This window comes from Periophthalmus magnuspinnatus, chromosome 22, assembly GCF_009829125.3.
Source record: "Periophthalmus magnuspinnatus isolate fPerMag1 chromosome 22, fPerMag1.2.pri, whole genome shotgun sequence".
Taxonomy (NCBI): Eukaryota; Metazoa; Chordata; class Actinopteri; order Gobiiformes; family Gobiidae; genus Periophthalmus; species Periophthalmus magnuspinnatus.
In genome coordinates this window covers 3,820,600-4,055,541 of record NC_047147.1, presented here as the reverse complement: position 1 = coordinate 4,055,541, position 234,942 = coordinate 3,820,600, and the positions used below count along the sequence as shown (strand labels likewise).

General features: G+C 39.2%; 10 protein-coding genes across 13 annotated transcripts in view; 5 read left to right on the top strand and 5 right to left on the bottom strand.

Annotated features, from left to right (window-relative positions):
* LOC117390988 (sodium-dependent multivitamin transporter) overlaps positions 1-3,232 on the top strand; it is a 19,674-nt gene extending 16,442 nt beyond the window's left edge. The window contains exon 17 of one of the 2 annotated variants that reach the window (XM_055231191.1): positions 1-3,232. This exon is cut by the window's left edge and continues 365 nt beyond it. The gene's annotated coding sequence lies outside the window, so the exon portion shown is untranslated. The other variant, XM_033988797.2, reaches the window with a different exon arrangement.
* A 9,330-nt stretch (positions 3,233-12,562) lies between these two features.
* On the top strand, positions 12,563-33,633 carry adgrf3a (adhesion G protein-coupled receptor F3a). Its single transcript, XM_055231253.1, has 14 exons — positions 12,563-12,731; positions 14,066-14,173; positions 14,822-14,928; positions 15,004-15,062; positions 15,596-15,720; positions 16,878-17,096; positions 20,204-20,455; positions 20,648-20,782; positions 23,561-23,748; positions 26,324-26,503; positions 28,837-30,162; positions 32,906-32,947; positions 33,430-33,471; positions 33,565-33,633. The coding sequence occupies exons 1-14, from the start codon at positions 12,563-12,565 to the stop codon at positions 33,631-33,633; spliced, it is 3,021 nt and encodes a 1,006-aa protein (XP_055087228.1).
* A 3,361-nt stretch (positions 33,634-36,994) lies between these two features.
* Positions 36,995-40,644, bottom strand: LOC117390780 (ankyrin repeat domain-containing protein 66). The gene is made up of 3 exons (XM_033988578.2): positions 40,494-40,644; positions 39,724-39,952; positions 36,995-37,399 (listed from the first exon to the last, which is right to left on the bottom strand). Exons 1-3 carry the CDS (start codon positions 40,630-40,632, stop codon positions 37,273-37,275), a joined length of 495 nt encoding a protein of 164 aa, XP_033844469.1. The 5' UTR covers positions 40,633-40,644; the 3' UTR covers positions 36,995-37,272.
* A 1,698-nt stretch (positions 40,645-42,342) lies between these two features.
* On the bottom strand, positions 42,343-50,808 carry LOC117390837 (tudor domain-containing 6). The gene is made up of 4 exons (XM_055231181.1): positions 50,632-50,808; positions 43,730-49,019; positions 43,603-43,656; positions 42,343-42,666 (listed from the first exon to the last, which is right to left on the bottom strand). The coding sequence occupies exons 2-3, from the start codon at positions 48,993-48,995 to the stop codon at positions 43,622-43,624; spliced, it is 5,301 nt and encodes a 1,766-aa protein (XP_055087156.1). The 5' UTR covers positions 48,996-49,019; positions 50,632-50,808; the 3' UTR covers positions 42,343-42,666; positions 43,603-43,621.
* A 1,772-nt stretch (positions 50,809-52,580) lies between these two features.
* ptgr2 (prostaglandin reductase 2) lies at positions 52,581-58,736 on the bottom strand. The gene is made up of 8 exons (XM_033988267.2): positions 58,519-58,736; positions 58,283-58,401; positions 57,779-57,970; positions 57,298-57,462; positions 56,576-56,785; positions 53,412-53,621; positions 53,290-53,329; positions 52,581-52,876 (listed from the first exon to the last, which is right to left on the bottom strand). The coding sequence occupies exons 1-8, from the start codon at positions 58,553-58,555 to the stop codon at positions 52,812-52,814; spliced, it is 1,038 nt and encodes a 345-aa protein (XP_033844158.1). The 5' UTR covers positions 58,556-58,736; the 3' UTR covers positions 52,581-52,811.
* Positions 58,737-65,300: 6,564 nt separating this feature from the next.
* mideasb (mitotic deacetylase associated SANT domain protein b) lies at positions 65,301-105,633 on the top strand. The gene is made up of 13 exons (XM_033988042.2): positions 65,301-65,650; positions 78,424-79,819; positions 85,435-85,686; positions 88,098-88,434; positions 89,014-89,080; positions 89,200-89,339; positions 90,779-90,882; positions 94,268-94,343; positions 96,785-96,873; positions 98,399-98,539; positions 98,816-98,911; positions 100,577-100,770; positions 101,484-105,633. Exons 2-13 carry the CDS (start codon positions 78,572-78,574, stop codon positions 101,707-101,709), a joined length of 2,970 nt encoding a protein of 989 aa, XP_033843933.1. The 5' UTR covers positions 65,301-65,650; positions 78,424-78,571; the 3' UTR covers positions 101,710-105,633.
* A 2,607-nt stretch (positions 105,634-108,240) lies between these two features.
* Positions 108,241-142,679, top strand: exoc3l4 (exocyst complex component 3-like 4). Its single transcript, XM_033988043.2, has 16 exons — positions 108,241-108,713; positions 109,958-110,133; positions 112,682-112,879; positions 113,816-113,917; positions 115,119-115,340; positions 118,692-118,908; positions 119,579-119,980; positions 121,064-121,178; positions 122,674-122,799; positions 124,416-124,516; positions 125,507-125,605; positions 127,377-127,500; positions 129,426-129,548; positions 131,922-132,074; positions 132,280-132,401; positions 139,664-142,679. The coding sequence occupies exons 2-16, from the start codon at positions 109,959-109,961 to the stop codon at positions 139,875-139,877; spliced, it is 2,493 nt and encodes an 830-aa protein (XP_033843934.1). The 5' UTR covers positions 108,241-108,713; position 109,958; the 3' UTR covers positions 139,878-142,679.
* Positions 142,680-145,242: 2,563 nt separating this feature from the next.
* LOC117390331 (tumor necrosis factor alpha-induced protein 2) lies at positions 145,243-153,555 on the top strand. The gene is made up of 12 exons (XM_033988044.2): positions 145,243-145,326; positions 145,909-147,822; positions 148,435-149,080; positions 149,157-149,268; positions 149,402-149,524; positions 149,908-150,002; positions 150,288-150,380; positions 150,578-150,704; positions 151,074-151,190; positions 151,416-151,568; positions 151,666-151,787; positions 152,794-153,555. The coding sequence occupies exons 2-12, from the start codon at positions 147,609-147,611 to the stop codon at positions 152,957-152,959; spliced, it is 1,968 nt and encodes a 655-aa protein (XP_033843935.1). The 5' UTR covers positions 145,243-145,326; positions 145,909-147,608; the 3' UTR covers positions 152,960-153,555.
* A 25,380-nt stretch (positions 153,556-178,935) lies between these two features.
* On the bottom strand, positions 178,936-196,714 carry mapre3a (microtubule-associated protein, RP/EB family, member 3a). Of its 2 annotated transcripts, none has more exons than XM_033988343.2 (7): positions 196,622-196,714; positions 193,739-193,859; positions 193,028-193,173; positions 192,212-192,368; positions 185,426-185,544; positions 184,707-184,853; positions 178,936-183,485 (listed from the first exon to the last, which is right to left on the bottom strand). In XM_033988343.2, the coding sequence occupies exons 1-7, from the start codon at positions 196,712-196,714 to the stop codon at positions 183,435-183,437; spliced, it is 834 nt and encodes a 277-aa protein (XP_033844234.2). In that variant the 3' UTR covers positions 178,936-183,434. The 2 variants fall into 2 exon arrangements, with proteins under 2 accessions (XP_033844234.2, XP_033844233.1); XM_033988342.2 differs by having other exon boundaries at positions 192,176-192,368; positions 196,622-196,704.
* Positions 196,715-208,411: 11,697 nt separating this feature from the next.
* dpysl5a (dihydropyrimidinase like 5a) lies at positions 208,412-227,772 on the bottom strand. 2 transcript variants are annotated; one of them, XM_055231192.1, is made up of 13 exons: positions 227,658-227,772; positions 220,510-220,789; positions 216,869-217,027; positions 216,517-216,696; positions 215,208-215,276; positions 214,744-214,788; positions 214,595-214,670; positions 214,211-214,367; positions 213,575-213,716; positions 212,010-212,152; positions 210,577-210,784; positions 209,342-209,510; positions 208,412-208,865 (listed from the first exon to the last, which is right to left on the bottom strand). In XM_055231192.1, exons 2-13 carry the CDS (start codon positions 220,771-220,773, stop codon positions 208,780-208,782), a joined length of 1,698 nt encoding a protein of 565 aa, XP_055087167.1. In that variant the 5' UTR covers positions 220,774-220,789; positions 227,658-227,772; the 3' UTR covers positions 208,412-208,779. The 2 variants fall into 2 exon arrangements, with proteins under 2 accessions (XP_055087167.1, XP_033844066.1); XM_033988175.2 differs by lacking the exon at positions 227,658-227,772 and adding an exon at positions 222,427-222,486 and having other exon boundaries at positions 208,642-208,865.
* Between the last annotated feature and the right edge of the window lie 7,170 nt (positions 227,773-234,942).

Below are 234,942 nucleotides of genomic sequence, written 5' to 3'. Positions count from 1 at the left end.
TGAGTTCATTGTGCCTAAATTGTCCTTGCATTTGTGGCGTGATCTGATGACATAGGTAGAGAGATTATATTTTGAAACTCACAGGTACTTCATGTATTTTTGTACTTTTCTTTGCTTAATTTTTCAGATTGCCACCTGATCGATGTAAAACTATGATCAGTATTTGTCACAGGTATTATCCCACCAAACCAAGTCATAATTAGAAAAACATGGAACCCTGTCATATGCACTTTAAAATGATTTACTAATGACTGGATTGAGTCTATTTGTGCTTTATGGAGAAGTTACAGGACATGAACATTTGAAATATGAATAAATTATAAGACAGATTGCACTTAACAAGCCCTCGAAGCTATCACACATGTGACAATCTCAAATAATGCTAAAAATGTTACTTTACTTAACTGTTAATAGATGTATGAAAAAATGTTTTTTTTAAATGGCATTGTTGCATTTGGATGTATGTACAACTTTTTTATTATCTCTTATTTTTGGTTAAAAACAAACCAAAAAGCTGAAATAATGAAATTAATTTAACAGCAACAGAAAAGACAAAGGACAAGGGGTGGATGAAGCCACAATTTTTGATATTGATACAATACCAAGTACTTTTGGGAGAGCTCTAAAGGGCAAACAAAGTGTTTTGACACAAAACAATGAAGAAATGGCCCGACTTAAGGTTTACATATGCTGATTATTACTCCCAGAGTTCCAGCTTGAGTTGCAGGATTTGAGAGAGAGACTGCAGGTGTAGACATTTTCTCTTTGGATTGAGACTCACATTTGAGTCAGTACTGATCTATTCATATGTTGATACTCCCAATCCTACAAAGGTCTGTTAACTGCAAACTATTGTTGCTTTAAAACTAGAATGACGAATGATGAAAAAAATAGTTGCTTTACTTTCAGACAAACCTCAAACTTTGATGTTGAAAAAACAAATTATTAAACTAATCTAATAGCGACCCTCTCATAATACTATATGCTTTTCAAATAGTTTTTGAGCAATTGTAGTCGAATAAATGCAAGAGATACAGTTGAGGCCATACTGTGAAATATTCAGGGAAAAACATTTATTTAAAGACAGCAGGTGACAGACCCCTTCATGTTATATAGTTCACCTTTATTTTAGCCAGTGTGGAAAAATGGCATTTATAAACATATACTTTGTGTTATGTTTTATGCATTTAGATTTAAAAATGATTAGAGAAACACAAAGTATTACAGTATGTTTACACAGGGGGTTTTCTGCTTCTATGAGGTATTAACTGTTAACTCAAACATATTTAGATCATCATGTTACCTTTTGTTGTTTTGAAAATAATTTTCACATTTGTTTCAGTTTTGTTTTTGACCCACTCACAATCAGCTGCATCGCACTAATGAAACTACTGCACATCACATCAGGTTTGTGGAGTTGTTTTTTGATGAGGGAACAATTTTATAACATGGCAGAACGCTCCAAAAAGTCAGTTTTGCACTATACATCCTTTTTAAGTCTTGCTGTATCAAAACTTGATAGTTAAACTTGACTGGAAACTCCGTAGTTTTATTCCCCTTCTATATCATTCATCATCTAAACTGTATCGACATTGAACGGTCAGTTTTATTGCAGTCACCATAAAAACAGATTTTGCATGTTTCTATTTCCTAGTGTCCAATATGGAAATTATGCCAAACGCTACAAGTTCCATGAGTTCCTTTTTTCATATTTTAATTGTGTCATTTTAACTTATTTTTAAAGCCTTTTCTCATAAAGCCTGATTTATTAGATTTCTTTTAAAGATGTTTGTAACTGTTTTCTGTTTGATTACTTAATTCAGTTTGGGAGAGATAGGATGCAATTTTGTGCATTTTACCAAACTATTTTCTATTTGCAAATAACTTATTTTAGGAAAAATAATATTAAGTTAAAATCAAATTTTCATATATTGTCTTGCTAAAAAATGTATAACATGTAAATTAGGCGGGTGTTGAGCTTCTGCCTGAGCCTTTCAGTCACTGTCATGTTTGGACAGACCCTTCAGTGTTTATGTTTAATACACTGGACACAAACAGAAGACATAAAAGGTATGAAGCAAGATATATGGAATTATGTAGCAAAGAAAAAAGTTAAATAACTCAACACATTTTTTAAATATTTTATATTCAAATGCTCAAAGTATCCGCCCTTCGCTTGGTCGACAGCTGTAAACCCTCTGCCTTCTCTCATTGAGCTTCATGTTGAGGCCTTCTGAAATAGTTTTCACTGCATTCACTCTGTTCATTCATAGTTGTAATACTGTCATTATAATAATATACAATATACAAAGTAAAAAATCATGAAAAAAAAGAAAAAACATAACTTTTGTGGTCGTAGTGTTAAATATTTAACATGGTGTGACTGAAATCTTAAAATCTTAACTCTTCAGTGGAGAATAAGGGTCATTTAACCTCCTGGGACCTGCTGTCCACATATGTGGACAACACATGTTGGGTTGTCTAGGCCACAAGACAGTTTTTTTCTGTACAACCTCCTCATATGTCCACATATGAGGACGTTATACTCTCACTTAAAGGTGCCACAAGACTATAACACATTATAGTTATAGTCAACTCCTGATACAAACCTCGCCAAGGTGAAAAAAATTAAAGTTCATGGCTAATTCTTTTTCACCTATGTATATGTGTCCAATGTCTGCTATGGAAGTTACATTTTACCAAAGTTTGTAACACTAATGTATCACGCTGTTAAACGTGCTGTCCATATATGTGGAACCGCAGGACTTAGGTTTATTGAAATGTTTATGTAGCAAAAATGTTAGCAACAAAATGTGAGAATGAAATTATATTTTGGCATGATTTTGGTAGAAAACAATTATTTATTACAGTTCAAACAGATAAAGCATGTCTTATAAACAAATATACATAGGTATTTATTAGACTTGGTGAAATTTCATGCAACGACTCCTCCACCTGTCTGTGTCCAGGCGCCCGCAGCTACACGCAGAGGCTCATGGGAGTGAAGTTAAATGATTAAACATGTGTTAATGTTTTAAAGGCCAGCAATATAAAAGTCTACATTCATCACACAAGGGTTTTTATTTAATCTTTGAACTCAGATAAGGGTCATTCTTTTGCACTCGACTTTATTCTCATGAAATTACAACTTTACTCTTGATGACTTTAAAGTAAAAACTCTGTTCTCATAAAATTGTGGCTTTATTCTTGTAAAATTATGACTTTAAAGTCAAAATGTTACGATTTTATTCTCATAGTGCCGCATACTTATTTTTATTTTGTTTTAAAGTGGCCCATATACTCCATTGTAGATTTCAAATTATTTTACTTTTTACTTTACTTTTTTGTGATAAGTTGTAACATTTTTCTAATTGTGTGCCATCTCTGTCAACCTTTTATTATACTTTTTTTACATAGTGTTTTTAGACAATAAACCATTTTTAGTACTTCTCTCTTGTTTTATTGTGGTATAATGACTTTTTTCAGTCGCTACAGAGAGGAGGAGATGGGCTAACCACTCTGCCACAGTGACACAGGGAGGACATGCACACTTCAGTCAGAGATCAGGAGTCTAACCACAACCTCCTCACTGAGAGGAGGATGTTGGGTGGTTTAGAACTAGTTTGTCCACTTTTGCATGTTTAACTTCCTTTTATATTCAAATAAACGTGATAAACATGAAAATTAAATGAAATGTCGTCAGTTTCGCAGTTTTGACTGTCAAATTATTTCTGCTAAAACTGCATCTCTTTTGCATCTAACAGCAGTGCAAAGTCCGTGTCATGTAATTTAGTTTGAGATGAGACTTTATTTTGGTTTTGAATGTGCTCGATCGAACACTGAACACAAGAAGGTTTTGTGTTCAGTGAAGTTGCGATGAAGGAGAAACAGAGCAGGTAAGAGAACTTCAATAGATGCAGATTTGTTTTTGTATTTTTCAATTTATCTCTATAGAGAGAGGCCAATGAGAGCACTCAGATTCTCCTTTTCATGGGGCCCTGTTTAAAGTACAGAAAAATATGGAGAAAAAAAAACACAGAAAGAAAACAAAAACTACATTAGTCCAATTAAAACATTAAAAACAGGTTCAGGTGTGAGTATAAATGTTTATCACCAGATTATTAAATTGCATTAGTGGCACCAATGTATCCAGTTTTGCAAGTCCTTGAAATATATTCCATTTTTGAGAAGCAGAATGACTAAAAGCTTTTTTCTCCCATTTCAGTTTTAGTGCAGCCAGTTTTTAGACTCACGAGATCTTGTATTAAAAGCTCTCATATCAAAGTTCAACAAACAAGTGGGATATTTAGGCCTGATAAATGCATTTTATACAGTGTTCTCTTCTGAAGCGATGGCCAACCTATTTTTCACAGAATGAACAGTGATGTGTTTTTAATTCATCTGTTATAAAACTAAAGAGCTGAGTGAGTCTAAATGTTCAAAGCAGAGGCTGAAGTCTGTAGATTATATCTGTATAATCCAGTACAGAAAGGTTTCTTGAACAATTTATTTTCTGTAATTGTTTCTGTAATACAATGATAATTTAGATTTTAAATTATTGTTAATGACATAAGTGCGAGATTAAAGGCTAAGCTTTCATCAAGACAAAACACAAGATATTTACAGGTGGTGACTCTTTCAGTCAATGTACCACTGAGTGTATAAAGAGCACATTACTTAAATGTTTTTTGTTTTTTTTTTGTTGTTTTTTGTTTTGTTTTTTTATCATATACTTAGTTTTAGTTGCATTCAATGACAACTTCAGATTTTTGTGGGTATTTTGGATTTCGCCTGGTCAACACAGGGAGCACATGCAAAACAGCATCATCTGCATATAAATGTATGAGGCTTTCTATTGAATTTTAACCATCGAAATCCTTTGCTTATAGTTAAAAAAAAATATATATATATATTTCCATTGTCAAATCCAACATGCTTCAGTTAAGCTTTAGTTAAATGAATAAAACAGCTACACAATATTTTCAAGGGCTGTGAAAGTGTCATTTCAAACTTTTGTGGTTGCAGTGACAGTGTCCTTTTCTGAAACCCCACTGATAAGATTTAAAAATGGAGCTTTTATTTAAATAAATTGTAACTTTATTTGCAACGAACTTTTTCTAACATGTTTACAAGACAAGATCATTTCAGAAATTATTTACATTTTTAGATGTCTTACCCCAATTCCAATGAAGTTGGGACGTTGTGTAAAACTTTAAAAAAAAATACAGAATACAATGATTTTCAAATTCTTTTCAACCTATATTGAGCTGAATAAACTACAAAAACATATTTAATGTTCAAACTGATAAACTTTCTTGTTTTTATGCAAATATTCACTCATTTTCAATTTGATGTCTGCAGCATGTTCCAATAAAGCTGGACAGGGGCATGTTTACCACTGTGTTACATCACCTTTCCTTTTAACAACAATCAATAAGTGTCTGGAAACTGAGGACACTAATTGTTGAAGCTTTGCAGGAGGAATCCATTCCCATTCTTACTGAATGTACAACTTCAGTTGCTCAGCAGTCCGGGGTCTCTGTTGTTGTATCTTGCACTTCATAATGTGCTACACATTTTCAGTGGGAGACAGGTCTGGACTGAAGGCAGGCCAGTCTAGTACCTGCACTCTGTTACTACGAAGACACACTGTTCTAACACATGCAGAATGTGGCTTGGCTTTGTCTTGCTGAAATAAGCAGGAACGTCCCTAAAAAAGACGTTGCTTGGATGGCAGACCATCACAGAGGCACTAACACACCCCTGGACCATCACAGAGGAACCAACACACCCCCGGACCATCACAGAGGCACTAACACACCCCTGGACCATCACAGAGGAACCAACACACCCCCGGACCATCACAGAGGCACCGACACCCCCCCGGACCATCACAGAGATACTAACACACCCCCGGATCATCACAGAGGCACCAACACACACCCGGACCATCACAGCGGCACCGACACACACCCGGACCATCACAGAGGCAAAAACGCACCTCCGGACCATCACAGAGGCAAAAACGCACCTCCGGACCATCACAGAGGCTTTTGAACTTTGTGCTGATAATAATCTGGATGGTCCTTTTCCTCTTTGTCCCACAGGACATGACGTCCACAGCACACTTTTCCACTTTGTGTCAGTCCATCTCAGGTGAGCTCAGGTCCAGAAAAGCCGGCAGTGTTTCTGGGTGTTGTTGATATGTGGCTTTGGCTTTGCATGGTACAGTTTTAACTTGCACTTGGACATGTAGCGACGAACTGTGTTAACTGACAATGGTTTCCTGAAGTGTTCCTGAGCCCATGTGGTAATATCCTTTACACATTCATGTCTGAGGGGTCAAAGGTCATGGGCATTCAATGTTGGTTTTGGGCCTTGCCGCTTACGTGCAGAGATATCTCCAGATTCTCTGAATCTTCTGATGATATTATGGACTGTAGATGATGAAATCCCTGAATTCCTTGCAAATGTTCGCAAATTTGCTCACGTAGTTGTTCAAAGTGGTGACCCTCGCCCCATCCTTGCTTGTGAATGACTGAGCCCTTTGGAGATGCTCCTTTTATACCCAATCATGACACTGTTTCCAATGAACCTGTTCACCTGTGGAATGTTCCAAACAGGTGAATTTTAAGCATTCCTCAATTTTCCCATTCTTTTGTTGCTCCTGTCCCAGCTTTATTGGAACGTGTTGCAGACATCAAATTGAAAATGAGTGAATATTTGTATAAAAACAATAAAGTTTATCAGTTTGAACATTAAATATCATGTCTTTGTAATTTATTCAGTTCAATATAGGTTGAAAAGAATTTGAAAATCATTGTGTACTGTTTTTTTTTTTAACTTTTCATATTTCTGGTGTAACTGCCATTTGAATTGATAGATACAAAACATGTAATAGAGGTTGAATTACATATGGGCCAGTGGATCAAGGTCATCAGCTCCTGTGGACTTGTTTGGGGTCAGGGAAGGCTGATGTTAAGCCAATATCACTGTGATACACATCAGAGATGAAGCCTGCTCATTCAAATGTATACATGATCTTCTTACCTTTACACTTTTTAACTTTTGTAATTCAAATACATCCAAATGAACAGTGGTCACTAAAATCCCATGGGAAAACACTATTTGCCTTTTAATTATGAGCTTTGTCTCTTAAGATTACATCAATGAGTGTGCCTTTATTTACATTTGTAGGGTCAGGTCTAGTTGGAATAAAAATGAGTTGAGTGAGATTCAGGCCATTCGGTCTTTTGAAGTGTCTGCATCTTTCCCCAGACACTAAATATTTATATCACCCATTATTAGGATCTCATAATATTTCCATTTAGAAAGCATCATGAATAGATCATTAAGAGAATTTTTGGGTGCTGAAGGTACACGATAAATGCCTATTTTTTTATTTTTACAAATTTTTTTTCAAAATATTTAGGCTTTGAGCAGAAGAACATAATGTCCATAGACTGAGGAGACTATGAAGCTATGAAGGACTATGAAGGTCCAAAAAGTCTGAAAGTTCAAACGTTGATTTGTACACTGATAAATAAAAACATATATTTCTTTACACTCACAACTTTGTAATTTTACAAGTAGAAATCTGAAAATTATGCTTTCACGAGTTTTTAAACATTTGTTGCGCCGAGTTTGTATTCTGCCCAGATGCTGTGAAGTTAATTTAAATGTGTTATGTCTTCACATTGTTACTTAAACCCAATGCTATATTATGTGGAGCCTGTTCTGTTCTATAATAAACGCCTTTAGGAATCCTTTGTTGTTGCTAAAAATGTAACATCTAATGTTTGTAACCATAATGTCACACTACCCTTATTATCAGGAAAAAGTCCGGGAGATGTCCACTAGCATAAGGCGCTAGTGTGCTACACTGGCTTTATCTACACAATTTACCTTGGTATACAACTTATTAATCAAGTAATACAATATATATATTTAATAAGTAATTATAATTAGTTAGATAAATATATATATATATATATATATATATATATATATATATATATATATATATATATATATATATATATATATATATATATACACCCTATATGCCCTTTTCCTCTGCAACAATCGTGTGAGTCACGCTAGGCCCCGCCTCTTTTCTCCTATCATTCACGCTTTTTTCTCTGTTACAGTCGTGTGATTCACACTAAGCCCCGCCCCTTTTCTCATATCATTCATGTTAAGCCCCACCCTTTTTCTCTGTAACAGTCGCGTGACTCACGCTAGGCCCCGCCCCTTTTCTCATATCATTCACACTAAGCCCAGCCCCTTTTCTCTGTTACAGTTGTGCGATTCACACCAAGCCCCACCCCTTTTCTCATATCATTCACGCTAAGCCCCGCCTTTTTTCTCTGTTACAGTCGTGCGATTCACACTAAGCCCCACCCCTTTTCTCATATCATTCATGTTAAGCCCCATCCTTTTTCTCTGCAACAGTTGTGTGATTCATGCTAAGCCCCACCCCTTTTCTCATATCATTCACTCTAAGCCCCGCCTTTTTTCTCTGTTACAGTCAAGCAATTCACGCTAAGCCCCACCCCTTTTATCATATAATTCATGCTAAGCCCCGCCCCTTTTCCAGTGTGATTCACTCTAAGCCCCGCCCCCTTCCTCAGTGACAGTCATGTGATTCATGCTAGGCCCCACTTCTTTTCTCATATCATTCACGCTAAGACCGCCTTTTTTCTTTGTTACAGTCGTGTGATTCATGCTAAGCCCCACCCCCTTTATCATATCATTCATGTTCATTCCCACCCTTTTTCTCTGCAACAGTTGCGTGATTCACGCTAGGCCCCGCCCCTTTTCTCATATCGTTCACACTAAACCCAGCCCCTTTTCTCTGTTAGTCGTGTGATTCACGATAGGCCCCGCCCCTTTTCTCCTATCATTCATGCTAGCCCCGCCTTTTTTCTCTGTTACAGTCGTGCGATTCACGCTAAGCCCCACCCCTTTTTCCATATCATTCATGCTAAGCCCCACCCTTTTTTCCTGCAACAGTCGTGTGAGTCACGCTAGGCCCCGCCCCTTTTCTCATATAATTCACGCTAAGCCCCGCCCCTTTTCTCGTGCGATTCACGCTAAGCCCCGCCCTTTTCCTCTGTGACAGTCATGTGATTCACACTAACCCCACCTCTTTTCACGTATGATTCATGCTAAGGCCCACCCCTTTTCTCTGCAACAGTCATGTGATTCACGCTAACCCCACCCATTTCTCTGCAACAGTTATGTGATTCACGCTAGGCCCCACCCCTTTTCTCATATAATTCACGCTAAGACCACCCGTTTTCTCTGTGACAACAATGTAATTCACGCTAAGCCCCACCCCTTTTCGCGTATGATTCACGCAAAGCTCCGCCCACTTCCTCTGTGACAGTCATGTGATTCACGCTTTGCCACGCTCCTTTTCTTGTATGATTCACGCTGAGCTCCACCCTTTTTTAATGTATGTGTATGTGAAAGTGGCTGATTAGCTCATCTGGTAAGTCATCTGACTTCCCCGTGGGGGACCTGGGTTCAAACCACACCCAGGGTGCAATGAGCAGTCACCATGACCTTTCACACTACTCCTGATGTTGCCTGGCCAGACATATGACTGTTGCAGAGAAAAGGGGAGGGGGTTTTTGTGAATCACGTGAGTGTTGCAGAAAAAAGGGGTGGGGCTTAGCGTATGTCACAGAGAAGGAGGGGCTTAGTGTGAATCACATGACTAAGGGTAGGGCTTAACATGAATCATAAGAGAAAAGGGGTGTGGCTTAACATGAATCATAAGAGGAAAGGGGCGTGGCTTAACATGAATCATAAGAGGAGATGGGGCTTAACGTGAATCCTAAGAGAAAAGGGGCGGGGCTTACCGTGAATCTAAGAGAAAGGGGCAGGGCTTAACGTGAATCACAAGAGAAAGGGGGCGGGGCTTACCATGAATCATAAGAGAAAGGGGCAGGGCTTAACATGAATCACAAGAGAAAGGGGGAGGGGCTTAGCGTGAAACATATGAGGAAAAATTGTACAGTAATCTTGTATTTTTCCAATAGACTTGGGATCAGAAAGTATAAATTTGTTCTTGTTCATTTAAAGAAAAAAAAAAAGATTACTTGATTAACGAGTTTACACCAAGGTAAATTGCGCAGATAAATCCAGTGTGGCTACAAAAGCGTTAACAAGTTTTTCAGAAAACCACATTAGCATTAGCATTCACACCCCACTTTTTCCTGCTAATAAAGCTAGTTTATGTATGTCATGTCTTCACATTGTTCAACTCAGTGCTTAATGTGTACCTGCTCTGTTCTGTAATAAATGTCTTTAGGAATCCTTTCTCCTGGTGACTCCTAATGTCACACTAGCCTTATTAGCAGGAAAAAGCCGGAGAAAGTCAGCTAGCATAAAGCGCTAACTAATGGTAACATTTCGGTTTGTGAAATACTTGTTAAAGCCAGTGTGGCTACAGAAGTGTTACCTATACAATTTACCTTGGTATACAGCTTATTAAAAGGTTAATAATGCACATCATAACATCACATAAAGGTGTCGTACTGTCTGAATTCGAGTTCTTTACACATTGAATTTACACATTCAAACTTTTTGTAACAATTTTACCTTCATAACAGACAGGTGATCTGTAACATTAATGGCAACACCACCTCCTTCAGATTGACTGTCACAATGAAAAACTTTGTAATTTGCAATATTGCTTTCCTTATCACTTAATTTATTTGATAGCCAGGTTTCAAAAAATATAAATATATCTAGATCTGTTTGCCACCTTCTTCGAGATACTAGGTTTATTTGACTTTAAGCTGGATCGATCAGGTTTGTTAGTAACATGGATATCAACCAAATTACACTACCTCCGATAATTTCTTTCATGTCCACATGTAATATTGTTTTCTAAATGAACAGGTGCCTGGATTTTGCCTGTGTATATGTTCTGTCATATTTTAATAAGACTGACCTGCTTATACAGAAATCTTTTTTTTATTCATCAAATATTTATCTTGAAAAAAATATTACTGTACTGGCTTTAGTTTAAAGCAGAGGTGTCCAAAATATGGCCCAGGGGCTTTCCGCTGAACTGGCCCAAATGACCAAAAGTAGTACTGCTATCATAACTTTAAAGACTGACATTCACCATCACCATTTTGTGGTCTATGTTATAATGTTGTTCCTCATCACAAACATACATGGAGTTGTGTTTTGTTTTATTCATGTTTAACACAGAAACTCTCCATATTTAAGCTGTGCTCTTTCCTCAAACAGAAAACACTCTGTTCCACCTTGTGATGTCATGTGGTAATACAGGAAGTTCTCCGCTGTTCTTTTAAACTCTATACACCTTCACTAAAATCATTTGGATCATTTCAGCCCTGGAATTTCCTCTCTACTAAACAAAAGGTAAAAGGAGCTGTTAACTTGAAAACTACCACTTCATGACATCACAAGGTGGAACAGAGCATTTTGAGGTTTGGAGATGTAGACAGACTAATAATAACTGAATAGTAGTTTAAGTGTTACTCAAACATGTGTGAATGAAACAAAACACAACTCCAGGTCTGTTTTTGAGGAGGTAACAACAGCTTAAGTCAATTTTGCACAATATAAAGCCTTTAAAATGTGCGTATCTTTTTGAACAGGATGTGGGCGCTCCCTCTCCTTTATGTTCTGGGACTTGGCCTTCATGGGGTCAGTGCCATAAAACAAAACTGAATTTAAGTTTATTTTAATGTTTCATATGTTTTAACTAAAATAGCTTTGTTTTTTCTCCAGGTTCAAGGACAAGGTAAGGTGTCTGTTCATGACGAGAGGATAAAAGGTAGAATAAAGAATGAGCATATTATTTTGTGTTAAAGATGCACATGGGTAAGGGTCTGTCAACTGCTTGCCTCCATGAAGATGTTGTTGCTTTCCCTGGAATTTTACACCATATGGCATTAAAGCAGACCTTTTCTGTAAAATTTACTTTTCAGAGCTTTTAACCATATTATAGTTATTTCTCCTCACCATTTACCGACCTGAAGTTGTATTTGGAGTGATTCTGAATATACTGAATGACCAGGTTATTTTTTCTTCCCTGATTTCACGGGCATATTCCAAGATGACAATACCAGTATTCATCAGGCTCAAATTGTGAAAGAGTGGTTCAGGAGCATGAGACATCATTTTCACACATGGATTGTCCACCACAGAGTCCAGACCTTAACCCCATTGAGAATGTACCAGCATCAATGCAACATCTTGGTGAAAAATTAATGCAACAGGAAATAAATCTTGTCACATTGCAGAAGCGAAATCGAAACAATGCTACAGCGAATGTGCCATAATCAAAGCTAAAGGTGGAACAACCAAATATTAGAGTGTGTGACCTTTTTTTTTTTGGTGGTGACTTTTTATTTTGGCCAGTGTAGTATGCAATACAGTGGAACATTACAATCAAAACAATAACATCCCCATGGAGACAAGCAGGTGGCAGACCATCCACTAGAAAAGTTAATAGTAGTTGTGAATCTTTTAATATATATTTTCTGCAGTGGTATTTTATGTAAAATGTGAAATGACTTTTATTAAGAGGAATCATTCTTTGTTAGATGCAAACTCAACTCAGATGTACTATATGACCCTGGTCATTGAGGCTGGAGCCGTCACCAACGTCTCTGAGAATCTTCTGAACAAAGATTATTCCAGTGACAAATTCAACCTCTACAGTCTGAAAAAGACCGCAGGTACAAGGAGAAATACTGATGTTACCATGGAGGACGGGGGGTTTACAGTAGGAGGGTTGTGCGTACCATTCCCTCATTTTACAGAAGACATAATCCTTTTTATCCGGTAGCATTTTCAAACCAATAAAAGGTAACATGGTGATCTAAAATATGTTATGGGTTAGCAGTTGGGAAGTGTAATACCTCATCTTTAAATGATAACATATGTAAATTCTTACTTTATTTCACTGTAAATTGCAGTTTTGACCTAAAAAGCTTAATAATAGAGATGGAGTGGTCCTTCGTTTATCACGGGGGTCACGTTCTAAAAATAACTTGCAAAAGGCGAAATTCGCAAAGTAGTTCGCTTTATTTTTTACAATTATTCTATATGTTTTGCAGCTGTAAAACCCCTCACCACACACTTTATACACTTTTCTCACATTTCTCTCTTGTTTAAACATTCTCAAAGTTCAAACCTTTGTATATTATATCCCTCTTCCTCAATGATCTCTTTAAATGTGTTGTTCTCATCCCTCTGCTCCAGCGGTATCCACAGAGGCACCTCTCCGTGCAGAGAAACACTTAAGTTCAAAGCGTTTCTGAAATTTGTCGGTGCAGAACCTTTCATCGACATTGTGGGTTTTGTTGGGGAGAAAACTTGCAAACGTACAGCACTTCAGAGTCACAGGATGCAAAACACAATGCACGCTCATATGCTGTAAAAAAAAAAAAAAAAAGCATGAAAAATTGCACTAAAAACATCCACGAAACAGCGAGACCGTGAAAGTTGAACCGGGATATAGCGAGAGACAATTGTAGGTCCATTGACTTCCTGTTCAAAACTACCAAACTGATAAATCCTGCCTCTTCACACATGACAAATACATGAAATTTCAACTAGGACATTTTACATTGATGTGTTTTTATTGTTAAAAATGGAGTGAGGAGTGGAGGCAAATTTTACAGCTACAAAGTGCATCTGACACCAAGACATTAACATCATCATATTTAAGATTTTATTAAAAACTTGCCTTTGACCTTTCAATTTTTTGGTGAAGTTTATAATTTTGCTTAATGGTTGGACACGGGCTGCAGATGTCATATACACTACATCATAGTTATGTTTAGACTAACAAAAAAAATGTGTTAGACTAAAACCTTTATTTTATTAAATTAATGTTTAAACTGCCAGAAAAGTGTGTTACTTGCTTGTAAATTGCCCCTGCATTTTAGATGGAAATTTCCGTGTTGTTTTTGTATGTTTCTTCTCAACTTTTCTCTACAAACTGACATTTAACTGATGTAAAAGTATGATAAATATTTACCACATAAAAATATTTGAAACTTGACAGAGTGTGATTCAGAGAACTCGGACAAAACGAACTGTCAGTGTGCGGAGGGATACAAGTGGAGTAATGCTTCCTGCTCCTCCCAGAACGTGTGCAGCGCTGACGGCACAGGTACCAACGACACAGACCCTCCATTCCAATTTAGGGCATACTATTCATACTTTGCAGTGATATCACGCTGAGGGGGTTTCACATGTATGTCTATGGAGAAAATTTCAACAATTTCCATGGTGACACAATGCACATGTTAGCAAACACAACCTGATAACCTTTAGGTGGTCTGAAAACTCCTGAAAAACTGGAAAATTTTCAGGAATCTGTGATCAAAACAAGCATTCATGGTCACATTTAGGTGTTTGATTTTCAACAAAAAAGGTGAGAGTGAATAACTGAAAAACTGTTGGCTAATGGCAGCTAGCTTATGACTGTAAAGCTATTTGAGACTGACTTGTTTAACAGCACAAATCAGCTCACCTGTTACAGTTCCAGCTAAGTCTGCCCTTTACGGTCAGATCGTGTTAAAACAAAACTCACATTAAAGTAATGGAGCTTCAAACAGAGTAGTGCCTCTAGTTACTTTCAACCTCTCAGGGAATGTTGATGACATCTGCTGTAAAGTATCAATACAAGAGTTTGGTAAAGGAGATACAGTGCACAGATGAAATGGTTATTTATTATGTAAGAGTTGCTGAGTGACAGACTGTGTGGGCCATGTGTGGGTGGTTAACCAAAACATCACATTTCTGTTTTTCGTCACAGTAATGATCACTGGATCTCTAGTACTCGACTCTATTTACTACCATAACTGTTTGAGTGATCACAACATGGACAACTACAAGAACTGCAATGCCAATGTGACCCAAGAGGTAAAAAAAAATACTAATTCAAATAAATGAAATGAATATTCAGAAAATATATGACTAATCCAAGCTTGTTTTCAGATTCAAACATTTTACAGCCACATCTATGGATTCGACTGCCTGAGAATCATCAGATACAAGTGATGTATTTATTAATAGTAAAATATATTAAAGAGGGGGTATTACGCAAAATTGACTTTTTGGAGCTTTTTACCATTATAATCTTCCCTCATCAAAAACTTGCCTGAGGAGGTTTTAGATGTCATCCCTGTACGTTTGAGTAATCTAGTGATCTCTCCCAGGCACTATTCAAACCCTCCTACAATTCTGTACAAGACTTCACCCACAAGTCACACATAATCCTGCTTGGCCATTCTCTATAAATATATACAAAAGCATGATACAAATAATACACTAAAACTTGACAAACCTGATATGATATGCAGTAGTTTTGATTAGAGGGATGCAGCTGAAGGAAAGGGAAGGAAGAGAGAGTGTCAGAAACAAAAATGAAACTTATAAAACATGTTAATACATTGCTTTAGGGGAATATAGCATTTTCAAAACAATAAAAGGAAACATGGTGAGTAGCAGTTAATACCCCAAAGAAGTGTACTACCCCCTCTTTAAACTTTAATTCGTACAAAGTAATAATTTACTGTTTTTGGATCAGAACGGGGAGTGTGATTGTGGACTTTGAGGTGGTGATATTTTCAGCTGTGGAACCCTCAATTCTTCAAAATACATCTAAGGCTCTGACCAATAAACTGTCCGGTGCTCTGGATCTGCAGACTACAGGTAAATGCATTTTAAACACACATTTTAAAGATTTACATTTGACAGAAGACTGAAATATGAACTGTTAAAATCTAATGTAAAAATCCCATGTATTTCGGTACATGTTTATAGAGAACTAAACTGCACGGTTAGCAGCTTTTAAACATAATACATTTCATATTCAGTTATTTGCAGAGAAGATATAACAACCAAAATAACTATGGCCTTTGCAGTTTGCAGCCCATGTATCATAGCAACCAAAGAGCCAATCAGGAGCGAGATTGCTCAAGGTAACGCCTCTTCCTGCCCACACCTCACGTGAGGTGGGGGGCAGCCCTTAGCAACACTGTCAATAAAACCTGTTGCTGACACTAGAGGGAGCAAATTCTAGGAAAGGAGGCACCTGATTTGTTTGTTATTAATGTTCATATCTTGATTTAGGGACAACATAGAGAAATACATGCTCTCCCTGTGTATGTGCGGGTTTCTTCTGGGCTCTCTGGTTTCCCCCATCAACCCAAAATATGTACAGCAGGTCAAATCCTTCAGCTAAGGTAGTCCTGATCAAGACTAACTCAATTTCTGAGGATGGGTCTCCACTGCTCCTGACAGGTTGACCCAGCCGCATTGAAGGACGGGTCAAATGCAGAGGACAAATTTCCCTACAGGGACAATATAGTATAATCTAACATTGTAATATATAAACAACCTAAAACAAAATTAAAAGTCAGTTTAGCATTAAAACAGGAACTGCACGGCCAAATACAAAGCCTAGGGGCTCAAATTAGGATTCAGATACTAATCGATACTAAAATCTGTGTCAAACTAGATGCTCCTTTGAGCAAGTATCGATACTAAAAAAGTTACATTCAGGCAACAAAAATGAACCTTTGAGAACCTTTCCTGAATAGATCTTGAGAGCTTGATCAGAACAAGTATAAGAACACACAGATTAGTATATGTCTATGGACCACTATGGAAATAAGGCCTTGACTAATGCATACGATGCCACATGGTAATATAAAAGAAAATGTATTTAATGTTGAAAATCACATTCTATTGTCTAAATAAAGAGTATTTTTATTAGCATCGTGGTATTGGAATCGGGATGAAGCATCGAGTATATTCCTTAGTATCGAAATTAAGTTTAAAAAATAATACACCTGTCTGTTTGTCAGGTGTAGTTCACCTGTCGGTGCCTAAGGGCCCCTTGCCCTCTGGATCAAACGCAACCCTGTCCTGCAACTCTACCACTGACCTGGGGAGGTCCCCTACCTGGCACCTCAGAAACTACAATAACGAAATAAAAGCCGTTCACAATGGCACTGAATCGACAGTCACTTCAAGCACTTTGGAGAGCACAGTCCAGCTGTCCTCCCTCTCAAAGCTCTGGCACGGTAAGACATTTCCTGGTTTAAGCAAAGTTCCCAGCTGTAGTGAATCAGAATTATCATGATTTGTTGACTATTGATACTTTGTAGCTGATGTCATCATCAAAGAAAAGTAGCCAAAAATTTTACTCAAGTAAGAGTAATGTTAATGTTCTAAAAGCTCTTTTCCATGTCACCATATTTTTGTTGAATTGTTTGTGTGTTTAAATTTTGCATGTCTCCTTCTTGCACACTGGCTGTGTGAGCCCTTTCTGATTGTTGGACTGCTCCCCTGCCTGTTCTTGGTTGGCTGCTGCATTCTGGTCCCTGATTGATTGGGAACCTCTACATCTGGCCAATATGCCATTTTTTGTCTCTATGACCGTGGCTGTGTCACAGGCTGTGTCTCAGTTCGCCAAATGCATCATTCAACGTACTCTTCAACATACTCCTTGAAGTATCGTTCTAAGTAACCCGCCAAAAATGGGTAGTCCTCAGTGTAGCCTCCATCTTGCTGAAATGGGACAGGCCTACACCATTATTTATTATTTAATAGAAGCAGAGTCAAGGTGTCGTCGTCGCAGCCGTTTATTTCTGTTTTGACTGAATGAAGTAAGGAATTCATCTTTCCCTTTGAATATCAATAGGCAAATATAATGTTCTTGGTGATTTTTTTCCCCAATTGTAGGTAGCATTGCATAACTTAAAAAAATATATACCTAGTTATCACACACGGTGCATGATGGGATATAGCGGTAGTCTGCTCAGATGTACACTTCATTCAGGGCCAATCTCCATGGAAATGCTGGAAATGCTGGAAACGCAGGGCACATTTGTCAGGCACATTTGTGGGATGCATGAAATGGGACAGGCGACGGAAGTCAAGTAAGTGCCCTTCAAATGCAGCCGAGGAATTGAGACACGGCCTGTCTCATGCAGTTTGTTAGTCACTTGTTTATCTGTGTGTCTAATTTAGTGTGTTTGAGACACTAGTTAAGTTGTTTTTGTGTCTCTTTTTGTTTTGTCACTCATTTGTTTATGGGACTTGTGTTTATTTTGGGACAGTGTAGTTTGGTATTGTGTGTTTGGTATCGTTGTTGGTTGCACGTGGTTTACAGGCACAGGGAAATCTGAGCATATTTCTCCTGTGTATGCCTCTCTGCAGTGGCTCCCTGTCAGCTTAAGGATTGACTTTAAGATTCTGATTATGGTTTTTAAATGTCTCCATGGGTTGTCCCCTCCATCTCTCTGAGCTTCTGTCTGTCCATGTTCCCCGTAGAATGTTGAGATCAGCACCAGATCATTTTGGATGTTCCAAGGTCCCGGCTTTTGCTGTAGCTGGTCCGGGACTCCCAGACTCTGAACCAATCTTCCTCCGTGTATTAGACCAGCCCAGTCTTTAAATATTTTTAAGTCTTTGTTGAAAACTCATTTGTTTGTACTGGCTTTTAACACGAGCTGAGCAGGAGCTTGGTTATTTTCATGTACATATTCCATCCATTTTCTTCCGCTTATCCGGGGCCGGGTCGCGGGGGGTAGCAGTCTAAGCAGGGACTCCCAGACTTCCTTCACCCCGGACACATCCTACAGCTCCTCCGGTGGGACCCCAAGGTGTTCCCAGGCCAGCATAGTCATATGCTGACATAGTTCCTCCAGCGTGTCCTGGGTCTTCCTCCCTAGGGAGGTGTCCAGGAGACATACTGAGCAGATGCCTGAGCCACATATTTTAGCTCACTTTTGTTAAATTATATTTAAATTCCTATTAATTAAATTACTTCTTTAGTTTATCATTTTAACACTTTTCTCCCTTGCACACTTGCTCACAATGGGAAGAGTAACTTTTACTCAAGTAAGATTACTGTTACTTCAATAAAAATATTAGTCAAGTAGGAGTAAAGATATACTGCAAGAAAAGTACTCTGAAAAGTATAATTATTCAAGTACATGTAACTGAGTAAAAGTAACTGGATACTACCCATCCCTGTCAACATTCCCTGTGGGTGAAGCTAACTGGGGCACTGCTCTGTCTAAAGCTCTGTTACTCAAGTTAGACTTTTGTTTTAACTCAATGTGGCCATAAAGTAGTGACTTTATTGGAACTAAAACAGGTGAGCTGCTTTGTGCTGTTAAACAAGTCCCCCTTTAACTCAAACATTACGTCACAAGCTAGCTAACATTAGACAACTGTTTTTTTGGCTAGCCACACTCACCTTAATGCCTAACATTATCATTAACTGCACTATAAAGACTGTAAATGCCAAAAGACAGGGGCATTATTAAATCAAAATTTCCCCCCGTCTGTGTCTGGAGCTGGGCGGAGACCCTGGCACCACCCTCACCACTCACTACTCACCTGCAGCCCATCACCAATCATGGCCTACAACGACTCTGCTCATTTCTCTACCTGCTGCCAGGTCGTCATTTTATCCTCCCGTGACCCTGTTTTTTGGACCCACCGATCATCTCAGCCTCCAACCCAGCTCACAACACCCAGCCTTTGCATTTTCTTTGTAATAAACTCTGTTCATTGTTTGAGTCTCATGTCCGCACCTTTTGATTCACCAGTTGTTACGACAGGTTGCTTCGCACATCATATTTCTGAAGCCAGGTGTGTTGGAGCAGGCATGCGTAATGCTCGTCCCCAACTCTCTTACTTGCAAAAAGTGACCTTTATTTACAGTGGAACAAAAATAAATAAATCTTACTTTTTGCAAGTAAGACAGAGTGCAGGAATCTTTCTGTGTTAAAAATGTATTTAAAAACTATCACTGTACAATGTCTTAAAAATTTTAAACTGTAGCCCAAACTTATTCCTCACTTACCTTTTGTATTCAGAGCATTATAATTATTGACAGTGATGATTTTGAAACTTGTGGAAAGAGCTTAGAGACCAGGTCTGGAGTTTTGATGTCATGGTAAAGATAAGATCACCTAGCACGCTAACACGCATTTCCTGATTATTGGACAGTAAGTTGACAAACCTATGTCACTGATGCTCCTGCACAACAATTCTCCATAAATATAAAAACATGATAGAGCTCTGAAGGGGGAATAACTAAGCATGGGGAGCAAAGGTTGAGGAGACTTACTTTTTTATGATTATTACTGAGTTTTTCCATTTTTCCCTTTTCTAGGCACGTACACTTGCAATTTCAATTCGACTCTAAACAATTTGAGCATCCACCACATGGCGTCAGCGCCTATGGATATTTGTGTACAGCCAAACATCAAGATCAGCACCAACCCGAATTTTCCTCAATGTATAAAATCCACCGACTTACCCAAAGTCATCGTGAGCTGTGAAGTGGAGCGGAACTACGAGACGTTCGATGTGTCCTGGAAAACAGTGAACATTACTGCAAGCATCACAAAACAAAAAGACTACAGTCAGAAACTACATTCATTATATCTGAAAATATCCTCTCATATTTTCTGCCTCTGCTCCTCTGCCTCTGCTCCTCTGTCTCTGCTCCTCTGTCTCTGCTCCTCTGTCTCTGCTCCTCTGTCTCTGCTCCTCTGTCTCTGCTCCTCTACTTCTGCTTGTTTTAGTTTCTTATTTTGAATATTTTTTTTCTCAGATGGCTCCAGAGTTAAGATTTTCAGCGCTCAAACATTTGTGAGCTGTACCTCTATAAAACCTACAGTCACCTGTGAGCTAAGAAACCGGTGTTCACAGCTGGCAGAGGCCACCACAGAGGTCATCCTGATCGGAGGTAAGCGTGTAACAGTTTAAAGGTGCACTATGTAACTTTTCTAGTGTGCGACCTGCCTATCTCTGTGACATTATTGCTTTACCTAAAATGCTCCACTATATGGCATTAAATTGGTGGTTTTCAGGTCCTAGAATGTGATGATGTCATACTTCCAACCAGTTTTCCCTATTGATTACTTTGTACTGTTTAAACATCTAAAAAAGTAATTCAGAAATATTGACTAACCTTTTCTATTAGTTACTGGACTCTAAATCCTGATATATTACAGCAAAAATCAGCATTTTACAAATATTTATTTTACCTGCCCCCGTCTGTATAAATATTATTGGCCTGACATCAGAATGTTGTGATGTCGTCTGAAACCCGCAATACAGTTGAAACCAGCAGTTTACATACACTATATAAAAACAGATATAAAAAAAGACTAATATGCTTTTTTTTCCTCACCGTCTGACTTGAAACCAGACTAAACTTTTCCTGTTTTAGGTCATTTAGGATTATCAAAATTATTACCACTTAATGCCAGTATAATGAGAGAACAGACAATGAGAAAAAAACAAAAAACATATGTGTCTTTTTATGTAGTGGTTTCAACTGTACATCTGTGGAAACAAGACAGCGGTCAGTGGTCACCCTGCAGTATTCTACATTTGAGTCTTGACTACCCCCCCCCCCCCCCCCCCCCCCCTCAAGTCCCTGTTCTTAGTTGGACTTATTTTCAGTATTGTAGTTTGCAGTTTTTAGGAAGTGATGATGTCATACTCCCACATGGGGGCAAGAGCCAGAGTTTTTCCTGATTACATTGCTCTTTCCCATGAAATATCGACAAAGGTAATTAAAAACATGATGATTTCTATTATTAACTAGACCCAAGAACTCACTATATTTCAACAAAAATCTGCATTTTAACAATATTTATTTTAACTGTGACCATCTGTATAAATATTATTAGCCTATTGCTGGGTTTACAATGACATCACAACATTATATTGGTCAATAACATTTACTGCAGATCGGGGGATAGTTAAAATGAATACTGTGAAAATGCATTTGTGAATTTGACTATTGGATATTTCATGGCAAAGTATAATGTAATCAATAGAGAAAACTGGCTGTTGCTGCCTTCTGGGAGTATGACATGATCACATTCTTGAGTCTGAAAAGCACCAATAGAATGTTGTGATGTCATCTGAAATTTAACAACACACATAAGGTTGTAAGATGTCGCATAGTCACATAAAAATACATGAAATGCTGTCTGCTGCCTGCTACAGTGATGTGCCACTATGAAGAAGGACCTGTTATGTTGCCTCCGGTTCTCAAAAAGTACAGATCAGCTCTTCCACACCATTCATTCTCTTTGAGTTGTTAGTCAAATCGTTAGCCAAAATGAACATTAAAAAAACTTGTGTTAGGTTCAGCTAGCATTAGGTTCAAGACATAAATGCCTGGGACTCCCTAAATTCTGGGCATTTCGTCTGGGGCGGGGCTTATTGCTCCATGTCGATTAATCAACTACTGTGTGCTGTATTTTCCTGGAGAGTGAGTTCAGTTCATAATCAGCAAATGTAATTACAGCAAATATTAAGGTTCAGAGACATTGACAGTATTTTTGGTGTTCCGTTAAATACAGTTAAATAATACCTTTTATTTAGAAGTTTCTTTTGTCTAAAAATTACAACAAATTATTGCCAAGACCCGGTTAGCAGACCTAACCAAAAACCTTATACTTCCTAAACCTAACCTGACTGTGAAAAATATTTTGACAAAAATCAACCTCTGTGAGCCTAACCGCTAACACACGCTGGCTGTTGTTTGGCAAAGCTACGTTTGGAGGAAAAATGGTGCCATCCTGATGCATCAGTGGAAAGTAAAAGACAAACAGGCTGTGTTTTTGTTTTCATTTTAGGTCTAAATTAGCTTTGTCTTGACAAAAAGCTTGTGTTGTGTTTTTTTAGACTTGACAGGTCAGGTGAATTGGAGAAAACTGTTTAAAAGTAGGCTGCCATGGTTACAGTAGAATATTAAGTTTCACCTCCAAACCAAATGCCGAGTTTTTAGGGAGTTTCCCATGAATACCTACTTGTATAAAAAAAATCTTCTGGGGAAGTATTTACATCATAGTAAAAGTCTTAACATGCTGTCTGTGATCATCGATCTGTAATTTGCTGTCTGCTGCCTGATATTTCAGTATTTATGAGGAGTAATTTAGGCTCCAATTTCGTACGTAAACTGATGTGTGCGTTCCAAGTGCCGTTACTGCATTTATACTTCCAATGTCAAGGCTGTGTTTTGAGAGCGCACAAAGTCAGAGAATTGACCAAAACTGACAAAATAGAGCAACAAATATGGGAGCACCCATGTCAGTGGGAAAGAGTCAAGAAAACGAAGTGAGAGAAGCATTTATTTGATTTGCAGTTTGTTTCAGTCAGTTTCAAAAAGTTTAGCTTTCACTATCGAGCTGTGTTCACTACTGTCGGTCAGCTCATGCCCCACTCTGTTGCTAAGATTGCCCATTTTTTGTAGAGATGGACCAGTTTACAGACAGAACAGCGCAGAGGACATACAGAAGCCTGCATGTGTATCTGCATGAGTCTAGAACATAGATAATAAATTAACCTTTAGCTGAGTCACGCTACAGTAAATGGGAAATAAATGGTGCAAGATGAGCGGATCTGTACTTTTGAGAGAAGAGTAGCCAGGCAGCAGCATGAAAGGGCCTATATTGATTTTTGGAGCTGTTACTCCTGTCTTACTCCTCTCCTCCTTGTCCTGCAGTGGAGGGCTCGTTTTGTGAAGCTGATGGGGAGTGGCAGGCCACCCCGGTCGGGCACAGTGCTGTGATTAAGTGCTCTGGGTTTGCTGTGGGAACCAAAGAACGGCCCTGTGACAATAACAAGATATGGGGCGAAGTGTCGTCTAACTGTGTGGACTTGGAACTGCACAGTGTCCTGGACAATGCCATAGTGAGTCTCATCAGAGGATCAAGTACTGTATATACTGATATTGTGCAGTGATATCACACTGGGGGTGTTCATGGCTCTGTAAGTTCATGGAGTGATTGCTCAGCTGTTATAATGGAGACAAAATGCATACATTAGCAAACACTATGTCAAAAATGTTTTAAGATTTTCTGAAAACTCAAGAAAAAACACAAAATGGATTTAAACAACATATTTTCAGGAGCCTATGATCAATATGAGCGTCCATGGCCATGTTTAGGGGTTGGATTTTCAACAAAATGGTGAGTGTGACTAACTGTAAACTACTGGCTAATGCTAACTAGCTTGTGACTGTAATTTTATGTGTGTACAAATCAGTACAAATCACCTCACCTGTTGTACTATTAGCCAAGTCAGTTATTCATGGTAAAACAAATAAATGACAGGAAGTAGAGAGTTCTGTTTTAGAGAGTTTTAATGCTACACTCATGTGGTCCTCAGGAACTCGTGAAATTGTTTTTTCAGAGAAGAAAAATGTATAGCACACACAAGTCAGGTAGAACAACAGGAACTTGGGCCAAAACCATCTGCCTGACGTCACCTTCTGTGTGAAGATGGACAAATATCTCCTGATTTGTTAATTTACCCGTTTGAGCTCTTCGACTAAAAGTGATCAGTTTTGAGAAGGCTAATAGCAACAAATCTTACTGGTTAACTCATTTAAACACTGTTAATGAGTGGACTGAATGATTTTTTTCTTGGTGACATCAAAATCCACACTTTGCAAGATAAAAGCACATGAATGCAAACGACATCTGATCTTGGAACGCAGAGTTTCTGTGGACAACTTGAATGCAGCATTAAACATATTGGTGACATCACACTAGGAAGAATTCTGTCCAAAAGGTCATCATAATTTACACAAACACATTTTTTCTAATACTTTAAATATTATTTCAACAACATAAAGATGTTTTCTTTCTATTTGTCAAATAATCATTTCTGTGTACATTACATTTTGGCCGACAGTACAGCATGGTTGCCTGGTAACAGTTATGGAACTTCCTAGTGTGATGTCATGTTTTCCAACCAGGAAGTAACATTTAAAATCTAAAATATTGCTAAACTGGGGGGAAAAAAAATCTTTTGTAAAAAGTAAATATAAAAAAAAATATATAATAATCTTAACTGTGTTTTCATGAAATAAGTAGCCCAACCTGTCACGGGCACTTTAAGTGTCATGTCACTTTCAGGTCCATCAGCTGATTGAGAACAGTGAACATGTTTACAATTTCTTTCTTTTTTTAGTGAAACCATATTGCAGCAGTTACTGCAGTTATATTTCCAACATCAAGGCTGTGTTCTGTTAAAAAATCAGAGAGCACAAAGTAAGGGAAGTGACCAAAATGGACGAAATAAAGCAACAAGTAAACGAATATAAAGTACCCAAGACCCAGTTAGCACATTTAACGAAAACCCTAAATTTACCTGTTCCTAAACCCAACCCTAATCTAAACCTTAATCTGACTGTGAAAATATATATTGTCAAAAATCAACATTTGCGAGCATAGCCACTGACACAAAGTGGCTGTTTGGCATAACTGTGTTTGGAGACGATGCATCAGCAGAAAGTAAAAGAAAAGCTGGATATGTTTTTGGCATAATTTTAGGTCTAATTTAAACTTTGTCTTGTCTGGGCACCACGGAAAGAATGTCCTGTTCCAGCAGAAATGTTGCGAGTGTAGAATTCTATTCAAAAAGTCTAGCTCCCAATAACTTTGTCCGAGTTCTTGATTTTCCCTTTAATACTTTGATAATTGGTATAATATTTTTTTTTTTTAAGTAACAGCTGTGAAATAAACAGAGCAATTATCAATGTTTGCGTCCATATGGAGTATTAACAAACAAACATAGTTTAACTCTGCATAAAAACTAGACTAGTGCAGTGAATATTTCACCCTAAATTTACCCTCTGAATTGTCATAATTCAGAGAAACCATGCACTAACATAAAAACTAAAGGAAACAAGCATCAATTGCCCAAATATCACTGTTGAATATTTTTTGGGTGATTTTTAGCTTTCCTGCTCACATTCATAACTTTCTTCCTATTAAAGTCCATGAAAAGTAAATGTCAAACATTTGATAGAACCAATCTGGCACTGACTGGCCTGGTATCCATGTGATATTTGCACTGACAGCTCTGGGTGAGGTTACTTCTTTATGGCACAGCCCCAGGTATCAAGTTGTTTTTTGCTAATTCAGTTGGAACTGATTTGTTTTATGCTGTTAAAGAAGGTTCTCACACATAAAATTACAATCAAGAGCTAGCTAGCATTAGCCAACAGTTTTTCAGTTAGTCTCACATTTTTAGTTGAAAATCAAATGCCCAAAAAGGACCATAAATGACTGTATTGATCACAGGCTCCTGAAAATGTGCTGTTTAAATCCATTTTGTATTTTTTCTTCACTTTTCAGGCAATTATAAAACTTTTTTTTTTGCTAATATGTCCATTGAGTCACAACAATTTGGTTAATTGTACAGCTCAACTACTATATTGTAAATGTCCACTCTGATTTAAACCCAATTTCCTCCTCAGACTTCGGACATTGGCCTGGGTACTCTGGCGGACAACACTAAAAATGTGTTCCACCGTCTTCAGTCTGTGACCACCAACAGCTCCACAGTGATCAACACTGCCAACCTGCAGACCTCTGTAGATGTCATCAACACCATGAACACCAAACTGAACTCCATCAATGACAAGACCACCATAGATGTGAGCCCAATTAATTCTGTTTACCATTTTCAGTGAAGCATATTTTAGTTTGGGGGATAGACTGTATATATAAATGGACATAGCCACTGCAGTCCAGATGGGAAGTGAGCATAGGTGCACTTCCAGCTCCAATTCACTTTCTATTTCAAATAACCTGTCGCATCTCTGTTCATAACTGCTGCTGTCAGACTAGTTATTTTGGTCTTAAAATGTTCATATTAACCCGCTCTACATGATCCTGATGTTTATATTTCACTATTTTGTCCGTAAATCAATATATGAACATTAATAACAGACAAATTAGGCGCCTTCTTTCCCCGAGGTTACTACCGGTAGCGTTAGTAACAGGCTTGATAACATTGCTAAGCACCTGCTCCCTGCTATACCAGCAGTATGAATAGGAAGGGGCGTTACCTTCAACAGCCTCGCTGCTGATTGGCTTTTTGATTGCTATGATACATTTGCTCGTATTTTCCATATATGGGCTTTAATCATACACTGTATATATATATAAATGGACCTGGCTAATCTGCTAGCCGCTGCGTTCCAAATAGGAAGTGAGCAAGGGCAAGCCTCCGGCTCCATCATCGACTCAGTCTGACTCCAAATTCCTCCACAGTATGGCATTAAGCTTATCTATCTCCATCAAGACAAGTAGGAGACACAAACAGGCCAAGTTACAGGTCATATCTGGAGATTCAAGCCCATAAGTAAAAATGCATATTTCCCAAAGTACTTTCAGCAATAACATCAGTGTTGTATTAAAAATGAAATACCTTAAAAAATCTGCCCCACAGATTTGACATGTAACTTGATCACCTGCTTTGTTCCATGATGTTAAGTATAATAAGGCCTTACCATACATTCTGAGCAATGCAATAACATCTCCATGGAGACAAGCTGATGACCAATCTTTCACCAGAAAAATTAGACAGTGCACCTTTAATCTCCAAGGGGCCTGGCCAAGCACCCAGGAGGATCCGTAAGGAACCGGTGCACAGGGATCTGGCTTTGGGGACATAGAATAGACGTGTTCTCGGTGCATGTTGGACTTCACCAGGGCTGCCCTTTGTCACCCGTTCTGCTTATGGTTCTCAACCAGAAAAGAGTTATTTGCCCTCCCCAGGTGGGTGGAGAATCCTTGCCCCAAGTGGAGGAGTTCAAGTGTCTTGGGGTCTTGTTCACGAGTGAAGGATAGGATGGAGCATGAGATAATGGGTAATGACTGAAAAGGAAAAGGTCACGGATACAAGTGGGCAAAATGAGTCTCCTCCGCAGGGTGGCTGGGTGCTCCCTTAGAGGTAGGGTGAGGAGCTCAATCACGCGGGAGGAGCTTGGAGTAGAGTCGCTGCTCGTCCACATTGAGAGGAGCCAGGAGAGGTGGCTTGGGTATCTGTTCCGGATGCCTCCTGGGGAGAGGTGTTCTGGACATATCCCACCGGGAGGAGGCCCTGGGGAAGACCCAGGACACATTGGAGGGACTGCGTCTCTCGGCTGGCCAGAGAACACCTTGGGGTCCCACCGGAGGAGCTGGAGGACGTGTCTAATGATTATTTTAGTTGTCGACTAGTCAGATTATCGGTTGGTCGATTAGTCAAGCAATTAGCTCTACTGTACATTGAGACTTTCTAAATACGTCATTAACCAAAACAAAAAACAGGTGACTGAAGGCTTCTAAATAGAATCTTAAGAAGAACATGTGATACTTTGCAGCAGATGTCATCAACATTCCCTGGGGGTATGATGCTAACTGGAGGTACTGCTCTATTTGAAGCTCTGTTACTCAAATTAGACTTTAATCTGATCTTTGTTTTAACACAATCTGGTCTTAAAAAGTTGACGTAGTTGAAACTAGAACAGGTGAAATGATCTGTCCTATTAGACAAGTCTCTCACAAAAAAATTACACCCTCAACTTTTTTTTACACCTAAACAGGACATGAATGCTCATGTTGATCATAGGTTCCTAAAAATGTGTTGTTTAAATCTATTTTATATTTCTTCTTGAGTTTTCAGGCAATCTTAAACTTTTTTGACAGTATTTGGTAATGTGTGCACTGTGTCTCCGTGATAACAGCTGCATTCCACCATAGAGACACATGTAGTACACTTGCAGCATGATGTCACTTCAAAGTATCAATTGCAAAAAAATTCAAATTGTCTATTCTTTTATAACATTTTGATTAAATAAAAATATTTTGGTATGTGCTTTAAAGTTTGTAAAGTCCATATAATGATTACGATGATCAAAATACAACTACAATTTTTTTTAATAGTCATTGAGTAACTGCTGCAGGCCTAATGCCTCCAATGTGTTCTGTGTTTTATTTGTAGGATTTCCTACAATCTTCAAGTAACCTGCTGAACAAGACACTCAATACTTCTTGGAAGAAAATACCCGATACTACATCAGAAAATTTAGCGGGGAAATTCCTTTCCTCTGTGGAGCAGCTAATCGACAAAGCTGAATTGAAGGACGAAGAGAAGTGCGAAAATCTGCAAGTTGTCAGCTGCAATGCCACCCGCACACCACAATGCATCAATAATGTTTTCAACAGCACTGTGACAATGGACAGTGAAGGGGCAATTTCTATCAAAACTACTGGATTTTTACAACTACAGAACTACTTAGGCAACAATAGCGAAAACAGCACTCCTAATAGCATTGTCATTTCTACCACCAGGCAGTCAAAACAACAAGCAGAAGTTAAAATTAAAATCAACTTCAAACTTAAACAATCTCGACCGCGTAACACTAAATTGATATGCGTTTTCTGGGACACAAATAATAGCAAGTGGTCTGAAAATGGTTGCAAGTGGATTGGCAATTCGATATGCGAGTGCAATCATCTCTCTGCATTTACGATCTTAATGTCAAAATCTAAGCTAGAAGTGCCACACCTTTCCACACTCACATACGTAGGGCTCTCTGTGTCAATAGTTTCGCTAATCATTTGTCTTGTTGTAGAGTTGATCATCTGGAACGATGTTGTGAAAACTGATACACTGCATTTACGCCATTGCGCTCACGTTAATATCTCTGTGTGTTTGCTAGTTGGCGATATTTGCTTTCTGGCTTCGTCCACACCTGGCGACCTTTCCGATATATGGTGCAAAACGTTTGTCGCTGTTGAACATTTTTGCTATCTTGCCATGTTTTTTTGGATGTTTTGTCTTAGCAGCATTCTCTTACACAAAACAGTTTACGTTTCACTGCACGGCATAGGTAAGACAGCCTATTTGAGATTCTCCTTAATAGTAGGCTACGTTTGTCCTTTGCTAATTGTTGTGATTACGTTTCTTGCCAACAATGGTGAGGAGGGACAGTACTACTCGAAGGAAACACGCTGGCTAGTCTACAAGGGCGTTTTCAAAGGATCGATTTTCACGTTCATTCTTCCGGTCGGGATCATCGTTTTTGTGAATATGTTTTTCATGTGTCTTGTAATCATGAAGTTGTTGCAGCCCATAAAAGCACAGCAGATGTTGGAGGATAAGGAGAAGAATTCTGGAAAAACTGTGATCCGATCCGTAATCCTCCTGACTCCGGTTTTCGGACTCACCTGGGGACTGGGCTTCCTGATGATCCTCATTGACCTCACAAATGGGATCCCAGCATACGTGGTCAACTACCTGTTCACCATTATGAATGCATTTCAGGTATGTGGTAATATCTGGAAGAGTGGATTTAAAAGTAGGTCTTGAACTTGGGTAACTAGCCTACAGACTTACCTGGCCAGCCAGAATCACACGCTTTGACAAAATTTTACAAAGATGATTGGGTCTGGAACCGTATCCTGTCTCCCCGATTTCAGAGGGTGTGATTAACAGGCATCATGCGTGCTCTGTTCCAGTGTTCTGTCAAGCTTTGCTCCCCCATCGAGTTTTGCTCCCCCTTGTATTTCTATGGGAAAACCAAATTATGCGAAATATGAATGTCGAGAAGTGGCAACAAAAAACTTTTGAAAATGTCTTCTAAAAAATGTCAAGATATAGAAATTATGAATAATATTGTGATAAAATTACATCATTTGTAATTTGTGTATAAGAAACAACATTTAACAGAGAGAGTTTTGTTCGCTTCAGTGCTCTGAGCATGCATGGCAGTGCAGGGAAGCAAATCTAGTCAAGGGGATCATATCGACACCACATCGGTAAAAACAAACATAGCGGTTTAGTAGCAAAAAAGGGAAAAAACAACACAGAGGACTGAAAAATGGCGTGGATTACTGCTAAATCTACAATTGAAGCAAAGCAAAGTAAAATAAGTTATATTTTTGTTCTGAATTAGGGATACACTGATACTGATACTGATACTGGTATCAATTATCTGCACCAGTTCATGAAAATTAGCTGTATCGGGTATCGGCTCCAAAGTATTGTTCCTGCTGGTATTCTGGTTGGGCCTATAAACTGAAGAAACAATTTACTGGTTGTAGTTGGTCCAGAAAGTCTTAGAATGTTTGAGCTTTAATACAAAATTGAGAGATAAATAACAGCTACATAACATATTTGGTCATACAAATTTTTGTTTTGTTTTTGTTTTTAGGGAAATAAGGCCTAATTTTAGTCTGTACACCAGGGGTGTAACTTATGGCTCTTTTGATGACTGCATCTGGCTCTCAGATAAATCTGAGCTGACATTTGTTAACACAATAAGTAATGAATAAATTATACATAAATACAGAAGTAATCAAATCAAGTAATTCTCAAAAATAACAAAACTACGGTAAGAAAACCATTTGGCTCCGTCTTTATGCGCTGCCTCAACTAACACGTTCTCACAGTGCGTGCTGTTTTCCCTCGTGCGCACTATTGCTCTTAAAGTGACTTTAACATATTGACGTAAAACTTCAATAATGACAATCCTAAGATATTTTCCAAAATCAACATTAATCCAATAAAACAAGTGTAGCTTATACATATAAATCAAATATTAACATAAAACATAATTTGTTAACATTAAAATATTAACACTCTGAATTTGCGCATTACCAAACGTAAACCAAAACTTGGCTCCCACAAATGTTATTATAAAAAATATTAACAATACATTCAGAGACTTCTTATACTCTAAAATTGTTGGTCTTGTTTAAAAATTCACACATTTAGTTGCATTCAGAGTTAAAAAATATTGTATGGCTCTCACGGAAATACATTTTAAAATATGTGACTTTTTTGGCTCTCTCGGCTAAAAAGGTTCCCAACCCCTGCTCTACACTGTTATTGGTTGATCTCGAGTATCTGCAGAAACAGAGCCCTAGTATTGTAATTGGTAACAGAACTGAAAAGGACGGATTGGTGCAAATCCTATTCTGAATGATACAATAACGAACGATACGATAATGAATGATAATTTTCGAGAGGCGATGTCATCTGCATTTGAGAAATAGGTGATAGAAACACGTGGCTGTGGTAGGACTTTCCCAAGTTAGGATGGTTCATGCTCTATGGTCAGATTCCAGACCCTTCCGGATTCAATCAGAATGTGGAAGAGACTAGCTGGTCAGGCAACCTACAGAGTAGGCCACGATAACAAATTCATATTGAAACTACCTGACACTGACACTGATGGCTTCATCGAGGCAGGACCTGCAGCAGGCAGGGGCGGTTTGCAACTTAGTGTGAAGCGGCTGGGATGAGAAGAACCACCTTTTTCTTGACCGAAAAAAGGTGGCCTCTCCAGGTGGGTGGTGAGTCCTTGCCTCAAGTGGAGGAGTTCAAGTATATCAGTAGCTTGTTCACAAGGGAGGGACGGATGGAGAGTGAGATTGACAGGTGGATCGGTGCAGCGTCTGAAACTCATGCGGTTGGTGTATCGGACTGCCTGGTAAAAAAGGAGCTGAGTCGAAAGGCAAAGCTCTCGATTTACCGGTCAATCTACGTTCCTGCCCTCACCTTTGGTCATGAGCTCTGGGTAATGACTGAAAGGACAAGATCGCGGATACAAGCGGGCAAAATGAGTTTCCTCTGCAGGGTGGCTGTGTGCTCCCTTAGGGATAGGGCGAGTAGCTCGGTTACATGGGAGGAGCTTGGAGTAGAGCTGCTGCTCCTACACTTCGAGAGGAGCAGCTGAAGTGGCTTGGGTATCTGTTCAGGATGTCCCCCGAACGCCTCCTTAGGGAGGTGTTCCGGGCATGTCCCACTGGAAGGAGGCCCCGGGAAAGACCCAAGACAGACTGGAGGGACTATGTCTCTCAACTGACCTGGGAATGTGTTGGGGTCCCACCGGAAGAGATGGAGGACATGTCGGGGTCAGGGAAGTCTGGAAGTCCCTGCTTAGACTGTTGCCCCCGTGACCTGCACTCGGACAAGCAGAAGAAAATGGATGGATGGAGTGCCCCTATAAATACTTGATATTTCCTATGACTGTATGTAATATATGTTTTATTTGCATTCTCAGGGCCTGTACATCTTTATCACTACTTGTGCGGGCGACAGAATGGTAAGTCGAGGCAAAACAGAACTAGTTCAAATATGTCTTATATTTTTTTAAATTGTGGCAGTATTAGTTTGGTTTATCAGTTATTTATATTATGATTACAAATCTGCAATTCTGCACACATTCAAAGAATGCATATTTTAAAGCCCCGTGCCTGAGTTTTTTATCTGTGCATGCAAACGTCACCTTGCCCCAGTACAAATATATTGTATAAGCAGGTTTGAGATCAAAATAAATCTACTATGTACTCTATGCATCTAATTAATAACCATTTATTGTCTGAAAATCAGGAAGTACGTAGTAACATACTAGTTTTTGGCATCTTTATTTGTGATGGTAAAACTCCACTCTGGTCTCGCACTTGTAAATTCATTGCAGTGGTTCAAAGTTTTTACTCAATACCTTCTGCATTCCCAGCATCCTAATTCATGTGTATGTGTGATACATTGTTCAATCATGATTTTAATTGTGATTCATTGTGACAGGTGCGTGAGGGCCTGCGAAGATATTTCAGGAAGAAAACTATGGTATGTGAAGTGTGCTTTTGACAAGTTTAAAAGAAAAAGTCTTTATTATTATCAGTATTTTTGAATTGTAATATTTATCTCCTTAATTTTCAGGGCATCTCATCTTTCTCTTCAAGCTCCAGTGTGGACCAATCATCAATCAAGAAGTCCCCCCAAAATTAAAAGATTAATGGCAGAATATTGAAGAATTGCTGTGATTCTTCACTTTGATCACTTCAAATGACCAGAGTTATGGTAAAGGTTAGGGTTGTGGAAATGGTCCTGTATTATGAAAAATGAACCTTTGTGAGCTTTGAACTAAGTTTTAATTTTGCTGTTCCCTCCTCAAAAACAGACCTGGAGTGGTGTTTTGTTTCATTCACACATGTTTGAGTAACACTTTATTATTAGTCTGTCTACATCTCCAAGGCCTTTACCTTTAGTTCAGTAGAAATTGGCAATTCCAGGGTTGAAATTATCCAAATGATTCTTGTGAAAGTGTGTGAGGATTAAAAAAAACAGTGGGGCACTTCCTGTATTACCACGACATCACATGGTAGAATCGAGAGAACTACTCTCAAGCAGGGTTTGTGTGTTAAACATGTGAATGAAACAAAATACAACTCCAGGTCTGTTTGTGATTAAGGGCTGTGGGTTTAAGGTTGTGGTTAATTTTAGGAACAGGATTATGTTACTGTGAGAAAAATGGGAGGTTAGCAGAAATAACTCTAAAAACAAATTTGACACCTGCTTGCCTTATCTCGCCTTGCACCATAAAATAAAACATAAATTAGTCAAAAAAAAAAAAAAAAAGACCTGTTCATAGCAACAGAAGCTAACACATAGCACTAACCGAATTAAAACGTCAAAAAATGGACATAGAATTCAGACATGAAAATTGTTTTAATATTAATTTTATGAGTATATTTACATTGAGAGTCAAATCTATATGCAATGACATTAGAGCAGTTATTATGAAAAATCAACTTCTTTGATTTTCTGCCATGTTATAACATCTTTATATGCCATTCAAGCATGTTTGAGTGATCTCCTCCACACACTATTCAAACCCTCCTTACGGTCAGCAGCAGGGACGTGCACAGATTTTTTTTTTTCTCCCGTGAAGTCAACAGACATGTAAAAAGTTGGGTTGAACACTCAATAAAAAAAAGAATGTCACTGTCACTTCTTTCCCCTTTCTCCTGCCTCCAGGGCCGACCAAGCCTTTAGAGGGCCCCCCTCGACACTTCAGTGCCACATATTCATATTTGACAAAATTAAGACAAAATCTCAACCAGAGGCTCACAACAGGTTTACAACAGCAATAGCCACAAGTATAATAGATTTCTGGTGCATTTTAATCTGTTCCAGTTGACTACAGTGGGTTTACATTTATTACTTCTTTATGTCATAAAATGCAACATTGGAGTAGCCAAAATGGTACACTTAAGTTAGGGTACACTTACTTCAAAATCATAATACTCCCGAAGTACAAACTAGTGATCCAAGTGATCCTATGAAATTAATCAGATTTACCGTTATAATCACCTGTAAAAAATAATGTCTGTTATGCTTAAATTAAGCATTCACAGTACATTCAGGAGTCGTTCACAGGTCGTTCTTTCGTCCAGCAGAGGTTTCTGCCATACTCAGTGTTGTTAATCTGACACAGAAATAAACACATCTAAAACACATCATTTTAGAGGGATATTTGGATGAGTATAAACATCCAAGCACCATTTAGTTTCCAAAAAAAACAACTTTCCAATCATTATTTTCAATATAAATGTATAGGCCCTAAGTAGCTGTTTAGTCTGTGTATAGGCTGGGTGGGCCCTGCCAGCTTCTTGCTTGCTCATGTCTAGCTGTTGCAGGTTCACACTCCACATGTGTCTTAACCTCAACAGCACATAGCACCAAATCAAACACTGTAGGAGCAGTTTAGTGTCCATAAAGATGTTCTACACAATCTAAGCCTTTAGCCATATATTTGTACAATCCGCCTCTTATTCACGATGTTATGAGCAGAACAGCTGATGCAGTAATAGCCTATATCTGTAAATTTAATAGCGTGAGTGTACTGCGTTAATCTGCATTTCTCAGAAAAGCTCGGTTGAATTCTCATAAAAGCAACATAACACTTAAGTCTAGGTGTGTGGGCAAAAGTTTTAGACTGGACTGTAACTGTTCTCTGGAGTGTTTGTCCACAGCTCAGTTTGAGGCTGCTGCTCACACAGTAGCTGCACTCAGTGCACTGGAGAGGGGGAGTCGAGCACAGGGAGGGAGCGGGGGCTCCATAGAGAAACAAGGGGTCAGTCTTTCTAAAATGGACGTTAATCACAAATATGGCATAAAAATAGGCCAATTATAGTCTAATAAACATTTGCATTTACATTTTTCAACACCCCAGCTTACATGTTCCTTTTTTGCTCTGTCTCTCGTTAAAAAAAAAAAAATTCTTGTTGGTCTCTTAGGTCATACACCTTTCGCACAAAGCTTTGCTGCTAAACCTCAGCAGGCACACACCTAAATATTTTTGCTTACTTTAACACCTGTGGATACATTTATTTTAAGTGATATGGAAATGTGCCCTTTTTTCTTGGTTGAGCACCTGCCCCTCAAAACACCTTTATACATCCCTAGTTAGCCACATATGTCACCCATGCCCCGCACAGCAGCTTTCCATAAATGTATACAAAAGAGGGATACAAAACAATACACTACAACTTCACAAACCTGATGCTATGTGCAGTAGTTTCATTAGCGGGCTGCAGGAGGAGTTACCACAAGGAGCTAAATAAACATTTCAATATGTTGTTTTGGGCAAATATGGCATATATAAATGATCAAAGGTAACATGGTGATGTGTTAGCAATTAACACCCCATAGATACGATTGATTTTATTATAAAAAGGTTGGTACCACTTTATGTATCTACAGAATGAAAAAAATACTTAATTATTAATGAACAAACTGTTAAAAATGATTCTTAGTAACTTCTTAATTAAGGGGGTGAGAGTTAGGAGTTAGAATATTAATTTATTAAGAAGGATTCAGGCTTAGCAACTACTTAATATTCTACCCCTAACTCCGAACCCTAACCATTTAAGTAGTTACTAAGCCTGAATCCTTCTTAATAAACTATGTGTTCATTATGAATTAAGTGGACCTATTATGCTAAATCAACTTTCAGAGTTTTTAACCATTAATTCACTGGAAGTTGTATTTTGAATGATTCGCGCATGTTTTTTGTTTCGAAAATAAGCAGTTAAAGATTGCTCATTTTGCTGATCAGCTCCAATTTTCACTGTCATTGGTACATGCCCACTGCGCTGTACTTCGTTTTCCAATTTTATTTTCTTAATCACTGATACACGTAGGATTCAGCAGCTTCACGTAACCATTTTAGTACAAATGGAAAAAAAAAACTGTACTTGCTAGCATGATCCGCAACAGACGTACCGACAACTTCACTGGTCTTTATTATGTTGATGTTTACGGCGATGTCAGCTCCCAATGGGCACCACAGTTTTGTAATGCAGAAGTCAGCGGATTTGTTTCTTCTAGTTTTAATGTAAAAGTTGTTTTACATTAATATCAATGTCCAAATTATAACATAATGATCCAGGTGTAGTTATTATAAAGTATTACCAGAAGGTCTTTTTGTATGTGCTTTAGTATAGTCCAGATTCAACTACACTTATTCGTTATATTGGCGACCACTTACAATCAGTTGATTAGTTGTTGCAGCCCTAGGATAAAGTGCAGATGAGGTTTTAAAATGGGCTGTTGACATTATTTTGAAATACTTGCATCATGGATTCATTGTGTGGTGTTGATATTGTCTGTGTTCTCTTTGCTGTCCTGGCTCCACTCCTCATCCTCCTCATCCAGTCTGAGGCCTTTCTGAGCGGCCATTTTACGGTGAGCCTGGCACTCCACCTCTGCCCTGTAAAACACGGCCGGTTACTATTGATGTTAAATGTATATTAATTTTATGTTTTGGTATGTGGGAAAATGTAGTTACTAAAACACATATGTAATCATTGTAAAGCGTTTGCATGAAAAAGTAATATGTATACTCACATTTTTGAAAGTAAATGATGCAAAAAATGTTATTATATACAATAAAATCATACTTTGATATTGTTTTATGTGTCATCCAAACAAGAATGCCTTTATCATTGCAATGCTTTACGTCAGGTGTGTCCAAACCTTTTTCATCAGGGTCATGTTTCAAAAACCAGACAAAGCAGAGGGTCGATAGAGGGTCATATACAGGTGGTCAATACAGTGTACATTCACATCAGGTTCCCTGAGCCACCAGAAAGTTATTCATGCTTAGATGCTCAATAGAACACGCTAAATATTTGACACTGGCTTTATCAAGAGAGAGTTTCAAGAAAAGTAGCTGTGGCTTAACGTAATATGGACCAGTTCACCGGCAGCCTGCAAGCCATGTGAATGTGTCTGAGGACCGGGCCATAGTTTGGACATGACCTCTTTACATTGTTTGTTACATTGTAGTTTTTAGGTTAAGCAAACACACCAGGTGGCAAGTCAGTTCTGTAGCCACAGCTCTCCTGAGGCCAACATGATGAAAACATGGGTGTCACAGGCCTTCTCCCACATTTTGTGTATAGATCTGTTTGCCTGATTGGTGGTGGTTAGAGAGGTGTCTTGCACAAGGACACAATCACAGACTGCACCGGTCAAACTTTGGGACATGGAGCATTAAAACATGAAAATACTAGTTAACATGTCATAAAATATTTCCTCATTAGATGTTACATATGTACAATAGGTTAATATGTGCTCTATGTAACTTTTCTGGTGGTGTGGGGGGGGTCTTCTACCTGCTACATGGGGACCTTACTGTTTGTCTAGAACAGGGGCGTCAAACTCATTTTCACCGAGGGCCATATCAGCAAAATGGCCACCATCAAGGGCCAGATGTATCTGTGCGGCAGTGTAAATGTCACTAAATGTAACCGAATATTGACGTAGACTGTACTGACCCCGCCTCATAACACAAAAAACATACAGGTTTTTCTCCTCAAAGCACGAACTTGTATTCACCTTCAACTTTCTTCCTTCAAACTTCCTTCCATGCCAACAATTTTCCTCTTCATGAACATTTTGTGATGATTATTTGCAAATACTTCTCAGTTCCACTTGCTGGGAAAATCTCATTAGTTTATTGTCAGGGCACACATTAAAGCAGTATAGACTTATTTTAAAATGACAGTCATGCCTTTTAATTTATCTTCTCGCGGGCCACATAAAATGACGTGGCGGGCCGCATTTGGCCCCCGGGCCTTGAGTTTGACACATGTGGCTTAGAATGTTCCACACTATGGTATTAAACTTCACCAATCAGGCAAACCCATTTTCCACACTAGCAATGTGGCAAAAGTGTCATAAAGGCACAATCACTTAATGCACTGGTCAGGATTTGGGACTCTATTAAAGGTCCTCTAATACACAAAATTGGCAAGCTTTTAGCCTTGTTATATTATATAACAAGCAACATTCTCAACATATCCAAAGTTGTGTTTTGTTTCATACACACATTTTTTAAATAATCCTTTATTATTAGTCTGTCGACATCTCCAAAGCTCAAAATGCTCTGTTCCAACTTGTGATGTCATGTAGTGGTAGTTTTTATGTTAGTAGCTCCTTTTAATTTTTGATTAGTAGAGAATGAAAATTCCAGGGTTGAAATTATCCAAATGATTCTAGTGAAGGTGTATTAAGTTTAAAAACACAGTGGAGCACTTCCTATATCACCACACGACATCACAAGGTGGAGTGTTTCCTGTTTGAGAGAAGAACTCAGTCTAAATGAGCAGAATTTGAGTGTGAATAAAAACAAAAAACAACTCTGGGTATGATTTTGATCAGAACAACATAACAGATCAGAAAATAGCATAATATAAGCCCTTTGAAGTGCCTATGATAGGTGATAGGTTCAACTACCCATTTTACTAAAACAGTTGGGATCATTATATTTAATATTTTACAAACACCTTTATTTTGTTGAGACAATGTTTAAAATATCGGAACCAATTTGTTCCTTGTGTAAATGATGCCTAAATTTTGGATATAATTCTCCCTACTGTGACGTCATCAATATAGGACTTTCTGTCATTTTCAACATATTTTTCAAATTTACTTCGCAAATTGCTTCTTGATTGGTGTAAAACTATCATCAGAACCTGTCATACGCACTTTAAACAGACCGTAACATAACATCATTAGTCAGGATCATACTTTTGGAGGAACAGAGCGCACTCCTTGTGGCCGTAGATCTGTGCGACGCGCGCGGGCGTGTCTCCGCAGCGGTCCGGTTTGTCCATCGGAGCGTGGTGCACGTGAAGCAGACGCAGGACGCCCAAACGACCCGACTCAGCAGCGAAATGAGCCGCGGTCCAACCCACCTCCGTCTGAAGAGGGGCCCGAGCCCCGTGAGCCAGCAGGAGCTGCACCAACTCTGTGTGGCCTGGAGGGGGCGTGAGAGAGAGACCCAACATGTTGACCCCTCTTGTGTTTGATTTTCAAGGACAGGAGGGATGAACACTGCTAGAACTGTACACAGAATTCATGACATGCCGAGCCTCTATCTTTTCTATTAACTATTTTCATTTTTGTTGAACCACAGTCCTACTTGTTTGGAGAAAAGTTACATAGTGCCTCTTTAAAACTGAATTTTTAAGCCATGTTAACTGGTCAAATTTGTGTCTCTGTCTCAGATCTGTCTCACAATAAGAAAGCGTGTTTTCATGGCATTTTCATTAACAACAATTAAAAAAACTCCTGTAACTAATTTGCCAGATGGATATGTTTAATACCATAGCGAATATTCTACACGAAATAATAACATATCAGGGTAACAAACCCCCACTAGAAAAGTTACATAGTGCACCTTTAAAAATGAATGTTTTTTGTTTTGTTTTTTTCAACACGAAGCCGCGCACGTGACCAGCCCTCGCGCACTTTGCTCCGGGCCGCCCCTGTCCTAAATCCGTCCAAAGCTCACGTACCGCCGGCTGCGGCCCAATGCAGCGGGGTCTTGTAGCTCCAGTCAATGTCCCTCTGGTTCGGATCGCATTTGTTGTGTCTTAAAATCTCCTCCGCAGCGTTGAGGTCCCCCGCTGCCGCCGCCTGGTGCAGCTCGGACATGGCGACGTCACAGCGGCCGTGCGTCTCCAGGCAACGGCCAAACACTCGAAGGAGAGAGGGTGACACTGAAGAGCAGTCTGTGGACAGTTGACAGGGGGCAATATGAAGAGAGGAGCAGAACAACAGTAGAATATCATAGTTATAGTTAAAGTCAGTCTAGCGATGTAACTAAGCCTGCATGTAGGCTACTGAAAATAGTATTCTGAATATTCATTTTCAGTATCTGAACTGTATTCCGGTACAGTTACTTTTTCACTTGTTGGTATTGGGAATAGTCCAACCATCCATTTACTTCCTCTTATCGGTGCCTGGTCATGGGGGCAGCAGTCTAAGCAGGGACTCCCAGACTTCCCTCACCCCAGACACATCCTCCAGTTCCTCCGGTGGGACCCCAAGGCGTTCCCACACCAGCCGAAAGACATAGTCCCTCCAGTGTGTTCTGGGTCTCCCCAGGGGCCTCCTTCTGGTGGGACATGCCCAGAACTGCACACCTCCCTAGGGAGGCATCCAGGAGGCATCCTGAACAGATGCCCGAGTCACCTCAGCTGGCTCCTCTTGACGTGTAGAAGCAGCGGCTCTACTCCGAGCTCCTCCAGTGTAACTGAGTGGAGGAAGCTCATTTCAGCCACTTGTATCTGTGATCTTGTCCTTTCGGTCATTACCCAGAGCTCATGACCATAGGTGAGGGTAGGAACATAGATTGACCAATAAATCAAGAGCTTTGCTTTTCTTTCTTCTTCTTCACTACAACAGACCATTACAGCAACTGCATCACTGCAGACGCTGCACCTGTCAATCTCACACTCCATCCTCCCTCATGAACAAGACCCCGAGATACTTGAACTCCTCCACTTGAGACAAGGACATTCGGAATAGTTACTTTTCTAAAATCAAAGAATAAGATACATTTTAATGCAGGTATTCAGTATTCTGTAATTAAATACATTTTCAAAGTATTCTTCTCATCACTGGTTATAGTTTACCTCAGCTCAGGAGGAGGGATGATGACACTGATATCCAGCCCTTAAACTGACAGTGATGATGGCTCTTCTGTCAGTCTGTGGGTAGAATACAAAGAGTGCAAAAGTATACAGTACTTTAGAATTAAAGAAATTGTATTAACTGTAGGCCTACATTTTTAACTTAAATGCAAAAAAATATATGTTACAATATCCTATCAAGTATTTTTTTTTATTGTTTTATTTAAACTTAATATTTTTAGTAGATTATGATTTATTGCTCCAACTTTGAACCCAACAATCTAGGCCCGTTTCATCGGTCATTGTGAAGCATTCTAGCCAAAGACCACTTATTGTGGTCGTTGGCTAGAATGCTTGACAATATGGCATTACATATATTCATCTCCATGGAGGCAAGCAGGTGACGCCACCAGGCCAAGTTACTGGTCAGATCTGTGAAGAGGAAACCCCACTCACGTTTTTCTTTTTAAAGAAAATGGCAATAAAAACAGATGCTATAATACCATACTCTGCATGTTTCCATTTGGGATGTTCCAAAGTGACACCTCACTAGAAATTATTATGGATTATTATAGAAGGACAAGGAAAAAGGTTAACTATGGTGGTGAGAGTAGTATACTCACACATGTCTGAATCAAAAATGTCGTCTTATGGGCTTATGCTTCTCAGACTTTGAAAAGTTTAAAAGTTTAGGCATTTTAGTATCTTAAAATAAAAATAAAAAAGATTTGCCATTCAGCAGAGGTTTATTTATTCATATAATGGCATGGTTAATAATACACACAGAACATGATAATATATCTAATGCATCTTTAAAATATGCATCTTTAATAATGCTTGGAGCATAAATTTGACAAATAAATGTAACAAAGGACAATTATGTGAGGTGTAATTGGCAGCAAGCTACTTTTGTGATGTTTAACATAAATCATACAGTATCCTGAACAGCAAACTTTTTTTGTTTTTTTGTTTTACATTAATCAAATTCAGTACAGTGTAGTCTCTTCTCCTGGCGTCGTGGGAGTTTTCAACCATCTTGTAAAAGTCCCCAGGTCTGAAATAAATTAGAAATGTGGTTCAAGTAACTATTTCAGCCCCAAACAGTGACAGAAATAACAAATACAACACATACAGAAATATACAGTATAGACCACAAATAATTTAATGAACAGACTTCCAACAGTAACATTTCCATTAATTTGCCCCACAGACTTTCAAATGTATGATGTCATGGTGGTGGTTAATGAGCCTTGATGGGGTAGCAACATAAATCTAATCATTTGATTTTAAAATCTGAGGAAAAAAATAAAGTGTAATATACTTCTAGAGCCTCATTCACACCTGTTCACGATTTTAAAGTGCATCAAGTTCCTTCAGAATCTAAAAGATCTAAAAAATTGCAAAAGTCAAAAAGTACACTGTCTAAACCAGACTTGGAGGAACTTATCCATGTATTTGTCTCCAGTAGGTTAGACAACTATAACGTCCTGCTCACTGGCCTCTCCAAACGAGCCTTAAGACAGAACAGTACATCCAGAACACTGCTGCTCGGGTCCTGACTAGAACCAGGAAGTACTTCACACATGTGTCCTGTGCTCAGGTCTCTGGCTCCTGTGGCTCAGAGAATAGACTTTAAAGCAGCTCTGCTTGTAACAAGTCTCTCTATGGACTAGCACCAAAGAACATCTCCCACATGTTAGAGCCACATGAACCATCTCACACTCTGAGGACCATCAGGAGGCCAGTCCCTGAGGTCCTCAGAGTCAGAACTAAACATGGGGAATCATGTTTAGTGATTCGCCATGTTTACTATTGGGGAATGCATTGAATGCTGTCAATGCGAAAGCTAATTATTAAATGGTGGAAATCTCCCCTAAAATTATATAGGCCCCTGCCCTCCATCTGAAATGATGACATAAAATTTCACCACATGAATACAACCAGCATTCAATTAAAGAAAAAGACAAAGTTTAGATTTTTTTTTCCCTACCTTGACCTTATTACATCTCTTAAGTAACAAGCAACTGGAAGTCCTGGCAGCTTCCTACAAAACAACAAAATAAAATAAACAAACACAAACAAGTTTTATCAATACACTTTTACAAAAATGCTTTTACCTGCTCCACTGACTTTTGGGGTTTGATAAGCCGATTTTATCCAGTACTTCTCCATCAGCTTATTCACATCTGTCCCTCCTTCCATCTCGATCTGCACTGCATACTGAGGTATCGCTATGTCTGAGTTTTCTGTCACGGTCATAATCTTCACTTTTAGCAGTTTGTCCAGAATCGTATTGTAAAAACTGTCATATACTTTGTCATCCCATGTTCCTTGTGATTGGTCAAATCCATATAGCATGCACAAAAATGCCTGGGGAGGTTCATCAAGTAGATTTTGTGGCAAGATTCTTGTATCTTTAATCATTACATCATCGGTTTCGTTTCCATAATCGACAAAGACTACATTGAACTTTTCATCATTTTTCTCATTGACCAATGCTCTGCACCATTGGTTGTCATCTGAAAACAGAGACAAACATGAATCTCCCTTATTCAAAGTTGTGGGGACCGGTTGGGATAGTCCTGCTTCTTGCGCCATTTTTTCAATAGGCTGATCGGCCCAAGTGGCGAACTGGCACCAAAAAAAATGCGGGTCATCTATACAGGTAGCATAGACTAGCTCAGTTTTGTTCAGGGTGACACTGGGATTCTTATAGGTCATTTTCTTGGTAAGATTTGACTTAGCTTGCTCATTTTTAGCTGGTTCAGTTAAAACATTGTCCACATTGCTATTCGCTTTCCAATACTTTTGCATCACCTCCTTAACTGACTTGGTTCCGCATTGTATGTCAACAACAAATTGGGGCAGTTTGTTATTTTGGTTTATACATTTGCGAATTGGGGTCACTTTAAGAAGCTTGTCAGTTAAGAAATTGTCCAAATAATTATAAGATGCATCATCCCAGTCTCCTCTAGAGTACTCAAACCCACCCAAGCTGCAAAGAAATGCTCGGGGAGGGATTTTAAGCAAACTTTGAGAAATCGGACGCACATTAGCGATCATAACATCACCTTCGTTTCCATAATCAATAAACAAAACAGAAAACTTGTCTTCAGTTTTGCTTAGAATTTGAGCACGATACCAGCAACAGTCAGTGAAAAGCGCTATACAAGTGTCACCGGGGATGAGTCTATTCCCGAAATTCCAATCTCGTCTTGGCATTGTTGCTTCGTCTTTAGCCATTTTTTTAATTTCGTCCAGCTGTATGCGGTCACAAAACTGGCACCAAAAGTAACCTGGTCCCGATATAGATAATGCATATGCACTCACTGTTGTATTTTTTTCAAGTTCAGGGGTCCTGAGTGTATTCCGAAGTACGGGAATCTGAGTAGGACTTTGAGGCATATTTCCTACTTCCTCCCCACTTTGCTTGTAGAATTTTTTTTTAAGTTTCTCTAAAGAACTAGCGTCAAGTTCAATGGAATACTGTGGGATTTTAACATCTTCATTGAACTCCACGGATACTATCGTTAGCTCAAAAACCTTGTCTGCCATTGCTTTGTGAAACAGATGGTTAAGCTTGTCGTCCCACACTGCATTCTTATCAAAATGTTCCATGTGACACAAAAACGCTTGAGGTTGAATTATCCTTAAACTTGGAGGTATAGGTCTTGTGTCTTTAATACAGAGTTCTTCTTCATAGCCATAGTCGACGAGAGCTACTTTTACTCTGCCCGGTTGTCTTTCGATAACTTGTGCTCTGTTCCATTGGTTCCCATCAGACGACAAAGAAAGGCATGGACTTCCTGGAGATAAAGCATCAGAGAATAACAACTCTTCCTCCAAACCACCTTTTGGAATAAGTTTAATGAGTTCAATCAGCTTTTCTGAATCGCTATACTGACACCAAAAGCGCGCAGGTCCAGAACTGGAAGTCACAATCGCTTCTACTTTTTTATTTACTAGACTATTTGGCTCACTGTAGAAATGAGTCAAATAATCCTGAGATGGCTCGTAGATCTTTTTTGATGTGCTTTTAGGTACAATTCCATGTTTTTTTAATAGATTATGCAAGTCAGCGTCATCTATGTGGACCATGTACTGTGGCATTTTGACGTCCAAATTTTGGCCCATGTCTAGCACCGTTACGTTTAACGGCTTATCTTTGAGAAGAATGTAGAAGTCGTCGTAAAGCGCATCATCCCACAGCTCTTCCGTTCCGTGAATTCCATACAACGTGCACAAAAAGGCTTGAGGCGCCATCTCAAGCAAACTGGGAGATATTGGCCGTACATCTTTGTAATCAATATCCTCTTCGTTTCCGTAGTCGATAAACACGACTAAAAATGCGTCTCTTTTTTTTTCTACAACTTGTGCCCGATACCACTGATTGTCACTTTTGTACAAAGCCAAGCATGGGGTTCCAACAAGTTGCAGATGCGCAAAAAAAGGATCTTGAGGGGCTTGTCCTTCAATTTGAGCAATCCTAGTGACTTTGTCCAAATCATCAGCGTTGCTGTATTGACACCAAAAGTAATCCGGACGTGAAATTGAGGAGGCATACAACACTTCGGTCTTATTAAATGATATAACTGGCTTTTTATAAGTTAGACTTTTATCCAAGGTTGCAATTTCATCGTGTGTCGATTTGGTCTTTTCTTGATTAGCGGTTTGCATGTCGCTCGTAAGTTCAATGTTGGCATCCATTTTCTCAGCTGTAAAGTTACTGAGCAGATTTTGAGATGGTGACGTTGGCTTATTGATAATATTAAACTGTTCACTTTGCATTATTGGTGACTTTTGTCTGCCATTTTGTTTTGTCCCGTCACCATTGGGTACATCCATTGTCTCTTCCTGCTTGTCAGTAGCATCTGCTTTAGCAAAATTCATGATTTTTTCTCTCACTTGCGCGTTCAGACTTTTCAAACCATCAAATAATTCAACCATAAGCTTCCCATTTGGTCCTTTTCCCAATACAGACATTGTTAAACTTTGGCCAACAACTTTTTTAGCAAACCAAGCATCGACTTCCTGAGGGATCTCTTCTGGGATGTTGAACAACTGAAGCGCAACAGCCAAAACTGGAGTAGTTCTTGTGGCACTTGCTTCACATGTAAATGGTTGAATCTCTGATCTGTTTACAGTAAGCGTTTCGCCAAAATCAACAAAATGCACTTTTAAATTTGGAGATATTTCTACTACTTGTCCTCTTTGCCACTTCGAATCACTGTATCTCGCAATGCAGAGGTCATTGACTGCAAACGAGTACTCAGAATACACAGAATTGGCCACTAGTCTTTCAATATCACTCTGTACTTGGTGGAACAGTTGTGAATCTCGATCAAGTTGGCAGTAGAAGTTATGAACCGTCTCAGAATAGCTTATGGTTATTTTTTCTTTTGAATTCACATCAATTTTGTGATCTGAATGGTTGAACTCTACATGTCTTGCCGCAAGTTTTTCAGCTATAATTTGAGATGCACTTTCAGATTGTGTTTGCAGATCAACCAGGTTTAGCAACATCCCTTCTTCATCGGACACAACAGCTTTTATGACGCAATTTAGCCCGCCATCTTGAGCCAAACTTGAATTTACAAACTTGCGGAATTCTTCATTTGCATAGTTAATATCTGTGGGTGGAACATTGATCAAGGAGCATTGGAAAGCTTGTGCATCTAGTCTAAGAAAAGTTGGGTCTATTGGACGCAGTTCTCGCAACGGGACCTTTCTAGTTTGACCAAAATCTATAAGTCGTACTTCAACATCTGGAGATTGTTGGTTTGTGATGATTTTGGCCCTGTACCACATGTTGTCGTCAGGATTTCGAGTCACGCAAACCGATTCGACGAGCGGTTTTGGGTGAACAGATGCGTAATGGGCTTGCAAATCTTTCATTAGAATATCAAGCTTTTTGTCGCATCGAGAAAGCTGACACCAAAACTTGTCGAGGCTGTCAATGCAGGAGATTCTGACCCCAACGCTAGCTCCAGCTGCTAGAAAATCGCAAAGTGGCATCTCCATAGGACTGAATGACGAGTTGTAGCTAGTTGGCAAATAGCTTGGGCTTGTGACGTCACGAGTAGTACTGCTTAGAAACTGCTTGCATGGGATATTTGGTCTTGTGTCACTTTTTATTTCTTCTACCTTCTTTTCCAAAAAATAATCATTTATGCAAGATGCACTGGGGGTGTAGAGACTAACACTGTACTGATCTTCTGGCAAAATATGACAATCAAATCTAGCTATGATGTTTTGGTTCAATATTAATGACTTTAAATAATCAATTTCTTTCTGCTCCCATTGCTTATTGTTCTTTACTCCTTCCATTTTGCAATTATACGTTGCAACAGGCATCCTCAAAAATTTCCAATCTAGTTTTTTAACATTTGTAGCCTGGACTAGTTCAGTTTTACCCTCATCCACGAAAAAGACCTCAACAGTTGCAACCCTGGAAGTTATTTGTTGCTTTAGAACAGCACGTTGCCATTTTCCAGCTATTCCCAAAGCGGCACATGGCATTCCAATAGTTTGAGGTTGGGATTCGTCGAGGCTAGCTTTGAGTTCTTTGTCCATTTGTTCGGACAGGTTCTTAACTGCCTTAGAGTATATAGTAAGTTCACAAAATATGTTTCCTGGATCAATCACTTCTGTAACTCTTATAGATTCTAACGTATTTGTCATGAGTTCGGGGTAAAAGTATTGGTTGTCGTTTCCAAGCTGGTTGCTAACAGTCAGGTTTTGCTTTTCTGTGATCATCTCAACTGCATTTTCTTTCGGCAAATTCAGACATTTTAACACCAAGTTTTTAAATTCTCCACTTGGAATCTTTTTGGCAACCCCTTCCTTGCACAAATGCTTTGAAATTATCGGTAGGTCCAGCAAAATCGTCCTATCTGGCATTAACGCATGTTGGACCAATCCTCGGAATTCTTTGCCTGGTAGAGATTTAAGAAAGTTAGTCGCTCTTTCTGGCCAGTTATTTTCAATGGAGAGGATGTTCGCTATTATGCAGCATTCGATTTCAGGTGGGAGAATGAAGCACTCATGTTTACCCCATGCTAACTTGTCACTAAGTGTGCTGTGCGGCTGTCCGTGATCAATTAGAAAGACATTATAGTTCTCCTCTTGCATGGACACAATTCTAGCCCTGTGCCATTTCTCGTCGATGTTTGCCAAGCACAAATCTCCGGTTTTGCCTTCCGGTCCGTAGAACTTTCTGTTGGGAGTCTGGATGTCCTCTCGCATCTGATCATAGACATGTTTGATTTCGTTGTTTAAATTGACCCATAACTCCACTAGGCCACAGTTCTGGTTCAGGTTCACTCTGGTGATGACCACAGAGACTTCAGAGCCTGGAGTCGGAACACCGGGAACGGAGCACATTTCAGCAATGGGATCCAAGAAGTCCTAAAAAGAAAAGTAAGACAATTTCTTACAAATGCTTTATTCTGGCTTTGTAGGATAAAATGTAGGGCTGCAGTGACTTCATCAAAATAATTGAGACTAGCTGACTATTAAAATATATATATTTTGATCTAACAATAACATTTGATATTGTGACATCATATTGTCAAATAACATTGTAGCATTTTACAATAATATCATGGGCTGTCAAAATATATAGAATAATTGCTTAAATGCATTGTTTTGTTGCAGCAACAGCTATAAAAAAAAAAAAAAAAACAGAGGGAACTACACTGACCATGATGCTTTGCTCCATTTCACTGCAGACAGTATGAAGAAGTAACTTTTCTATCTTAAAGCTTCACCAAAGGCTTGTCATGTTTTTTTAAAAGGAAAAAGTGGTATTTCTTCAATTCTGTTAGCATCTCCACGATATTGCAATAAATATTGTACCATGAAATTAATATCGTGACAATATCGTACTGTCAGATTTGCATATTGTTACATCCCAATAAACTGGTGTATAGACACTCCATAACGTATAAGAAAGGACCTTCTATAACAAAGGGAGCAGCATTATTAAATCCAAAATGGCAAAAAACTAAATTTCACACATTTTCATCATTAATATACTTTATACAAGTCTAGCAGCCGACTACTAAAACAATCATCTGATACTAATGACATGGAATTTTAATGTAGGGATTAATCTGGTAAATTGCAACTAATAGATAAAGAAATATTATTATTAAAGGTGCACTATGGGACTTGTTGGGTGCAGGGTCTGCCACCTGCTTCTCTCCATACAGATGTTATTGATAAGCAGTTCCACTTTCAATTCAGAGTTATCTCCATAGAGACAAACAGGTGACACGAGTTACAGGCCAGATCTGTGGAAAGGCCACCTATCTCACAGTATGAATCATCCTGTTTGTCAAGGTATTTGTCTGCAATTGAATAAGTCCAAAATAAGTTTTAATACCATATTATGTGACATTCTCCATAGAGACAAGCCCTCCAGCTCAAAAGTTACACAGTGCACCTTTAATACAGTTGTGATCACTGTTATCACTGTTACACAGGCATCTTCTAACGGGGGACGCTTCGTGACTAGTAAAAACACTGTATCCGTTTTTCCTAGTCACGTGACAAATGCACCATATTGTAACTGGTAAATGTAAACAAACGTAAACCCTAAACCCCAAAGGAAATGTACAAAGGAACATCTGCATTTTGGCTTAATTGCAGTGAGTTCTGCACAAACCTTTCGCATGGCATCAGTGGCACAGCTGCATTTCATAGGGACTTTTAGCTTCTAGTGCGTGGATAACTGACAGTCTCTCTGCCTGTTTTAAGTCCATAAAACGCAATGGAGAACACGTTGCACACAGTATGTCAGAGACAGACCCGAATCTCCCCTAAAGTTCTATGCGCCCTGGCCTGAGTTTGGAAACATGTGCAACATGGGACCGTGAACATCTTTATCATCCTATTTGTCTTTACACACCAATATCTGCATATTCACTTAAAATTTAGCACTATATCTGATGGATCCAAATTGAAAGGACATTTGTTTGGAGAATTTAACACGTGGTCATCCAATCCTGCCCTTTACCTTTTTCAACAAGTGCGCATCTCAGTTTCCCTGTGAAGCACTTCTGGCTGCTTCGTCTGGTGATGAACACGTGGTTATTTCATTGTTCATTTATTTTAATATGTTTTCAACACGCACAAACTTAAAGAGCACAGAGGGTACAAACAAAACGCCTCCTGCGTCAAGAGACTGTTGTCTGGTACCAGCTGTCCAATCGGGTTTTACGCACTCCGTTACGCACGGGAGTCCGTTTTGGAGACGCCCACTCGCTCTGTCCCACGAGAGAACGAGAGGTGAAAATTCAAAATACCCACAGGAGGATTAAAGACACGGGTTTGCTCATCTACAGAACTAACATGTCAAGAACCAGCTGCTTTCAAACTTCTCTTTTTTTATGACCTATTTTAAAAACTCAATTCAGAGTATTTTACAGGATCAGTGTACACGATTCCAACTGTTTTATATGTTTAATCTGCAAATGTTTCACTGTCTCATGTTCTGTTTCACACTTTCACACTATGATGAGTGAGTGTTAGATTAATGTGTGCGTGTTTGTGAGTTCTGTGCTGTTATCCTGCCTCTTGGCCAGGGCATCATAATGAGAAGCTGTTCTCAGTTTACCTGGTAACATATGGAATAATAAATAAATAAATAAATATAGATACTGACACGACGTTTTTATGCAGCAGATTAGATGAACAATGCACAACAAGACACAAAGACAGACCTGTCATAGACGAGTCCCTTATGTCCTGCTAAAGTGTATAAAACACAGCACGTGCACACGGACCAAACCAAACCGCGTCAATCATCAAACAGCGGGATGTGGAAAAGGAGAAACTGCAACATCAGTGGAGACTCTGGACACTTCTGTGCGTTTTTTTGTTAGGCGACATATAGGCTACTGATGTTGGCATAGCTCTTCAACATCAATAGTAGCCTCGTAGTAGTAAACAGTACAGATTAGTTGCACGAATCACCGCCTGTGCTCGACTGGGACGCATAGTTTAACTGTGTTATGAATAAATGTACAGGACACGGCTCTGTCTTTTGTAGATTAATCTGTAAGAACAAAATATGTACAGGTCAGGAAAGCACGGCTCAACACGGCTCAGCACGGCTCAGCACAGAGCAGCACTCTCGCGCCCGACTCTCATCACCTGGCACGTGCTTACGGGGCCAGTGCACTGCTCAACCGTCACCACAAGAGGGCGCTGCGCAATTCAAATACAAGTAATAACAAGTGGAATCAAATACCATATACCATATAATACCGTCACTCTAGCGCCTGCTTAAACCGCTGTGTGAACTCTTTCTGACATTTGACAAACCGATTAATGAAAAAATAAATACATTAAATAATTATAATGACAGACTAGATGACTATTAAAATAAAAACTGCAGCACTGATAACAAGGAACTTTAATTTAAGACTGCACTTTTATTAGTACGTTTCAGTCCCTCTGACCTCCCTCAGGTCTGAGGTCAGATCCTTCCACTCTCCTTATATAAGGTAAGGGACTTTAGAGTGATCAACCAGTCACAACAGGGGAAAAAATATATTCACATTTAGACCCCAGTGTAACTGCAATTTTGTCCATAATTCACTTTGCTCTTTATTATTAACACATTAAAGCAAAATAAGTGGCACCTCAAAGAGTTCACAGCTCAGAGGAAGGGCAAACAAATCTGCACTCTTCATTACAACACCTTCAAGTAATCAAATATGAATAAGTAAAATGGTTCAAATATTTCACAATTATTACTGTAATATATTCATTAACCAGAAAAAAAATGTATTTGTTCATTTACAGTAATTTCTTTGATTGGAGAAGAATGTTAGGGTCACCGAAATATCAAGGGTAAAACAGATACAGAAAAAAGTTGTTAAAATACAGTAAGGATCAGAATTCTGCTGTTTTCGTAGCCATACAAGGTACAATTTATTTATTAAATAAATAAAAATGCAAGTTTCTTATTAGCAAATGAACATTTATGGATGTTTTTTCATTGTTACAATGGTACAAACTAGACTGTGTGAATTTTACTGAACTGTTTTCATTACTGTTCTGTAACATATTTATCAACCAGAAAAAAATACAAAATAATGATACACATTTACATTTCTAAAGGTAAGAGAAGTTAGTGTCGTCAGTGTATAAAAGGGTAAAATAAGTGTCCTGCGACTAAAAGGTGATGTTTCAGTCTGATATCTTGATGATCTGTTTGCCGATGTTCCCTCCTCTCATCATGGAACAGAAGGCAACTGAAAGGAAAAAACAGGAAAAAGTATTAAATCACTATTTTTTTTTTTACTCTTGCTTGATAACAGTTCATCCTTATGCCATAGTGGTTCTCAAACTTTTCACACCAAGAACAAAGAAAATATTTGGCTCTCTGAGTACCACCAGATCTAAACCAGGTCTATAAAAGGACTATTCCAGGTCTAATCCAGGGCAAAACTGGGTCTAAAAGTGGACTATATCATTTACACTGTTTACTTTAACAGTTTCATCTTTGCACTGCATTTCCTTATCCCACCACCTCTTGTATTTAACCTAGATATATTTTAGATTTACTATATTCTACTTTATTTTAAGAGTATCATATCAATATATTTGAACCTAATTTAATCTAGGACCATCTTTTGCTACTTTAAATGGGCACAATGAAACTTACCACCCATATTTTCAATCCCATTCACAACTGTCTCCAAAACCTGTAATATATGAACCAAAAACACAAGATAAGATGTCTATAAACTGCATTTTGTTTTGAAAAGTCCTCCGTTTCCTACTCACCTTGACCTGTCCAGCCCTGACTAACTGGCTGAGCTCGTAGATTGCAGCGTTGGCTTTGTCCATGTAGTTTAAAACCAAGAATCGCTCTCTCGTGATGTTGTTTTTACTTAGAGTTTCCTGGGCTGCTTCACTCAGAGGAGGAGGGTATGGAACATCTTTGTTGTACTGAGAAATCTGGCCACACAAAATCACGTGGCCATTTTTGTTCATCTGGAAATTATGAAAAAATGATAATGAAAATGATAAAGTATTAATATTATTTTCTGATCTGATCCCCAAATAAAAATAATATTACAGCAGAATGTGATTGGTGCTTGTAATCATTTTAAGATCAGTTTTTATAATATTTATTTTAAATGTAACTTTACCTAATTTCACATTGTTTCATAAACTATAATTATTTGTTAAAGCTTGAGATCATCTTGGAAGCAACATCTCATTTTGGAAACATATGTAACAGATCAGGAGAGTCCAAACTTTTTTCACTGAGGTTCACTGATCTTTAAACCTGTTTAAATCAGAGCGCCAAAATCCAGTCTGCAGCCGATGATTTAGATGGATGCATTTAACATAGATTTGACAGAGCAGCCACACCTTTAATAAGTCTTCAAGTCTGTATCTCAATGAAATGTGATGTTATTGAGATTATAGTTGTAGAATTAATTACATTTGCTGTAAAAATTCCTGAGGGCCAATAAAATGACATGACCCTACCGCTGCATGACTTCCTTATGATTTTTATAATTTTTTTAAATTTACACTTTTTGGGGTCTGTGTTGTATTAAAACATGAAGCAAAAACACAGTTATTCTTCTAAAATTATTATAACTACATACCGGTATATTGTGGCATCTATTGTCAATAATGAAAGGAAAATTATGAAAAAGAAAACAGTAAAGTTGTAAGAGATGTTACGCTGGCATATTTCAGTGTTGATGAGTGTTGCGGGCTCGTCTGAATTCTATGGTGGAATCTGCTGTCAGTTTGCAGATTTGTTGACATGGTTTATGTTTAATATCTCTAATTACTGGGTCTATTCACAAGAAAAAAACTGGCACAGAGTTCCCCATCTTCTTTGCCAGTATAAATAAACAATAGTGAAATCATTTTGTCACAGTAGCTTCAGAAAGTGGTGCCCTTATTCAACCCCAAAGACCTGATTATTGTCAGTTAAAAGGACTTTAAGTCTTTAAGGTTCAATATTTGAGGATCATACGTTTGGATACTTCTTTCAAAAAAAGTAAATATTAGAATAACAAGTAAAGGATAAATTCAATCGTGTCAACTGGATAAAATGCCTTTTTGAGTGAAGACGTTTTGCTGCTCATTCAAGCCCATTCTTCAGTTCTGATCAGACTGCTGATGGACACTGCCTTTATCCAGCTGAAATCAGACGTTTACAGACACTTTATAAAAAACAAGCATTTTTGTCTCACTGTCTGAGATGAAATTAGACTAAACATTGGAAGCTTCTAAATTATTGACAACATTTGAGCTAATCAGAGACAAACCTGTGGATGCATTTGAAGCCACATCTGAAACACACTACTTCTTTGTGTAACATCATTGGAAAATCAAAGGAAATCAGCCAAAATATCAGGAAGAGAATAGTGGACTTGCACAAGTCTGGTTCATCCTTGGTGCAATTTCCAGATGCCTGAAGGTGCCACGTCAATATGTTCATATAATTATACACAAGGATAAACACTGTCCAGCTGTCACACCGCTCAGGAAGGAGACATGTCCCAGAGATGAACGTGCTTTTGTCTGAAATGTGCATATCATCTCAAGAACAAAAGCAAAAGACCTTGTGAAGATGTTGCTGAAGCTGGTAAGAGTGTGTCATTATCCACAGTGAAACAAGTACTGTACTGATATGGATTGAAAGGACACTCTGCAGGAAGGAGACATTACTCCAAAATAAACATGAAAAAGCCAGATTACACTTTGCAAATGCACAGGGACAAAGACCTGAATTTTTGGAGACATGTCCTGTGGTCTGACCAAACTAAAATTTAACTGTTTGGCCATAATAAGCTTTGTTATAGCATAAGAACGCCATCCCAAGTGTGAAATACGGGGATGGCAGCATCATGTTGGGGTTGTTTTGCTGCAGGAGGGACTGGTGCACTTCATGAAATAGACGGCATCAATGCTGAAGCAAGCCGGTCCCAAGTCCAAAGCATTCCAGACCCTTTCTGAACGTAGTACGTCCAGCGGTCCACTTTGGACCACTAAAAGGGGGCGGTACTGCCCCGTACTGGCCCTTTGGAAGCGAAGCTGTAGAGTTTAAAGGCAATGGTACCAAATACTAATGAAAATTAGTATTACATTAGTATTACAAACTTCTCACTTTGAAAATGACTGCGACTAATGAAAAAATGTCTTCTCTCAATATTCTGGCATTCAGCAAATAAAAATAATTTAGGTAATCCTAATTGACCTAAAACAAAAACAAAAATGTCTGATTTCATGCCAGACAGTGAAGAAAAACAAAAGCATATGTGTCTTTTTATATACTGGATGTATATATTGGATATAAACTTCTGGTTTCAACTCTATCTATCTGAAGGGAGGAGCTAACTACACTGAAACTAACACAGCTGTTTGAACTGTTTCTGTTTGTTGGCCATATCTATTGAACTACACTAAAGTGAACTGTGCCTGAGTGATATTTGCATAATCATTCAGGTCCCTAATGGGTGCTCTCACAATTATTAGCATAATGGCTAGTGCTAGTGTTTTTCTATTTTTGATTTAGGTCTGAGGATGGACTTATAAATACAAGATAAATGATGTGTTTAGTGTAAAGTGTTTGCAGGTTTGAAGTAGACTGGGATTTCATGCTGTCTGATAATCATCTATCCTTCCATCTTTAAAGGGACAATTTTTGTAAAGAAAGACAAACCATCTTTGAACAGGAATGGGGATCTTATACACCTATTTAGATACCGGTAATTTAGGTCTGATGTCTAAGTTTCAGAATAATTACCTGCAAACTGACAAGACCTGAAGAACCGACTTGGATGAGCAGTGAAACGTCTTCACTCACAAAACACTTTTTTTGTGCAGCTGACAGAGTTGAAATTTTCTTTTATTATGGATCATACCAGGACGACTGAGGGATCACACAGACATTAGAATAACCAGGTGTTGCACTGTACCTGGGATATCACGGTGTCGCTGATGTCTCCTCCTACATTATCAAAGTAAACGTCCACTCCATTTGGGCAGCACTGTTTGAGCTGGTCGGACACGTTTTCCTTTCGATAGTTTATGGCTGCAGTGAATCCAAGTTTTTCCACTAAAGCTTTGCACTTTTCATCAGAGCCACAGATGCCAACAACAGTGGAGCAGCCATCCAAACGACCGATCTGCAGACGAAGAATAACATATACACTGAAATATATACGAAAAATGCATATAGGAAAAGATAAAACGTAAAGCTGTACGATTAATGGTAACTGAATCATAATTTGAATGCACACAATTAGCAAAAAGGCTGCAAAGGCCCCAAACTTTTCAGCCCTTGTAAAATATTTTAAAATTCAAGTTTTAGAAGTCACGATTCACTTTGTAATGCATTTTAAATTTGAACAGAAATATTTGAAAGAAAACTGAAAAGTGAACTAATAAATTAATACAAGATGCATCTCAGAAGATGTTTGTAGAGGTCTAAACTACAGGGTTAGCAGCTTTTACATTCAACAAGACCACAAGGAGACAAGATATTCTATTGTTTGCAAATAACATTTTAATAACTAAATAATTAGGAAGGATGTTTTAATGCCACAATAACTCAGGAAGAACATGCACACTCCAGGAGTCTTACCCACAACCTCCTTACAGCGAGGAGATGAGATAACCACAGGGAGGACATATTTACCTGCCCTGCTATAGATCCACAGGCACCGGCTGCTCCACTGACCACCATAGTGTGTCCTTTGGTCACATGACCCTTCTCTCTGATCCCAAACAGAGCAGTCAGGCCAGGCATCCCTACAGCACCCAGGAAGTATGAGAGATGCCCGTCCACAAGCCGAGGGTCCAACTGAAACAGAAACAATAGATTTTACTGAAGATAAATAGAGTAGAGGATGGAAGCCTTTAATGTTACTAAAATATTAAGTAATGATACGCTGGATTTATTGCACTTTTCAGGCCACTCAAAGGTGCTTATCATTGCATTATGAGTCATGTACTCCCCAGTACTATATTAAGTGTCAATTATTTAACTGGGAAATAGGGTTAGATGGGCATATAGTCACTGCTGTCCAAAATGTATACATGATAAACAAACAAACTGAAACTGAAATGAAAATCTTTAAACAGTTCTGTCCTTTCCTTAGCCTTCATACCCTCAGTACCTTCTGCAAATTTGCTCCCTTCAGAACAGCGTGCGTTTGCCAGGGCCAGTTAAAGCAGGTGACCACATCTCCCTCAGACACAGAGCTGCAGTGCGTGGACTGGACCACACCCACTCCTCCTCCGTCTGCGGGCTCATGGAGGGGCCAGGGGAGGAGGTAGTCTGCCCCTGAGTCCTCGTTCATACGGCACCTCTGAGAAAGAAGACAGGAGGATGTGGTTTTGTAGTTTGTGTTTAATTAATCTTAAAGGTCCAAAAATCAGATAATAAACAGAATTTGCATGCGTGTAAACAAAGCAACTGAACAGAGTCATTTATGTGTTGTAAATTTTGTCACAATCTCATTCTTGTGGACCCAATCTCATGACTCGTCTTGTGGGATTTGTGTCTCATCCCATCTTTAGTGTATTGTGATGTTGACGTAAAAATGAGTGATATAAAATTGCTGAATAGTTATATAGTCTGATAACAATCTATTATTATTTATGATAGTTGTACTTATCACCATGTATGGATCCACAGACAGGAACAAGGACCGCACCAGAACCTCTCCCTCTTTTAACTCAGCTGATAAACTCCTCTCCTCCAGGCGAAAATTTTCAGGAACTGGCAAACCATTTTTACCTTTGTGGAAGGGAGAAAAAAAACAACAACTTGAAATGGTTATAAAGACTTGCAACACTTAGCCACAAGAGCGCAGTAAAGTTACACACAACAGCAACAGATTCACTTGTTTCCTACCAGGCCGAGAGGCGAGAACCACTCTCTGCACCTTCATGGTTGAACTCAGCGCCAGACAGATAGCATAACAAGTTAGCAAGTCACGTAGCAATTCTAGCAAGCCTCTAAAGTAATATAATTTCAATAGCAACTCGCAAAACTATTGATAAACGTATATTCTGCTTGTATGATTCAGATAAATGTCGTTTGTGTGTGCTAGCAAGAAGTCCAAAGTGCAGTGTTTCTAAAGTGAAATAGTGAAGTCGATTAGCTTCCGTGTTCGTTTAACTTGTATAAGAAATGTCTTATCATGCAACAGTGATTTAAACAATAAATGGTGCTGCTAAAGCGCACATAAACGCGTACCGATTAGGTATTAAGTAAATAATTGATGTATACACTCATTTGATTTATCTTTTTTTTCCTTTTTTTTTTATTTTTACAAATTCTTGTTTGTTGCCGTAGAATTTTACTATCTTGTTGCGTTATTGTTCTTTGGACCGGTTTACGTCATCCACCTCTAGAAAAGTATTAAAATATTAAATTAAATTAAATAATAAATAATATTGAATTTAATTACAACTGTTGTTACATTTTCCCACGCAACAATACATGGAATTATAATACTGTAACAAAATAAATATGAATACATACCTTTATGCGTTGGTTTAGTTTGGTTGTGGCAGTGACAGCTCGAGGTGAACCCGGGAAATGAACTGATTATTATTTTTTTCGAAAGTTGAGATGCTTCACAGAAAAGCTGCAAAAATACCAAACAAATCCAAGATTTCCAACCGGAAAGCGACGCTGATTTACGTAAGTACTACAAATGTTAAATCTGCATGCTAGTTTGATTTGATGGACGATTCCGTTTTTTAATAACATCATAAATACTCCACTGGTGACTTTATACAGGGCAACGTCAAGGAAGCTAACATTTCTATTTATGTGCATAACTTTGAAATAGAAATCTTTACAACTAATCACAACGGTTTATTGCATTGATTTAACCGTTTATTCATTGTAAAAGTGCTTTATTTGTTGATCTAATTGTTCTGCAGACGTAGTTTGTGAAAACAATAGATAAACTAATGCATCTTCACTTGTCCAGTTGTATTTATCAGTCCTGCACGCTTTATTAAGTCCTGCACTTTCCATTATTCTCCCTCATCTGCTTCATCACAAATGTGCTCCTGAGTCAGGTTTTGTACACCTCCTTTAAACTTATACATAGGCCTCAACTCTCAGACATTTAAAAAAAGGGAATATATTGTTAAAGTTTTGAATGAATGACACCATACACACACACCCCCACACCCCCCCACACACACACCCACACACACATACACACATTTCTCTCCCTCACCCCATGCGCATCCTCCAGCTCCCCCAATGGGACCCAAAGGCCTTTCCGGGCCAGCTCAGAGACATAGTCCCTCCAGCGTGTCCTGGGTCTCTCCCGGGGCCTCCCCAGGGAGGCATCTAGGAGGCATTCGGAACAGATGCCCAAGCCACCTCAGCTGACTCCTCTCAATGTGGAGGAGCAGCAGTTCTACTCTGTGCTCCTCCCGTGTGAGTGAGCTGCTCACCTTGTGGAGGAGACTCATTTCGATGGCTTGTACCCACAATCTTGTCCTTTTGGTCACTATAGGTAAGACTAGGAACATACAAAAGTTCAGTGCATCACTGCAGACGCTACATTGATCCGCCTGTCAATCTAACACTCCATCCTTCCCTCACTCGTGAACATGACCTGAGATACTTGAACTGCTCCACTTGAGGAAGGGACTCTCCACCCACCTGGAGAGGGCAAACCTTTTTACGGTCAAGAACCATAGCCTTCTAATTGGAGGAGCTGCTTCTCAGCCGTGGACACTTGGCTGCAAATGTCCCATTGCATGTTGCAGGTCCTGGTTCGATAAAGCCATCAGGACAACATCATCTGCAAATAGCAGAGATGAGATCCTGTGGTCCCAAACTGGACCCCTAGAGTAAAGCTAGAGTAAACACTAAACTAAATGTATCATCAGTTTTTTGCATTTATTTCTTGCATCTGCACCTCATTTTAATCTTTCTTATTTAACGTATTTGGGTTTGCTAATGCTAGTTACATTATACACTGGGAAATGTAATATTACTTTATCTTAATGAGAGTGGCGTGTATCAGTAAACAGAAAACTACTGGCTAAGTCTTGTGAAGCATAAATTGCCATCACTGGAAATATTGCGGTAAATCACATGATCAAGTGAGCGTCTGGGAAGAAATTATTATTTTATGTTTATATCTGTATTTTGGCATCTTAATGATGATAGTTTATTGTTGGTCCTCCATTGATGGCAGGGAGGCATATCCAGTCTCAACCCCCCCTGTTGTGCCGCTGTTGATCTGTGTTGATGCTCCTACAGATCAACAGCGGCACAACAATGCTGCTGGCTGGGAGGCATTGAGGGTGCTTGTCCACGCTAAGGTGGCCCCAAGCAAGCCGTGCCAGTGGAAATGAGGCTTTAGCTCCCAGGATCAATCGATTCTCAAACCTCTCCACCGCGTTAAGGCTTTACCTGGAATGTTCCGCAGTATGGCATTTAACTGCTCTTGCGTTTATGTAATCACACAGGTCTTATTGCTACAACAATACAACAACTGAGTGGTGTTGTCTCTCCAGTCTCCACAGATCTTACGTGTAACTGGTTTGCATTTCTCCACAAATAGGTAAAGCAATAACATTCCCATGGAGACAAGCAGAAAAGTTGCAGTGCAACTAGTTATAGTTGCACTACAAGTTCAACATATGCATAAATATGTTGGGTGTGCCCTGTTAGTTTACCACTTGACAGAGCATTTTAATATTTTGGTTTTTGGACATTAAAAAATCTTTGTGGCTACATCACACAGCTGTTTAATATAGCACCATTTATAGCCATTTTAACTGTGTCCTTATTTGATTGTTACGCAGAGTATACAGGCAGGGTTAGAAGAGACTGTGAGTTCTTAATTGTATGTTCACATAATGTATTTCACACTGGGATCAAACATATGTAAGTAATAGTAGCATTTAGCATAGCATCTGAAGCCTCTATATCTTACACTGTAAAAATGATTGTGGTTGTAAGGGGCATTTTTACAAAACCGTGATCCTAGTGACTATTAGCACATCAAAATCAACTAATTTCGACAAAATTAAACCTGGATTAGACCAGAGTTAAACCAAGACTAGAAAAGAACCAGACTAGTTTACATCAGATTGATGGCCGTGATAACAACATTCAACCGTATTATGGTTATGTGTACTGTGTACCTGCAGGACAGAGGGATTACACAGACACATTATGCTAAATCAACTTTATGAGCTTTTAGCTATGCTATAATCTGTGTGATAATGTTCCCTCATCACTATTTTACACAGAGTTGCATTTGATTGATTCCTGCATGTTTGAATACTCTTGTATTGTCCTGCATTCGAGGCCTGAATGATCAGAAAATTTCACTTTTCACCCACCCCCTATCTTCACCCTCTTCTCTGAACTACCTTGCATTTATTCAAAATAACTTGACTTTGAGTCAGAAATATCATGTAACCATTATTCAATAATAAAAAACATGATTAAAAAGCTGCTGATTGTTAGGAAGAAATGCCACTACCCTGCAGGACAGCAAACAGAGGACATATTTTATAAGTACTAGAAAAATAATAGTTTCTGATTGGAAATAATGACATCACACCTCACTGGGACAAACCTGTTTAATTTACATAATATTTAGCATTTGATAAATACTAATATGTGAACATTTTATTTTGTTAAATTGCAAAAATGTGTTCCTTGTGCATAAATTGTGCCAGACTTTTGGATGGAGTCTCCCTAGCACATGAGCTATGGCTATATATTTTAGAACACACATCTTACTTTAATTTATTTTTACTTATTTTCCAACATTCCTTCACAAACTGACACTTGGCCAATGTAAAACCATGATAAATATTTCGGGACTAAACCAGGAATAAGACCAAACTTGTGATCAGGGATAACCCATGCATGATCAGTAGTTGCAATAACAATATGTAACCTTAGTTTGCAAAATAAACATGAATTAAAAAAGTAACATGTTTTCAGTTGATCCAAAACAGGGTCAGGGTTAGTGTGGTGTAGTGAAAGCATCTGGCTTGTGATTTGTGAATGGTGACTCACTTTTGTTGACTTTCAGCTGTTTTTGTGGCTGACTTTCACCGAGAAGAAGACAAGAGTCACCATTTGTTTTCCTTAAAGAGCGAGATGTGGGGGCAGAGGGGGAATCAAGGGGCTTTACCAACATTTCGGTGAATGTCATGTTATTACTACAGAAATAAGAGTGAGTGAGTCAAGAGTGTCTAAAATTTAAAAATGTTTAGCCTTGTTTAGACTTTAATACTCTGCCTTATCTCTGGGAACATGACCATTTTGTGGAAGAATTAATTTGAAAAAGGATTGATTTTTGGTATGTAAATATTGTTATTACATTGTAGACATAAAAAGACATTGACAGTATTGATAAACTATGAATTGTATCTATTAAGAAGTTGTATTTTTGAGCTATTGTAACTAAGTAATTTCCCTTGGAGGAATTGGTGGAATATGCATCAGTAAAGTTAGTCTATAAGTAATAGTAGTAATCATGGTTCTTGCAGCAGTATTCCTGTAGTAGTACTAGTAGTACAGCTACTGCAAAACTAATAGTTTGAAGTGTTTAGCAATGGGATTTGTCACTTGATACATGTATTTAACCTTTATTTAACCAGGAAAGTCCCACTGGGTTCTAAAGAGGAGTCCTGTCTCTCACTGTCCATGTTTTTAGTGACAGGGGAAACCAGCAGTACCAGAGGAGACCTGCACAGATACAACGAGAGCAAACTGTAGGAGAGCATATACTGTCGAAGTGTCCTAACTGGTGTGAGGATTGAACATGGAAACTTCTCACTGTGAGGTAGGACTACAATCCACAATGCCTCCATGATGCCCTTAATAATACTGTGCCATATACTACTACTATGCTACTATTACTGCTACTGTATAACTAACTACCAGTACCAGTAATTTCTACCTTTTACTTAAATTTCCATGTGAATGTTACAATTAATCACAGTTGAATCAAGATTTGCAATTAATTATATGCCAAAAAAAGAAAAATCAAGTTATTTTTTGTTTAGACCTCTACACAAACACATGGGATTCTTGGATTAGTTTAGCAGTTCAGATTTCAATCTTCTCTACAATGTTAACTCTCCTGGGCATGTTTTAAAATGCAACTATGAACTGAATCCAGATTTGAAAAGACAAATTGCAAATCTCGTGGCAATTACAACACATAGAGCCTTGATAGTGTCGAGCATACGCAGCATTACTTCCCCTGACTCAAAGAAACGCAGCCTATTTATAAAACTGAAACTGAGCTGCGTTCATGGACCTGGTGTGGCTGTGGGAAATGCCATAACTTTAGATTGCATGGGGATTATACTGTGGCCTATATTTGACCTTTGGGGCAAATGCAAAAAAATTAATAGACTCCCAAGTACTTATGAATAGTTAGTTAATATGGCTGTATCTGTGGAGATTAACTGAGTATATCACAGAATACATACTTACTGTGAGCTGGGTTTCATTTCCACAGATCTGACCTGCAACTTGGCCTTGTGGCATCACTTGCTTGTCTCCATGAAGATTAAATTAATGCCATACAGTGCACATTACAAAGTTAAAGGTTCTATATGATTGTTTTTCCATGTATTTGAGTCTTGTCTTGCCCCAGTACAGATATATTAAATATGCAACACTGGAGGTCAAAATAAGTCTGCTGTGTACTCTTTGTATCTAATCCGAAAGCATTTTATTGTCCGATAATGAGGAAGTTGGTGTTATTTGTAGCTTTATCCTCTCTGCAAGTCCGATAAATAACCAAAAAAATGAAACTGGACATAAGGTAACGTGCTGACTCATGATTAGTCAGCCTTTCATTGATTCTTGTTGCACCAAAAATCTGAACCGTCTATGAGTAAGAGTTGGCTTTCCTGTGCCAATATGTAGACTAACCCCTATTCACAGAGTAGTGTAATTGGAAGGTCAAATATGAGTCAAAAACATTGCAAATTTACAATTAAATGACATCACTAATGAACACAACAAAAGAGCAGGAAATTGAGAAAAGTGCATACACCGTGTATTTTTAACAAACATTGTGCATAAGTATGGTAGGTTGCAGTAGTTCATTTAGCACAATAGAAAATAGTAATAAAATATACATAAATAATATTGCAAATTAAGTAGTAGTAGATTTGTAGAAGCAAAATTTCCATTCATATTGTGCCTAAATTTAACTGAAACAAAGGCTAAAAGTTGCATCTTTAGGTGCAGATAAGTATCTTATTTAAAATTAAAAAGAGGACTCAAGACAAAGATAATATAACCTTTAATTGTCACACAGTAGGGTAAATTTCAATGTTGCAACTCAAAGTTGAAGACTAAAAATATGCAGTGAATAATACAGCCTAACCTAACCATTTGACTAGAAGTACAAGAGCACTTTTATTGAATACAGCCTGCACGCTCGGTCCCTCTGTCCTCCTCTCGTGTAAGCCCCGTGTGCACAGTGCACATGAGCACAGGGGGTGTTGGTGTGTCGGAATTTCCCGCATGGACTGACCGGGATCCTGCTCCGTAATTTACCGCTCCTTACGCGGAGGAGGAAAGTCCTTATTGGGGCATGGAAGCGGGCGTGGCTACACTGTGCTCCTCTCTGCACTGTCTGCACATCACAAGACAAGCTTAGCATTCACTACACTACAGCGAAAAGGCCGCATTGGCACCGCGAGTTTGTGCAATCGTATCGTGCAATAGCGTGCAACAGAGCGCCGGCGGATTTGGGTCGCGTCGTTGCGCATTGGCGACGACGCACACCGAACCAGGAAGTCGTTGTATTTACGTGATTTTTTGTTTTGTATTCTCTTTTTGCACTTGAAGGAAAGCGAAGGGAGAAGGAGTGATGTCAGCGGTGTAGCATGACTCAACCCCGGGGATGCGTGCAATCATCGCTGACTGTCTTGTTGGAGATACACCGCCGCGGAACGCAAAGCACTCCCCGTTTCCGTGCCTCTCCGTGCGGCTGACAACTTCCAGTACGATAGTGGTGAGTACGAAGCCACGATTTGATCCTTTGTTTTAGATTTCTTGCTTGTTTTGCGTGTAAAATCTGCACTCAAAGTTTTGTTTACGTCGTCTCAATCCGCGCATGTGACGCACCGGGCAAGTTCGGGCAACGTCCAGCTTTATGCTCATTTAGCTGCACTTTTTTACACGTTGTTGGCAATAAAACTTGTCCATTCATACCATGCAGCAAAGAATCTTTCGTATATATCGTTTATAGTTCCAGAGGATTCATAAAAGCAGAATAGGGAGGGGGTCATTCAACCATCTATCCGCGAGTGTGTTTTTCGTTGTCGCCACTTTCTCTCTCTCTCTCTCTCTTGCATCGCAGCGGCCTTGCTTTTCTAGTTGTTATTACACTTCGTGCCACTCAAGGCGAAGTAAATTAAGAAGCAACGGTGGATTAGGGCGGCTGACATGTTTTGTAAGCCAATTTAAAAACGTGTCGCTCGTTTATTTAGGTCTAAAAGCCAGCTTGCACGATGATGCGTCACCAGTCGTGCAACAGCGTGGTCCCTGTCTCCAATGTTTTTGTCTAAAGCTTTCTGCAACTAACAACAACCCCGTGTTTACGTGCAACGCTTCAATACAACATGGCTGCAACGAAGGGCATGTGCAGAAGAGAAATGATGGTGCACACAAGCTGCAGGCAAAGGGGAGATTGTGCTAAATATTGTATAAGGAGCAATGCATTGAATAAAGCTACAGTTAAGTCAATTGTGTTGCTTATAATAACTGTAACAACAACTCCGTTTCAATATATATAAATGAGCTGCAGGATTCCATGGAAATAGAAAGCTACAACCATACTTAAGAACGTTTTTCCATGGAGATAGATCAGATTTATGCCATACTATGGAAGATTATAGCCAAAGGAACACTATTTCCACGGAAACAAGCAGATGGTGGCCCTCCCCCAAGGCCAAATAAGTTTGTGGAGATGCAAGCCCGCTCAGAGGAAGGACTTATGTTTTTCTTAGTTTTTAAGTGCAATAAACACAAGCAAAATGAAAGAATTTGCTATTATTCTGTTTTTCAGTTAAAAAGTTACATATTACGTAACTACCTCATAATATGCTAAATGTAGGCTAAGGAAGGCATTATAAAAGTATTGTTCAGGTAATCGTTTGAAAGTGCATAGTTGATTTCACTATTAATAAATTGCATGGCCCTATTTTGACATATATTTGTGACGTAGAAAGACATAGCTGTAAGCAAGCATTACTTGTGTTATCTAGGGTTAAGTCCATTTTATTGACAATAATTGCAATAAAAGGCAATTCAACATTGTATAAATTAGTTGTAAAGGTTGTTGATACTAATAAATGTTTAATTAGCTCATAATATGCAACATTTAGGCTAAGGAATGCATTATAAAAGTATTGTGCAAGTAATGGTTTGAAATTGCATTGCTGATTGAGCAATTGGTAAATAGTTTGGCCATATTTTGACATATTTGCAACTTGTAAAAAGGACGATCCATGGCAAACTGCAGATGGACAGTGGTCAGTGTTTAAATAAGGAGCAATGCATTGATTAAAGTGAGGTTTAAGACAGTTTTGTTGACTGTAATAGCAATAATAGACAATTCAGTACTAGTGACTCTAAATATAAATGAGATGTTGATAGAGATGGGATAATAAACAATAATATTATTTATTGTGATAAAAAGGGTGGACAATAATCGTTCATGGCAGATTTGATGTAACCGTAATAATCGCCAACAACTGTTTTGCCATTATGTCTCCTGAATGTGCAGAAAAAAGCTACTTTTCCATGACGATCTCTTCTGAAACATTATTGTTTTCACTTATAACAAAGTATAATTAAATATGGGACAAGAAAATTATAATTCTTCATATCTATAACATTTTTCAGCAACTTTAAGAATTATCGTGATATTATTAATCACAATCGTACTGGCCATTGATACTAGTAATACTTGTTTTACTAGCTTACAATAATACAACAATACAATCAAACAGCTTACAATAGGCTCATCAACAAGTCAGGAATGCATTATAAACATATCGTGCAAGTAATGGTTTCAAATGGCATTGCTGATTGAGCTATTGGTAAATTGTGTGGCGATATTTTGACATACTTGTGACTTGTAGAAAGTAAGTTAGTTACCAGACAGTTTTGTTTAGAGGAAGGAGCCACACAATTGCAAAAATGCAGTGTAAAATGTTTAAGATGAATAATGTTACATGTTTGCTAAGAGGTAACACTGGCACATAACAAGGCAGTTTCACTCAGCAAATTAGGAAGTGAAAGGAAATTGTCAAAGTGCTTGTGATTTGAATGAAAGTTGTATTGCAAAACTGGTAGATAGATGAAGTAATTATGAACTGCTAAACTAGTACAAGCTATTATATGCATCACAGAACCTGTAGAGATCTAAACTACAGGGTTAGCAACTTTTAGAGAGAATAAGACCCCATGGAGACTAGTGTTGTCACAATACTATAATTTCAAACTCTATTTTGATACTAAGGAACATTGATACTCAATGAAAAACAGCACTCTTTACTCTCGATACTTGCTCAAATAAGTATATAATTTTGATACTAGTTTCAGTATCGATTACTATTCAACTTTTTAGCAGGTTTTACACAGAATTAGGCACCATGGGTTCACAAGGAGATTCAGTTTAGACGACATTACATTACCTAAATAATTAAAGGGGGGCTAAGAGAGAGGCTTTTTTATGTTGCTGTGCTAGCAATAACAGCGTCCCTGCAAGTTTAGCATTCCATTTAATATGAGGTATTAGTCAAAAGCCTATTAGTCATTAGCACTTAGCACTTAAATGATTTGTTTATTTAGCCTGATATTGTAAGGAGCTATTGTGCCTTAATTACACCTCGAAGCTAAATGGGACCTAATTACAAGCATAAAATAAAAGCATTCCTAGCCTCTTTAGAAAACCATGCCATACCATTGCCAACTATGTCTAGCCTCTCATCTCTGCATCCTCTGCTCCATTTGACCCTCCCCTCTGCATCCTCTGCTCCATCTGACCCACTCCTCTTCATCCTCTGCTCCATCTGTCCCCCTTTTCTTCATCCTCTTCTCCATCTGACCCTCTCCTCTTCATCCTCTGCTCCATCTGACCCTGTTCTCTACATCCTCTGCTCCATCTGACCCTCTCTTCTATGATAACCTCAAACAATCATTTCTATACTGTCAAAATTAACTTGTAGAGAAAGTATATGTTGTGTGATGTTATGTTGATTATGTCTATTAGAAAAGTGGCTTTGCTCCAGGTTTTGATAGGCAGAAGGAGCATACATATCATTCTAAACAGGAAGTGATTATTTGCATTAGTAACTGCGTAGTAATTATCATAATTTTAAATTTGATTAATTGCACAACCCTGTCTAAACCTAAGTAGATTCAGATTTCACATTTCTTTATCATTGCGTAATTTTTTTTCCTCAGCCACCATCCTTCCTTTGAGCATGTCCAAAACCATCTGATTCTTAATATTCTTATTATTTTTCATCACAATTTTCCAATATATTTCGTGCTGTTGTTTTGTAGTTAAATGCATGTTGTAGAGTCACCCTAGCTTTGTGCCTGCCTCTGAGCCCAGGGCCAGTGCAGAATTTGAACAGCTGCAGACGTCTATTTTAAGGTCTGCCTCAGACCTCCACAGGCAAACGGTGACAATTGTCAGTTCTCTGTCAATGCCAAGTCATAGTGCAAGTATTTAGGCTTTAGTACTGCAAGATTAATCACAATCAAAATCACAATTTGAATGGAGGAAATTAGTAAATCTCAAATTACAATTGTTGAAGTGCCATAATGCCCTCCACAAACAACAAAATTTCCTGTTTTAGTCTGTATAAAACTACTAGCCCTGTAGTTTAGATCTGTGCAAAACATGTTCTGAGATTTTATTCTTGCATTGTTTTGTTGGTTCAAATTTCAACATTTTGTCAGTTCTCCTGGATGCATTTTAAACTTTGAAAAAAAAATCCTGTTTTTGAAACATAAATTGCAAAAAATGCTTGCTTGACAGAAAAATCACAATTAGATTTTTTCTCCATATGATTCAACCCTATGAGGCATATCCGCCATTGCATTACAACTACTGACTGATTTAATTTAAGAAGCGGAAAGCCAACTAAGTCAGACCATCTCCAGAACTGCAGCTCTTGTGATTTGCAGTGGTCTGCAGTTGTCAGTATTTATCCTGGTTTAGTCCTAGCTTAGACCTGATTTAGTCCTGTGAATTTGTTTTACCTGGTTTAGTGCTGGGTTAGTGCAGCTTTTGTGGGGGTTTTGCATGGGTATGTAATATGGAAAAATGTAGTGATAAAGTCTCCAAACTAATAATAATTCAGTGTATTTCAGAACATGTTTGTAGAGATCTAATCAACAGGCTTAACAACTTTTACACAGAATAAGACCCCATGGAGACACAGGGACACTTCTGCAATCTGCAGAAGACATTATATTACCTAACTAACTGCAGGCTTTGCTAATCATAATCATTTGAAATTGCACAGGTACAGTCTCAGGCAGTGTTAATTTTCTTCCCTGTGCATCCTTTGCTTATGATACTCATAATTTAATTGTCTTATTCTGCACAAAAACTGCATCCCTGTAGTTTGTGATTGTGATTGTCTGTACAATCATGTTCTGAAATGTGACTCTTGTATTAGTTTGTCAGTTCATATTTCAGTGTTTTTGTGTAATTCATAGACCGTTTATATAAATGGACATAGCTAACCTGCTAGCTGCCGTGTTCCAAATAGGAAATGACCATAGGCGCGCTTCCGACTCCAATTCACTTTCCATTGAAAATCTGTTGCAACTCTCTCTGTAACTGCTGCTGTCAAGCTTGTCATTTTGGTCTTAAAAGTTGCGTATTAATCCTCTCTTGCTATGTTGCTATGATACTCCAAATTCGCTCTATAACTGCTAGCCTTATTTGACTGGAACCGAACGCTATGGGTGACGTCACACTCACCTAAGCCTCATTTCCACTGGCACAGTTCGCTTAGGGCCGCCTTGGCATGGAACAGTTGGAGAGTGGGCACCTCCAGCCGGGAGCGCTTCGATTACAAACGGTCCAGGTCGCATTTGGACATGACACAGGTCTAGCAAGACACACCCAATGGCGTGACATAGTCGCGGCGCAGGACAGATATAAAAACATCCGTACTACAGGAGCATCAAAACAGATCAACAGCGGCAGCAAGTACAGAATTCCTATTTTGTTGGGAACACACAAGTTATGACCAGGTGCAGTGTCAACTGGTCTTAACTTGAGCTGATGCACTAAGTACTGCTACTTTAGTTCACTACGTCCGACATACAGTTGAAACCAGAAGTTTACATATACTGTATTAAAAGACACATACATACCCTTTTTTTCTCAATGTCTGACATGAAATCAGACTAAACTTCTCCTATTTCAGGTCAATTAGGATTAACAAAATGATTTCTATTTGCTAAATGCCAGAAAAATTAGAGAAGGACTTAATTACTTATTTCATTACTTTGTTCAAAGTCATAGATTTCATTAGTATTTGGTACCATTGCTTTTAAACTGTATGACTTGGGTCAGATATTTTGGATATCCTTCCACAAGTTTCTCACCATAGTTAGCAGGAATTTTGGCCCTTTCCTCCTGACAGAACTGGTGTAACTGAGCCAAGTTTGTAGGCCGTCTTACTTGCACATGCTTTTCATGTCTGCCCATACAGTTTCAATAGGATTCAGATCAGGGCTTTGTGATGCCCATTTGCATTTGCAAACTGTGATCTGGCTTTTTATGTTTATTTTGGAGTAATGGCTTCTTCCTACAGTACAGTCCTTGTTTCACTGTGGATAATGACACACTCTTACCAGCTTCAGCAGCATCTTTACAAGGTCTTTTACTTTTGTTCTTGGGATGATCTGCACATTTCAGACCAAAGCACGTTCATCTCTGGGACACAGAACCTGTCTCCTTCCTGAGTGGTGTGATGGCTGGACATTCTGGTGGTCTTTATACTTGTGTATAATTGTTTGAACAGATGAATGTGGCACCTTCACCATCTGGAAATTGCACCCAAGAATGAACCAGACTTGTGGAAGTCCACAATTCCTGATATCTTGGCTGATTTCTTTGGACTTTCCCATGATGCTGCACAAAGAAGCAGTGTGTTTCAGGTGTGCTTCAAATACATCCACAGATGTGTTTCTAACTCAAATGTTGACAATAAACCAATCAGAAGCTTCCAAAGACATGACATCATCATCTCGGTTTTCCCAAATAGTTTAAATGTAGTTATCTTACTGTATGTAAACTTTTGACTTAATGAAAAATTAAAAAAATCTTTCCCTCATTATTCTGGTATTTAGGAAATAGAAATAATTTTGTTAATGCTAATTGATCTAAAACGGGAAAGGTTTAGTCTGATTTCTTGTCAGACAGTGTGGAAAAAAAGCATGTGTCTTTTTACATAGTGTATATAAATTTCTGGTTTCAACTGTAGCTAAGCCCCATGTAAGACTCAGGACTGACTTAAGAGCAGCTGGGGTCTTGGCCTGCAGGGCTCAGTATCTATGAGGGGTTGTTTAGTCCCAAGTGAATGGTGAAAAATTAGGACTGTTCTGTGGCCATACTGATTAACAATTTAAAACTAAATATTATATATTTTGAATGGGAAAAAGTCATGAAAACCCACAAATAGATGAATTAGCATGCTCCTTGGATAGCTTTATGTAACTCTGGTCCAGTAGGTAGTGGTAGTAGGTGGCTTATCGACCGCTTTCATTTTGAGCACATTTGGAGAGTTTTTTTGTTTTTTTACAAGAGCAGCAGGGATCCCTGTGCCTTCTCAGAATTTGGCAGATGACGCTGTGTCAAAAATCTGCTCCAAACCAGTTGCTTCCAGATTATGTTATTGATAATGAGTGAGGTTCCCATAGCGATAGCAAAGCATGGCTCCCACACAATGTGGTCACAATACTCCATCATGTTTTAAAGAGGAATCATGAAATTTAAGTAGCAATTTAATTCTACTGGTCTTATTTGGTAATTTCACCCTTTACTGATTTAGACAGGTGGTTGGACACTTTCTGATAGGGCTGCACAATATCTTGTATCGAGATTGCAATTTTGGTTTATACAATATTTATATCACAATAACACCCAAGGTTCCCCATCTGACACAAATGTACAGATTTTTTTAATAGAAAAATTAAATAAGGTTAGGTTTGGTTTTTATTTGATAGACTTTGTACTAGTAAATTAAAACATGCCGTTTTTGTTTTAAAGAAGATGTTAGTTATAATATGTTCATTATTATATTATGATGTATAATTCATCTAAAATGACTTAATAAGAGAACGATGTCTGCTGATTTTCACTTGCATTGCCCAATGGGAGCTGATGTTGCCATTAACGTCCTTACAACAAAGCTGTGAGCACATCCAGTGGATAGCTGTGGGTCACGCTAACAAGCTGTGGATTTTTTTTCTCATTTGTACCAAAATGGCTTGACTGTTGGGATGCCCGGATAAAGGAGATCAAATGACCGCTGCTGATTAAGAAAATAAAATTGGAATATGTAGTAAGTACAGAGGAGTGGGCATATACCAGTGCTGGTGAAGACGGAGCTGATCAACAAAATTAAGTTTTGAAAATAAGCAATTAACTATTGCTCAGACATGCACAAATCACAAATACAACTTCAAGTGGGTAAATAGTGAGGGGAAACAATTAACATGCTTAAAAGCTCTAAAACGTTGATATTGCATAATAGGCCCCCCTTAATATAACTGAAATGATCAAAAAGTATAGTAAAACATTGGTATAATATTGATATTGTACTCAATATATTACAAATTGTTTTATTTTCTAATATCGTGCAGTCCAGCTTTCTGACCCAAGACTTAACCTGTGCAGTTATTGAGCTGGGATTCATGGACTAAACCAGGACAGAACCATGCAGTACTTATTTTGGACTGAAGCAGGATTAAACTAGGGCTAAACCAGTAATAAAAGTATCAGAATGTATTTGCCATTGCAGTGTAATAATACACAGAAACAATACACTGTATTCAGTTGAAGGTTATCAGTTGAAGTAAATCAGTCAATGAATAGTTCGGGGCAGATTCCTGTTTTGTCCACACATCCCATCCTCCTGATCAGATTTTTAATTAGTGTTACATTTAGTTTTACAGAGCATTCTTTACTCCTTATTTGCTAATTCTTCGCTAATATATTATGATCGGGTAACACTGTAGTTGTAGTAATAGCTGTGCGTCCAGGCCAGTACGTACGCTGAGGTTTCCTCCCAGTTGCCCGATTTACTTCTGCTGTCAGAGTCTTTCTGTCCCTGCTTCTGTCTGTGTCTCCACTGGTTGTTTTCAGATTCTGTAATATGATGATGTCATTCTCCCATCTGTGTTAAAGTAAGATTATTCTCAATCAAATCAAAATTTGAGTGTACATAATTAGTAAATCACAAAGGCTGCAATTTTCAAGTACAATATTTTCCTCCACAAAGACTGTCCTGTGTTATTCTGCATAAAAGTGTCTAACCCTGTAGTTTTGATCTGTAAAAACATGCTCTGAAATGTGATTCTTGTATTAGTTTGTCAGGTCACATTTCAGTCCATTTGTCAATACCTCTGGTTAAAATGTGAACTTTGAACAGAATTTTGTTTTGAAAACAAATTGCAAATCTAATCGCAATCGAAATGCTTTTCAGAAAAGAAAAAAAAAACTGATTAGGTTTTTTTTCCCCAAATCATGCATTGACTAGTAGAATGTTGTAATGTCATCTGAAACCCAGCAGGTACTGTGAAATTGCAACAGATTTCTGCAGTAATAATAATTCACTTGGTCCTTGACATTTTTAATGACAAAACGGTTGTGATTTAAGGGGAAGCCCAACTCTGTCCCTCCTGTGTCTGATCTGAGTGTGTAGATATGTATTGTTTTTACTGTTGTTCTGTGAGTCATGGTGCCATCATCTCAGCTGCTCTTCCTGTTCAGAGGGCACATTTCACCTCTGAGTCACACAGGTCTGAACCAGGTCTGAACCAGGTCTGAACCAGGTCTGAACCAGGTCTGAACCAGGTCTGAACCAGGTCTGAACCAGGTCTGAACCAGGTCTGAACCAGGTCTGAACCAGGTCTAAACCAGGTCTGAACCAGGTGTAAAGTAATGTCTAAACCAGGATAAATAAGGAACAAAGCAGGTCTACTCTGAATAAAGGACTAAATCTGGACCACACCAGGTCTGAACCAGGCCTAAACTTGTAGTAACTAGACTAAGCATGAACTGGACAGGTTTGAATCAGGAGTACTGAACAGGACCATGACTGCACCAGACTAAATAAGGACTAAAGCTGTAGTGCTGTTGATTTTGATTCTAAATCTTAATGATTCTGGGTCGATTCCAAATGTTCAAAAATTAATTTTAAATTATGTTAATAGCAGTGTTTCCACCCCTTATAATTCCTTGCCTTTTTAGAGTTTACGGCGTTTGTCTTCGTCAGTAAACTGGGAATAAGCCTGTGTGTTGTATTAAATGCTTTTAAAAACGTGCTATGCCACAAATTCATCAAAACAACTGTGTTTTTTAAGTCATTGTCTCTTTAAGCCTCTCCATCGTTCCACACTCTGGAGCGGACTGTCCCTGAGCACACTGGCACGCACACTCATACAGAGGACACTGTGAGACCACAAAGAGACAGAAAAGAGACAAATGGGATATTAGAGCTACTTTGAATCACTTTTGCTCTGTGGTTTGTTTGCCATGTTGTTGTTGTGCGAAGGAAAGCTAATGTGCTAACTACAGACACAACTTGTTGGACTTAAAGGGCCAGAGCTCCTTTTATCATAAATATGCAATTAAATGTATTTATCTTTGGCAAATAGGCCTATATATTTAAGTTTAAACACTGCAGTATGAATTAACTGGGACGATAATGATTGAACTGATCTATTATTTTTATTGAATTATGAGCTAAAAGAAAATAACCTATAAATAAATACAATTTCAAGTACCTTCTTTCTGATTCTTACCTTACACTTCTATTTTGTCTGGATATACAGTTTACAGATTGTTACAACAGGAAACTTGAAATAAATAATCTTTTGAATTAGAAATAGTTTCAGATTTGAATTTAGAATTGTTTTTGAATCGAATCAGGACCCCAATAATCAAAATCAAATCACCAGGGACTTAAAGATTCACACCCCTATAAACCAGGGCTAAACCAGGACTAAACCAGGACTACACCAGGACTAAACCAGGACTAAACCAGGACTAAACCAGGACTACACCAGGACTAAACCAGGACTAAACCAGGACTACACCAGGACTACACCAGGACTAAACCAGGACTAAACCAGGACTAAACCAGGACTAAACCAGGACTAAACCAGGTTAGACCAGGACTAAACCAGGACTGAACAAGGAGGCAGCAATTTCAACATGCAAAAATGTTTATCATGCCCCAAAAAGTGAAACTCGTTAAATTAGTTCTTGTTTAGGTAATTATTCCAGAGTAATTTGGCCCAAAGCTTAATTTAAATGGTTGGAAAATTGTTGTGCATTTGGATTTGTAATAATAAACAGCTCGGGGCGCTCAAAGGGGTGACTCACATCACTCCATTGGCTTATTTACTGTAGAAGAGCTGCACATGTGTGCCAGTGTTTCCCATACATTTTGTTCATACTATGGTGGCACAAACACTTTCTGTATTAATAATTTTCTTCCATACAATTTGTGGAGTTTAAATGTCACTTATTGCCTGTATTTTATACTTACACAGCTTTTTTGAACATTTTAGTTACTTTTTCATGTTAATGACAATACAGGGAGCAACAAAGTGAGATTTTGTCATGTGAGTGTTTAGTCTATGTTGTTTTTAGACTATCAGGGAGAATTTTAGACAATGGGGGGCGTCATAGTCTATTCTATTGATGGGAAACTGTGTGAAAGACAGAGTTGTTTGCACTGGATTGAAAGAAGAATAGTCTTAACTACACTGAATGATCAACACATAAACAAATGAACCCTCATGAACAGTTTTATACTTATATTTTAACAGCACTATCACTGTATATTTTTTTCTTCTAATGAGACAAAACTGCAAAGAAGCTATAGTCTTATTTACCTGACAAAATTTGGACTTGAAAATAATCTGAGGTCTGTAGTCCACTGTCCTATAGGGATGGGACAATCATTTATCATGCACCTGATCCTGCAAGACAGTTAATGCTATAATATTTTGCACACATGAATAAATTCCCATGTTTTTAAATTTGGCTCTGACAAAAAAGGTTTGTCATGATAATTACTATATCGACCTAACGTTCAATATATGAAAGATGGAACAATATATTTTGCCCTAAAGTCACAACACAACTCTTTGGTGTTTGTTCGATCGTTTGGAAGAAAGTAGCTAATTTTATGGTGTCTGAAAATTTACATATCTCAGTATAATTTCTTTTGATTATCTAAGTATTGAATCTGTCAAATGGACAAAAGTAAAAAAATGTATAAATATAAACTCTAAACTTGTGTCCAGTTGACAGAATTCAATTTTGTTTGCGATGGAACCAACCTGGACGGCTGAAGGACAGACACAGATATTATTATTATTATTAGTAGTAGTAGTAGTAGTAGTAGTAGTAGTAGTAGTAGTAGTAGTAGTAGCAGTAGCAGTAGTAGTAGTAGTAGTAGCAAAAAAAGACAACTTTTTCCTGGGTTTCCTTGTTTATAGATGCCATTTTGAATACTTTTGGGCATTCAAAAGGTATCATTTGGTTTGGACTGTTAATTGCTTAATTACAACTGTACAAATTTTTATCACTCTGAAATCATTAAAGGTTAAAAACTGTTTACAGTGCAGTAAAATATTTATATATTTTTTATTATTCTATTATTTTCTTTTCATTGACATTTATTAAAACCCATAGTACGTAACTTTTTAGCCTCTATAAAAGTCTGTGTTTTTATTATTATTATTATTTTTATTTTTTTTCCCATTTTGGTTGTGTTTACTGCACTGAAAAAGGCGTGTCCTTACTGTGAGCTTGCATCTCCACAAACCCTACTCTGTCCTGAAGAAGGGCCTCTTCCTGCTTGTTTCCATGGAAATATTGTTCCTTGATGATGATGATGTGCCACCTCCAGAAAGTGACATCCTGTACTATTAATTTTTGTTTTTTAGTGAAATACTTAACATTCTAGTTTAGCAGATGTTATTGCCTTATCAGGTACGTTAGCCATTAAACTAATACAAGAATTCCATGCATATTTGTTCATCTGTAGAGCTCTAAACTACAGGTGTTAGCAGCTTTTACACAGAATAAGACACACGGGGGCATTTAGGACTATATATTACCTAAATAACTGCAGTCTTTCTGTTTTACTTAAAGTTGCACATTGTAACTTTTCTGGTAGGGGGTCTGCCACCAACTCGTTTCTATGGAGATGTTATTGTTTTGCTTAAAAATTCCACTGAATGGCATTGAATCTATTGCATTTATTCATTTAAGGGAGTTTTTTATTGCTTAAAATAACTTGAAAAACGTGCATGATTAGTGTCAGTGGAATTGCTGATGAGCTTAATGCCATACTGAAAAAATCCTGGGCACATCTCCATGCAACAAGCAGGTGGCTAATCCTCCAACAGAAAAGTTAGACTTACTAACACGTTTATCCATTTTAAATTCATTGTTCAATCTTGCATCTAACCTACTTTTTTGTTTCTCTCTTGTTTTCTGTGCAGGAATTCACAAATGCACAAAGAACTTAACTCAACTTTAAGAAGAGTTTTTGCAACGAATGTTTGAAAATAGTACCCGACATTTGAACTTAAATGTAGTCTTCACAGTCATATTTGGATGGTTGGTTAAAAACTTTTCCTTCGCTTCTTGATGCCCGTCATGAATGAACCCGCCCCGCAAAAACCAGGCGCTAAACGAACGGGAAAGCGGATAACATTTTTCACAGAACAAGCTATGAAGGAGGCATCCCAACACCAGCAGGACTACTATCTCCAAACCGGGAACGCTGTGGATCCTGGGCAAAGCGAAGCCGTGAATACAGCAAACTCTAACACAGACGGACACAATATGTATTTAAATTCGGTTATTTTTAGCCCAGATAAAGGAGATCAAAGCAGGGGAGGGCATTATCAACAAACTGTGCCGATGAAGTGGTCGCAACAAGAAGCAATGCAGCAACAACAGCAGCAGCAGAGGCAAGCAGCTTGGACTAACAGCATGGCTAACTGGACGTCCAACTACGCAAATTTTATGGGAGATACGAGGAGCCAGGTGGGGTTTGTAAAGTCAATGCAAGAACAGCAACAACAGCAACCCCCTCTAACAAATCCCACGTCCACTCAGCCCCCTTCCCAATCATTTCAGAACACGTTAAAACCAGGAACGCTTAGCCAGCAACAACAGCAACAACAACAACAACATGGCAATGCTAGCAGTAGTAGTTCAGTCTTGCAGCCTTTCCAGTTAGCATTCGGACAGCCTAAAACGCATCTCTCGTCATTTTACCCAGCGTTTCAAGGGAATCGGACTACTTCAGCTCTTCCCAACCCTCCTAGTTATCAGAGCAAAGCGCCTAACGTTTTGCCGCACAATCCAGTGCAAATAATACAAAGCCAGAGTTCGACGCAACAACAATTGGTGCACGAACAAAGGTTGAACTTGCAGCAGTTGCCGCATCAGCGTTTGAACCAACAAAACATGCATGACTTTTTCCCCTCAGCTCAGCAGCCTGTAGTCGTGCACTCGAATGAATCCACTCTCCCAGCTCCCCCGAAAATCCCAGAACCGATAATTCAAGATATAACACCTGAACCGCAACAACAAACCATAGATCTGCTACACCAAATTCAACCAAGTGAACCGACATCGCCGCAGCTGTCACTGAGGAGATCGCGGCGGTTGTCGAAAGAGGGAGGAGCCCCGAGCTTGGAAAATCCGTTCCTGGTTTCTTCGTTGTCGGCTTCTTTTCCGGATCAGGGCACCCAAATCCAAAACGGAGCACCCACAGGCGTCATTCAGAGCACCCGGAGGAAGAGGAGGGTGTCACAGGAAGTTAACTTAGAGACGCTGGCGCAGAAGGCTTCAGAGATGGAGTCGCTGCCGTCCAACTTTGTGAAGGTAAATGATGACTGATGTGCTTTTTAAAATATTGTTGTCGCGTTGTACTAAAAATATCTCATTGTGTAAGATTATGTAACAAGGCAACAGTTACACCTCCACTCACTTGTGCTTTTGCTGTAGTAAATACATTTTCTTACATGGTATTAGTTGTAGTAGTTATAGTAGAACGATACTAAAATTTCAAACTCAATTTCGATAGTAAGGAATAGACTCGATACTCAATAGCGATGATACTAAAAAACACTCTTTATTTCAACTACAGAATGTTATTTTCAGCATTAGTTTTTCAGCGTTGTAGTACTTTCTTTTGTATTACTGTGTTGTTTTATATGTGTGTAATCCCTCAGTGTGCATGTGTCTAATACTTGTGAAACATACAGAGACACATCATTATAAAACTATTCAGTAAAGGTCTATTTCTGTCTGGTGAGTGTGACTTTTTAGTATTGATGACTATGACTATGTTTTAATGTTGATCAGGATATGATTTTTAATACTTCTGACAACCCTATAGTAATTATGTAGTATAGTAATGATAATAACAGCAGTCATGTTTTAGTTGGAGTTATTATAAATGGTTAATTAATGTACTGTTCATTTAAAAATTGGGAAATACTTAATACAAGTGTGCAATGTTACTATTTATAACATAGTCAAATGTTAATGTTTGTTTAGAATTGTTGATAGAAGAACATTCACAGTTTTACTCACTGTTATTGACAGTGACATCATGGCCAAACAACAGTGAAATGTTTGATTTCACTTTCATTCGTTTGATTTCCAGTGTGTCATACATTATAAGTCCTCTGCAGTGTGAGTAGCCTTCAAAGTAAAATATGACAAAAACATTTAGATTAATATTGTGTTGTGAACTGTAGCCACATTTATTAATTAACCAATTCATTTTTACAACCATTGTTCTGTAATGTTCAAATTAGACAGAATCTGGCAACATTATATTATTGACAGGCAAAGCACAGTTCTTATTTACAGTTGTGTAAGCTCTGAGGCAATGGCTCTTGCCTCACTGTGTTTAAACAGGAACAGGCTAAAGCTAATGCTAAACTAGAGGAAGGAAGAGGTTACTGTAACCAAATGTTTACACTCTCATGTTAGTTAAATGTAGGCCAGGTCTCAGTGCTCCTCCTCACTCATTATTCAGACTAATTAACATAAGACCTGCCATTTGTGATTTGTTTTAATAAGAGGAGTCTTTTCAAAGTTCACATTTTAAACACATCCAGAAGAATTGACAAAAAAACTGAAATATGAATATGCTTTTTTTTTTGCAGAATAAGAATATTTTGTTTGTGAAGGAAATTATTACATGCAGCCTTTGTGATTTGCTGATTGTGTCAATTCAAATTGTGGTTTAGATTAGACAGTAAACTGAGCTGTGCTCATGCACGATTACATAGAGTTCAATAGCCCTCACTCACACTTTAGCAGAGAAAATAAGTCCAGCACCTTGAAATATCTCTTAAATAGTGAGGCAGATATGAGTGATATACTCCTCCTGAGTTTATGGACTAAACACTGTGGAGCAGCGAGGGTTAAACAGGAGAAGAGGCTTCAATACTTGTGTCTGTCCACAGTCCATACTGAAGGTGAGCGCGGATTCACTGTGAGTTTTGGAGCAGAATACATTCACTTTTTCCTCTTATCCTCTTTTCTCTCCGCACACAAGACAGGGCTTATAAATGGCACATGTGTGCGTCCATGAGCGACCGTGCTGTGCTTTGGTCCACCTCCTCCAACCGGGCAAAAGTCCCAAACTCACACTACTGTGATTTAGGGACTATCTGTGCTTGGGCATGATTCTATTGGGTTAGTGTGTGTGCACCATAATATGCTTTTAAGGATATTTTATGGAAGGTAAAAAATGAATAGATTATTTGATTAATTGAAGTAAATAATCAATATATAACTCAATTACTAAAATAATTGATAGGTGCAGCCCTAGTTGCAGCTCTAAATCATCTCAACTACACAGTTACAAAATGAGCCATATAAAAACAGTATTTTCTACACTTTTGTCCTTTTTTTCAGGTCAGGGTGGTTTTATCAGCATGACTCATTTTGCTGAGTAATAGATTTGTAAGATCTCTTTTCCATAAAACACAATCCCAAAAGTACAGAATGTTTTTTTTCCATCTTTTTATTTGGAAAAAAAATTAACAAAGTTTATTATAGACAGTTTACTGCTGCTTCGCCTTCGACTATTACAGCTAATGTAACATTACTACTACTGCTAACACTGCTACTACTACTACTAATACTGCTGCTAATACTTTTACTGCTACTGCTGCTGGGGATGCTACTGCAGTATTATTTCTAGACTGGTTTCGGTTAAAATTAGAGTTGTCAAAAGTATTTGATACTAAACATTCACACTGAAATGAGCCTTTCCTGAATAGTTCTGAGCTGTATCAGAACTCTCATCATAGACACATATACACCCATGGACCACTGTGGGACCTCCCTGGACACTGAGGGATTGCACATAAGGCCACATGGGAATATCAAAGAAAGTACTACGATTTAATGTTAACATGACATTCTTTTGTCTAAATAGTGTTTTGTTTTTTTCATTGTGATATTGGAATCAATCTGTTCTTTAGTATCAGTATCGAATTTGAAATTTTCACATTGTGATGGCAAAGTATAATGACATCATCACATTTTAGAGAAAAACACCCGCTGAGTATCCCTGTTTTAGATATATGTCATATTTTTTTGCATTGGTAGTTTTGTGCTCCTTGTGCAAGAGCATTCTGCCCCAGCTGCTGCAGGAGCTCTGCCAACTGTGTGTGTTGGAACGAAGCTGATTTCACTCAACACCTCCTGTGTACTCTGTGTGTACTGTGTGTGTGTACTGTGTGTATTCTGCGTGTACAGTGTGTACATGCCTGTGCTTGAGGTGTGACCAAGCCTTATCAAAACACATACTTGTACTCTGCTAATGTGAGCTCAATAAATCTGCAGAATTTTACTAAAAGTTTGCAAAAAAAGTACACAAAGTTTGAATATTGAGTTATTGAGTTATATATTGTTTATAATAAAAAACATCCCAAAATGTTACAAAAAGAGCTGATTAAAGATAAGAATAGAACAAACGCATGTTGTTAAAGGAAGTGTATATAAGATTTACATTTTAAATTTCATAAACTTGACCTAACTGTGTTTGGTATGTTCAGCTTTTATTGATAACAATTGTAATGCTGATTTATTGTTAGTTACTAAAACATTAGACATGATCTCCCATTTACTTATGTTATAATTTGGTTTTGTGATTCAAGACGCTTCAGATCCAGTCAGACCGCAGAATGATTCTAGCATGAGTCTCTTATTTGAGTTGCCAGTTTCATGGCTCAAATACAGTTGGTTTAAACCTAAAGGATTCTTCTCTCACTCATCTGAATCGTCACTACCTAAAGCCCAGCGCCTGCAGCTATTATTTCGATACTAGTAGGAATACTTCCTGTTGCTTGAAAAGTGTTGTGAAAGTGCCTGGTGTGCTCAGAGGGAGTGAGTCTGTGCCCTGGTTTTGCCTTTGGGACAGTGGATCTGACAGAGCTGTGTTTGGTTACACACACCTCCCCCACCAGAAAAATCACAAAGTTCAAAGACAGAAAAGAGAAAAGGAGGAGAGGGAAAGAGGAGAGGGGAGAGAAACGGAGTAATGGACGGAGGGAAAGGGGAGAATAGAGGTTGGTAATAGGAAGGAGAGAGAAAGGGGGAGAGAGAGGAGGGGGTGGAAGGGGAGAGGACAGAGTGGGAGTGGGGGAGAATTATGTTGTAGGGAGATGAGTGAAGGAGGAGAGGACAAGAGATGGCAGGAAGGAGAGAGAGAGAGGATAGGGAAAGTGAAAGAGATATGAGAGGAGAGATGGGATAGAGGGAGAAAGTAATGGAGAAAGTAAGAGAAGAAGGGAGAGAGATGAGCAAAAGGAAGAGAGGAGAGCAGAGGTGATTGGAGGGAGAGGTTGGAAAGGGGAGAGAAGGAGGAGTGGGGAAGTATTGGAGAGAGGGAGGGAGGGAGGGAGGGAGGGGAAGGGGGAAGAAGAAAAACAGGAGGGGGAGGGGGAAAGAAGGGGGAGAGAGAAAGAGAAGAAGAGTGAGTAGAGAGGGGTGAATAAGCAAGAGAAGAGGGGGAGGGTAGAGAGAGAGAGTGCAAAGCTCAGCAGAAAATCTCTCTCTTTTTTGGAGCACTCTGGGTCTTTCCACCAACAACAAAACCACATGTTGGATTCAGAGGGATGTGGCCGCAGAGAATGTTGCACAAATCAACTTTTAAAAGTGCTGTGCCTGATTTTTACCATCTTAAAAATGTGAAAAACAGAACTAGTTAATTTGAAATGATTTGCAGTGGTCCAAAGTTACTTCTCACTTGCCTTATGCATTCAGAGCATCCTAATTATTCACCACAATGAGTTTGAAAGTTGCAAAAAGGGTTTATAGAGGCCAGAGCAGAGTTTTTCCATTATGGTAATGCCAACAAAAACTAGCATGTTAACTGTCCACTTCCTGATACTCTTAGAAAACGCTTTACAAGACAGACCACAGAGGAATTTAAAGCTATAACATGTAAATTAAGCAGGTGTTGAACCCTTCACCACAAAAATGACATATAGCTGTACATATACATACAGCATGCTAACAACGTACTTCCTGGTGTGTGAATGATAAAATGCTTCATATATAGATGCAGATGGAACACAGCTGTTTCATTTTGACCCTAAGTGCTGCTTTTACAATACATAAAAATTTAACTTAAAAAATGTGGTACACTCCCTTTAATTGTCTTTGTCCTTTTGAATGTACAGTAGTGCTGCCTGTTTCTCCTGCGCTGCAGTCTCTCTGATCCAGCCCTCGCCTTCTCTTCTGTTCTGTTCTGTGAAGTTTGTCGTGTTTCTGGTTTGACTCAAAGCAAAAATGTGGAGAATGTCCCTGGTCACATGAACCTCAGAGCTGCACCATAACCACCTGTAACACTCCCTCCCGTACTACTACAGGCTTCAAAGAGGCTGTGAATGGACAGCACATGCTATGTCTGTTTAAGTTTACAATTATTTAAAGGGGGTTGCAGTGGCCAATGTGAAAATAAAATTGATATCAAGACACTAATCGATGGTAAAACTTAAGATTGAAACTTAGTACTTTACATAGGACCTTCCTTGGATAGTTTTAAATGGTCTACATCAGAACTATTATAAGATCATATAGTAACATCAAAGATACTATTATTTAGTGTTGTCAATTGCAACAGTAGAAATGATAGAATCTTGATGAAAATTTGATCAGCCCAAATATAGGAGACATAAGACTTAATGACTTTTTATTTTACTGATTGCATTTTGGTAAACTACAACATTTCAAGTAGAATCGTTTCTTTGTCATTTTTATGGTTAAAGATGGGTATTATACAAAATGCACTTTTTGAAGCTTTCTTCCATGTTATAATATTGTTCCCTCAAGAGTTTTTAATATGTTGAAAGGTGATCTAAAGTGTAAGAACTCCTCATGAATGACAAATTATATTTCACAAATCCCATCACAGTTGTTAATTTTAGATGTGTGTGTATTTATTTATTTATTTATTTATTTCTCAGGACCCTCACAGACCCTGGAGTCCTGCAGAGGAGGGTCTAAACTCAAAGCGTTCCAGAGACGAAGGCCTAGTCCCTCTTGTGATCCCAGTCTCAGTCCCGGTCCGAAGACCTGAGTCATCCCCAGAGTCCAGAGAAGAGCCAGCTCTGGTCTCAGCCTGGAGCCGAGACCTGGGCAGACTGGATCACAAGCCCTCGGTGATAGTGACCCGCAGGAGGTCGCTCAGGAACTCTCTTTCAGACAACTCAGAACAGGTACGATTTAAACAGACTGGGCTGGTTTTCAATGTAGTAGTATTGATTTATTGAAGCCTTTATTTCACATAAGTTAAAAAATAAAATAATCCAAAAGGAGTTGGCAGAAGTGAAGCTGAGGCTGGGCAATGTGCAACAAAATGTATCACAATTTCTGTCCTCATATTTGATCAGCCTCAACTTTATTTTTTCTTTTCAAACACAGAAAAAAATCTCAAGTCTGGCGCAAACCACATGTGTAGTACTATTAATACTATTAAAGTACTATTAGTACTATTAAAAAGTATAATTGATTTTTCACGTTTTAAACCCATCCAGGAACATTTGAGAGAAATCTGAACTGATAAAGTACTGTAATGTAAACATCCCATGCATTTCAGAAAATGTTTGTAGAGATCTAAAGCACAGGGTTGTCAGCTTTTACACAGAATAAGACCACATGGAAGAGACCTACAATCTGAATCTCCCCTTGGGGATAAATAAAGTCTTTTTGATTGATTTTGATTTGGAGACGCAGGGGGATTTATATGTTATAAATAATTACAGCCTTTGTGATTTTTATGTTTTTACCATTCAAATTGCACTTTCTATTTCATAGCTTTACAAAAATTAAGAAGAATTGAACACTATTACAGTTATGAACCCATTTTTATTAGTTTCCAGGATTGCACTTTTCATTGCAACATCGTCACATCTCCGTTGACCCTGATCACATGACTTCAGCAGCCAATCATAGACCAGAATCATTACAACACTGAGCAAAAGCAACTCCCTGATTCCACCCCAGCTTTAAACGCCTTTAATATCCCGTATACTCCCATAGCAGATCCTGTCCCATGTTTAGTCCCTCCACCCCTCCCCCCCAGTGTACTTTGTGTATGTCAATGAGGCATTGTGGCAGCCCCCCTGTCCCAGATATAGAGATTAACAGGGTTTAACTGCTACTGTACCCTGCTATACTGTTCCATACTATGAAGGATTGGGGCTCTGGCTGCAGTCCTTGGTTGCATGAGACTTGCATCATTTTGGTCTTAGATCTTAAAGGTGCACTATGAGACTTTTCTGGCTGTCTCAATGGAGATTTTACTGCTTTGCTTGGAATATTAAATTTGTCTGTTACTTATTGCATTATTTCAATAACAGGTGTTTTAATTGCTCAAATAACAAACTTGAAAACCAAGCACTCTTATTGTGATTATTGCAGGCAAAGCAATGACATCTCCATGGAGACTAGCAGGTGGCAATCCCTCCAATAGAAAAGAAAATTGTTCCTCATTGAATTTTTAAGCTACCTAACACTATATCTGTACTGGGACGAGCCAACTTCTCTTTATTACAAGAAAAAATCTGGTACCTCCAATTTAACACTAAAGAAAAAGTCACGTTTCTTCCTCCAAAGTTTTTTGTTTGCTCCAAACCTCATACATACAGACAGTTTCAATCTTTAAAACGTTTAAGATTTAAACTGTAGACTTCTCCATTAAAAACACCCAAGCTGATCATTGACCTTTAGACATGACTGAATCTAACTTCCTGAAGGCAGCAAATCTCATGATCCCATGGAAATTAAATGTTAAAATCATACTTTGGAACATTGTTCATCGAGATAAATTTGTTTTATGCCATACCGTGGAAGATTATATCCTTAGGAACAACATTTCCATGGCAATTAGAGTTTGTGGAGATGCAAGCCCGCTCACAGTAAGGACGTTTTTCACAATACAAACCAACCTGAAAAACATGCTTTTTAGTTTAGTTTTTTGGCTAAAAAGATACATAATGTGGCTTTACAGTGTTTCCTATGGTGACCCAGACAATCCTGAGTAAACAGCAAGTTTGCCACTTATTGCCTCTGTATTTTACGATAATACAACAAGCAAATCATGTTATTCTTAATATTGTTTTATTGCTCAGTTTGTGTTAGACTATTGAGATAAAACTAGACCACAGGGGTCACCATACTCTCCTCAACTAATGGGAAACACTATTTTATTGCACAGCCCTAAAGTGGAATTAAACACTAAATCAACTTTTCTTGCTGCTAAACTGTGCATATTGTTTTTGAATAGCATTATCTACTGTTCCAAGTTTGGTTTTTTGGCAGTTTTAATGCAAACTATATATATCTGGTTTGTGATGAAAAATGCCTAAACCTAAACGTGTGCTGCCTCTAGTGGCAACTGTGATTTCAAGTAATACATAACATCACACAAGACTGCCTTGATTACAGCCAGGTGTTTCTGATTACCAGTCACACTGTTCTTTATACCCCCAGACCCCACACCTCCTCCCCCCTCACTCTCCCCTTTAGTCCTCCAGGTACTTCCCGGTTTAGCAGCTCTATTTCAAATGAGAGAGTTTAGGTGTTTAGTCCCACTTAAGTCTTAATTTTCCACTTTTCTTTCCCACAGAATGGAGGAGTCGGGGACAGCTCTCAGGACGACGACCCTAAAAAGTCCAAACGCCGCCCACGCCCCGAGCCACTCTTCATCCCTCCACCCAAACCCACTCTGTTCATCGCTCCACCCGTTTACTCCTCCATCACTCCGTACCAGTCCCACCTGCGCTCCCCTGTTCGCCTGGCCGATAACCCCCTGGCCATGCCCCCCTACACACCTCCCCCCATCCTCAGCCCTGTCAGGGAGGGATCAGGCCTCTACTTCACCACCTTCCTCTCCTCCACCTCTGCCAGCGTCCAGGGAATACCGCCCGCAACGCCCAAGTCCGCGAGGAGTCTGCTGCGTTCCAGTAAGTGGCTATCTTTTCACGCATGCTAGAAATCTGAGCGTTATCTGATTTCTCGAGTTGTCAGATTATGCAATGTCATGTAAACGCTTCCATCTGATATGAGTCATCTGATTTCTTTCTGATTGTTCACACCTGTGCAGGTTTTGACTAAAAGGATAAACTAATCTTGCAAATACAAAAATAAAAGAGAAAAAGTTAAAGATTGAATTATTTTAATATTAATTGTACTTTATCTTCTAAATACAGCAGTTACTCTGAAAACCCAGTGATTCACTGACATGTGTCACCAGGTGTTTTTGATGCTTAAATTTCTCTTGTGCTATAAACACACACCAAAATCAGATCTAATATTGGGTTATCTGATTACTCTAGTTATCGGATTTTACTGGCCATGTAAATGTACCCTGTATTTTCCATTCTGGGGTACTGGGAACACTGGGGATACTCAAGCACTTACCAGGTTTCAGGTTTAAATACTGGATAAATATTGGATATTGTTGATTTGACTGTTATTGCACAAAAATGGTTTATGTGGTTGCGTTTGCGTTTTATTAAAATGTAATTTCTCTGTTCTTTCAGACAGCTCAGACATAACTCCTCCAGTTTTAACGTCCATCGGAGAGGCCACGCCCGTCAGCCTTGAACCGTGAGTATTTCATTTTATTCACTTAATTGTTAGGGAAATCTGGGAAGACTGGATTGTATTAAGCAGTGGTTTTAATTGCGTCATTGCTGATTAATTCTTTTTTGTTTGTTTTTTTTCAGTCGCATAAACATCGGGTCACGTTACCAGGCAGAGATCCCAGAGCTAAGGTCAAGGAATGCAGTGGATCAGGACCAACACAAGGCGGCATTGGTCTGGGCTCCACTTAAAGAGGAAGAGAACAACAGCTATCAACAGAAAGGTGTTTACATAGTTCAGGTCTTACTATAAAGTGCTCATTAGCATTCTAGTTGTTAACGTTGACATAGAGGAAACCCTGCTATGTTCTCTAAAAGATGTGAAAAGCACTTATAAACTCAACAAACTGCATAATTAGGATGCTCAGAATGCATAAGGTGAGTGAGGAATAACTTTGGACCACTGCAAACTGTTCAAAATGAAGTAGTTCAGTATTTCACATTTTTAAGACATAAAAATCTGCTACCCTTCAACATTCTGTAAATTATACATTTTTAACAGCAACTGAAAATCCACTGCCCAATGCAAATCCATTTATTTATGTGTTTCAGATTTGAGCATTAGTCATCTCTGTAGTAAGTGATGAGTAAGTTCTAGATTTCCTATAACTCTATTCTTACTCATCTCTGCAGTTTTTTGTTTTTTTTATAGTGGAAACTGCTCTCAGTTTTATCTCTCATATTTTTACAGTGCATGGCCTTCTTTCTCACATTGTAATGTTTCTTTAAGTTAATTTTTTTGTATTGTGTTGTACCAGATTTTTAAATGTTTTGCAGTGGTCTAAAGTTTGCCCAACCAGTCCACATGTGTTTTGTGGATCTGGAGAAGGCATTCGACCGCATCCCTCGTCGTGTCCTTTGGGGGGTGCTAAGTCAGACCTGTTCCCGGTGCATGTTGGACTCCGCCAGGGCTGCCCTTTGTCACCGGTTCTGTTCAAAGCTCTCGATTTATCGGTCAATCTACATTCCTGCCCTCACCTATGGTCATGAGCTCTGGGTAATGACCGTAAGGACAAGATCGTGGATACAAGCGACCAAAATGGGTTTCCTCCGCAGAGTGGCTGGAGCGCTCTCTTAGAGATAGGCTGAGGAACTCGGAGTAGAGCCGCTGCTCCTACATGCCAAGAAGAGCCAGTTGAGGTGGCGCGGGCATCTGTTCAGGATGCCTCCTGGACACCTCCCTAGAGCGGTGTTCCAGGCATGTCCCACTGGGAGGATGCCCCAGGAAAGACTAAAGACACACTGGAGGGACTATGTCTCTCGACTTGCCTGGGAACACCTTTGGGTCCCACTGGATGAGCTGGAGGAAGTGTCTGGGGCGAGGGAAGTCTGGGAGTCTCTGCTTAGACTGCTGACCCCAGATAAGCAGAAGAAAATGGATGGATGGGTTTATAATCTCTTTTCACAACTTCCAGAAACCAGAATGGAGGTTTTTCGGCGACAGTAAAGCTTACAATAACTACCATGCTTATGTAATATGTCTGTACTGGGGCAAGACAGATTTTGCTCAAATACATGGAAATAATTGAGCACAGGGCCTTTAAGTTGTAGTGTCTCTAAAAACATTTCAAAATTGGGTTTGACATTTTAGTATCAACATTGTTATTATTTTTGCAGCGCAGTCCAAATTTCTCACTCTGTCTCACATGTTTATATTTCACAGTTCAGGACCTGATGCACTTGGCCTGCTCCAGTGTCTTCTCTGGGGGAGGAACCAATCAGGAGCTGGCCCATCACTGTCTGTTCCAGTGCAAAGGAGATGTGCTGGTGAGACTGCACTTTATGTGGTTTTTACTTGTAATGTTAAGCTGACTCAATTTTCAAATACGGAAATACATAATTAAATGAACTGTACATGCCTGTGCTGTTTTAGTAAATGTACTACAATCACAACTGTACATGGGTTGCCAGGTTACCACATACATTTATTTTTTCATTCTCAGTATATGGACAGGCCATGTGAAAGTTCAGAACCTCCAGAATTCAGTCACTGAACTGCACTGGCTGCAGGTGCTGAGGTTTAGATCATGTGGCTTCAGCTCAGAGAGTCATTTTGGGTTTAAAGCAGCTAGATTTCACCATTGAAACTGGAAACGCAAATGAGAGACTCAGAATCAAAACATATTTATGTGTTATAACAGCATAATTATAACATAAATAAGTGAGACATGGCACATCATAACTAAGAATAACTCAGGATTAGAATTGTTATCAGTAAAAGCTTTATTTGATTTGAACATGTTTCCCTCGTATCTGGGGACACAGTTAGGCCATGTTTATGAAAATTTAAATATAAAAGCTTACATGTGGTTCCTTTAAATCTATGTAACTTGTTCCAAGCTCTCACAAACAATATGTCACAAAAATTTATATCTAGGTGTATTTTTTGTTCATAATAAGAAGATATTATTTTAGGTTAACTTTTTTTTCAATCCATCTAAAATGTAAACATGTTGTTCAAGTATTCACAAGTAAAAAGACTATAAAATGAACCACAAGTCCAGAAATATGACTTTATATTCTTAAAAATCTCGATTCTTTTATAAAATCTACTCTTTTCATCAACTTTTAAACAGTTTTATTAGACATAACAAACTTTTGACAATGTATTCTGCACATCTTTTCTTCACTTTAATATATTCCAATGAAACCCTTTTGTCACTATAAAGTCCCGTTGCTTTCAACAGAAGTAGATAACTTAAGTCCGTTTTTAATAACCTGAGTGAATGGAGTGTGTCAGCTGTGAGTCTTGAGACAAAAGCGTTACCATGGAAACGTGAGCACAGCAACGGTCGCAGGAGCCCAAAAATCTCCTCCTTCGTCTCCCGCAACAACAAATGTCTGTTTCTTTTCTTTTTCTCTCTCTTTCTCAGATGTTTTTCTAATCATTACTTTGTTTGGTGGGATAGTATCTGTGGTAAATATTTATCATAGTAGCATTAAGTGTCAGTTTGTGGGGAAAAAAGTAGAAAATTACAGGAAGTAGTGCAGCGTCCTATAACAGAATCCATCTACCTCTGAAATCAACTCACAAAACACCATCCAAAGTGCAGGGTCAGTTTACGAGCAACGAGCTTTTTTCTGGTAGTTTAAAAATTGATTTAATAAAATAATGTCAGATGTTTTTACTCATCTGTTCATGTGTAAAATGGACCAACCTTGTCCCATGTTTTCAGTAATACTCATGTCACATCTGCTGCACGTCTAACCAGGAAGAAACATGACCAAAAATGATATAAAAAAAGTCAACATTTAAGCTAAATTTAAAATATTATAGTGAAAAGAGTGGTCTAACTTGTCAAATGTTACTATAGTAAACAAAGGCAAACAAACAAAATTTAAATATTGCTATGTTTTTTGAGTGCTTTTGGTATATTTTACAAAACTAAGTTGAAGCAGCACTACAATTTTGCAGCTTCTTTAGACTATAGAAACCTCTTTATGCAATACAGTTTGCATATACACTGTTTTTATTATAAAAATGTATGTGTCTCATAACAGCACATGCAGGTTGTGGTGTAACAAAGACCACTGTGGTAAAATGTATTTAAAACAGTGATGCAACAGAGAATGTCACATGTCATCAGTTAGTGCATCACCTTATTGTCATATTAATTCTAATGGGCTGTATCAGATTGTAAGACCTTGAGAGTCCCTGTATTTGTAATAATGTACTATCTTAAAAATGGCACACTGATTATGGGAGTGTGGATTTCTTGAGAACAGAGAGGAATTTGCAGTCAGTTCACTCCCAGTTACACAATGGTTTAACACAATGTAATCTGAAAATGTTCCAAAGGTTGAGTTACAAGCTGGCACAACAGTCAAGTTTGAATTTAATTTTAAAAAAGCATCACCATGCAGATAATGAACTATTTTAAAAGGGCACTATGTCATTTTTCTGTTCGAGGGTCTGTCACTTGCTTGTCTCCATGGAACTATGTACTTGTTCTGCTTAGAATGTTCCACAGTATGGCATTAAACATCTTACATGTACTTAATTACAGAAGTATTTATTGCTCAAAAACACCTTAAAGATTTTTTTTTTTTTACTGTGAGCAAGGTCGCTCCTCCACAGATCTGACCTGTAACTTGGTTGGTGGGGGGCACATCCTTGTTTCCTTGGTGATAGAGAAGTTAAATGCCACGCTGTGGAATGTTCCAAACAAAGCATTGGCATCTCCATGGAGACTAGCAGGTAGCAGACCCTCTTGAGATGTCACACAATGCATCTTTAACTTGTTAAAAATGGTCCTCACTCACTGCACTTGGTTTAGTCCTGTTTTAGTCCTGTTTTAGTCCTGTTTTAGTCCTGTTTTAGTCCTGTTTTAGTCCTGCTTTAGTCCTGTTTTAGTCCTGTTTTAGTCCTGCTTTAGTCCTGTTTTACTCCTGTTTTAGTCCTGTTTTAGTCCTGCTTTAGTCCTGTTTTAGTCCTGTTTTACTCCTGCTTTAGTCCTGTTTTAGTCCTGTTTTAGTCCTGTTCTAGTCCTGTTCTAGTCCTGGTTTAGTCCTGTTTTAGTCCTCCTTTAGTCCTGCTTTAGTGCTGTTTTAGTCCTGTTCTAGTCCTGTTCTAGTCCTGGTTTAGTTCTAGGCTTATTCTAAGTTTAGTCCCAAAATAGTTTTAAGAAAATGGCAGGACTGTAGACCTTTATTCATTTAGTCGATTGACCGATGGTTTCCTAGTCAACCAAAACTTGCATTAGTCAACAAAGGATTTCTATGGGACAACAGCAGAAAGGAGACGTTAGTGAGTCACTGAAGAGTTGGTATTTTTTGGTGTTTATGTGTAAAAAGGAAATTTAAACTTATGATTCAGAAGTTGGATCTGTCTTTATAAATATATTGTTTCCTGGTACTTTCTGCATAAATAGTGTGTTTGCGTGACCTCCCCTGCAGCTGTCGTCTTGTGAGTGCAGTGTGGGTCAGATACACAGAGATACTTTTGCCCCGCCCTCTTATTATTCCACTGATCAATCTGCAGAATGTCTTTAGTCGACTAAGAATTTTTTTTAGTCGACTAGAAAATTGCTACTGCTTTTTGGCATGTGACTCATTTCACTCAATTCACTTTGCCAAGTTAAAAATGTGCTTATTGTGTCAGCTTTATGTTGTATAAATAATAATTGTGGGTTTTTTTTGTTTTTTTTTTCAGGCTGCTTTGTCATTGATGATGTTGAGAAATCCAATTTTCCCAAAGTCGCATCATTTGTCCAACTACCACTACTCAGGTAAGGCCTCCATAAACACCTGGTAAATAAGTACACAATAAATACACAATAAATACACAGTTAGGAAAACACAGAACAAGACAACGCAACAGTTTAAAAGTGCACTATGGAACTTTTCTCCCTCTGCAACAGAGAGAGAGGAGGGAGGAAGAGGGGGAGAGAGAGGAGGGAGGAAGAGGGGGAGAGAGGGAGGGGAGGAAGAGAGGAGTGGGGAAGAGAGGGAGAGAAGGGAGGAAGAGAGAGAGAGGAGGGAGGAAGAGAGGGAGAGGAGGGAGGAAGAGAGAGAGAGGAGGGAGGAAGAGAGGGAGAGGAGGGAGGAAGAGAGAGAGAGGAGGGAGGAAGAGAGGGAGAGGAGGGAGGAAGAGAATGGAGAACAGGTGGGGTAAGAGAGAGGGAAAGTAAATAATAACTAAGTGCGTTCTGTGTGGCGACTGCAGTTTCAAGTACTATGTGACATCACACATGACTTCCCTGATTAGAGCCAAGGGTTTCTGATTAGACCAATCACACTGCTCCTTAGACTCCTAGACCCCGCCCCTCCTCCCCCTCACTCTCTTCGACAAAGTTTAAATCTGCCACCTTTACAAATCGTTGTAGGTGTTAATTTGTCCAGTTGACAAATTTAAACTTTGTCTTTTGCTATGGATCTGGACGACCTGGACGACTGGGGGATTACACAGACAGTCCTCCAGGTACTTCCCAGTTTAGCAGCTCTATTATGAAATGTGGTTGTGGGAGGGGCTTACATGTGTAGTCCCACTGTAAGTGCAGATCAGTGGGCGGAGATAAGAAGTATCAAACATGCATGAATTGAAATACAATTGAGTAAGATATTTTTGAGAGAACATTATTATAATCCATTTTAGGTTATATTGCTTATTTAAAGAAAGTGAGAGTGAGAGAGGGGGAGGGCGATGTGGGATTGGAACAGTGAAAACGGAGGGGGCAGCAGCAGCTTGTGGTTAATCCTGAGAGAGAGACAGAGTGGGCTTTGTTTACCCATGATTCACTGGGGCTAGTCTGGGTTTGGGGTTAAGGGCTGAGAGAGAGAGGAGGGAGGGAAGGGAGGAAGAGGGGAAAGAGGGAGAGAGAAAGAGAGGGGGGGGTGAAGGCGAGCATGGTGAAAGAGGAAGAGAGGGAGGGTGGGGGGATAAAGAAAGAGAGGAGAGAATGATTTGTTTGTGGACTAGAGGGAGACGGTGGATGATCTTGAACAAGGGGAGTGAATGGGGAGAGAGATAGAGATGGAGAAAGAGAGATGAAGGAGAGAGATTTATGGGCTAAAGGGAGGTATGGTTGAGATTGAACAAGGGGCAGAGATAGAGAGGTATAGATGGGTAAAGAGACAAAAAGTTGGGGGGACAGGGAGAGATGGAGGTTAAAAAGTGAGGAGGGAGGGGGAAAGAGAAAGAAAGAGATTGGGGCAAAAGAGAGGGGGAGAAAGAGAGCTTTGTGGGCTAAAGGGAAGTGAGGTTGAACTTGAACAAAGCCCCACCCAAACTGAAAAATGTCAGAGCCCAGCTGAGAGGGGCTCCACAGCTGATAGAAAACAGGGAAAGGGGCTTTTGTTCATTGCTAAAATTGTACAAACTTTGTTCTGTTATGCAGTGTGTCTATCCACAAGAGCTCTGATTATGGCTCCAGGGTCCTGCTAGAAAATAAAGAGCCTAATTTATCTGCGTTGCAACACTGAAATTCCCCTATTGTCAAACTACAACAGCAGAATAATAATAATGTGTATTTAAAAATCAAGATAAAAAAAAAGTTGAATATCTCTCAGCTCTCTCCCCTCGCTTGTCTGTGTCTTGATGTACTCACAAAAATAAAAATGCACTCGGTCGATGCTGGTATCACTATCAGTCGCCGGTGTAGGTATTTAGTAAATAGATGGGGCCGATTCAGCAGCTAACGCCCGGAGCGCTTAAACACACACTGAGGAGAGTCTAAAGACGCTAAAAACATTATGAACAGAGATGGTATTTGTTTTACCTTTTCACAGAGACTTAAGAGCAAAAACAAAATTGGCGGAGGAGCAGAGCTGAATGTCCAACTTGTTAACACATGTTAAGTACCATGTGCTTCGGTCTGTTTACAGGCCTCACACATAAATGATATGGTGAAAAAAGACTAAACATCTAATGTCACAGTCACTATGTTCTGAAGCTGCTGTTCTGTTGAGGAGCTTAAGACATTATTTTACACCATTATAACAAAATATTATCAGGCTATTTTTAAGTTGATTTATCTGGTAATACTTTTATTCAACTAAGGTTAAATTCACCATGGAATACTTGAATTGTGTAAATAAAATCATTAAAAATTAGAAGATTGGTAACAGGATGAGATTGGTATCAGCAATTGCAAAAATCTGTATCACATCAGGAGCAGAAAACTGTATCTGGACATCCGTATTGCTAATCATAGCTGATCTGTGTGTTCAGGGTCTGATAACTGGAGCGCTGCAGAGAGACGACAGTTCAACAAAGGCATCACCGCTCACAAAAAGGACTTCTTTATGGTCCAGAAACAGGTAAACAACTTAATCCCATTAGGTTCATTTGGTCGTCTGTAACAGTGTTAGAGCTAACACAAAATGTATTGCTAATGATTGATTTAATTCTTTAAAGCCACAGTATGTAACTTTTTAAACTTATTTGGTCTGGAGGAGGGCCTTCTTCTGCTTGTTTCCTTGGCAATGGTGTTCCTTTGGCTATAATTATCCACAGTATGGCATGAAGGCCAGGCATTATGTCTTTAAAAGCATTTGATCTGTGTCAGACTGTCAGACCCAGACCAGACATTTACATGTGTGAAGACTCTGTCCCATCCTCCAGGAAAGTCTTTGTGTCTTAGCTGTCCTCAGGTGTAAAAGTTCATTATCTCATGAGTGTGAAACAAAAAACATGAATTTACTTAAAATTCTATCACAGTGCAATTCATACACAAAGTAATTCAGAGTGCTTTACAGAATAAGAATGATATTAAAATCACAATACAAACAAATAAAACATAAATAATCATCATAAATAAACATTTAAAGAGAAGAGTGCAGAATACATTTCAGTCAGATGTAGATGCTTGGAATCAGGTGATGTGTCACCTCCAGAAAGTTACATACTACACCTTTAAATAATTCATTTATTGAGGAGATGGTAATGGATTTGTGCTACATGAACATGTATAAATTGATCCATTGGCAATGACAGAGAGATGTTATTTTATCACCACAAAGCATAATAGCATGTAAAACTGGTAGAATATGGTATGAAAAATGTATTCATGCTGCCCAAATAATGCAATATATATGATTAAAAAAATACATATAATCGTTTTGTAAAAGCATTTTTAGTAAAACAGTTCATGTTACTGTTACCTGTGGCCCAGTGCAAGTAGCAGAGACACACCTATAAACCAAACTGCAGGATTCTCTTTGTGATCACATCATCTGATTCCCCCCAGAGGCCCATGGTTTTTAGAGTGAAGGATATTGTATAAAGGCATAATATTTCAGGAGACGTGAAACCTTTTGTTATGGTTTTAGTTCAGCATTTCCCCAAGGTCAAATCATATTCACTATCAAGTTTCACGCCATACTCTAACCCTCACTATCATGCCATATGTACATATAAATGAGCTGTGTTCATGTTTTAGGATTTTATGATGTCATAATTTCAGATGGAGGGCAGGGGCGTGTATAAATCTGTGGAAGATTCACTGAAAGAAACATCCAGTCATCCGCATATGAACCTTATTATGTTTGGAACTGGCTCCACAAAGATGTCATATTAATTTTATGATTTAATCTCCTATATTACTGCACTACTACTACACAACAATCACGTATTTTGTTTTATTTATACAGACAGAGAAGAGCTTGAACTTTCATGGAGCTTGGCCCAGTGATTATAGAGAAACAAATCTGCAGTCTGACATTTAAACAGCAAATTCCATCATAGAGTTTGGACTTGTCCTCCAGCTCAGTTTAAAGTGCAGGGATTATGCAGTGGTGTGATGTCACCTTTCTGTATTTGTTGAATGTTTTGTTGTATTTCCAGGTTTGCACTAAGACGGTGGCGCAGTGTGTGGAGTTTTATTACACGTTTAAGAAACAGGTGAAGATTGGGAGGAATGGGGTTCTGCTGTATGGAGAGACTGAACCAGAAATGAGGATCGCAGAGGACGAAGTGGACCCCAAGGTGAGGACAGAAACAGAGAGGGACAAAAATGGGACATGATGGTATAATTTTATTGTATTTTTTTCATTTTTAAAAACATGTTCCAATGATATAGTTAGCAGGAGTGATTTCTACTGCCTAGTCATGTAGTTTAAATGATCATATATTTTTCTTTCATATGACACTAGGTATAAGAGATCAAACTTTTCAGATTTTTTGCTTTTCTGTTTAGGCTCATAAAATTTTTATCACACAGGGATTCAGGAGGTTGTTTTACTGACCCTCTCTTTATCTCAGGGCTCCCAGCGACTTGAGGAGGACAGCAGGAAGTGGGAGGGGTCAGCTGACAGGAAACAGGAAGTCACCCACACATATCGGCCCACGGACAACAACGTGAGTGGGAGATCCAGCTGGACTCACATTGCAGTCAGAATGAATGGGAAAAATCTGCAGGAAACAATTGTGATTATATTTAGTTAGATTGAACAATTTAAACATTTCCAGATGCATTTGAGACTGAAACTGAGCTGCTGAACTAAAACAAGAATCACATGCATTTCAGAACATGTTTGTAGAGGTCTAAAGCTTTTATTGATACTTTGCAGTGACATCACACTGGAGGTGTATTTCATGTATGTCTGTAGAGGAACGTTCAGCAGTTACCATGGTGACAATATGCACATATTAGCAAACACAGCTTGACAGGTTTATAGATAGATTAGTTTGAAAACTCAAGAAGAAAAACTACAAAATAGATTTAAACAGCACATTGTCAGGAGCCTGTGATCAATACGAGTGTGGCCTTGGTCATGGTCTTGTTTAGGTGTTTGATTTTCAACAATAAGGGTGAGATTGACTAATGTATGAGAGGCTTTAAGGCTTTAAGAGCACAAACTTAAGTCAATTCTTTATAGTCAGATTGTATTAAAACAAAGCTCAGATTAAAGTCTAACAAAGCCTCAAGTAGAGCAGTGCCTCTAGTTGGCTTCACCCTCCAAGAAATGTTGATGACATCAGCTGCAAAGTATTAGTAAATTGAGTTTATATTCTACAAGCAGATCATGTCATAATTTCAGGTGGAGGACAACTCTATAGGCAGATCAAGACAATATTTACATTTACACTCAACTTTGTCCTGATGTAGACTCGGTTTGGCCCTGGTCTAGTCCCGGTCTAGTCCCGGTCTAGTCCTGGTCTAGTCCTAGTTTAGTCCTGGTTTAGTCCAAGTTTAGTTTTGAGTTTAGTCCCATTTTTGATGTGGTCTGTGTTAAAGTGTGAACATTTTTGAAAGAAATACCCAAACTTTTGATCCACAAATGTTGAACCTTCTCATTATTTGCTTGGGATTGGCTCCACAAACTTGTCAGTTGAAAGGACTTAAAGCCATAAGATTTATATGACAACAATCGCATCAATAATGGCACTTTTGTTTATTTATCCTGACAGAGAGGACATTGAGCTTTGTGCCAGATTTGTTTCATTTTTTATAGGCCCAGTAATTACACAGATATTAAACATAAACCTGCTCAGTAAATCTGCAATCTGTTCCTCTGAGCTGCTGTTTATGTCGCCCCCTGGTGGACACACACATCACCTGCGGCAGTGTCAGATTGCGTAATGCCATTATGGTGTGTCATTTGTAAACAGTGACTCGACAAGAAATCTTTAACAAAGGATCTGCAGCTGAACTAGAACTAAATACTTAATCGAATGTGGCAAAAAAAAAGGTAAACTTTGTATGGTAGTCATGGCAACAATGCAGAAAATAAGGTGTTGTTAGATTAGAAACCAATTTGTCTGGCCTCAAGACAAAACAAAGGAGTTACGAGAGTGTTTATCCTGTGTGCTTGGTTGAGTTGTGGGCTCTATGTTCCAACACAACACTTCCCCCATCCACTTTTCCTGTGCAGACTCTTTAAGGTTTTTTAAACACATTTCTAAATTGGTGTATTTTGGGTTATTCGTTTATTTAGTAGGTGATTTTTAAGCACAGTTAGCATTTTAGATGAAGGCAACAAAAACCTTTAACTCCTCTCTCCTCTTCCCCTCTCTCTCCAGCCCGGAAGCGTTGTGATCATGCAGACCCTGGAGGAGCGCCCCTTCCCCCGGGTCTCGCTCCCTCCTCTGCCCCATCCTCTAGTCTCCAAACCTCGGTACGATCCACAGCCACGAAAACCCAGCCCCAACACTGGCCACAAGGGGGCAGCAGCGGCGGCGCAGGAGGGAGAATTCCCCTGTAAGAAGTGTGGCAGGTCAGTGTTCTGTTTCTCTTTTGTGGGCAGTGGTTTAATGATTGTGAACTGTCTCTTAGTAACAAACAAATTCAACACAAACTCTGTAACTGTGCTGCACAGACGGTAAACAAACAGGACTGCAGATAACTCACATGTTCAGAGACTTTTTTCTTTGTACCTAGCGAGCAGAAGTGAATATTCTTAAATCATTCAGAGGTAAATCTATAAGTTCTGATAATTCACATTAGTGCTTCACACATTAAATCTGCAGAAATTTTGCTATGTTACTTGCAAGCTGCCATGTTTGTTTTGACACAAACTATGTCTCTGATTGGTTAATTAACCTGTCAATCACACATCTTATAAGAGCCCTGTATATCTTTGCGTATTATAGGAGAATGTATGCGTAGTATTGGCTGGTTTATAAGTGCTTTTCACAACTTTTGGAGGTCAGAGCAGAGTTTTGCAGTCATGATAATGCTAAACAACAAATAGCATGCTAACAGTGCACCAGCCTTACTTCTTGATTCTCAAACAGCAATCTCATTTTGACCTTAAGAGCTATAAAAGTCAATTCTTAAGTGCTGCTTTTACAATATATCTGTATAGGTCAAGACAAAATTTACTTTATTACACAAATAAAAAAGAGTTAAAGCTCCTTTGGACCAGATTTATTGAAAGAGTATCTTTGGAAACATTTATCGTGTATGTTCTGATATTTGTTTGTCCAGGATCTTCTATAAAGTGAAGAGCCGCAGCGCACACATGAAGAGCCACGCGGAGCAGGAGAAGAAAGCAGCAGCTCAGAGACAGAGAGAGGCCGAGGAGAGGCAGAGGTTAGCCACCGCCGCTCTGCTGGCTCAACAGCACAACGGCACACAGCAACAGACGGGGGACGACAGCACCAACGACGAGTCTACAGACGGAGAGGACCACGACGACCGTGACTGGCACTGAGAGAAATCAGTCTATAACAGGAGGATGTAAAATCAGACTATGAAAGGAGGATGGGAAATCAGAACCAGACTATAAAGGGAGCACAGAAATAGATTGTGGAAAGACGACAAGAACCAGACTATTAAAGGAGCACAGAAATCAGATTATAACAGGAGGACTGGAAATCAGACTCTGAAAGGAGGACAGAAATCAGACTATAAAAGGAGGAACTGAACTGAACGAGGGAGGAGGGTTCAAAAGAGGAGACATTTAAGAGCTTGTACATTCAGAGGAGCAACGAAAGAAAGACACTTCCCTTTGAAAAAAACAAATCTGAGAAACGTGAAACGCACGTAAGAGAGAGACCGGGTTCCTGCATAGATTCAATATTAGACACAGCTTATTACTACTGTTCAGATCAATAACACTGAAACTGAGACTCATGACCAGATTACACAGTTTTAGGAGAGAAAATGGAACATTTTATGGTTCCAACAAAAATGGGCTAAATTATACTAGTTCCAAAGAAGCAAAGATTTTTAAAAAGGTAGCAGTGTCCTCTAAATAAATTATATTTGTATATATTTTTATATAAAACTTATAACTCATACATACACACACACATTCATTTAACTTGGACAGGCAGGTGTAGCTGTAGTATAGCAATAATTCATAGTGTTCTATTATTATTAAATATTATTTTGAATACATTGTTGGGGTCCATATAAAAATGGTGTACGGAGATTTATGATGTAAAGTAGAGCTGTAATGTAATGCCTTAATTAAACAATGATAAAAAAATCACGTTCTTTTCTGATGTTGGATGCTACAAATAAAAAGAAAATGTATTTTATTGAAGTGCATTTATGTTATTGTAGATTTAACTTGGACACATTTTCATGATTAAGAGTGAGAGCAGGTGAATGCTGTTCCTTTGTTCATAAATATTTCATGTCCCGCTCTATTAAAGCTCTTTATATTGAATTGTGCAGGAGCCCTGGTCTGGGACTATTTGGTGAGAGTTGATGTATTTTCCCCTTTACTCAGAATCTTAAATGTTACCTCCTCCTCTTACAGGGCTCTCTCCAACTAAAACAAAAATCAGAATAAGCCATGACTCCTGATCTCTCTTCCTCCACTCCTCCTCTCTCTTTCTCTTTTTCTTCTCTCTTCCTTTCTCTCCTCTTTTACCCATCCTCCACGCCTCCTCTTTCTCTACTTTTTCCTTTTTTTCTACTCCACTTCCTCTTCACTCCTGTGTCTCCTCCACTCCTCAGTTCTTCCTCCTCTTCCTTTTCTGCTCCTCCCCTCCTCTCTCTTTATCTTCTCTACTCCTCTTCCTCCTCCTCTTTCCTCCTCCTCTTTCCTCCTCCTCTCCTAAGAAGCACTTTGGTCATTTTCGCTTCACGCCACGGACTACCAAGAATCCTTTAAACTTTTCAAATATTTGAGCCACGATTTTGCTTCTTTTTTTTTTTTGCTCTTTGGGGCTGGAAACATTGATACAAAACTGGACATTTATTTGGGAGCAGTTTTTTGCAAAATTCGTGTCCAACTTCGCGCATGTTTATTGTCAAATGTTCAATGCTTTTTTAAACCTTTCTATCTAAGACAATCAATTTTACACTGTTTTTATAGACTATTTGAGCTTGTGTTGCGTTATGGTTATGTGAAATTTCAATGTTTATTACTGCATATTGTTATTGTTATTCTATTAATATTATATTCTATGTTATGGCTGCGATTTGCAGGTTTATTTAAGCAGAAATAGTGTGTTTTGCTGCCTGTTAATTACTGTGACTTTTACATGAAGAAATGTCAGGTTGTACAATGTGCAATAGAACAAAATCTCCTCAAATCCACTTTAACAGTCCAAGGTTTCTGTGTAATAATTTGGACTAATGAGCCGCAATGAATAGATAGAGTAGAACAATATATATGTAAAAATATAGGGAATTAGAGATATAAAGTATTGGATAGTTTGGCAACTTTGGAGTTCTACATTACACAAAATTGACTGTTATGAGCTTTAAGCAATGTTAGAATATTGTTACCTCATCAAAAACAGACCAGGAGTTGTGACACATGTTTGAGTGACACTTTATTATTAGTCTTTCTACATGTCACAAGCTCAAAATGCTCTGTTCCACCTTGTGATGTCATGAATCAGTACTCTTCAAGTTAACGACTACCTTTTACTTTTATTTAAGTAGAGATTTGCAATTCCAGGGCTGAAATGATCCAAATGATTCTAGTGAAGGTGTGTGGAAATTTAAAAACACAGTGGAGCACTTACTGTATTACCACATGATGACATCACAAGGGGATGGACATGAGAGTAACTCCAAAGTTGCTATACGATACACCGGGCTTGTTATCTCTTTTGATATGAGTGTGTAAATATATCGGGAATCCTATCACACGTGTTGAGTTCAGATTGGAACTCATGGTTTTAAAGTTTTAGCATCTCAAACAAATATTTAGATATTATTATTATTATTACATTATATTTTATCAAATTGTATATTTAAAGTTGCAAAATTGAATATGGTGAATACTGCTCTTGTTTATTACACCCGGCAACCAATCAGAAAGCAAGAAATTACACATAAGGTTAGATGGAGACATATACTTTATTAAGGTTTCCCATTTTCCCAATATTAATTTTTCCCAAAATAAAAAGTATTGTTAGTTTGAAAGGTTGCTCAGGGCTAATCATCTTTATGGTAACTAATGACCACAAGACCTATTATTTTAATGAATCTGTTTTTGTTACCTCATAGCTGATTAGCCTCCCTCAGGATTTTAAACTCTTAATTTAATACACCGCTTTGTATGAAAATTCTATGGGAGACACTTACGGGAAAATGTACTTCCAGGACATCAATCTTCCTATGTTAAAGTTCCACTATGTAACATTTAAAACTTTTCCATGGTAGTTTTTGTGCAGTTGAATGTCTTTTTCTTAACCAGACAAATTTGACTACTTGCCTTCAGTATTACACAGTAGATTATTCCCAAGTGTAAAGCAATAACTCATTCTTATCAGTTCTTCTTTCTGATTGGTTATTGAACATTCAAAATCAAATCCATTAAAGGTCCTGTATTACACAAAATGGATTCTGCCCTTTAACCCATGGTAGAATGTTGTTACCTCCTCAAAAACAGACCTGGAGTTGTGTTTTGTTTCATTCACACATGTTTCAGTAACTCTTTATAATTAGTCTGTCTACATCTCTAAACCTCAAAATGCTCTGTTCCACCTTGTGATGTCATGAAGTGGTCATTTTCAAGTAAACACCTATGTTTTGTTTAGTAGAGTTTGTCAATTCTGGTGCTGAAATGATCCAAATGATTCTAGTGAAGGTGTATGGAGTTTAAAAACACAGTGGAGCACTTCCTGTTTTACCACATGATGACGTCACAAGGTGGAACAATGGAACTCAGGTGGATCTCAGCTTACATATGCAGGGTTTGTGTGTTAAACAGCAGTAAATGAATCAAAACTAAACTCAGTATCAATGTTTTTGATGACGAAACAACATTTGAATAATAAAAATCTGAAAACCGTAATATGGGCCTTTAACTGTCAGTACAAACCTGGGCCTATGCAGTGACTGTGGACTCTGTTATCAACTGTTGTGTGCATGTTTCTGGACAAATAGTTTCCTTCGCTTGAACTGTACCCATTCTGTTTTTATTTATATATTGACACTTATTTTTCAAGGGGAATTGTCATGAAAGACTGCGTCGGTTAAGGGAACTCTTGTGAAAAGTTAATTATTCTTTAGCTAAAGTGAGATTTCTATTGACTGAATTGTTTCTATGATATTTTCGTATACTGGGGTCAAACTAATGGAGAATAGACAGGCTTTTTACAATGTAACTTATTGTTTTTGTTTTTTATCACCTGAACGTGTTTAGTAACGACTTATGAAGCACTGTATATTAAAGTTTTAAATATTACAAAACATAACTTGTATATGTATTTATTTTGGAACTGTGTGGTATGGTACGTATTTTCATATTGTGTAGCAGTTGTAGTAGCAGTAGTAGCAAAAGTATTCGTTTTGGTTGGTTAAGTTGGTGAGAAAGTCAATATTTATCAGGGCCATAACACACTATTTTCTGATCTGTGTTATAATGCTGTTTCCTCACAAAAAACATACATGGAGTTGTGTTTTGTTTCATTCACACACGTCTAACACACATACACACACATCCATGTGGTAATACAGGAAGTACCTTCACTATAATCATTTGGATAATTTCAGACCTAGAATTGCCAATCGCTACTGAACTAAAGGTAAAAAGAACTGTTAATGTGAAAACTACCACTTCATGACATCACAAGGTGGAACAGAGCGTTTAGTGTTTGTTCTTTTTGACAGTGGCCTCGCTTCTCCACAAATGTTACCTGGTTGTCTTCATGCAGTTTGATGAGCATAATCCCATACTGAGAAACACAACAGTTGAAGTAAGAACATGGGGACAAGCAGAGCCTCTTCCAGAAAAGTTCCATAGTGCACCTTTAATTATATTAAGTAGATTTTTTTGTTTTTGTTTTTTCCTCTCAAGGGTGCACTCAGGACTATAGAGACTCCGGACATGAACAGGAACAAGCAAAAGATAAAAAATAAATACATGACTGGATGAAGTTATGGATTGACACCACTAGAGGGAGACATTCCTCTGTGTTTAGTTATTCCAACTGTAGTTTACAGTGTAGTTTACATTGTGTGTAAGGATTTTCTAGCAGTGCAGCACTACATCAAATGCAGAGCAGCGTGGGGCGTTACAAGGACGTGTGGACACTAAGATAACAGCATTGTTCTAGTCATTTTGGTTAAGGCCACGTCTTATCTGTAGCTCACTCAGGAATGTGTGACCCCCCACTCTGAGAGGGTTATAAAACACTCACCTTGTTCGACTTTGCCTAAAGTTTCTTAATGTGTAACACTATACAGACCAGAAGAAGACCCTCCTCACACACACATACATTGAGAGACACTATAAAAGCTGTCCCCTGCACATATCAGGACTTCTTCTTCTATCCTTTCTGTAGAGTCTGTTGTCTCATTGTTCACTTTACTTGTGTGGAACTTATGAAACCTCCTGACTTTATGTTTCAGTCTCTTTGTCCTCTTTGATCTCCATCCAGGACATACTGTTGCTGTGTCCATGGGCAAAACACCTCAGACACTTCACACATCACACATCTACTTAGTTTTGTGTTTTCTTTCTACGGGGTTGAGCAATTACATATTGTTTTACTTTCAATAAATACCTTGAAAAATCTGCCTTCTTATTGTGAGTGGACTGAGCTCTCCACAGATCTGACCTTTAACCTGACCTGGTGTCGCCTCCTGCTTGTCTCTATGGAGCTTTATTTTATTTAAGTATTAACATCTCCACAGTGACATGCAGATGATGACCCCACCAGAAAAGTGACATAGTGTACCTTTAACACATAAACTACTCTTTTGAATTGAATCTGTCCAGACTCTGGTTATGTTTGTACAACTGATACTTTCCCCAGTGGTGGAAGGTAACGAAGTACAAGTAGTAAAGTACTGTACTTAAGCTCTTTTTGATGTATCTGTACTTTACTTAAGTACATTTTACAGTGTGTACTTTTTACTTTTACTTCACTACATTTGAGAGCAGTATCTGTACTTTACACACATTGTACAGTGGATGCTTTTTACTTCAGTACATTTGAGAGCAGTATCTGTACTTTACACACATTGTACAGTGGATGCTTTTTACTTCAGTACATTTGAGAGCAGTATCTGTACTTCCTGCTCCACTACATTTTTGAACAGGGCTGAAAAGTAAAAGTACTGTTCATATGATTTGAGGGGTTATTTTTACAATGTTTGTGGAAGCATCCTGACTAAACAGAAATAAACACACAAACACACAAAATTCAGAAGAAAAATTAAGACATTTTTTATTTATTTATTTGAAGGACAGTGTGCAGATACATTAAAAAGATGGCTGCACTCGATTTAGCAAAATGCTAATTTCCATCTGTAGTCCTTGGTGTCACAAACATAAAAAAAAACAAAAACAAAAAAAAAACATATGAAAAGTGCAATACAAAAGACAATGTACAAGTGTGCAAAATTTTCAATACATAGTGCAAACTACAAGTTATTAAAGTGCGAGACATGCAACAGATATCAGAATAAATACGGTGTAGTCGCTGTCAGATGATACCCACGAGGGTAACATCTAATAGCTCTGTTTCGTATTGAAACTGTAGAACAAAATATGAATATTTTTTAATCAATATCACTACATTTAACACTGTTACTTTTTACTCTTAAAGTACATTTTTAATTATTTTACTGAAGTAGATTTTTCTCTTGTGATATTTTTACTTTTTACCTCTGTATCTGTACTTTTACTTAAGTACCAAAGCTGAGTACTTGATCCATCAGTGCTGTTACCCTCAAAACAAGAAACAATTATCACATTTACAGGACAAAGTCCAAGTGTTCTACGCATGCGCACTTCACGTCTCTGCCTAATCACACTTTTATAGCGCGTTTGTTTGGTACAATGATCTCTTTATTGATACTCTCACCCTCTTGCAGCGTGACCTGGATTTTTCACTTTTTCTCAACCTTGAGGAACGCATTTCCCGAGCGCCCCCGCGCGCAGCTCCTCAGCAGCACCTCTGTCATTTCACATCGCGTCTCTGCACTTTAGGAGGAAAAAAAACACGGAATCTGATCTTCACTTTCAGACACGTCCTGCAAAAAATGCTTGACCTCCCTGTGGCTTTTATGCTTCAGTAATGATTAACCTGAACAGTCGGTTAATCTGTGGTATCGTCGCTCTCTTGGCTCGACAAAGGGACTAAACCTGGTGCTTTTTACGCACAAGGTCAAAACTGAAACGAGCCAAAACGAGTTTTGTCTGTTAGTCAGGTGAAATTTAACGCGATAGAAAATGAAAGTGAGTTTAGAGAAGAGGTGAGCGACGCACAGACAACACACCTGACGCAAGGACGGCAGGTAAGCAGGTTTTTGTGTTCTTTTTTACGCATATCTCTTTGGGCAAATGATAATCGCTTTGTAAACTTTGGAGTTAATTTAGTCATAATTTTAGTTAATTGTGAGAAAAATCGTCAAAATGATTAAAAACACTAAAATATGTGGTTTGGATTTAATTTGAGCTTTAGGTCAGTGTGGAGTTGGTGCATTAGGCGTTTGCTTCATGTCATGAGGGTGTAACGGGTTTCACTTGGGTTACACTCAAAAATCAGACACTTTTCAAAATAAGACTACATATACTGGGACTACTGTTACTACATGGGGTCTATGCAGTATTTAAAAAAAAAGAGTGTGTAACTTTTTAGCCATAGACTTAAATAAATGCTATGTTGATGTTGTTGTTCCATGTTGATTGTGTTTGTTACAGTGTATTCCTCCTCTGTGGGCTCGCATCTCCACAAACCTGACTCTTATTTAGCTTGGAAGAGGTTGTTTCCATGGAAATGTTGTTTCTTTGGGTATACTCTTCCACAGTATGACATTAAACCTGTCTGTCTCCATGGAGTGTAGGTTTAACATTCTGCTTCTCTAGGCCAATATAAAGAACAGCTAAGCAGTGGGTTAAAGCTGCTCTATGTAACTTTTACATTGGAAAGTCTACCAACTCTCCATGGAGATGTTATTGGAATGTTCCACAGTATCCCATTAAACTCAAACTCCATAGAGACACGTGGGTAACATCACCAAGTTACAAATCAGATCTGTGGAGAGGCGACCCCGCTCACAGTGAGAATGACTGCGTGTTTTTCAAGGCATGTTTGAAAACTTGTAATGGACAGATTTAATGTCACACTGTGGAACATTCCAGGCAAAATGACAAACGTCCACCAGAAAAGTTGTACATTTTTATTATGTGCATTTGTCGTTTACCTACGTTGCATCTGTTTCACATTAACAGTTACGTTAAGAGTGAAGTGAAACTAAAACTAACTCCTCACAAATAAGAGATTGTTTAAAACAGATAAGAAGAATAAACAAGAACAAAACACTGAGCTTTATCAAAGAGCAGGATTCACACTGCACCTTTACTCAGATTACATTTAAAGTACAAGAAGTGAAGAATCATTTGTGCATCAGGGGCATGTCATTAATCCAACTCTAATTAAATCTCTCTCTCCTCTATCTTTCCTCTCTCTTTCTCTATCTCTCTTTTCTTTCTCTCTCTCTTCTTTTATCTCTCTTCTCTCTCTCTCTCGTGGTGAAAGTATGGACTCAGTTGATGAAGACCGTGTGTCCGTGCGCAGTAACAGTAAGACTCCTCTCGGCGTGGTGAAGTCTTTAAGGACGAGCATCAGAAAAGCCGCCGCCAAAAGTCCTCTGTCCCCGAACAGTAAAGGGTCAAAGGTCAATGGGGATCCAACATGTCCGCCACCTTCTCCAAGTGAGTGTTTGAAAGTATTTTAGTTTTCATGTTTTTATGGGGTTTTTTTGTTGTTGTTTTTTTTGCGAAAAGACACCTTTAACAAATGCTCACAATTCTTGAGACAACTGCACACAATATGAAACGGGAGTAATTGATCAAATTCTAATCAAATCAAAATCCTGTTGTTTGTATTGGTCAGTGATCAGCGTGTTTTTAATAAGACGTCTACAGCCAGTCCTCTGACAGTGATTTGGAGCAGTGTTTGATAAATACGAGGCAGATTTAAAGCCTGTGTTGTTTCTAAAATGAAAGTTTGTTTTGTAATAAGAAAATATGAAATTCACTCAAAAATGGTGATTGATCAATATAAGGTGAAACATGTGCCATATGGCCCAGTTCTTTTGTTAAATGATTAATGGCCATTATGAGCTAATAAAATAGTAACACTGTAAATGTACTGACTGTAGGCCTTTAGTTGTTTTGTCGTTTAGTTGATATATCGGTTGATGGAGTCTTAGTTGTTTCTTAGCGTTGCGGCCCCTTGCGTCCTGCTCGTCCTACAGCTGTATGTGTCGTCCCTGCAGCTGATCCTACTTGTGTGTGAGTTTTGAAATGACAGGCCTCTCCTGTAGTTGGTGTATCGCTCACAAGCTGGTTCCTGATTGGCTCCTGGGCCCTAGGTGCTGATTGGTGCGACGCCCTAGAGCAGAAATGGGCAAACTACAGCCCGGGGGCCACACACGGCCCGTTGAACTTATTAATCCAGCCCGCTGAACATGACCAAGTTATATTAAAATAGGTAAGGGTAAACCTTGTTCAGAGTTTTTCTGCTGTGTTTATTTAACTGAAATTTAATACATTTGTTAATTGAATTAATGCATTTGGAAAACAATTTGTACAATGAGCCTTACATATTCATGTTTTGCTATATGTTACAGGCCAAATCTGTAATGTAATATAAACATATGTATATATCCTGGCCCGTCCCTCTGTCAAATTTTAGAACCCACTGTGGCTCGTGTGTCAGAAAGTTTGCCCACCCCTGAGCTAGAGCCTGGCCACTCCTGGGCCTTCACCTGCAGCTGCCACACCTTAAAAGGACCCGCCCCCTGCCTCTGCTGGACTCTGGGTTCTGTCAGGAACAGCCTGCTGCTTTTGTTCTGTGTCTGTGTGATTCTTGTAACTCTGACTTTGTACTTGAGACACTCATAGATCTTCGGTTAGTTCTGAGACTGGTTTGTTTTATGTTATTATAATTTGTGTACTTTTGTTTTGTTAGCTGTATTTAAATTATACATTGAAAACTTCTATGTTAATAGCCTCTTTTTGTTAGTTTTTACGTGAGCACTCCTTTTAAATAAATTATAACTTTAGTTTTACAATTTTCTATCTTAATTTGTCACTGCCCCTTTCCCTAGCTGAGCTGGGTTGTAACACCACATACTTTTTTTCCTGCATAAATAGTATTTTTTGGATGAACTCGCCCTGCAGGTGTCGTCTTGTGAGTGCAGTTTGGGTCAGATAGAGTTTTTGATCTTTTTCCACGTCCTCTTATTAGTCGACTAATCCTTTAGCAGGACATGTTTTCAGTCGACCAAGAATTTGTTTAGCTCAGCCCTAGTACTGGAATTTTTTCCCTCAAAATGTAGTACATGTGTTTAGTTACTTTATTTGTAAAAAAAAAAAAAAAAAAGACAAAAAAAAAAGTAGAATGTGCAAGAAATATAACAAATGAATATAGTTTTACTTTTTTACTTTATATGTGTTATATGCATCTATATTTTCATCAAAGAGAACAATAGGGCGAGCCAGTAGGGCCATTAAAGGTTGAATAGGGCCATTAAGGCTGAGACTGTAAACAATAGCTGTTTACAGTTTTAGTGTAGTTAGCTCCTCCCTTCAGACAGATATAAGTCAGTGTCCAGCAGTAATCTGGCCAGAACTGAAGAGGTTTCTTGGATGAGCAGCCAAATGTCTTCACTCCTTGAATGTTTTGTCCAGTTGACAGATTTAACTTTGCCTTTTACCACCTATTCATGTATTACATTTACCTGTATATTAGTATTGTCATGATAATAAAATTTCAAACTTGATTTCAATTCTAAGGATACCGATTCCTACACCACAATAATAGTAAAAAAAAACAACTGTTTACATAGACAATAGAATGTGATTGTCAACATCAAATTTGTATATTCCCATGTGTGTTATATGTGTGTAATCCCTCAGTGTGCAGTAGGTTCATAGTGGTCCATGGTGTAAACTAGTCTATGTGTCTTATACTTGTGAAAGATACAGAGAGACATCATTCTAAAACTATTCAGGAAAGGTATCAAAATCTCTTCAAATGAGTATCTACTTTTGATACTAGTTTCAGTATTGATTAGTATTTGACTTTCGATACTTTTCACAGCCCTACACACAAGTCAAATCTTAGTTAAAGTCATGTTTTTTCCATTTGTTGACATGAAGCTAAATACGTAGGAGCTTTTATTGACTGTAAACAGCATTCACTTCTCTCCTCCCTCTCTCCTCTCTTCTCTTTCTCTCTTGTACCTGACTTTAGAGAGCTGTCCTTCGGGTGAAAGTATGGACTCAGTTGATGAAGACCGTGTGTCCGTGCGCAGTAACAGTAAAACTCCTCTCGGGATGGTGAAAACTTTAAGGACGAGCATCAGAAAAGCCGCTGCAAAAAGTCCTCTGTCCCCGCTCAATAAAGGGTCAAAGGTCAACGGGGATCCAACATGTCCGCCGCCTTCTCCAAGTAAGTTTTCATATTTATGCCTTTTATTATTATGAAAAGAAACATTTAATGATTATTCACAATTATTGACACCATGAACAAACAGCAGTGAAATCTATGAAATCACACTTTCTAAAGACTTACTTCATAATGAAAGAATAACTACTTAAAGTGGTAGTATTGTGCAAAATCCAAAATATGCTTTGAAGGGGGGGGTGACCCCTTTGAAGGGGGGGATGAGAGACTCCGGGCATCAAAAATGAAAGTGAAACTTATAAACATGTTGTTTTTGGTAAATACAGCATTTTCAAAACAATGAAAGATCTGAATATGTGATGTGTTAGCAGTTAATACCCCATAAAAGTAAAATACTCCCTCTTTTATTAAAGGTTTAGGGCAGGGGCGTCAACCACATTTTCACCAAGGGCCACATCAGCAAAATGGCTGCTCTCAAAGGGCCAGATGTAAAATAAATCTAACTACTTTTTAACTTTTTAATTAACTGTTTCTGTATTTATTACTTATTCAAGTTACAAATATTGCACATGTATTTGCCTAGATGTAAAAATATGGCTTTGTAACTGTGTATCTCATGATAAAATTACATTTTAAGACTATCATACCTTTAATTTACCCTGTTGAGGGCCACATAAAATGATGCGGAGGGCCACATTTTGCCCGCGGGCCTTGAGTTTGACACATGTGGTTTAGGGAATTAACCTGAATTGTTCTTAATAAACTATTCCTCTTTATGAGTGAATTTTGCTTCTAAAATTGTCACACTTATTATTTATTATTGACAGTGGTGAAAAAGTGACAAATAAAAATGTACTTTTCAGTTCACGGACATAATATATACTCTTAGACTGTCATTATTTATTCTTTTCAAACATAAATGTATTTCAGAGCTGCTCTAAGTTCCTGGTCCTGCTCTTTATTCTGTTTTGCTCGTGTCAGGTCCCAGTGCTGTGTCTCCTTTGAAGAACGTGACCTTTTTCCAAAAAAATGATCTGGACTCTCCATCTCCAAAGACCAAAGGACTGTCACGCTCAAGTACAGGTCTGAAGTACTCTGACACACTCATCCACACACAGAGAGAGAAAGAGACAGATGGAGAGAGAGAGAGAGGAGAGACAGAGAGAAAGAAAGAGGAGAAAGAGAGAGACAGGGAGAGAGAGAAACAGGAGACAGAGGGAGAGAGAGACAGATTGAGAGAGAGAGACAGAGGGAGGGAGAGACAGAGGGAGAGAGAGAGAGACAGAGGGAGAGAGAGAGACAGAGGGAGAGAGAGACAGATGGAGAGAGAGAGAAAGACAGAGAGAGAGGGAAGAGAGACAGAGGAGGAGAGAGGGAGAGAGAGGGAAGAGAGAGAGAGAGAAAGAGACAGAGGGAGAGAAGGAGAGAGAGAGACAGAGGGAGAGATAGAGGAGAGAGAGACAGAGGGAAAGAGAGGGAAGAGAGACAGAGGGAGAGAAGGAGAGAGAGAGACAAAGGGAGATAAAGGGAGAGAAAGAGAAGAGAGAGACAGAACTCAGGACAAATAAAATAATCATATAGGTCTGAATAATGTACTTTTCTAGAGACTACAAATCTGTTTTAAAGCCTCCCAGAGAATCACTGCAGTGTTGATTTGTTGGCCACATTTATATAAATCAACTTACTTTATATTATATTTTACCAGCAGAACTTTTCTCAAATTTTCCATTGAAATGAATGAGATTCCCACTTAACCGGAAGTATTACCATGAAGAAAGCTCGATTTAGTTGAATTTAGGGGCAGAAGTCAACAGGGTGGAATAAGGTTAAAGGCTGAATAATGACATCACTTTCTGAAGTTATTGTGAACAAATAATTTCACTTTTTATTTATCTTGACAGAGAAGGTCATAAAACCTCCTGTTTCCTCCTGCACATAGTGTGGGCGGAGTCAGTGTACTATTAATAATTATCTGACCATTATTAGAATACTTAATTAGTACTTATGAATGGAGGTGTTGTAGAAATCTTCAAAAATTATCTGCCAAAGAAAAAAAAAAGAGTTTTTATTATAATATCCACATTTTAAACACGTCAAATTTGAACATGGTCACGTGACACAGTAGAATCTAAGAGGAAGGATCCCGACGCTTGGGAAACACCCACAGTCTTCCTGCTTGAAAATTCCTGCTCAGGACAAAAACAACCACTGGATCTTTGGAATTTTTTTGTTATAGTAAAAGAAACGTACCTATATTTGTGCATTCTTAAATTTCTTTTCCCAGATCCAAACTTGGGCTCTAACTCGCTGCTGCAGAGAGGGGCTCAGATCAGGCGTAGTTTATTTGGGACAAAGAAGGAGAGGAAAGATGTGACAGAGACGAAGGAAGAGACGAAGGACGAGACGAAGGTCGATGAGGAAGAGGAGAGAGAAGACGAAGAGCCTGGAAACGAGGAGGTGGACGAGATGTACACTCTGCCCGAGCTGCCCCACACGCCGCTGTCTGGTAATTTAAACCTGCTGCAAGATAAACTGTTATTAAAGTGCGTATAAACAAGTTAGACTCATTTTACTTTAGTTAAAGACAGAATACTGTGCAAAATTGTGTCTTTTTGGAGCTTTCTACAATATTATAACGTTGTTCCCTCATCAAAAACATGTCTGAAGAGGTTTTAAATGTCGGCCATGCATGTTTGAGTAATCTAGTGATCTCTCCTGGGCACTAGTCGAACCCTTAACAAAGTACAGAACAAAATACAGGCAGTTTTATACTCCACAGACCCCACTGCAATATAAATGGATCTGTTTGAGTTGAATGTTTTGAATTTGGATTTTTTTCCTGATGTGGACCAAGGTAAAATTAAATCTACAAAAAACCTAACCTGGAAATTTAGAATGATTCAGGCTTAATAACTACGTAATTAATACACTGTTTCCTAAGCTCTTAATTGTATAATCATCATATTTGTTCATTATGACCTAAGTCAATTTATGAAACTAGTAAAGTACGCTTGTTATGGAAATGTTTATTTACAGCAGTGGCTCTCAAATAGTGGGGTCAGATGCCGGGGGGGCGCGTATGACTCCGTGTATGACACTGTAGTACTGTAGACAGCGCGTACAGGAAAGAGCGGCGCGTACAGCAAAGAACAGGAGAGAGCGAACAGATCATGACACAGGACAGTGAGCAAGAGACACTTTTGCTAAAGATTCACTATGGAAAACATTTTAACAGGGATGAAAAGAAAGTCGGAGATAGACGGAGGTAATGAGACGCGCGAAAGTCACACGAAAAGTAAGACGAGGCAGTCTGATGAAGCGTATTTAGCACTTGGCTTCACCGTGACTCCGGTGGGACACGAGGACAGACCGGTGTCTGCTGTGTCTGAAAATGTTGTCAGCGGACAGTATGAAGCCAAATAAGTTAAGGCGCCACCTCATTACACCTCAGTCACGCTGATAAGACACTGGAGTTTTTCAGCGTAAACGTGTCAAATATTGCCAACAATCATCACGCTTTGTGTCACTTAAACCAGCGAGCACTGTTAGCATCATATAAGGTGGCGTACCAAATTGCTTGTTTTAATTTGATATTTATTTAATTTGAATGTATTCATTTGGTGTTTATTATTATTATTATTATTATTATTATTATTATTATTATTATTATTATTATTATTATTTTATTTTTTTTATATTTAATTAAATTTCATTACATTTTCTTTTCTTTTTTCAGTATCAAATGGTTCAATCAGTTCAACAATGTTTCTTCTTTATAGGGGGGGAGGCATGATAGAAAATAATTGAGAAGCACTGACTTACAGTGTTTTACCTCATTTATACTTTGTCAGACTGAGTTCTGGTGCAGACCTCTTAGTCCCAGTCTTTAAATCTTAGTTCAATTCTATCTTATCCAATTAACCTCAGGCTTCAGTGCACCGTGCTCTGTGTCCGCTGTCTGATGCACATTAGACAAACTGCTTATCCTCTGTCCCAAGAAGTGTTTTGGCCTCATGCTCCTTTAAAGGGTCTAAGCGGGTTTCCTGATTCATGTATTTCTTATGTGTGTGGTATAAATATGCTGTATATACTGACACATGGCTTAAAGAAACACAACACTTTGCCACAGACAGGTTGCTCTTTACAATTGTGTGATCCGTCACCCATGCTCCCACATGACAATTTTCCATAAATATACAAAAACATGATACAAAACTGTACACTACATCTTGACAAACCTGATGTGATGTGTAGTACTTTCTTTAGTGGGATGCACATGGATTGTGTTGTGATAGTGCTCTAAAGGGGGGGTGACTTAGCACTGAGAGCAAAGGGAGGAGAGACTCAGAGTATCAAAAACAATACCCCCACAGAAGTGTAATAGCCCCTCTTTGAATTCCTGTGTCAGAAAAGTTACATCGTTGGAGAGATTCCTTTTTCAAACTTAGTGCTTTTCAATTGTTCTCCACTTGTAAACTGCAGAAAGATCATTTTGTCACAGAATGCTGCTTTGACAAACCTGTCATGATAACACATTTTGAAGCACGATATGTCACTACAGAGAAATATTGCAATAAACAATAATATTGAAACTACTTTATGCCAGTAATAAAGATTTAAATAATCCAAGATAATCCCTGTAAACCATTTCAAATAGACAGTTTCATTAAAACACATGAGCTGCAGCAAATAGCAGGATGTACCAATAATTAGCCATGAAAGGGACAGATTGACCTCTCTACAGCTCAAATCTGATCATATTACACCAAAAATTCCCCAAATCTCCCCACTTTTACAAAAAAAGAGTACTCACGATAAATCTTGAGCCACAAAATATATTGTTCCAGCTTCCATATATTGAAAACTTGATATAACGATTATTGTGACAGTTTTACTCACTGGGGGAAAACACAAAATAAATCATTTACAAAAAAGTTGCATATCACAGCTTTAACTTTGACCACCTCTTTTAATCTCTTTTTCAACATCTTTGCCATTCCTACATCAGAATCAGACTCAATACAGTGGCTCAATATTCAGTAGAACAGAGTGTAATGATGTCATGTGAGTCCTGTCCCTGCGTCCCTGTGTCTCAGCTCCTGTGTTTTGTCAACAGTCCCGGGACAGATAGACATCTCGTTCTCACTCACCCACAGTTCACAAAGTCAATATAACACAAGATCGTTTTATGTAGGAAAATGAAGGAAAAGGCCCTGGTTTAAAGTGTATGTACTTTTCATAAAGCTTTTTCACAAACTGAAAGGGTCAGATCCCCGTGAACACACATGAACATGATCTTTTCCCTGGTGCTGTAGTGGTCGTCCTTTTGTTCACCTGTGATGTCATTCACTGGTGACAGCAGAGAGAAAGCTTTTTAAATGACACACCCAGGCTAACCTGCGCAGACAGACTAATGCTAACCTGCGCAGACAGACTAATGCTAACCTGTGCAGACAGACTAATGCTAACCTGCGCAGACAGACTAATGCTAACCTGCGCAGACAGAGGCAGGAGATGTGTTGCTGATGTTAAGCTGATCCAAACTCTGCAGCATCCATTCGTATAAATAGACATGATCCGTGCACTTTATCAAATTCCAAGCCCTGTCACCACAGACCGTGTAGGTCGGCCTGAGGTTGGTCGTGTTCACACAACACTCATCCCACTCCAGAGAGAGGAGCCACCTCTAGACCTCCTATTTCAGGTGTTCTCGGAGTAGACTTTTAATGTGAATCAGAAAGTGACTGTTGGAGTGAATGTTCTTTTACATCAAACTTCATTATGGGAGTGTGTAAACAATCTTAGTTTCAGATGAGAGCAAGTGGTTGTATTATTGATTTGTTGTTTTCTGTCTCAGTGATGCAGATTAATAAGCTGATCGAGAACGAGGTTTTGGAGGAGGCCTACATGAACTTGTTGGCTCTGCGTGTGGAGTTTCAAACTGAAGTGTCTCAAAGTGGAGCCTGTGGCTCTGTGAATCTGTCCAAAAAAGAGAAGGATTTAAACCTGCTGTACACAGAGCTCAAAGCCAAAGTCTGCACCATTGTACGCGACTCCAACTCTCTGCCCGCCAGGTACCATATGTTCTAATGACTGTGTCAGGTTTCATAGAATGTTGTATATACATTTGTTATGTTCATTTTATTAGATATAGACCAAGACAAGTTGGTCTACTTCAAGGCAAAATCTAAATTTTGCTTAAGGTTTTATACTCTGTCTAATTCAGGCTTTTTAAACTACTTTGATCGCTAAAGTCATATACATGTATAGTAGTAGCACTTATTTAGACTGATTGTTTAATGCATTTGAGTGTCCAAAAAGCACTATATAGATCTAATGCACTGTTATTACTAATATTTTTCCCCCAAAACATTTACTTGAAAAACTGCTTGTGTGATTATGGAAATAATTGAGTTTGCCATTTCCAATAGTGCTGTGGAAAATGGCACGTTAAAGTCATTCTCAGGACATATCGATTAATAATATTTATAATTCCAATTTAAAATGCTTGGAGCAGGTTATACAATGCCTGTATTCATTGAAATTGTTTCTAAATTTTGAATGGATTTTTGTTCAACTTTTGACTGATGCAAAAAGTATTTACCCAGTTACTATCCCACCAAACTAATAAAACCCGGTCATTTGCACTTAAAGTTAAAACATGTGGACAATGAATGTTCTTCCTGCTTTGTCAAACTCTGACTATTTTAAGTTGACTTAAACATCTCCACTGTCTTGACACAGAAATAAGAAGTTGCTTGAATTCGTGGCTCGGATCATTCAGGAGGAGGAGCGACGGGCCTCAGATCTGGGTGATTTCCATGAGAGCTGGGTGGACATCTGGAAGTCTGCCATCCAAGATGGAGTCAGGACCAAAGTGGCCCAGGTCCAACTGACCACCCAGGACCAGAACCAGTCCTGGCTGGCGGTGCACTTGGGGATTCTGGGTAAAACGGTGGTCTCGGACTTGGAGGTGGTGAGGAGGGAGCTGAGGTGGTCCTACCCACGCAGCTTTAAGGTGTTTAGTGAATATGTGAAGAGTTATAACAGAGTGTTGGGACAGCACGTGATGAGACTGGAGACGCAGACCACAGAAGTAAAGGACATACTCGCTCTGCTCAGCTGGATCCTCAACAGATACAAGAGGTGAGATCATTTATTCACTGGAAGATCAACGGTGCACTACCTAATTTTTATTCTCTTAAAAATGTAACCACCCCCCCCCCCCCAAAAAAAAAACAACAAGTTAATAATAATAATAATAATAATAATAATAATAATAATCATCCTTTACAGGGTTATTGAAGTCCCTTAAAGGGCTACACTGAAGTCATTATTCACTCACATCATACTCGGTGGTGGTAAGCCACAGGTGCCCTGGGGTAGACTGACAGAAGCAAGGCTGCCACTGCACCATGGGCCCCTCTGACCACCAACACTTAAACACACACAAACACTCACCATATTCACACTAGGCAAAGTGGGTGAAGTGTCTGGAAATCAATCCTCCGACCTTTGCTGTGGTCCAAAGTTATTCCTCACTTATCTTATGCACTCTGAACATCCTAATTATTCACCTCGATAAGTTTATAAGCATGTTTTACAACTCTCAGAGGCCATAGCTGAGTTTTACCATCACGGTGAAGCTAACAGCAAATAGCACAGCAGACTTATTTTGACATCAAGAGATGCTTATACAATACATCTGTACTGAGGGAACACACATTTTGCTCAAATACATGGGGAAAAATCAGGCACAGGCCCTTTAATAAAATGACTCATAAACCTCAGATGTGATTTTGTGGTTTGCAAGTCATTTAATAATAAAGGGTCCACAAATCAAATAATATGATTTATAATAATATTGTTGTGTGCATGTAAACATAGACCTTATCTGTAATCTGATTGAGCTCACACCTGTGCAGGTTTTGACAAGAACAATTATGCAAAAAAGAGCAAATGTTAAATATTGTTATATAGTTATTTTAATTTATTGTACTTTCTCTCATGCACACATCAGAAATTAAACCTAATTATTGGGTCTGGGATCTGATTACTTTAATTATCAGATTTTTACTTGCATATTATGAACTTAAAATGAGTTTGTGCGAGTCTATAAAATCCCAATGTCAAAATCAGCATTTCAGTCGCTTTTATCATCATGATGTAATTTTGAATGAAATGTGTTTTGAAAATCCTCTTGTTTTTTGTTTGTTTTTTGTTTTGCAGTGAGGTTCTGGGACATGTGTCTTTCCAGGTGGACATGACAGACCTGTCCACGGACCTGGACCTGGAGCCGGGATTCATATCTCGGCTCAAAGACAAATACTGCACCAAAGTCCAGGTGAGAGCAGTGTCACAGCGCCCTCTAGTAAAGCTAAAGGGGCAGTTTGTGTGTTTTCTGGTGGAGGGTACATCAGTCAGGAAATGTTATTACTTTGCCTGGAATGTTCCACAGTATGGTATTATCTTTATGCTGGGTTTAGACAAAATCGTGCTGGACGAGCCTAGACACGCATGCCCCATAGTCTTTGCATGTAAACCAAAGTCAGTGGGAATGCTAATGCTAATGCGTTATTTTTCTATAACCACACAGACAGTCCGGCAACAGGTTGTCACTGTCCATGGATCTATAATAAGATCTTATTATTATACGTCCATGATAACTACGCTGTGAGCATCACCATAGCAACGGGTAAACCAGGGGTGTCAAACACATTTTCACCGAGGGCCACATCGGCAAAATGTCTGCTTTCAAAGGGCCAGATGTAAAATAAATCTACCTTTGTCAACTTGTTAATTCACTGTTTCTGTATTTATTACTTATTCAAGTTACAAATATTGCACATGCATTTGCCTAGATGTAAAAATATGACTGTGTAACTGCGTATTTCCTGATAAATTGAGATTTTAAAACCATCATGCCTTTTAATTTACACTGTCGAGGGCCACATAAAATGATGTGGAGGGCCGCATTTGGCCCGCGGGCCTTGACTTTGACACATGTGGGGTAAACGATTGAGAATGCTTATTCGTTCCTGACTGTTCATATATTCGTTGATTTCTCAGTGTATGCTTTTAACGAAAGGACCAGTCTTTTGCGCGCTCTTTTTTTATCTTTATTTATACAGGGGAACCCAATGAGAGCACTTGGACTCTCTTTTTCATGGGCGAACTGTTCAAAATACAGTATATAAGTCCATATAAAACATTAAAAACAGCTGCAGGTGTGAGTAAAAATGTTTGTTACCAGGTTATTAAACTGCGATTGTGTCTCCAGCATATCCTATTTTGCTTTTTGTTGAAGTGTATTCCATTTTTGTGAAGTAAAGCAGCCAAAAGCCCTTTTTTTCCATCTCAGTTCTGGTGCAGCTCGTCCTTAACCTTATACAGTCATGTGATCTGGTAATAAATGTTCCCGTGTCAATAATGAACAAGCAAGTTGAGATATTCCGGCAGCATTTGAAGTAGTCCCTTGTACTTATACTCACGTCCTCCTATCCACACATACGTACACACTGACATTCGCAGATCACATACAAATAAAAAATAGTCCTCTTGCACAAACATAATAATAAATAATAATAAATTGCTGGGTCATGCTTAAACCCTGCTTATTGATAGAGCTGAGCTGAATGTGTGAAGTAATACTGCCCCCTACTGTTTGCAGCCAGGTTTGATTTTTCTAGGAGTGCGACAAAGGTTAAAGTGCAGGGTTTATGTTTAGGAAAAGCCATATTTGGTTATAATTAGACAAAACAATATTGAATCAAAAATAGTGATTGTTCATTATAAAGTGGAATGTGATTCATTTTAGTCTCTGATCTGTGTCTCTTAAGGAGCAACTGCGAGTGTCTCTGAGTAACATCACAGACCTGGAGCAGAAAGAGTTCTGGAGCGTCCAAAAGGAGCCAGAGACAGAAGAGGGCGCTCTCATCTCCGACATGCACATGGACATCTGGACTGTAAATATGTTTAAGATGTTTATCCGCAGGCTTATGTTAAATTGTTTCTTCTTTATTTGAAGGATTTTGTGAGGACCTTTCCCTTTTAAAAAAAAAAGTTGTTTGCTTAATTGCTATGACGATAGAGTACGTTAACGTAGCTTGTAACCCATAAGTAGTAAACCTTTCCATAGGTTTCAGAATGAGGACAAAATAGTGCAATTGCCATAAATTCAAAACTAATATAAATTATATATCTTTTGAATTGTGAATTGATACTTTGTAGTTACATCATGCTGGGGGTGTTCTACATGTATCTCTATGGTGGAATGTTCAGCAGTTACCATGGAGACATAATGCACACATCTACAAACTACAAAATGGATTTAAACAACACATTTTCAGGAGCGTGTTATCAATCCAAGCGCTCATCGTCCTGTTTAGTGTTTGAATTCAACTCAAAAGTGAGAGTCACTAACTGAAAAACGTGTTTAAGAATTCTAACTTAGTCCTCTCTTTCTGGTTAAATTGTGTCAAAATAAAAACCTAATGTCTAACAGAGCTTCAGACAGAGCAGTGCCTACAGTTAGCATCACACATGCAGGGAATGTTGATGACATCAGCTGCAAAGTATGAATAGTCCTCAAATGTCGCCTACAAACAGAAAGCTGCCCCATGAATTTCACAAAAGGGCCAGATACAATCAAAACCAGTCCAAGATGAGAAGAATCCAGTAGTACAAATGAAAATGTATTTATCTAGATCAGTGGTTCTTAACCTGGGTTCGATCGAACCCTAGGGGTTCGGTGAGTCAGTCTCAGGGGTTCGGCGGAGGTCAAGACACGCACCCGACTCATATGACTGTGAACGTCTCCAGACGCTGGCCGTGTCCCAATTCGACAAATGCACCCTTTGATGTGCCTATCGAATACCCGCCCAATGTAAATGCGCCATTCGAACTGCATTTAAGGGCACTTTGGTGAATTGAGATACGGCATGAGACACAGCCAGAATAATGCCCCGGCTTTGACTGGGAGGATCCCGGCGACAACTGCGGTCTGATTGGTCGTCTTCGAGGGACCACGGAAGCACATTATCATAATGACAGTAACATATTTAAAGAGCCCCATGCCTCTGCTTTGAGATGCTGTTTGAATTTACATGAAGCACAATTGGTTGCAGAGTTACGGTGTGTGTTAAAATGTTAAAAATAATAAATAGCATAAATACAATAAGTTCATTATAGGAATACATAAGGTTAAAAATTAAAATCATTTCAATGTGGTAGTATTGAAAAAGGTCATGTTTGTGAAAAGGTATGTATGTAATTTGTTGTGAGTTCATGCATTGCATTGGCTTTATTCTTTGAACACAGTGATGTTGGGGATGCACGATTCATTTTGTGCACCAGTAAAACATGCATATATCTTGAATTTGAAAAAAAAACAACATTTTTTTTTTCAGTAAAGAAGGGTTCGGTGAATGTGCATATGAAACTGGTGGGGTTCAGTACCTCCAACAAGGTGAAGAACCACTGATCTAGATATATATTGATTTATTTGTAGTTGTGCAGTTCCCAGTTTTCTCCACATGATGTCAGCACAGCTCTAATGTTTGTATGTTATTTGACTCTACAGCTTGTGAAAGGCTTTGTGACCCGGACCAGAGACATAGAGCCAGAGCTGGAGCAGAGGGTCACCTGCTGCTGCCTGATGGAGATAAAACACTTCCCCAAAAGGTACACACACAAAAATATTCCTGGAGTTGTGTTTTGTTTCACACACAAACCCTGGAGACCCCACACTTTTACTCCTACATGAGTTACACATTAACTAGATACTTTTTACTCTTACTTGAGTAATTTGCTGTACTACGACGGAGTATAAGGGTCACTTAAAAAAAAAAAAAAAAACATTATTCGGGGGCTACGAGAATAAAGTTGTAACATTTTGACATTAAAGTTGTAATTTAAAGAGAATAAAGTCAAAACCAGAAAAAGTCATAATTTTACAAGAATAAAGTTGTAGCCCAAAAAAGTCGACATTTAATAATTTAGGGCTCAATGCCGAATCAAAATGAACAAATACCGCAAAATAAATGATTCAGCAGATGTTGTGGCTGTTATCCGTGGATGTTCCAGGTGCACTGTGGGTGTCCTGCCCGGGCGCGCTCAGCTATGCACAGAGGAGGGTCATTACTGGGGGAATGATTTAACATTCATCAAAGACCAGCAATATAAAGCTCTGAATCTATTGTACACAGGTTTTTATTTAATCTTTTAACTTGAATAAGGGCCATTCTTTATTGTGGTGGTGAACAGCTGGTGCCTTTATATCTGAATAATATTATGTTTTTACACAGCAAAAGACGAAGTTTAAATCTATCAACTGGACAAATTGTTGTTACTTCTGTGTTCATTTTAATTTGGTGTCAAGCCCTAAATCATTAAATTTTGACTTTTTTTTGCCTACCACTTCTCGTAACATTATGACTTTTTTCATTATTAAATTATTACTTTATTCTCGTACAATTTCGACGTTTTCTGGTTTCGACTTTATCCTCATTAAATTACAACTTTAATGTCAAAATGTTAAAACTTTATTCTCGTATGTATTTTTTAAGTGACCCTTACACTCAGTCGTACTGTACCACTGCTTTGTACTATTATTTGATTAGTATTATTTGAGTCATGTAAATGTTTTTAATTTTTTGTCTTTCCTCTTCACAGATTTGAGTTGGAGTTCAGACGTCACTGTGATGTCCTCAAACCTCAGCCCATCTGGACTCAATACCTCATCACCTACATCAACTCCTTCAGCACTTTACTGTAAGTCACATGACCTCCTCTCACACCCACAATGCACCAGGACGGCCATGAGCCACATGGCAACCCACAATGCACCACAGCAGCTGTGTTTACCACACTGGTGCAGTCTCTCATGTGAATCTTCTGTGGTTTAGGCGGTGAATACACAGAGCAGATGCTACACAAAAGCATCGCTTTTAAAGGTTGTCTTTTTCTTTTTTGAAAGGGAGGGAATGCACCTTGTTCTGTTCAGGGTTTAGGCGTTGCTGTTTTGTCGTGGTTTACTTTTGGAGAAGTTTAATTTATCATTGGATATTATATTATAACAAGTACAATCAGTATTATCATGTCATCATGTGAGGACTCCAGAGGATAATGTGAGGGTGAGAAGGAGATGACCTGGTCAAGTTTTTTCAGTTCCTTTTTTCACCTAATAAAGGTAGACGCTGACGGGTTGGGGGCGATTTCTTTTACAATATGATATTAATTCAACTCGATCGAACCGAGTAATTTGATATGGTCCAAACTTTGATGACTCCTCTTTTTTTAGGAAAACAAGTACAGCGCTGTTGTCTCTCTCTCTGCTTTATAAAGGAGGCATTTGAGGTGGAGTTGTGGTTTCTGTGAAGTTCTTCAAAGATTTGGCTTAAAAAACTTGCTTCTCTCTTGGAGTAAATGACTCCATGCTGCCCCTCAGGCTGTGGCACTCACACATGGACAATTATCCACACATTTTAAGCTGCATAGAGGCAGGGTTGTTTTATTATTTCCCCTGCCAGTTCTAAAAGGCATTAGAAAAGGTGATGGGAAGCAACACAGGTTTAAAAACAAAACAAAAACAAAAAAAACAAAGCAAGGAATTATAGGATTTATTAAAAAGGGGTAGGACAAAGCACATGTAGGTAGCAGTTTGTGAACGCCCTGGGTTTCAGCTGGTGTGTTCATGAGTCACCTCTAAAGTATGACATTTCATTTGTCACATTAGACAAAGCATTAGTGTTAGTGTTAGTGTTAGCCTGTTTGCTCTGAACACTGTGCCTTTGCTCACACTCGCAGCACTAGGGTTAGTTTGTGTGGGTGCATTGATCACGTGCTTTAGGGGAAATGGGGCACAGACACAGAAGCACTTGAAATCGAAAGTACACAACTGTCCATTAAAATACTGCAGCTGCCATCGCTAAATATAGAACAGACTCTGCTCCTACAGAACCAGAGATGGGACCAGAGAGAAAACTGCACAGTGACTTTACACAGTCTCCAGAGGCCTGCAGGAGTCTGTGAACACTTCTTATGTATAAACATATCGAGCTGGAAGGAAAATACACAAGACATATTGTGCTTTTTTCACATGTTTTTCAGTGTTGAAAGATGAGTAGATCACTGTTGTACATTTAGTTCAAATATCAATATCAACATGGCGAATGCATTTTTGAGGACACTGTATGTACATTTGTGTGTTGCAAAAGGAAAAATTGAACAAACTTGCATTGTAAAGAAAATGTAACATTTGACTGACACTTAAAGCCACAATATGTCACTATTTAGTTAAACTAGTATGCCATTATCATTTTGGACATTTTTATGGCACCTTTGGCTATAATCCTCCACAGTATGGTGCAAAACAAATCTATCTCTACGGAGAATGTTCCGCAGTATGGTCATACTACTATACTGCACCTTTAAGACTTAAATACATTTAAAGACAGATTTAATGCATTTCTGTTGCCAAAATATCATATGAATATAATAATCAGCATATGATAAAGTCATTTTACAATGGTTTTACTTGCAGGGAGCACATGGAGGGCTACAGACTGTCATGTCCCTCTGAGGTGGAGGCTTTGGCCAAAGAAGTAAAGTGGTTCAACATCAGACTTCTCCAGGAGCTGCAGGACCAGTTCAAGGACAATGTGAAGGTAAAGTCTGCAGTTATCATTTTAATGAAGACTGAGATTCAGTCATTTCTAAAGCCTCGTTCACACATACTGCCCAGTAAAATGCTGGATTAAAAAAATGCCAGAACTCTCAGAAAGGACAATATTACAGTTGTTTCCTTCTCATTTACCCTCTGGAAGTTATTTTTGGAGTGATTTGTGCATGTTTGAGGAATCTTTAATCACTTATTTTCAAGGTGCCATATTGCCAGTCGAGCCCTGTTTTTGCCTCCGTCGTATCTGTACTAAGTACTGTATCTGTACTTACTTCTTCTTACTGTTTTACTTACTCCTATTTTATTTTCTTATTTGGTGATATGTGTAGGATTTGGCAACGTTGGGTTGTCCTTTTGGTACAAATGAAAATGTGATGTGCATCTGTCTAATGAAGTTCAAGCACAAGCTCTTCTTTAATGTGCTGGATCATTTAAACTGGATGAGAATGGCGGGGACGGCATAACAGCTCGCCATTTTGTCTGGAGAGGGAGTTAACATCCTCTTGCAACTATGGCAACCAAATTTTAAACTCTTTTCCTTTTCACCTGTGCAACCTAAGTTTAAAAAATTTTGTTTTTGATGTGACAAAGCAAAATTTAGATCTAAAATTATGCCAAAAACACATCCATCATCTGGGTGGAACCATTTCCCCCAAACACAGTTACACCAAACAACAGCCACTTTGTATCAGAGCCTATTGATACTTGAAAGTGACATCACACGGGGGTGTTCTGCATGGATGTCTGTATAAGAATGTTCAGTAGTTGGTGGCATATTTCACACATTAGCAAATAAAGCCAAAACATTTTTTAGATTGTCTGAAAACTCAAGATTCACATTTTCAGGAGCCTGTGATCAATCCGAGTGTTCATCATCACACAACTGACTAACTGAAAAACTGTTAGCTAATGCTAATGCTAATGCTAGCTAGCTTGTGACTGTCATGTTATTTTAGAGGGACTTGTTTAACAGCACAAATCAGCTAAGTCAGTTCTTTATGATCAGACTGTGTTAAAACAAAACTCAGATTAAAGTCTAACTTGAGTAGCAGAGCCTTAGACAGAGCAGTGCCTCCTGTTAGCGTCAGTAAAAAGGGAAAAAAAAAAAAAAAGCATCTTTTCTTTTTGGTATATGGCCCAGGCCTCCATTAAGGTAGAAATACTGGAGTTTTATGTGGCAAAAGTCCACTTCTTCTTTAACAGCTCTGTGGTTTTTGAAATACGGAATCTCAGAGTTGTATTCTTCTGCTTTTGCTAGTACCGGTAACTTCTTTTTATTTTCTTTCCATTTCTAAATCGCACAAAGGGAAGCATACTTTTGAGTAGTTTTATCCTAAAGTTCCCCAAACTCGTGTTGCCAAAATTTTCTCCATTTCTGTACTATAGCTTGTGTTGGCTTGACATCACAATATTAATATTAATCTTAAATCTCTATAGTTTAAACTGAGCTGGAGATGAGTCAGAATTTGCTGTTTAATTGTCAGATTTTTTTTTTTTTTTACCTGGTTTATGGTTAATACCTCTGTAATAACTGGGCCTTTCCACATGAAACAAAAAGTGTCACAAAGTTCAGATTTACAGAAATAGCCACAAATCCACAAATGTTGAGCCTGATCAGTATTTGTTTAGGACTGGCTCCATAAACTTGCAATATTAATCATATTTGTGCCTGTTTCCTTGATAGTGCCAGTAATTACAGAGATATTATTAACTATAAACCAAGGTTAACACATTCCACCATAGAGTTGTGACCTGTCTGCAGCTCAGTTTACACTATAGAGATTCTACAGTGTTTTAATACCACATGAATTCAACCTATTATTAATTCTTGGTTAAAAATACATATTTCTATTTCTATATTGTACTGTCTCTTCTCTCTGCATTCAGTTCTGACTAAACTCTTTGTCGCAGATTCCCTTGAGGAGAATGATGAGCAGAAAATGGCTTACGAATGATGAGGACTTTAAGGAGCTGTACCAGAGAACAGAGGAGTTGTCTCAGCACTGCTCCGTCCTACAGGAGCTGCACAGTCAGGTACTACCACCCACAAATTCCAGGGGGCGCTACACTCAGGGTTTTGCTGTTTGGTTTTTTGTTGTTGTTTTGTTACCTTTACGCTCTGTGTAAACAACTATAGTGTATCAAATTAATTAAAAAGGTGAATTTAAATTATCCATGTAGCAATCAAAACATGCTGTGAGCCGTCGTCCTTATATCGCCTTTAGGCTTTGTAGCGGAGCCTTGACCGGAATTTTAAAAATAAATTTGAAAAAAAAGCACTGTGTCACTAAACAATCAAAAATATCTGCATAAATATTTATTTTGACCTGGTTGATGTGACTTCTGCTCCTGAACCTCTGCGCAGCGTCTGCTTCTGTCGGGACTGTACAAAGTCACTTCCATCTTTACACTGAACCATAAACTGTCGTCTGTGAGGCGTGAGGCTGTTTTTAACACAGTTCATGGTGGAAAATAGCGGCTCACATACGTCTGTGAATCCAAAGATCAACAGGACTCCAAATGCAGATTTATTCATGTTTATGTCAGTGTTGGGGATGGCACTCCATGTTTTTTGGTCTTGGAAGGTTCTCAATATCACTCCACTTGTGATTCTGAAGAGTGGCTCTGATGAGAAACATCTTCAAGATCCTCTGTCAGTCGTTTGAGTTTAGACATCCACATATGTTTGTCAGATTATTATTATTATCAGAATTGGTATTGAGTATCTATTCCTTAGTATCAAAATAGAGTTTGAACTCTTAGTATTGTGAAACATTTTGGCCGTGGTTAGTCAGCACATACCATTTTCAGCTAATCTCTTTTTATTACAATGGTTCAACTTCAGAAATCCCAGTTTTGTTTGCGCCTCATGTTCGGTTTTCCTGATTAATATGATGAATGGTCAAAGGGCAGAAACGAGGAAATCCAGTGAGTGTGTTTGGAAGTTCCAGTTATACCATTTTAGTTTCTATTGTTCAAAACCGGACACAGTTCATAAGTGAGAGGTGAAGGAGACAGTGAGGCTTTAATGACGGGAAAGCCTGGAGAAATGAAGAATAGATATGTCTTGGAAGGCAGAAGTGGGGGTTCTTAATGAAATAGTATAGGACAGATTTTTTTTTTTTTTTAAGTTATAATATTGTTAATTCTGTTTTGAAAATATTTACATTAAAGGTCATGTATCTGATTTTTTTTTTATGTATTTAAGCAAAATGTGTCTTGCTCCAGTACAGATATATTGTATATCGAGGTCAAAATTAGTCCAGTGTGCTGTCTGCATCTAATTATAAAGTGTTTTATTGTGCAAGAATCAGAAAGAGCACTGTTAGCCTGCTAGTTGTTGTTAGCTTTTGCATACTTCATGGCAAAACTCCGCTCTGGCCTCTAAAAGTTGTAAAAAAAACAAACCCAAAAAACTCATAATTCTGAAAAAACTCAGATTCTGTTTTTAAGACAGTTATAATGAGGTACAGCTCTTTTAAGTATTCTTTTATAATAAAAACACTGAGAAAATAGCTGATAAAAAATGAAAATGGAAAAACAAATATGCTATCAGTTTAAAAGAGTGCACACTGATACTTTTACATTTTTGTGGATTCAATTTACAGTAATTTCACATATGATTTGGCTCATACTTAAAGCTCAAGCAATAACTAACACATTTCTGTTGACAAAATTGACATATCGGCTGAATACTGTTTTAGGGATATTCCAAAAAAAAACAAAAAACTCATTATGTCTGGCGGGACTTAATGAATTTTGACATGATCCTGACAAATAAAGATTAATGAAAGAAAGAAAACAATAATGATGTCCATGGAGTGCACCTTTAAAAGTATATATAGTAGTGTATGTTTTATAGAGTGAACCACTGGCCAAATCATGTCAACAAAACTAGTCTAGATGTCCCAACACGTTTGTGGCACGGTTGGCCAATTTCCTCACGTTGTAACTATTAAAAACATCGTTGCCAAACCAAACATATCCCTGATCATGCTTCACAATAAACCCACACAGTGACCTTTAGGAAAGCCATTTGTCTGGATTGTCTGTGACTCATTTTCATTTCAAAACTGCTCTTCCTATTTTTGTTATCATTTTTACCAAAGTTAAAGGTGGAACATTATGTAAACTTATAATTTTTGAGCTTTCCCGATAGTAACCTTTTGCATTCTGAACATCCTAATTATTCACTGCCATGAGTTTATAAGCACTTTTCATAACTTTCAGAGACCGGAGCGGACTTTAAAGCTAACAACAACCAGCATACCAATCAAGCACTTCCTGGTTATCGGCCAATAGTTATGCTTTCTGATACAGACAGACAAATGAATGGGTGAAAATCCGTCGTGGAGTTATAATTTGATCCTGTTTTTATCTGTTTTTGTGTGTATTTCTGGTTGACAGGAGCTAGCCAGCGCCCTGCACCTCCACGTTAGTCGGGAGTACCTGGGCCAGATGATGAAGAGTAACTATTCGTGTAAAAACAGGAAGCACGAGAAAGCGGCCAATAAGATCCGAGCGCAGTGGAACCAGCTGCAGGAGCTCTTCAGGAACATGGTACTGAGAATTTAAGAATCTGAGTGCGTTTCCTTTAGATTTTCTGTCAAGCCTGAAACTTTACATGAGCTAATCCTCCAGCTAGGCACTCATCTACATCCTTGTGCGTCTAAAAAGTTGCATACTGTACCTTTTACTGGAACATTCACCTGAAATGGAATATATTTGCATTCATTACTTAAGTCTGCATGTGTTGTTTCATCAGGAATCGCGTCATGAGTGGCTGTATCCAGTAGGTGGCGCTGTGTGTGACATCATTGGACAGAAACACGCATCCGAAATCAAAAACCACCTCAGCCCCGTAGTACAACACTGTCCAGACTTTGGGTGAGGCCTCTCTTTAAGTACTGTACTATTTTGCTTTTGCTAATACTGGAATTTCCCCCTTTCAGATAATTATTTACTTTATCACAACAATGTGTGCAGAGATTAACCCAATATGGTGCAATGAGCTGGTGTTAAACATTTGTCAGGGGCTAGTTAGTAAGCAGCAATAGTAACAAGAGTATAGTTAAAGTCTAGCTAAAGCCCAACTGCGTAATATTTCTACTATCTATGTGTCTTAAGAGTGAGGTGTGTTGAGTTTTTGGCTGGATTTAAGGCAATCGGGAGCTTAGATTTCCCATTTGAATGTTACAAGTTCTGTTTTCAGAGCGTTCCAGCTTAATTAACATGTTGTACCTCTTCAGTTGTGGTCAGATCACTGCTGGACACTGCCTTATATCTGTCTCGAAGGAGGAGCTAACTACACTACTACTTGAACTTTTCTTTTTTTGCTGACCCGACCTGCAGTCACAAGACTACACCTGCATGGGAGTTCAAATATTTATGCAGAAAAAATGTACAAAGTATTTATATAAAAGTCACTGACAGTTGAAAAAATTCATAACTCTTTTGTTTCTAAATGTTTTTCTTTTATTTTTTCAGAGCATTTAGAACGACCCTTACAACATTAAAATGAGCAAATGAGCGTAAATGCCATTAAAGGAATAATAAGTGGTTTTCAAAGACAGGGGGCAGTATGTGATCTCCACAGACCTGACTAGTCCTGATTTCTTCCTGTGCCTCTATCTTAAAGAAAATGTGTTTGTGAATAAACCTCAGACAATAAACGACTTAAAATGTAATATTGAGGATCAAATAAGAGGCATAAGCCCGGAAATACTTTAAATGTGACGCAAAGTGTGTTGGATCGGGCGATTCGGTGTGAAACCAAAAATGGTGGACACTTAATTATAGGAGCTATTGAAGATTTAAAAGTGTCAGTGACTTTTGGGCCACCCTGTATAAAGACAGATTAAACTTGTGAATCATAAGTTTAATCTGCCTTTTTTAGATATAAACACAACAAATATCAAACCTTCAGCTAACTCACTCACTCCTTTCTGCTGTTGTCCCGTAGAAATCCGTGTCATGCTGCTGTGGTGCAGATGGTGCATTTTATATTAATGGTTCAGCAGTACAGACAGGGTTGATCACAGTTGACGTAGGGCTGGAGAATATTAAAAACAATTATCTTCATGTATTTCTTTTTCCTGTAAATGTATCCAAATGCAGAAATATCACCGTCGCTCAGAAGTTTCATTTCTTAGTACAAAATCATCTATATTTTAAAGCAGACCTAATGTGCTTATGTCTGCTCTACAGTTATAATCTGTGACACATCTGTGCATCATTATGTTACAATTTGGACATTTTAGATCACAATTTTCATCTAAAACGAATTTTGAAGTTGGACAGCTACAGATCTTTTTTTTACCAAGATGATTATGCGACACTGCCGAATCCTACATGTGTCACCGATTAAGAAAATAAAATTGGAGAACGAAGTAAGTACGTCACAGTGGGCGGAGCTGGTGGAGGTGAAAACGGGAATTGATCAAAATGGCTTCTTGAAAATAAGTGATTAAAACCTGCACAAATCACTCCAAATACAACCTCAAGTGAGTAAATGATGAGGGCAACAACTATAGCATGGAGGAAATATGCAGATTCTTGTGGATTTTACGGATATACATCTTTATTTGGCGAGTTTTTGTGACGGGAGAACAAACAGACGACTGCAGCGAGAGTGACACATGCGTCTGGAGTTTACAGATCACTAAAAAGAAGTGAGTGCGGTGATAGTGGAGTCACTCTGTTTATTCTAAGTGCAGCTCGTGTGTCAGTGTGTGTATGCGGCGTGCTCGTGCTTGGACAGTAGTTTGTTTTGTTGTGAGTCCGTGTTGGTGATTTTGAGAGCTGTGGAGGAGGATCGCCTATAACGCTGGCTGTGAGTGCATTTGGTGATTTGCAGGACAAATATTACTGAATATATTTAGTTTTTACTCAGAAAGAAAAGCTGGGGAATGTATTTTGAGGATTTTTTTTTAGTAATTTAATAGTTTCTTTATCTGGTAATTACTTAATTGCATCATCCAGTAACCCAGGGCAACTGTGTTTTTTGAGGATCTTGCCCAACACTGGTCACAGTAAAGTTATTTTGAAAGTTATTTTGTGACACTGTGATGCAACGTCACATGATTCGCATTTGTGATATTTTTGTTTTATCAGCAAAATATGAACTAAAACAGGAATTCATGGAGACCCGTGAATGAGCGGAGGACAAATAATAATTTTCAGTGGGATTTTCCAGTGAACTGTGACCCATTTTACCATAACAAAAACTATAACAACCACCAAAACAGTATCTGACGCTATTGCAATATGAAAATATCAAAAGCTTGATACTGCAATAGAATGTGTAGACCTATGATACTAGATCTGGTTTAGTCCTGGTTTAGTCTTGGTTTAGTCCTGATTTAGTCCTGGTTTAGTCCTTGTTTAGTCCTGGTTTAGTTCTAGTTTAGTCCTGGTTTGGTCCTGGTTTAGTCCTGATTTTGTCCTGATTTTGTCCTGGTTTAGTTCTAGTTTAGTCCTGGTTTGGTTCTGGTGTAGTCCTAGTTTGGTCCTGGTTTGGTCTTGGTTTAGTTCTAGTTTAGACCTGGCTTAGTCCTGGTTTAGTCCTGGTTTAATCCTGGTGTGAGAAATGTTCGTTTCTGATGCAAGCGTCAAAGAGGACTAAGAGACTGAAATATAAGTCAGAAGGGTTTAATGAGTTCATCACAGGTAAAGTTAACAATGAAGCACCGGACTCTCAGGAAAGGATAGGAAGAGAGTCCTGAGATGTTTGTCTTTCCAGCTTTTATAGGCCTCCCAGTGTGTGAGGCGGGTCTTCCTCTCGGCAGCATGTGATTACACATTAAAAACCTTTTGGCACAATCCCTGAATGTGCATTTTTAAGTCAATCAATCTTATTGTTTTATGACCCTCACAGGATGGGGGCACTCAGTCCTTGATGAACAGGGCCACAGATAAGAAGTGGCCCTGGTCCTAGATGTTATCTTCTTGGCCCCAGTGCTGTAGATTGCTTTACGACCCTCTCAGGGTGGGGGTCTTTGGTGAATGGGGCTACAGGCATCTGGGGTAGTATGACATTGTTAAAAAATACCTTACACTGGTTTAGGCTTGATTTAGACTTCGTTTAGTCCTAATCAGAAAGTGTGTTGTTAGGCTGCTAGTTCTTGCTAGCATTACTGAGATGGCAAAGCTCTGGCCTTTGAGTTTATAAGCACTTTTCCAAACTCTCATTCCATTGATTTTCCAATAAACTGTGACCCATTTAAAAGAAAACAGGATGTGCATCTGACGCTGACACAATACTAAAATAAATAAATAAATGCAAGTTGATCATGGAAAACCCTGTATCCTTTATACTATCATTTCAACATAAAGTAATAGTAGTTTCTTTACTATAATGATGTGGTCTTATTATAGATCAAGACCATTTTAAAATGATCTCTTCTTTTGCATAATACCCCATGCTCCCTTACAACAATTCTCCATAGAGATTCAAAAAGTGAAAAAATGTGGCTTGGATGAGTGGCCAAACGTCTTCACTCCCACGTTTTGTCCAGTTGACAGATTTATCTTTTGGTTTTACTATGGATCGGACCTGGATGACTGAGGAGCTACACATGTTTTGAATTTTTTGGCAACCCCCATTAGATAGTAGAAGGTCAAATAAAAGTAAAGTTGTGATTTGACACACAAAAATAGGGGAAGACCTAAGTGAAGAAAGGAGCAGTAGATCCTCAAAATCAGACAGGTTTCACAAATCAGGTTCCTCTTTAGAACTGTGAGCTGAAGACTTTTAGTTTTAACTTTAGATAAGGGCACATTGTGAAAAATGTGCATTGTGAAATTGCTGAAAAGTTGAAACTGACCAGAGATTTTAACCACGTTATAGTTTCTTTACCCTTTCTCATTTACCCACTCAAAGTTGTATTTGGGGTGATTCATGTTTGAACAATCTTTAATCGCTTATTTTTAGACGCCATTTTGCGGATCAACTCCTGTTTAAACCACCATCAGTACATTCAATTCAATTTCAATTCATTTATTTTTGTAATGCCCAAAATCACAACAACAGCTGTGTCGAAGGGCGTTCATGTTTTGGTTGATGGGGGAACCCGGAGTACCCGGAGGAAACTCATCCAGACACGGAGAAAAACTCCACACAGAAAGGCCTGGGCGACCTGGGGATCGAAACAAACCTTCTTGCTGTGAGGCATGAGTGTTGCCACACAAAAACAAAACAACAGGAAAAATCAGACAAAACAAGAAAAATCAGCCAGGCGAGGAGGAGGAAGACCAGACGAGGAGGAGGAGAGCCGGGCAAGGAGGATGAGAGCCAGGCGAGGAGGAGGGCCAGGCGGGGAGGAGGAGAGGGTCCAGCTGTCATCGGGGCATCTGAAAGAGTTACACTCCACAGGGGGAGTGGGACAGGGGACAACATGTGAATAGCATTGCTGATGAGAAAATAGGACAAAGCAGAGGATAGTGCTCAGGTTGCCATACTTCCCCCAGCTAGTTATCTCCTACTGCAGCCTGTCTTATCCCGGGTTTTAATGTCCCTAACTCCCTCACTATGTAACCTGGTCATACGCTATACCGAAGAGGAAGGTTTTAAGCCTGGTCTTAAATACAGAGACTGTGGGGGCCTGTTTAACATCAGCAGGGAGTTGATTCCATAGCACAGGAGCTTGGTAACGGAATGCTCTCCCTCCCACTGTACTTTTGGACACTCTAGGAACCACTAATAGTCCTGCATTCTGAGAGCGGAGTGCTCTGTTTGGCTGGTACGGGACAATAGCATCTTGCAGATAGGATGGGGCCATACGGTTTAGGGTTTTGTATGTCAGGAGGAGGACTTTGAATTTGATTCTAAGCTCGACAGGAAGCCAGTGCAGATATTTTAGTACAGGACTGATGTGGTCTCTTCTTTTAGTTCCTGTTAGGACTCTGGCCGCTGCATTTTGGACCAACTGGAGGCTCCTTATAGTACTTTTGGGGCAGGTGGCGAGCAGAGAATTACAGTAATCAAGTCTGGAAGTAACAAATGCATGGATGAGTTTTTCAGCATCGTTTTTAGGTAAAATATTTCTAATTTTAGTTATATTTCGCAGGTGAAAGTATGCGGTTTTACAAGCTAGGTTTATATGGGCTGTGAATGAGAGATTTTGATCAAATAGGACTCCAAGATTTTGTACAGTAGGGCTAGAAGCAATACTCACATTGTCGAGTGAGATTATCTGGTCCGACAGAGAATCTCTTTGACCTTTGGGACCAACGACAATGACCTCTGTTTTTTCAGGATTTAAGAGCAGGTAATTCAAGGTCATCCAGGTTTTGATGTCCTTCACACAGACACTGAGTTTATCTATTTGATCAGTCTGATTTGGTTTCATTGATAAGTACAGCTGAGTGTCATCAGCATAGCAGTGAAAATTAATGCCATGTTTTCTGATAATGTTACCCAATGGCAACATATACAGAGTAAATAGGATTGGACCAAGCACAGATCCTTGTGGAACACCACAGGCTACTTTAGAACAGGGAGAGGTGCTCTGGTTTATACTAACAAACTGGTACCTATCTGATAGATAGGATTTAAACCATTTGAGGGCGGTCCCTCTGATTCCAATGTCACATTCTAACCTCTGCAGTAGAATGTTGTGATCAATGGTGTCAAACGCTGCACTGAGGTCCAGTAGGACCAGGACTGAAGCCAGCCCGTTATCAGCAGCTAGTAGTAAGTCATTTGTTACTTTAAGCAGTGCAGTCTCTGTGCTGTTTTGAGCTCTGAATCCAGATTGAAATTTTTCAAATATATTATTGTCCTGCAGGTGGCGGCAGAGCTGTTTCACCACCACTCGTTCTAGAATTTTTGAGAGGAAGGGAAGATTAGAGTTAGGTCTATAGTTGGATAGTTCATCAGGATTTAGGTTAGGTTTTTTCAAAAGGGGTTTAATCACAGCATACTTAAAGGACTGAGGAACGTAGCCATTTTCTAACGACATATTTATTATGATATGGATGGAATCTATTATTAGGGGGAGGGCTTCTTTGAGTTGTCTGATTGGAATAGGGTCGAGCAAACAGGTTGATGGTTTGGACAACATGATGGTTGAGGTAATCTCCACCTCATCAACAGGAGTAAATTTATCTAATATTATTAGATTATTATTACATGCCCGCGTATCACAGACATTGCAGGAAGCGAAAATCAAAATGATGCCCCAGTGAATGTGTGCAAAGCTAAAGGCGGAACAACCAAATATTAGAGCGTGTGACCTTTTTTTGTCCAGGCAGTGTATAACATAATGATTCATGGGTGTCATAAATTATAACTATACAGCAGACCCAAGAATTGTCTCTTGTACCTTAGAAAATGTGAAAAATACATTGTTACTCCTTTAAAAGGACATCTTTATTATCTTTAAAAGTTCTGTCTTAAAAACATTAAAAACAGAACTTGTTCATTTTAAACAGTTTGCAGTGGCCCAAAGAAGTTTTCAGGTGATTTTCACAACTTTCAAAGACCAGAACAAAGTTTGGTCATGTTAACAACTAGCATGTGAAACACGCACTTCCTGGTTCTCAGACGCTTTATAATTAAATGCAGTACACAGCGGACTTATTTTGACCTCAAGAGCTGCTTATGAAATATATCTGTACTGGGGCAAGTCTAATGTTTCTCAAATACATGGGAAAACAGCTACTGGTCTTTTATAAAGCATGAACAAAGACTTAATTCATAATGAAGAAATAGTTTAGTCAGAAGGATTCAGGCTTAGTAACTATATAATTCATACTTAAAGGTCCTATATTACGCAAAATTGACTCATGTGAGCTTTAGGCCATGTTAGATTGTTGGTAGCTCATCTAAAAGGAGTTGTGTTTTGTTTTCCCACATGTTTGAGTGACACTTAATTATTAGTCTGTCCAAAGATCAAAATGCTCTGTTCCACTTTGTGAGGTCATGAAGAGGTAGTTTCAAGCTCCTTTTACCTTTAGTTCAGTAGAGTTTGGCAATTCCAGGTCTGAAATTATCCAAATGATTCTAGTGAAGGTTTTTGGAGTTTAAAAACACAGTGGAGCACTTCCTGTATGACCACATGATGACGTCACAACAGAGTCTTTTCAAGGAAAGTATCAGTAGGAGGATGGGAAGGCATCTGACACAGTTTGATTTTTGTTTTTTTCAGGAGGAAGCACCTGGTGGCGGTGCTGTATTTTCGAGGTCTGGTTCGAGGCCGTGATCATCGTCAGATTCTGCAAAACCTGTGTGAGCTGAAGAAAAAAGCTCCAGCTCCCAATAAAGAACGACTTTTATTCAGCGAGATGCAAGTGACCATGAACCAGGACTGTCTCTCCAACCTGCCGTACTCCTGCCTCAGCCTCTGCATACCCCAAAACTAGACCTGGTTTACTCCTGGTTTAGACCTGGTTTAGTCCTGGTTTAGACCTGGTTTAGACCTGGTTTAATCCTGGTTTAGACCTGGTTTAATCCTGGTTTAGACCTGGTTTAATCCTGGTTTAGACCTGGTTTAATCCTGGTTTAGACCTGGTTTAATCCTGGTTTAGTCCTGGTTTAGACCTGGTTTAGTCCTGGTTTAGTCTCTATTTAATCTCGGTTTAAGCCTGGTACTCTACACCTGCCTCGGCCTCTTCATACCCCAAAACCAGACCTGGCTTAGTCCTGGTTTAGTCCTGGTTTAGACCTGGTTTAGACCTGGTTTAATCCTGGTTTAGACCTGGTTTACTCCTGGTTTACTCCTGGTTTACTCCTGGCTTAGTCCTGGTTTAGTCCTGGTTTAGACCTGGTTTAGACCTGGTTTAATCCTGGTTTAGACCTGGTTTAGTCCTGGTTTAGACCTGGTTTAGACCTGGTTTAATCCTGGTTTAGACCTGGTTTAGACCTGGTTTAGCCCTGTTTTAGACCTGGTTTAGTCCTGATTTTGTCCTGGTTTAGACCTGGTTTAGTTCTGGCTTTGACCTGGTTTAGTCCTGATTTTGTCCTGGTTTAGACCTGGTTTAGTCCTGGTTTAGACCTGGTTTAGACCTGGTTTAGTCCTGGTTTAGTCCTGGTTTAGACCTGGTTTAGACCTGGTTTAGTCCTGGCTTAGGCCTGGTTTAGTCCTAATTTTGTCCTGGTTTAGACCTGGTTTAGTCCTGGTTTAGACCTGGTTTAGACCTGGTTTAGTTCTGGTTTAGTCCTGGTTTAGACCTGGTTTAGTCCTGATTTAATCCTGGTTTAGGTGATTTAGGTTAATCCTGGTTTAGTTCTGGTTTAGTCCTGGTTTAGACCTGGTTTAGTTCTGGTTTAGTCCTGGTTTAGGTGATTTAGGTAAATCCTGCTGCTCTACTCCTCCTCAGTCACAAAACTCGACACCTGGTTTAGTCCTAGACGACTTGCTCAACTTGTGTCCTTCAGTAAATAGGTTGTAGGTACAATTCCCTGATCACTCCTAATGTTTATCCTTTGAAATGACGTAAATATTAAATTCAAAACATTATGAATACTAGTTTTATAAATTCAAGCAAGAGAGTGTTTTTTCTGTTGTATAGAATAAGTGAGTATATGATATGTACTTTCTACAAAATAAACTGAAACGGTGTAGCCACAGCTTGCTGCACCCACCCATACTTTTAAAATGTAATATATTGTTTTTAATAAATGTAATAATGATGATTGACTCAGGGCATTTAGGTACAAATCCTCATCGTGTTGTATATTATTTGGATAATAAAGCTATTTTACTGAACCTTATCAGCATTTTGCAGAATTTCCTCTTCTGCTAATCTGCTAGCCGCCGCGTTCCACATGAGAAGTGGTCATGGGCTGAGCTTCCGGCTCCATCAACTCTGGCTCCAATTCACTTTACACTGAAAAATTGTCACCCCTCTCTCTGTAACTGCTGCAGTGACCGTCATTTTGATCTTAAATGTTCGTATTAACTCGCTCTACATGATCCTGGTGTTTTTATTTCTCTATTGTGTCTGTAAATCAAGATATAAACATTAATAACAACAGGTTTGATTGACAGCGTTGCGACGGCCCGCTCCCTGTTAAACCAAGGACGTTACCTTCAACAGCCTCGCTCCTGATTGGCTCTTTGGTTGCTATGATACTCGCCGTCAAAATTACGAATATGGAACTCGACTCTAAATTGCCCCTTATAACTGCTCTAGCCTCGACGAGCTTCATTTGACTGGAGCTGAACGCCGTGGGTGACGTCACATTTCTTTATAGTTCACTTCCTTGTACAGTCTGTGTTTAGGACTTAAAAAGGACAAAGCAGAATTCAGAATCTCTGTGAGGGTTTTCCGTCTGGAACCAAACACGATCGTCCAATCAGCTCTGTTTATTCCAGTGACGCATGTGAAACAAAGGAGCTCATTGGTCACCTATCATTTTCAAAACAACATGACTTTTCTCAGATTAACAGTTTAGTGCTTCGCTCACTGATTCTGGAGGAATCTGGGATGTTTTTCAGTACGGGGTGATATTTTCTTTTCCTCATAAGCAGCCATATTTGTTTTGATACAGACGGACCATGCGTCTCCCTGATTGGCTAACGCTCCTGTCAATCACACCAATCTGAACTCGGGGAGATTCATGGATGACCAGACTCACATCGCTATTAGATGAAGAGAAGTGTGTATTCTGGATCATGGGCAAATATCTGGTGGATTAACCCTCATGGTAATAAAACGGAAAAGACATCAGAGAAAGACTGAACAAAATGCCCCTAAAAGAAAATGGTATTCTGCAGAGTCTGATGAAGCCACGCAGACTCTCAGGAAAGATAGAAGAGAGTCCTCCCAATGTATGTGTGTGTGAGGCGGGTCTTCTTCTGGTCTTCATGGTGTTACATATGAAGAAACTTTAGGTGACGTCGGACAAGCTGAGTGTTTTATGACGCTCTCAAAGTGCGGGTCACACATTTCTGAGATGTGGATACAGATAAGAAGTGGCTTTAATCAAAAGACCACAACATACTGTAGCTGTTATTTTATTGTCCACAGTTCTTGTATTTTCCCACGCTGGTCTCCATAGTGTCCTGGTGATCCCTCATGTATTCCATATCCACTGGTGAGCACGTGTTATTTACTTTAGTGTTAGTAAATCAAGATACCAGTTTGGAGTAGTGCTGCACTGCTAGAAAATACCTTACACGTGCTGTACTGATATTCAGGCTGTTGTTCTCTATTTTATTGTTATTATTACACTTACCTTTAAAGATAAAATGTCTGTTCTTGGTCTCAGGTTTTGTAAAAATAAATTTCTCAAAAAAATGTGACCTATATATGTTTGTTTTTTTCTTTTCTTATTATTACGCATTTTTTGGCTGGTGCGACTTATACTCCAGAGCGACATATAGTCTGGAAAATACAGTACTAAGAAACAAAAAACTTTTATCATCATTTTATCATTACCATTTCCACAATGAAGGGACATATTTTGCTAAATCAGTCCCTCATCATGATCTTACTCAAAGTTGTATTTTGATTGGCTCATACACATTTTAGTGATCCTGTGTTGTGTCAAAAAAAGTCACTTTTCACCTGCCTCCTATCCCCGCCCACTGCTCTGTACTAACTTGTGATTTTTTTCTTTTTTTACTTAAGACCACAGGCTTAAAGAAATGTATGGCTTCAGAAATGTTATGTAGTGACTGGTCTTCAAAATTGTTGCTATATTTATGTTTTTGTGTGTCTGCCTTTTCATTTCAAACCTTTTTTTTTACATTTTACACCAGAGACACATTTTTGGATGGCGTTTCATTGAAAATGTGTTTTAAATTTTATCGACTGTAGGATCCAAACTCAAGACCTGCTTGATTTTAGTCCTGAAGTGATCAACCCGTGTTACCATTGCAAGATATATAAAATGCCTTGGAACAGGTCAGTCCTGTCATTTCTCACTAATTGTAGCAACACTACAGGAATATAGGAGGATGGGAGGGTACTTTTCCCTTTTTCCCTCTTTTTGGCTTGATTTAATGCTTAGTAATGATAAACAGCTTTCTTGCGGGAATAAGACAAACTAAACCAGTTTTAGTCATGCACTTTAGGTAATACTGGACTGTACTTTGTTTCAGATTTACGGTAACAGGTTAGGGAAGATTAGAGCTGAGATTCCCTGCATTTATTTCAGACGGGGAATGAGCCGTGACTTTCCTCGGTTACAATATGACTCAATCCAAGTTCAAATAATACGTGGTTGAATCATCATAATTAGTGCTGCCATTTTTATTAAAGTGTCCATATTATGCTGTTTTCTTATTTATAATCTAATGTTTTTTAGTCCTCAAAAACATACTTCGAGTTATTTTTGTTTTGTTTCATTCACACAGTGTCTGTCTCTCAAACAGAAAACAGTCTGGTCCACCTTGTGATGTCATCATGTGGCTTTGCTGTGTTTTTAGACTCTGTACACCTCCACTAGAATCATTTGGATGATTTCAGACCTGGAATTGCCAATCTGTGCTGATCTAAAAGTAAAAGGAGCTGCTGAAAACTACCACTTCATGACATCACAAGGTGGAACAAATATCTCAATCCAGATTTTAACAGGTTTAGGTGTGGACACAGACAGTTGAGATCTGTCATTCAGACCAAACTGCTCCCTCGCTCAGACATGATACAACAGCACACTTTTACTTTCACTTCACTCTCTCTGCTTTCATCTCTTTGTCCTCTCTCTCTCTCTCCCTCACCGCCTGCCTCTCTCTCTCTCTTACTCCTATCCAACCATTGCTCGCTCTCCCCCCGTCTCGCTCCCTCTTTTTTCTCTCTCCCTTCCTCTCTCCGTCACCACTGCCTGTCTTTCCCTGCCTTTCTCTCTCCCTCCCTTCGTCTCTCCCTGCCCCCGTCTCTCTTTTCCTCTCTTTCCCTTCTCTCACCATCTTACTCTCTCATCCAACCCCCCCCCCCACACACACACCCTCTCTTATCCCCCTCTTACCTCGCTCTCTCCCTTCCTCTCTTCTTTACCCCCTGCCTCTCTCTCTCTCTCACACACACTCTCTCTGTCTTTTACCCTCTCTTATCCCCCTCTCACCCCTCTGCCTTCCTCTCTCCTTCACCCTCGGCCTCTCTCTCTCACCCTCTTTCCCTAGCCATCTCTCTTTTTCTCTTCTCCTATCCCCTCTCACCTCTCTCCCTCCCTCTCTTGTTAACCCCCTGCCTCTCTCTCTCTCTCTCTCACCCTCTCTTATCTCCCTCTCACCTCTCTCTCTCTCTCCCTTCTGCTCTTCTTCACCTCATCTCCTGCCTCTCTCTTCTTCTCTCTCTCTCCCTCTCTTATCCCCCTCTCACCTCTCTTTCTCCCTTCCTCTCTCCCTCACCCCTGTCTCTCTCTCTCTCTCTCTCCCTCTCTCTCTCTCACCCTCTTTCTCTACTCTGTCCTCCCCCACCCCACCCCATCTCTCTTTCCCTCTCTCACCTTCCCCCATCCCCTCATCCCTTCTCTCTCCCTTCCTCTCCTCTCTCATTCTCTCTCTTTCTGGCTGCAGTGGTCAAAGCTGAAGTTGGACACTTTTGAGTCACTGTGGAAATAGTTTCTCAAAAATGTAAATACTGGGCATTTTCAGAAGCAAATGTACTTCCCCTAAACACTTTTACTTTCAATAATCATATATTTTCACTCTCAGTCGGGACGATGTGGGTAGGACTAATCATATGCAAAACTGATCATTTGTATATTCAATTTTCCAGAATTACACTTTCGTTTTGAACTGTGGTGTATAAGTTTAAACCACATCCTTTCTCTGCAGGTACAAGAAACAAATCCAGCCTCAAATGTGCAGATGGACCCATGACAGATGAAGAGGGAGGATGGGAGCAACTGTTAGCAAAAATGGTAAGAAATTATTTTAGAATTTGAATTAAAAGAGGAGCACAGAGGGTCAGGTGGAGCAGAGGATGAAGAGGAGAAGGTCAGATGGAAGAAAAGATGCAGAGAAGAGGGTCAGATGGAGCAGAGGATGTTCAGACAAAAAAAAAAGGCCCAGATATGGAGATAATAAAACTCAGATGAGGAATGCAAATGTGGAGTTAGGGAGTAACAGCAAAGACTTTACATAACTTAGAATAACTGTATCATGTTTTATATTAAAGGATTTGTGAAAACAGAGGCAGAAGCTGTACTCAAGAGTGTTACTTAAATAAGTCAAATGTATCAGAAATCAGAATCAGTTAACTACTGTAGTATCGAAACTAGATACTCATCTGTGCAAGTGTCGATATTGAAAAAGTCACAGGACAGAGGTACTCGTGGGGTAAAGGAGCGGGCCTCTTTTATACTTACAGGTCACATGATCTGATCACATGACCAAACAAAGATACAGTGTACACTTTAAGATAGATTTGTACACTACAAACTTCATCTGTCTAATTATCGGATTTTATTGGATTAACTATTTTGGATCTAATGCTGGTCTAGATGGATCCTGCTTCAGTCCTGCTTCAGTCCTGCTTCGGTCCTGCTTCGGTCCTGCTTCGGTCCTGCTTCGGTCCTGCTTCGGTCCTGCTTCGGTCCTGCTTCGGTCCTGCTTCAGTCCTGCTTCAGTCTTTGTTGATCTTCATTTTTAAACTACTGTAAAACTGGTGCTACACAACCCTGATACAGTTTTTACAAGTGTTAAGATGCCAGAAAATCTTAGTTAGATACAAACCAGCATCAGATTCTAATATATGGTGACTGTGAGTGTGTGAGAGAGAGAAAGAAGAGGAGAGAGGGAGAGAGAGAGTAGGAGGGAGAGAGGGAGGAGCTATGGGTTTTTCCAGGCTGTGGACAGAGCATAAAAACAGCTGTGACACATTAACTGACACAAGAAGAGCCAGACTCAGTGAGTACAAAACGACTTCTGTTTTAAACCTGTTAAAATGGTGCAGGAGAGAGGATTCTTATGGTTGACTATAGAGAGAATGGTTTACTATCTAACTATCTTTTACTGGATTAACTGTTTTGTATCTAATGCTGGTCTAGACCAGTCCGTATTCAGTCCTTATTCAGTCCTTATTCAGTCCTTATTCAGTCCTTATTCAGTCCTGCTTCAGTCCTGCTTCAGTCTTTGTTTATGTTAAGTCTGATATTTAAGTGTTGAAGTTTAAGTGTTTTTTCCCTTGGTTTAGTCTTGGTTCCTGTTTGGTTTTGTAGAGAAAACATCCATTTAACTGCGGCTATGCTGCATGTACATGTGTTTTTGATCTTGGTTCAGTCCTGGTTCAGTCCTGGATTAGCGTTTCTAGACTTTTCAGACTTTTATTTTGAAGAGAACAAATAGACCCTTAGTGATACATCACTGATCATTGTCAATCACTTATTATTAGGTAATCTGATTACTCTAGTTTTCAGATTTTTACTGGCCCTGTAAATGTACCCAATGTCTCTTTTGATCAAATCCTAATAAAGGCTACTGAGGATAATGGGAATGTTACGCAGTCAAGCTTTAATGACTACATGCTCTTTGGTTATCTGATTACTCTAGTTACTCTAGTTATCTGAATAATCTAGTTATCTGGTAACTCTAGTTATCTGGTAACTCTAGTTATCTGGTAACTCTAGTTATCTGGTTACTCTAGTTGTCTGGTTATTCTAGTTATCTGGTTACTCTATTCATCTGGTTACTCTCGTTACCTGATTACTCTAGTTATCTGGTTACTCTAGTTATCTGATTACTGTAGTTTTCTGGTTACTCTAGTGATCTGGTTACTCTAGTTATCTGATTGCTCTAGTTTTCTGGTTACTCTAATTTTCTGGTTACTCTAATTTTCTGGTTACTCTAGTTTTCTGGTTACTCTAATTTTCTGGTTACTCTAGTTTTCTGGTTACTCTAATTTTCTGGTTACTCTAGTTTTCTGGTTACTCTAGTCATCTGGTTACTCTAGTTTTTTGGTTACACTATTTTTTTGGTTACACTAGTTATCTGGTTACTCTAGTTATCTGATTACTCTAGTTATCTGATTACTCTAGTTATCTGATTCCTCTCGTTATCTTTTTACTCTAGTTATCTGACTTCTCTAGTTCTCTGGTTAGTATATCTGATTACTCTAGTTATCTGATTTTGATGAGTCTACCTTTGTCCCTATCTGTTCCCCGCTCCAGTCCATTGCCCCCAGGTGTTCTGCTGTTGTCCAAAAATGAGACTTCGCTCCGGCTCCGCAGACTCACACGGTGGCACACTCGGGTTCAACTTCCTGCCCGAGTTCTCCAGCAGGGGCGGGGTCAGAGGTCGCCTCCAGAGGTTATTCAGAGGAACCAGGAGCCCGGCAAACGTCGCTGCTGTTGATGCTAATGCTGATGCTAATGCTAATGCTACAAAAGAAGTCATATCCACAGCTGAGGAGCCTGAAGGTGGGTGAAGAGAAATTGTCTTGCTCAATGGCACAATAACAGTATGACAGTAGCAGGGATTGAACCAGCAACCTTTGCTTTAAAGGGGGAAAAATTGTAGTAAGAAATTGGTCATTGGTGAAATATGTTTAGTCCTGATTTTTAGCCCCAGTTTAGTCCTTCTTTAATCTTTGGTTTAGTCCCTGTTTTGGTCCTGGTTTAGTCCTCATGTAGTCCTTTTAGTTCTGGTTTAATCCAAATTTTTAGCCCTGGTTTAGTCTTGCTTTTAATCCTAGTTTAGTTATGATTCAAACTGGGTTCAGACCTGATTTAGTCCTGATTTAGTTCTGATTTAGACCTGGTTTAATGTAGTCCTGGCCCCTGGTTTAGTCTATGTCCACCCCAGATTTAGCTCTGGTTTAGACCTGGTTTGGTCCTAATGTAGTCCTCTTTATTCAGTCCTGCTTTGGTCTGTTTTTATCATAGTTTACTCCCAGTTTAAATCTATGCCTGGCACTTGGTTGAGTCCTGGTTTATTAGTTCTTGTTTATCACCGGTTTCATATTGAAAATTTCCTTGTTTAGTCCCAGCCCCATTAGCAAATTATCAAACAATTCCTCTCTTTATTTTCAGAGCTCTACACTTTTAAGGACCATCTGGAGCAGCAGCGTTTCTCTGAGGTGAGCCAACTCCTCATCGACGAAGAAAATGAACTATTTTTGCAAACAAATGAATCCGTCCAACTTCTGAACTCTGCGACTGACGAACTCCAAAACAGCCACCAAAAACTAGAGGAAGCCATTTTGAAAACCATCCGTCTTTCCCTCAACCGCGGAGAAGTTAGTCCAGAGGTTTTAAGATCTGCTGTGACTGCAATGTGCAAAGAAACGGACCAAGATCTTTTCTGGATACAACAAAGACAAGATGAAAAACCAAAATGGCGTCCAAGTAGCTTACAAAATGAGCACGACAAGGTGTTGAATTTCTTGGTTGATGAAAGAATGGACAACCCGACTGCACCATGCTGTTCGCCTGAAACAGTCCAAGGCTCCTCCATCCAAACTGATGTGTGGGGGATGGGGAGGCAGGTGAAGCAGGACCTGGAGACAGTGGTGGAGGTGATACGAACGTGTTACCCAAAAAACATGGATATTTGTAACATCTACGCCAAATTGTTTCATAACGCTTTGGGGACGCGGCTACAGAAAATTGCAGAGTTTGGGTTGGATGATAAAGACTGTACCTTTATACTGCGATGGGTCAATGAGTTCTATCCACAGTGAGTATTTGTAGTAGTACTAGTACTAGTGATAATACAAGTTATAAGTTTTAAGTTTTATTTTTTGCTATTTTAGGATTCTTCAGAAACCAACTTTATCTGAACACATCCGAACAGCTGATTTAAACAAACTCCTGCCTTCATCTCTACTGCAGCCACTAGAAGAACAATATCTGTCCAAACAAAAAGTAAAGACATCCTCACAAATCCTCTGCATCTTTTACTCCATCTGACCCTACTCTTCATCTCCATCTGACCCTCTCCTTTGCATCCTCCTCTCCGTATATGATCTTGTTATAATGTAAGATTATTGTTTTCTAGACTGAAATGCTGACCTACATTAGTGAAGTGTTGAATGCAGCTAAGGAGCTGTGGACCAATGGAGAAATGCCAAAAACAGAAGATGGCTGCTTCATCAGTTACACGGCCTACGACATCATCCAGGTATGAACAATGCCATACTGTGGAACCTTCCAGGCAATGCCATAAGATCAACATGCATCAAAGAAGTAATACAGTGCAGTATCTTTTTATGCTTTTCCAAATGAAACCATTTTTCTGTGGTAGAGTTTTTGAGGAGACTGTAGGAAGTGCGGAGAGTCTGGTGAATGTAAATGAGTTCTTTTGTCCTCTTTTGTCACTCATAAAGAAAACGCATAGCAACCACACAAAACACAGCAACGTTCACTCACCTCAGTCTAACACTACAACTTCCGACACGCAGGGATACAGGAGGATGGGAAGGCATCTCTGCATAGTAGCAAAAGAAGTTTATAGACGAAATGTAACAAAACCATATTTGTCAAATGCTGCTGTGATGTTTTTAGGTGGTAAATGGCGCAGTGACTTCATCAGAGACAGTTTTGGGCGATCGGACAAAAGCTCAGAGTCTAACCACCCTCCTACCAGAACTACTCCAAAGGTGAGGAAACAAGTCAGGATAATAAATGTTTTAAAATGCAAGGAGTGGGTCAGGATGAAGAGGAGTGGGTCAGATGGAGCAGCGGATGAAGAGGAGAGGGTCAGATGGGGCAGAGGATGAAGAGGAGAGGGTCAGATGGGGCAGAGGATGAAGAGGAGAGGGTCAGATGGGGCAGAGGATGAAGAGGAGAGGGTCAGATGGAGCAGAGGATGAAGAGGAGAGGGTCGGATGGAGCAGAGGATTCATTGTGGATATAATCTGAGCTAAATAATGTATTTCTTACAGCTATAAATCTTTCCTGGATGACGTCATCAGAAGCAGCAAATCAAACAGCGGTCCTACAGTGAAAGCCAACCTCCACTGCATCCAACAGTTCAGGTGAGTTTAATGACAGATGTAATAAAGAAATATTTACATTAGTGAAAATTACTTGTTTGTTCATTTTGTGTGGTTCATAATATTCATAACTTTTTCATATATTGTTTCTTACTTTAAGTGTTTTGAGTTTGAATTTTGAACTCATTATAACTAATAAAACTAAACTCCATTCTGTATAAAACTGTGTCTTTCTGCAGGAACGTCCTGGTGGGGAAGAGTTTCTTGTTTCCAGATGAAGTCAGAGCTCAGTGTCTGTCCATCCTCAAAGAAATGCAAGAGTCTGCTCAAAGTTATCTGCTGAGTCCAGTCCACGCACAGCTCAAAGTGAGGACAACTGCACCCCACTAAAATAAATGTATCCAGTGTGATATGTGACGACCTACAGACCTGCCTTAGACCGGGTTTAGACACATTTTAGAGTCCCCTGGTTTAGACCTGGTTTAAATTTTTGTTGGGCCTTGTTTGGACCTAGTTTTAGACCATAGACTGTATAAAGAAGTAATTATATATACAGTCTGTGGTCTTTAGTTCTGGTTTGCACCTGGTTAGTTCTATAGTTTAGGTCCAGTTTGTTCTATACTTGTATAGTTTGGACTTGGTTGAGTCTTAGTTTAGTCCTGGGTAAACCTGGTTCAGCCCTGGTTTAGCACAGCTCTTGCTCCCAGTATTAAATTGCACATGTTTTTGTTTCAGCCTCTGTACAGGAAGCTAAGCAGTGATTGGCTGAAAGGAGCTCAGTTTAAGAAGATTCTGGAAAATATTGAATCCAAAAGTTCGGATCTGCAGGGACTCGCTCTGACAAGTCACCAGGTAAAATCACATGTCCACAACTTTGTACTTGAGATTCTTAATCAATGATAGGGGTACAACTCAGACGTGCATTTTGGGTAATCTTGCAACTTAAAATGTGCAAATTCTAACAAAATGATCCACAGATTATAACCATAGAGCAGACAGCATAAGAGGTCTTCTTTAGGACACAATATTACATTCTGTGAGTTTAAATGTGATAAATTTGCTTTGGGTTGCGTGCAGGAGTTGATGGGTAGATTCCACTTGGAGGTGTCAGTGGAGTATGTGAAGAGACTGATCAGAGGAGAGAAACTAAAGGACACCAAGAAACAACAGGAGGCGCACAACTCAATACAGAGAGACGCTGGACAACTACATCAGCTATTCCGTAAAATGGTGAGGATCTGTCTGCTCCTGTCTCCTCGGCTGTGCTCCTCTGGTTCCGCTCTCGTCTGCTCCTCTGGCTCTGTCTAATGTCTGTATATTTCTGCAGGGTTCTCAGGAGGAGTGGTTAAAAGACGTTTTGATCAGAATCGCAGAATTACTCAAACTTCAAGATCTTGTAGCTGTTCAGATGCACGTGGCCACGATGGGAACCTCCTACCCAGATATCAGGTATTTATTCCAACAGCTTTACTCAGTCCTGGTTAAATCCAGATTTATTCCTGGAGTGACCCTGATTGTGTCCCACTTAAGTCTTGTTTTCGTCCTGGCCTGGTTTAGTCCTTGTTTTAGTCCAGTGTTATCTAAAGGAGGCACTGGAGCCAACATAAACATTAGACTGTCGGTGTTATCGTGTTATAACTCTGCACCGTGTCATGTCTGAACAGGAAATACAATCAGGACACAGTGACGTCACTTCCTGTTCCCTTTCCTAATGATTCACTTAGACTGTTTTGAAATAAACCTGGACTAAACTAGGACTAAACCAAGAACTAAGTTGAGCTAAACAGGACTAATCTTGATCTAAACTAGAGCTAAACCAGTTCTAATCCAGGTCCAAACCACCACTAAAACAGAACAAAAAATAAGTATTCACGTGGATCAAACCAGGACTATATTAGGATTCAAGTCAAGGATAAACTAGGACTAAACCAAAGCAAAATTAGGTCTACATCAGGTTTATATAAGTTGAACAAAACCAAGGTGTAATTAGGACTAAGTATGACAAACTATGATCAATCCTGGATAAAGTGGGACTAAACCAGGTCTAACTGAGGACTGTATAAGCTGTACTAAAGCTGGTCTAAACTAGGACTAAACAAGAGATAAAACATGTCCTAATCCAGGTCTAAACCATGCCTAAACTATGGGGCTGTACTAGAAAGAAATCAGGACCAAACCAGGATTAAACTTGGGCTATATCAGGACTAAACCAGGTCTAAAACAGGACTTGACGCGGTCTAAACTGTGTCCGACTATATGATAGTATGGTAGGACTGCACTAGGTCAAAACCAGGTCTAAATCAGATAATATAGGGTATATGTCGAGTAGTGAAGTACATTTCACATGATCTTTGCTGCAGTTACTTCTACTGACTACTACATTTTACATTTTATTTAATAATTCAAATGAGATATTATATAAATGTGTTTTTTTTTATTTCTCTTTGTTCCACAGTGAGAAGCATGTTTCAGCAATCCTCAAACTCAAGTCCAACTTCACCAAAACCAACAGACAAACTGTGAAAGAGACGCTACGAGACATACTCAACGAATCTGCTACTACTACAACTACTACTACAGCTGAAAATACGCAAATCTTCTTCTCCCTTCTCCCTGTTTAGTTTCTAGTGTTTCAGTCTAAATGTAATAATAATTTGTACAGAGGTAGGTTACTCAGTTACTTTTACCCAAGTCACTTTTTCAAGAAATTGTACTTTTCTGAGTACGTTTATAGCAGCATACATACTTCAGGTTTGGTTCCTCTTCCCACTGTGAGTAAATCTAAAGTGACTTGAGCTTTATGTAATAATATGAAGTGATTTGAACATTTGTGTTTCTGGCTCCTTCAGATATGATTCAGTTTGTCTCATGTTCGTGTCCATCCTTTGAAAATACCAGATTTGGTGCATTATTTAATGATTTGTCCTTCATAATGGCATTAACTTCACAACTTCATACTTCTGCTTGAGTAATATTATTTTGAAGTAATGTTACTCTTACTTGAGTACAGTTTTTGACTACTCTACCACCTCTGAATGTGTAAAGCTCAGCTGGTCTTACAGATGTAAAGAAGCTAACGATACTGTTAGACGCTGCTGTTTTGAATTTGTATATTTTGCTTAAGGTGCAATAATGAGTGATATGAATATGAAAGTGTTTTATGCAGTTTTCAGTGTTTGTTATATACATAGATTTTACCACTGAAAATAAAAGATCTAAAATGAGTTGTCAATTTTGATGATTTTGCAGTGAGAGACAGGCTAACCACAGTAGCACAGGGAGGACATGCACACTCAGGTCATGATGAGAGTGAGGAGACAGGCTAACCACTCTACCACAGTGGTGTTAATGGAGTGTTTTAATATAGTGTCTGGAGTGTGTCCCCCACAGAGAGGAGAGAGGGAAAACAATAGAAGGAAGCCATTTAAACTGTTCTCGGAAACTCAGACCAAGTGTGACTTTTTTACTACAGCAGTACCCCACAGGAAAACAGGAGTCAAATTTGTGAAATCCAGGAATAGATCTAAACCAGGACTAAACCGGGAATAAACCAGGACTAAGATAGTATTAAACCAGAGCTAATCCAGGACCAGGAATAATCAGGGACTGAACCAGGGCTAAACCAGGAATAAACTAAAACCAGGGCTAAACCAGGTCTAAACAGGGACTGAACCAAGAGAAAGCCTGGACTCAACCAGGACTAAACCAGGGTTAAACCAGGACTAAAACTGGGACTAAATTCTGAACTAATACTGGACTAGTCCAAACCCAAACCAGGAATAGAACAGGAGCAAACCAGGTCTACTATCAGGACTAAACTGGGTTCAAACCTGGACCGAACCAAGAGGACAGATGTGAACAGACCCTCAGTTCTCAGTCAGTCTTGGATTAGACCTGCTTTAGACCTGGTTCAGGGCAGCTGGTCAGTTTAGCAGCTTTTCTTTGACCTAGTTTAGTCTTTGCTTTGAGAGGATTTAATGGCTTAGACCCTGTTTCTGGTTTAGACCTGGTTTAGTAGTCCTAGGTTAGATGTGGTTTAGACCTGGTTCAGACCTGGGTTAGACCAGGTTTAGACCTGGTTCAGACCTGGGTTAGTCCTGGACCCGTTCTATAATGACATGAGCGCATGTTGTGTTTCTCTGATAACAGGAAGGTGGTGTAATTTTCCTGAAACAGCTGTGGAATGTGAGTTCAGACAGAAGAGGCCCCACAAAATAAGTCTAAACATAAATATTTATTAACAATTGCAAGAGTACACACTGTAGTAGTAAGTCTAATATGGACAGAGACCAAAACACAAGTAAATTAAAAAACTAAAGAATAGATTATGGAAGATCTCAACCAGGAACAATTTCCTGAATTACGACTACACTTCAGGATTAATTCTGTGCTAAACCACCACACGAGTGCAGACTATTGTTGTGTTCTTAGACACGTGACCCTCCCAGGCTCTGTATGAATGTGGTGTGTGACTGTTGGAGTCAGTCAAAGGGGCTGATGGTACTAATTGGCAGCCTCACTTTTGTGGATTTATCCCAGGGCAGCTGTGGCTATGGAAGTGTCAAGTATGAAGTGAATGAATAATAAAATGTAAAACACTTTGGGGGATTTGAAAGATGCTATAAAAATCCAATGTTTTATAAAACTACACTAATATCAGGGTTCAAAATTAATGAGTCTTTGTAATAATGAAATTAGTTAACATATTCTGAGATCAACAAATTTTATGTCAACATATTTATGGCAACATGCTTGGTCCCTTTTGAAAGTATACAGTGCAAAGGCAGCATTTCCCTATACGAAAGTCTTTTTTATTTATTTTATTTGGGACAATGCACATTAATGAACATCTGTTGTAAACAAATGTAAATATGCCGGATTATAGCTACAGAGCTAATTTACATCCGCAGTCCCCAGGCAGGTAAAAAGTACAACAAATACATCACATTAGTACAATATACAAGAGTTAAAAAGTGAGAAGTAGAGTAAAAAAAAAATTTCAGCCAGCGTTTGAGTTGAGTTTTAAAAGTGGATAATGTGGAGCACTCTCTTATTTGAAGTGGAATGCCGTTCCAGATCTTACTCGCCTTCACAGAAAGAGCATTTTGTCCAAAGGCAGTTTTTCTATAGGGCACCTCACAGTCTCCTCTGGACGAGGCCCTGGTCCTCATGCTTCGGGTGTTTTTTGTTTTGAAAAGGTCTGACATGGGAGGCGGGGCTAATCCATGTAGCACTTTGTAGATAAAACATGCATATTTAAAATGTTTAAAATTATCAAAACTAAAAAGATTATGCTTTTTTAAAATATTACAAACATGGAAAGAAAGCGGTTTCCTATCAAAGACATTTAGGGATTTTTTGTAGAGTGATTCCATTATTTTGAGTGTATTTAAATTTGTTAAAGACCAACTTGTGATACAGTATTCAATGTGAGATAATATCATTGAGTGGAGAAACACTCTGGCAGCATCAAGGGTTATAAATGGCCTGATTTGCTTAAAATTTAGGAGATTGAATTTAACTATTTTGGTAATTCTTTTAACATGATTCTTAAAACATAAAGTAGAGTCAAGTGTGACACCAAGGTACTTAAATTCGGTTACAATTTGTAATTCTTCTCCTCTCAAGAACACTCCTGAATGTTTTAAATCTTGTGGCTGCTTTGTAAACATCATACAAACAGTTTTTTTAGTATTTAGCAACAGACAAGATTTAAGCAGCCATTCATTTACAGACTCCATTGCTGTGGTTAAAATGGAGGATGCCTCTTTTATACTCCTCGCATGCGTGTAAATCACAGCGTCGTCGGCATACATTTGAAAGTCAACATTTAAACAAATTGAAGGTAAGTCGTTAATATACAGTGAGAATAAAAGCGGGCCAAGTATTGATCCTTGAGGCACACCAACTGGAACATCTACAAGGGATGATTTGACACTGTCAATATGTACACATTACTTCCTGCAAAGTAGGTATGATTTAATCCATTCAATTGCATCTGGAGAAAAATTGAAGTTTGTTAATTTTGTCAATAGTATGTCATGATTGACAGTGTCAAACGCCTTTTTAAGATCCAAAAACACTGCACCAACACATGTATTATTGTCTAATTTGCTTTTCACCTGTTCAATAAAAAAACTATTTGCCGATTCAGTGGAATGATTTACACGGAACCCAAACTGCATCGGGTGTAGAGCAGAATGGCCTTTGTTTAAGTGTTCATTTATAATTTTTGCAACCCACTTTTCAGCAACCTTGGAAACTACTGGAAGGATACTAATTGGCCGGTAGTTGGTTATATTTGATCTGTCACCAGACTTGTAAATTGGGGTGACTGTAGCCAGTTTCCAAGAAGATGGGACAGCTTTTTGTTTAAATGATAGGTTAATCATATGTGCTATTGGTGCAACAAAAGAGTCTTTGCATAACTTTAAGAAATGTGTATCCAGCCCATAAATGTCTTTGGTTTTAGAGTTTTTTAATGAACCAATAATATTGGCAACTTCAGTCACATGATAATAGATAGTAGATCTATGCAAAAAAAATCAGACCAAAGTTAAACCAACTTCCCCTAAACTAAAATAAATATTAATATACTTGAGAAAATAGCTTGTAATAAACAGTGCATTAAAATGGCATTACAGTGATAAAAAGTACATCTTTGTGTTAAATGTGGCTCCCTCTAGTGCTTGTTTGGTTGCATTTCTCTCATCTAAAAGTAGAAGTATGCTAATGTAGCTCAACAGTTTTTTTTAAGCAGACCTATTCTGCAAAATGGACTTTTTAGAGCTTTTAGCCATGTTACAGTTGTTTGCCCTCACCATTTACCCACTGTATTTGAAGTGATTCATGCATGTTTGAGCAATCTTTGACTTATTGAGCAATCTTTGACTTATATGACTTATTTTCAAGACGCCATATTGTCGACCAGTCCCCGTTTTCCCCACCACTGGCATAAGCCACTGCTCTGTACTTACTTCATTCTCCAATTTTGTACTGAGGCTTATTCTGATTTCTGACTGGACAATCATCATGAACCAAAACACCAAAATACAACATCATTTTGTAATTAAGAATAAATTAGCATTAGAATTGTTATCAGTAAAAGCTATATTTGATTTGAACATGACATTTAAAATGTAAATCGTACATACAGTTACTTTATCAGAAATGCTAAATGTAAACAATAGACACTTTTATGCAATAATACAACATCTGTGCTGAGGAATGACAAGATTTGGTTCCACATCCAGCAAAGATGTCAGGATTTCTCTAATGTTTCTACGGGACAAACCTTTCCACTGTAGAAGAGCAAATGGCATAGACGTATCCACTGTAAGACTGAAAACAAACAAAGATCAGGAGTTTAATCCACAATCCACTCTGCCACATAGTTCTTACCCATTCTCTTTGTGTCTGTTCAACAAGTCCCCACTCGATATTTTGATGGAGTTTATGTCTTCTGTCTTTAACAAATCACTGATGAAATACAATGGAAAGTTCCAGTTTTCCACTCCAGGGCACTAAGAACAGATGTAAACTTTAAATGCCAGCACAAAAGACTAAATTTACATTATATAAAAAAGGTTGGTGTGAAGATATAAAAGTTGAGAAGCCAAATAAAAACATATTACTGTGTGAAACGTGTTACAGCATTCAGTACACGACATAGACTTATACAACAACACATGTCAACAACAATAACACAGGACGAGCAATAAGCACAGAGCCACAGGCAGCACAAAAGCAGCACAAAGAAAAGACATTAACTATAGAATGGCATGGTCTACTGCTGTTTCAATTGATAATGTCATTTGATTTTAATCCAAGTGAAGTTACCTTATATCATCTGTCTATATCATTGTCCCTTGAAAATCTAATATCAAAAGTGTGGACTCGTAAATGGTCTTAACATACATACGGCCAGGTTGTTTTACCAGGTTGGAGATGATTTCGTGAATGCACCGAGCATCTTCAAACACAGACGACTCCACATTTTGACTCCACTTCTTCCTGAGTTTGTCCAGTTTATGGCTGCTCACATGTTTGACATAAAGGCTCACTATCAGTTTGTAGCATTCATCTATCGTACCCTGAACAAAGAGGTAGACAAGTAGACAACATTAGGTTCATCTAAGACCACAGGTGAGAAACACACAGGTCACTTCACTGAGCTTCAGGTACATTGTCCCTGCAGGGCAGTGATTCCTAACCAAAGGGTTGGGACCTCAAAGCTTCACAGGGGATAATTGCAACATTCTATAACATCTTTATTAGACATAAAACTATTCAATATTTGGTTGAAGACAGGTGTTGAAAATGCAGCTTTACTTCCACAGTATTATGTCTGAGCTTTCCTCCAAAATCCCTCCAGGGGATTTTGGCAAGAAAACACAAAGAGTCTTCCTCATCACTGAAATATCAACAATGGAGAATAAACTGGGAAATTACATTGACTTATTTTGAATAGCACTTTTCATGGTTTCTAAAAATAGTCCTACAGGGCTGCATCTGAATTAAGCTACAGTACTTCAGAACCAAGCACTGCTGTCGAGGGATGTGAAAATCGGGAATCTAGATACTCAGAGAGGTTGCCAGAGGGGACAATTTCATCACTTTTCCAAAACGTGGAAAGCCCTGTTTTTCTGTAGTTTCTACCAATAGCTGTTAGCATTAGCCTGCAAAAAACACTAATCAGGAACAGTCCAGAGGGTCGACCAACCCATCAACCACATTTACGTGAGGTCAAAGCCTCGCTAAAAGTTACTGTTGAGTGTGTAAACCTTAAGGTGTTTTATTTTAGATCATAATTAGCCTGAAACACGCATCTGAGCTAATGGCTAACAATTGACAGGTGAGGAGAAATATCATGAAATAAACATTTGAGAAACTATTATGGAGAATGACTTTAACATTCATTTGTATGTGAGCCCTCGTCACGCATCCACTGGCACGACTCAAAATGACACTTGCCACCATCCCTGAATAAAACTTTATTTTCATTGCAAGACATACCCTTCACCTCATGTCACATTTTTACTTTGTCTGTGACATTCTGGCCATTGCTTGAGTTATGGCAGAAGATAATTAGCAGGATTACTAATAAACAAAGCTCCTGGTACATCCTCCTCAGACTGTAGACCGCTGCCTCGGCACAAACAGCAGGACTGTGGGCAACGTACATGGACAGTGGTTCATATGGGGTTGGATATTTCTTTATTTTACAACCTTCATAAGTTTACAAGCAAATGAGGTTTTGGAGCTCTGTGTACCGCTGCTCCTGATGTGTACGAGTCGACCGTGAGATTGAACGCAGTGATAAACATTTTATACACTGCAGCTTGTAGCTACAATATGACATTGTTCCACTGTGGCCTCTTAAACACTGAATGTGATGAGAATATTTTGTCTGTCATGGAGAACTGAAATTTGGCACACACATTCTCTAAATCATACAACAAGAAAGCTACAAGGACCTGGCTCTAAAGGAAGTAAATAGGGACTACAGAGAAACTAAAAAGTTGGAAATATGATGTATTTAGTGTAGCCACTGTTAGCTATTAGCCCTGTGGATAAATAAACCAACCTTGTGTTTCTTCAGGCTCAGCCTCAGCTCTGGTCTGAACAGCCTCTCCAAGTCTGTCATTGGGGAATAGCAGCTGTGATTCCTTTTGAAGTATTTTTTAAAACCATTCTGGGAAAAGCCGTGATAATCAATAGCTGAAACATAAAATCATGAATTGAATGAACCTTCTGTACCTTGGCAAACACCTCCACAGTGTTCAGTATAACTGTTTGGGTAAATGTTTCAGTTTCCGTGAGTAAAGCTTCCACCTCTTTAGAGATGTCCTGGACCTCCTGGGCACATCGTCTGAACTTGGTCTTTGTGAGGTACTCCCTGTGACAAAACATCATTTCAACGTTTAGTTTATTTGTTTTTACAACAGATTCAACTAAAGCTATTTTCCATCTGCAATCCCCGGGCAGGTTAACAAATACAATTAATACATCCAAATATCCATCCATAGTCAAAGCAGTCATTTTCCCACTCTTTTATTTAAAAACATCACACTGACTCTACATTTAACATGACTCAAGTAGTACATCAGAAATGACCCTAGGCTTACAATACAATTCACCATCAGAGCATCAGAAGACAGTGAAATATTTATAAATGAAGTCATGTTGTTCTCACTTGAGTTCTTTGCAGATTTCCAGGGTCCTGAAAAACTGCAGCATTTGTTCTTCAGCCATTTTCTTCTTCTGCAGCGTTTCTAACCACTTGAACCACTGCTGTTTGTAACTGCAAAGAAAAGCACTCAAAGATAATGCTGCTACTATAAAAATACAAAAATAAAAATAGAATATATTATGGTGTGTCACCGACACATTTTAAAGTTTGGTTCTTTTTAGTGCTATTTTTAGGGGGGGAAAAAAATGTCTAGGCCTTAGAACAAAATTGCAGCAGAGTAATAGATGCCACCAAGCCATAGGTAAGATCTTTGGAAAATGCTTGTTTTTTTATTATTTGTTTTATTGTTGTGTTTTTCATTTGCAAGACCCATAAATAATAAACTGTAGATAAGTTGAATTCATACTGCGAAATACCAGGCAATGCAATAACATCTACATGGAGGCAAGCAGGTGGCAGACCACCCAGTGGAAATGTTACACAGTGCACCTTTAAGTTCACTCTTCTAATCAGAATCACAATTATATGAGCACAACTGAAATGATCGTCTCAGCGATGAGGAGAGGGAGACAATTCAAAGAATTCCAAATACATATTTTTATGAAGAAAAACATTGCAATGTGATTGAAAGATTAGAAAGGTCATTTTTGCAGAATATTAGGTATTTAAATATAGAATAAGATTTACCTTTTTGTGAATGGGAGCAGCTGTTGCAAACAAAGATGAGACAGTTTCAGAGAGAGAGAGGAACTGAAAGCCTCAACTGCAGAGGCAGTGGCATCAATGCACTGGACACATCATAATACAGACCACATAGACTGAGTTATTATAAACCCATACAGTATACAGACAGACCATTACATATTTATACAAAAACAAACAAACAAACAAATGAACAATAATGTTGATAGGTCTTAAAATGAGCAAAAAAACTTGAGGTTCAAAACAACCTGGTTGTACCTGGATCACGTCCACATAGGTGCTGACAAACTGCTCTTCAGTGTTACAAGGCTGATGCTGTGTCTCTAGAGTCAAGATGTGATCCAACTGAGAGGAAACTTCTTCCTAAACAAATCCAACCTTAAAATGTACCTGTGCTACTCCTTTCACAAACAGGATCTGACGGCAGACGTGTGGTACCTTTACTAACTGCAGAAGTTTGTCTTGAGCCTGTTGGATCCAGTCGCTCAGCAGAACCAGGTCTATGTGCTGTATCAATTCTGAGCTCTGGAGGTCCGGGTGCAGGAGCAGCTCCTGACTGAGACACGTCACAAACATGAAGGAGTCAATAACACAATAGACTAAAATAGCTTCTTTGACTCCCCTCTCAAACCATTTCTTTTAGGAAAGAAGCTGTTTTTGTTAGGAAAGACAATCCCTCCTTAAACAGGAATGTGGGTGTTGTGGAAAAAAATACAAATCTAGATCCAGTAATCCATTTGTGAAGCCCAGTGAGTTTTGAAATACAGAAAAAAAGTGTATTCTTTGTAACAGCAGATACAGACAGGACAGGGCCCAGGCCTGTCCTGGCCACAGACTGGCAGCCTTTTGGCGTCTCCCCCAGTCTCCATCTCAGTCTAAATTCCAATCCAAGTCCCCCGAGCATCTGAGCTCTGCCTATTTATACCAGAATGACAATGCTACATACATTTCAAAGCAGAGTGACTTTTGTTTCCCATGAGATAATGAACTTTTACACTTAGACAGGTAGAACAACAACGAGTTTCCTGTGGGATGGAGACGGAGCCTTGACACATGTTAATGTGTAATGTAATGACACAACATGAATATACTTAAATTTCTATCACAGGGGCCTGAGACATAATCTCTCCCCCATTTGTAACTCCATCCTCAGACCCAGAACAATGAGAACAATAGCAGGGTTGTTAAGGTTTGAATAGGGTAGTTTCATCTGAAACTGTAAACAATAGCTGTTTACAGTTTCAGTGTAGTTAACTCCTCCCCTCAGACAGATATAAGGCAGTGTCCACCAGCAATCTGACCAAAACTGAAGAAGCAGCTTGGATAAGTAGCGAAACATCTTCACTACAACGATTTGTCCAGTTGACAGATTTAAACTTCGTCTTTCGCTATGGATCAGCCCTGGATGACTGAGAGATTACACAGACATGTGGATAATGTGTTTGACAAAAACACTAAAGAGCTCAGTTCTGTGAAACCTTTGGTCTGACTCAGCATGTCAGTGAGCCCACCCCCAACAGAGGACACACTCTGGACCTGCTCATTACAAAAGGACTAAATATTTCAAATATCAATGTGGATGTTGCTCTGTCTGATGATTTCTGTGTCTTTTTGACCTGTCTGTTCCCAAACCAGCGGCTGGTCCTGCAGTTGTTCGAAGGAGACACACAAATAATAACACAGATGCACTGTTCATGGAAATGACACACTTTAAAAATGCCTCATGTTCTAATGTTGATAATTTGTTAAACTCTGTGACTTTGAGTGTTTTGAATGTTCTGGTCACCATTGCTGCCTCTGACCCTGTGGATCATGGGATCCTCTTACAGAGACTAGAGGACTGTGAGGGCATCTCTGGTACGGCACTAAACTGGTTCAAGTCCTATCTATAAAACAAGGAGTACTTTGTTGAAATTGGACAATGTGTCTCAGATAAAATATCCCTGACCTGTGGGGTACCCCAGGGGTCAATCCTGGGACCCCTATTGTTCAATCTCAACATGCTGCCGTTTTTTCAATTGCCAGTTAATACACAGCAATAATGTGTCCTACCACAACTCTGAAGATGACACTCAGATCTATGTCTCACTGCAGCAGGTGAATATGGACCAGTGGATTCACTCACTGCATCAACAGATCAGAGTGTGGAGGAAAAACAACTTTCTCCAGATAAACTCAGACAAGACTCAAGTCATAGTCTTTGCTCCACAGAAACAAAGAGAAAGTGTCAGCAGCCACCTCCAGTCTCTCTCTCTAAAACCTTCAAATCAGGCTAGAAATCTAGGGGTAATAATGGACTTGAACTTTAACAGCCACATCAAATCAGTAACATCTGAACCTAAAAAACATTGCAAAAATCAAAGGTTTTCTGTCAAACCAGACTTAGAGAGACTTATTCATATATTTGTCTCAAATTTAAAGGACACATACTCAAATCATGAAAACACTCCGAATGACAACCTGTGGGTGTCTAAATGTAGCAAAAACAGTGTCCAGATGACCACAGATGAAACTGTCTATACATTTAACCACTCCTAGATGAATAAAGTAGTACACCATCTTTCAACCTGTGGGTAACTTAATTATCTTTAAAAACTGTACACTCACATCCCCATCCTTTGTCTAGTGTTTCAGATTCAAATTTGAAACTGGGTGGATTTGATTCCACTAGACTGCAGCACCTGTGTTTTTGTCAAGCATGTTTCAGTTAAAAACATAAAGCCAAGATTAAAAGAAGAAATAAAATTATTAATTAAAATGATTTGTTCAATAAAAACATTGAGAACAGCAAGTTTCAGATTAGTTTAGGTAGGACTGGATGTTTTCTTTTTACAGGGAATGTGAACTAACTTTCTGTGATTGATTATCCACACATTAGAACCTTTATGGATCTGTAAACCTTTGATTTGAAGTCCATGTGCATGAACTCATGGACTTCATTTATGGCATGTTATGGCTGCATATTATCAACAAGTTCAACTTAAACAACTGGACTAGCTTAGTTTACACATGAGCGTCTTTTTTAGTGGTGCCACTAAAACGTCTCCTCTCACCAACACAAGCCTTCATGAAGCTACCTGATTAGTGGCAAATCGGCGTCTTCAGAAACTAAGTCTAGTAGCTTTAGTTTAACTAAACTTGTGAAATATCTTATAATAAGATCATTTTCCCAGATGTCTCAAAATTTTGATCAATTAATGATCCCCTGCTCAGTCTTATAAGACCTATATCTGATTTATTCTTAGTTAAATGCTCTTTACATTATGCATTGTATGGTAAAAACTGCTACATAATAAAAAAGTAAAATATAATCTTTCATTCGGATCATGTGACTCTGGTGTCTGGGTGAAAAAACCCAGCCTAACTCAGCTATAACTTGACTTTTATAAACAATAATGTTTAAATTGGTCTGGCACATAAGTATTTATGGACTAATAATAACCATACCAAGTTTTTGTCAAGATGAATTTCACATGAACATTTTTTTTAAGATGTGGAAATTACCGTGCTTTTTACTGTGCTAAACACCTTAACGGTTTATTTGATTGTGTTTTATTAACAATCACGGGTCAGAGTGTGATTAAACAGCACTTGTATCGGCTTTCGTTGAGTTGTGATGTGTCCATTTAAAGACCTGACGTTCTGCTGCTATTTTTACAGCTCTTGTAATGCATTATGGTCTATATCAGGGGTCGGGAACCTTTTTAGCTGAGAGAGCCAAAAAAAGTCACATATTTTAAAATGTATTTCCGTGAGAGCCAAAAAATATTTTTTAACTCTGAATGCAACTAAATGTGTGAATTTTTAAACAAGACCAACAATTTTAGAGTATAAGAAGTCTCTGAATGTATTATTAATATATTTTTTAATAACATCTGTGGGAGCCAAGTTTTGGTTTACGTTTGGTAATGCGCAAATTCAGAGTGTTAATATTTTAATGTTAACAAATTATGTTTTATGTTAATATTTGATTTATATGTATAAGCTACACTTGTTTTATTGCATTAATGTTGATTTTGGAAAATATTTTAGGATTGTCATTATTGAAGTTTTATGTAAATATGTAACCCACTTTAAAAACAGCACGTGCTGTGAGAATGTGTTAGTTGAGGCAGCGCATAAAGATGGAGCCAAATGGTTTTCTTACTGTAGTATTGTTTATTTTTGAGAATTACTTGATTTGATTACTTCTGTATTTATGTATAATTTATTCATTACTTATTGTGTTAACAAATGTCAGCTAAGATTTATCTGAGAGCCAGATGTAGTCATCAAAAGAGCCATGTCTGGCTCGCGAGCCATAGGTTCCCGACCCCTGGTCTATATTGACTCGTCCAGTGACCATTGCTGGACACTATATTTCAAAGTGCACTGTGGGATATTTTGAGTGCTCTACTTTTCCCCCCTAAATAGTGCCCTAAGTAGGGAATCGTGTGGACATTTAGACATAGAAATGGTTTGAAATGTGGTACAGGCCCTTTAACAAGGACACCTTGTTGACATTTCTACTTGTTTCACTCTGACTGGCATCATCCAACTGTTGCAGAATTTGTCATTTAACATTATCAGTTTCCTTGTTCAACTCATCTCACAAAAGCTATGTCTTGTCATTATACCTCCCTATACAGTCAGTTTGGAAATCACATCCCAAAACCTCATTCATCACATCTATTGGAGGCTCAGGCAGCTCTGACTGAGAGAAAGGATAGAGCCTGTGTGTATCTGCTGTGCTTTTCCTGAGGTAGTGGGTAATATCTGTGTAGTACCCGAGGTCTAGAGTTATATATTTGTGTACCTGAAGTACTGGGTGAGAGCCCAGCAGAGCAGCTGAAGGCAGGCCTTCCTGGAGCAGACCTCTGACAGTAGTTCATTCATGTGTGAGACCAGAGCGTGATGATACTTCTGTGTCAGATTTCGAATCAGCCCCCAGTGCTCCAGCTCAGGGCCCAGTCTGAGCAGCTCATGTAGCACAACACTCTGCAGGGCCTGGAGGTGACACTGCAGCTTTGTCTCCAGCTCTGAGGGCATCTGTGGAAGGTGAGCGCGCACAGACTCTTCAATCAGGAACTCAATCAGATTCCAGTCCAGACCTGAGTCCAGACCAGGGCTGTGGACCACAGAAATACAAGGACTAATCTCTAGGATCTCACATAGAGTCTTCAGATCCAGGGACTGAGGACCTGACATCTCTCTGGTCTCGTCTCTGAGTCTGTTTCTCTTGTCCACTGCAGAGATGGACACACAATTGAAGGGCTTTTCAGATTTAGGGCCACACACAGGACAAGTATAAAAACTCACTAGACACAGTACATTTGCAAGTGACTGCACAGAGTGACAATTTTGAAGCCAGAGTCTGGGTTTGAGCCAGCAACTTTAAGATTCACAGTTGTGTAGTGGATCCCATATATTAGATAGTATCAACCACTCAACTAAACTAGAATGGAGAATACCGGAGCCAGTCCTCTGTGTTTTTTTCCTTTCACCGTTAGAATGAGTCCACAAAAATGACATATTGTGAATAATCCAGAGGCTGGTACCAACCCATCGACCATATTTAGGTGAGGGCAGAGTATTGTTAAAAGTTAAGTGTATAAACCTTTTGGTGTTTTATTTTAGATCCTAATTATCATACAAAGCTGTCATCTGGGCAAAAGCTTTCAACTTTCAGTGGAGATTTCTGAACTCTGTGCATTTGGAAAACATAGTGTCACTAAACATCCTCTTTTACATATTACTGGCGAGGAGAGCAGATAAATGACATATATTGTACATCATGAAATAACATTTTATATAGTTTAGCATGGGGTTTGGCTTCACCGTTCATTTTATGTGATGAAACGTTGGAATTGATGTAACTCTGGGTTGTGTCTATGAATGTTACACTGGGTTATTTTTTCTATCCAATTGTCATTTTAGGTCGTGTTTTTGGGTTATTTTCACAGAATTGGATTGTTTTGCATAACTGGGGCAACAGGTTGGGTCATAGTTAGGTCGTGTCAAAAGGCACATAATGTTGGACAGTTTCCTGCGTTATTTCCAAAATTAAATACAGTGGTCCCTCGTTTATTTGAAATTATAATATATGTTTTAAGGCTGTAAAACACCTCACCTCACACTTTATACACTTTAGTCACATTTCTCTCTTGTTTAAACACTCTCAAAGTTCAAACCTTTGTATATTATATCCCTCTTCCTCGATGATCGCGTTATGTTTGTTGTTCTCGTGCCTCTGCTTCAGTGGTATCCTCAGAGGCGCCTCTCCGTGCAGAGAAACACTTCATTCCAAAGCGTTTCTGAAATTTGTCGGTGCAGAATGTTTCATCGCCATTGTGGGTTTTGTCGCGGAGAAAACTCGCAAACATACAGCACTTCAGAGTCACACTGCGATCCGACATTTATGTAAATTTGTCTGAACACATTCTGTACTGTACAGGAGACACGACACGGAGGAGACAATGGACAATGGTCTACAGTCCCTCAGCCAATCAGGACGCAGAACACAATGCACGATCATACGCAATAAAAAAAAAAAAATCCACAAACCAGCGAGACCGAGAAAGGTGAACTGCGAAAGGTGAACCGCGATATAGCGAGGGACCACTGCATACACATCATATTTTAATTTGTTGGTCTTGAATGGCTTTAAAATGATCTTTCACCATGTGTTTGCAAAATGGATTGACTTTGGGATCCAGAGCCATAAAGCTGTAACAACAAAACGAACACCACATACTCGATAATGTAGCCTATTATTATTATTATTATTATTATTATTATTATTATTATTATTATTATTATTATTATTATTAAACCATGCATCCCAGATAAAATGGCCCTGACCTGTGGGGCACGCCAGGTGTCAATCCTGGGACCCCTTTTTTTCAACTGCCAGTTAATACACAGCAATAATGTGTCCTACCACAACTATGCAGATGACACTCAGGTCTATGTCTCACTGCAGCAGGTGAATATGGACCAGTGGATTCACTCACTGCATCAACAGATCAGAGTGTGGAGGAAAAACAACTTTCTCCAGCTAAACTCAGACAAGACTCAAGTCATCATCTTTGGCCCACAGAAACATAGAAAAAGTGTCAGCAGTCACCTCCAGTCTCTCTCTAAAACCTTCAAATCAGGCTAGAAATCCAGGGGTAATAATGGACTCAGACTTGAACATTAACAGCCACATCAAATAAGTAACATCTGCAGCTTTTTACCATCTAAAAACATAGCAAAAATCAAAGCTAAACTGTCAAAACCAGACTTAGAGAGACTTGTCCTGCATTTGTCTCCAGTAGGTAGTCTACTCAGTCCTGCTCACTGGCCTCTCCAAACGAGCCTTAAGACAGAACAGAACATCCAGAACACTGCTGCTCGGGTCCCGACTAGAACCAGGAAGTACTTCACACATGTGTCCTGTGCTCAGGTTTCTGCACTGGCTCCTGTGGCTCAGAGAATAGATCTTAAAGCATGAACCAGAGTCAGAACTAAACACGGAGAATCAGTGTTTCAGTTTTCTGCAGCTAAAACCTGGAACATTCTTCCTGAAGATGTGAGACAGGCCTCTACTTTGACAATGTTTAAATCCAGGCTCAAAACAGTTCTGTTTATCTGTGCATACTGTTTTTATTCTGCACTTTTCTGTTTTATTATTAATTTTATGATGATTATTTATGTTTTGATTTGTTTGTATTGCAATTTTGATGTTTTTTTCTTATTCTGTAAAGCACTTTGAATGACTTTATGTACAAATTGTACTATACAAATAAACTTGCCTCCTCTTTTCTCCTTTATCACTGTCCAGTCTCAGACGCAGCAGAAGCACCTCTAGAAGGGACTGCTCCCAGATTTCACTTTTACTTTTACTTGGAAGTGCTGTGCTCATTTATTTGACGTTATAATACAGGTTTTCTATATGCACTGTAAATGTACTTACAGTCCGGAGAGTCAACCATCTGGATCAGAGGAGTTCTGCTGTCGCTGCTGTCCCCTCTGGGTTTATTTAATAATGTCTTCAAGTTCTTCATGTCTTTATTTCACTGATTCTTCTTTTGATCTCACCCACAGCAGCGTCTGGCGTCTGGTGTGAATGTCACGCCTCAACTAAACTGGTCCAACACAGGAGCCTCAGCTGGACCAGGTACAGTCTGACTTTCACTTTTACTTATATGCCCTGTTGGCATGGTTATGCCCATATTAGGAAGCTGTGGGCAGGTGGAGTTACTGTTTCCTCTTCTCAGTCAGGAGGTTGTGGGTTCTACTTGTGATCTCTCTGAGTGGAGTATGTTCTCCCTGTGTTAGAGCGGAAGAGTGGTTATCCTGTGGTTTTGGCTCAGACTCCTAGATTGTCAGCAGTGATTTTGCTCTGACAGCTTTTCTCTGAAACGGAGGTTCATCTGTACAAAAGGAGGCTGATATGAACTGTAGTTTTACTTTTGATCAAAATGTTTATTCAGAAGTCAGGGAAAAGGTCAGGTTAGTAGTGGTAAATAACTACCAAAGGTGGACTGTGGAAAATGCCCAGTATAGTTGGACATTTTGAATTGCTCATAATACCTTGAAAACTTGATAGACATGCATTCTTATTTCTGAGAGGCTTTGAGGTCGTGTCTCTACAGGTTACTGTGATGTGGAAAATCAACTCATCTCTATGAAGCTAAGCTCAGTGCACCTTTAACCAACCAAAACAATCTTCAGGTCTCATACTTTTGCTTAATATTGTAATCTCAGTTCACTCTCTGCATTTGACACATTTCCAGATGTGAGCTGCAGTTTGGAATAAAAAAACATATTTTCCCTGTTTATTTCTCAAGATAAATATACAAAAGAAATAGCAAAACCTGATCAAATTCCCTTAAAAACCTTAAAAGATGGAATGTGCTTGGTAAAGTGGTACAGCATAAAATAATAAATAATAAATACATAAGTGTAAAAAGTAAAAGGCATGTATGGAATAAGATATTAGAAAGTAAACAAACTTAAATATATATACAAAATATACAGTATACAACAGGCCATTAAAGCCACAGTAGGTCACTTTTTAGCCATAAAATAAATAAATAAAATAAAAATATGTTTGCATGGCTCGCATCTCCACAAACCTGACTGTTACTTGGCTATAATCTAAATAACAGTATGGCATAAAACACAATTATCCATTGCATTTCCATGGAATCATGCAGGTGACGTGCCACCTCCAAAAAGTTACACATTGTACCTTATAAGTATTACATGTTTTTATAGAATTCAAGCTTCAACACAACAAAATACATTCTGCAGTGTCACGCCCTCTAGTGTTCAGTCACACTACATACAGTTACAGTTACAGTGATAGTGTTAGACAAAAACGGGCAGGATCAGGAATGGAAAATATTATAAATAATTCATATTCATGGTAATCAACTTGTATCATGACATTCTGAGATTGTCTTGTGGAGTTTGGTTGTGTAAATCCTTTGGTCCTTTATCCAATGCAGCATCTGGAGTCCCGATCTGAGTCCCGATCTGAGTGCCGATCTGAGTCCCGATCTGAGTCCAGATCTGAGTCCCGATCTGAGTCCAGATCTGTTAGAGTTTAGTTTATTAGTTTATTTGAAGGGACAGTGTGCAAAAAACATTAATAGATGCTTTGCACCAGATTATAGCCGAAGCTAGTTTCCGTCTGTAGTCCCTGAACAGGTGAAAAATACAATACAATATAAAATATAAGCAATATAATACAATACAATATAAAATGTGAGCAATATAACACAGGAACAATATACAAATATACAGTAAAGCAACAGCAAGTTCCTAGTTTGTGAACTGTGTTCACAGACTATGGCAATAAAAGTCTTCTGATTCTGATTCTAAAGTAAATATAAGTTAAAAGTGCAATGTGTGATGTAATGTAATGTAATATAATGTAGTGTAATGTTATGTAATGTAGTGTAATGTAATGTTATGTAATGTAATGTAGTAACACCATAGGTTGGTAATCTGGGGGCCATCAGATGATACCCACGAGGGTAACATCTGATGGCAATGTACCTGTCAAAGTAAAAAAAAAGAGAATCCAGGACCTCTCGAATTCTACTGTGGGACAAGCCTTTCCACTGGAGCAGGCCAGTCAGGAGCGATGTGTCCAGTGTAAGACTAAAAGCAAACAGAGATCAGGAGTCGAACCCACAACCTCCTCACTGAGAGGAGGAGACAGGATAACTACTCTGCCACACATTTCTTACCCTTTTTCCTTGCATTTTTGCAGCAGATCCAATTCAATTCAATTCAATTCATTTATTTTTGTAACGCCCAAAATCACAACAACAGTTGTCTCGAAGGGCGTTCATGTTTTGGTTGATGGGGGAAACCGGAGTACCCGGAGGAAACCCATCCAGACACGGGGAGAAACATGAAAAACTCCACACAGAAAGGCCTGGTGACCCGGGGATCGAACCAACCTTCTTGCTGTGAGACATGAGTGATGGCACTCAGTCACCGTGCCGCCAAGACACAAAAAACAAAACAACAGGAAGAATCAGACACAACAAGAAAAATCAGACACAACAGGAAAAATCAGACACAACAGGAAAAATCAGACAACATAAGAAATCGGCCAGGAGACCAGACGAGGAGGAGGAGAGCCGGGCGAGGAGGAGGAGAGCCAGGCAAGGAGGAGGTCCAGATCCCCAGTTGATATTTTGATAGAGTCTATGTCTTCTGTCTTTAACACATCACTGACAAAATGTAATGAAATGTTCCACTCCTTCACTCCAGGGCACTGTCAAAACAACAGATTTGAATCAGAATCACAAATCAGGAACTTACTTTGGTGAAGAAGTGCAACATAAAACACATTTTTATATTGTGTTTTCTGCTTTCAAGGCTCAAAACGCTTTACATCAAGGAACCACTCACTCATTCACACACACATTCATACACCAGTGCACGTAGACACTGGGAGCGAGGTGGGTTGCCCAAGGACACAACGACGGTATTCATATGTGGAAGCGGGAATCACACCGGCAACCTGTGGCTCAGTGATCTGAGCGCTCTACCAGTGATGTTTATGTCAGAGCGGGATTCGAACTGCTCACCACGACCAACTGAGCTACTGTCTCCCCATTCACAAAATATACAAAATGGGCACAACAATTTTAAAAATCTAATAGAAAAATAGAATCAAACATGTGTTACCAGGTTGTGAATGAGTTCATGAATGAGCTGTGCGTCTTCGGTCACAGAGGCGTCTATGTTTGGGCTCCATCTCCTCCTCAGTTTGTGCAGAGTGAGGCAGGTCATGTGTTTAATGTACAGAGACACAATGAGCCTGTAGCACTGAGACATCACAGCCTGGACACAGCCGTGGAAAAGAACAGGATTATACAAGAATTCCATTTGTGATTTGTGTTTTAATAATAATAAAATTCACATATTAAAGGTGTCCAGAAGAATTGACCAAGAGACTGAAATCTGAGCAGACAAACTAATACAAGAATCACATTTCAGAACATGTTTGTACAGATCTAAGATGCAGGATTAGACACTTTGATACAGAATTAAACAGAAGATTTTGTTGATTGTGGAGGAAATGATGGTACTTCAAAAACTGCAGCCTTTGAAATTTGCTAATTGTGTGATGAGCATCTTATTCCATGTATTTGTTATATTTAAGTTTTGCAGGAGAACTATTTTTACTTTGTCGAGAAGGAGGGTCACCCTGGGACACCAAATATTGATATACTGACACTGGCTGAGGTGTTGGAAAATATATTTTTTTAAAAACACCTACCTAAAAAAAAATATTATTTTTTTCTTAATTTTGGAAATGCATAATTTATATTTTAGTTTATGTGCACAATAATTTAATTTTAGATCAGTTCAAGCTTGAGTGGAGCAAAAATAGTGACACTGAGATCAAATAATATAAAGACAATGCATTAAAAAAAATAAAAAATAAACAAAGGTATTGTGTCTGATCAAAATTACGATACTTGCCATAGTTTTACTTGGTATCGTATTGAAATAAAAATCACTGATATTGTCCATCACTTTATCCAACTGCTCGTTTGCTGTGAGTGTTGGTTACTCCGCCTGTCTCTTATTGGCCAGTGACTGATTGACTGTTTGATTTTCTAACTTTCTGTTGGTTAAATCAACCATTTAGTGAATCTCTGCGAGGCGACTGCTATTGTGATGATGGGATGTACAAAAAACATTGAAGTGAATTTGAATTGAATGGACTTAAGATGACCTCATGTTCCTTCAAACACAGACACGGCTCCACTCTGAAAAACCTCTCCAGTTCAGTGATGAGGATTTTGTTTGTGGGATTAGACCTGAAGTACTTTTACAAAGCTCTCTGGAACAAATCAAGATGATGTTTGATTACATTTTAGAAACATAAATCTTGTACCATGTGTATCACAAATGGGGACAGGAGGCAGTGTTTCTATATTGATTAAAATAATTATCCAAAATTAAATAGACAAATGTTTTTCCTTCATTATTTTTGTTACTGATAGAGTCCATTCTCCCGCTGAATTTATCCAGGATGGGAGGGCATCTGACACACAGGGATAGAAGAGGGTGGGAGGGCATCTGACACACAGGCATAGAAGAGGATGGGAGGGCATCTGACACACAGGGATAGAAGGTCTTACCTCAGTGAAGATAGTCAAATCTTTGAGAAGTATTTCCACAGTAAACGTTTCAATTTCTTCGAGCAATAACACAGTTTCTTTCACACTCTGCTCCCTGTTGTATTTGGTTTGGATGTGTTTCCTGAAAAGAAATTTGTCCAAATTCAAAATTCAGATAATGAATTAGTGAAATGTTAAATCTTTTTTTTAATTCACTCACTTGATTTCTTTGCAGGTTTTCAGACATTTTAAAAATGTGACCAACTCCAGTTCAGACCATTTCTTTTTGCTCAGAATCTCAAACCACTGTGTCTTGTATCTACAAAAGAAAAACAAAAACACAAAAGCATTAGTCTAAATACACTCTTTATCTCCCGGAACAAATTGAAGATCAAAGTTTGATCATCTTTGAAATGTTGCATTTGTAACTGTGTTATAGAGATGCATTCTCTCAGAACTGCCCTGATGCTGTGGGGTGTGGTCATTCTTGTCATTATTCAAGCCTGTGTGTAATGTAGTGTGAGTGTTGGGGGTTGTCTGAGGGGTGGATGGCACAGATTGGCAGCCTCACTTCTGTCCGTCTGCCCCAGGGCAGCTGTGGCTACAGAAGAAGCTTAGCACCAGAGTAACAGAGAGAGTGAACAATGACTACAGTAAGAGGCTTGTCAAGCACAATATTCAGTAACAGCTCTTTCCTTAAAGATGCACTATGTAACTTTTCTGATGGAGGGTATGCCACCTGCTCGTCTCCATGGAGATGCTATTGCATTATTGGAATGTTCCATGGTACAGTACCATTGGTGCCACCTACAATAGTTAGTAGGTGGAATGACATTAAAATAATCTAGCCAGCATTTATTCGATTCAACTTTTATTCTTCAGAAATACTTTGAAAAACATCCATATTTCTTACAGTGAGTAGGGTCAGCTCTCCACAGAGCTGACCTGTAACTATATATATATAAGGTTAAGGTTGATTCCTCGTGAGGGAAATCCATTCTCTACATTTGAGCAGTCAGTGCCTGTGTGGCGGCCTGTCAGGACCAGTGGGACCAGATCTTGAGCTGGTCTTGTTCAGGATGAGCTCAGCTGGAGGAAACCCACCAGACACAGAGAGAACATGCAAACACAAAGGTATTGAACCCCAAACCTGTTTGTTGTGAAGCATGAGCCACTCAGCCACTGTGCTGCAGTATGTTGTCATGCAGTGGCAAAACCAGGCATCTAATACTCAGGAGCTTTTTCAGGTTTGTAAGTGAAATGAGGCACCTGTGTATGATTTACCTTTTTGTGAATGAGTGCAGCAGGCGCAGACACAGATGAGACAGTTTCAGAGAGAGGGACGAGCTGAAGGTCTGAGCCACAGGGGGAGCCGCCTCAATGCGCTGGACACATCACAATACAGACCATATAAAGACACAATTTAATACGGAGCATTAAGACACTAACACCCATGACTGAAGATATACACCAGCAGACAGAGAGGACAGTGACACTTTAGAGTGTGACAAGGAAAGAAATGTATTAATCAAATGTGATTAAATGTGATTAAATTAACGGCTGTGTTACCTGTATCACATCAATATATGGGCTGCTGTAGTCCTCCTCGCTCTCACATGGCTCGAGGTCATTATGCAGAGTCATTTGAAGCTCACGCTCAACTTCCATCTACAAAGAAAGACAGGTTTTTATTATAAACATGAGACTGAATGTGTGAATTATACTGTACTGCACCTCCAGCAGGTGCATGAGCCTCTCCTGAGCCTTTTGGACCCAGTCGCTCTGAAGAACCAGGTCCAAGTCCCGGGTCTGGTTCCGGATGAAAGAACAGGTCTGGACTGAAAAAATAAAAGAACTTCTATTACTTCTTTATTTAAACAGGAGTCACTCTGGGAGTAGTGGTTCTCAACCTTTTTCATGACCCCCATAATAACAAACACTGGCAATCGCGACACAAAGACTGACTAAGGTTAAAGTAAAAATATGCTTATTTGATTTTAGTTTCAGGACTCTGGCTATAAATGCAAAATAAAAAGTCACGGGATCTACCTGTGAACCTCCAACACTTAACGCACAGTCAGCAAGAAGCAGGAAGGAAAGTGTTGAGGGAAGAATGTGGGCTGCATACCATCTCTCAAGATGCACATAATGCTACATAACACAAGTGCAAAAACCCTGCATGTCTGTGTGACAAATGCTGCTGCTTTGGGACAAAGACCTGTTCAAGAAAGGTTAGATCACACCTTGGGGATGTCCCTACTCATCGGCCATGGTATGTATCCGCAAGAAAGATGGAAGTCTCCATCTCGGTTATGACAGACACATCCGTCTGGTTCTTCAGAGCTACAAGGAGGCACAATGTGAAGCTCCTGGGAAAGCTGGTGACTGGAGGAAGCTACACCATGGACCTGGTAGAGATGGCTTCAGTTAGGGAACCAAAAGACACCAGCAACTGTCGGTTAATGGCCAAACTCAAAGAACTGTCCAGGGCTCTCACACGACACCCTACCACCCACAGGGTAATGGTCAGGTGGAGATATTTAACCACGCCCTGCTGTCCAGTTAAGGCACCCTAGAAAACAAGGAGAATGAAGACAGAAAGAGTCAGGAGCTGTTGTTGTTCACACATACCATTGCACGCTCCAGATTACTTTGTCTTTGGCTGTGCCCACACTTGCCAATTAACCTGCTGTTTACCTTAAGAATGAAGAGTCCCACGTAGACCATGATGACAAGCTGGAAGAAGGAGGCCTACACCATTGCAGCAAAAGTAGCTGACAAAGACCTACTACGACAAGAAAATCAAAGGTAGATTGGTAGTAAGGTCGACACCTTCAGTCTGGTGACAGAGTCCTCCTCCAGAACCTTACACCCAGAGGTGGTCCTGCAAAGATTCAGTCCTACTGAGAAGATTAAGTCTACAGAGTGAAGGAGAGAAAAACACAAGATAGTCTAGTGTACCAGATAAGTCCTGAAAATGGTAGAGGAAGAGGCAGAGTAGTGCACAGGAATCTTCCTCTGCGTTGTGACTTCCTGCCCTGTTAAAAGCCACCCTCAACTACTCCAGTTGTAGCCAAAAAAAGGCCCGACCTCTGCGCAGAGAGCAGCAGTCGCCCGACGACACATCAGACAATGACAACAACAGCACCTACCAGTGGCACCTCTGACCTGTTACTATTGCAGAGGATGCTCTTGACAGAAAAAATGAAATATTTAAAATTGCTTTTTTTTTTTTTTTTCCTGTTGTTTTGTTTTTGTGTGTTGGCGGCACGGTGGCTCAGTGGCAACACTCATGTCTCACAGCAGAAGGTTTGGTTCGATCCCAGGGTCGCCCAGGCCTTTCTGTGTGGAGTTTTTCATGTTTCTCCCCGTGTCTGGATGGGTTTCCTCCGGGTACTCCGGTTTGCCCCATCAACCAAAACATGAACGCCCTTCGAGACAACTGTTGTTGTGATTTTGGGCATTACAAAAATAAATGAATTGAATTGAATTAAAGGTCAAGGATATTTTATTGTTGTTTTTTCCCTAGCTCCTTCTGGCAAGAACCAACTTGGAAGAAAAAAACTACTAAAGTCTCATGAATGACTTTTTAATCAAATTGCTTTGGCGCATTTTTTGTAATTTCAGATTTTTAAAGGTGAAATTGACTTGTATTTGATTACAAAAATAAGAAATTACAGGCAAATATTCTCAAACCCATGCATAGCACTTTTAAAGCAGCTGGAACTATGCAAAGTTTGCAAAATTGGTTGCCCAAATGTGGCATGTGGGTCCCTTTTTATGCAAATTCAATAATGAAGATATCAGTAGAACTGATATAATAAAAGTACGATAAACAATAGTTTGAGCTTTTTAGTCCCCATCCAGGTTCACTATTAGCGAGTGAAATATGATGTTTTAAAAACAGCAATGCATAAAGTGTATCAAATCCTACTTTTTGGGTTGGTTGTTTAGACAGTAAAATTATAGAATGTAGTGGTGTATGTGCATTCACACTGATGGAGCCATTATGACGTTATGATAATTCACAAAAACTAACTTTTGGACAGTAGACAAGTTTTTCGTTCATACTGGTCTAGCTCATTGGATTTGGAAAGATTGATGTCTATGGCTCTTCCCGTGAAAACGTCAACAGGTAACACACGTGAACTCGACGCCCCTGATGTCCCGGTGTGAACCATAACACTTCAACATTATATCTGTGTGAATTTTAGTATAAGTATAAATTGTGATCCTAAAATAATACAATTATCCTAAAATAATAAATTATAAATAATAAAAATACAAACAAATCAATTTAATTAAATCCACAATTACTATCTATAAAAGGCATTTAAGTATCAGTCTGTGTTGTTCAGACCCATTGCTCAAATTTGCGGCTGTTTTCTGCCTTTTATCTGTTGGATAAATAAAAGCTTTAGGTCTATTGTTCTGCAATTATTACAATCAATCGATCAATCAATCAATAAAATAAGAAGGAAATAAAAGTATGAAACCATGTAGGCTATAAAATAAAATGTTCAAGTTTAATAGTTTCATATTATTGTAGATATTATAAAGTAAATGCAATGCTAATTTTAAGAGATCTTCCTTAAATGAATCTCAAACTGTATAAATAAATAAACAATATATATATTATTATTATTATTATTCGTTTATTTCATAGGGACAATGTGCATAAACATAAAAGATGCTTTGCACCAGATTATAGCCGAAGATAGTTTCCATCTGTAGTCCCTGAGCAGGTGAGAAATACAATACAATATAAAAATGTAAGCAATGTAATCAATACACACTCACACACTACAAAATAAGATTTGGAGGAACAATATACAAATATACAAAAAAATATCGCTCCTTCATATATGATCATTTTTGAAAATACCAGTATTATTTAATGCTTTGCCCTTCAAATTACACTAACTGCAAATTATAAATGACATTGTGCCTCCCAACAGTTACTCCTGAGCAGTACTTTTCCCAAATACTTTTTTACTTTTAGTTGAGTAATTTCTTGGACCACAAGAAGAAGGAGAAGGAGAAGAACGAGGAGAATAATATTTAAAGAAAAAAAGCAGACACATTTTTCTTTCCCATTGGTTTAATTATTCAAAACCCAAAGGCTCCATGTCTTGTAGATTGTTGCATAAATGTCCAAAGATTCACAGCAAATGAAAGTGCACAATGACGTTACAGGAGTATTGTTGAATGAACACTGTTTGAGTGTGTTCCATAGACTGTATGTGTACAGTATGTATAGTGCAAATACTGACTGTACGTTCAGTGTACAGTATGTATAGTGCACATACTGACTGTACGTTCAGTGTACAGTATGTATAGTGCACATACTGACTGTACATTCAGTGTACAGTATGTATAGTGCACATACTGACTGTACGTTCAGTGTACAGTATGTATAGTGCACATACTGACTGTACATTCAGTGTACAGTATGCATACTGGACATACTGTGTTCATACAGTCTATGGTCTGTACCAGCCTTCCTCAGGTTTCACATAGAGTTAAAGCTGATGAGGTGTTAGTATGCAAGTTTTATTACATTTGAAATAAAAACACAAAATTATAATATGACTTTAGGGGAAAGATTTCATGTATTCAATGTTAAAATACCAACTTGAAAATATTGTTTAGTGAATGAAACAAAAAATGTAGACAAGATTTTGGTCCTTAAATGCAACACAGTAATATCAGAATTGGGCATATGTCATTTCAATAGAACAGACTAGGCTAATTCTGAACAAACTTGATTTGTAGTTTAAAAGATGCATTGTGTAACTTTTCTGGGGGCCACTTGCTTGTCTCCATGGATATTATTACTTTGGCTGTAATGTTCCACAGTATGGCATTTAATTTATCTCTTGCATATTTCATGATTATGTTTTAGTTGCTCAAAGACACACCTTCTCACTGTGAGCAGGCTTGCCTCTCCACAGATCTCACCAGGAACTTGGCCCTGGTTGGTTCCATGAAGATGAGTAAGTTTGGTGCTTTACTATTTCACATTCCAGGTGAAGCAAATGCATCTCCAAAGAGACAAGCAGGTGGCAGAAAAGTTACAGAATGCACCTTTAAAATGGTGGATTCATGCTTTTTGACTAATTTGAAATTTTCCACTAAAGTCAAAACACAAGCTCTGTTAGCGCTGCTACAACCCAAATTATCCATAGATATCAATGTACATTTCCCCATGCTAGTTTTCAAATGCTACTGTCCGCCATGTTGCACCCACACTCTTTTACTTGGTTAGTGCCAGGGGTGGCGTCAGGGCGGGGGCTTGAGGGGGCCCTAGCCTCCCCTGGAATGGCCGATACTTGACCATAGCTCCCCCAAGTGTTTATGCCCCACTTCTACAACACATCCACTCGCATCCATATATATAAGGTGAACATGCCAAGTGAGCGCCCCATTGAAGACCTTAGCCCCCCCATAGCTCCTGCAACCAAAACTGTTTGGCGCCGCCCCTGGGTAGTGCTAGATAGTTGGGTCTGGAGTTAGCTCAGGTTTCCATGGTAATGTGTGAGCTTTTTTGTGCTATAAACAGGCCTAAAATGTAATAATTTGTGATTATTTGGAATTCGGACCGCAAGTATCATAGCAACTAAAGAGCCAATCTGGAACGAGGCTGTGAAAGGTAACGCCCCCTCCCGCCTGCACCGCTGGGAAAAGACACTTAGCAACACCGTCAATCAAAACTGTTGCGCTAGCGGGAATGACCTCAGTGAAAGAAGGCGCTGATTTGTCTGTTATTAATGTTCATATCTTGATTTACAGACACAATAGTGAAATAAAAACTCCAGGATCATGTAGAGCAGGTTAATACGAACATTTAAAGACAAAAATGACGAGTCTGACAGGAGCAGTTACAGAGAGTGGGCAGCAGAGGAGTCGATGGAGCCGGAGGCGTGCCCTTGCTCACTTCCTGTTTGGAACGCGGCAGCTAGCAGGTTAGCTATGTCCATTTATTTAAACAGTCTGTGCTCCTGACCCAACATTCCAGCACTAACCATTTTACTTTTTGTTCTTCATCATAAACATAGAAGGTAATCGATTAAATAAAGGCATTTAGTGACAAAAAGTCCAAAATGTGTGTTAAAGGAGTACTATGTAACTTTTTTGGTAGGAAATCCACCATCTGTTACTTCATCAAAATGTTATTTGCTCGGTGTAGAATATTCCACAGTAGGGCATTAACATCAGCAGACGCCATTAGGTCAAGGTACAGGCAAGTTTGCGGAACGGCAAGCTCACTCACAATAACAATTCATATTTTCAAATGTATCTTTCAGGAATAAAAATATCTGTAATTGAACAAATGCAAAATAAATAAACTTAAAGGTCCAATATTACACAAAATTGACTCTTGTAGCTTTAATCCATGTTCTACATACAAAACACAACTACAGGTCTGTTTGTGATGAGGAAACAACACTAGAACAGAGATCAGAAAACAGCGTAATATGGGCCCTTTAAAGACATACTGTGGAACCTTTCAGGCAAGACAGTAGCATTTATATGAATGTGGTTTGTTACATAGTTCACCTTTAAATAAAACTGCATACAATGTGCAACAAAATCGGACAAAATTTACATATAAAAAATTAAAACATTCATTCACAGTCAAAGTTTAACATTCGGCAACAACATTCGATTCTCACAAAAATCTCACGGAAAGTTAGAAACAGCGACACTAAAACCACAGTCGCCATCCAAACCTAACAAACATGTACACGTTTTAAATCAATTATCATGTTATGCTTATTATAGACCACTGCAAAGTATAAGTTAGCATGTTAGCATATTAGCACATGTTTTGCAGTTCAACCACATAGACTGTATAAAGAAGTGGACTAAGTGAGTGTGATGTCACCCACAGCGTTTGGCTCCAGTCAAATGAAGCTCATTGAGGCTAGAGCAGTTATAGGGTCCAATCTGAAGCAGAGATCCATATTTGGAATTCCACGACCGCGAGTATCATAGCAACCGAAGAGCCAATCTGGAGCGAAGCTGTTAAAGGTAACACCCCTTTCCACCCGCACTGCTTGTTAAGGAGGGAGCGGGCGCTTAGCAACACGGTCAAATCAAACCTGTTGCTAAAGGTAGCAGGAGTGACCTCGGGGAAAGAAGATGATTTGTCTGTTATTAATGTTCATATTTTCATTTACAGAAACAATAGTGAAATTAAACAACCCAGGATAATCTAGAACGGGTTAATAAGAACATTTTAAAACCAAAATGACGAGTCTGACAGCAGCAGTGACAGAGAAAGGGGCTACAGTTTTCCAATAGAAAGTGAATTGGAGTCAGAATCGTGGCAGCTAGCAGGTTAGCTATGTCCATTTATATATATACAGTCTATGAGTTCAACAAATCCACGTTACCATGTACCTTTCCTTTGTCAGTAGTTGTTAGACTAGTTCAAACTGTAAAATATATATAATCATAGTTAGTTAAATAAAAGGTGCTGTTTGAGCAGCTCTGCGTTTGTCCAAATGACACAAACACGATGAGCTGGAACCATTTGTTAAAAGGCAAATAAATAAATGTGAAAATTGTGGAAATCAAAAATCAGTAGTATTTACAAAAAATAAATTTGAATAAGTTTAAATTAAATCCAGGTTTGCTTTAGTTGTGTTACTGAATGAAATGATCCTTAACATTAGAACCACTGATACACAAACATACTAAAGGTGCGTTCACACTGGGGCGTCAAAAACGCATTGGACGCCTCTAGTTGGACGCCTTTGTCATTGAGGACAAACACCTCTGACGTGGAGAAAAATACTTGACGTGTGTCCAGAGCGTCCGTTGCGGTCTCTGTGAGGTCCTTTGGATGTTTTGTTTTCCCTGTGTCTTTGTGAACGCTGCAGACCAGGGTGAGAGAGTGACTTTAATGTATTTATTACATAAAACCATCAACAGAGACGATCAGCTCAGCGGCGGTGTGTCTGGGTCAGTGACTAGCCTTTAAGCTAGCCGGTGCGCCTAGCATAATTAAGTTGCTGCTAGATTGTTGCTAATGCTGTTCTACTTTTTCCGGATAATGATGTCACTAAATCATTGTAGTGTAGTCTCTGATTGGTTGATGATGTGCATCAAACGTCAAGAGTTCAGATTTTCAACTCTGGAGTGTCCAATGAATGAAGGTTTAACATGCGTCACGTCAACGCCAGATTTGCCTAGATCACCATAGACTTTGCTTGTAAATTCGACGCCCCTTGAACGCACCATAACACAGAACAGTCCTGGATGAAACCTGGTTTAGTCCTGGTTTAGTCCTGGTTTAGTCCTGGTTTAGTCCTGGTTTAGTCCTGGTTTAGTCCTGGTTTAGTCCTGGATTTGTCCTGGTTTAGCCTTGGGTTAGACTTGGTTTAGTCCTAGTTTAGCCTTGGTTTAGTTCTGGTTTAGTCCTGGTTTAGTTTTGTATTGTGGTTCTAATATGTTTTGTTTCATCCTTGTTGCCAGATACAGTGATGGAGGAGAAATAAACAAACAGAATAAAAATAATATTTTTGTGTCGATTTTGTGTAGTAAAAAAACCCAGTGATGAAATCTGCAAACGCCTCAGTACTCCTCTTCAGGATTCACCTCCTCCTCTGGAGGAGCAAAGCCTTCCTGTAGAGAGGAGAGAGAGAAGAAGAAGGGGAGAGAGAAGAGAGAGGAGAAGGAGGAGAGAGAGAAGAAGGAGGAGAGAGAGAAGAGAGAGGAGAGAGAGAAGAAGGAGGAGAGAGAGAAGAGAGAGGAGAAGGAGGAGAGAGAGCAGGGAGAGGAGAGAGAAAGAAGAGAGGAGAGAGAAAAGAGGAGAGAGAAGAGTGAGGAGAGAGAGGAGAGAGAGAAGAGGGGGTAGAGAGGAGAAAGAGAAGAGACATGAGAGAGAAGACAGGAGAGAGATGAGAGAGAGAGGGGAGAGAGAGGAGAGAGAGAAGAGCGAGAGGAGAGAGAGGAAAGAGAGAAGGGGGAGGGGAGAGAGAAGAGAGACACCAGAGAGGAGAGAAAAATAGAGAACAGAGTCACGAAATCAAGGAATTGGAAAAAATTCAGCAGTCAGTATGGCTGTACAGTATGGCTGTCTTCTAAATAAACTCATTAGATTAAAGACATATGCTGCACATCGATTGGTCGACTAAAAAGGGGGCATGGCAAAAACTCTCAAAACTATTATGTATCTCTACATCTCACAGAGTACACCTGATGTTTACAGTTTCAGTAACTGTCTGCTGTTAAGTCAACAGGTGAGTTAGCTTCAGTGTAGTAAGCTCCTCCTTCACACAGATATAAGGCAGTGTGCAGCAGTATCTGACCAGAACTGAGGCTTGGATGAGCAGCCAAACGTCTTCACTCTAAAACTTTTGTCCATACAGATTTGAATTTTTCTTTTACTTTGGATCAGACCTGGACGACTGATAGACAGACCGATAACAGGCGTTTAAGGAGAAATAAGAAAGAACAGCTGCTTCATTGTTTAGTCAATAGCTCAGAAAAACAAAACAATACAATGTTTATATACTGTCTTGTTTTGTATATAGTACACACACACACACACACACACACACATTGGGTTTCCATGCTTTTTGGAGGATTTTACATTGACTTCCACTCATTTCTTGCAAACTAATCCTAACCTTAACCAGTCACCACTTGCCTATCGTATACCCGAACCTTAACTTACTAACCAAAATCTGGACTTGTTGTTGATATATCTACACTATAACTAGGAACTACCTGACGAGGACCCGATTTGTGTCTCCATAAAGAACTCAGGTCCTTGTTATTTCAGTGTGTATGCAGATCTGAGTCCCCAGAGTGTGATAAATACCTGTCGACACACACACTTACCTCAGTGGCATACAGGATGTCTAGGATCTGCTGCATGATTGGTTCGCTGGGATGTTCCTGACAGATGACCTCAATGTCCCGCAGTTTCCCAAAGTAAAAGTCCCTCTCTCTCTCCAGTCCCTCGAAATTGTTCGTCAGCTCTGACAACTGAGGAAAAAAAACACACAACTTTAAAGGTCCTAGATTACATAAAACTGACTCCTGAGGTTTAATCCATGTTATAATCCTGTTCCCTCCTCAAAAACAGACCTGGAGTTGTGTTTTGTTTCATTCACACATGTTTGAGTAACACTTTATTATGAGTCTGTAACATCTCCAAAGCTCAAAATGCTCTGTTCCACCTTGTGATGTCATAAAGTGGTAGTTTTCAAGTTAACAGCTCCTTTTACCTTTAGTTCAGTAGAGACTGGAAATTCCGAGGCTGAAATGATCCAAATGATTCTAGTGAAGGTGTATCGAGTTTAAAAAAACACAGTGGAGCACTTCCTGTACTACCACCTGATGACATCACAAAGTGAAGTGTTTTCAGTTTTGAGAGAAGAACTCAGCCTAAATATGCATGTAGATCCTGGGGGATCATGTAGATCCTGGGGGATCATGTAGGATCATGATTAATGAGTCGATGGAGCTGGTAGTGCTCATGATTACTTCCTGTTTGGAATGCGGCAGCTAGCAGGTTAGCTATGTCCATTTCTATGTACAGGCTATGGGCCACCCACCTCTTCCTTTAGCTTGATTTCTGCCTCCAGGCCGTTCCGGGGGGTGGTGTTCCTGGTGGAGTTGTAGTGGACCCTCTGAGGTGTGGGCATGTTTTTCACTGTGGCCGGGGGTCTCTGTCCTAAACACATTAAAACACATCAAGTCAGTTTATTATCTTGTATTTACTTCAACAGAACAGACCACGCAAGGCAATGGTGGACTTTTTAGTTTGCGCAACCTTTATTTTCAGTTTAAAGGTTCACTGTGTAACTTTTCTGAAGGGGTATCTGCCACTAGCCTGTCTCCATGGATATTATGATTATTTTGCATGGAATGTTCTACATTATGGCATTTAATCCATGAATTGATACTTTGCAGCTGATGCCATTATTAAATTCCCTGTGTGTGTGAAGCTAATGGGAGGCACTACTCTACTACAACAGGTGAGCTGACTGTGTTGTTAAACAAGTCCAAAATAAGATTACACTCAACACTTATTTACTAAACATCGGCCTGTCCAGGGACTACAGGTGGAAATTAGCATCTATGCTATAACCTGGCACCAAACATCTCTCCTTTTTTTTTTAAGGTCAATGTAATGTTGTGCACTGTCCCTGTTTCAAATAAAAGCATACCATACCATACCATAACTGCTAGCAAGCATTAGCATTAGCCAACGGTTTTTCAGTTAGTCACTATCACCTTGTGTAAAATCAAACTCCTAAACAGGACTATGAACACTCGGATTGATCACAGGCTCCTGAAAATGTGCTCTCTAAATTCCATTTTTTCTTCAGTTTTCAGATGATCTTTTTTGGCAGTGTTTGCGTTGTGCCACCATGGTAACTGCTGAACCTTACTCCATAGACATACATGTAGACATTACATTGGCTGACATTAATCTCCTGAAGACTGATCCTAACCTTAACCCTAGTGATACTTTGCAGCAGTGGAGGGCTGTCAGGGCCAGCAAGGCCTTCTCTGCTGGCCTAAACATGCTCAGAAAAATGAATTTATCTCATTTTATTTCCATAAATATGTAAGCTAAAATATTCTCTATTCTCTGTTCTCAGTATGTCATATCATATCCACTTCGTTGAGTGGCTTCCAATGTTGTTTATTGTGGTAGAGTTTTTGTCTCATTATATTTCAGCTGCTTGTGTTGTCAGGCAAATATCATTTTTCAATTTCCTGGAGTAAACAGAGGAGGTCCTGTCCACTGTAAGTAGACACAGACATAGTTTCAATAGCCAATCAGATTTCGATTCTACACACCAGAGCTAGCTAGAAGGCCCAACGCAAACTGGACATGTACGTGTCCTGTGATTGGATAATAAGCCCTGCTAGAGCTGGAAAAACAGCAGCTTGCAGAATGTCAAACTAAACTCAGAGATCCTACAGCTCTTGCTGCATTTCTAACCTATAATGGAGGAGATTGATCTAGTTGCTGATATATTTTCCATGCCATTTTCAAGACGGGCCTTTCACGAAAAGCTGGATATTATGAGAATAGGTCAACCAGCCCCTGTGCTAGCCAACCTGCCCAGCAAGGAAATGGGTTTGTCTGTTATTTGCACTAAAGTCCGTTCAATCTCACCTGCACCACATTTTCAGTTATTTGCTGTTGTATAGACTATTGTCAAAAAATGCCAATGATCTGTTTACTTTATTTTCAAAGAATATTTTGTTTTGTTATTGTCTGGTGGGTGTCTTATATGAAACGGCGACATTGAGCAGTTTCTTGGTCAGACTTGTTTATTTTTAATAGTATCTGTGAACTGAGGCTCCTACTAATTGTGAATGCAGTGCTGCTTATTGGTTTTAAATGTTCCTGAAATTAAGTGTTGCTTGACGAGCCTGTATTGTGGTGATGTTGTAATGTGTAAGTGAGACGCCACTGAAGGCCCAAGGGTAAAATGCACGGCCTGACACTGCTTTGCAGTGACGTCACACTGGGAGGGACAGCACGTGTCTATGGAAGAATGTTCAGCAGTTACCATGGTGACACAATGCACACATTAGTCTGTAAACTGGATTTAAATTACATTATAATTATCAGAGGTCTGTGATCAATCCGAGCATTCATGGTCCTGTTTAGGATTTTCATTTTCGTCAAAACGGTGTCACTGTCACCTTTTTGAAAAGAAACTGAAAACTGTTGATAGCTAGCTTGTGACTATAATGTTATTTAAGAGGGAATTTGGACCTCCTCCTTGCCTGGCTCTCCTCCTCCTCGCCCGGCTCTCCTCCTCCTCGTCTGGTCTCCTGGCCGATTTCTTATGTTGTCTGATTTTTCCTGTTGTGTCTGATTTTTCCTGTTGTGTCTGATTTTTCTTGTTGTGTCTGATTCTTCCTGTTGTTTTGTTTTTTGTGTCTTGGCGGCACGGTGACTGAGTGCCATCACTCATGTCTCACAGCAAGAAGGTTGGTTCGATCCCCGGGTCACCAGGCCTTTCTGTGTGGAGTTTTTCATGTTTCTCCCCGTGTCTGGATGGGTTTCCTCCGGGTACTCCGGTTTCCCCCATCAACCAAAACATGAACGCCCTTCGAGACAACTGTTGTTGTGATTTTGGGCGTTACAAAAATAAATGAATTGAATTGAATTGAATTGAATTGGAATTGTTTAACAGCACAAAATCAGTTAGATTGTTATAGTTCCAGTTTGTTCTTTATGTTAAAAAAAGAGCTCAGATTAAATTCTACGTGAATATCAAAGCTTCAGACAGACCAGTGCCCCCAGTTACCCCACCCCAGGTAATGTTGATGACATCAGCTGCTAAATATTAATAGTCACCATTTGCCCAACAACTAAACCCAAACTGTTTTAAACTATATCTGATCCCAAGTCACTGTTGATTTAATAATAAAGGTCTCCATAAAAGGAGGCATGTCCCCAGAACCTTGCACGCACAGCCAGACTTGGGTTAAAATGTCAGAGTCTAGAACGGTCCAGGTTGAAAACAGCAGCGTCAGAGCAGCGTTCAGGCCAGAGGTGGGACGTCATCGTTTCACACGTCTCAAGTCAAGTCTCAAGTTAAAGGACCTGTATGTGAGATTCTGGTTTTCATTTCCATCAACATGAGTGAACTGTGTCCCCAGATACAAGGTAAACATGTTCAAATCAAATATATTACTGACAACAACTGTAATGCTGATTTAGTCTTAATTATAAAAACACTGGACATGATGGATAATTTGTTTATGTTATCATTTGGTGTTTATCCAATTGTCCAATCAGAAGCAGAATGAGCCTCACATGCCTCTCTCATCTGGGGTGACAGTTTCAAAGCTGAAATCCAGTTGGTTTAAACCTAAAATGACTCTCTCTGATCTGAATTATTGGTACATTCTGCTGTTTATCTGTTCTGAAACAGTCTATTTAAATTTTCTAGTGGGGTTATCTTGCATTATTTAGATCTTAATTGAAGTTCTTTCAATATTACTGTTTATTGTGATATTTGTCTGTAGCGATATATCGACTTCCTTTGTTACTTTGACAGGTCTACTCATGAAAGCTGCTGCAAACATGTTGTCCATATACTGAGAATGAGACACGCCTGTATGTGCAGGTCACACACTCTGGACACACACAGGGTCAGATGGGAGCGCTGTACTTTTGTTAAAACTTTACATTTCTTAAAAAAATTTGTTCCACAAACTGCCACATAGCTAATGAAAAACTATGATGTATATTTACCTAAGGCACGATTCCACCAAACTAGTGTCACCATACTAAAATTTCAAACTCTATTTTGAAATTAAGGAGCAGACGCTCTTTAGACCAGACATGGGCAAACTACGGCCCGGGGACCACACATGGCCCTTTGGGCTTTTTATATATATATATATATATATATATATATATATATATATATATATATATATATATCCCGGCCCCTCTGTCAAATTATAGAACCCATTATTGACAACACTACACCAAACAAAGTAATATTTAGAAAAACATGAAAATCTGTCATATGCACTTTAATCCATTATTTCATTTAAGTCTTCAGTCTTTAAAATAGTGACTCAGGTCTGACTCAAGTCCAAGTCCACACCTCTGGTTCACTCAGATGCCTCGCCACGTTTGCTCCAGCCCCAGTCTCCATGTGCTCCACTGATACACATGCTGATGGTGTGAGCAGAATCACTTTATATTTACAGAACACTGCACTTAAAGGTCCCCTGTCTGACTTTACTCTGTACTCTGCTGTTACTGATTCTAAACCTATTTCACTTTGTGAATTTTGTCAATTTGCTGTTCAAAACTGGGGTTGCATTGGTAAAACCACAGACTCTATATAGACGTGGACTAAGTGAGTGTGACGTCACCCACAGCGTTCAGCTCCAAATGAAGCTCATTGAGCCTAAGGGCAGTTATAGGGTCCAATCTGGAGCAGAGTTCCATATTTTGGAATTCTATCATAGTAGCCAAAGAGCCAATCCAGAGCAAGGCTGTTGAAGGTAATGCCCCTTCCCGCCCACATCTCTGGTTTAGCAGGGAGCAACCACTTAGTAACGCTGTCAATCAGACCTGTTAGTAACGCTAGCAGGAGCGACCTCAGGGAAAGAAGGAGCCTGATTTGTCTGTTATTAATGTTCAGATCTTGATTTATGGACAGAATAGTGAAATATTAAAAACAGTATCATATAGAGTAGGTCGAAACAAACATTTTAAGACCAAAATGACGAGTCTGACAGTAGTTACAGAGAGAGGAGCCACAGTTTTTTTTGTTTTTTGTTTATTTAAAGTGACTTGGAGCCAAAGTAGATGGAGCTGGAAGTGCGCCCATGATCACTTCCTATTTGAAACTTGGCGACTAGCAGGTAGCTATGTCCATTTATATATGCAGTTTATGGTAATAACTAACACTTAAGCTCAGGATTTTTTCATCCAATCAAGCTCATTGTTACTTAGCATCATGGGAAACCAGCCACCCGACACCATCCCAAACACTTTACTGGTTCATTCTCAAGAGTGACTAAATGTTTAAAGTAGAGAGAGATGTGAGAACTATGAGGAAACAACTGCCTGACTCTATCTCAGACTCTTGTTTCTGTGCCATGGTGTGATAAAAGCTCAAACTAAAACATGTTCTTGAATCATGGTTCAGGTGCAGGTACTGTAACGCTCCTGGAGTTGTTTACAAAGTGCATCCTGAACTAAATCCGACTTCCAAATATCATAAATCTAATCCTAGTCTCAGTTCTTTTCCAAAATGGCGGCTTCAAATGTCCAGTTCAGCACAGTACAGGACCTTTAAGTGAGCAACTATATATAACCCAATAGTACTTTCACAGTGTCATGCTGGTCACACCGTCATCCTGCGGGGGCGCTCTAGAGCCATCCAAAGCCGTGCAGGCCGTGCAGGCTGTGCCCAGAGGTCAGAGGTAGGCCTGTCACGATAATAACTACATCCACTTATGGTTTTATAAATTGTTAACAGATTGGGCTGTTTGTTTTGTTTATTGAATGGTCTATCGATTATTTTTTGATGAACTGATTCGTTGTTCAGATTGTGAAAGGCCAGTGAATATGATCTTTTTTTTTTAAATATTTGACCCATATGAAGCTAAACTGATCCTTCTAAAACACTAGACTGAGATGTTTCCAGTAGATGAAGCCACCTTGATCACAAAAACAGTGTCCAGATGACCACTGCTGAAACCTCTACATGGAACCCCTCCTGGACAAATGAGGTATTACACATCTCATTGATTATCTCACTAATCGACAAGTTGTGATTAATCTATTAACCTGACTCAACCCTGGAATGAAACGATCATTTAAGGGGTTAGCATTTAACGTATTTTCCGGTGTATAAGTGGCACCAGCCAAAAAAATGCATAATAATGAAGAAGAAAAACAGTACTTCACATATAAATCGCATCTAAGTATAAGTCGCGCGTCCGGGCAAATGATGAATAAAAGTGTGATTTATAATCCGGAAAATACGGTAATCATAATACAAAGAAAAATACCCCATATAGTGCTGAAGGAGTTTTAATATATAACCTCCATGACTCATAGATACAAACTGTCTAATGCTGCGTTCAGACCGCGTTGAATGCCTATAGTCGGACGCCTCTAGTTCTCGGTGGCGGCGTGTCTGAGTTCATTATCAGCCTTTACGCTAGCCAGTGCGCTCACTATAATTAAATTGCCCTAGTTTTTAGCTGATATCTTTCTTCTTCTTTGTCGCTACATCACTGGAGCATTGTCTCTCATTGGTTGACGTAGCGCTTTAAAAGTTCAGCTTTTTCAACTCCAGCGTTGGACACTGTGTTTGCGCTCACAGTGCTCAAGACGCTCAAGATGCGCCGTGTCACCAGCAGATTCACACCGCTGACACTTGAAAATAAAACGCAAAAACGAAGCAGTGCGAATCGAATGGATGGAATAATTGGAATGGACACAAGCACCATAATTTCCTGCACTATTTGATGTGTCTTATATGTGTGTAATCCCTCAGTGTCCAGTAGGTTCATAGTGGTCCATGGGTATGAACTAGTCTATGTGTCTTATACTTGTGAAAGATAGAGAGACATCATTCTAAACATATTCAGGAAAGGGTTTTTTTTTTTAGTATCGACACCTGCTCAAATGAGTATCTAGTTTCAGTACTAGTTCAAGTGTGTCTGATTTTCAATACTTTTGACAGCAGAGTCAAAAATATTATTTCATTTTGATATTATCATTTATCGTCTATGTTTTCGTAGCAGTTCTCGTGACAGGCCTAGTCGTAGATCAGAGGTGAGAGGAGGGTTACCTGTTGGCCTCTTTGCTCTGTGGATGTAGTGATCACCTGGGTTTGGAGGAGGGGTCATATCTTGACCCTGTCTCGCTGCCACCGGGTTGTACTCCTGGCCGGTGTAGTTGGCATCGAAAAACGTCTTGAACCACTGCACAAACTCAAAATTATCCTGGAACCGGCCCTTTACCAACCGCTCCACTGAAATGATCTGCAAAAAGGTTAAAGTTCATATGCAGGTTACATAACATAATCACTGAATTGTAATTAAAGGCGATGTACCTGATGTTTATTGTCTTAACAGAACAGTTTGCAGAGCTCAAGAGTTAATTCTCACTTACCTAATGCATTCAGAGCATCCTAGTTAATTACCAAGATGAGTTTATTAGAGCTTTTCACAACTCTCAGAGCAGTAAAGGTAAGAACAACTATCATGCTAACAGTGCACTTCCTGATTATCAAATGCTTTATAATTAGATACACAGAGCCACAGAACACAGTGGACTTATTTTGGCCTCAAGATCTGCTTAAACAATATATCTGTACTGGACATAGCCTGTATAAAGAAGGTTAGCATCATCAAGGCTAGCAGTTATAGCAGAAAATTTGGAGCCCAGTTCTATATTTGGAATTCCAATTGTGAGTATCATAGCAACCAAAGAGCCAATCTGGAGCAAGGCTATTGAAGGTAACGCCCCTTCCTGCCCGCACTGCTGGTTTGGCAGGGAGTGGGTTATTCAAACCTGTTGCTAATGCTAGCGCGAGCGACCTCAGGCAAATTTTTCTAAAAATGATGTATAGTCTTGCTTTCTGGTTAGACACGAGAAGCGGATTAGGATTAGAGTGAAATCCGTAGTGTATAGTTCTCACTTTCTCCACAGACATGCGCTGGAAGGCTTTCTGCAGGATTTTGAAGTTCTGGATGTACTCGTGTTCCAGTTTGGCTTGAAATTTGACTTTCTTCAGAAGAAGGCATCCAGGGAACAGATAATCCATAAATTGACAGTATGCTGCCCCTAAAACACACAAACACATGTGTTAGAATTAGATAATACTGCTTTATATTACATTTGTGTGAATCTGAATCTGCAGAACAGAATGGAGCAGTGTTTGTCAAGTGTTCACATTTTGAAGTTGGATATATGGCTGAAGACTGTGCACTTAAATAAATCTGTGTGTACCTGAATGTATGTGTACCTGTGTGGGGGTGTACCTGTGTGTGTGTGTGTGTGTGTGTATCTGTGTGTGTGTATCTGTGTGCATGTACCTGTGTGTACCTGTGTGTGTGTACCTGTGTGCGTGTGTGTGTGTACCTGTGTGCATGTACCTGAGTGTGCGTGTACCTGTGTGTGTGTATCTGTGTGCATATACCTGTGTGCGTGTACGTGTGTGTACCTGTGTGTGTGTACCTGTGTGTGTGTGTACCTGTGTGTGGGGGTGTACCTGTGTGTGTGTGTACCTGTGTGCGTGTGTACCTGTGTGCGTGTACCTGTGTGCGTGTACCTGTGTGCGTGTACCTGTGTGTGGGGGTGTACCTGTGGGTGTGTACCTGTGTGTGTGTGTGTATCTGTGTGCGTGTACCTGAGCATAGCTGTTCAATCTTGGAGTAGTTGAGCTGCAGAGAGTCGTTGACCCAGGCCAACATGTCATGGCGGCTCATGTTGTTCACCGTCACAGAAGTGGTTAAAATATTCACAGCCATCTGCAAAAAGTACAGGAAGTACAGGAAGTAGATCAAATACACAAGATACTGGCTTTAATAAAATTCACTAAAGGTAAAGACACAAGTAAGAGTCAAAAGTAAAATCTGTCAACTGGACACAAAAAATGTAAAAGCGAAGACGTTTCACTGCTCATTCAAGCCGCTTCTTCAGTTCTGGTCAGATTACTGCTGGACACTGCCTTATATCTGTCTGACTACACTCAAACTGGAAATAGCTATTGCTTACAGTTTCTCTTTGTAGGCTAGGTCTATTGAGCTATACTAAGTGTGCACTGTGCCTAGGTCATAATTAGCATAATAATTCAGCTCTTACTGGGTGCTTCCACAGTTTTTGGCAATCTTGCTCTATTGTTTCTCTTTGTTTCCTTTGTTTGCTTTGGGTCTGAGGGTGGAGTTATAGATGGGGAAAAGATGATGCCGTAGGCCCCCATTCCTGTTCAAGGGAGGACTCTTTCCTAACAAAAACTAACTAACCCCCCTGTCAAACCAGTTCTTTTCTCTGGAGGAGTGGTTAGTGGCTTTGAGATGGAGATACACGGCGGACTGGGGTCCAGAGGAACTCTCACACCGGTGTTGGTTCATTCTCTTATGGAGTAGCTGTTTAGATTCTCTAATGTACCGCTCACTGCACTCTTCACTACACTGAATGGAGTAGACTACATTACTTTGTTTATGGCTCGGGAGCTACGCCTTTTGTCGTTTTTTTCCAGTTTTATTAAACAGGATGAGAAAAAACAAGGCCAAGGTGAGGGTGAAAAGTGGGGAGAGACATTCAGAAATTAGTTTGTGCTGAAAACTGAATCTGCAAGTAACTGGAATCAGCACAAAAGTAAAGATTTTCAAGATTGACTTCAGTTGACTTTTTTGCACCAATACAATGCAACCTTCTTTATGTATATTTTTGAGGAAATTATTCAAATAATATGTAACATTTGTAGGTTCTTGGTAAATGGTCACATTTTTATAAAGTGCTTTTCCACCTTCAAGGCACTCAAAGCGCTTTACATCAAGGAACCACTCACCCATTCACACTCACATTCATTCACCAATGTACAAAGACACAGGGGACAAGGTGGCTTAAGTGTCTTGCCCAAGGACACAACGATAACATTAATCTGTGAGTGCTGGAATCGCACCAAGAAGACAGCTGGTTGGTCTCTTAGTAATGTTCTTATCTTGATTTACAGACACAATAGTGAAATAAAAACCCCAGGATCATGTAGAGCGGGTTAATACGAACATTTAAGACCAAAATGAGTCTGACAGCAGCAGTTACAGAGAGAGGAGACACAATCACTTACTGTTTGAATGTGGCTAGCAGGTTAGCTATGTCCACTTGTATACAGTCTATGGTCTTGATCCAAACCTGATTCTGGTCCTTGTTGATGTTAAAGTCTTAGTTTATTTAGGTACAAGTTAGGTCTCTTTTTTATTTTTTTGATAGGGATATGCAAACTAGTGTTGTTAAAAGTATCGAAAATCAGATCCTAATAGATACTTCAACTAGTATTGAAACTAGATACTCATATTCCAAAGGTATCGATACTAAAAAAGTCCCATTGACAGAAATGAACCTTTCCTGAATAATTCAATTCATTTTATTTTTGTAACGCCCAAAATCACAACAACAGTTGTCTTGAAGGGCTTTCATGTTTTGGTTGATGGGGGAAACCGGAGTACCCGGAGGAAACCCATCCAGACACGGGGAGAAACATGCAAAACTCCACACAGAAAGGCCTGGGCGACCCGGGGATCCAACCAAACCTTCTTGCTGTGAGGCATGAGTGTTGCCACTCAGCCACCATGCTGCCTAACAAAAACTAACTGAATATGTTTATAATGATGTCTCTCTGTATCTTTCACAAGTATAAGACACATAGACTAATATACACCATGGACCACTATGAACCTACTGGACACTGAGGGATTACACACATATAACACACATGGGAATAGAACACTAAGTACCAACATTTAATGTGGAAAATCACACTCTGCTGTCTAAAGAAATAGTGTTTTTAAAAATGTATTGTCATCGTGGTATCAGAATCGATTATTTTTTTTCATTATGTTGTTATTTTGACGCAGCCTAAGTTCGGGGTTTGCATCCTGCTATCAATTACATCCTGTCATTGTGCTCTTGGGCAAGACACTCTCCTTATTATGTCTGTTTTTAAATTAAAAGGTCTAAATCAGATCTAAAACTGGATGAGGACTAATCTAGGACTAAACCAAGAACGAACTAGAGGTGCTTGTCAGACAATACAAATTTAGAAGAGCAAAACTGACCGGGAGGGCCGATATTTGCCCCGGTTGAGAACCGCGAGCCTCCCGTAGATCTTGAGGTGGGCGCGTCTGTGTTTTTTGTTGTTTTTTTTTGCCACAAATCAATTGGTTTTGAATCGACTGCAAAATGGGAGTAGCACCAGCACCTTTCCGGTATTCGCCTCCAACTGCGCAATATTTCCCTGCGTAAAATGTGCCAAACTAACCCAAAAACGAACCGAATGGGCGCGGGTCTGTCTGGCATTTACGCACGGAGAACAATAACGCGCTGATTTGCCGGTAGCTTTTGGTTATGACCGCATCGTGTAAGCCCCTTTCTCTCCCTGTCATCTCGGCTACACCAGGGCCTCCGACGCGCACTCGCTCCGGACAACGTCTTAACGCCAAAAACCTATGAACGAATTACGCACACGATGGGATTAAGAAATGAGAATACAAATATCCCAAATACTCACTGTGTCTTCGTTTAAAGCCCTGTGCGTAGCTGGGGAATGCTGGAGACGAGGTGCAGCGTTTAGATATGAGCCGCTCCCGTGAGTAGTGCGCATGCGCCTGGGGGCATGCCGCTCCGGTTCAGGGCTGACACATGATGGTAATGTGACGGTGGGGTTTAGCGTGGGGTTTAGCGTGATGCTGCTCATGCTTCTGATGGTTTCAAAGGGAGAAAATCAAACCGGTGAGTGGCTTTGTTATTTGGGTTGTTCAAAAATCCATAACAACCTTTTGCTATGTCAGTGTCACGCAGGGGCGGATCCAGACATTTTAGCAGGGTCCAGCCACCGACCAGACAGGGGCCACGGCTCATACAGGGGCCACGGCTCTGTAACCCAGGAAGCCAAACACGTGACATTTCCTGCATTCTGGTGAATTCTAGCAGCCTGATAAACAGCTGTATTGGTATGATATGAGATAAACATGGTTTAAAGGAGGATTTCAGAATATACCAGTTCATATAACATATATGTATGTTTAGCCAACATCATTGCTTAAAGTATTTGTGTTTTTATTTTTATGTTATTCCACTTATTTGTTGCCAATATGTAAATAAACCGAGTCAGTATTATGTCATTTAGCTGTTTATGATTTATATGGCTGTTAAAAGATATTGTATAAATGTATATTTATTTAATCAACGTGAATCGGAACTATAATAATGATGTTGTATGTTTACTATGCTTTAGTTATAACCACAGACTGTATAAAGAAGTGGACTAAGTGAGTGTGATGTCACCCAAAGCATTCAGCTCCAGTCAAATGAAGCTCATCGAGGCTAGAGCAGTTATAGGGGCCAATTTGGAGCAGAGTTCCATATTTGAGAGAGGTGGCGTCCATGAGACTTTGAGCGGAGCTCACGAGACTGTGCGAGATCTAAGATGGCGGCGCCCTGCTGCTAGAGACACAAAAACAAAACAAAAGTTATTTTCTACTGGAACTTTATTTTTTCTTTTTCTCTCCCTCTTTCCATCCGAACTCGTGCAATATACCCACAACCCTGGAATCGCTTGAGGAATATATCGACGACTGTTTCACCCGACTGTGCATCAATATGAACCAGGATTTAACCAACTCCGTCAACAACTCCACTCCCAGTAATGAAAAAAAGAGACTGCGTATGGCTTCAACACCAGACTCAGGTACTACCCACACAAACAACCCATCCGACCCCTCATGCTGCGCAGACATCGCCGACATCGCCGTCATTCTCAGCTCAATTGACACCAAACTCACCGCAATGGACAATAGAATAGCACTCATCGAACTTTTGCACCAAGAATTCTCCGCACTCCGACACAGCCTGGAATTCAGTCAGGAACAGATACAAACACTCACCGAAGAAAATAAATCATTGAAAAAATCAGTCAGCACACTCACTACACAGGTTACAACAATAACAACAGAAAATAAAGCAATGAAAGAAACCATACTGGACTTACAGTCACGCAGCATGAGGGACAACCTGGTATTCACCGGCATCCCGGAGCAACCCACAGAAGACGCAGAGAAACTAGTCAAAGATTTCATCACAACACAACTCAAACTCCCAGCTGCTACAGTAAACGCCATCACATTTCATCGCGTGCACCGCATGGGACCAAAAAACACCACACCGGACAATAAACGACCCCGGCCAATCGTGGCCAAATTCGAGCATTACAAACAAAAACAACACGTACAGAATCAAGGAAGACAACTGAAAGGAACGAATTATGGACTGAATGAACAATACCCAAAAGAAATAATGCAGCGCCGCCAAAAACTTTATCCGATTCGCAAGGACATGATTCAACAAGGAAAGAAAGCAATCATTGTTTCGGACAAACTTTACATAAATGGACAGCTATACCGGAATACAGAAATAACCCCTTGGCTTTACTAAACTTTCCAATACTGTAACCTCTCCATAACTCAACAACACACAGAACCTACAGACACACATGCATACATCCCTTCTTCCCCCCACGCATACACAGACACGCGCACACGCACGCAGACACAGACATACGGACATACACACGCACGCACGCACGCATGCACACGCGCACTCTCTCCCTCTTTCTCTTGCTCGCTCTCTCATATACAAAACTGATTCATATAACCCAGGTCTCAACTAACTACTTTAGACATATAGAACTGCACTAGTCTCCTCACTCCCAGTTAATAACTCTATCCAATGGCTCTGGACTATGACTCTCCCTTTTATCTTTATTCATTCTCTTTCTCTCTCCTACACTCGCACTCACTTGCAGACATACATATACTGCCATGCCTCTTCTTTCTTTTTCTCAACCCCCTATCCAATTTTGTTTATTTTATATCTACTTCTTATTTTCAAGTTTCAACATTTTTTTCCTGTTATCAGTTCATTCAAATGATGCATTTACTGTCTGCTCTGTCTTGGTTTTGCACACCTAACACAAACACATGTGCATACAGACACCAAACACATTAACATTTGTCACTTGGAATGTGCGTGGCATTCGCACACAGGCGAAAAAGAAAAAAATCTTCAGCGAACTTCATAAACTAAAACCAGACATATGCCTTCTACAAGAAACTCACTTATCAAATTCAGATCTTGATCTACTACAATTTAAAGAATTTAACAGTATATATTCATCTACATACAACAGCAGACAACGAGGAGTATCAATCTTAATACACAACAAACTTATATTCAACCATCTCTCGACAATAACTGACCCTGAGGGACGGTATGTCATCATCAATGGCACCATGTCCAACAATAAATTTACAATAGTTAATATATACGGACCTAACACCGACGACCCCTCATTTTTTCACTGTATATTCTCAAAATTAAACGAAGCTTCAAATATAATCATCGCTGGAGACTTCAACACAGTACTGGATTCAAACCTTGACCGCTCACACATCGCAGGACATAATAGACACTGGCATTCCACAGACACAATAAAACAATACATGACAGACTTTGGACTTGGCGATAGTTGGAGATTGTCACACCCACACAAAAAACAATACACACACTCTTCTGCGGTACATCATTCTTCCTCAAGAATTGACTATATCCTCATAAGCAATATTCTCTTGTCTAATATAAAAGAAACCACAATTCATCCTATCTCAATTAGTGACCATGCACCAGTCAGTCTAACACTACAATTTCATTACTACACCAAACCTTCCTTGAGATGGCGCTTCAATCTTTCACTACTCAAAGACTCAGTATTCAATATGATGGTAGAGAGGGAGTGGGCATCCTTCATGGAACTGAATGACTCCCCGGAGACCACTGCAATAACACTCTGGGAAACCGGTAAAGCATATTTAAGAGGGAAAATTATTTCATATTCAACCTACAAAAAGAAAAAACAAATAGAATTAGAACAACAATTACATCAAAAGATAATAACATTGACAGAAAACGGAAATATGCCTGAATTGAGAAACACACAACTACAACTAGACAAAATTTTACAGGAAAAAAACAACTTTATTATGCAACAACTCCAATATGAACTTATTGAAAAACATAATATATCTGGTAAATATCTTGCAAACTTACTTCAAAGAAAAAAAGACAAATCAATAATTCCATCAATACAGACCTTTGAAAATCAAATCACTCATGATCCACAAGAAATTAATAACACATTCCGTATGTTCTACAAGAACTTATATTCATCAGAAAAAGAATCCAATCCAACAGCAATTAAATCATTTTTCCAAAACATAAACCTACCACAATTACCCTCCGATATGGCTGAATTCTTAGATGCACCATTATCACTGCAAGATCTCCATAAAGCCCTCCTTCAGATGCCCAACAACAAAGCCCCCGGTCCCGACGGATACCCCCCTGAATTTTATAAGCACTTTTGGAATTTACTATCACCACTTTTCAACCGGACAGTGACTGAAATAAAAAATACATCTCAAATCCCTCTTCATATGAATACAGCAGCCATAACAATATTACTTAAACCAGACAAAGACCCAACCCAACCCACCAGCTATAGACCTCTTTCATTACTTAATACAGATTTAAAAATCATTACAAAAGCACTTGCCCTCCGACTAGAAAAAGTTACACCACTATTAATTCACCCCGACCAAACAGGATTTATCAAAAATAGAAACTCTTCAGACAACCTTCGTAGATTATTCAACCTCATCAATATCGCTCAACAATCAAATATCAGGACAATCATAACCTCATTAGATGCAGAAAAAGCTTTTGATAAGGTAAACTGGACATTTCTTTTCCACACACTCCATCAATTTGGCTTCGGGGAGTCATTTATCCACTGGATTAAGACACTCTATACCTCACCTAGAGCCACAGTCACAACTAATGGTATCACCTCACCTTCGTTCACACTGCACAGGGGCACTAGACAAGGATGCCCGCTCTCTCCCTCGCTGTTCGCCTTATTCATTGAACCGCTTGCAGTAGCAATACGCCAAAATAACAGCATACAAGGAATATACGTCTCGGACACACATAATAAAATCAGCCTATATGCAGATGATATTCTACTGTACCTACAAAAACCACAGCAATCATTACACGAAACTTTCAAAATTATAAATACATTCTCATCCATATCAGACTACACTATCAACTGGAACAAATCAACAATACTCCCTCTCTCAGATGAAGGAGGAAGTTCTGCAGCTCAGGATTCATTCCCTGGTATGCACACAGGTAACATTAAGTATTTAGGCATTAACATTTCCCCCAGGCTGTCAGAGTTGTTCTCACTTAATCATAACCCTCTGCTTAAAACAATAGAAAACGACCTTGAACGATGGACAAACTTACCACTTTCACTAATAGGACGAATAGCATCAGTAAAAATGAAAATCCTCCCCAAACTGAATTACCTATTTGCAAACATCCCAGCTACACCTCCGGACAAATGGTTTCAGACACTAGACTCATTAATGATACACTTTTATTGGAAGAACAAAAAAGCAAAAATCAAACTCTCAACATTACAAAAAAACAAAGCACAAGGCGGCCTCGAAGCACCAAATTTCATCCACTATCACTTGGCAAATCAACTACAATATCTAGTTAAGTGGACAGGACAAACATACGATAATAACACATGGATTTCTTTGGAACAGTCATATTTAAAAAATCTTTCTTTGGCAGACATACCCTCAATGAATACTACTCTCAAAAAACATAACTGCTTCAAGAACATAGTCATTTCAACAACTCTGACAGCCTGGTGGAAAGCCTTAAAATTAACTAATTCTTCCACGGCACCTTGTAAATACACCCCCATCTGGCACAACCCTGACTTTCACATGAATAGTACCCCACTTCACTATCGCACATGGGAACAAAAAGGCATCACTCACCTTCACCACTTATTCCACAACAATAAATTCATAACATTTAGACAACTTATGGAACAGTTCGAAATCAACAACAATAATCGCTTTCAATACTTACAAATCAAATCCATTATCCAAAGCAAGATTAATATAACTAATAATACCCTGGATCCCCCTCAACTATTAGAAAACATAAAGAATATCAAGAAACCAAAGAAACTCATTTCCAAACTATACAAACTTATCCATTCAGACAATATAATACATGCACCACAACTCAAATGGAACACAGATATAGATACACCACCTACATACGAACTCTGGACAGAAATTTGCAAAAATACATTCTCAATGACATCCAACACTAATCTACAACTTATCCAATACAAAGTTATCCACAGGACACACATCACCCAATACAAGAAATTCAAAATGGGACTAACAGACACAGACACCTGTTCACAATGCACCATGGGAGTCACAGACACTTATTTACATGCACTCTGGGAATGTTCACCAGTTCAGGGTTTTTGGAACACAGTTACACACAAACTCACAGACATCCTGAGCTGCAGAATTCCTCCCTCCCCATCCCTATGTTTACTTGGCATTATTACAACTTTCACCATACCACCTAAATATAAAAACAGTTTGTTGACATCTCTAACTATCGCCAAGAAAATAATTCTACAAAACTGGAAATCAAAACAGTCAATAAACATCAAACACTGGTCTAACTCACTCATCCATCACATTTCAACCTCTCAAATGACAGCATACTTTGAGGATGACATACCGTCTTTCATGGAAACCTGGACACCATTCATAAACCACTTCAATATTGTTTTCAATCAGTCATCAATATCAACAACATAAACTCCACCAATAGACTATTACAACACCATTAACATAGTAATTATGAGAATGCCACGCACACTCCTATACACCCCCCCATTCCTACAAAGACACACACACACATACACACACGACATTATGTAAACTTTATTACAATAATTGCAATCATACCACCACTATTGCTGTATATCACTATTATTGTTGTGTTATTGTTTTCATTGTATGTACACGTTTCTATTGTTGCTGTCACTACTATTATTGTCATTATTATTGCCTTATTCATTAACTAATTTATTTATTGAATTAATTTGTGGTTCTGATGGAGATAAATAAATGGATGAATATAAACACACATATTAAATATTAAAATAAAGAACATGAATTATTAAATAATAATTTAAATATACACACATATATATATATATATATATATATATATATATATATATATATACACAATAAATTAATTATTAATCAATAATAATAATAATTGACAACAAATACATAAAAAGATTAGGGTTAGCAAGGAATGGGCGCGTTGCTAGGGGGTACTGCCCCTTGAGTGCGGGCTCACCAAAACCTTGCCTCTTTTAATGCATTGTACAGGACACGCATGCACACACATTTTACATTTAAATCTAAATAACCAATACCACCATTAGGACCACAAAACTAACATAGAGCAATATTGACCAACACTGAGTATGACAGCAATAATAAAACCTGTTATCGTTATCTTTACTTTTATTATTAATATTATTAGTATTACTTCTTTATCTCCGCACACACACTCATACACCCCCCCCCCCCCCCCCCCACACACACACACACACACGCATACTTACAAAGAAAACCAACCAAGACAGAATAATGCAGGTACCGTACTGTACTCCCCCCCCCCTAACACTTTTACACATCAACACAACTTTCTCTGTAAATAGTAAGCTGTAAATATTGTATGTGTTTCTATGTCACTGGGTGTTCTTCAAAATAAAAAAAAAAAAAGAGTTCCATATTTGGAAATCTGATCACGAGTATCATAGCAACCAAAGAGCCAATCCAGAGCTAAGCGTGAAAGGAAATGCTTAGGAACACTGTTAATCAAACCTGTTGCTAAAGCTAGCAGGAGCGACATCAGAGAAAGAAGGCGTCTGATTTGTCTGTTATTAATGTTCATATCTTGATTTACAGACACAATAGTGAAATAAAAACCCTAAGATCATGTAGAGTGGCCCTATACAAACATTTTAAGATCAACATGATGAGTCTGACAGCAGAAGTTACAGAGAGAGGGGCCACAGTTTTTCAATAGAAAGTGAACTGGAGCTAAAGTTGAAGAAGCCGGAAGCGCGCCCATGATCACTTCTTGTTTGGAACATGGTGGCTAGCAGGTTAGCCATGTCCATTTATATATACATATGAATACAGTCTATGGTTCTAAGCTGTCATATGAATTTAAAGAGAAGTCAAAACACAATAAAAACGTTTGAATGTGTTTATTTGCACTCATGTGACTTACAGCTGCAGAAAAAAAAACAGATAATCAAAGTGACCAAATGTTGTAGAGCACCAGTGTCATGAAGGAGGAGGAGTCAGTGCAGATTTAGACCAAATCAAACATTAAAACAAAGTGAACATGGCAGGAAGGGAAGTCTAAATTCTCAAGACAATAGAATCAGTTACCAAGACGATAATTAATAGAAAGTGAAAAAACATGAATACAGATATGGTTAAGAGTGGCAATGCTCAAGTGGGCTTAATCTGGACTAAACCAGGACCAAACCAGGATTTAGACCAGGACGTAGTCAGGTCAAACCAGGTCTAAACTGGGATGTAAAGCAGGATTTAGACCAGGACTTGATCAGGCAACCAAGAGCAACCCAGTACTAAATGGTACAACGTGAGAACCTGGGACCATACAGACTGAATGTCAACTAAGTACTGTCAGTATTTTTGTTTAAATGAACTAAAATGTCATGTTTTTAATTTTTATATTGTATTTTTTACTTCAATGTCTTTGAGAAGTATTTGAAAGTAATGTCCTGGTTTAGTCCTGTAAATTATACAATTATTCAGTGTACCATCATTGAAAAGTTTAGGAAGTGAAGTCTATAAACAGAACAAAAGCCTCATCACAGTTGAGTCAAACAGCAGCAAACACATAAGAAAAAGGCCATTTGGTTCAAACACATGTGAAATATTACCAGAAATGTTTCATATTGGCGATACCAGTTTAAATAATCTGCTGCACCCACAGACTGTATAAAGAAGTGGACTAAGTGAGCTCATCGAGGCCAATCTGGATCAGGTTTCCAGTCAATCAAACCAGTTGCTAACAATAGTGGGAGCGACCTCGGGGAAAGATGGCGACTGATTTGTCTGTTATTAATGTTCATATCTTGAATTACAAGCACTAAATTCGAATAGAAGGTGATGGAACCGGAAGTGTGCCCATGATCACTTCCTGTTTGAACGCGGTGGCTAGCAGGTTAGATATGTCCATTTATATATGCAGTCTATGGCAGCTTTGCACAAAAACAAGAATTCACATTTAAGGGAGAGCAGAGGTTTGTGCCATCAGACTGTAAACATGAGAACAATACAATATTAAAGTGTCAGAACAACTCATTAAAGGAGTATATTTCAACAGAATCCACCCGCTTATTCCATGGAAACGTCATTTGCTCTGTAAAGAATATTTCACAGTAGGGCATTGAACTTAAAACTAGCAGACGCCATTTGACCAAGTTACAGGTCAAGTCTGTAGAATGGCGAGCCCACTCACATTTCGAACATAAAACATTTTTCTTTGTGTCCTTTTCAGCAATATAAAAAAAATCTTGTGAATAAATACAAGCTTAAAGAGGTTTAAAGACATACTGTGGAACATTCCAGGCAAAGTAGTAGTAACAGTATTATATGAAGACAACAATAACAAGCAGGTGGCGCACCCTCCACCAGAAGTTACATAGTGCACCTTTAAAACCAAAAATAATAAATAAATACATGGGAATAATCACTTGCATTATGATATGTTTGAGATTGACATGTTGCTATGGTAATGGAGAGTAAAAATATAGTTGTGTAAATGTTGTTCAAAAATCATCAAAATAAAGAGTGCAAAGGGAGGTAAAGACAGCTGTACAAACTAGGACTGAAGCTACTGAAGCTAAAACTGTTCCCAAAATGACACTGAGGTGAGCAGGCTAACGGGAAATCATTAGGGCTGTATCAAAAGTATCGAAAATCACAAACTAATCAATACTAAAACCAGTATTGAAAATAAATTCTCAATTTAACAAGTACTGATACTGAAAAAAAATTCCAAAAACATGATGAAATGTGAGCTTTGTTGAGCAGTTTCAGAGTAATCTGGAACTTCACCAACACCAGAAAGAACCACACGGGAACTTAAAGAAATTATTATTATTCTGTGCTGAAAATTCCATTCTTTGTTTTTTTTTCCATAGTATCAAACCTTTCGTTAGGATCACAGACTGTATAAAGAAGTGGACTAAGTGAGTGTGACGTCACCCACAGCATTCGGCTCCAAATAAAGCTAATCGAGGCTAGCAGTTATAGGGGCCAATTTGGACTGGAGTTCTGACCCTGAGTATCATAGCAATTGTAAGGTATTTTCTAGCAGTGTAGCACTACATCAAACTGGTATCTTGGTTTACTAATGCTACGGTAAATAACACGTGCCCACCAGTGGATATGGAATGCGTGGGGGATCACCAAGACACTATGCAGACCAGCGTAGGGGCTTATGAGGACGCTGTGCAGACCAGAAGAGGATCCTCCTTACACACGCACACGCACACAGGAAAACACTAAGATCTAGAGCCCTTTACTGCACATATTAATGCTGTGGATCCAAACATCAAGTTCACACGAGAAGAGGCCAAGGAGAACAAACTGGCCGCCTTAGATTGTGCAGTAACAATGGGAGGGGACCGCCGACTCCAGGTAGAAGTCGTCAGGAAGCCCACACACACTGACCAATACCTGCTGTTTGATTCACACCATCCACTGCAGCACGAACTCGGAGTGATCCGGACACTACAACACAGAGCCCAAGTGGTGCCCACAAACACAGAGGGAAAAGTGAAGGAGGAGCAACATGTGGAGAAATCCCTCTCTGCTTGTGGATATCCAAAATGGACCTTCAATAGATCTAAGAGCCAAAAAACAGGACAACAGGGAATCTGAACCTAGAAGGAGAGGTGTTACCATTCCTTCTGAAAAAAAAACAAAAACAAACTTTCAGACAGTTTGAGATTCCTGACTTTTTCAAACCTACAAACACTTTAAGACAAAAACTGGTTCACCCAAAGGACAAAACCCCAAGTCACAAACAAAGTAATGTAGTCTACTCCATTCAGTGTAGTGAAGAGTGCAGTGAGGGTTACATTAGAGAAACTAAACAGCTGCTCCATAAGAGAATGTACCAACACCGGCTGAGAGTTCCTCTGGACCCCAGTCTGCATGGATGAGCAGCGAAACGTCTTCACTCCTACAATTTGTCCAGTTGACAGATTTAACTTTGCCTTTTGCCATGGATCAGACCTGGACGACTGAGGGTTTACACTGATACCTGTTATTAATGTACATATTTTGATTTACAGACACAATAGTGAAATAAAAAACCCAGGATCATGTAGAGCGGGTTAATACGAAAATTTAAGACCAAAATGACGAGTCTGTGTCCCTCTCTCTGTAACTGCTGCTGTCAGTTTTGTTGATAGATCACTTCCTATTTGGAACTCGACGGCTAGCAGGTTAGCTATGTCCATTTATATATACAGTCTGTGGTTAGTATTGAAATCGAGTTTGAAGTTTTAGTATTGTGACAACACTGTAAGATTATTTCAAAATAGTGTTACTCAAGTAAAAGTAGAATTACAGTAGTATTCATCATAACAGTAACTAACTAGACATAACAGGTTTTATGATTTAATTACAAAACAAATGAAGTAATGTGCAAGTTCAAATAAATACAACAAAATATAAATCGTAAAGTACAAAACAAGTATAAAAAAAAGCTTTTGTCTCTAATAGACCAGTATACTAGCCACCTCTTGCACTACTCGTACTGTAGAATGTGTTGAAGACCAAACTTTTATTTTGAAAGTCTTAGGGGTTGTTGGTTAGATTCCTCCCCAGTGCAAAGCTGATGTTGTATTATTGGACAAGCCACTCACCCATTCACACACACATTCATACACCAGTGTAAACAGACAGTGGGGGCGCAGTGGGGTGTAAAAGTGATCAAAAAACTTGCCTAAGGACACAACAACAGCATTCATCTGTGGGAGCTGGAATCACACCACCAACTTGTGAGTCAGTGGATCTGACTGCTCAAACAATGATGTTTATGTCAAGAGTGGGATTCGGATTAGTGGAAAAAACACTCTACTGTGGCCACATGTTAAAGTCAATGGCAGCCACATTTCTGTCAGTCTGCCCCAGGGCATCTGAGGAGACATTTGTTTGACCAATGCATAATTTAAACTGTAGTAATTTAACAAGTATTTATGTGTGGACCTTGATCATAAATGAATAAACTCTGGAGAGTTGATTTGGTCTTAAACACTACAACATGTTTACTACAGTATCGCATGTTTACTGCAGTATCGCATGTTTACTGCAGTATCGCATGTTTACTACAGTATCGCATGTTTACTGCAGTATCGCACGTTTACCGCAGTATCGCACGTTTACCGCAGTATCGCACGTTTACCGCAGTATCGCACGTTTACCGCAGTAAACTTGATAAGTCCTACGTCGCTTCTACCTTCATGTAAATGCAGTGTGGAACAGTCCTATATAAACATTGTGCAGTTATTGAAATGAAAACACCTGAAACAACCTTCAAAAATCACAAAAAAACTACCACTTCTTCTCCTGTTTGACAATTGTGCAGTTACCAAATCCCACTGGAGCGTCCCCCAGGGGGAGCCAGGATCCGGGCGGAAGATCTTTTAGGAACGTGGTCGTCAATTTGGGCTCCTAAGGTAAGAAAAAGGCATGTTAATAATTCATAATATTAAAAATTGAATACAAAAATGTGAAAAAATGGCCAAGAAATATTTAAAGTGATAGTATGGAAATTTCTGGAGGTGGAATGTCAAAAAGTTAAAGCCATACTTCGGAAAATGTTTCATGCATATATACAAAACTGTTGAATATTCGAGCCAAATAAGAGTTTTGTTGTTTTTGTGTTTTTAGTGCATTAAAAAACCCAATAAACCCCATAAAATATCTTAATTTTAAGCTATTTTTCTTAATATCTTAATTTTAAGCTAATTTTCTGTAAAAAAAAAAAAAAGTTACAAATTGTGGCTTTAAATGAAAAGGTTTTTTTTTCTCTTTTGCCATCTTGAAAATTAAAAAGATTATTATTAATATCTGAACACTTAATGTACAGATCTAATTCATAAGTGTGTATTTGTTAGCTGTGGCTTAAATAAAGCAGAAGCCCTGACCAGACAGACTGAAGCTGGACTCCTGCAGGTCCCTGAGGCCTCCATGTCGGGTGCTTGGCCGAGTCGGAGTGTCCAGATCTGGGGTCCCAAAGTCCCTTCTCCCTGAGTTCACCACCTCCACCACCTCCCCAGAGTACGGCTCCCTCTCCACCGGCTTCACTGCCTGAGACTGACAAACAGCAACAATATGAAAGGATTAGCAGGTACAAAAATGACAATATAAGTGAATTCTGTTCTAAACACAGACTGTATAAACACATGGAGTCAGTGAGTGTGACGTCACCCACAGCGTTCAGCTCCAGTCAAATGAAGCTCATTGAGGCTAGAGCAGTTAAAGGGGACAATTTGGAGCAGAGTTCCATATTTGGAATTCTGACCGGGAGTATCATAGCAACCAAAGAGCCAATCCAGAGTGAGGTTGTTGAAGGTAATGCCCCTTCCCACCTGCATTGCTAGTTTAGCAAGGAACAGATGATTAGCAGCGCTGTCAATCAAACCTGGTGCTAACGCTAGTGGGAGTGACGTCAGGGAAAGAAGGCGCCTGATCTGTCTGTTTTTGAGCCTGATGAGTCTGACAGCAAGTTACAAAGAGAGGGGCCACAGTTTTTCAATAGAAAGTGAATTGCAGCCAGTCGATGGAGCTGGAAGCGCACCCATGATTACTTCCTATTTGGAATGTGGTGGCTAGCAGGTTAGCTATGTACATTTATATATACAGTCTATGGTCAGAATCAAAGAATCTTGAGGCTGAAGTAAGGCTTTAGACAAATGTTAGACCTGGTTTAGACCTGGTTTAGACCTGGTTTAGACCTGGTTTAGACCTGGTTTAGACCTGGTTTAGACCTGGTTTAGACCTGGTTTAGACCTGGTTTAGACCTGGTTTAGACCTGGTTTAGACCTGGTTCAGACCTGGTTCAGATCTGGTTCAGATCTGGTTTAGACCTGGTTTAGACCTGGTTTAGACCTGGTTTAGACCTGGTTTAGACCTGGTTTAGACCTGGTTTAGACCTGTAGGAGAGTGAAGTGTACTCTAGCTTTGTGCTGGGCCTCATAATTTTTGGTTATGTGTTGTTGAAAAACTCTCCAAACATGTCTGCTATTTCCATTCTTTAAACCAGGGGCAGAGCAGCTTTTGGAGTGATGAAAATGACTCTTCAAACACTTTAATATTAGCGCGGCCTTGCGGCTTTAAATCTCCAATGGTCAGTAAGTATTTCTACAGAACCTCTCCAGACCTTCTGCCTCTGGACCATCTTCTTGTAGAGCGGGTCGGGGAAGCTCCTCATGTGACAGTAGCTCCCAGCCCCAGCAGCACAGGTGAACATGCCGCCCTCGTACACCAGTCTGCCCCCAGCGATGGTTACTATGGGAACGCCATGGAGACGCAGACCCTCGTATAGGTTTATGTCCCCGGCCTGGACCTGGGAGTCAGCAGAGATGGTCCTGGGTCAGAGAAGAGGGGAGCATATTAGTACTATTATATATTATATTTATGCTATAACTACTACAGGTAATACTAATTAACAATACTACCCAAGTAAAGCCCTAGACAAGGCAAGTTTATTTGTATAGCACAATTTGTACACAAAGTAATTCAAAGTGCTTTACAGAATAAGCATTAAAGCAGAATAAACATTAAAATCACAATACAACAAATCAAAACATAAATAATCATCATAAAATTAACATTAAAAGAAAAGTGCAGAATGAAAACCTTTTCTTTTCTGCTATCACAGTCTGTAGGTCTGTCATCGAGGCTAGCAGTTAGAGGCCGATTTGGAGCCAAGTTCCATATTTGAAATTTCGACCGCAAGTATCTTAGCAACCAAAGAGCCAATCAGGAGCAAAGCTGTTCCAAATAAGAAGTGACCATAAGCGCACTTCCAGCTCATCGACTCATCATTTTGGTCTTAAATGTTCGTATTAACCTGCTCTACATGATCCTGGGGTTTTTATTTCTCTATTGTGTCTGTAAATCAAAATATGAACATTAATGTCAGATAAATCAAATGCCTTCTTTCCCCGAGGTCACTCCCGCTAGTGTTAGCAACAGATTTGCCAAGTGCCTGCTCCATGCTAAACCAGTGGTGCAGGTGTTAAGGGGCGTTACCTTCAACAGCCCCGCTCTGGATTGAGTCTTTGGTCGGAATTCCAAATATGGAAATCTGCTCCCCTATAACTGCTCTAGCCTCGATGAGCTTCATTTAACTGGAGCTGAACACTGTGGGTGACGTCTCTCACTCAGTCCACTTCTTTATACAGTCTGTGGTGTGGACCTTGTTTTGGAAATACATCCTAAATGTTCTTTTCTTATTTAAACATGTATAATGTAGTTATGATAGTGGTTCTAGTTCTTGCGATGGCGAGCAGTGAGGAACAATAGGACTCTACTTATATAGTATTGTTACTTGTTAGTACTACCTACAGTAGTTATAGTGGTAATAGTAGTACTAATTATGGATAAAATGACAATTGAAATTTCAGTACCTAAAAGGCAGGATAAACACATGTAATAAACACATGTGCATACACGGACTTATCCATTCCGCTGCCATTTCCACCAGTGTCTTGGCCCTAACCACACCCTGTTACACCAGCTCCTGCCCTAAAAGCCCCCTCCCTGTGAGCGTTTGCTCTGGTCCAGTAATGGGAGTATAGAGTTTCATACTTGGATCCCTCGGGGTCCCACACCACAATGTCTGCGTCTGCTCCAGCGATGACCCGTCCTTTCCGTGGGTATAAGTTGTAGATCTTCGCTGCATTTGAGCTGGTCACTGCCACAAAGCGATTCTCGTCCATTTTGCCTCCAATCTGTGAATTTAAATAAAAAGTGAGTAATGATGATTTTAAAGAGTGTTATTGATATAAATATAATGGCCTGGGCAAAAAGGACATTCCTCATAAATGTGGAATGTGGTGCTGGATCAGGACTGGGCCAAGACTAAAGCAGGACTAAAGCAGGACTAAACCAGGTCTAAACCAGGTCTAAACCAGGTCTAAACCAGGTCTAAACCAGGTCTAAACCAGGTCTAAACCAGGTCTAAATAAAGTCTAACCCAGGTCTAAATAAAGTCTAAACCAGGACAAAACCAGGAACCAGGACAAAACCAGGATAAGGACCAGGAGGCAAAATTAACTAAATGTAAAGCCAAGCAGCTAAACTGTCCCTCCCAAGTGTCTTGCGACTCACTGCAGCAGATGTTCCGCTGTTTAACTCTGTTCAGATCAATATCTCCTAAACCAAACCATCTGCCCCTCTCCTCCACATTTTAACAAAGACACTACACTGAAGTATTATTATTACACAGAGGGACATCAGTCTGATCCTCCCTCCGTCGCGTCTCGAGCCAGAGCCAAATTGACCCATCACCTCTCTCACCTCAGATTAACAGTTTTGCGCTTCGGTCACTGATTCTGCAGAAATCCGCCATGTTTTTCAGTCCCCTGTTTTGATACAGATGGACCATGCTTGTCCCTGATTGGGTAATCCACCTGTCAGTCACAGTCTTTTGAACTCAGGGGGCCAGACTCACATCTTTGGGGAAGTATTGAAGAATTGTGTATTCTGGATCTCAGGCAAACACAAATTAGATTTTTAAGACGCTAATGTGCTAAAAAAAACCCCCTCAACTCTTGGACTTAAAAGAGAACCAGGAAGTACTTCACACTTTCGTCCTGTGCTCAGGTCTCGGGACTGGCTCCTGTGGCTCAGAGAATAGACTTTAAAGCCCAGCCTAACCCAGGACTAACCAGGTCTAAATCAAAGCTCAACGAGAACTAAACCAGGACTAAACCATGACTAAACCAGGACTAAACCTGGGGAATCAGCTTTCAGTTTTCTGCAATCTTCCTGAAGATGTAAGACAGGCCTCTACTTGACATTGTTTAAATCCAGGCTCAAATGGTTCTGCATGTGACTGAAAGGGTTTTATTCTGCCTCTTCTCCTTTAATGTTCATTTTATGATGATTATGTTTTGATTTGTTGTATTGTGATTTTAACGTCTTTCTTATTCTGTAAAACTGTTTGAATTACTTTGTGTATGAATTGTGATAAACAAATAAACTTGCCTTGTTTTGTCTAAACTATATTTGCCTTTTTAAACATTTGTGGCTGGTTTGTTGTTCTTATCTCATATTTCATCTCATGTTTTTCTAAATAATTTCCCAAATAAAACCTTGAGCTCACAGATAAAGCAGATGTTCTTTGTTCTACAGAGACAGTACAGACTTACCACCCCCCTCTCCCAGATCACGCTCATGCGGTCCTGGACTCCTGGGATTCCGTGTGGGATTTTGGTGAAGTCGTCTTTGCCCATGGCCTTCTGTTTGATGGTGAAGGGCCGGTGATCCGAGGCTACGACATTTAGAGTGTCACTGCAACCAGGAATTATTATTATTATTATTATGGGTTTATATCATCAGGACAGACATGTGTACAAATCTCCTCATGGGCCAGCACCAAAGTACATCTCCCACATGTTAGTGCCATACACAGACTGTATATATGTAAGTGGACATAGCCAAATTGGACAGGCCTTATGTGAAAGCGCAGAACCTCCACTTCCTTATTGACCTTATTTGGCCCCACCCACTTTTGCCATAGTTCATTTGTAGTTCATTTGTGTAAAGTGTTCTATGTTTAAGTGACCAACAAGACAACACTGCAATGACTCTGGAGGCTTTAATTCAGCCCTGTCGTCCCTGTAGAACTTACTGTTAAGATCGGCCCCATGCAAAATAAAACAACCCCGATAACGATGGCGGCGCCCACGGCAACTTCCAAAAATGAGGTGAATAGTGAGAATGAACTGCCGATCCCGGTGCTGATGGCCACATATGAATATAGCACATGTACAGTACTCGTATACCTCCCCAGCAGGCTGAGGATGGCGTTCGGCGTTCCCTGATCGAGACGCAGCGGCGGCACAGTCACATGGGCCGCTGCCAGAGCCCAGTCATGATGGTAATACTGCAGCCCTGAGAGGACAGAGTGAGCCGTCGTGGTCTCTCCAAGGACCACTTTACCTGGAATACACAAATTTATACAAATACACATGTTTAAACACACACACACTATAGTAAAGCAAGTTTTTATGCAGCATAAGACTCCATGGAGACACAGGGAGGGCATCTGACACACGCAGGGAGGGCATCTGACACACGCAGGGAGGGCATCTGACACACACAGGGAGGGCATCTGACACACACAGGGGCATTTCAAGACATGAAAAAACAGTAGGAAGTGAACTGACCCTGCATCTTTGACGTGGCAATGACGTCTCCAGCAGATGCACAGGACACATTCACCAGGTTAATGGGGCAGTGGGCCTGAGGAGGAACATTTGAAAAATCATAATTAATATAAAAACATGAACACTCTGAGCTCTGTGTCTGAACTCACCCTGTTGGCGATGGTAATGGCTCGGTGGGTCGCCTCTGCCTCCAGCTGCACAAACACAACACAAAACAATGAGACGATTTCAGATTCTAAAATGAGATGATGTCATACTCCCAGACAAGGGACAGGAGACAGAGGCTGTGTCTGAATGTCCACACCATCCCCTAGAGGGGGCGCCTTTTAGGGGTCACGTTTTTAGTGCTGTCTGAATGTCCAGTTGGTGAAAAAGTAGTGCACTCAAAACGATCACTAGAGCGGTTAATATAGACCAGAATGCATTGGGGGAGTTGGAAAAACAACAGTAGACAGAGACAGGTCTTTAACTGGGCACAACACGACTGAATGAAGCAGACAGAAGTGCTGTTTTATGTTTTATGATAGGCCTAGGAACTACGTCTTTCAAACACTTCACTGTACAAGTCTAATCCAAGTAATAATAATCAAATCTTCAGGGGTTGTATTTGTACCTCTTCTGGTCGGCTGATTTCAATCCCCTCTGGTCCAGTGATCCCCAGCTCCAGCGCCTCCTTCGCCCCCTGGACAACATGTCGTATCATTAGCATATGTTATGTAACCTAATCATTTATGCATTTATCTGCTTTCTCAGTTCGAGCGGTCCAGTTTTGGAACACTGTCCCGCCTCACATCAGAAGTGTGGAGTCACTCAGGACTTTTAAAATCATGATGAAAAAATGGTTACTTCTGAATCAAGCCTGTGATCATCAAATGTGAAATTGTGCTGCCATGTGCTGCCTGCCAGCCTCATCTGTTCTGTGTTGTCTGTAGATTTTGTCTGTCTGTGTCACAGTGTTTTACTAATTGCCTACTTACCTGTACTAACTTTTAAAACATTTTACTAATTACCAAACTAACTTTTTATAATCTTGTATTTTATGTGTGGTGGCATTTTACATCTTGCCATAGGGACTGCAGTTGGAAACTAGCTGTATAGCTAATACTGGCGCATTTACAGAAATGTCGATTAATGTGCATTGTCCCTATTCAAATAAACTAATAAATAAAAATAAAAATTATGTATTTTGCTTATTCAAAAGCATCACATTTAGGCCTAGATACAATACATACTTATATTAGAACTATAATTAAATATTGAATGAAATTGATGAAGATTTCCTTAAAGCCACCATCCATAAGCAGACTGACTGACCGTCCCTGTTGTATTCTCACATATCACCACTAGATGCTGTCTGTTACTGCAGTCTGGTAGTGTGCCTGGTCCTGGTCTGACAGAAGAAGAGAGTACAGGTAAGGGGAGAGGAGAGGGGCCAGGTGAAAGGAGGGGGGAAGGTGCCAGGTGAGAGGAGAGGGTGAACAGATGGGGAGGGGCCAGATGAAGGGAAGAAAGAGGAGATGGGGGTGGGAGGGGAAAGGTGAAGAGGGGTCAGGTGAGGAGAGGGGGAAGGGGCCAGGGGGTTGGGAGGGGTCAGGTGAATGTAGGGGGGTCACTGACTTGCCATCTACTGGTAATCAGTGTAGTTAACTCCTCCCTTCAGATAGATATAAGGCAGTGTCCACCAGTAATCTGAACAGAACTGAAGAAAAAGCTTGGATGAGCAGCGAAACATCTTGACTCCTACAACTTTTTGTCCAGTTGACAGATTTTACTTTTGGCTTTTACTGGTAACAAAAATCTAATACACCTACAAATTGTAACTTTTTAAACAGTTTAAGAGGAACGTTACTAGGCAAAACATTAAGAGAAAACTTTCCAGAGCCTGAATAGTTGAATTATGCTTAGAGCTGTTTCAGACCCACCTCCGCGACCAGCTCTCCGTTCTCAGCGTGCACTCGAGCCACCGCGCCGATGTCCTTACAGTGCTGCAGAGCCTGGTACAACTCAGAGTCCCGCAGCATAAACGAGTCCTTATACGCCATAAACATCTGGAACGAGTTTACCCCTTTGTCTCGAACCAACCTCTCCATCTCTGCCTTCACCTATAGAAGAGGCACAAGGAGAGGAAATGAAATCTGCCCTTGGGAGTAGCCTTTTTTAATAGTTATAAGTTAAATAAAAATACAGAGGAGCAGAGGATGCAGAGGAGAGGGTAAGATAGAGCAAAGGATTTGCGTGTAGTTGTCTTCACTGAAATTGTTAAGAGTGCTGTACCTTGGGCCCCCACCAGGTGACGCCAACATGCAGGGCGTAGTCACAGCAGACTTTAGGATCTGCAGAGTTGCGGCACTTCTCGTAGGCGTCCATTAGAGATTCGTTTTTGTCTGGTAACACATGAGCGATCACCATGGTCGTCCCACCAGCCAGAGCAGCCTTGACAACATACACCAAGAAGTACATTTTAAATCATAGAAGTTACTGTGTACTGTACAAGTCCCAATCGTCCCAGTCTACAGCTGCATGACCACCCCTGATTGGCCAGGTGAAAGGAGGGGGAGGGGCCATGTGAGAAGGGGGAGTGGCCTCAAAATATAAATATATTTTAAAATGACAAAATTAAATTTTACATTTTTAGAATGATCAAGTTTTGTACAAAACCGTAATCTAAAAAGTTTCTAAAATGTTTTTAAAAAGTAACTTGTACGTCAGTAAAAGTAAAAAGTACACATGAAAAATAGTACATGTTTGGCAGGAGTACTTGTACTTGAGTGCACAAAGAGTGTATAAAGAAGTGGACTAAGTGAGTGTGACGTCACCCACAGCATTCGGCTCCAGTCAAATGAAGCTCATCGAGGCTAGAGCGGTTATAGGGGACAGTATGTAGCCTAGTTCATTATTTGTAATCCCGAGTATCATAGCAAGTATCATAGCAACTAAACAGCCAATCCGGAGTGAGACTAATGAAGGTAGGTTTTTAAAACATTTATAACATTAATACCATGGCAACAGAGTGGTTGACTGCTCTTGTGGCTACCCAACTGGAACACTGAGCAGTTTTTTTTTTTTTTTTGTAGCTAGCAAAGAAGCTAGCTACGGAACTTTGAGATGCTTTTTATGCTAATTGTGACAGAGCAATGGGGAACTTTTGTCCTGAGGACTGTTTACTCTCCTCAGACTGGCCTAACACAGGATCCACTGACCCTACCTGACATTCTATCATTTTTTTTATTTTTTTATGTTACATTCCAGATTTAATTTTAGAATATTTATTGCATCACTGTGGAGGCTAAGGGTCTCACAGAGCAGGCAGAGCGCATGAGTGTAACATGGGTCTAAAGAGAGAGGGGGGGAAACAGAGCTGGGGCAGAAGAAGGGCTATTGTCTCAGATGTGAGCACAAAGGGGGCGTGAAAAGAGCGATTGGTTTGCAGTGTTTTGCAGCGGTCACACGGTCTCTATGGAAACTGTCGACGGTATGGCACATGACCAAAGGAGGAGGAAAAAAAGAGACACAGAAAAACGAAAGTAGCTCAAAGAGAAGATTGTTTATTGTAGATGTGTTCTATGGAGTTAGCTATGTGTCCATGGGTTTCAGAGTTATATGAAAATTAATGAAAAATTACGATCGTTGCCATAGTGATTAACAATGTAAGTCAAAATATTGTAACAGCTCTGTAACTGCTATTGTTTACTTGTTCTATCCCTGTTGTGTCAGGAGGGGGCACTGGGGGTGTTTATGAGCATGTTCACATTTGGGTTTGAGAGTTCTGTGGCCGTTTCATCGCCTCATATTAAAAATTAGCAGGTTCTCACAAACACGTTTAAAGAGATGAAGCGTCTGGTTCTTACCTGTGAGTAATGGACATCACAATATTATATCTTTTGATTGGGAAAAAGACCTCAAAATGTTGTGTATAACAGGAAGCTAAGGCCCATAACAAGGCTTTTAATGAGGGTAACGATATACTGTTTATTGTTATTACTGGAGGAAAAACAAAATAGCTGACATCACTATGGCATTTCACAGGTATTTTTTTTCCTTTTAAGCTTTAAAAAATGTCTTGAATAAACTTAAAACTTCATAATTTCGCAGTACAGAAGCGAGCTGCTAAAGGGGACTTTATACTGTATTTATTTCATTACTATTATGAACCAGTGTTTTAAGTGTCTTGTGTAACAGGTATATGGGGTAAAGACCCGAGTAATAATGTTAATACCTTGGGCTAGGATCAGAAGACTAGGAATTCGGCTCAGGGAGAGAGTGACAGAGACAGTATGCCGCAGTTGGTACCATGTATTAAAAAACATGTAACACAATAGACAAACAATGGCCATACACAAATAACAAATTGATCAGTGAAATCCAATGATAAAGTTCATCCAGTAATAGTTCAAATGCCCACAACCAAGTCTGAAGATGCGGTTGATGTCTTTACAAGAGGGGCCAAGTTACTGAGGGTTTTGTTCAAATGTTGGGTTACGTGAGGTGCACCAAATAGAATCATTTCAGTTTTAAATGTAATCTGTGACCTATTTAAACATGACTCATGACTTTAGTGGGGGAGTTCATTGGTTGAATCCAGGTCAGTGTAACAGTCTGTGTCTTCTCCTCTTCAGCCAGGGAACAGTCATGATGTGCCCCAGGGCTCAGAGTCAGACCCACTTCACACAAGATTTAACAGAAGAAGAGAAACCCCGGCTGCCTACAGACCCAATGCATACATACAATATATACATACAACATACAATACAAACTCTACAGGAGAACTGGGACTGGCTGCATATAGAGCATCATGTTCTGGGGAATCTGAACACAAAATTTGTACAGATGTTTTGCCATCAACTTGTGTTATGTGTGTTATTATGGGAGGTAGGTCTAAATACATTACCTACAACACGACTATGAGTAAGCTAATGAGCTGCTCCTTGCATCTTTCTTTCAGTTACTTCATCAATACTAACATCATCGATAACAACATTTATTTTATTTTTTATTTTTTATCAAACTTTCAATCAAAAGTCAAACAATCCTTCTACATTTCAGAACATGTTTGTAGAGGTCGAAACTAGGGATCCAGTGTTTCCAGGTCCGATACCAGTCGTTACAAGAGCAGAGACTGAAAACAGCATTTAGTTCTGTAAACCTAAACTGATCCAAGTGTTTTATATCACTGTTAATATCTCTGAGGTAACGACAACAACTGGGACGACTACGGCCTGTTAATCAGTTTAAATGTCCAATTGGGATATTGAACTGAAGCTGGAGCTGAAGCTGAAGAAAAAGAAGAAGCAGAAGAAGATGAAGAAGAAGATGAAGAACAGAAGATGAAGAACAGAAGATGAAGAAGAACAGAAGATGAAGATGATGAAAAGAAGAACAGACAAAGAAAAGAACATAAGAACAAAGAAAAGAACAGAAGAACAGACAAAGAAAAGAACAGAAGAACAGACAAAGAAAAGAACAGAAGAAGAACCGACAAAGAAAAGAACAGAAGAAGAACCGACAAAGAAAAGAACAGAAGAACAGACAAAGAAAAGAACAGAAGAAGAACAGAAGATGTATGGATTTACTGATGAAACTTGATTTGATTGGACATTGCAGCCACTACTGGGCTGAATGATTTTGGAGGAATATCTATCAAGAATCTTATGGTGATTTTATTATGCAAAGTTACAAGTTAAATCAGTGGAGAGGCAACCCCGCTCACAGTAAGAATGATTGCTTTTAGAGGTCTTTTTGGCAATAAAAAACACCTGTACTTGAATACCTTAAAATGAGATATAATTAATTCTTTACTGTGGAAGAGTCCAAGCAAAGCAAGAACATGTTCATGGAGACAAGTCGGTGGGCTAGTCGGGAAAAGTTACATAACACTCCTTTAACTCTACCTCCCTGCTTTTCCCCATCCTCCTCACCTTAGTTCCGCTGTAGAAGTCGTCAGCCGTGGTCGCGTTCATAAAAGTTTCGTCCAGATGCACGCTCGTGTCTATGCCTCCGGGAAGCACCAGTTTTCCCGAGGCGTCGATGACCTTTGCCCCTCCCGGGATCATCAGCTCCTTCCCGACCTGCTGGATGATGCCGTTCTCTATGTAGACGTCGGCCTCCTGAGTGCAGTCATCATTCACCACTTTACCGCCTTTTATCAGGATACGAAGGTTTGGGGTTGAGTTGGAAGACATGACGACGGGTCTGGGTCTGAAAAGAAAACGAGAGAAAGGTTTTGGTTTCAAGCCGTGCAATTAGATGTAGAATTTATGTTTTAATAGTGAGACAGTTAAAAGCATTTATTTGAGATAAGCGGAAATATGAACTGATAAACAAGAATCACAAGGATTTTTTACAGGTTTGTGAAGGTGTAAACCATAGACTGTATATGTATATGGACATAGCTAACCTGCTAGCTGCCGTGTTCCAAACAGGAAGTGGTCATGGGCACACTTCTGGCTCCATTGACTCTGGCTCCAATTCACTTCACATTAGTATGGTATGGTATGCTTTTATTTAGACAGGGACAGTGCATTACATTGACCTTAAAAAACAGGAAAGATGTATGGTGCCAGATTATAGCATAAATACTAGTTTCCACCTGTAGTCCCTGGACAGGCTGATGTTAAGTACATTGAAAAAATGTGTCCCTTCTCTCTGTAACTGCTGCTGTCAGACCCGTCATTTTTGGTCTTAAATGTTCGTATTAACCCGCTCTACATGATCCTGGGGTTTTTATTTCACTATTGTGTCTGTAAATCAAGAAATGAATATTAATAAGTGACAAAGCAGGTGCCTTATTTCCCCAAGGTCGCTCCCACTAGCGTTAGCAACAGATTTGATTGACAGTGTTGCCAAGCACCTTCTACCTCTTAAACCAGCGGTGCAGATGGGAAGGGGCATTATCTTCAACAAGTTCGCTCCGGATTGGCACTTTGGTTGCTATGATACTCGCGGTCAGAATTCCAAATATGGCAAATTGTCCCTATAACTGCTCTAGCCTTGATGAGCTTCATTTGACTGGAGCTGAACGCTGTGGGTGACGTCACACTCACTCTAAAGTAACAAAATGTTTCTTGATTTAAAAGCAGGTTAGCAGGTTTTACACAGAATGACAATGGATATTTTGCAGTTAAACTTACTCTATATAAACATAAATGCGATTTTAAGGTGTTACCCCAGGGTTACACCTTAACCCTGGGGTAATTCTTGCAGTAATTCTTGACACATTTTTATAAAGTGCTTTTCCACCTTCAAGACTCAAAGCTCTTTACATCAAGGAACTACTCACACATTCAGACACACATTCACACACCATTGCACACAGACACTGCGGGAAAGAGGGGGTTAAGTGCCTTGCCCAAGGACACAATGACAGCTTTCATCTATGGGAGCCAGAATTGCACCATCAGCCTGTGGGTCAGTGGATCTGACCGCTCAACCAATGATGTTTATGTCGAGAGCCATTTGAACCACCAACCTTCGGATCTGTGGACAAATGCTCTACCAACTGAGCCACAGTCCTTAATAATTACTCTAAAGATAAAACTCTTCCATCAAAACTCCTTTGATGGCTAAAGCTGCACTATGTAACTTTTCTGGTGGAGGGTCTGCTACCTGCTTGTCTCCTCGGAAATATTATTACAATCTATCTCCATGGAGACAAGCAGGTGACACCTCTAGATCTGTGGAGAGGAGACAATAAGAACATATGTTTTTTAAATCTCTACAGACAAGAAAAGTTATACAGTAAAGCTTTAAATTAGCTTGAAATAAGACAAACAAATCATAAGAGGAGCCACCCTAAAAAGAATGTACATTAGTATATTTCTTTGCAGATGCCCTACCTCATTTTGCAGTTTTGCAGTAGGTCTGAGTACAGCAGATATTTGGTGAAGTCGCAGCTCTCTGGACGCTCTGAGTGACCCCAGACTGACCAGAGCAGTGACAGTCTGTACCATGACCTCACCTCCTTTGGACAATACAACAGCCAATGAGATGAGAGACGGAGACGAGGACAACGAAGGAACAGTACGACAGCAGAACTATGACTATTCGCTTTTCAAAACGGGTTATAAAGTGTTAATTTAATGCAGTATTTTATGACCATGTTTTATATGGATGTGTTTCAGATGACATCACCACATTCTGTTGGCCAATCATATTTAACACAGACGGGGGCAGGTAAAATTCATATTGTTTAAAATATAGATTTGTGTTGTATATTTCATGGTACAGTGTGATTCATTATCTGGCTCTGACCCCTGACCCCATCTGGGAGTATGACATCATCACCTTCTAGAGTCTGAAAACATTAATACTGCTAAAATATTTATATTTGTATATCTGATTTGCCTAAAACAAGTGTAAAGGTTAAAAATATTAGATTTAAAAGATTTAAGATTTAAAAGTAGTAGTAATATGTTGGTAGTAGTAGTTCAAAGTGATATTAGTAATAGTAGTGGTAGTAGCAGTAGCAGACAGAAAGTAGTGGTAGTAGTAGTAGTAGTAGTAGCAGCAGCAGCAGCAGCAGTAGTAGTAGTAGTAGTAGTAGTTGTTGTTGTAGTAGTAGTTGTAGTAGCAGTAGCAGCAGTAGTAGTAGAATAGTAGACAGAGAAGTAGTAGCAGTAGTAGTAGTAGTAGTAGTAGTAGCAGTAGCAGTAGCAGTAGTGGTTGTAGCAGTAGTTGTAGCAGTAGTTGTATAGTTGTAGCAGTAGTTGTAGCAGCAGTAGTAGTTGTAGTAGGAGTAGTTGTAGTAGTAGTAGTTGTAGTAGTAGTTGTAGCAGTAGCTGTAGTAGTAGTTGTAGTAGTTGTAGCAGTAGTTGTAGCAGTAGTTGTAGCAGTAGTTGTAGCAGTAGTTGTAGTAGCAGTAGTAGCAGTAGTAGAAGCAGTAGTAGTAGTAGTAGTAGTTGTAGCAGTAGTATGAAAGATAACACTAGCCGTGTCTGTTCATTTCTGTAGTAGCTGCTTGTTTCATATTGATCAGGTAAATTCCACTTAGTTCAAATCTTGTTTACATTTTGATGAGGACTTAAGATGGAAAAATGCTCAGTTCGAGGCGAGGACGTCAGACGAGAACGCCTCATATTTACTCTGATGACATTACTGTAGAGTCAGACAAAGCCCCATAAATATGACTGCACTGGTAACACTGAAATGGGCGCTCTTCTCTGATTGGTCCAATTCGATTTTACAAAAACAATGTAAAAGTCTAGTTGTTCTGTGTTCTGTTCTGTGGCCTGTGTAACAAGACGACTCTATTCTCCCATTATGTCTCTATTTACTGACTCCTGAATACATTTCAATACATTACTGTCACTGTTTAAGCATTCTGTCAAGACAAAAGCCCACCCACCTCCTCCTCTCTTTCTCTCCTCCTCTCTTCATCTCTCCCCCCTTCTCCTCCTTTTGTGGGCTGACATCATTGTCCCATCTCTGTTTCCTCCTCTCCCTCCTCCCCCGTTCTTCCCCCCGCCTCTCTCCCACCTTCTTTCTGTCCCCTTTGTCATGCTATATTACAAGAGTTCATCGCTCTCTCTCATTCTCTCCTCCTCCTCCTCTCTCTCTCCCTCTTACACCTTAACCCTGGGGTCACACTAGCAGCAGGGCGTGTCCCGAGTTACTTGCAGATTGCCTGAGACTGCGGTGCGTATTTGGCCAAAGCAACCGAGATTCCATAGACTGTATAAAGAAGTGGACTAAGTGAGTGTGACGTCACCCACAGCGTTCAGCTCCGGTCAAATGAAGCTCATGGAGGCTAGAGGAGTTATAGGGGTGAATTTGGAGCCGAGTTCAATATTTGTAATTCTGACCGCGAGTATCATAGCAACCAAAGAAGCCAATCTGGAGCGAGACTGTTGAAGGCAGTCTCGCCCACATCGCTGGTTTAGCAGAGAGCAGGTGCTTAGCAAAGACCAAAATGACAAGTCTGACAGCAGCAGTTACAGAGAGAGGAGACACAGATTTTCAATGTAAAGTGAACTGAAGTCAGAGTCAATAAAGCTAAAAGCACGCCCATGATCACTGTCCATTTGGGTTAGGGTTAGGTCAGTGTAGCAGTGTGCACAGATTTTTAAGACATTTTAAGTCTGTGGGACCTGTGCGACTGCTGAATAGCACCACACTTGTATCAGTGAACACCCAGGGTCACTCTCCTCCATTATGGATAGGGACGCACCAATTCAGCTTTTTCAGTTCTGATATGATATGGATACTTTAGCTTTAAGTCTCTGCTGATTCCAGATATGAACCGATACCAGTGTAAGGGCAGACACTTATTTCCTTAAAACACAGTTCACACAGATCCAATAAGTGTGCTGTGTTATGTCTCCTTCACATCAGACTGAAGCTTTGGATGAAGAAAAGTTCAAACATTATGAGACATTTTGGGCCCAACCAGGAGATCAGCTTAATCGAGCTCATGGAACCGATAACCATGTTGTGACACTGGCGCTGTGGCGTTTGATTGTTGTTTGATTTAGTTATGTTTTATAATTTACATCAGATGTGACTTGTATTCATTTACATTTACTTTATAATTAAAAGCTACTTAAGAGCTACTCATTATTTATAATTTTAGCACCTGGGTTGTGTTTTACTTCGTTTCATCCCCATGAACAGTTTGTAACACCCCATCCTGCAAAACACCCAGTATCAGCACTGATATTTGATGCCAGTATCGGCATTGGTGCATCCCTAATTATGGACAGGAATCATGCATATATTCCTCCTCTCCCTCCCTAACCCTCTCTCTCCTCCCTCCCTTTTCCTCCCTCTCCTTCCTATGTCCCTGCCTCCCTCTCTCTCCCTCTTCCTTCTTTGCCCCCTCTCCGCTCATCTTTCCTTTTCTCTTGTGAGTTCTTTCTCTAGGAGGGCGCGGCTGCAGTTTGCTGCATGGCACACATCTGATAAACGACTACAGACGAACAAAGCCTGAATGAAGATTTAGCCTGGTGTCTACGGCTCCTACTCCTACTCCTCCTACTTCTACTTCTACTCCTCCTACTCCTTCTACTCCTTCTACTCCTTCTACTCCTTCTACTCCTCCTACTCCTCCTACTCCTCCTACTCCTACTTCTACAACTATCATAGATCTTGATTTACGGAAACAATAGTGAAATAAAAAAACTCAAGATCATGTAGAGTTGGTTAATATGAACATTTAAGACCAAAATGACGAGTCTGACAGCAGCAGTTACAGAGAGAGGGGACACAGTTTTTCAGTGTAAAGTGAATTGGAGCCAGAGTCGACGGAGCCGGATGTGCACCCATGATCACTTCCTGTTTGGAACACATGGCTAGCAGGTTAGCTATGTCTATGTACTCAGACCTTTAAATGAAACGGTCTCTATAAACATCTATAAACATTTGTTCACTGAGATTATCCTGCTGCATTGTTATTGTGTCAGTGGTGTAAAGTAATTTAAATATCGTTTATTGCAGTATTTCTCTATAGAGATATATTGAGCTTCAAAATGTTTGATCGTGACAGGTCTAAATGCACATCAGGAAGATGGAGCAGGGATGGGACTAGAACCAGCAGCCAACCAACATGAGCAAATGGAAGACTCAAGCGCACAGTGTCTGTATGCCTGTTGAAATATGTCCATTTCCATGGAGACAAGCAGCTGATGCCACCACACAAAGTTACAGGTCAGATATGTGGAGAGACAACCCTGTGGTTTTTCAAGGTGTTTGTGAGCAATAAACACAAGGTTGATGAAGTTTAACGCAACACTCCTGAAAATTCCAAACAAAGCAATAACAACTCCATGGAGCAAAGCAGATAGAAAAGTTACAAAGTGTATCTTCAACCTCCTGGGACTTCCTTTTAACCACATAAGTGGACAACACATTTTGGGTTGTCTACAAGGTCCTGGTGTCCACATATGAGGACATTATACTGCCACTTAGTGGTGACAGAAGAGTGTAACACATTATAGTTTAGATTCATGATGGACTGTGTTAAAGGCACATGTCTGCTGCTGTCAGCAGCACTTCAAATGAGGTACTTTGTTCCAAGAGGCACAAGTGCTGTTTCTCATTTTGTTTTTACTCAGCAAAAATGTTGCTGTGTTCAGGCGCTTAATAAATAGTTTTTGCAAATCATTATTCAAATGTGACTTTACTGGGTTCTATCAAAATGATTAAAACGTAGAACGAATGTCCTCATATGTGGACATTATTTTTCTCAAACTGTAAAAAGATAATTCTTTGTTTTTACACTCATCAGGTCTAATCAGCCCAAATAACAAACATAAATTAACAAAGCATGTCATGCAAGAACTCAGGTCTCAGGAGGTTAAATAAACATTAAATAACCGCATGAAGTAGTAACCAGTAAAATCCAGAAGAAACATCTTCACTTACACCTTCAGATCATGTTAATCAAACCAGAATTAAAATGCAAAACAATGAATTTGCATAACGCCTTCAGGGAATATTCCTAAACAGTCCCAACGCATCTGAATTATTCTTGTTTTAAATTTGTAAACGACGTAGGTCTAAATATTAAAACAAAAAAAACAAAAAAAACTAAAAACAAACTTCTTCACAATTTTAAACTAACCACTATTATTCTCAGTTTCCTTTCACCTACATATTTAGCCAAGCCCTAGTTTTAAAAGGCCACTTATTTCCTCACAGCCCATATTGCCTATATAAGTGCATATGGTAACAGTAAACCGCTGGCACTGATGAGCCTCTCCAAAGCGCACTGCTCGTTTTGCTGCGTAAGGGCAGACGGTGAAATCATGACACTTGACTTGCGTCTTGACAAAGGAAACCCTCTCTCCACCCGGCTTTTTTTTTTGGGTTAATAGCGACCTACAAACCAAGCACCAAATCCCTTCTACAGGCAATTCATGTTTTGATATTTGATTTAAATTGCGATACTTTGCGAGAACCGGTTAATATGCATCTCTGTGCGTAAAGTAGTGGCTAAATTGGGTTGAGGGTGTGTATGGACGCCACCCAGACGTAGCCTACGGTAGCCAAGGGGGCGTGGGAACAAAGTCTACAAGCAAAACTCATCATTTGGGTTGGGTAAAGCCGTGCGTAAAAGCGTTACCGTGCGTACCTTCTGAGTACCGCTGCTGCTGCTGTTGTATCCGCTGCTCCACTCGGGTCTCTCGCTCCAGGGCCGTGGGGCTGGGACAATGTGACGGGAACAAGGCTACGATCAGCGGATGGCACTTCCCGAGCAGATTTGCAGCAGATGGAGCCGGTCTGGGAGCAGCCGGGCGCAGCATCACCGACGTCAAGTCACTCGGCAACGAGGCGCGAGACTTCCGGGGTGGGGTTATAAATAAAAGCATGCACGTGGTGATATCTGTACTGTAGTGGCTTTCAAAATTTTAACACAAAGTACCAACAAAGAAACGATTTGGCTTCCTGGGTACCACCAGATCTAAACCAGGTCTGTAAGAGGACTGAACCAGGTCTATAATAGAACTATTTCAGGTCTAATCCAGGACTAAACCAGGTCTATAATAGAACTATTTCAGGTCTAATCCAGAAATAAACCAGGTCTATAATAAAACTATTTCAGGTCTAAACCAGGACTAAACCAGGTCTATAACAGGACTATTCCAGGTCTAATCTAGGACTAAACCAGGTCTAAAAGTGGACTAAATCATTTTTACAGTAGCTTTAAACAAGTCATTATTCGAAATCAGACAAAGAAGTGGATAAGATGAACTGTAAATGAACAAACACTCAAACTGAAGAGCTGTTTAAGTACCACCTGAAGGAGCTGGAGTACCACAGTTTGAGAAACACGGCTGTATTACTTGTAGTCCTACTTGAGTTGCTAATAACATAGACTGTCTAGTGCATTTAATTATGCAAATAGCCTGCATTTTTCTACAATTTAAGATGTGTGAAAATTAAAAATAATGTCATATTTTTTATGTGAATAGCTGTAATAACATAAACTAAAACATGTTGTTACTAGGCCTCTTTATTAACAGCTGTAGATGGGAAAAGTAGGTGTGACAACACTGTAAGCCAAAAACACTAAAAAATAGGTTATTCTAGTTAAATAAACGTGACTGTAGGCGTCATATTTGCCTCTCAACTCCCCAAAAAAGTGAAATTGTGAAATAAAAACTATATTTAGGCCACACACGATTATTCAATTTATTTTGGAGCCGTTCACTTCCGGTGCACGTGCTGTTCCTCGCGCTCCTGACGTTCCACGTAGCATCCCGCCGTGCGACGTAAAGACGCTCCAATCCCACGCGACGCACCACAGCCCCGTCTCCAATCAACCAATCAGCACTGACGCAGGGCGTGTCCGGCGCGAGGGGACCGTACCACTCCCAGAGGAGCGGGGTTTAACGAGGCTGGTCACCCAACCTGACGTCCACAGAAGCGGCTGTGACTCACGAGGTGCATTTAGAGTCTACACACAATTAAGTAACAAGTGCACGTGTCCTGGTTTGGGCCTGGTTGGGCCTGGTTTGGGCCAAGTTTAGTCCTGATGTTACTTTGGTCCTGGTCGGGTCCTGGTCTAGTTTGGGCCACGTTTAGTCCTGATGTTTGGTCTGGTTTGGTTCTGGTCAAGATGTTAGCTTGGTCTTGGTTTGGTCCTGGTCTGCACCAACTTTAGTCCAGGTGTTAGTTTGGTCCTGATTTGGTCCTGGTCTGAGTCAAGTAAGGCTAGATGTTAGTTTGGTCCTGATTGGGTCCTGGTCTGGGCCATGTTTAGTCCAGATGTTAGTTTGGGTCTGATTTGGTCCTGGTCTGGGTCAAGTTTAGTCCAGATGTTAGTTTGGTTCTGATTTGGTCTGGGTCAAGTTTAGTCCAGATGTTAGATTGGTCCTGGTTTGGTTCTGATTTGGTCCTGGTCTGGGTCAAGTTTACTCCAGATGTTAGTTTGGTCCTGATTTGGTCTTGATTGGGCCCTGATCTGGTACTAGTCTGGGACAAGTTTAGTCCAGATGTTAGTTTGGTTCCAGACCTTATTAAGTAAAAAAAAGTTCCAGGTTTAGTTTGTTTTTAGTTTGATACGTGACAAAAGCTTTTGATAATATTAAATGATCTGAATTGTATGTTTCTTACTTCAGAGATGATTTACATTGTCCTTTGGCAAGACACTTCTTCCATATGACCTGTACATGTGTGGGTATTTATAATAATGTGAGGACTGAAATCTGGTCTCAATCCAGTACTCAATTCTGTTAAGAAGTAAAAGTACAGATACCGGAGCAAAAAATACTCAAGTAAAAGTAAAAGCATCACATGAAAAATCTAATTAAGCAAAAGTATTAAAGTACATGTTTAAAAATGTACTTGAAGAGTGAAAAGTAGTATTTTGCTCAGATTTTGAGTCTTATAAAGCTTCAAGTTCCACTGCTGCTGTGATCTCTATACTCCCAGTACACGAACAGCTTTTGGTGGATAGTTCTGTTTAATGTTAGCCTCAGTCTCCAGGAACAACTCCAACAGCCCGAATGTGGACCATTGACTTCATAAAACTCTATAAAAACAACAAAAATAAAACATAACAGACAGATTTTTGCACAAAAACATGACATTTATTCAAGTGTTCTCCAGCACAAAAACAGACAGAGCTTCTATCTTCTCTGGACACAAAACATAAGAAATGGAACGGTCCGAGGGGAGCGTGAATGCTACATCAGCTGTGCTAACGTGTCAAACAAAACCTTCACATGAGCATTTGACCTGCTAAATATTTCAGATTATCAGTATCAGAAAAAGATCCAAGATGGCGGATGAGATCCAAGATGGCGGATGTGTTCTAAGCGTGTTGTACTGAGTTTACATTGCTACAAATTATTTTTTCTCTCACGATTTTTCCAACGAATAAGCACCCACTACAGCAAACGCTAGTCTAAAACAAGATAGGAAAGGTATTTTTTCAAGTACAAAGTTAAAATGGTTTTGTTAATACAGTTATATGAATGAAATGATACTATACCAAAGGAAAAACAGACAAAATTGTCCAGACTTTCTGCAAACAAAATACAACCAGAGATTCAAAGATCATTGGGAAGCTGAAGACAGTTTAAAATGGACACAATATGGAATAGTTTGGAAATTTCATGGATTTTTAAACCAATTCTTGTTTCTGTCTTTTTGCAGTGGTGGATGAAGTCCTCTATTTTGTTTCTTAAGTAAAAGTACAGATACAGAAGTGAAAAGTCACTTGAGTAAAAGTAAAAATATCACATGAAAAAATCTACTTAAGTAAAAGTATTTAAGTACCTGTTTAAAAATGTACTTTAAGAGTAAAAAGTAAAAGTATGTCACAAGTGCTGTTCATTAAATGTAGAGACATAGATTCAAAAGGATTGATATTTTAGTCACAGAAACAATATGAATCAATGTCTCTTTTATTATGAATTTTGTCTGTTCATTTTTGTTTTGCTCAAAACCGAACCTTGAACCCGAATGTCAGGATGTTTCCACGAACATGGTAAAAATAACCCCTCAAATCATATAAAAAGTACTTTTTTTATGTTAGCAACAGATCTGATTGACAGCGTTGCTAAGAGCCCACTCGCTTCTGTTTTAATGTTAATTTTATGATGATGATTTGTGATCATTTATATTTTGTTATAATTTTAATGTCCTTATTCTGTAAAGCACTTTGAATTACTTTGTGTACGAATTGTGCTATACAAATAAACTTGCCTTGCCTCTTCTATACCAGTGGTGTGGGTGAGAAGGGGCATTATCTTCAACAGCCTCATTCTGGATTGGCTCTTTGGTTGCTATGATACCTGTTGTCAGAATTCCAAATATGGAACTGGGCTCCAAATTGGCCGCTATAACATAATAATAATAATTATATATATAATCTATCTGATTCAGCTTAATATAATAAAACATAATTCTTTCTATTTGATTTTTGAAAAAGTACATTTTTGTTTTGCTTTCAGTTGTGAAATGGGCAACACATCGCTTTGGTAAAAATGTTTAAAGTTAATTAGACTATCCATGGGTTTCAGAATGATGAAACATGGCCGTTATTGTAGTAATAAAAACATCAAATCTAAATATTATATCTTTTGAATGGTGAACGGTCCTCAAAATGGCGCCTTATAACACTAAAACTTTTCAATGGCATTTTATATTGTGTATTCATTGTGGTTAGTCCCTGTTGCAAGAAGATCTCCAGTTTGATTACCAAATTGTGTCTTTGAGTGTGGAGTTTGCATGTTCTCCCTGTGTTTACTGGGTATTTTTTTTGCTTTGTGTAGTCTACTCCTGTTTCCCCTTTCAACCTAATCCTCTAGATTGCTAGGTAATCCTAACAAAATCAAGTTGCATTGTGGGAGTTCCTGAACTGATCATTACATAAAGCAGTAAACATATGGTCAAGTGTGACATTTGCAAACCATAATATTGTATTTTCATTTCAGAATGTCCACAGCTTCCCAGCTGCTTTGAATCGGAACTGTTGCCTTCGTTGATTCGATTAAATGTGGAATAGCACCATTGGAAACGCCTACAATCCCTCTAAATATATAAAGAAACAGAAACAGGGTTGTGCAGTTACGTCTTAAAGCTGTCCTTCGGCCGCTGCTCCAGTCACAACAGTTTCATCTGGATTCACTTGACAAACGAAATAGGTAAAAAAAAAAACATTTCCTACATCTAAAAGCAGTTTCAGTTTCATTTTCCTAAATTGTGGCTAATTCAATGATATATATTAGCAAAGAATCATATTTTTACATCTCATATGCCATACAAACTGACCCATTGAAAAACAACAGAGGTCTGTACAATATTATGTACAAATTAGAATTAGGGGAAATGTTACACAAAATAGGTCTAATGGTAAAGATGCACTGCGGAACTTTTCTGGAGATGGTTTGCCATGTGCCCGTCTCCATGGCGATGTTACTACTTTGCCTGCAGTGTTCCACAGTATGGCATTAAACTCATCTATCTTCTAGGTTTGTTTATTGCTCAAAACTAACCAAAGTAAACAGTGAGCGGGGGTGGCCTCTTTCCAGATCTGATCTGTAACTTGGCATGGTGGCGTCACCTGCTTGATGGATAAACGAGATCAAGCAGAAGGAACATTCCAGGCAAAGCAATGACATCTCCACGACGACAAGAAGGTGCTGAACCCTCCATCAGAAAAGTGAAAAAGTGCAGCTTTACGTAAAAATAATGGTGAGAATGAACCTGGCCAGCCATATGTCAACTGTGTATCATTTAAGTGTTTTAATTATTAGACATTAATCATTGAAACATGCAGAAACGGCTTTTGCTGCTCAGATCAGATTTCACAAAAGGGTTCACTTCCCGGGAAGATAAATGCAATGGAAAATAATGGAGTTTGCATGTCCTGCCTGTGTCATTGGACTCTCCTTTTTACATTCAAGTATATGTTATATTTGAAGAACATGAAAATAGTCCTGTGTCTTGACTAAAGGACACACGAGTTATATGTGAAGAAATATTTTTCTAAATATTTTAATTTTATGCCATTTTTGACTACATTTTTCCAAGGAGGTCAGCAGTGACACAGGAGTTAAAGGCCCTGTACCTGTTTCCCACTACAGAGCTATTGTATCAGCAGCTCTTGAGGTTTAAATAAGTCCGCTGTGTTCTGTCTGCCTCTTATTATAAAGTGTTTTATTATCCGATAATTAGGAAGTGTGCGGTTAGCATGCTGGTTGAGGTTAGTTTCATTGGTCATGGCAAAACTCCACACTGGTCTAGTCTGAAAGTTGTGAAAAGTGCTTATAAAGTCATCTTGGTGAATCATTAGGATGCTCTAAATGCATAAGGTAAGTGAGGAGTAAGTGTGGACCACTGCAAACGGTTTAAAATTAGTTTTTTTGGACATGAAAAAATCTGATACATTCAGGATTTCTGTAGAAACTCTTGTTAATACAATAGTTTAGATTATATGTGCTGCAAATATGGCTGGCCAGGCTGGGGGAATAAGGTCACTTAAAATTACTTAAAATTAATTTTCAAATTCAAATTTTTAAATAGCTTATAGTTAATCTGGTCGGTTTCGTTCTTTGAGTGCCGATGTTTCCCTCAACACTTTGTCAGTTTTTTGTTATGACAAACTTTTTGAGAATTTCAATCCAAATTTTGGATCAGAAGTTAAAGGCGCACTGTGTAACTTTTCTGGTGGATGTTCCCCTACGTGCTTGTCTCCTTGGAGATGTCATAGCTTTGGCTGGAATGTTCCGCAGTATGGCCTTGAACATATTTATAACTGCTGAGACTGCATGTTTTTCATCCTAAAAATCACATAAATGCAACACGTGTTTTCATGCCATACACTGGAACTTTCCAGACAACGCAACGACATCTCCCCCACCAGAAAAGTTCCATATTGCAGCTTTAAAATTAGCCAACACGCCGATGGTTCAGGGCTGAGCTGTCCATCAAAAAGGACAAGTATTATACAAAGCACAAATCACTGTGTTTTTACGATCTTAGAGAGAGACATTCTTAACATGGGCTGAACCAGGGCTGCACGAGGCTGGAACTCTTTGAAACAGACAAAAGTATATAGCTAAATGGACCACATCATGATTTTTTGCCTTTGACGGTTCAAATCCTGCTTTATCAGGTGAGTATGTGTTGTGTTCTTGGGCAAGACACTTTACACACCTGTCATATTTGGTGGTGGTCAAAAGATGTTGTGGGTTAGACTCCTCATCTCTCTTATTGGGAGCATAGACTGTATATATAAATGGACATAGGCAACGTGCTAGCCACCGCGTTCCAAACAGGAAGTGATCATGGCCATGCTTCTGGCTCCAATTCACTTTCTATTGAAAAAATGTGTCCCTTCTCTCTGTAACTGCTGCTATCAGTCTCGTCATTTTGGTCTTAAATGTTTGTATTAATTCGCTCTACATGATCCTGGAGTTTTATTTCACTATTGTGTCTGTAAATCAAGATATGAACATTAATAACAGACAAATCAGGCGCCTTCTTTCCCCTAACGTTAGCGACAGGTTTGATTGACAGCGTTGCTAAGTGGTCGCTCCCTGCTAAAATAGCGGAGCAGGTGGAAAGGGGCGTTACCTTCAACAGCCTTGCTCTGGATTGGCTCTTTGGTTCCTGTGACACTCATGGTCTGAATTCCAAATATGGAACTCTGCTCCAAATTGTCCCCTATAACTGTTCTAGCCTCAATGAGCTTCATTTGACTGGAGCCGAACGCTGTGGGTGACGTCACACTCACTCAGTCCACTTCTTTATACAGACTATGAATGAGATATATATGTATATATATATATATATCTATCTATATATGACTGTGCAGTGCAGCCCTGGTTTAAACATACTGCGTTTCTGCTTTGAACAGAAAACAATATGAAAAATGAATTACAAAATTAAGCACAAAATTACAC

Excerpts from the sequence above, each read along its gene's own strand:
- LOC117390780 (XM_033988578.2), bottom strand. The coding sequence starts at position 40,632 with ATGTCCGAGCTGCACCAGGCGGCGGCAGCGGGGGACCTCAACGCTGCG. Across the intron at positions 39,953-40,493 it reads GCATTGGGCCGCAGCCGGCG|GCCACACAGAGTTGGTGCAG; the intron begins GTACGTGAGCTT and ends CGCCCCCTCCAG. Across the intron at positions 37,400-39,723 it reads TGCGCTCTGTTCCTCCAAAA|GGCAGAGGTGGAGTGCCAGG; the intron begins GTATGATCCTGA and ends CGTGTTTTACAG.
- LOC117390837 (XM_055231181.1), bottom strand. The coding sequence starts at position 48,995 with ATGTGCTCCGTTCCCGGTGTTCCGACTCCAGGCTCTGAAGTCTCTGTG. Across the intron at positions 43,657-43,729 it reads CCCAAAAGTCAGTGGAGCAG|GAAGCTGCCAGGACTTCCAG; the intron begins GTAAAAGCATTT and ends GTTGTTTTGTAG.
- mapre3a (XM_033988343.2), bottom strand. The coding sequence starts at position 196,714 with ATGCGCACTACTCACGGGAGCGGCTCATATCTAAACGCTGCACCTCGT. Across the intron at positions 193,860-196,621 it reads GGGCTTTAAACGAAGACACA|ATGGCTGTGAATATTTTAAC; the intron begins GTGAGTATTTGG and ends TACTTTTTGCAG. Across the intron at positions 183,486-184,706 it reads ACATCCTGTATGCCACTGAG|GAAGGCTTTGCTCCTCCAGA; the intron begins GTAAGTGTGTGT and ends TCCTCTCTACAG.
- mideasb (XM_033988042.2), top strand. The coding sequence starts at position 78,572 with ATGCCCGTCATGAATGAACCCGCCCCGCAAAAACCAGGCGCTAAACGA. Across the intron at positions 89,340-90,778 it reads CAACAGCTATCAACAGAAAG|TTCAGGACCTGATGCACTTG; the intron begins GTGTTTACATAG and ends TATATTTCACAG. Across the intron at positions 96,874-98,398 it reads TCTTTATGGTCCAGAAACAG|GTTTGCACTAAGACGGTGGC; the intron begins GTAAACAACTTA and ends TTGTATTTCCAG.
- exoc3l4 (XM_033988043.2), top strand. The coding sequence starts at position 109,959 with ATGGACTCAGTTGATGAAGACCGTGTGTCCGTGCGCAGTAACAGTAAG. Across the intron at positions 121,179-122,673 it reads AATACTGCACCAAAGTCCAG|GAGCAACTGCGAGTGTCTCT; the intron begins GTGAGAGCAGTG and ends GTGTCTCTTAAG. Across the intron at positions 132,075-132,279 it reads AGGAGCTCTTCAGGAACATG|GAATCGCGTCATGAGTGGCT; the intron begins GTACTGAGAATT and ends TTGTTTCATCAG.
- ptgr2 (XM_033988267.2), bottom strand. The coding sequence starts at position 58,555 with ATGAAGGTGCAGAGAGTGGTTCTCGCCTCTCGGCCTG. Across the intron at positions 57,971-58,282 it reads TGTCTGTGGATCCATACATG|AGGTGCCGTATGAACGAGGA; the intron begins GTGATAAGTACA and ends CTTCTTTCTCAG. Across the intron at positions 53,330-53,411 it reads TCAGGGCTGGACAGGTCAAG|GTTTTGGAGACAGTTGTGAA; the intron begins GTGAGTAGGAAA and ends CATATATTACAG.
- dpysl5a (XM_033988175.2), bottom strand. Across the intron at positions 214,789-215,207 it reads AAATCAGCCGACCAGAAGAG|CTGGAGGCAGAGGCGACCCA; the intron begins GTACAAATACAA and ends GTGTTTGTGCAG. Across the intron at positions 214,368-214,594 it reads TGCCACGTCAAAGATGCAGG|GTAAAGTGGTCCTTGGAGAG; the intron begins GTCAGTTCACTT and ends TGTGTATTCCAG.
- LOC117390331 (XM_033988044.2), top strand. The coding sequence starts at position 147,609 with ATGAGACTTCGCTCCGGCTCCGCAGACTCACACGGTGGCACACTCGGG. Across the intron at positions 149,269-149,401 it reads AATATCTGTCCAAACAAAAA|ACTGAAATGCTGACCTACAT; the intron begins GTAAAGACATCC and ends ATTGTTTTCTAG. Across the intron at positions 151,788-152,793 it reads ACCTCCTACCCAGATATCAG|TGAGAAGCATGTTTCAGCAA; the intron begins GTATTTATTCCA and ends TTTGTTCCACAG.
- adgrf3a (XM_055231253.1), top strand. The coding sequence starts at position 12,563 with ATGACTTTTATTAAGAGGAATCATTCTTTGTTAGATGCAAACTCAACT. Across the intron at positions 17,097-20,203 it reads CCTCTCAAAGCTCTGGCACG|GCACGTACACTTGCAATTTC; the intron begins GTAAGACATTTC and ends TCCCTTTTCTAG. Across the intron at positions 23,749-26,323 it reads GTGTCCTGGACAATGCCATA|ACTTCGGACATTGGCCTGGG; the intron begins GTGAGTCTCATC and ends TTTCCTCCTCAG.